The sequence below is a fragment of the Pagrus major genome, chromosome 11 (genome assembly GCF_040436345.1).
Source record: "Pagrus major chromosome 11, Pma_NU_1.0".
Taxonomy (NCBI): Eukaryota; Metazoa; Chordata; class Actinopteri; order Spariformes; family Sparidae; genus Pagrus; species Pagrus major.
The window spans coordinates 32,617,814-32,849,533 of NC_133225.1; the positions used below are offsets into that span (position 1 = coordinate 32,617,814).

Below are 231,720 nucleotides of genomic sequence, written 5' to 3' on the forward strand. Positions count from 1 at the left end.
ATATTCAGAGACTCTTTCAATACTGTGTCCTGTGAGAGTGGTGATAAATAACCCAGGGTCATTAATGTCTTAAACTTTAGAGAATAGCATGTATTTGGTCTTATTTGAGTTGAGAACTAGTTTCAGATGAGATAAGGTATACTGTTACGGCTGCCAGTGGCTGCCGTTTAGCATGCATTATGTTTCTATGAGTGCTGTTGCAGGTTATGCAAATCCAGCTGTGTGCTTCCCTGTCGAGGATTGGTTCTTCTGGAGCTGAGACCGCCTACTTCCTGGTTGCTGTTCACTGGCGTCTGTGATTGGTGTGGCTGTGATTCAACTGAACCTATCAGGAGTCTTCAATCAACCCCAGCTGCCCTTGAAATAGCTGGTGTGTCCACAGTTCAGGCGGCTGTGAACCAGTGATCAGTTGTCTCGCTGTGGGTTGCATATTATTGTGTTGGACTAGAGAGTATTTAGAGTGTGTATATTCTTTAGCATTGCCTTTTGGAGTGTTTGTGCTTTGTTTGGTTTGATGCAGAGTACCCAGAGTTGGACACTCTTGTTTGAGACTTCTAAGTTGCCGATTAACTGCTAGTTTGCTTTTGTCCATTGTGTGTTGTGAGCTAACGGGTGCTGACCTATTTTTGTTCTCTATTGTATATTTTTTTGAGCCAAGAGCTAACTGACTGCCAGTTATTCAACTTTATTTTGTGTGTTTTGGTTATTTATCAGCCCCTGTATAGCCTTACCCTCTTTCTGTTATATTTCCTGGTGCAAGAGCACTCTCCTTAGTTAATTAAACACCTGACTTTAACCAGAACCTGTCCCAGTGTCACATTCCTCCTCATTTCTTTTCCCCTAATATGTTACTGCTCTCCAAAACGAGCTGGGTCGTAACATAAATGGGGGCTCGTCCGGGATCTGAAATGAAAATTATATATTGGTAATTCTAAATTGACACTGGAATCAGGTCTGTCAGTGTTTAATTAGGTGGCGAGAGTTTGCTGAGCTCCTTTGACTACTAGGTAAGTTAAGTGAGCTCATTAGTGGATTCAGCTGTCTGCTTGAGTGAGTGCTGCTGGCTACTGAGCACCATGGCAGAAAAGTTTAACTTGGATAACTTTGTAGTACATCCTACTGTTGAACAAGTACATAGTTGTAGGAAGGAGGATTGAGGCTTGAGGCTTCTGACACGGGGCGGAGTGCTCCTAGAGGCTCAGGTATGTCACCACCTTCCACCAGCTAACCTAAAATAGCGTTTGACGTTAGTAAGCATGTGGCGTTAGTACCTGTATTTCAGGATAATGAAGTTGACTCCTATTTCAATGTGTTTGAGAGAATAGCGTGTGCTTTACAATGGCCACCTGAAATATGGACACTTCTGCTTCAGTGTAAACTACATGGTAAAGCTCAGGATGCTATGGCCGCACTCCCTGTTGAGGATAGCTTAGATTATGAAACTGTCAAGACAGCTATCTTACAAGCATATGAACTTGTGCCTGAAGCGTACCGACAGAAGTTTCGAGGTCACAAGAAAACTTCTGCTCAGACCTATGTTGAGTTTGCTCGTGAGAAGGGAACTCTATTTGATAAGTGGTGTGCAACGTGTAAAGTTAGTGATTTCAATGCGTTGAGAGAGCTGATCCTGTTAGAGGACTTTAAGAAGTGTTTGTCTGAGCGTATTGTTGTGTACCTGAATGAACAGAAAGTGGGCACACTTTTTGCTGCCGTTGTGCTGGCTGATGAATATGTGCTAAACCATAAATCTGCTTTTTCTCCAGTCTCTGCTGTCTCACGTCCCTCCTCTCCTCCCAGACCCTCTAATCCACGTCAGCTGAAAGAGGAAAGGGAATGTTATTACTGTCACCAGGCTGGCCATGTCATTGCAAATTGCTTGACATTAAAACGCAGAGAGCAGTCCTCACGCTCTTCTCAAGCCAAAGGGGTAGGACTGATTAAAGCAGGTCGTGGTGTGACTCATCTGATCAGAAAATTGATGACTGTTTTAAGCCATTCGTGTTTGATGCCTTGTGTCACTGACTGGTGAGTCAGCTGATAAACACTCCATACAGGCTTTGCGAGATACTGCCTGCTCTCAATCTGTTATACTGGTGTCAGCTCTGCCTTTTTCTGATAAGTCTGCTTGTCATTACAGTGCAGTTCTTAGAGGAGTTGAAATGGGTTACATGCCACGGCCAGTGCACCGCGTACATATTCAGTCCCCCCTTGTTACTGGATTCTTCCCAGTAGCGGTTTTTCTACTGAACTGCCAATCTCCGGTATCGTACTCCTGATGGGGAACGATATCGCAAGAGGTAAGGTAACTCCCACACTAGAAGTCCTAGATCAACCCCAGTGTGATGGGATCCCGACATCAGGTCAGACACCCCCGAATGTATTTCCGGCCTGCGCTGTAACTCGCGCTCGCTCCTGTGAAATTAGCCCAGATGACCGTGAAGTTTTGTTGTCTGACAGTTTATTCATGTCAGTTTTTTCAGGTGACAAAGAGAAGAAGAAAGAGGCTGAGAGATTCTTATTGCCTGTTCATGATGAGTCTGCTGAGCAAACACCCCCGACTGGCCCGGAACTGCCGTTAGCTGGAGGTGCGGCATTTCCAGTCAACCATGCGCGTTTGAGCCAGATGCAGAAAGCAGACGCGACACTGCAAGAGTGCTTTGCCAGGGTGGTGAGTAACGACAAAGCAAGGGATGAAAAGGTAGCATATATTATGGATGGTGAGATGCTGTTGCGTAAATGGTCTTCCTTCGTGACTGGTGATCCTGATTGTGATTCTGTTTACCAGATAGTTGTTCCTGAAGGATGCCGCCAGCATGTGATATCAGTGGCTCATGAGAGTAAGTGGGCAGGACATTTGGGTATAACCAAAACATATCAAGCCATCCTCCGACATTTCTATTGGCCAGGTCTAAAATCGGACATTTCTAAACATTGCCGTGCTTGCCATGTGTGTCAGGTTGCTGGAAAACCTAACCAGAGTGTCCCTCCTGCGCCATTGCACCCCATCCCTGTAATAGCAGAGCCATTCGAGCGAGTGATTATTGACTGTGTTGGCCCTCTACCTCGAACTAAAAGTGGAAATCAGTATTTGTTAACTATTATGTGTGCTGCCACTCGTTACCCAGAGGCTATTCCACTCCGTTCGATAACCGCTAGTGCCGTAGTTAAAGCTCTACTAAAGTTTTTTTCTACTTTTGGATTACCGCGGGTGATCCAGACCTACCAGGGCTCTAATTTTAAGTCTGGTCTCTTCAGACAGGTACTCAAGAGTTTGAGTGTGCATCACATTGTGTCTTCCGCATATCACCCCCAATCGCAAGGAGCTTTAGAGCACTGGCATCAGACGCTAAAGTCGATGCTCAGAAAGTACTGTGTGGAGACTGAGAAACAGTGGGACGAGGGAGTCCCCTTTGTCTTGTTTGCTGCTCGTGACACCGTGCAGGAATCGCTTGGCTTTAGTTCTGCACAGCTTGTTTTCGGCCACACTCCCCGCGGGCCGCTTAAGTCACTGCACGACCAGTTCTTGTCACGTGAGTCTGCGCCCAAAAGGCACACGTTAGACTATGTCACCCAGTTCCGGGAGCGCCTTCAACGAGTTAATGCCCTTGCTAAAGCCACCCTTAGTGACTCACAATCGGTCATGAAGCGCTATTACGATCGTTCCACTGTATCTCGCAGTTTTGAGGCAGGTGATAAAGTTTTGGTATTGCTGCCCATCACCAGGTTTGTTTTTGCAACTAAATTCTCTGGTCCATATGTTGTTAAAGAGCATCTTAGCAACACTGATTATGTACTCTGTACTTCAGACCGAAGGCGTAAGACTAGAGTCTGTCACATAAACCTGTTGAAACGCTACCAGTCCAGCAAGGACAATGTTAGCTCTGCTGTTCCCTCGCCCTTAGTAACCGAACAGTCAGGTGTTAAGGCTGCGGCTCTCATTGTGACAGAGTCTGTGGGCGCCCCCCACGGAGATGATCCACAGATGCGCGTCCCTACACATCAGTCCGTCCGCCTCCCAAATTCGGAGATGCTTGCAAACCTGTCATGCTGTTTACAGCACTTAACCGCTGAACAACAACGTGATCTGGAGTTGCTGATTGGCCAGTACTATTGTTTATTCAGCGATGTTCCAACACGCACTTCTGTCTTGGAACATGATATAGAGGTAAAAGATGCGCACCCCATAAAATAACATGCCTACCGCGCCAATCAGACTAAACGTCAGTTGATGACACAGGAGGTAGAGTATCTCCTGCAAAATGATTTGGCTTCTGCTAGTTCCAGTCCATGGAGTTCGCCGTGTTTGCTAGAAGCTAAACCCGATCCCCTAAGGTTTATCACAGATTTCCGCAAAGTAAATGCAGTTACTGTTCGAGATTCGTAGCCTCTCCCTCGCATGGAGGATTGGATTGACAACCTGGGCACCGCAAAATTCGTTAGCAAGTTAGACTTGCTGAAAGGTTACTGGCAGGTACCTGATTTAATCATTTATGCAGATACATGGGAGAATCACATGCATGTATTGGAGCAGGTTTTTGACCATTTGGCCCGCGCTACATTGACTCTAAATTTGGCCAAATGTGAATTTGGAAAAGCCACCGTAACTTATCTCAGTCAGCAAGTGGGACAGGGACAGGTGCGCCCCGTTGAGGTGAAGATTGTTGCCATTAGGGATTTCCCCGTTCCAACTACGCGTAAGGCGCTGCGTCAGTTCCTGGGAATGGCTGGCTACTATAGGAGTTACTGCCGCAACTTCTCTAGTATTGCCTTTCCGCTGACAAGCTTACTCAGCCCTAAGGTAGACTACGTGTGGACCACAGACGGCCAGGTGGCATTCGATAGTGTAAAGCTTTTATTAAGTCACGCTGCTGTGCTCGCGGCCCCTGACTTTTCCACACCCTTTAAGCTCGAGGTAGACCCTGTTACAGAGAGGGGAGGATGGTATTGATCAAATTATTCCACCATTGAGAAGGAAACCCTTGCTCTGTTGTTAGCACTACAGCACTTTGAGGTTTATGTTGGGTCTACTTCTCTACCTGTTGTAGTGTTCACTGATCATAATCCCCTTGTTTTTCTGTCCCGCATGTTTAATCACAATCAGCAACTCATGCGGAGGGCACTGCTGGTACAAGACTTCAATCTCGACATCCGACATAAAAAGGGGTCGGAAAATGTGTTAACTGATGCTTTGTCTAGGCTGTAGAGCTTAGCCATGTGTTTATGTATGTAACCTTACCGTCAAGCCACAAGGGCTTGTAGCTTAAGGGGGGGAGTGTTACGGCTGCCAGTGGCTGCCGTTTAGCATGCATTATGTTTCTATGAGTGCTGTTGCAGGTTATGCAAATCCAGCTGTGTGCTTCCCTGTCGAGGATTGGTTCTTCTGGAGCTGAGACCGCCTACTTCCTGGTTGCTGTTGCAATTGATCGAATGCTTGTTGAAGGGTTTGAATGGCTGAATGTGCAGTGTCAGCGGAACAGTACAGAATTGTATCATCTGCATAAAGATGGGCATTACAATTTGTTATGTTGGACGTAATGTTATTGATGTATATTGTAAACAAAACAGGACCCAGTATTGATCCTTGTGGGACTCCCTTTGATAGTGTTAAATATGTAGAACGGCTGTTTCCTAGAACAACACATTGCTTTCTCTGTGCCAGATAATCTTGAAACCATTTACAGGAGTCAGAGTCAAAACCCACCTCACTTAATCTCCGAAGGAGCAAGGAATGGTCGACAGTATCAAAGGCTTTTGATAGGTCTACAAACAGTGCAGCACAATATTTTTCTTTATCAAGGCAGGATACAATATTATTTGTAACAGAGGTTATGGCAGTGATGGTACTGTGATTGGTTCTGAAGCCGGATTGGCGTGGATTTAAGACCTAGTTATTGTGGAGAAACACTTTAATCTGATTATTAACAGATGATTCTAAAACTTTTGCAAGACAGGACAGTTTAGAAATAGGTTGGTAATTATTAACATCTGATTTATCCCCACCCTTATGTAATGTGACTACATGTGCAGTTTTCCATGCTTGGGGGAAGGTCTTTGTTAAAATAGAGAGGTTGAATATATGTGTAACTTGATCCGTAATCAGAGGGGCACAGAGTTTTACAAAGTATGGATCAAGTTCATCCTCTCCCGTTGCTTTTCTGCAATCTACAGATTGTAGTGCCTTCCTGATGGCAGATGAGGTAAAGGGCTGTAAACTAAACTGAGAGGTATGGTTTGAGGAGGGTTACTGAGCCCGTGGTTGAAAATTTGCCCAAATTAAATTAGGTATTTCATAGGTACAGGTAAAATTTCCTCAAACACTTTTTTTTGGTTTTGGGGGTTTTTTTATTTACATTTTTGGTGGTTCAATCCAAATAATGAATACAATATCGGACGTTATGAGTTGACATTTTCCATATTTTAGTTTAGCTTTACAATCTTTTAATTAGCTCATATTACCGACCAACAGCAATGACCTTCATCTTCTTGATCATCCACACCATCTATTTTATTAGTTCGCCACATTTGAGATGTTGACGAGTCTGCATACAGGCACTTCAGGCTTTTGGGTTCCACAATTTTCCATCTAGTTCTAAACGGCCAGTCAACAAGTCTGCCCTCAAAACAGACTGCAACAAACAGTCAGGAATTTAGATGATCATTGGTACCAACCTACTCTACATTCAGGGTCAGGAGGACACAAGAGGTGAACATCACTGCAGATCCCTCAAACCCTGGGCATCACATCTTTGAACTTTTCCATTCTAGTAGGCAATACATAACACTGCAAACAACAACCTTTTTCCCCCCACATATCACCATTCTCACAAACAATTAAATCCAATTTGAATTCCTCTGAAATAACACTGCAATACTAAACAATATTACTATACATATTTATCATACAGATGGGGGACAAAATAAAGGAAAAGTCTCCTCAATGTGCCTTGCCATCGATTCTACAAGTCTGTAGAACTCAGCTGGAGGGATGAACACCATTCTTTCAAAAGATATTCCCTCATGCTGTGTAGGACAGCGCTGTCACACAAGTTGGTCCAGAATCACCCACAGGTTTCAGTTAGGTTGAGGTCTGGTGACTGCGAAGACCACAGCATATGATTCACATCATTTTCATAATCATCCCACCATTCAGTGACTTCTCATGCACTATGGATGGGGGCACTGTCATTCTGGAAGAGACCACTCCTTTAGGATAGAAATGTTTCATAATGTGATAAAGGAAATCACTCAGAACAACTCTGTATTGATTGGCAGTGACCCTTATCTCTTAAAGGGACAAGTCAACATAAACCACCCCAGCAAAATGTGGCTCAAGTATATGGAAGCATCTGCATTTGTAATATTTTTCCCCTTATTTATTCAGGTTTTCCCATTGTCACCCGTCTGTATAGATATGTAAAGTGTAACATAAACAATGAGCAGTGCTATGTAAATTGTATCCTTTTAATATCATGTAAAGTTGTAAGCTGACTGTTTAAACTGTACATAGACTCTTTGCTCTTGTCATTCTTTGCACTGCCATGCAAACAGTAAACGACAAATATATCATCATACACTAACTTATCATGTCCTTGACTCAAAGTAATAATCTGGAAGATTTTCATGTAAATAAACATGTGTTAAGTCACTATTTATCGCCGAATGAGGTATCACAATGATGACTGAGGCTATGGCCCACTGAGAAGAGCCCTTGCATTTGCTGTAATACCAAAGATTCACATTGTGTGTCGGTGGCTACTTTCACGGAAAATATCACAAGCGGCACACAGTGAGTGACGCGTTCACCCAGCAGTTGTTGGTCATCCAGAGAGAGTAGGTGGTTCGCATGCGACATAACAGTTTTGTTTGTCCTGGTCTCTGCTAACGTTACTGTTAAAGGTGCAGTTGGTAAGTCTTATAAAAGTAATTTTTCGTCATATTTGCTAAAACTGTCACTATGTAAAAGACAGCATTACATGTAACTAGTAATCTGTAAAAAAAAAACAGGCTCATTTAGCCCCACCTACTGCTCCTACTGCAATTTGCCAGAATCCACTGTGTCCGAACAAAAAGAACCAATCAGAGCCAGGATGGTGTCTGATGGAATGTCTGACAGCTGTCAATCGCTGCTCACGCACACACTGCGGACAGCCCCATCCCCCTTCCTCCTCAGCTCATGCTAGCGCTTGGTCAAGCTCATATCTCCGAGAGCGGCTTCAGGAGCTTAGAGAAGGTAATGGCACAGCAACAACCATCAGCGAGGAAAAAAACTACCAATACCTCTGTTACCAACAACAGCATACACGGCAAAGACTAGTAAAAAGAGGAAGCCGCTTCCTCTTCCTCTCTACGGCGTAGTGCATGTGCAGTGTTGTAGTAGGGCTAACGTTAGCTTGTTTCCGATGCTAGGGCTAACGTTACTGGTTGGCGTTGTTTTATTAAAAAGTAGCAGAAAATATCTTTATGAAGTGACCTGGCAGTCTTATTGGTTTTGTTTTTGTCTTCATTTTATGTTAACGTTTCTGTGCTCTCACAGATAAATGTTGTTATACGTGGTTTACTGGCCATTTAGCAATATTCACGACAGTTTCGGTTATTAAAAAAACATCGAAGTAACTTACTGAAATCAGTGTGTGCTGTGTTTTTACTGAATACATATTGCTGTAGATTACTTTTCATGTCGACATGATTTATTTCTGCTCGTTTGTTGGCCAGCAATGTTGACTATTCACAACAGTAATGTCTAACGTCACGGTCAGCCTCCTGGGGAGGGACTTTGGAGGCAGGGCAGGAGTGCAGCGGAAAGGGAGGGGGAGGGATCTGAAAGTTGTACTTGTTCAAATTTAATGCTATGTCCTCTCTCTCCTCAAAGTTACCCACTGCACCTTTTGTTACGGCTCGTGCCGTCTTTTCGTTAGTGTGTGTGTGTGTTTTCTGTTTTTATGCAGAGTAAGCGCTCCTGTCTCCCCGGAGGATCGTGTGGCTCCCGCATCTCATTGGCTCTGCATCCCTGCCGTGGCAGCGAGGGATCGGCTGCTCCAGGAAGCGGGGACTATAAGAGCCGGCGATGCCAGAGGACGGGGTGGATCGCTATTGTGCCGGCATCTACCCAAATTTAGAGAACATTATCGTACTGTGAAACTAGCTTTGAATTCGTTAGTGTGTGTCTGTAAGCCCGAGTGAGAGAGTGTCTGTGAGTGTGCGTGTGCTCTGGGTAAAACCAGAGCAAGAGTGTTTGAATTTAGGGAAGCAGTAGGGGTGAGCTGCCTTTTTCTTTACCTCAGTTTTCTCCTGTTTTTGATTAGGTTAGGGAGTTAGGTTCAGCACTTGTCTTTTGGTTTCTTTTTTTTTCTGTAGGGCTTAGATAGTTTCCATCCCGGAGTTTAGATCTGTGTTTTGTTTGTTGTTTTAGGCCAGAACTCACCCTGAAGCCACGCTTCATCACTTGTATATACAGCACCTATTTCACTGTACATAATTGCACTTGTTCTACCCGTGTGATAAATAAATTGTTTTGTTTCACTTAACTTAGACCGTGTTGGGTGTCGGTAATTTATGTTGGGCTCGGCTCCCTAGGTCGAGCGTAACACCGAACAAACAAAGAAAAGACCGATAACAGCGGACGATGAAACTTTAAAAAAAGGTGCAAATCCCTTTCATGTGGTGTTGTTATGGAGGTGTGGCAAAGCTGCCAACTAACAACTGACTAATGTCACACAGGCGACACTGGATCTTTGGGATGCAGTGAGGTCCAAAAATACACCTGCAATTGCCGCTTCCAGAAATCTTTGAGATTTCCACTTTAAGTTTAGTTTCCAATAAAGAATTGACAAATGTTGTGAAAAATAAGTTACTACAGAAAACATTTTGAACTGGGCCATGTCGCCTTAAAGGAAAAACAACTGGAAACTGTCGGCGTGTTCGTTTTTTTGAGTGAAGACGTACAACGACGTTCCGTTTAACTATTTATTTAGAATTGTATCATTAAGCAAGCATGATCATGGACCTTCTCTGTTAGACAAATCACAGTCAGTCTTCCACATGGTCAGTACGCGCAGGGTTTCTTGTTGTTTTGCAATTACAGCCTGTGCCTACTGTTAGTTTTCAAACTGTAAAAAGTGGGGGGGACAAAAACATGATTTTGAAAAGTGGGGGGGACATGTCCCCCCTGTCCCCAGTGGAAATTGCGCCCTTGCATCCTACACTGCTCTGCACTACTTTGAGTTTCTCTAAGACACACTTGCTATAATTCCACAGACAGAAACCGCTCACCACAAGGTCATCATGTGCAGGCAACATTGTTACGGAGACAAAGGCAGCTGTGTTCTCTCTCTTATCCTGGCTTGTTTCTCCAATGTCTTAACCCTTCATAACATGGGGTCAATGCTTGTATCAATCTCATCAATCAACAGGATAAGTGCAGCTCTATATGGGGACTTCATTAAGTGAACAATGTGGAGTAGCATGTGACTGGTGGAGAAAAACTATTATATCTCAACAAAACTGAAGCTGTCAAACAATTATGAAGGCTTAACAGTTTGATGTGTATATCTGCCAGAAATGTCTCAGAACTGAGCTAATGTCACGAATTTGGGGGGAGCAGCAAGGCCAGCTGGGTCAACAGTTGAGCAATGGTTGGATTATGACAGTGGAAAAATAAAAAAAAATTAGACAGTTGTTGTAAAGATTTTAATTCAAAGACCAATTTCATCTGAGGAAATCAGAAAACTGCATGCAGGTGTCTTTTCTTGCTAGAAGAATAATCATGATCCATTTTAGCTCTACTTTAAGAGTCTGACTCTTCTTGTTTTGTTGTGATGTCCAAATGATGTCACTTGAGTAATTTTCTGAGACTTGACAGAGCCCCTCCTAAACCATGGAAGACATTACATATCTCTTTCCCTAGGCTAAGTCCACCTTGTAATTTAACTTTGGCATATCAAATTGGCAGAGTACCCCTTCAAGCTTTAATGTTAAGGGTTTAAAGTAAAGAAACACTCTCTGGTCACTCTCCACTGTCTTAAATGAAAATATGTTATTACAGCAGTTGTACAGGCAACAGACACCACACATCAAATGCAGCATATTGTCCGCTTGCCAACCCCCATCCCCATAGCCTCGTTGTACCCAAGCTTAAGAATAAAGCGGGCTCTTCTCAGCTATCTTGTAATCCTAACTGAACACATATCCAATCAAAACCAGTTTCCCAAAAGCATATCCTGAAAAAAAAGGGGTGCTCAAAGAACTTCTTGACTGGAAAATGTGTACCTCCTCTCACGTCAAAGGTAGCTGTTCACCTTTTAAGTTAATTAACAGATAATTTAACAATAATTAAGCTAATTTACATATGGATTTTACCAGGGTTGGGAGAGTTACATAAAAATATATACAGTAATGTAATCCAGTATCATAATATGAAAGTAATGTAACTTGATTAATTTGTTCACTTTTGGAATTACATTAATACCAAACATATGCAAGTAAAGACCAGAGAAAAGAAATATCAATGAGATGACTTTTGTTTAATCTTAATACCTTGTGTATTCAGTTTCACTTAAGGGCAGAGTGATGTTATGTGAGACTTGTGAAGGGTTGTCATGTGTGCACACTTGCATGGCTGCTAGTAGACTACTACTACTACTACTACTCATTCTTTATTTTTAAATTGTAATCCTCCTTTTTCTGAATGCATATGTCATCTAATTACATATTTTTTCTGTAACTTTACCGGAGTAAAGCTTACTTTTTTTTTTATCCTGGTTACATAATCCAGTTACATGTGTTGAAGCATTATTTAAACTGTTTTCTGAAGTGCACCAATTTAAAAGACCAAAGCCTAGCAGACCACTAGCCACAAGATAAGTTAATGTCATTATCACAACATCATAGATTAACATTACACTTTAATTAACAAAGGTAACGTTGGCAAGTTTTCTACCTTTTCACCTACAGTACAGTATGTGCAACTGACTTGAAAGTGCTTGTGGAGGTAGGCAGAGGAGTTTTTAAAAGCATGTGTTTTTTGGGAGGCACTGCAAGCACATGTAACTTTGCACGCGAGTCTACCCCACACCCGCTTGCACTACGGAAGCAGCGCCAGACAAGATCAGTGAGAACTCGTGATAGATAAACACCGGTATTTACATCCAGCTGTGAGCGACCGATGACACACAGACACAAGAGGGATCTGCCTGCACTAGTGAGTTGAAAGGTGCGAGTGCGAGCGTGCCTCCAGGCAAATATAGTATAGTGAGTGTTTAGGCTATAAAAATGTACTAAATGACGTTGTTTCGAGTAAACTCTGGATGTCGCCACTTCAGGACACTTGGATTGCAGCGGACGAGCAGTATGGAGGAATATTACAAAGTTTTTGTGTAGTTTCATGGACCTTTTCGTCTCGGGCACCATTGATACCCGTTATATGGATTTTTGCTGCAGGACGGTTTTCTCGGATTTCTCATCAGCATGAGGGTGAGTCGATAATGACTGAATTTCGTTCTAGAGTGAACTATTCCTTTAATTAAACAATGTTAATCGTCATGCAAGCTGTAGCTACCCATTTAGCTATCGCTGTTGAAAGTTTGTCTCATGTAGAGATGTCCAGGCATCTCTGTTGCAAACTATCCAGCGTGGTCTGCCTTTGGGGAGGGGGAGAAGGGCTCTCTGCATCAGCTGTGTGCTCGGCCAGCAAGTGGTATTTGAAACTGCATGTACTCCTGTGGTAACTCAGTTCACATCAACAGTGAAAGCAAATAACTTTGTTCTTGTCGAGAGAACCATCTGGCCTTTTCTTTATCCATTTCTGCTCAAGGAGGTTTGTTTCTGCTACTATCCACAACATTAGTGCTGCATCACTTCCTGATTTCCCAAACAACGGGGCAGGCCATGGGTCATAATGTGCATGTGTGCGTTAATCGCATGTCAGAAAATGTATGCTGTTAAGAGGAATTTGCCTTAATGCTTTATGATCGCATTAACTTTGACAGCCCTAATACAAACATACAGTATATATATACACATACACATATACATATATATACACACATAGACATATACACATATATACATGTACATACATATACACATATAAATATATATATACATATATATATATACATACATATATATAAATATACATATATACAGCCAAGTCTCACAATTAGTGAAATGGTGATCACCTGAGTGCAGTGATTGTGTCTCAAGTGATTGTAGTATAAAGACACCTGTGTCTGGAAGGTCCAGTCACTGGTTAATCAGTGTTCCTGGATACAATTACACCATGAAGACAAAAGAACATCCCAAGGAACTCCGTGAAGGTCATTGAAAAGTAGGGGATGGATACAAAAACATTTCCAAGTCACTGAACATCCCCCAGAGTTCAGTGAAATCATCATTAAGAAATGGAAGGAATATGGCACGTGTAAATCTGCCTAGAGCATACCGTCTTCACAAACTGAGTGACCGTGCAAGAAGGTGACTAGTTAGGAAGGCCACCAAGCAAAAGCTACCCAGAAATGGTTTAAAGACAACAGAGTCAATGTTTTGGAGTGGCCGATTTAAAGCCCGGACCTCAATCCAATAGAGAATTTGCGGCTGGATTTGAAAAGGGCTGTTCACGTCCGATCCCCATGCAACCTGACAGAGCTTGAGCAGTTTTGCAAGAAGAATGGAGTAAAATCGCAGTGTCCAGATGTGCAAGCCTGACTCATACTTTTTTTGGGACCATATAAGGTACATTTCTTAATTGTGTAATTTTTTAAACAAGGGTTTAAAGAAGGAAATAATGCTAGAGTCCTTGAGTCTGCTTCATCTATTTTAGACAATGGAGTGTTGAGGATGAGTTGAGGAGGCTCTCAGCCTGGGGAATGGAGCTGCTTTGTAGTCTGGTGGCAGAGGATACTTCTGTATCTTTTGCCAGATGTCTTTTTCGTATCCTTAAGGCTCTGTGCAGACATATCACTTCACCAATGTGGCTGATGCTCTGTAGATGGGAACCAGTGTGTTCTGGGCAGTTTTAATCACCCACTGTAGAGCCTTGCTGTCCTGGGCCGTGCCCAAACCATGCCAGTTTGTGATGATCCCAGTCAGGATGCTTTCTATTGCTCCTCTGTAAAAGTTGACAAGAACCTTGCTCCGGAATTTAGCCTTCCTAAGTTTCTGTAGGAAGTAGAGACTTTTCTGTGATTTTTTTAACCAGGATGGTGATGTATGATGACCAAGACTGGTTCTCAGTGATGGTAATTCCAAGGAACAAATAACTGTTCACCTGCTCCACCTCAACTCCACTGATGTAAACAAGGGTGTGTGTCTTTGCCTCTTTTCTAAAATCAAGAATCAGCTCCTTGGTTTTGCTGACATTGTGCAGTAGAATGTTCTCTGTACCCCATTCTGCAAGATTATTGATTTCCTCCCAGTTTGAACTCTCATTGTTGTTTATAATGCAGCAGATGATGGTGGTGTTGTCTGCATATTTCACAATAGAGTTCCCCTGATGTCTGGGAGTGCAGTCATAGGTGTACAGTGTGAACAGGAGGGGGCTCCGGTGTTCAGCACTAACATAAATGAGGTGTGACTACCAATCTATACTCTCTGGGGTCTGTTTGTGAGGAAGTCCAATATCCAGTTGCAGAGTGTTGTAGTGAAGACTAGACACAGCCAACTTTTTAAGTACAGGAAAGATGGTAGCTGTCTTGAGGCAGGAGAGAACTGTCTCCTGTGAGAAACAGGCAACCCAGGCACACAGCACCACAAGCTACAGCAACATTGTAATTCATGCTGGCGCCAACAATATCCATCTGAAGCAGTCTGAGATCACAAAAGATAGCCTAGCCAGGACTTTTCGGGCTGCTTGACAGATGTGTCAGCATCGATGAATTGTCTCTGGCCCCTTACCCCAGCGGGGTAATGATGAGACTTACAGTAGGTTTACAGCTATGAAACGTTGGTTGGCGCGTCACTGTAGGGAGCAAGGATACAGGTTTGTGGATAACTGGCCCTCTTTATGGGGCAGGCGGCCTTCATCCTACTGGAGTCGCTGCTGCTGTTTTATCTAGCTATATAGTGTAGAAACACATGTCCATCGCCTCTGCATTCCATTGAGGTTCTGTTCTTGCATTAATTACTCCTCTCATCTGCAAGCTGACTGTTTTCAGGAAAGAGACGCCATGAAGTCTCTCACCTCTTCACCTGACTTGTTTTGCTTTCAATGAAACCGTCAAATAGACGATTCTCAGAGATCCTCCCTGGTATCTACACCCATCTCTAGGGGGCTGTAAAACGGGATGCAACACCATTTGCCCTCTTTCTTCCCCCTCCAAAACAGACAAATTCTTCTCTCACAGGTCAATCCGAGTCCAGCATGGAGTCATCTACTCTCTCCACATTAGGGGGGACAGGAACTATTTTGTGACAAGGATGTGTTAATATCAAATGTCTTTGCATATGTAAATTAGGTAACGACGTCTGATGTCTCTCTCTCTCTCCCTCTCTGCCTCTATGACTTCTAATCTACAAACACTCTCCAGAGTGAAAAGGACACTGGAAACCTCCTGATTTGTTGTTCTAAACGTACTCTGTCTTTTGTTATTTACGACACATCTGGTCTCACTATCTGTGGGACATTCCACTCAAATGGCCTCTGTATTCTTCCAGATTTCAGACCAGTTCTAATTAACCATTAAAAGCAGGATTTAATTTTTTTATGTTAACATATTTGGAAACAGTGAAAGAAGGTCATATAAATGACTTTTCCCGGGTTTAGCTAAGATGAAGTTTTGCTGAGAAATCAATTTTTGTGTTTAATGTGCCTGTGTTCGGTGGAGCCACAGCGCCTCCTGACTGTGAGTCCTGGTACGATTTGGACAGACTTTCAGGAGATCTTTTGTTTAATACGTTTTTCTTGATTACCAGTAAATGTCTCTGATATGTTTTTTTAAACGAGTATTAAGCTAGAACTACAAGAAATATGTATGAGTGACCAATTCTACTGTATATTCAAGTGTGTTTTATGTTTTGATCCAGTTTTAGTTCCTTTTTGAATGTTAAAGTGGTTTTAATAATGACATATGATTTTTGTGTTACACATATTAGGCCATGGTGACATTCTAGGAGAGGTGAAGCACGGTTTTGAAACGTTTAAAACTATAGTTTAGTTTTAGTGAGTTCCTGTGTATTTTCACACTTTCTACTATCTACTTGGAGACAAAAAGCCGGCAGCCCTGCCCCCAGGCACGCCCGCCTCGGAGTTAACAAAACTAAGAGACATCGCTCTCGCCGCTCTCTCTTATTCTTGTAACACTCTTACTCTTGAAACTCTGCTTTTAATTTTTCAACTCTTTACTCTACTTTGCGACACGCTCCTAGGCAGCAATCTCTGCAGAACTGACCACGTGTTGATTTTTCTCATTTTTAGAATTTGCGGTGTTGACTTACTTTCTTTAAGTGCTTTCACTTTTGTTAAGTGCTTACAAAACGAAGTTCTGCTTTGATTTTTTTTATATATCGTTAAGTATCACAACCTGATTCAGAGGAAGTGAATTTAATTTAATTAATCTTGTATTGAGTAACAACGGAAAATTCGCCCGGCCAGCGCTTCATTCTCTCGTTATTTTAAGAAAGTTGAATTAGTTTACGAATCAGATACTTAAGAGCCACCAAAGCAAGAAGAACATCTTTATTAAGACCACCATCATTGGTAAAGACTTGCAGTAGCCTTCTGCTTCAACAAACCGTGCGAGCGATTTGCAGTGACAGAAAGACTTTGTGCCAAGCCGAGACCGTTCCTGCCTCCAACGCTTGCAAGCGGTGCCATTCCACTGGGCAGCGGACCGAGATCATCATCAGTTGAGTGCTGGACGAGTTGCGCTCTTCCTCCGACATCGGAACGAGGGCGTCATCCGCTGTGAAATCGGACGAACCGTGACTTCCCTCCAGCTCTTGGACCGGCACTGCAAGCCCGCAGTCGAGCTACGAACTCCGGAGGAAAGACCCAAAGTTGTGGACGTCCCAACTCTCCAGACAAAGTAGGCTAAGCACCTGGCACACTGCTGGATTCACACGCATGAAAGAGTTGGTGTCTTTTTGGCTTCTGATATCTTTTAGCTTAAGATAAATTCGGTTAGGGTCTCTTTAGTATTAAAATTACTCTCGTTGGTATTGAAATTACTCTCGTAATGTTTGAATGCTTCCCGACCCGATTTCACCATCTGCATATGCTCGTAATCCCATCACTTCAATCATTACAGTCTCCACATTTTCTGTTATCATTGTTGTTTGTTTAAATCACCATTTCATTTATTCACCCTGATTTATCTAGTAAATAAACATATTTAACTGTATGTCGTTGTCTGTGCAGGTTTGTTTTTAAGGTGGAGAACCGATGGAAACTGTGTAGAAATCACTGCTTCATTTATGAGATTGAATACATTGATTTAAAATTGATTATAATTGTTACAAGTTAACCTTGTTAAGTCGGATTTGATTAATTCCCTCCGGATTATTCAAATAGATAAGACATCTGAGGTAGGGCTGGGCGATATGGACCAAAAGTCATATCCCGATATATTTAGGCTGAAAATTGATATACAATATATATCCCGATATTTTTTCCGCAAAGTGAGAGCAAATGTTCAGTCAAAGTCAAAGCCAAATATGACATGTCACAAGTAGTTTTATTGAAACCGGCTATTTCAGTGAACAGTTGCAAAATCAAATGAATAAATAATAAACAGGTTTCTTCACCTGGTTCATGAAAAAATGCTCAGCTGGTCAAATAACAATAAAATGTAAACATAAATACTGTATAACAACAGGAGTACCCTTTTTGAAATCAAAGCTCCGTAAGGTGCACATTTAAATAAAAAAATATCTTAAATAAAAATAGCCTATAAAATAAAATAGGCCAATCTTTTTCTGAAATAAATATATTTATATGAGAAAAGTACAATATCAACATTTTTTTAGTTTGACAACTATAAATGGCTTCTTAAAATCAAATTACAGATTTTCTTCTCCTTTCTAATAAATCCACAGATGCAAATAATGAACATTACAAAAGAACAAAATATGACAAACCCTAGTAAGGGCAGCATTTATATATAAATAAAGAAGAAAATAAAGTGCTCAGTTTAAGAATTTTTTTTTTAAACATCAGCTTGAGATTACCTTTCCTTTTTGTTAACTCAATTTCTTATCTGAACAGTCTCAACCAGTTGCACAAGAAACAGACTATCAACTCAATAAACATTTTCCCCCTCTTTTTTTACTTTGATAAACAGTAGTGCCGTCTTGAGGTAGACATTAGAAGACAGACAAGCGTGTCCTCCTTCATTTAAAGATTTTGTGCAAGAAACACCAGCCTGTCAACGGCATCTGGCTTCAGAGATGCTCTGTGGCAGGTCACGATATTGCCACTGCAGCTGAAAACCCTTTCGGAGGGTGAACTAGTAGCTGGTACCAAGAGATACTTTTTTGCCAGGTGGCTCAGAGCTGGAAAGACAGCCTCATGATCCTTCCACCACTTGAGGGGATCAGTGTCACTCTCCACACCTGCTGACTGCAAGTAACTTGACAGTTCATTTTCAATAGCCCCCCTCTTGGTTGGTGCAGTGGTGGTGGCTGTGCGCTGCTTGAAGAAGCTTGCCAGTGTCTTCTTAGCTTTTGGTGCTACTGCTGCTTCTCCATCTGCAGGCTCAGGCACAGTGGACACACGTAGGTAAGGCGGCTGACAGCTGCTCTGATCAGCCAGTAGCGTCTCCACCTCCAAGACAGCTCTGTGCTTCAATGCATCGACTTTTTCACTTGGGATGTAGGTGGCCCTGAACCGTGGATCCACAAATGAAGCCATCTCCAATAGGTCAGTAGTGGCTGGGTCAGAATACTTGCTGTTGAGGTACTCAACAATGCTGGTCTTGATCGTTTTGCAAAAGCTCGCTATCACCCTCTTCACATGCCAGGAGACTTTCATTAAAAATGTGCAGCACAGGTTTCACATATGATAGAGTGACGTACTCCTCACCTGACAAAGCATCGGTAAAGTCTTGAAGAGGTTTCAGGACCTTTTGGACTGCTTCTAGGACCTCTAAGTCCTGCCAGGTAGGGACAAGGTGCCTTGTCTTTTTGTCACTAGACAGGACTTTGGCCAGTGCTCCTTCCTGCTCCAGGACTCTCTCTATCATCTGCTGCCTTGATCCCCAGCGTGTGGCAGACTCGGTTATGAGTTGGTGACTTGGCAGACCCAGCTGAATCTGGACTTCAGCAAGATGTCTCCTTTTCTTCCAGCTGTATGAAAAACAGCTTACAATTCTCTTACACAGAGAAATGGCCCGGGTGACGCGCTTGTCATTCATGCCATGTCCTGTCAGAATCATAAAAAACTATTAATCAAATGGGCTTATGTGAGAAATTTGACTCTGGTTTCACTTTAACACACTCATACAACTAAGTGCTTTCCAAAATCAAGCTTATCCAATAATCTAATAAATATGGTTCTGAAATCTACCATTCTGTGTTGTAAGTGATTTTACTTTTAGCACTTTAAGTTTTGTGTTTATTAATTTATTTAACCTCTATTTAACAATCAATTTTTCAATGGAGACCTGGCCAAGACGGCAGCATAAAACACAAAGTTTCAGACAAAAAATAAGGAAAAACTAACATTTTAATGTGTTTTTGTTTAAAGTAAAATATCTGAATACTCCTTACAACACTGCACTCACCAATAGCCAAGTGTAGTCTGTGACCGAAGCACTGCATCCTCAGCCACTCGTTCAGCTCAACCGCTTTGACGATGTTGCTCCCGTTGTCGGTTGTTATAGCAACCAGATGCTTTTCTTGGAGTTTCCAGCTTGCAATTGCGTCCTGCAGGGCCTCAGCTATATGCTCACCGGTGTGATCCTGGGGGAAATAACTTGTTTGGAGACACGCTGTTTTCATCTCCCAGTCTTGAATGAAGTGAACTGTCATGCTCATGTACGGCTCACACGTCCTGCTCGACCACATGTCGCTGGTCAACGCAAAATGAGTCACGTTAGCTAGCCGGTTAGCAAGGCTCTGCCTGACTTCCGTGTACATTTGTGGCAGTGCTTCTCGTGCAAAGTAGTTGCGACTGGGAAGCTCATATCTCGGGTCCATAGTTTTCAGTAGCTTTTTGAATCCGACTTGTTCCACAGTTGCAACAGGGACCATATCTTTAGCAATGTGATAGGACACCGCTTTAGTTATAGTACACCACTTGCCACTTTTCTTTTCATAAGGCACACTGCGGGAAAATGAAGCTTGCAGTGAGCTTTGTTTTGGGGCTGGAGCTTTTTCGGGTTGTGGATGGCTTGCGGCTGGGGCTTCTGCAGCGCGCAGTTTCACACACTCTTCGTACTGCAGTTTGTGCCACTGCTTTAGGTGGTGAAAAAGATTTGTAGTGCTTCCACCCCTGGCTGTGACTTGTTTATGGCACTCCCTGCATATAACGTGATTTTGTTGCTCATCAGATACTTTGAATCCGAACCATCTCCAAATTACTGAGCCACTACTTTTTCTTTTACTGACCAATTCCTCCTCCGCACGCTCCGCAGACGTTGTTGCTTCCTCCATGTTTGTTGAAGAGTGCGGAGTGTCTGTTCCTGCCCCTCCCCCTCTGTGCATGAAGGAGGAGGGGCGGGGGCGCGGGGAGCGGGGAGCAGTGCAGAGAGCTCCGGGTCAGCAGCTTGCCTGGGGCAAGGATCACAGCGCAAATTTGAACTATATTGATATATGCGATATGGTCTAATTCCATATCACATTTCAAAAATATATCGATATATTTTTTATATCGATATATCGCCCAGCCCTAATCTGAGGTGGTGCCCCATTAACAAGTGTTTTATTAATCGCCAGTGATAGTTATTAGTGTATTTCCTAAAATAGACAGGTGTTTGAAGCAGGTTTGACACTAGGGTTGTACATCGGCAGGTAGCAGGTGACTAGGGAGCCTGCTAGTGATACAGTTAGTGCTGGTGTGGAGTCTACTAGCTTAGTTAATATGGATAGTCAGGGTTATAGTGCAGAATACCAGACTGATAGCTTAGTTTGCAACATTGAGACTGTCACCTTCCCTCGCCACTCTCTCATTGAATCATCCTCTAAATGTGTAACTCACAATAATCTAATTTTGATCTCCACCCTTGACAGTGGGGAAATGTCTCAGCAAGCACCTTACACAGTCTTACATAATAGAATACCAAAGATAATCATCCAAAGCCTGTCATCCCTACCTGCAAAGGCAGCCAAAACCTACTATGACTAAAAGGTACCTTGAACGGCCTATCACTGGAAACTGCCACTTCAATGAGCTTAAACCCCTCAAATTTGGCTTTATTAATATTAGATCACTGTCCACCAAAGCCTTACTGATTAATGATTTGATTACTGAGCATAAGCTTATGTAAAACCTGGCTGAAACCTAATACTTTTCTGCCATTAAATGAAGCCTCCCCTCCTGACTATAACTACACCGTGTTGCTCGGACCTCTAAACAGGGGGGAGGTGTTGCTCTAATCTACAAATCTATTTTCAGTTAAACATCCAACCAGGATATTAAGTTTACTTCTTTTGAGGCTCTGGTTTTAAAGGTGACATATTATGCTCATTTCTGCTTGTTGACATGGTACCTTGATGTCTAAATGGAATGACAGTAACATGCTTTGGTCGAAAAAACCGAAGGATTGAGCACAGCAGGGGTGTTTACACACCAGTTTCACAGCCCCGCTCTAAGCGGCCGGTTTGAGTGCCTTTCCCTTTAATGCTAATGAGCTACTGCGTGCGCCGCCCACCTCTTCCTGCCGGGCGGAAGACGTGAGGACGGCATCGCGTGACCATGGCAACGAGCTATACACATTTGCGAAGCAACTATTCTGTGTCCATGCCTGCATATAACTGATAGTAGCACAGCAGACATGTAGCAGGTAACCCCTGTCTCTGGCTCCAAAACAAAGTAGTGATTGCTTTACTGCAGGTAACGTGCAGGTCACTGTCCTTTAGCACAACATGCTAATGAATTAACGTAGCTCACCGTCCGCGAACAACTGAGATGATTTCATACAATCTCTTCTGCTTGTTCACAGCGGAACAGCAGCTCACCGACCGCGAACAACTGAGACGATTTCATACAATCTCCTCTGCTTGTTCACGGCGGAACAGCAGCTCACCATCCGCGAACAACTGAGACATTTCGCACCGTCTCCTCTGTGTGTTCACGGCCGAGCAGTGGTTCACCGGCTGGTTAGAAGTGATAAAATCTCAATATCCTAATTCATTTTCTCAATTCACTGTCATGTTTTAAAAGAGTGCTGATATGACAAGTTAACGTTTGGTGATGTGGCCGGAGCACTGTGTACCCCCTCTCGCAGCAGGGCGCTGTGTTGTGCTATTGGGAGCACTGATTGATGGGCGGCACCGCGCCGCTATATAGAGTGTCCATACCTGGCGCGCCTCTCTCTCTCCTTTTCCGGATCCGCTGGTCCCTGGTGGTGGCTGTGGCCTGCCGTGGTGAAGCTTGGGTGGCGTGGCTGTGGTTTGGTGCTGTCGTGCTTCTTGGCGCACCTGCTGTTGCGGTGCGCGTTTCCTCCCGCAGCGCACAGGTAAAGCGCACAGTTGCTTCTTTCTCCCATTCAATGTGCCGAAATGCGTAATGGTGACAGTCTTCTCTCTGCACAGACTGTGGTGGCGTGGGGCCGGGTTGTCCCGCTGGTAGCCCCTCTGGGTGTGATTGTGCCTCCGTGTGGTAAGTTGGCATTGTCCGCCTTTTTCTTTTATAATCTGTTGCTCCGCTTCTGGCTGATTGTAATGATTTTATGCTGCAGCCTGGAGTATTCCTCCTCTCGTCCTCGGTGATGCTGTGCCGGTGAGGCCGAAGTAGCTTAACCCACTGCTGCAGCTTCCTGGACTGCACTGCTGTTTTGGCTCTGCTCTGGTCTCATTGACCCGTTGTGGCCTCTTCTGGACCTGTTTTCGTCCTTGGGTTGTGCGGCGCTGTGTGGCCCGGTTGACTGCCCGTGGCCATTGCGCTTTTCATTGAGCTCGCGCCTGGACTCGGAATTGCCACTAAATACTATTGATTTATCAATTACTTTGTTAATGTGATTTATCTTGTATGTTTGTAGTTTATTATGTGTATTGGTATTTTGGTTTCAGTTTCTTTTATTACTTTGTGTGTGCGTGTGTGCGTGTGTGTGAGCTGTTAATCACTGAAGCCGTTTTCATTTTTCTCTCTCTGTTTGTGGACAGGCGCTGTGGGCCCAAGGCGGCGACCCAACCCCTGGTGGTGGGTTTTCCTCACAGATCCTCAGTTGCGTGTGTGTGCAGTGCCACGGGTGTTCTGATTTAGTTTTTTCCTCCTCCCTTGATTTTGGTTCTGGGCCGCCGTGGTAAGCCTCAGCTCCGTCCACTCATCCATTCATTCCCCCTCCCTTGGCCCAAGTGGTTTCATGACGTGCAATAGTTGTTAATTTGTGAATTTTATTGATTTGCAAAATAAAGTATTTCTGTATATATTTTCTACAACAGTCTCTTGCCCTGTGGTAATTTTGGACCTTGCGTGACCTTACAAAAATTATTACATTAAAATTATTATAACTATTTCCTGGGGCGCAACTCCCCAGGTGGCGTTGTTGGTACACACACCTTTTTCTACCCTCCTCTTGCCACAGTAACATTAACATTATCATGAATACTACGGCCAGTAAGCCCAACGTTGATAACTTCACATGTAATGTTAGTTCAGCCTCATATTTACATCGACGGTTAGCGTTAGCTCATGTGCTAAACGGCACAAACACAAACTACACTGTTTTTTAAATACTTACAGTTCCATCATTGACAGTGGGTATGAATCCATCTTTTAAGGGACAATCTTGTTGCCAGTCCAGCGTCCAGTCCTGACCCTGGTTGCTGAAGCAGTCCGGCGTGAAGTGACTGGCACAGACCGTAACGCTTTTGCTCAATGAAGCTGGGACGTTTCCCTGATAAATAAAATGTAGCCTCTTCGCTCTGATATCCTCTTTGGTAGGGAGACCATGTAGCGAAACAGGAGGATCCGTGCATCCCACGACAGAGCAGCAGTGCTTGGCTTTCGGGTTGTACATGGTAGCAGTCAGGCTGTCGCGTACAAGTTAAGCGAGAACGAGAAAATGTGACGTCACAATCCTGACTCCAGCAGGTACAAAATATTGACTTAGTTGTCGAAAAATCATGCTTAAGGGGTGGGGAGGCACTCCGGATACGCAAATATACATACTAAACCAAGGAAAAAGTGAGTTTTGCATAATATGTCCCCTTTAAAACCATCTTCATCAAGTAGTAATGGCCTTGTCCAGGGAACAGGCTTTTACCTGGTGGTAATCTACAGACCTCAAGGTCCTTACTCCCAATTCTTAGAAGAGTTTGGTGAATTTATTGCAGATCTTGTTACTCATTCAGATAATTATTGGGGATTTCAATATCCACTTAAATAAGCCTTCTGACCCTCTAAGTAAAGCTTTTTTGGCACTTCTTGATATTTCTGGCTTCATTCAGCTTGTTCATAAACCTACTCACTTTTGTGATAACACTCTGGATTTGATCATTTCCCATGGATTAGATGTGTCAGCCCTGAATGTCGCTTTTGTCTTTTCTGCCATGTCAGACCATCTTCTTATTACATTTGAAGTATCATTAGCCTGTCCTTTTAGAGGTGAAACAAATGTTTTTACTTCTCGTTATATCAGCCCGGTGATTATAGCGACACTCAGTGGAAAATTGCCTGGGGTCTTGGATCCTTTTGCGACTGTGACTGAAATTATCTCTTCATCTCTGGCTTTCTCGGCAAAGTTGATTGTAAAACATCCTTCTGCTGATTCTCAGTTAGTCTCAGCTCTAAACACTTTTGAAAGTATCTCTCTTGAGATATTGGCTAAACTTGCCTCAACCTCAATACCAATTACCTGCGTCCTGGACCCCCTTCCGGCAAAACTGTTTAAGGATCTATGGCCAGTAATGGGACCTACAATGTTAAATATTGTTAATTTATCACTCAGAACCGGTGTTTTCCCTGCTAATTTTAAGTCTGCTGTGGTTAAGCTTCTACTTAAAAAACACATCTTGACCCAGGATCTCTACATAATTATAGACAAGTATCCAATCTTCCCTTCTTCTCTAAAGTCTTGTAAAGAGTTGTGTCCCAGAAATTTTCAGGCAACCTACTTAATAATAATCTTCTGGAACCTTTTCAATAAGCTTTCAGAGCCTGTCATTCCACCGAAAGTGCACTAAAGTGGTAAATGACATTCTACATACTTTGGACTCAAACTCTACCTCAGTGCTTCTGTTACTTGATCTCACGCTGCATTTGACACCATAGATCATGGCATACTGTCAGAAGGACTTGAAAGTCAATTTGGCATCTCTTGTCTGGCTTAAGTGCTTGGCTTAAGTCTTAGCTTTGGAAAGAAAACAATGTGTTTCTTACAATAATACTATATCAATATTTACTGATGTGAAGTATGGAGTTCCCCAGGGCTGCGTTCTTGGCCCTTTGCTCTTCTCTTTATATATTTAATCTCTTGGCCAAATTTTTCAGCGTTATGGAATACATTTCCACTGCTGTGCGGACGAGACTGAGCTGTATACGCCCATAAAAGCTGACGATGAATCTCAAATCACGAAATTAGAGACCTACTTGTATGCAGTGATGAAATGGATGTCAGAAAACGTACTGCTCCTGAATTCGGATAAAACTGAGATGCTGGTCACTGCCCCTACTCAACAGAGACACCACTTTGATCAGGTGACGGTAAGTCTTGCCAACTGTGTTATTCCTCAAAGTTCAACTATCAAGAATCTTGGTGTTACATTTGATTCTACCCTCTCTTTCGATCAGCACATCAAAGAAATTACCAAGATCGCTTTTTACCACCTACGCAACATAGCTAAAATGAGGTCCTTCTTGTCCACGGCTGACGCAGAGATCCTGATTCATGCCTTTGTTTCGTGTAGGCTGGATTATTGCAATGCCTTATTTTCGAGTCAGCCACGTGAGAGCACTAAAAGTCTTCAGATGGTTCAGAATGCTGCAGCTAGAGTCATCAACACGTACAAGAACATTTTATCATATTACACTAATCCTAGCCTCACTGCATTGGCTCCCAATTCATATAAGATCAGACTATAAGGTGCTGCTGATTAAATACAAAACTGTAAACAGCATTGCCCCATTGTACATGTCAGATCTCATTATACCATTTATTCCACCTCGTGCATTACATTCTCAGAATTCAGGGCTCCTTACAGTTCCCAGGGTTAAAGGTCCCATATTATACTGTTTTTCATCAATTTCAAACAGCTGTCAGAGGTCCAACAACACTGTATTCGAAATGTATTGCCCCAAACCCATCCGTGGTCCTGAATTTCAGCTGTCTGAAAGTTGCTCAAGTGAGCTCTACTGAGAGCAGGCTGTTTCTCTGCCTGCACCTTTAATGCTAATAAGCTCCGTCCTGCTGCACGCCCCTCTCAGGGAGAGGATGCCACTTACACTAGTGGTAGCATGTGCTAATGTTTACATTGGATGTATCGCTATGGCTCGCCGAGATGCTGTCGTTCAACCATACCAGTTTGACCCAGAAGGAGAGGCTCAGAAAAATACAGACTTTGCACCTGTAGCAGGACTCCCCAACACATCTCCCATCCCCCACTGACCTGCAACAGGTAACATCTAAAAACAGCTAGCGAAAGCTGTGTTTGTCTCCAACACAGTCTCCAAACTCGTTAAAAATGAATGTAGGTCAATGACGTCGGTGACCGACGCCAAATTTGACTGTCAGAAATCTGTATCTCACTCAAAATAGCATGGATGGTCTTTTTTCAAAGTTTTTATGCGTGTGGCAGCACTATAGACCCAAAATAACACCCCAAATCCCAGAAAAAGTGAGTTTTTCATAATATGGGACCTTTAAGAAGAAGTCAGCTGGCTGCAGGGCTTTTTCCTATTGTGCCCCCTTCCTCTGAAATAACCTCCCAGCTGACATCAGACAATCTGGCTCTATTGACGCCTTTAAATCTAAACTCAAAACTTACTTCTTTGACTTAGCCTTTAATTAGTGTTTGACTTCCATTGCTAGCTTCTTCAGTGGGTTGGTCTTAGTCTCAATGGAGATGGATCTTCATACCCTGGGCTCCGCTGGATCATTGCTCTCCTCTGTTTTACTATCTCCTTATATCTGTATTTCTGTCAAATTTGATGCCTCTTCACTCTGATCTTCTCTGTTTTACTGCTACTTATCTTGTGTGGCCTACCCTCTTCCAGGTCATCATGGTGGAGAGGAGGTCATGTGGCTCGGGCACCACTTGGCGATGCCTAGGGCTGCTCAGTCGTCTCCTGAATCCACACACTTTACATATTATATAATTTGTATCAGATATTCTGTCTTGTAAACTGTGATTTTGTTGTTCTGTTCAGTACATGCGACATCTATCGCATGTCTGTCTGTCCTGGGAGAGGGAGAGTTGCTCAACATGGCAAGTTTTTCCGCACTCGAATCGAGGGTCTAAGGACAGAGGATGTCGTTCACTGTACAGATTGTAAAGCCCATTCAGGCAATGTGATTGTGATTTTGGGCTATATAAGTAAAATTGCTTTGAGAGTGAGATGTTAAAAATGTCAGTATTACATTAGCCAGCTGATCGACACATCTTAGTACACAGCCATGTATATATTATCTGGACCTGCAGCTTTATTTATATTCGTTCTCAGCTGTCAGAAACCACAGTGGATTTGAGAAAAATGCTGCTGAGTCTTTTTGAGGAGATCAAAGCAAGCATAAAATGTGTTGAGCTCAGCCGGCCGCATGGCCTCACACAAAGCCTCCTTTTATAGCCTGTGACATTTTGAATCACCTGCCACATAACTTTGGGTCCCTCTCCAGTCTCTGCTGATGTCTCCTCTTTGCCTCCTTGATACAAGCTTTCAGTCTTGCTCTGGCAGTGATGTACACTATCTTGTGGCCTGACTGAAAGGATAGAGCCCTCACCTCTCCATTCATCCAGGCCTTCTAGTTGGGGAATGATCATCGACACATTTGCTGATATATGATGTCACGGATGATGTATATTCTTCAAGACTGTATTGTTATCCTAAGTGGCAGCATATCTTAACATTTGCCAGTCTGTGCACTCAAAACAGTCCTGTAGGGATGCTATAACTCTATCTGTCCACGCTTTAACAGTTTAATTAATTGAACTTTACCCTCTTTATTAACTGAGAGTAAGTAGGCAGAACAAGCAGAGAAATTTGATCTGATAGGCCAAAGTGAGGACATGGGAGGGCTTATAGCTGACAAGAATATATGTATACACATGGTCCAGGATATTTTTCCTCTGGTGGGGATCTGGAAATGCTGATGGAATTTAAATAAAACAGTTCTGAGGTTTGTTTGATTCAAATCACCAGCTACTATGACAATTCCATCGGATTGTTTAGTCATGTTGCTGCTGATGACATCATACAATTCCTGCAGTGCAGTTTTTGATTTTGCATCTGGGGGAATGTACAGAGCAACAATAAGAACACTGGTAAATTCTCTGGGCATCTGTGTGTCTGCATAGCAATGAAAAAAAAAACATTGCGACAATGGACAATAGGACCAAGTGGGAGCATATAGATAGAAAATAAAAGGGGACCTAAAATTGAATCTCGCGGTACACCACAGATAATACCAGTTGTAGATGATGTGTAATTACCTATGGTGACTGCATAGATTCTTTCTAAAAGATAAGAATAAAACCAAGCAAGTTCAATGCCCTTGATGGCCACCCATGTTTTTATATGTTCTAAGATGTTCAATTAAAATGGCATGGTCTACTGCATCAAAAGCTGCACTAAAAGAATTCAAATTCTGCTCTTTCCTCTGTCAGCTGCAAAAACAGGTCATTTGTTATCTTGAGGAGGGCAGTTTCTGTGCTATGTAAGGATCTTAAACCTGACTGGAACTTCTCATATTGTTATTGTAACACATAAAAGCTAAAAGCTGGGTTGAAATCACTTTCTCTAAAACTTTGGATAAAAACGGAAGTTTAGAAATTGGCCTAACGTTATTCAGAATAATGTTATCAAGGTTAGCTTTTTTTAAAAAAGGTTGGACCACAGCATGTTTAAAAATAAATGGAAAATGGCCATTTAAAAGTGAGTTATTGATAATCAATTGGGCCCAACTATGTCAAATACCTCTGAGAAATTCTTTGGGGTTAGTGTCAAGGCTGCACGTGGTTGATTTCATCTGAGACATGGTTTCTGCTACAAATGGGCGTTATGCCGAACGTCACGGAAGTAAACTGGAAAACGGGTCGATCAACATCCGCTTGCGGAGTTGGCGGCGAATTTGAAAGTGATTTAGCGGAGATTTTGTTGAGTGATAGAGAAATGTCAAAATGTCTAGAGCTCTTATTTGCTTTGGCCATCGAGCCTCTTGCTGTCGCGCTCCGTCATAGCCCCCACATTACAGGCATTTTCAGGAATGGGGTAGAGCGAAGAGTTTCTCTTTATGCTGATGACCTCCTCCTTTATATTTCTAATTTCTCAACGTCCGTCCCTGCAGCTCTCTCTATTTTTGATTCATTTGGCACTATATCTGGCTATAAATTGAATTTCAGTAAGAGTGAACTATTTCCTGTTAATAAGGCAGCAAATGATTTTCCATTGCAAAGTTTACCATTTAAAGTTGCAAAGCACAGCTTCACTTATCTAGGGGTTCAGGTAACTGACAAATTCAAAGACCTGTATAAGGCCAATTTTATCCCCCTTCTCAAACGTATACAGGAGGACTTCGACCGTTGGTCAATGCTTAAATTGTCTTTAGTTGCCCGTATTAACTCAGTGAAAATGAACACTCTCCCGAAATTTTTATATTTATTCCAGTGTGTACCTGTCTTTCTCCCCCAGACCTTCTTTCGCAGAATTGACGCCACTATCTCAGAATTCATATGGAGTAAAAAAAACCCAAGGATACGCAGGCAGTTCCTTCAGAGACCAAAGGCATTAGGTGGAATGGCCTTGCCAAACCTGAGATTTTATTATTGGGCCTCCCATCTTAGAATTTTACAACTCTGGCTGCAATCTGACTCGCACCACTCCATGCCCGCCTGGCTCAAATTGGAAGCTGACTCCTGCCATCCAGTGTCCTTAGCAGCATTAGTTCATTCTCCTGTTAAGAGTCCCTCTTCAAGTTACACGAAAAATGTAATAGTTAAAACTTCTTTGAGAATCTGGAATCAATTCAGGCGTTATTTCGGCCTTCAGACCTATTCAATATTGGCTCCAATAACAGCAAATTATGCCTTTCCCCCATCCTTGGTAGATGGTGCATTTGCAGTCTGGTCTAGCCTAGGTATTAAATCATTCAAAGATCTGTACATTGACAACAGCTTTGCATCTTTCCAACAGTTGGCTGAAAAGTTTTCCCTTCCCAAACAACATTTTTTCAGGTATCTCCAGATTCGCAGTTTTGTTAGTAGCAGATTTCCTCAGTTTCCCAGCCTACCCGCTGAATCACCATTGGATACACTTCTTAAGCCAGTACCTGCTCTTAAAGGAATGATGTCGCATAATTACACTCAGATCCATTCCTTACATTTGACTTCCTTAAATTCCATTAAGTCAATCTGGGAGGCGGATCTTGGAGAGGAGATTACTGAGGAACTCTGGGAGGAGGCTCTTGATAAAGTACATAAATCATCTATTTGCGCAAAACATGGACTGATCCAGTGTAAAGTCGTGCATCGCACCCACCTTACAAAGGTTAGGCTCTCTCGAATCTATAAAGATGTGGACCCAACATGTGACAGATGTCACCAAGCTCCAGCAAGTCATGTTCACATGTTTTGGTCTTGCTCTGCTTTGATATCTTATTGGGAGGAAATCTTCAGTTCAATGTCCAAGGTCACTGGGAAGCTTATCAAACCAGCTGCTGTGACTGCACTGTTTGGTGTATCCTTACCTACGATGCCGCTCTCCTCCTTAGAGAAAACCTTTATTGCCTTTGTTACCCTCCTGGCCAGACGCTTGATACTGTTGAAATGGAAATCCTCTACTGCCCCATCACATACAGTATGGATAAGAGAAATCCTTAATTGTGTCAAGCTGGAAAAAATCAGGTGCATAAAGAATGGTTCCCTGAGGAAATTTAACAAGATGTGGGACCCCTTTCTTAAATATGTACAAGAATTGGACTTCAGAGAGACCCCGAGTGACTGATCAAGTAACTTACCTGCAGTATTTACAAATGAATGAGTGACAGACCAACCAACTATAAAATTGCATTACCAATATGTATCTACTTATTATTTACCTTTTTTTTTTTTTTTTTTTTTTTTTGTGGTTAATTTAGTCTGATTCTGTTTGTTTTATTGTTCTCATTAGGTATCGTTTGCTTCTTGTCCTGTCTTAGTTTTGTATTGTTTTGTTTTGGTCTGAATATACACCTTTGCTCTGTCATTATTGCACTGTTTATAGACCACTCTATTGTTATTGTCGCTGTTTATTTGCTCATCTGAAAATGTTAATAAACAGATTGGGAAAAAAAAAAAAAAAATGTCTAGAGCTCCATCCCTCTGCACCAACTGCCGCCTGCATCGCCTCTTTTCCCCTGCTGTTAAACCGGCCTGCAATCCCTGCTCATGGACCAGTCTGCCAACCAGTACTCTCATTAAGCTGGTCTGATTTTCCTGCCGTTCCTGTATATGGCCCAGCCTGCCCACCAGAAGCGGCCTTCATCAACTCTTGTTTACTGACTGATTCCAGTTCCATGTTTTCCCATATTCTGTGCTGTAAACTGTTTTCTTGTCTGTACACAACATCACGTCTGCCCCTCGTGGGTGAGGGATCCCTCCTCTGTGCTCAACCTGAGATTTCTTCTGTTCTTTCTTGGGAGTTTTTCCTCAGTCGATGTGAGGCAGCCATGTCCAAACTATCCCACAAAGGGCCGATGTGGCTGCAGGTTTTCTTTCCAACCAAGCAGCAACACACCAGACCTGACTCATTTAATCAACTGATCTCAGTCTTCAGAAAGTTGATTGGTCAAACTGTGTGCTCTTGACTGGTTGGAACAAAAACCTGCAGCCACACGGCCCTTTGTGGAATAGTTTGGACATGCCTGAAGGGCAGAGGATGTTGTAATGATGCTATGTAAAGCCCTTTGAGACAAACTTTGTAAAAATGGGCTATACCAATATAATTGCCTTCCCTTGCCTTGCTGATGAAATGGATTCCAAATCAACACAGAACTACTTCATATCAATTCAGACGCATAACCTACATTTATAATGACCAGATTTCGATTAATGCTATGAAACAAGAAGTGTATACGCTTCACTTCCTGTTTGATTGCACTATTATTGCACTTTGTCATCTGTTCTTGCACTGTGATTAAATTGTAATCATTTGTTGTAATTGCATTTTAATTATCTTTTGTAAAGAACACTGAGTTTGCTTATGCATGTGCTTTATAAATGAAGTTTTTTTTTTTTTTTGCCAAAAAAACTTGTCCATTTGCCTCCTCCACCAGAGCCGATGCCTTCCTTTGACTGACGAGCTCTTCCTGTTCCTTGTGTATCTGTCTCTGGGCCTGAAGGAGAAGGATCTAGGTGATCGCTTCAACATACATCAGTCAACAGTGAGCAAAATCTTGAAAACATGGGCAAATTTCCTGTACACTCTGCTGGGTGCTGTGGGCATATGGATGTCCTCTGACACTGTTAAAGCAATGATGCCCAATGTGTTTGGGAAGTACAGTGACACACAAGTCATAATTGACTGCACTGAATTGAGATGCCAGACACCTTCATCTTTCGTGTTGCAAAGTGAACTCTTCTCGAAGTACAAATCACACACTACCCTGAAAGGTTTAATAGGTGTGTCACCACATGGTGCGGTCACATTTGTGTCATCCCTGTACTCCGGTTCAGTCAGTGACAAAGAGCTGTTTAGGCAGTCTAGCATGATACCTCTTCTGGACAAGGACATGGCAGTGATGGTGGACAAGGATTTCAGGATTGATGACATTGTGCCCTGCAAAGTATATAGGCCACCTTTCCTGAGCAAAAAATCACAGCTGTCCCATAATGAAGTGATGGAAACCCAGGAAATAGCCAGGTTAAGGGTACATGTGGAGAGAGCAATCAGAAGAATCAAAGAGAATAAGCTGTTTGAAACAGTTATTACTCTAACAATTTCTGGCAGCATTAACCAGCTTTTTGCAGTAGCCTGCCTCTTGGTTAAATTATCACAACAAGCCACTGGTAAAGGCTTGGGCCAAAGATCTAGTGCAATGTTAATAAGAGTTTCTCTTCAAGTGCTGCACTAGCTGTGGAGTGAATATGGTGCATCAGTCCACATTCACCATTGGCCATGTAATGGACATCCAGTAGAAGCTCGGCATGGACCTGAGCTCTGACACGTGTTGATCTCTGAACTCCCTATATGTGACTCTGCAGCTGAAGATTGTTGAGCCCTTTTGACATATGTGTTTGAGGTCTTTTGAGATAACCGTTCCACAGTTTCAGAAATTTTACAAACAGTTCAAAGAGGTGGCAGCTGTTATTGAGACGGTGTGATGATCTCCAGGACTCCTGAGTTTACATGTGACCACTGGAGGAGCAGATTGTTGTTGCCTGGTGTTTGTCTCTCAGCTGTTGCACAATGTTGATACAAATTACTGCAAATGTCATTTGTCAGTTTTCCACTTAGATTCTTTACTGCAGCTGTTAAAACTCCTGTTGTCACTTTGAGTGCCAAGGTTTCAGTGTATGTTCTCATTTAACTGAAGTTTATGGATATGTATGTCGGGCTGAACAATTAATCACATTATTATCAAAATCCTAATATTCATAAGTGCTATAACCCAATTGCAGGAGCTGCAAATTCTGTCGAATATCTGCAAAATTAACTGCACTCTGATTTTCCCTTTAATGTTTTGCATATTGTTCTGTCCTGACTAATGTTCTTACTGTGCTGCATTTGTTCATTTGTTACAACCATTTGCACGGTTTACATTTTATGCATTTTGTTCCTCTGGCTTTGCACTGTAAACGTCCAGTGAATAGAATAGACAATAGAATAGATAAATGTTTTGATGGATAAGCCAAAAGTGTTTTTTAATGCCAAGATTTTCTTCCAGCTCATTGAAATCAAATCAAATCAATCTTAATTTGTATGGCACTTTTCACACAATGGGTAGCACAAAGTGCCTCACAGAGGGTAAAAACAACAAAGAAAATCAAGAAAAGAAAATCAAGAAAACCCGACCCTCCCACCCCCACAAATATGCACACAGAGATACACAAATACATACACACTCACACAAATGTGCGCACACATACCCACACGCACAGACCCACACACTCACACCCACACATACGCTAGCTGTCAGAGAGAGTACACCAGAGACAACTCCCAGTCTGGCAGGCCCCCATGAGGAAACACTGGAGCTAAAAACTGAGGGATTAAAACAGTAAATTAAGAAAAAATGTATAAAATGAGGATAAAAACATAAAGAAGGGTAAGAGCATAAAAGCATTCAAAGACAATAACAGTGCATTAACAACAAATACAATCATATGGCACACTGTAAAACATGAACATGAACACAGTTAACATAACATATAAGAGACTTTGTATTTACAATTATTAGGAGCAGACATGTCAGATTTAGCAACTAATTTTGCAACAGGTACTTCTGTATGTACACATGGAAGTAGTACTGGTCCACCTTCTCTCTAATGACTGCTGTCATATTCTCATCAACATGGATGCGCTGCACCAGCATATCCTCCTGTGCAAAAACCATGAAGTCACACCATTCCAGGCCAGTGATCAACAGTTGACCCAGCACCTGCCAATAGTATGCATGGCTTTCCCGCAAAGACAAAGAGCCGTATTTCATTTGCAAGTACTTGCAATCCACATAGTTCTTAACGTTTGGACACTTAACCTCTACCAGTCCAAATGGTGGTTGGGCCAATGGGTCGAAAACCAGTCCATCTGGTGAGGCTCCAAGCCAAGGGGCGTCAGGGTGTGTAGTTGACGTTCTTCATCCAGCAGTACTCCCTGATTGCTTCGAATTCCATGTCTGCACCTATTTTGGAGAACATTTTAATGAGGCTTCATGAAACGCATAATCAATACCTATTTTCCAGTTAAGACACTACTACTACTCTAACTTAAGTTAAAAGTGTTAACTGTAACTGTGTTTAATTGTAAAACTGAACAGAAGGGTTAGGGTTATTTAACACACCTCTCCTCATCTCTGCCGTCTGACTCATTCCTTTAAGGATTCTCTCTGCCAGAGACTCCGCCGAACTCACTCCCCTCACAAAGCAGACCTCCCGAAAACGTGAGGAGGTGAGCCTCTGTCTGCGAAGGAGATGCCACTCCTGCCTGGCTGCCTGATCTCTTGTGGCTGCCTCAATTTTGAGGGCCATTTCTTGTGTGACCATAATACTCTTGATGTGCAGGTCCTCCTTCTCATTACACACATGAACACACTGTCTTGGAGAGAGTCTGTAGTCCTCCCGTGGCATTGCTGGATAAGGTGGCGCAGCCTTGTGAATGGTGATTATTTTGGAGGGTACCACAGGTTGCTGGTATGACAGCACACTCCCTTTCTGTGCCAGCCCAAACGCTGGTTCAACCAAGGTTTTCTTCACTGTGATGCCCATTGTTGCTGCCAGAGGTTTTTCCATGACATCGAAATCTTGGTAAGTATCACCAATGTTGAGAAAAGTGAATGACAACATGGGCATTAAAAGTCAAAACAAATAATAAAAAAACAATGCTATTCAAAATAAGTCTTTGACAGCTGACTTAAGCTAACTTGTTGAGGTAACTAGTAAGTTATAGTCACATCAAATGGAAATGTACGGAAAGAAAAACGTCTGTCAGCTAGGATTAGTTAACATTTTTAACATTTGTTTGCTTTATAGTGACTTACTACAATATTCTCTTAAATCAAAACTACACAAAAGGAGAGAGACATATTTTCGTGTCAGGCCACCAGCCGTATATTAGCTAAGCTAGCAACTTACCCTCATAGTTGGTGATAAATGACAAGGCGTACAGTTTAAATCCTTTGTCGAGCCTGCTGCTGGGGGTTCTGGAGGTCTCGCAGATCCTGTGAAAATCTGAAATGCTCAACCTTGGGAGCTCTTGCAACGATCGCATGTAAAATGACATGTTTGTGCCAAAATAAAACTTAAAAAACCAACACCGCTAACTTCCGCTGCTACAATGAACGGGTGTGACGTTGACCGGAAGTGGAGAGACCCGGAACTTCGTTCGGCATAACGTCTATCACAATGATTGTATTATATATTATTATCAGGGTTTTCCCTGGGTTTTTTGTTTTGTTTTTGACACCGGCTTCCTTCTCCTTTTAAACGGGGCAGAGCTCCGTGGGAAACATTACAAGAGACACAGTATTATATTGTATTATATTACATTACATTTCATTATATTTATTATATTGTGGAGATGTAAATTATAAAGATGAGACAGGAGAGGGGGGTGAGTCGAGTTTACGCTCCACAACAATTGACACAAACAACTCTGGTAACTAAGCAACCGTACCGGCATATCCCATAAACCCTTGCTCTTAAAGGTATATGGATCTATTAGCCCTATATCTATGCTCTGGTGAACATCTCTCCTAGCTTCCCTATTGTGGGTCACCACAGTATTATATTAATTTGCTATATTCTGATTGGCTTGTGTAAAATATTGGTGTTACAGCCTGTCATCTTTCACATCCTTATCTGTCTGTCAATCAATCTATTTGACGGTCTGTCCACTACTGCCATCTATTGTATTAACTCCCATACTGCCAGTCAGAGCCCTGCAGTATGTGAGGTATTTTGTTTAAATTTTATATCTGCTTCTTTTTGTCTCAGCACCAGCCTTTTTTAGTTTGGATACATGTGCATTCCTATTTCTACTACCAGAACACGCCTTGAAATATTATATATATATATATATATATATATACATATATATATATATATATATATATATATATACACACATATATATATATATATATATATATATATATATATATATATATATATAAAATTGTATTAAAAATTACTGGCAGTAATGTGTATTCAAATTTTACTCCTCTCCCACCCTCCCCAGATTCCTCAGCACAGGGGACTCCTTTACAATGATAGCCTCCAGTTTCCTGCTTGGAGTGTCAACCGTGGCTGGCATTGTGAAAGACACATGTGATGTCATCTGGGCACAACTGAAGGAAACCCACATGCTGGTTCCAAATGAGGAGCTCTGGAATAGCACGGCCAAGAAGTTCCAGGAAAGGTGGAATTTCCCAAACTGCATTGGTGCACTTGATGGAAAACATGTTATAATACATGCACCAGCAAATTCAGGTTCACAGTACTACAATTACAAAGGTACCTTCTCTGTTGTCCTCCTTGCGCTGGTGGATGCCATTTACAGGTTTTTGGCTGTCGATGTGGGAGGATTTGGTAGCAACAGTGATGGTGGCATCTTTGCCAACTCCCGTCTGGGGCAGGCCCTTCAAGGTGGGAACTTAAATGTACCAGCACCATGCCCACTCCCCTCAGCACCCGAGTTGGGGCAGGTGCCATTTGTGATTGTAGCAGATGAGGCTTTCCCGATGAAGACCTTTCTCCTCCGCCCTTATCCTGGGAGACGTCTGCCAGAAGATCGCAGGGTGTTCAATTACCGCCTCTCCAGAGCCCGGCGCATTGTTGAAAATGCCTTTGGCATTCTCAGCCAGTGTTGGAGAGTGTATCAACGCCAGCTGCAAGTCTCTCCTGACACTGCAGACAGCATCATCAAAGCCACCTGCATCCTCACAAACTACCTCCGTGGTGCTGATGGAACCCAGAGTGCTGATGTTGATGACCGTTCAGATGCTGTGGATGACAGTGGCCTTGGTGCCATCAGGAGTCTCCGAGGCAACAGAGCATCAGCTGAAGCACTGAGGGAGCGGGATACATTCCGCCAGTATTTCACCTCACCTGCTGGCCAAGTCCCGTGGCAGTATGACCATGTGCACCATGGACTCCCTTGACTTTTCCACTGTGCTGAATTTTCTGGTTGCTAGAATACCCTTGTAAATATTATTTAATCTACTGTTTAGGTTGTAAATATTCATAATTTGTAATGATTTCCATGTGCAACTGTTCTTATTAATTTTAAACTTCAGTGTTATGAATTCTCTGTGTTAACTTAATACTTACTGCTTCAAATAAATAATTATTTATTTACACAATTCATTCATTCATTTTCTATACCGCTTATCCTGCACTAGGGTCACGGGTAAGCTGGACCCTATCTCAGCTGACTTCGGGCGAGAGGCGGGGTACACCCTGGACAGGTCATCAGTCTATCGCAGGGATAATATTTACACAATGTCTTGTTAAAATAACGTTTTTATTAAGTATCATATCTAGGATTTAAAGGTGTTGACAAGGAAAGATATACAGGGAGAAAAGGTTACTTCACCAGATGAAAGGAAATCTTTATTTTTGATGCACAACTATCCACCAGGAACAATGGTAAGATCAATCACAACTGTGTGAATTGTGAGTGTTCTGGCTCTGAATATCCAAATTCTGCTTGAAAGACAAGCTCTTGCATTTTCATTTTCAGCCATGATTGCTTAGCCAGAAACAGCCTTCTCATGGCCGGAGCAAGACTCATGAGAAAATGATGAATGTCATCTCTTTCCTCACACTCTTTAGCACGCTGCTGCTCCCTTTCTTCTTTTCTCTCCAGATATTCTTGGAGTAAATCCCTGCTCCTCCTTTTAGGTGCCCTTGCAGCAGAAGCAGTAGTAGCAGCCTCTCCCTCACTCTCCTCTGACTCTTGCCCTGTCTCCTCCATCTCCTCATCCTGCTGTGGGAGGTCCAGATTGCTGTGCACCCTGTCCAAATATATAAGTGTCCTCCTGTCCTGTGTCAGCTGAATGAAGTCCAAAGGAGGACTGTGTACCCTCCATCCAAACCTGTATTCTGTATTAACTTGTGTGATAACTACATAAATGAATAAACATGTTTTTAATTTTTTGTGTAAAAAACAGACAAGTAAACAAAAAGGAAAATTCACTTATGTCTTGAAATCGGTAATTGATAGAGAAAGTAAATCAAAACTTTTTCATTGCTGTGTTTTAGCTTAATTATCTGATATGCTGAGGCATATTAGGCTGAAAATGACTGCATTGTGCAAAAGCAGTGAAGAATACAATCAATTCAATAGTTATAAAGTGTGTGTATGTAGCCTACCGAGGTGGACAGTGTCTTACAATACCAAACAAAACAGTGTAAACTACATTGCATATTTGTTGAATCTAGTTATCGCACAAGTTGAGAACAGCTTTGGACGGAGGGCACATTACATTAGTGCACAGTCAGTTCCAAATTACACAACTCAATTTTAATGTACAAATGATGTACAGTACAACAACTCACTGTCTTGATAGCCGAGATGTTCGGCTATGCTTTGCCACACATTATCCTTCAATTCGTTATCCTTGTAATTTTGGTGTCCCTTCTCAAATAACACAGGGTGATGAGAGACGCTGGTTATCAGTAGATCCGCCATTGTTGTCACAGTGTTGTGACGTCGGGGTTGTGACGTACCTCCTTTTCACGCTACATGATTGGTTGATGCGTTTAGTCGGCGGGCGAAAGCTCAGAAAAATCGGCCTCGCTGCGAAAAAAAATTATGGCGCATTTTCGCCGCGGCACATTCACAGTCGGTGTGAAAGGACTTATGATGAAAACTGGGGTTCGAAAAAAAATATTGATGCGCGAATTATTCGCACGAAAAATACGTCTCCGGTGAGAAAGGGCCTTTAAGGCTCTTTACTGACACAGTACAGTGGTGCATAATGATTTTAGTTGCTGGAATAAACAGAAAACAAAGCATACATGTTGAGTTATTACTCCATCTTAGTTAGTATTAACAGACATTAACTAAAGGCACTTAAGGAAAATAAATGAGGTCTGCATATTTCCATGTGAATAATAAACAGTAAATGTGCTCACAATACTTAAGGCAGTTAGCTAGTCAGTTAACTTACAAACAACTTCTGACCAACATTATTACTGCACAATGAATGCACTTTACACAGAACAGACAGTGTAACATAATAACATACTTTGGGAGAATAAAGCATTTCGCCACATAAACTCAACACAAACAATACTGCGACTTACATCATCAGTGACTTTTGCACCGCTTCTGCTCCGGAGTCAACAGCATAACTGACGATGCGCGGTTAAAAGAGGAAGTGGGACAAGCCGTCCTTTCAAAGTAAAATTTCAAAATAAAAGTCTCAACAACATAAATGTCTGAACATGAAGAATTCCCAACACACCTCCACTGCTGAAACGTGACCGCGGCTGGGTTTTTGTGGTTTTTTTACGAGGAGAGGAGAGATGAGGAGAGGAGAGGGGTAGGAGAGAGGGAGGAGAGGGGAAGAGAGGAGCAAAAGAGTGGAGAGGGCTGCATTTTATCTTACAGTTAGCTGATATTATTTTGCGCTATTGACGCTTGATATAGCTAGCCTAAAGGTCCATTAATGCACCTGCGAGTAGAAGCACATAAGCTGAAAGACAGGGTGCCTTCTTTTAACTTTAGAAACTAATTTTACATTATTTTGCACTATTACACACTTACCTGAATATGCCAGCTCAATGATTATAACAACAGCATCGGGGTAGATGTCAACACTGAAGCAATCAATGTTGAACAAGGGGTCAGGATCATTCTTACAGAAGGGGGAAAAAAGCTGTCCTGCAACTTCACGTGAGTCTCACACAGTTAATTTACAGCGAACGCAGTCGTGTAGGGAAAACTCAAGTAAACATTAATTTGTGAAATAAACAACATTTGGAAGATCCATGTTGATATAAAGATAGTAGGTATTCCACATGAACCGATTGTTTTCTTCATTGTGGAGGCTGGCCTACTGTGCGCTAGGGCACCATGATGCGACAGCTGTCAATCAAAGACAGTTGACAGATACTAATGATTATTTAGACAGGATTCTTAAAAGATACAAAATTTAAGTTATTTTATCACCAAAAATATTGTTAACTTCAAGTAAATTACCACGGTTTAACTCTCTGAGGTCAAGGGTATAATTGGCCGTTTTTGACTGCTTTTGATTTCACCTTTATATTTCATCTTAAAAACTGTGTACCTTTCCTTGTTTGGTTTCATTTTTTTCAGCACAACGTCACATGTGTGACTATACAGTTATTTTTTTTCATTTTGACATACTGTATTAACACATTGGACCTAAAGTCACACAAAAAACATCAAATCTGAGTAGGAAAAAGTTAGATTTTTTACTGTGAAAACCACAAACATGTTTAACGAACCACGTTATAACTTAGAATGCAAGTTTTTGAAATTTACAAAGTTATATACAACTTTTTACATTAAAATGCAGGCAATGCCTCAGGCTCCACGTCTCCCTCAGCTCCTCGCAGCTCAAAGAAGAGCTGCACCGCCTGCTCCACATTCAGTAGTCCCCTCATTGTTTTGACAAAACAAAACAAAAAACAACTACACTACACACTAAACACACTACATTACACACTACACTACACACTAACTATACACTCCAAACACGCTAAATGTCACAAATCTCAAAACCCGCTATTGCTATCTCTAACGCTAACGCTGTCTCTCTTTCGCCACCGTCACTGCAGACTGACTTTATCCTCTTCCTCAGCAACCAAATGCCGTGCGTTGACATATAATTTTTTGATTGGTTGATGTGGTGCATTTTTCCACCAATAGGAAAGGGGGTAGCCATGTTTTTTTTGCTTGCAAGCACTTTCTGCTTGTGAGCACTCAGGAAAAAGCATGGTGTAAATTATTTATCATTAGTCTGGTTTTTACTTGGCCTATCAACACAATTTAAAATTGGTACATAGTTTGAAGTCCGTACTTTCGACACAAGTTGAAACGGAGACTCAGCGAGGCTGCATCTTGCTGCTATGTCATCTTTAATTGGTCATGTGATTTGGACGTGCCGGTGCATCCGTCGACTTCAGAGGGTTAATAATACAACACTGTGGTAATTCAAGTTAATTCTAGAAAAAGGAGAGTTAACCCTCTAGGCGCCAGAGTTTATTTAGGAAAATATTCCGTTTGGATTTTAGATTTCAAAAGGCTGTAGCTTGGAAGTGGTGAGAGATAAATCCATAGTGTAAATGAGAAAAATATTCATAATGACCTAAAGTTTGTGATGGGAGTAAATGTACTCATCTAATTTGCATATTGTGACGTCACCAGGTGGCAGCCATATTTGATTCCATAACTTTCAGTAAAACTGATTTTTGAACATATTTACACAGAAAAAAAAAAATATTTATATTGTCATCTCATCCTCAAAATAAAGGAACAGGAGTTTGATTGGAGTAAATTTACTAATCTAATTTGTATATCACCAGGTAAAATTCAGTAAAACGGAATTCTGAACATATTTACACAGTAGATTTTTTTTCATTTCATTTCATTTTTTCATAGATTTTTTTCATCCTCTCATCCTAGAGTAAATGAACAGGAATCTGATAGGAGTAAATTTCCTAATCTAATTTGTATATCACCAGGTAAAATTCTATTTTCTAGTTTGTTTTTTTTTGTTGTTGTTTTTTTTTTGTCTTTATAGAGTTTTTTTTTTTTTGGGGGGGCGGGCGGGGTCCTCAAAGTAAATGAACAGGAAGTCAATAGGAGTAAATTTGAACATATATACATCTATCAAGATGGCATTGTTTGGGGTTTTTCAGTGTGTGGTATCTCTCGTTGCAAGGCACGGCACACAGACCTACTCCATACTGACTGCACCTGAACTGTGTCTGGCGTCGCCCCTTAGGACGGGTGCGATCTGAGCAAACTACGCAATCTGGACGATCATCAGTATTGCGGCGCCAGTGGCGTTCAGTGAGCCGCTGTGGCATTTCTCCCCCTTCCATTGAAGGCCTTCCTCCCTTCTTGCCTTCCTTCTTGGAGTAACCCTCAAGTAAAGCAGTTACAATGTCCTGGATGAAGGCCTTCAGTGGTTTGTGTGGGCCAGGACTACACCGTGTAGATGATGTAGATCAGGGCTATTCAAATGGCGGCCCGCGGGCCACATGCGGCCCAGAGGCAACCTCCGAGTGGCCCAGCCCATGGTCCCACCAGAAAGCCGCATATTAAAAAAGAGAGCCGCATATTAAAAAAAAAATAATAAAAATTTCGGGAGCCTTTAAAAATTCCTACAGTAGTACAGACCATGAATGCAACACTCCAAGTGTCCTAGCAACACTCAACCCATAAGTCAGTGCGTTTTTGTTGACAGAAATGGTAGTAGTCGCCGGTAGAAGCAAACATGTCTTTCTCAAAGCAGAAACGTACAATTGAAAATGAAAACCGTCGGTTTAACCTCGCCTGGACTGATAAATATCTATTTATATTACCACCAAGTTTAAATGCCAAACCGATGTGTTTAATATGTAATGAGTGTGTCGCGGTTCTGAAAGATTACAACGTGCGGAGGCACCACTGCAAACTTTCCCGAGGGATCCCAGGAAAGGGCGGCAAAAGTGCAGAGTTTGGTTGCATCGTACAACCGGAGCTGTACTACCATGGTCCAGTCATGCAAAGCCCAAGAGAGAGCTACAGCAGCTTCCCTTCGAGTCTCCTGGATCTTGGCCAAAAAGAAAAGACCATTTACAGACTCAGAAACTGTCAAAGACTGCATGCTGGCCATAGTGGATGAAGTAATAAATGACGACAAAATTAAAACGAGTGTGGCATCAGCTATTAAAAATGTACCCATGTCGGACACCTCAAACATTCGAAGGGTGGAAATTCTTGCCACAGATGTGTTTGAAACACTGTTGGAAGACCTGAGGAAAGCTGAGGTAATGTCTATAGCTGTAGATGAGTCCACAGACAAAACGGATACCGCACAGTTGTGCATATATGTCCGTTTTTTTGATGGGAATTGCTTCCGAGAGGAACTGCTTGGTCTACTGCCGCTAGAAGGGCGCACAACTGGCGAGATAGTGTTTGAGAAAATTTCAGCTTTTTTCAAAGACAATGGTCTGGATATGAAGCGTGTGTGTATGCTTGTGACTGATGGTGCACCATCTATGGCAGGAAAAGTGAATGGTTTGGCAGCACGTTGGTCTGCTGTTACACCAAGGATGATATCCTTGCACTGCATTGTGCATCAGACGGCGTTGTGCGCAAAACTAAGCGGGGAGCTTAAAACGACAATGGACAGCGTGATGGCAATAATTAATTTTATCCGCTCCACATCAAGCCTCCAACACCGCTTATTCCGCATGCTGCTGTCAGAAATGTCCGCTGAGCACCACGACCTGCTTCTCCACAATGACATCAGGTGGCTGTCCAAAGGCAGAGCACTGGAGCGTTTCTGCAATCTCAGAGAGGAGATCACAACTTTTCTCCGCAGCAGCAAGCAGAAAAAGGCAGAAACACACTTAAATCGCATACTGGAAAAACTGTCACTGAACTTGTGGAACAGACGCGCGCATTCCAAGTCAAACTGGACCTTTTCGCGACTGACTTGACCACAGGCCGAATGCTGCATTTTCCGACACTCCACAACTGCATCTCATCCCCGGCACAAATCGCGGATACGATGAAAGTATTTATTGCGAGGTTGAAAGAGAACTTTGTCGGTCGATTTGATGGACTTCCTCTGCCCACAGAGGTGATGGACTTTGCCAGAGACCCGTTCACCGCTGCAACAGGAGGGGACTTATCCACCAGAGCAAAGGAAGTGGTCCCTTCCATTGACGAGGGGAAATTCATTCTCGAGTTAGTTGACATTCAGTCCTCCATAACCATGGCATGGGAGCTTCGCACTCACGGGCCTGCAAAGTTTTGGACTGATGTCAACGTCCATCAGTTCCCTAATGTTAGGAGAGTAGCAGTTATCATGCTCAGTATGTTTGGATCAACATACACCTGTGAATAAAGTTTTTCACACATGAACTCAATAAAAAGCAGCTCTCGCTGCTCTCTGACTGACAGCACTCTTCACCAATGCCTTCGGATTGCATTAACATCATATGAGCAAAAAGTCAATGCTCTTGTTTAGAACAAAAAATGTCACTTCTCCCACTAAGAAGGTAATCAGATTATAGATTACATATAGAGACAATAGTAATCACCAAATTAATTTAATTTGGTCATAATGTTATGGCTGATTGGTGTATGTGGGATGTGTAACAAAGCCATGCCTAATCACACGTGTTCCCTCAGTGTGCAGTAGTAGATGTTGTATTCATGTGTTATTTACTGTTAGTTACTGTTATCACTTGTTGTGGATTATGCACTGATAGCTTTGATAGAATTGGTGGTTCCTTTTAATTCTGTTACATGCACTTTGTGATGTGCCTGGGTCATATATGACCAAAATATTTATTTTGTTTAAAAATGGATACTGGTGTTATTTGTAATACTTTGCACTATTTAATTTTATGTACCTTGACATGTTCCTGGGTAAGATGTGAACACATTTTTTATTTTATTCCAAAAGGGAAACAAACGTTAATGTTAATGTGCACTAGTTTGCTTTTATGCACTTTGAGATGTTCCTCGGTCAGGTATGACCAAAATGTTTATTTTTTTATTTCAAAAGTGGAAAAAAGGGTTGCTACTGCCAAAGATTTTGCTTAGTTATAGCTTTTTATTTTTGTATGTACTTGTGTTAGATGTGACCACATTTAAGAAGGAAACAATGAATAAATATTACTTGGTTTTCAATACATTCATTTGTGTTATTACCTGCTGCTTACTGGCTGCCGAGAATGTCTGGCCCAGCTCAATATCTTGGTTTGAAAATTTGGCCCAACTAAATTTGTAATTGAATAGCCCTGGCATATATCCTCTGTGGGTCAGTTGGTTCTGAAAACATACTGGTGAGCTGGTAGTGATGTTATTTTTAATGTGCTTCCGGGACTGCTGTTGCCATGAGGGGGTGTACTTAGTCTGCTGGTCCAAACAATATTTGGGGAGGTGATGTGTGTTTAGTGGCATCCACATAAATGCCAGGACCCAAAGTTTCCCAGCAGAACATTGCATTGCAACAAGATGATGAATGTTTTCACTTGAATAGTCAGAAGCTTTAATGCTGTAGCTGATCAGTGTACAGCATCATGTTGTGTTTTCTTCTAATACTACATCTCATAAGCCCTTTTCACACAGAGATGTTTGTTCACATTAACCAAGCAGTGCCGGCATAAAGCCGCTCCAGTGTGTCATTCCAACATTGCAGAACCAAGCGTATGGTTATGGCACACAGCATAACATTAAGATCTGTGTGTTTTTCAACGTGTTTCCCCCGGTTTCCACCTGTTAATCTAAACATATATCCACCAACTGTTTATATGAATGCTGTTATAATGTGTTGTGATTGAGTAACAAAGTTATGTTTTTTGCTCTAAATTACATCACATAATCGGCATCAGTAAACTGCGGACCATGTCTGGCTCTCACTCGCGAGGAGGGATGCTGTTGTCCAGGGGAAAGTTCACTGAGGTCTTGGTCGGGAGGGCTGACCGTCGCAGTAATTCTTTGCTATATAAGTTGCCAGAGACAGCAACTACAACAACACAGTAGTGGAAGGCATCAAAGACATGGTGAGTGCCAAAAGTAGGAATGGGCAAATCTGTGGTTTTCTTACTCTTATTAGAAAGGAGTTGAGGAGGAGCAGAACTAACCAGTGCAAAGAAATGCCGGCAGACCACCTGGGGAGTGGGACTCTGTGTTCAAGTTACTGGAGCAAGTTGACGAGCAGTGCAGCTCTGCCACTCACACTGAAGAGTTGGGAAGAAGTGTAACCTATACGCGAGTTAAAAAAGTGTGACTTGCAGCATTTCATATCCATATTTTCCAGGCACAAATCTGCTTCATCCCTGCGTGCTGAGGAGTGCAGGGATAATGCGCTTGTCTGGTGAGAGAAAAAACGCTGTAGCCTACAAGGTTAAACACTCAGTGAATCTCTCAGTGTATGAACAACGCTGACTAAACCAAACGGTTGCATAAAACTACTAGTTTATATTAAAGCTGTCTTGGCAAAATAGCTTACAGCTCAAAAATGAGCCCATGAGAACAATTCAATACCGGACATTCTTCAACTCAAAATGAAAGGAAGCCTTCGTTCGTCCTTTAATTGTCTTTAGCAAAAAAAAATATGTTTAGGGCTGGCCAGCAAAAAATAAAAGTTATATAGATATATATATATATATGTGAAGTGTAATGTGATGTTTTGCCTGAAAATATCAGACGGGTTCCAAGAGATGGCAGGCGGCAGCTGTCCTCCCAGTAGCCACAGGAAAAGCACAGTCTCTGCTCCAATGACCACCCACTAGCATGGAAATATTATATTTATAAATTAAATAAAGGCAGGCTAATACAGAGCACTGACGAGCAGGACACACATGTGAACTACACAGCAGTAATGATCTTCTGAACTTACTTATCAAGAAGGCCAGCTCCATCCTGGGATGCCCTCTTGACCCAGTGCAGGTGGTGGGAGAGAGCAGGATGATGGACAAGCTGTCATCGCTGCTGGTGAAGGAGTCCCACCCCCTGCAGGTCACTATCACCGCACTGGTCAGCTCCTTCAGCGACAGGTTGATACACCCCAAGTGTGTGAAGGAGAGGTATTGCAGGTCCTTCCTTCCTGCTGCTGTTAGACTGTACAACCAGCACTGCTCCCAGTAGACCTCACATGTGCACTGTGCAATACAAAACTCTACACAAATCCACACACTTTCTGGTTTGCACTAATTCGACAATTTTTAATACCCATATTTATTATTTATTGTTTGTAAATAACAATACCAAACTGTTTATACTTACACTGTTCATATTATAAATACTATGTCATATTGTAAATACCAAGTTCATATTGTAAATACTATGTATATACGAGTTAATTCTATTTCTTATCTCTTATCTCTTATCATATTGTTTATTTTCTACTTTTTATTATTGTTTAAGTGTGATACTGTCCTTTGGCTGCTGTGACTAAGGAATTTCCCCATTTGCGGGACAAATAAAGGAATTCTGATTCTGATTCTGAAGCGTCTTTAACCTCAGTAATAAACAATATATCATACTCTTAATGTGACCCTGTACAGAGTTCTAACTCCCTGCATTTCACATTAAACACACATACATTTAAAACCATGGTAGTGACTGCAAAGTCTGCCTAGCATGGCGGCTAATTAGCAATTAGCATTTTGCCCCTAGCATACTAATAACATTGACTTGATATCAATTCGGTCATTCGGACATAACCATGTTAATTATCACAATGCAGTCAATTACAGCATTGATATAAATGCTTACCTAGCAAGGAAACATCGTATTTAAAAATGAAATGAAGGCAGGCTAAGGACAGGCTACAGAGCACCGACAAGCAGGACACACGTGAACTACACAGCAGTAATGATCTTCTGAGCCCGTGAGCCCTGCCACAAGCACCATACTATTGGCTGTCGTAACGCTGCCATAATATGACACCCTCTTAAACTTAAAAGGCCACTACACAAAACAATACTAACAGAAAACATCAGCTGACTGAAACTACAGCTGGGTTACATTTTCAGCAAGTTCCTTCGATTCCTTCTGAAGAGCTGACCATCCTATACTCTAAGTGTGTAGGATCTTGGACTTGGATGTTGGACACTTCCACCGTGACGGTGTTATGTATGGCCAGTAGCACTAAACTTTTTGATGACTTGTCATACTTTCCTTTTTGTCTCTTTTGTAGAAGTTTTAGTTTCTGTCTAAACTATGTTAATTATTAATTGATATTTTCATTTTTTTTAGTATTAAGTATTTTTTTTACATTATTACTAACACAATCTGTGTATCATTCATTCATTTGTTTTTCAAAAAACAAAAAAAACAACTCTTATTCTCAGTATTTGTTCCCAAAACCAAAAAACGGATAATGATAATGTTTTTTCGATTTCCGATTTTGTGTTCACATGAAAAATGGAAAAATTGGATAATGGTCGTTATCTGGTCTGACAGGACCGTTGCTATCAGGTTGTTATGGACTCCTCTCCGCCCAGAAACGTCAGACGTGGGTTTGATTGGTTAGCATGACTGTCAGGATTGGAGCCAATCAGAGGTTGGGGAAGACAGAGCACAGCAAAATAAAGCAATGTAGCTAGTAACCTAGTTAACCAATCAAACCCACGTCCGACAGCAGGTATTAGCCAATCAGGGGCAGAGTAAGGCCAATCTCTGGGCGGAGAGGAGTCCATAGCAACCTGATAGCAACGGTCCTGTCAGACCGGATAACGACCATTATCCAATTTTTCCATTTTTCATGTGAACACAAAATCGGAAATCGAAAAAACGAGTCATTATCCGTTTTTTGGTTTTGGAAACAAATACTGAGAATAAGAGTTGTTTTTTTTTGTTTTTTGAAAAACAAATGAACGAATGATACACAGATTGTGTTAGTAATAATGTAAAAAAAATACTAAATACTAAAAAAAATGAAAATATCAATTAATAATTAACATAGTTTACAAAAAATAGCTGTCCCTTGATTTCATGTCACTGGTGTTACTATTTGTAAAAACCTTTATTTTGAAAAACTGCTGCATCCCTGCAAAAATCTTCTTGGGTCAAGAGGTCATTGGAGGTGTGTCCAATTTGAAGAGCACATGGTAAGACAGCACCTTCTCTTCATATGTTGACAATTTTAAGAATTAACTAGTAATTTCATGTGAGGACTTAAGATGTGTCACTGGTGTTATAGAGTTTATAGTAAGGGGAAAGGAAAATTGATTAAAATAATTGATCAAATTGTATGATTAGCTGATATATTTATAAATTAAGAAGTGTAGTATTGCCTGCAATGTCCACCATCTTGAATAGGCCATCTTGTGTGCCGATGTGTCACTGGTGTTACTATCACTGGTGTTATTGTTCTTGTTAGTAACACCGGTGACCAGTGGGTAACACCAGTGACGATCATTAGCACCACTAATCCATTTTCCCCAAATAAATAGATAGGTCAGCATTTACATAAAACAGACTTATTAGCATTTCATTGCTGTTTCAATATTGTAACCATATGATTTTCCTTTGTATAGATATGGCAAAGTTGAGTGCTGCTGAAAAGCAAAGACTCTATAGACAGCGCAGGGATGCTGACCCAGAACGCAGAGCAGCCTGCCTTAAAAAAAAAAGCAACAAACTTACTTAAATGATGTAGAAACTCAAAAAAGAAAGAAAGTGAAGGACCTCACAGAAAGGGAGAAAAGACAAGAGCGGAGGAAATGGCGGGCCAGGCAGGCAAAGCACAGAGAGAAAGTCAGAACAGAAAAAACTCTGTTGACCCCTTCACCCACTCCAGACAGTGAACCCAGAAGTTCAAGGTCAGAATTAAGACAGTGTAACTGCAAGCTGACACACACACACACACACACACACACACACACACACACACACACACACACACACAAACGAAGGTCTACACAATATTTGTCACATGGCTATAGAATGTATTATTGTTTCAAGCAACACAGGTTATACTAGAAATCTAGTACTATTACATTGAATTCCATATGTCTGTGTTACAGACAACAAATCCATGGGCGGAGAGTGCACAGGAGAGAAGGACAGAAATGGCGAAGAAAATGTCAGGAGTTGCAAGAGAAGTTGGAAAAGCACAAAAGTCTACACGACAAATACAAAAAACGTTGGCACCGTTTGCAGGGTAAAGGTCGAGACATTGACAGCCCAAAAAAGAAGGCAAGAGCTACACTACAAGGCAGTCCTAGGAAAACTCTCATCTTCCACTATGCTCTCTTAGGGGAGCTAAGAGCAAAGTACAAAGCAGCCAAAGCCAACAAAGACAACAAGGCATTTGTAAATATACCATCAGGAAAGCTCATCAGGAAATACAAATACATAAAGTTGTGTGAGCAGAGCATTGGTTTTTCATACAAGGCCTTGAAGCCACCAGCCCCTTGCCGCCAAACAAACTGGAGAGCAAACCAGAAAGCTGTAAAACAGTTCTACCTTAGAGATGGTGCAGTGGTGCCTGGAGAAGACAGACAGAGCAGGTGAAGAAGCGAAAGGCAGCTTCATCACTGTAAAAAAAAGATATAGCCCTAACAGAAGAAGATCTGATGACCGAATTTGAAGATAGACTCTTTAAATTCAGGAGACATCTGTTCAACATCAGATGGCAGTACAGTATCTACCGGACCCTCCAAGAAAACCTGACTAATGATTGCCTGATCCATATAGATTTTAGTGAGAACTATACTTGCAAGTATGCATTGGAGATCCAGTCAGTTCACTTTGGGGGGTCACACAATCAGGTGACGCTCCACACTGGTGTCCTCTATGTGGCAGAGGAGCCCCCCATCTCCTTCTGCACCATCTCACCAAGCAGAAGGCACGATCCAGCAGCTATCTGGGCTCACCTGGATCCCATCCTCAATATGGTGAAAGACCAGTACCCTGCAGTGCAACACATTCACTTCTTTAGTGATGGCCATACCTCACAATATAAACAGAAGGGAAACTTTAACATGGTCGGCACCAAGCCTGGTTGGAGTAAGGGGGCTCGCTAAAAAGGTCAGCTGACCTTTTGGTCCATCACGGGAGAGACAGATGCAATGTCTTTCTACAAGGAGTTGAAGAACTCTGGCAGTCAAATACAGTTGTATTATGTCAGCGAGGAAGAGATGGAAAGAAAGGCACAGGGGATGTCTGAGGTACCTCTGGTAACTATAAAAGGAACCATGCGAATGCACCAGGTATTAAGCACCACACCTGGCATCCTAAAATACAGAGACATAAGTTGTGTCTGTCAAGCAGCTGAGGGTGTGTGGGACTGCCCATGTTATGGACTCCAAACAGTCACTCTCCCGACAGTACCAGCCCATGACCTCTCACCTCCACATCAACCAGATGTCACTAACCCGGATAGTTCAGCTCCACTTCGACCAGATGCAATTGAGTGTCAGCACAGTGGACAGTGGTGCATTGTGAGCTACAACGAACAACCATACCCTGGCATTATACTGGAAGTCGAACAAAATAATATCAAGGTCAAGTGCATGCACAAGAATGGAGTAAACAAGTTTTTTCTGGCCGAGCCCAAGAGAAGATATCAACTGGTATGGGGATGAGCAAATTGTTTGTCTGATGCCAGCGCCACTGCCAGTGAACAAAAGGTCCATTCAAATTTGCCACAACATCTGGAAGTACTTGTGTGAAAGTGGCAGTTTTACATATCACACACAACAAACATATGCATACACACACACACACACACACACACACACACACACTGTATCATATGCTCACACACACACACACACACACAGCATTGGGTGCAACCCCTGTTCCAACATTTTGTTTTATTGAATTATTTGTTCAGTCAGCCATCTCTTTCATACTCATTCCTAGGTTCCTAAGTTCACGAATGAATTAAATAATTTTATGCTTCCATATTGTGTTATGAAATACATATTTTTAGGCTTCATCCCAGCCTACATTTAAATAAAACAAGTCATTACATGTGAAATTATTTGAGGTGAAATACTGATAAATTGATAACATCTGTTTGAAACATCTTCTGTTGTGCCATTTCCTTCACATTGTGTCACTGGTGTTACAGTGCATCACTGGTGTTACTGTATGGCATATTGGTGTTCTGGCAGCAGAGTTGTCTAGTTTATTTAAAATATGTTTTTTGTATCTAGCTAACTGTTGCAACATTCATTAGTAAACATTTTAAGGATATGATATTTCAAATTTGAAGACTCAGTGCCAATTAATTCTAAAGTTATGTAAAAATGTGAATGACAGAAATTGAAAAACGTCACATTATAATACTGTACACATACATATTTAAACTAAATTGTAACTCATTTTAAAAAACGTCTTAATAATGTCATTAACCTTTTCTTTCTTTGATTATATATGCTAATAAAATAGTCCAATAACATCCCAGGAAGCCTGAATTATCATCTAAAACATTGATAACACCAGTGACGAAAAGGCAGAACAAGCATTTTTTAATATAATGTAATAAAAATATTAAAATACATTAAGCTGTAATTTATGTTGATTTATAATGGTAAGTGGTTAACTGTTATGTGACCATGTTTTAGTTGTTAAAAAAAGAATACAAATGAAACATGAAATTGCTGTTCAAAAAGCTACCATTTTCATAGAATGACCCCTACATGGAACAGCACATGAGTGATGACAGCACTGTAAACCGTGTCATGAAAGGCAATGCTCCTGGACGAACTCTGCCAGTCTCCAAACAAGATTCTCTGATATGAGCACAAGTCTCCTCCAGGCTACAAAGTTGGTCAATCTAAACAGTTGGCCTGATGCAGAGCATTCGGAAGGTATGATTACAATTACAAAATAACATTTATTTAGAAATTCTTGAAAGCAAATAACTCCAATAATTAATAGTCTGTGTTTTTATTCTCTTTATCTCTCCAGAATTTGGTGAATCTGAAGTGGAGGTATTGACACATCACTTCCAAGATGCTCTCACATCCTCTGGGGTTGCTGTCGATCAAATCCCTGACCAGTGGACCATGCTGAAGACACGCCTTTATGAGACGGGAGAGAGTTGGCTAACGAAGACCTGACCAGAGATCAACAGGTTCTTGAAACATCAGTGCCCTGACATTCTGAGCTTGGTGGACCTGGTTCTAGCCCTGCCAGCGTCCACAGCAGACTGTGAAAGAGGCTTTAATCAAAAGAAGCTTGTCAAAAGTGACTGGAGGTCCCAGCTAACAACATCAAGTCTCTGTGACCTACTGGTTGTCCAGCTCTCAAGCCCATCTATAGAGGACTTTGACCCAAACCCTGCTGTCCAGCTGTGGCATCAAGCCAGCATCTGGGCTCGAAGACCTGACTTCATGGAGGGGAAGAGGAAACCTCGACAGTGCGCCTCTGATACCTCAGAAAACATACCAGTGACCACAATGTCAATCAGTTCTGTTGTTGTTTGCATGTCCAATTGGTAACTTTGATAATTTTTGCCCCAAATTACCTACTTTCCGCCACATGTTGTCTATTTAATCTCTCTGCTTTTTGTTCTGTTATGAGTGTTATATTTTCTCTATAAGTGTTGATATTATCCTAGATTCATAATATATACATTTAATGAAAAGAAATTAAATGTTAAATAAACCTGATTTAACATGGTAGATCCTTTTGTATTGTTTTTCATATGCAGTTATAGTGCAACATTTGGAATTGGGACATTGAGGTTAATGGGTAATTGTTCTGTACTGCAGTAAGGACTTGGTGTTTAACAGCTGAACTGTGGTAACTTCTCTCCTTACTTTTGGCAGACTTTTCTATAACAATTTCCACTTTCTTTGTGTGGGTCCAGTACGGTTGAACATAGGGAATAATGAAGTACAGTAAATTCTATAGTTGCAAGTACATATTGCTATATATTACTAACCTTCTAATCACCTAATGATGCAATTTCCACTTCCTTTGTGTGGGTCCAGTGCAGTTGAACATATGAAATACGTTGAAGTAGGATTCCTGTAAATTCCTGTAGTTGCAGGGAGATATTGATATAGATTTCTAATCATCTAACCTTCATTTTGAACCACTTTGTCTATTCAGACTTCATTTCCTGCTATTTCACGACCTAGTAGATGACCCTTGGATAGTTTTACCCCTGTAATCATTCATTGGTATCACAAAATTACTGAATAATCAACTCTGGTAACAAGTACTGATTGGGAAATTATATGTGCATGTTTTGTACAAGAAAAATATGTTCTAGGCATTGTACTGTACACATCAACGCTTAAATATAAAAGTGGCTGGTAAAAATGTTGAGTGGCTGGTAGATTTTAGAATTTATCAGCCACAGTGGCAGGTGGACAAAAACGTTAATTTCCATCCCTGGTCTCACCTCTTTGTGTTCATTTTCTTATGCAGTATAGGGAAGAGTGGTGTGTAGCCTATGTCCTATCAGAAGCTCAGAAGGAGACTTGCCGTGTTCCAGAGGTGAGGCTCAGTAACTCAGTGGAGCTAGACATGGGTCTGAGCTACTGTCTTGTGCCTTTTTGAGTAACTGACTATGTGAACTCCTTTCTCTGCTCTACCATTTGACTGGGCATACAGGGGACTTGAAGTCACATGTCGAAAGTCATACTCCTCAGAAAAGTTCTGGAACTCTCTGCAGCTGTAGCAGGGTCAGCCGTCACTGTAGACAACCTGAGGGACTCCATGTCTTGCAAATACTGACTTCATGTGTCTGATAACACAGGTAGAAGACATGCTGGGAAGTAATGCCATTCTCCGCTGTTGGTTGTTCACACAGAGCCGAGCAGCTCCGGCGTAAAAGACGAACCAGAGTGAAATTCACAAAGAAAGTGGGCGCTGCGGCTCCAAAAGAGGCGTGACGGTACACGTCATGATGATGACGTGTGTTTTTTTCAAGGTGTTTCCCCTGGTGTCCTCCTGTTAATCTAAACATGTACCTGCTGACTGTTTATAATCATATGGATGTAGTTATAATGTGTTGTGATTGGGATCCTGACCCACTGTGCATCCTGGAAAGTGACAAAGTTACATTTTTCTCTAAATTACATGATTATATAATCGCCATCAGTAAACAGGACGCTGTCTCACTCTTTCACTTGCGGGGAGGGAGGCTGTTTTGTGGAGGAAAGTTCACTGAGGTCGGGAGGGCTGACCGTCGCGGTGATTTTTTTCACCGCAACAAACAGTTGGTGAGTTAAAGTTTTTTGCCGGGGACAGACGCTGTTTTTCGGGCAGAAATGTGACGAAGAGACGGTCGGACAGACACTTCTCCACTTATAACTGCGGTATTTTTTTCCTCATATAAGTTGCCAAAGACACTACCAGTTACTATGTTACTGTTGTTTGGTCCTGTAACATTGCTTTGTGGGACATTTATCTATATTTTGTTGAGTGAAGGATCTGTACAGTTATCAGACAGTGAACACCATCAGACCAACACACCCCCGCTCCGCGCCACCGGCTTATCCGTTCACACTGGTTCGGTTCGCCAATACTACACCTCTGATACTACCTCTGGAGGCGCATCGGAGGCGCAGCGTAATTTCACCCCTCGCCACATCTGAAACTTTCACACAGAGGCGGATGCGGAGAATTGACGCAGGATCCCCGCATGCAAATGGCAGTGAGAATGGGGCTAGTCAATCACCAGCAGGTAATTTTTCCATCCAGGTGAAACAGATCAATCACAACCTTCTGCCATGGCTCATCTGTTAAATATGTTTTTGCCATAGGCTCTTTTGGCTGTTTTGCTTGATGCTTCAGACAGGTCTCACAGCTTGACACCATCCTGTCAATGTCTGCATTTATTCCTGGCCAATAAACAGCTTATCGTGCCCTTCTCTTGCATTTTACCATTCTGAGGTGTACCTCATCAGCATCTCTGGTCTCAGTGACTGAGGCATGACAACTTTGTTCATTCAGGGCAGAAGCCCGTTGACAACACTCTTGTCTGCTCTGATGTGGCACTACTGCTGACATTCAGCTCTAGGCCAGCCCTCATTCAGATACTTGATGAGTCTATCTGTTTGGATTTTATGTCAGACACAGGAAGTGATTCAGTGATCAGGTTCATATGGAGATTGACATTAGTCTCTGTGGGGCTCTCGCCGTGCACTTAACTGTGTATGGTGGCTCGGGACAGAGCAAGCACAATGTGCTTACCTAGTATGTAGATCATCCAATCCCAATTTTGAAAAGTCGGTTACTGTCTTTGTCTTTTTGGATGGGTTGTACGCCAGCAGTGGCTCTGTAGTGAGAGTAGTTTTCAGCCATGACCATTCTTTTTCATGATTGTCGGTCCACTTGAATTCACATCATGCAATAGCTGTCTCAGATTAACTGTTTTTGCAGATAGGTTTGGAATGAGTTTCGGCCCATACTTCTGGATACATTGCAACACTTTGATGAGCCTATCATTGTGCTGCTCCAGTGTGGAGCCCAATAACACCATGTCATCCACATATACCCGGAGCCCTTCAATGCCTTCTATAATGTGCTCCATGGTCCTGTGAAAGACCTTGGGAGCAGAGGCAATTCCAAAAGGCATTTGGAAGGGGTAATGGTGTATTGAATGTACAGTAATTTGTGTTATCTTCATGCAGCTTCATCTGCCAAAATCCTGAGGATGCATCCAATTTAAGGAAGAACCTTGCACCAGCTGGTGCAGTTTTTATTTCATCCCTTCTTGGAATCTGGTAATGCCCTCTCTTTATGCTGTCATTAAGGTCTTTTGGATCCATGCACACATGTAGGTCATCAGTCTGTTTCTTGACACACACCATCAGGTTCACCCATGCTGTTGGCTCCTCCTCTTTCTTTATTACTCCCAGTGACATCATTTGGTTGAGTTCCTGCTTCAGCTTGTCTCCTAGTGTTGCTGGAACTCACCTGGGAGCATGAATGACTGGCTGTGCATCCTCTTTTAGCTGTACCTTGTATGTAAATGGTCGGACACCAAACCCTTTAAAGATATCTGAATACTGACTCACTATTGACTCTACCCTGTTTGGTGCATTATCATCGATGTGGTACTTCCTCTTCACTAGGCCTAACCTTCCCCAAGCTTTGTACCTAGCAGTGACTCATGCTCCTCTGGAACTACTACAAATATGAGGTTGTGCTCATGCCTCATTTTAAGTCTGCATTTGCCTTGAAGTTTTAACCCCTTGAAGTCAAGCTCATTCACCAAATTAGCCTTTGCTCCTGTTTGCAGTTTGAAAGTGACGATAGCTGACTGTTCAGTCTCTGTAGGCTTGGATTATTCCTGTGTCATCATGCCTACGAAAAATGTGTCACAGAGAGCCGTTTCTTCCGCAGTCTGTACATGTTAACCTTGGCTTTGTTTCCCTTTTGAGAAACATTGCTTTGCATCTTGATTTTGCAGTTTTGCAGACTTTACCATAGGTAGAGCATTGTTTTGGTGCATCTTGTCTTACATTTTTCACGATTAAAAGTCTCCTGAGTCTTCTTGCGGTTTAGCCTGCGCTGCACTCGGTTTCTGTGTTGGGCTTGACACTGTGGCTACTGCAGCGCTGTCTTTGTTTGAATTTCTCGCTGTTTAAAGCTATGGTCTACGATTTGAAAGATTGGTCATTATTATTAACATTATTTAGATGGTGGTTATGGCCCAATAGTAAGACCTACACAATGTGAAGAGCAAAAGGAACCAAATAAATCCATTCTCTCTAGCGCCTGCAAAACTGAAAAGAAATTGACCAATGTGGGCCACATGGCTCCTATTGGTCAATTTTCCCATCCAATCTCCTCGCTCGCTCTCCTGCCCCTGGTCACGTCTCATCCCAACCCACTTCCGCATTTGAAACTACGAGGGAAAGCAGAGCGACAGTAGCAATCGGCCTCTGCTCGCCCCACCGGCAAAGGCTGAAAGAAAGCGCAAGTCTGTCACTGAAAAGGCAGACACAAAGCGGAGATGTGACATAAAGATAGCTCAAACCTGAGTAAACACTGGGTCATCGTTTGAACGGTGGCGAAAGCTCCGTGAAGATATGGACCTGAAAAGTGATGCTGATACAGCGGAGTTTAATCTTTCATCTTTATTGTGGATGTTGTGACACAGATAACTTTTATTCTGATGCTGGCTTATGACTGTGAAAGCGGCCATTAGTTTTTTTCTGTGTTATTAGACGGTGTCGAGACAATTTCTGTCTCTGCAGTATTGTCAACACTTGTTTACTTGTTCGACGGAGACGTTAGCCTCCATGTTAGCATTGTAAGCTAAAATTGCTATCATGTTTACACCAAATCAGCCTATTTATTTGCTTGTGGCAGCTAAATGAAGCAGCAAGTAATGCAAGTAAGATGAATGAAACCCTCTGCTTCGTGTTGGGGTTTCATTCATCCTGTCCGGATTTATTTCTCCATAACAACCTCTTGCCCGGTCACTACTCAACTGTTTTGCTAACCCTCCTCCCGGTCTTGTTCGTTTGTTTTCAACGAAGCCTTTGCTAAATCAATATGATGGATTATCATATACGCGTTACGATGTGTGTATTTGTGTGTCTTAAAAGTCATAAACAAGAGATTACGGTTTACAGGGCACGTTTGTGTCGCGGTCGTGGTGCTAATGATGCTAATGACGTTACACTAGCTTGGCTGTGGAGCTTAGCTGTGGACGTTGTAATGACTTACAAGATTTACGTTAGTTTCAACATGCATTGTAATAACTTTCCCTGTGAATCCGACATCGTTACTCCGCATTCAAAGCTGACGCTGTATTTGGTTTCTGCCGGCTGGCTTGTTGCTCTTGTTGTGGGTGGGGAGGTGGAGGTGACTCCGAGGGGAGAGCGATAGGAGCTCGGAGGGGAGGGATTAAGGAGCACAGAGGGGAGGGGTGTGTGTGGGGGGGATGCTTTTTTCAAAACTTTCTCAGATCGTAGACCATAGCTTTAATGTTTAACTTTAATGTTAACTGAATGTTTTAGCATGCGGCAGGGCTAATTCACTGGTATGCATATCTTCACAGCTACAGCTAAGGTTCAGTGAAGTTCAGTCTTGCATAGCAATCTCTCCCTCACCTTCTTTTTGTCTTTATTTCCAAACACAATCAGGTCACGGATTATTGAATCCTGCAGCAAGAAATGATCACAGCTCTTAGCAGGCTGTTGCATGAGCAAAACACGTACTGTTCAAGCGTCAAACTTTGAATGGCTGTTTTTCGGTGAACAGTGTTCTTTAAACGTCTGCACAACTGTGCCGAACTTGTCTAAATCCTTAGCGTCGGTGTACACAATCCAGCCTGAGGACTTGCAGGCACATGGTACGATGTTATGTTTTTATTAAAACTGAAGAAACGTGAGAGAGAGACAGAGAGAGAGAGAGAGAGAGAGAGAGAGAGAGAGAGAGTTGTTCACATTTGGTTTTACTATCCATTCTGAATGATACCATCACAAGTGGACAGCTTCAAGCCTGTCAATTCACACCTGCCATTAAATGCGTCTTGATATGCGTCTTGAGTGACCTCTTGCGATTGGACCTAACTTACCCAGTCTGTACCCAAATATACACATACATTACTGGAACAAACAATGTTTTTTACACAAAGAAAGAAATATCTTAATGTATAACGCTTGCTGAATCAACAACTAGGCCCATATAGTTGAGAATGTGTTGTAGACGGCGTTTCACAAAGTTTAAACTGCTTCTCGCAATGCAACATGTCTCAAAATTGAGCTTTTTTTAAAGGGAGTCTGGTGACTTTCTCCACGGACGACAAGAAGTAGCCTATATTAGTAACTGTTTACTGTATTTGTAAATTTTGACATGTTTACCATCAATATGTTATATCCTTTAATAAATTTGGTGTAAATAGTGAAATCAGTTGAAACAGTATGTTCAAACAACTGCTGAGGTAAGATGCACATTAAACCTGAACAACAGAGGGTCTGGGACAGCAATTCATTCACATTTCATCGACCTGCACACTCACAACAAATAACTAAGAGTTACAGCACAGGATCAGAAGCAGCAACTGTGTTTGGGACCTGAGCCAACAAGCTATTAACCTATATTAATTTAAAATGCTACATGTCCAGGCCTTGTGCACAGAGTCAATTAGGAGTTTCTGCTCTGACATTTTCAGTGGCACAAATATTCACAGTGAGCCAAACATTATGACAAAAGTCACAGTGCACAGCTCAGTCATGCTGTCTGTTATCATCTACCCCAAAAGTGTCCCGTTTCCAGGCTTTGCTCGAGGTTCACGGTGATAATTATGGCAGCCCATTTCTGCCAGTTAAAGAAAAGATTAAGATGAAAACTAAGCGTGATGAAAAAAATATTTCTATGGTAAGTCATAATTATGAGATAAAAAGCCATAATCATTAGATTAAGTCAAAATTATGAAATAGAAATGAAAGTTTCAAGAGTTATGAGATATAAAAACGGTTCAAAATTATGAGATAAATAAAAACATACATAGGCTAGAACATAAAAAGTGGAAACTGAGATATAAATGTCATAATTATGACTTTTTTAAAAATCTCATATTCTTTACTTTTTACCGCACAATTATGTGTTACCATGGGACGATATAGATACAGTATATATATATATATATATATATATATATGTATATATATTTTTATCAAGGCTAAGTTTTCATCATTTTTTTGTCTTTAACTGGCAGAAGGCTTCCATATGAAGGATCATATCAGGGTAATAAATAAGTCTTGCATGTATGAGAGTGAAGGCTGTCTCTTCTGGGTCATTATTTGAATTCCTTTTTAATGATCAGTCTTTAGAAACTTACAAGCACAGATCATCTTAAATTAGTGTTTGCATATTATTATATAATTTCAAATTATATGTTTTGACTGATAAAGGTTATTGAAGCGAAAAAATCTCTCTTTTTCCTGAAGGGTCTGGACCGCCCCGAAATACATAGGCTCTTATTCATTCCCAACCTCATTGGTTGTGGCCCCTAATGTCTAGCTATGTTTCACCGCTTTCTGGCTGACATATTGGAGCCAAAAACGGCTGTCAAATGGAGATTTGAGTTGTTCTGCTATGTTGACCAGTTAATTAATCTCCAACAAATAGCTGATGTGGTGCTGAGTGAGCACTTGATCATTTGTCTGATATCATCAAGACTCCATAACTGACTATCTCTGCATCTCTATAGCCGGGCTCAATGCTCCTGATGTCCACTAGAGGGCGCATGGAGGGGCCGACATTGAGTCCGTCGCAGGCAGGCTGGAGATCCGCTGAGCCGCGCACCGCAGACAGACACAGAGGAAGGCTGGTGGAGGGACGAAGGCTGCTTCATGCCGCCGGGGTTTACCGGGATTTAAAAATCTGACGTCCAGCGCTGCGCGACGGACTCTGTCAGGTCTGGAAAGAGGAATTATAACACAACAAAATGCATCTTTTTGGGATTTGGATGTTGATGGCGGCTCTGCAGGTAAGACTATTTTCAATTTTACACCGAGTCAGCGCGGATTGGCTGAGGCTGGAGTAGGATACAGAATGATGCCCGTTAGTAGAGATAGAGAGAGGACAATGCAATTCAAACTGACTCCGCATCCGCTTTTGTTTGCTTCATTGTAGTTCTGTTCTTCATTCTATACCATCCTCGACTAAGGAAAGGGCCGACACAAGCAGCCTGTATTCTCACACTGGCAGTGCAGGGCTGCTGATCCCAGACCTGCTCCGGTTCCGCTGCACCCTTAGTAATTTATCAAACACAGGGAGACGCGTCCACAGCCCGGCGGGCTCCGTGTGATGAAACATTAACGTTTGCGATGAAATGCGCCGGACGGACGTAAAGAGTCCAAGCAGAAACGAGGTTACGAGGTTTGTTCTTTAACACCCGTCCGTCCTCAGATGACAGGCTGCTGGAGCGAGATTTAAGACGTTTCTGTGTCGTGTCTTCTCTTTGGCATCCTGTCTGCACTATTACACAGTGCGAGCTGCATTTACTGCGGTATTCTCAAGCCTCCTCCACCAGCGGCACGATTCTACATTAAATGAGGACATTTCGCCAAATAACCTAACTCGTGCCGTCATTCTGCTGCTGTAGGCTAACATGCAGCTCTATTTCTGTTCTGGCTCTTGGCCCGTACGTGAGCGTAGTGAGAAAATGAACTTAATGTGAAAGTGGACATTGTGTGACAGAGATGAAGTATTGAAGCACAGATTATTCTCATGGTATCTCAAATCAAATTATGCGAGAAAAAAAAGCCACGTTTTTGGATAGAGGCTCTGTAACGTGTAGGCTCTGAGAGGAACCAGGACACGCAGGCTTCCAGTCCAGACAGTGATGTTGTTGGGGCCACCTGCTGTTCCGCCCATTCCCAAAAGGTCTCATTTGGAAAGGACGATACCAACGTTTTTCACGATTTAGGCCTTCTCCATTTAATACAGATCTCTGCAGCTTAGCCTGCCGCTGAGCATGTTCCTGAATGTAAGCTACCATTTGTTTCACTTTATAATGGGTGTTTGAGTCATTCCAGCTGTACATTAACTCTACAAAACGTCTGATTTCATTGAAATGTATTTAGCAAATCGAATGGCAGCCACCTGCTGATGAGTAGATGATAGCGTAAAAAAAACTACATCCCCGAGTTCACTGACTGAACTTTTGTTAGGCTTATTGTTTGTATTGTTATGCTTTTCTCCTACTGTCAGTTAATGTTCTGTCTTTCATCTTGCAATTTAAAGGTACTATTGGTATGAAAAGTTGATTTTTGAGTCTCATTCCCAACTCGTCAAATACTGACGCTTCGTGTCAGCCGCCACCCAAAACATCAGTTTTTGATGAGTTGGGAAAACCAAAGCATCGGTATTAAACAACTCAAAAATCACATTACAAAGAGTTACAAAGAGTACCCTTTAAAAATGTTTACAAACAATATAGGCTATCCTTTAAAAAGTGGTTAAAAGCAATGGTAAAGGATAAGATTACCTAATAATGAAACTTTTTCATTATCCACTCATCCTCATGCTGATGGAAAGTCAGGTGAAGTTTGGTAGTCCACTAAACATTTCTGGAGCTTCACAGCAAATAAGGATTACAGCATTCTTCTAAACAACTGAAGTAGATGGGGACTTGTTTTAATATGTATGAGATAAAAACACTAACATAAAATGCCATGCAGCTCATCCAGCATAACCCAAGTCTCTGGAAGCTCTGAAATCCTAAATTGATTTGAGAAGATGTTATTTACACCCTGTGTTATGCTGAAATCTTGAAACCATCACTGGACCTTCTATGGGTGTAAAGATTCACCAATACTAGTAGGAAATCTTTTTTTTAACAATAAAGATGCAAGTGCATCGGTGTGCGGGCCCTGGATCAATGTGAATGCACTGTGATTGGGATGATGGCCCCATTTTAAAGTTATTAATTGGTTGACTGAATTCACAAATAAAGAAACATTTTTTCCAGAGGAACTACGAGCCATATTCTCTTTGAATGACAGTGACAATGACCACGCAAGTTTCTCTGTCAGAGCTGTGTGCTGTCACACCTTTTCATATTTAAGTTAAAAAACTGTTGTTGTTATCTACTTTACACGATTGTTGCAAGAAGTGGGTGTGAAAGTCCAGTAAACGGTAACTAACATTTAACATCTCCTTTGGAGAACAAAAGTTTTGAGACTTGTTGCTTTGTAAAAACTTTGTTTGTAATACGCTGTATACAATATATTGTTAACTATTTAGACTTTCTTGTTCATTCAGCAAACATTATTCAAGAAGATATTTCTTTCTTAATTTAAAAATATTTGCATGTAGTGAGAGCCATTCGCATTTAATGCCAGGTGTGAATTGCCGGCATCTCTCTCTGTCTCTCTCTCTGTCTCTCTCTCTGTCTCTCTCTCTCTCTGTCTCTCTGTCTCTCTCTGTCTCTCTCTCTCTTTCTCTCTCAGAACACACCCATTAGCCTATTATTTATCTATCGATCTCCGCCCTAACATTAGTGAGGGTTAGTTATTTTAGAGACCCCCACAAAGCTCAGATTGTAACTCGAAACCTGTTTACAGTGCATCATCAAGTCAAAAGTATAGAGGACATTTGGATTTCTAAAGAAAAAAGAAAAAACTAGACAAAAGTCTGTCCATTTGTAAAGTCTGTAGAACAGTTTTTTTCTTTCCCCAGCTACTTCAGTTGGGGACTACCAAACTTCACCCTACTCTACGATGGGCTGAGAAAGAGAAGATAATTACTGAAATTGCTTTTTTGTGTCAACTTTTCCTTTAAGGTTGCTTTATTTGTATGTAAAACTAAAAAAAACTTAGTTATACAGATACTGCTCAGTACTTCTATTGTACTACTTGTATATTGCAAGTATGCTAGAACAAATAAGACCAGATGCCCACATGTGTTACACTTCCTGCCTGTATCCTGGATAATATTCTTATCGATGTGTTTTTATTTCTATAACCCACTTTGCTGGACTTGCTAGATTAATAATATTAATTAGTTATAAACGCCACTTCTTCAAAATACAGAAACAATTGTGGTGTCAGCGTGTGTCAAACTATTTACATAACAAGCCCAGATGGGCTTCTGAATGATGTCATCAGTGAGATGCATGCACATGCAGGGAGGCAGAAAACAAACCAGGGTGACTGAGAGCCTGAGAGGGGATGAATGTGTGGACATATGGAGTTGTCTGAGTGTTCTTTTTCTAAAGAAAGAAGCCATCAGCTTAGCTCTGAGTGCAGAATTAGCTATTAGCTGTAGCTACTCAGAGCTCTGGATTTCATATGATGCAATGAACTCACTGTTACTGCATATTTAAATCTGCAGTGCAGGTCTAGCATATGAATTTACTTTAGTTACAATCAAACCGTTGCTAAAGGAATTCACACAATGCTGAAAAATGCTTTTTTAACCCTTTGAGACCACATCCATGGTGATATTGTGTGTACCTATTTAACAATATATGACAGGATAATTACAAAATATGCATTTCTTTGTATTTTTTATATCAAAATCCAGCCATGTTTTCCTCCTATAAAACAAACTTTTACATGTGCTTACATAAGCCTCATTCACAATGCTTTTGTAGGTGGAAATATGGTGCTGTTATTCTGCCTTGCCCTCTGTATGAAACTTGCAGAGACAGAATGGGGAGACAATTTCGTTCACCTCTGATCTGCCAGCGGAGGTAGTAATAAGGCTGCAACAGAGGTGAATCAATGGTCCGGGTGAAAGTGTAAGCTAGCAGCGTAGGACAGGGTTGCAACTTTTTGATGGAGTTCACAGTCTGACAGCTAAACAGATCCTTCACTGGATTTAACTCAAAATGTCTTTGTCACCTTTCACTGCTGTGTTGTTGTAGTTACTGTCTTTGGCAACTATATAAAAAATTGAAATCATCAAATGTTTTGTGGAAAAGTCACCGCATCCCTGTCAGCCCTCCCTACCGAGTCTTTGGTGAACTGAACTGGACCATTTTTATTTTCCAATGTTTTATCACCACCAGGTAAATCTCTCTGTATTTTGTAGTTTTTAAAAGCACAGTTTTAATGCTGGTGCACCAATAGTGATGCGTATTATGTCAACCAGCAATTATTTGTTAGCAGGAGCTGAAGAGTAGAATAAGGTTGCAGTCACACGCACGTGAATGAAAAATTTGCCTCCTGTTCACTCCTACTCTGTGCACGCCAATGGCCAAAAAAACATGCCGTAGCGCTAGCTATGCTCCAGCAAATAAGAGTATGGCAGAACCTATGGAGTCATAAGCACATTGACCGTGTACCTACTTTCACTGCCATAGAAAGGGAGACAACAGTTTTCCACTGCAGGCTTAAGGCATTTCAAAAAATGGTGTGAACATCTGTCAGATGCAGATCAGTTTGAAGTGTATTTTTAGCTTTAGTGTGGGACTCGATGACAGCTATGCAAGTGAATGCTTTTAAATACATGCAATTATGTTGTAATGGAAATGATTTTTGTAGAAAGTAGTGATAATAACTGAGGTAGGTGAACCCCCCCCCCCTTTTGGAATGAGAGTTTGCTTTCTTGGGGCCTAGGTCCCCCCATCCCAATCCACTCATCGCTCATAGGCTACCGGCCAGTCTTCATGATATGTTCTTGCCAGTTGTCTCTTTTTTGGTTGCCTAACAGTCATGTAATGGACACTTGCTTTTTTGAATGTATATTTTTATTAATGTGGAAACAGAAAATTAAACCCCCTATTGTTTCAAGTGGTATTACTGTTGACGCCACTGTTGCGAAGATCACTGGTTCATTTCCATTTTTTCTCAGAGTAACAACTATCAATAACACAGGAAACAATGTGACTTTAGTCATTATTTAGTCTATAATGGAGAAATAGAGCAGAGCCTTCCCGGGAGAGTATTCTATACAGCCATTACATTGTGCAGTCAATATTTACTCTGTAATTATATGTTATAAACAAAAAACATGTCTATTGTCAGTTTATGTTGCAGATATTTTGAACTTGTTATTTGTAAGAAGATATATAGAATACAAGGACAAGTATTCAGACTACAACTAAAGATTTTGGGAAAAAGTTAAATGCCTTATTTTTTTTAATTACCATAAATGTATCACAGTGTTGATGTTATTTGAAAATCCACGTCATGGCACAATATCATACCGATGATGACTACAGCCCAACCCTAAATGCAATACATCTGGCATATATCTATATCTGGTATATTCTAGAAAGAACTGGATATTTATACATGCTAATGTTACAAACAGTAACTGCATTTAATATGAGCTAACACACAGACAGGAAATGTCTCACTAACTGTAGAGCTAACTTTGTATGGTCTGTTGTAGTGTTATGCTAGTAGCTACTGTTTCTCACTGGAATATGGGCCATTTCAATTATGTTAACGGGCTGAAATACTCCATTTGTGTTTATTCGCCTTACTCATGCAGTGTTAGCAGCTGCAAACAGCCATGTTACTTTACGACAAACACTCTGTGTTTCAGGTAAACTCTCACTATTCTGCACTCACCAAGAGACTGTAGCCCTTTTCACACAGACGCCACATTATCGCACAGAGCCAAGCAGCTCCGGCGTAAAGACGAACCAGAGTGTAATTCACACAGCAAGCCGGCGCCGCAGCTCCAAAGGAGCCACATCATGATAATGACATGTGTTTTTTTCAAGGTATTTCCCCCGGTGTCACGACCAGTTACTACGTTACTGTTGTTTGGTCCTGTAACGTTGCTTTGTGGGACATTTCTCTTTATTTTGTTGAGTGAAGGACCTGTACAGTTATCAGACAGTGAACACCATCATCGACACACCCTCGCTCCACGCCGCCGGCTTATCCATTCATACTGGTTCGGTTCCCCAATACTACACCTCTGATACTACCTCTGGAGGCGAATCAGAGGCGCAGCAAAATTTCACCCCTCGCCGCATCTGAGACTTTCACACAGAAGAGGATGCGGAGAATTGGCGCAGGATCCCCACATGCAAACGGCAGTGTGAATGGGGCTTGTGATTCTCCGTCTTCTTTTCCCCTCCACTCTCCATAATGTCTACATAAAAATACATTCCCATCCAGCTCCAGTCAGCAGTCAACACACCGACAGCGGCTGCCTCCTCAGCAGATCACTGCTGCAGTCAGGATGGTAAACAGGAGCGAGCATAAATCCACTTTTCAATCCCAAAAGTTCGTATCTGTATCAGAGCAGAATCTGATGTTATTTTAACGGTTTGGCTTAGTCTCCGACACTCTAGCTGGTTTTAAGCAGCTGAGCAGTAGCTCCTTCTTCAAAAGACTCTGCAGATTTGTTTTGTTTTGTTTTGATAGGGAGCCCCCTAGCGGTGGAAATTACATATTATATGTTTAATCATAAAAGTACTGCGATAGTATTTGTATGGAATATATAGTTTAACTTATTTTAAACATTCTACTTATTTTTATTATAAATTACTAAAAAGTAAACTAGGGCGCTTTGTTTCATCATTTAACCTGCCTGTTCTTTCTTTGATAAACTGAATAATTGTTTGGTCTATGAAATGTCAGAGGACAGTGAAAATGTAGTATTCAATTTAAAATGATATAATACACATTCACATTTATAAAGTGGCACCTGTAAAATGTTTTACTAGTCAAAATTTTAACTAATTGTAAAATGATTCACTTATTAATTAATTGATTAGAGCTGCACATGTTACTATTGTCATTATCATTATTTAACGTTTACTTTAATTTAATTATAATTTAGAAGCTACTAATGATTGTGTTAAGATTGTTTTCAACTATATTGTCAAGCTCAATAATGAACGTACACACTTGGCTCATATTTCTTATTCTGTCATATTGAAGTAAATACAGTACTGCAATTGGATAGATGGTACTTTGGTACTCCCCACTGCCCTCCCATGACCTCCCCCTCTTTTTCCCCACTTCCTTTTATGCCTGCCCTCTAAATGTCACCACTGAAGCCTGTGTAGCATAATGCAGAAACACAGCACCACACCAGAGTCTCACTATGTCTGTTTACTTCCTTTCCTCCTTATGCTAATCGGGGAGATACGAAAGCCTGCTGTGCTAAATCCCCCCTCCCCCACCTCTTCCAGGCATGTTAGGATGGGCAGTGAGGACGATGAAGGTTTAAAGTTTTTGGGTTAAGTGGAAGCAAATCACAGCACCCTCTTGGCGTCATTACTTTAATCACAGAAGAACACCCCCACACACTAACACACACACATACACTAGTACACACATTAACAAGCTGCAACAGATGCTGTCTGCACAGCAGAGGAGCTAGGATACTTGTATGTGTGCCTATATGTGGGCCAGGAGTAGAGTGGGGGTGGGGGTAGGGTTCATGTGGGGCCAGGGCTCAAACAACAAGAGAGACAAAAGTCTAGATGTAATTATCATTAAAATTAATTGACCCAGTTGTCTGCTGTTCCTCATGGTGATGGATAATGAACTCCTGGTTTGGACTGGTGCCGAACTGGATTTTATTTTCACACACAAGATTTGACTTCTTTACTGTTGCTAGTTTGCACAACAAAGCCCATTAAAAAATGTGTGAAACTAAATCACTGATCTAATGATGATTCTAATTGCTTCTCTCAGTGTTCTGTTTCCCTTGTTTATATCCACCCTTAAAGCTGCTGTAAACGATACATTTTTATTAATATAAGTATTAAATAGCTCTATATTCCAACAGTAATCACTGTTATAGAGTGTTTGGTCAGCAACCCATGTCCCTCCTCCCCCTCATGTAGTAAACGAGAAAATACATTTTCTGGTATTCCTGCCCACTTGATCTAATCAGGACAGAGAACTCCATAAAGAGGCGGTCCTGTCTGCTCGTGAATGTGCAGAGAGCATGATCCTCCTGTTTGCTGCTATGTCTGGGGATTACAGTTACACGTTCATGTGGTGACGTAGATAGAAGGGAGGGGATTGCTAACTGCATAACTGACAGGAAGTTAGCTCAAATGATGCCAACGCTTACAGCAGCTTTAAGGCTACATTCAAACCAAATCAGGTGGTGCGACAAAACGCCGCAGGTTTGTGTAGTGGTGTGGGAGTGTCATTCCATGGTCAGTGTGTATGACAGTTTGCTGAACGGTGAAGCTGCTATGCTGTTATGCTACTAGTGTGATGGTCCTACTAGTCATCTTTTGTCCAACAGATTAATAATAATAGTAACAACCAGAATGCCAGGCAGATCATTACTGTGTGTTTTAAACTGGGGCAAAAGACCAAATCGGGTGATCACAAGTGAAACATCGCGCTACACAGAGAAATGTTCATTGTGTTTTCTCTGTAGTATTTAGCCATGCTAAATGACATGCTCCACTACTGACCCGTTCTGCTCTGCTTTTATGATTTTCGGTGCCTCTGCCAGAGTAGGTAAAGCTTGCCTGTCCAACAATGATGGTCGACAGATTTTTAAAAAAAAAAGTGTTTAAAGCTGGTGCACAATGCCAGACTGAGTGAATACACATGACACATAACACATGATATTACAATCCACTGTGGTGTCAGTTATTCATGCTGTGATGATGTTGGGCTGCGTTTCTCCAAAAGTTGAGTCGTTTTCAACTGTTTTGCTGCGGCTGGCTGCGTTTGTTTGGCTGCATTACAGTAAAGTGATGTCATTTTCTTAACTTACCAGGCTGTTATACTTGTTCTCATGCTTGTCTTTACCTACTTAGTCATTATATCCACATTACTTATAATTAATTATCAAAAATCCCATCATGTTAATATTTTATCAAAGTACCAATAGTCATCTTTACAGTATTGTCACAATATCAATATCAAGGTATTTGGTCAAAAAAACTGATATTTTATCTTGTTGTGATGTCATCCCAGTCCTAGTATATATGAAGTGCTTTTGAAGAGATTTCAAAACATCAAGGGTTTATTGTGTATTGTGATGTAGCCTAAAAATATTGCAACATTATTTGAAGGCGATATCACCCAGCCAGACATGTAATAGAGGCAGCATATTTTACAGTTAAACAATAAACTTTATTCTGTAAAATGACATCCTGGGCCAATCTCCTGGTATCTCCTCCATGCTCTTGAGACTGTGCTGAAAGACACAGAAAACCTTGCGACCGCATGTATGGATGTGCCATCCTGTAGGAGCTGGACTTCCTGTGCAACCTGATTGGGCTGCAGGTACCAACTCGTGCTACCAGTAGTGAAAAGGACACTAGCAGAACCCAGAACTAGAGAAGAATCAGTCAGGAAGGATTAAAGAGAGAGCTATTGTCTGTGGCCACCACATGCAAAACCATTCTCTTTTTGGGGGTTGTCTTGCTTTTGCCTCTCCATTGCACCTGTTGTCACTTTCATTTGCACCAAAGCAGGTAAAATTGATTCACAATCACTTGTACTTCCTAAATGGACAGATTGATATCCCTGAAGTTAACTGACTTCGTGTTATACTGTGACAATTAAGTGTTCCCTTCATTTTTTGAGCAGTGTATATATGTATATATATATTAGGGATGCAACGGTACAGTTTTCCCCCGGTTTGGTATGCATCACGGTTTTTGGGCCACGGTAACGGTACGGTTTCGATATCTTAATATAAAACTACTCACACTAGCAAAGGCAATATTGCATGTAAAAATAATTAAAAGCAGATATAGTCAAACCACAAACCTTATTATAAAAATTATAACAATAATAAACAATAATATTGTTGCATCCCTAATATATGTATATATATATGTATATATATGTATATATATATATATGTGTGTATATATATATGTATATATATATGTGTATATATATGTGTATCTATATATATATATATATATATATATATATATATATATATGTATATATATATGTATATATATATTATTCAGAGGTTCAGTGCAGTGAGACGTCATTTTAGAGGATAGAGTTTATTGTTTTACTGTAGAATATCCTGCCTCTGTTACGTCTTTGTGTTTGATAAACACATTTTAGGGACCATTGCAACAAATGTGTGTACAGTAAATCGTCCGATAAATCGATATTGTGATTATTTACTCCCTAATATTGGTATCAGCATTGGCCCGAAATATGGAGTATCGTTGGGTGCTTAACATCTTATTATTGGCTTTATATTCAGTGTTACCATCCAGCTTGCAAATATATAATATGTTTGATAATTAATTTGTTTTGAATAATGTTATGGATGCTGATGAAACATTGTCAGGGCATCCAAGAGAGTCAACCTTCAGTTTGATGAAAAGTCATTAAAAAGTGACAAAAGCGTCTCAGCCAATAGGTTGTGTAGGCCCTGAGATGTTATCTCAAATGCATGCAAATATCTGAATTTTTTTTAATTCCCTTTCATCTTTCTATTCCTTCCCTCTCAAGGTTGTTGTTCTGGGTGGAGAGGCAGAACATTCATTGTCAAGCAAGGAGGGGTCGTTGCCATGCACAAGGGGCTTTACTCAGAAGGAATACATCATAGAAATGGACCAAGAGTTGGCAAAGGGACAGGCTGTCTTCAACGGTCAGTACATGCGTGCGCGCGCACACACACACACACACACACACACACACACACAGAGAGACTTGGAGCGGGACAGCTCCAGTAATAATCCCCTGCTGTTGGGTGGGGGTTGTTTAAGAGTCCTGCTGATATTTGAACCATAATGGAGCTTCAAGAGGACTGACCTTTATGCTGACTGAGTGTGGAGAAGAATGTGGACCAATCTGTGTTGTCCTGATTACCACCCTTTGATAATTGTGATGAAACGTGACTGGGAATGGTGAATTGAGCTTCCTTTGACTGTCTTGTAAAATTTCGGTTAGATTTTTTTTTGGAAGGGTAGGATGTTGAATGGTGGTCTCAGCGCTGTTTCAGAGGGTTTTTATCCCGTCACTAGTACAAAATTCTTGGGGGATGTCTACTTCTTCAAGCCACGAGAAAAGATTAAGTTATTAAAGATTGGTTTAAGCATCTTCATAACTGCTTTGGGATGAAGAGTCAAGTTTGAGAAGCCAGTGAGTAATTTTCTTCAAAGAAAACGAGTTTATTAGGTCTTGGTTTTTATCTTTGTAGCTTTAACCACTTTAATAGGTTCTTCCAGTTATGGTAGCATTGTAATCACCAGAGTAATCACTGAGATGTTGAAATTTAACACCTGCTAAAAATAGGTCAGAAGGAGTTGTGAATATGAGAGGTCACATAATCAGACATATTTTTAAACAAACCACCTGTTTAGCCAAACTAAAATGACCTGGATAAACTGTGGGCTAAATGTAATTATAAAATCAAGCAGTCACCATATGCTACTGGTCAACCAAAAAGCCTGTGTGTATTGGACTAACAGATGTATTTTAATGTTTATGAAAATGTATTATTTCTTCTTTTTAAAATCTTACATTGCCTGGCCATATTATCGCAATACTTCTAGAATCTGTGTGAAATGAGTAATACTATATTCATATATAAATGTATCATTCTTCAATTGCAAAATATGACTGCAGGCCTTCAAAAACCCGTATAGGTCAAACCCTAGTCTATAGTAACATGCAGAAATGGCTTACGAGGCCTGATGTAGTTTACCCAGTGAACCAGGATCAATCAGCGTGATATTTCTCTATGCTGTGTATGTCAGAAGGGTCGGAGTGATCAGTATCATTGACTGGGCCTCAGGGTATAAGCAGCAGGCTGGTCAATAAACAGTGTATATATGTAGGCCAGAGTAAGTGAGCTTTGCTCAGTGTGAACGGCAAAGGGGTCTCTCTCATTGGTGACGAAGCTGGTTGGGATACCTCTGCAAAAGGCTGCATTAAATATCAATTCAGCAACGACATCACATGTGCACATGCACAGTAGTTACATCGCCAAATGTCCAATGTTAAGTAATGCCAAGTTCATGCTGCAAGACTTTTGCCCTGATCTTGCTTGGAGCTCTGCAACAAAAAGGCCCATATCAGATGGCGCTCCTGTAAATGAACTGATTGTGATGTGACCTTGCCTACAGTCATGGTCAAAGTTTACATTCACTTGTAAAGAACATGTATATCATGGCAGTCCTGACTTAAACTGATTTCTCCAACTGTCATTTTTCTGTGATGGAATGAGTGGAACACATACATTGGTTCAATAATGAATTTATTATAGGTCTTCTGAAAATGTTACCAAATCTTGAGCAACTCGAAATATCGATTTCAGTGATTATAGAAAGTTGTGTCGATCAAATGTTCTTTGTAGCATGGTCTCTTAACTTCTTCTGAGTGATTCTGATTGATAACAGCTGGTAACTTTTCTGGGCCCATTTTAATAGGACTTGTTTGATACACCCATTAGACTCTAACACAAACACTGCAATGGGAAAGTCTAAGGAGCTCAGCATTGATCTGAAAGAGTGCATTATTGATTTGAACAAGTCAGGACAGTCACTTGGAGCCATTTCAAGGCGGTTACAGGTCCCAAGATCAACTGTGCAAAATTGAGTTGTTTGGCCACAATGAGCAATATATTTGGAGTCAGGAAGGTGAGGCCTTCAACCCAAAGAACACCAGACCTACTGTCCAGCATGGTGGTGGTAGTATTGTGCTGTGGGGCTGTTTTGCTCCCATTGGATCCACTGCTCTAAACCTAAAATCATCAGCAGAAGATTGGGTCTTGAGTGCAGTTGGGTGTTCCAACAGGACAGTGATCCCAAACACACATCTAAAGTGGTAAAGGAATGGATCCATCAGGCTAGAATTTAGGTTCTGGAATGGCCTTCCCAAGTCCTGACTTGAACCCCATCAAGAACATGTGGACTGTGCTGAAGAAACAAGCCTGTGCCAGGAAGCCAACAAATTTAGCAGGGGCATGTCGATCTAATGGTGTTCACAATCTGATAACTAAACAGATCCTTCCCTCAACAAAATAAAGAGAAATCTCCCACAAAAAGCAACGTTACAGGACCAAACAACAGTAACGTAGTAACTGGTCGTGTCTTTGGTAATTTATACCACTATTGTGTTGTTGTAGTTACCGTCTTGAAAAAAATCACAGAGACTTCAGTGAACTTTCCCCCAGAAAACAGCCTCCCTCCCCACGACTGACTGTTTACTGATGACGATTATGTAATTATGTAATTTAGAGAAAAACGTAACTTTGTCATTTTCCAGGATGCATGGTGGGTCAGGATCTCAATCACAACACATTATAACAGCATCCATATGATTATAAACAGTCAGTGGGTACATGTTTAGATTAACAGGTGGACACCGGGGGAAACACGTTAAACACAGATGCCATCATCATGACGTGTACCATTACGCCTCTTTTGGATCCGCAGCGCCGGCTTGCTGTATGAATTGACACACTGGTGAGGCTTTATGCCGGAGCTGCTTGGTTCTGTGTGAACAAACAAAGGCGGAGAATTCGCGAACCTCCGCTGCGGAGATAATGCGGAGTCTCTGTGTCAAGAGGAGTGGCTAAAAATTCAGCCAGAGGACTACCAGAAGCTTTTGGATGGCTATCAAAAGCACCTAATTAAAGTGGAAATGGCTGAGAGGCATTTAACCAAATATTAGAATTACTGTATGTATATTTTTGACCCAGCAGATTTGGTCACATTTGATAACTTCATTATTGAACCAAACTTCATGAATGTTTTTTGTGACAAAGTAGTTTGTGCTCCGCTCATTCCATCACAGATAAATGACTTGCAATAAATATTGGAACTCAAGACTGACATGATATATAGTGTATGCCGTTGTACAAACTGCACCTGGTTGTTGCAATGTTGTTCGATGCACATTGGTTTTGGTTGGCTACATATGAACAACAAGCTCTCTCCTCATGCGGCTCACCTGCTGTTATGACAATGGAATCACGGGTGAAAAGATTCTCAATGGGATATATGTTTTGTGGTTGACATACTGCTGATAAGGAAAGCAGATAACATCGCTGGTAGAGAGAAACAGAAAGGAGAGGCAAGCCAGTGTGCGTTCATTAAGTTCAACAGTTAAAGCCACACTATTTATGGCCTATGCAGGCAAACTCTGAAAACGATTCTAAAGAAAGATGATTTTTGAGTTTGATTCTCATGTCGTCAAACTAATAAAACACCTGTTGCCGACTCTGGCTCTACAGCACAACAAAGTCGGAAATATTAACAATAAACACACTTAAAACAGACAAATAATGAAACAATTTAGCTACGTAGCCATTTCAACCAGTGTAGAAGCACAAAAGCCAAGGAGAAACGATGAAATAAACACAGGCTGAAATGCTCCCTGTGGGTTATGAAGTAGCGTGGAGGATGGAACAAAACAGCAGCAGACACACCAGGTTACCAAGACGTGTCCAGTGGAATCAAGAACTAGCATACATAAGAAAGTATCATACTACCTGATGCACTGGTGGCACTACTTAAAATTGGGTTAAGCACTAATAATCTTGTTAGCAGTATTTACTCAATTTAAGTTGCTAATCTAGAACTTCATAAATGATACACCATATCAGTTGCTCTAAAAAACTTCAAATGGTTATGACATGCATCTATTTCAACACTGCAGCAATATGACAAATGTATTTGTGCATCAGTGGTGGACAGGGAATTAAGTGAAACGATGTAGAGACCGTGAGAACTGTCTGTGGCAATAGTTTTGCACAGAAAACCAATCCACTGATTAATGTGATTGCATATGTTACCTTTCCAGAGAAAGGTAGTTGGTAGACCTCTGGTTTAACAGTGTTGAAGCCTGTTTCGAGAGTTTTTTAAAGTTACTGCTGGTGAAAGCCCAACGTTTCCTGGTTTTGCTGCTTCATAATAAAAGCTTTTAAATAACTACATAGTGGGGGACTTTAATTGTGTAGGATTTATGGGAAAATGCGTCTGGATCAACTCTGCTGAGAAAACTGGATGAAGATGTTTTTGTGTGATTTGACAAACTATTACCTTTCTATTTTATGATATTGTATATATTTTTTTAAATCCTGCCTGAATTTTTTTCCTATCGCAATATATATTGCTGAGGAAAAAAGTATTGCAGTGTCAGTTTAGGACCAAAACTTTGGGTTTCATTTACCCTTTTTCGTGTGTAGTTTCACACTCTGAAGAAACCTGTCTGTACTGACTGCAATTTAACAGCAATCTAGGTAGGGAGAAACATCGTCTTGGATATGGATTAAAACATGCTCCACAGAGGGCAATCAATAGTCGGACTGAAACTTATTCCCCACTGGCACTGTTTTCCTCAGTGTGGTGTCTTCAAGTGGCTGTATAGGGAGATATGTGTGTTGATAGTCGATATCTCCACACAAACATCTTTGCCAGTTGCTGCCTCTGCTTATTAGCTCCATACAGGAAGTCGTGAGACCCTTTGTTGTCTCTAAATTAGCATGTCACTGTTGAGAGAATTCTGCCTCTTAATTTAAGGGAATGGAAATCGTGGGCACTGTGTCAGAGTGTGATAGTGTGACCAGACTCAGGCTCAGACTACAGCATCAAGCACAGATAGTTTAGCTTCATTCTGCTCTGAGGAGGGTTGTGTAAAAGCTTTTTTGGCCAGGAAGGATGCCTTTTTGAATCCTTGGATTGTATAAATGCTACTGCTAAGATTGTCTTCAATTTAAGAGGACAAGTATTTTGTTGTGAGTAGGGATGCACAATATTTATATATTTTTTTCTTCTGTGCAGTATATATTGGGAATTGTAAAATTATAGTATTACAAAATAGCTCTGTCAAACCATATGAAATCATAAAGCAAATAGCTAGTAGCAATGATATATATGTCTCCAAAAACCAGCCGCACTGCAACAACAAATATATCACAACTCAATGAATTACTGGTGTGGGTGCCTGCGTGTGAAAGACTCAGATTCTCAGAAAAGAAAGATAACTCAAAAGTCTGCTCCTGGTTTTACCACAGATCCTCAAAAAATGCCGCTAAACTCCTCATTTAAGTCAGACACATCCAGTGCTTTAAGTGCTAGGACTTTTACATTTTATTCTTTAGCGTATTGTCACCTTTTTCCCTTACTTCTTACAAAGTGCTGACCTCTTTTCTGCCCTCTCCATATGAGGTTCTGTTGAAGAATTAATAAACTTCACTACTTGGGGACACTACTTGATGTTACGTTTCCTCTCTCGTCTGCCTGCACTTCTCTGTCTGTTGCTTCGTTTGTGTGACACGCTGGGTTCTCAGCATGGTTGGACTGGCCATAGGACATGGGTAGTCAAACAGTCCCAACTGGCGGCTCTGTGGGCCACTTGTGCAGCTGACAGTAGCCCCCACTCCGCACGCCAGCATGTGAATATGGGGAGCACCATTGTTTTGTCCACTTCACGCACTGTACATCCACAATATTATTATTCCTCCTTATTAAATTATATTACATCAGACAGACATATCTTGTAATATTAGTTCATGAAAAATGAGAACTGTGCAAGTTTTCCTTTTGTGTCAAGCAGCTAAACAGCTGTAGCAGCACGTATTTGAGCTTGCAGACACTGCATGTCCTGCATTGTGACTATTGTGCATGTGCACTGCGATATCGACACTGACCAATCAAAGTCTAACCACACTGAAGTAATGTGCATGAATCAATAACCCTAAGAACGTGTGTATGAGATCACATGTTTGTGTGCTTCAGCAAACTTGTATGGGCGCTGTGAAGTTTAACAGTGCCTACAGCTGACAGGGCGGCTGGAGAAACAAGAAGAGAGAGTGTTTTGGTGTGTTTAGATGAAGAGGGAAAGATTTGTGTGTTGTTGGTCATTGAAATTCAGGAAGTCTGATTGTTTAAGACACAAACTGTTCACTAGAGGTGTGGACATTTCTCAATTATAAGATGCAAAGTGATGCAGACGTGAAAAAATTTGGGACAGAGCATAATCGACTGTCTGCAGCTTATGTTGATTGTTGATTGTCCGGCCACAGCTGGACAATAAATTTACGTCATGACATTGTCCCATCCTTTGAATTGTGGGTGGACATTAGGCTAACGTTACTTATGTAGGAGGTATGTCGGAGGGAGGCAGAGATCATCTGCCAGTGATAAAAAAAACAACTAAAAAAAAACATGGCGAGTGTTTCTTTAAACAAACAATTACTAATCATGTTAGGGTTAGGGTTATCTATTATCTATTATCACCTGAAGCTAACGTCTGCAGCCATGAATAATAACTGTTACAGCAAGCCCAGCTAATCAGCCAAGATCTGAGGAGGCGCTGTCAACCTTGCCGTCCAACTCTGACAGAGGTATGTGCAGCAGAGTCAATAAATGCCTTATCTTAAAGCTGCTATGTGAAAACAATATCATTGGAGGTTACAACAAATGTGTAAGGCACTGCAGATGGATACATGTTTTGTTTTTGTAATGTTTATGTACTGAAGTACAGATATTGAAAAGATGCAGCTTTTATTCTGTAGACTGCTCTAGTCTGATTATTGGAAGGACTTTCTGAACAAAAGGGTAATTTTAAATGATGAAAAGAAGCCATGTGCAGTAACATAGATCATTGAGGATGCCATACACTGAGATGAGATCGCGATGCATTGAGAATCGTTTTGCATTCAAACCTCTTCAAATAAAATCGTCCACCCATATAAAGCCAAACATCCTCAATGAGGTATCCTAGAAATAATGAGCAAGGCAGAGACAAAGAACACTGCTTTGTGTTTTTTTGCTGTGCTATTAAGTACACCAGGCTACTTACTTAACATAATTCAGTTGACACTTATATACTTGAATCAAATTCAATTAAAGCAACACTATGTAATGTAGGCAAACTCTGAAAGCAATTCTATAGAAAGATGGGTGATTTCTGAGTCTCATTCTTAAGTCGCCATTTCAGTAGAATTAGTCCTAATACAAAATAATATAACAAAATATTACAATATACAGTGTATTGTATGCCAGTACCAGTATGCACCATGATGACAGAGAGAAAAAATCCTGATGGAGAGTTGTACTGGCAGCTTACAAGTATTCTAACTTAGGAACTAAGGAATTTGTTCGTAAATATCATTCCGAGCACCAGAGCTCACTCTGCCGCAGAATGGACTGTACATTCGAAGTGCTGTTGGAATATACTGCACACAGCAGAGAGCCAAGAGCAGTGAATAATGAACAGTCATGAAACACTCACACACGAAGCAACTGCAGACAAATGGGTGAATGAACCAAAGTAATTCAACACAAGAGTGAGTTGTTAGCTAACTGCTAGCTAGTAGGCTTTGTTTCTAAAACATATTCAGGCATATTGTTGCAGTAGTATGTCTCATTATTTCTAACATTGTCATCATCCTCATCATCATCCTGTCTATAAATACAAGAGGCAATACATTCTGTATTATAGTACATATCGATAAAGTTTTTCCTTCATCAATATTCTGGCAGTTGACCTGTTCATTAATTCATACAGAAAGCACACGCTCTACAACTGTGAACAGCTATGCTCTCATTTATTGCAGAGTGTCAGATTGGATTTACGAATGCACCCAATATTTCATTTCCAATGTGGTTTGTGCAATGACAGACTATTCTTTACCTTCTAATTTTAAGTGATAAACTGAAATTTCTTTGTATAGAACATAGTTGTGAACATGCTAAAATAGCATTGCATTGAAATACATAAGGAACAGTTATTTAAATCAGTGTTTAAATATTTGTTGATTTGCTGGATTTTAATCAAAATATACCAGGCTACTGTAGTAGTCACAGAATAGTGTCAAGTTTTTTTAATTCTTTTTAAGATATGTTTTCAAGTTAAATGGAATTTTCTTTTTCACTCCCTAATTACGTACACAAACTCAGAAATGCTGGATAATGTATTTAGATCATTTTGCGTGGAAGCAGGATGTGAGGGACTCATTGGGCCGTTTGAAGATGATTCGAGGACCAGTGCCGGGTGTCTTCACTGGGTTACAATCTAATGGCTCTGGGCGCTGTTAATTATTTAATTGGAGCAGAGGAAGACTGAAATATTAATAAGCAGATGGAGGGAAGCGGAATAATTATAGACAGACGGACAGACTGACAGAGTGTCTGGGGGATGGGTTGTGAAGGAAAGGGTGCCGATCAGCAGCAGGGACTTAGTCAAACCGATAGGGACAGACAGTAGTGGGAAACAGGAAGTAGCATTGAGCAGCTTGTCGCATTGAAGGTTCTATGATACAGTCCATTCTCTTAAATACTGTCTTTAGGCTTTTTTGATTGTTTTGTAAGAGTTTATCCAAAATTAGATCCCTCTTTGTTAATTTTCAGTTGGCAATGCATATACCCACTTCTAAATCCCCTCTGATACGCGTCTTTGTTACATTGTTTGAGGGAACTATAGGTAACTGCATACTTGTGGACGCAACCGCCACTAAAGCTAATGTAGCTCCTCAGGGATTTAAGCTGTTATTTTTTTGATTTTGACAATCTAACCTGTGACAACACATTAGTGGAGTTTGTAAGGACTATGGCTGTTAGTAGCCGTTGTTGATTTTGTCCAAATACGTCAAATTGTAATTTTATTGGTTATTATTCTTCAGACGATGGGGTTAAACTAGCTAATATGTGCTAATGGCAGTTACCACTGTATACAAGGCTCTTGCTCTTAGTGTGAGAATGCACCTTGTGGGGGCACCTTGTTCACTCTTCCAACAGGTCTTCCCTGTTGGAAGAGTGAACAAAAAGGTTCACTTTTCAATGATGATTTATCAATGATGATTTATTTCAACCACCCACACCCCATCCCCTATTAATTACAATGATAGTTCTTATGACCTGTCTGGTCCGATCAGAGGACTGAGATCTGCGCACCACATTACGCACACAGACGCACTGCAGCGCTCCTCCTCCTCCTGTTAAAGAGAGCATTTTGCTCATATACAGTCAAACAGAGTTGTTGTCACCATCTTTATTGTTTATTGATCACTGTCAAAGGCAACCCCCATGTAGAAAGATAGGACTGTCAGTAGCTGTGCTGGGTTGCTTGATACAAATGGTGCCTCCAGCTGATCAATGAGAAGAGGACAAAATCTTTGCATGTGGATTGTGAAACCAAGAGCACGGTTTCAAATCCGTCCGCACAGATTTCCATATCCAGTGGAAAGTGCATCTTACAGCACAAGTACTAAAAAAATGTTCAAATGACACCCTGCCCTTCTGTTGAGGTGAATAGGTTTTGGACTGATATAAGATTATCCTTAATGCATTGTAAATTGTGATTGTTACAAGAACCAGCCTGAAAGCAATCGTCCCTGAGTCAGGTTTCCGTTTCTGTGGAAAGGAAACAAAAATAAATAGGGAATGGAAAGTTGATTCAGCTGTTGTCAGACCAGTCCTTCTGTGTGTGTGTGTGTGTGTGTGTGTGTGTGTGTGTGTGTGTGTGTGTGTGTGTGTGTATGTGCTTTGAATGACTGCAAAACAAAAAGACGTGGTAGTTTCAGCTTGTTTTTATAGCCAAGATGGAAGTGTTAGTGTGGGTCCTCTTCTTCTTATTTGGTATTGTTGGTATGTGTGTGTTTTTGTATATGAGTGTGTGTCTTTCTACAAGAAGTACAGGAAGATACACACACAACTTTGTGTGTGTGTGTAGCCTACATTTGCGTTCCAGTGCTGCGTTTGCATGTATGTATCTGTCTGTGTGTGTGTGTGTGTGTGTGTGTGTGTGTGTGTGTGTGTGTGTGTGTGTGTGTGTGTGAGAGAGAGAGAGAGAGAGAGAGAGTCAGGCTGAGGTCAGTGGCTGTCCTGTACTTCCTGTGGAGTACAGCAGGGCTGACTGCTCTGACCTTCCCATTTTCCCATCCATCTTCCCTATTAAGGCAGTGAGTATTAGTCAGCAATGCCATACATAGCCGTGGAAACCCCCATCCCACAAGCTAGCAGACACTGAGCACATTTATCTCCCCACATCCTCCCTCTAAAACCCCATTGTTTCTCTCTCTCCCTTTCTTTTCCTGTTTCTTTCTCTTGTCATGCAGGGGATTGCCCTACTTTATTCTAGCTTCATATATTAGTCTCTCCTCTATGCCGGATTCAGGAAAGACAGCCGAGATATAGAATGAGAGCTGCCTCTCTCTTTCCCTCTCTCTCTACCTGAATTAGTCCCACTCTTTTTTTTTCTTCTGCTTTAGCCCTTGCTTTGTCTCTAAGGGGCTTGTTAACTTCTTAGCAATGGGTTGTTCATTGCTCTTATATGTTTCCCCTTCTGAATGTAACGTGGTGTTTGAACTTGAATTTTGTAGTAGAATATACTCGATTTGTACCACTCCAAGGTATGAATTATTCATTTCAGTTCAGGGATGGCTGGATGGAAGTCATGCTGTCCAACACTTTGTTCACTATATCAACATAACTTTCAGTTTAAAATATCTTGACATCTACCAGTTTGGTAGCAGTGTGGATTAGGTTTGGGACGAATTTCATGTAAGGGTGCTCCGCTTGATTGGAAACCAATCTTTATCGGCCGATATATACGTTGTAAAAAGTTTGATCAGCGGCCTCTGTAAAGCCCGTTCAGAAGAGCCGATCAGAAATACACACGAGACCTTTTGTCTATGTACTGGTAAAATGCCATGGCCACACACACTGCAGGACTCTGCTGCTCACAGGCTGCTAACAGCCAACTGGCTCTGCATCTGCCATTATCAGTACAGATTTTCAGTGACCACTTGGTACAACATATTTCTGAGGTCCAACCAGCTAGCCATTTGTGGCTGAGAGGACAGATGGACTGGTACCGCTGAACAATTCTCATAACGTTAGTTGTTGTGCTGAGAGGCCAGCCAATGATTGAATCTAGCGCTGAAACAGCACTGTAGAGATATACAGATAACTATGGTAACAGCATAAGAAGACTTGCTCCGTTGTAGTCATTGTAAAGTTAGTCAGAAGTATAGTTCAATTTATCAGTTGGGATTGTTCATAAGAAATACATTTTCTGTTGTCCCGAGTGGGGGAACGACATGACCCTTGAGTTTAGAGTTACAGAAACTTTACGTGAGTGTAGATTTTATCAATCTTCCGTAAGAGATGAAAGGGTGAGAGGTCGTCTTCCATTTTAAAACAAGTTAAAAATGAGCTGAGGACCAAGCATCTCAGAGACGACTTTCTGCACTTTCCCTCCTGGCCATTAAACATGAACTTGTTAGGGGTCTTGATTTTGTCATATTGTACACCAGTTTGCATATTCAAAGCCAAGAAAGAGGGCCAGTGTGTAACATCTGTTTGACAAACGAAATCAAGCCATAGCATGATTCTACATTAAAAGAAAATGTATGTCAGTTTAATATTATAAATTACAAATAAATAAACATTAATAAATATAAAAATGCTTTCAAATGTGAAAGTGCACTGTTTTTATACAAAATTCGAAAAATAGCTAGTGTTGGCCTATTTTAAGTTAACATAATTCACTATATTCAGGATGTGAAGTGCAGTATCAGTTATCTAGCTATTTCTGTATTTTAATTTCATTCATTTCATCTATCTGTGGTGAGCGTGTTTCAGTCAATTCGTCTTCTATGGCTTTGTATGGATATATAGCTGCTTTCGTTAAACCACTTTATTGTGTTGTAACACACATTATAAAATGGCCAAGACTGCCGTACTTGACATTATTTTTTTGATGCTGAAACGATATATTGTGCAGTCCTTATCATATTCATACTCATAAAGCTAATAAAAAAGCTTGCTTGAGTTAAATTAAGAGCTCTGACATTCACTTTATTGCAAAGCAATCAGTATAGCTCATTTGATGTAATGAATATCCTCGTGAATTATGGAAAGGTCTGTACATGTGTTGCCCGCCTATTTGGTGAAGTTCTAACCAATGCTTTGCATCAACTTTAGCGTGTAATTCTTTTCTATATGAAGTGATACGAAAGAAAACACATTCTATTGGTGTGCTCATTGGAAATGCCTCTGGATCAGAGAGAGAGAGTTAGATTTCTAAACATATAAGGGGCCTGCGGACAGGGAGGTGTCAGCACCAATCAGGAGCAGCTACCATTTATTTCAGTGCCGGTGATCAGCTAGGAGGCGCTTTTTCTCACTGCCAATCAGGGATTTATTAATTTCCTCACTGGCTAAAACCTGTCCTCTCCTATCCTCAACATTTTCATCAATAAAAAATGCCTACAGCCAGTAACCAAAACCATATGAACCATAAACAGCATGAAACAACAACTTCATACAAAGCACTTACAATTTTTGGGTTGACATTGAACAGTTTGCAGATTTATATAAAGCAGCTGTGGTACATGAGTTTGGTTTTGGTCTTGAGGTCTCAACATGTCACTTCTGTTATCTCAAACTTGTCTCAGGCTCAATTGGTTTTGAATCCAGTTGGCTTTTTTTGCATTTTCTTGTTGCTGGTTAATCTGTGGGCAGTCAGTGAGAACAATGCACTATTAAGGGTACTCAGTTCTTTGTTATGCACTTATTAACAGTTTTTCTTTTTCTTATAACAAACAGTTTCTCAGAGCTGTGTTAAAATGCTTTGCCCATAAGATATTGTTGTTACGTGTAGATTTTTATTCATGTTTTATCAATTTTGACCACATGTTGCCCTCATTCCAGATCAGGGAGCTGAAAAAAGCATAGCTAACAGTTAAAAAATTGTATTATCATAAGTTATATAATTGAGGTAATTAAATTGAGGTATTTATAATTTATTAACTTTAAAAAGGAATTTTTCTCATTTTAGATCCGGTAGCTGCAAAAAGTATAGTTTACTGTTAAGTGCATAGTTAGCTAGTTGTTTCAGATAGTAAGCTGAAACACTTTTTATGTTATTTTATGCATTCCACTGTTTCTCAGTTCATCTGCATATAATGGGTGTGAGTGTGGGACTGATATCACAGCTAAAATGTTGATTTAAGTGGACACATTTCACAGCATAATGAAATTAAAGAGTCTTGGTCTAAATGAGTGAAATGTCTCCTTTCTGATTTCATTGAACTTGGCTGTTAAAAAACAGTGTATGAAGTGAATGAGAGGTCAGGCAAGGTCAACGAAGCAGCATGTGTATGTGGTAAAATTAGAGGGGTATGTGTGTGTATATGTGTGTGTGTGTGCATGTGTGGTTAAGCAGGAGTGTTAGTGCTGCTGCCATGCAACCATTAAGCTAATTTTAACGGTGTTGTTCTGAGTGAAATAAGTGGTAGTAATTGGAAGAATAGAAGAGAGATTTGGAATTGCTGAAGATACAGTAATAAGACACTAGAGGGCGCTACAATACTTTCCTCATGTGATTTTGACCTCTCAGCGACATGTGATGAACTCCAAAACAGACTCAGACAGAATAAAAATGAGAATCTTAGCATAGCTGGATTTGTGAAAGACCTGCTACATAAATTACTTAAACTGCCACCAGAAATGGACATTAAGATTGAAAGAGGACATTGTTCACTTATAGAGCCTATAGATCCAACAGCCCCTCTTCGATCAATCATAGTAAGAGTCCTTGATGTAGCAGTAAAAGATGCGGTCATCTGGCAAGCATGGAGTCAGGGACAGGTCTTCTTCCAAGACAAGCAGATCTTCTATGACCAGGACTACTCTCCTGAGCTACAAAACAAGTGAGCGAGAGTCCACGAAGTCACCAAGCAGCTTAAAAAGAAGGAAATACAGGCAAAAGGACATACCCGAGCACTGCAAAGCTACTGAAGGAGATGGGAGTCTAGGTGCACCACAGAGAAAGGGAGCACATTGAGGAGGAGTTAAAGGAAGGATGGAGTAGCAGTGTAAAGAGGAAGAGGGACATGATGTTACCAGCGTTGGATCTCAAGGCTTTTCTGCAAGGGAAAAATTAAACCATCTGTAAAAATCAAGGTAGTTTAAAAGCTCACCATGACTGAAATAGTTGTAGGAGTTGACTGTACCTTACATGCTGAAGAGAAATGCTGTAGCCTTACCTTTGCAATTATGTATAATCTGTTGCCACAATTAAAAAACCACATGCTCCGTATGCGTGGGACATTTTACACTCACTTAAACCTTTTTTACATACAAGTGTAGTAGTTCAAGTTCAACTGTTGTGGCTGAGACTAAATTCTTTTGGTTGAGATTTAAAATTCAAGTCTAAAGCTAAGGGAGAATGATCTGAGATTTTGTTGGAAACACAGAAAGCGCACAGTATTGGGTCTGTGTCTCTGCCATGGGTGCTCCGTCAACAGGGTTAGCTAGCTTGGTAGGCTCGAGGGCAACCTTTCCTTTTTGGACACCGTTTTTTGCTTTTCCCGACATTGGTGAATTGGCTTTTACTGAACAAGTTCAGTTTCTTGTTTATTGTAGTGTTTAAATGTAGAAATATATGAAAGCATGCTCAGAGCCTAGAACAAGTCTGCCCTAGTATGTCGCCATACCAGAAGTCCCATTTTTTTCTATCTCCATCATAAATGGCAAATGATATTGAGATCATACCAGGATTGCCACAGTAACACGAGAAATCACCACAACTGAAGCAGCATATTGCAAAGTCCATTAACCACAACTGATGACATATGAGTGTCTTGAAGGGTTGTCGCATTTCACATGGGGAGATTTCAACCACTACCCATGTAACTCTGTTCTGAGGCAAGAGAGCACTTGAAAACGAGGGGTAGGGGTAGAACTTGGCAATGGTGTTAGGCCTTGGAGTCCTGAGCATGTGATATTACTGCAGGTCATATATTTACAGACAGTCCATAGCTGCTCTTTTTTTCTTTTTGTGTGTATGTGGAGGAGGAGATTACAGTTCTGGTTGTCATTATAATGTCTCTATGCAAAACCATGCGTGCGTGCGTGTGTGCATGCGCGCGTGCGTGCGTGTGAGAATGTGTGTACTCCCAAGGGTGCTCTTCCAGTTGTGGTTGTTCATGTATCGCTAAATCCTGTCCTCCCATTTGTCTTTTTCTGCTTCCTTTCCATCTCCCTCCCAATCTTTGTCCCTCAGCTATTTTCTGTTAAATAAATGATGGCTGCATGCCCGACCTCATATCTTACTAATGAATATGTTTGTGTATGAGTGAGAGTATGTGTGCGAGTGTGTGTGCTTGTATGAGTGGTGTATCTTGGGGTTGTGTGTACCTCAGTGTAAGTATTGAATGGAGAATGCTGTTCATCTCCTCATTGATGTTCTATTATTTCAGAATATATGTACTTTTCTGCAGAGTTCACACATTATACCAGTGGTTCTCAACCTTTTTTAAGGCCTTTTTTAGGACCAGCAGCCAATCAGAAATGCCGAACAAGAAGCATTTTTATTAAATACAGTCATAAAAACTAAAAACACTTCAATTGAATAGTGTTATAAGCAAGCTAAGTTGCTTTCACAGGAAGTCCAACAGTTGAATATTCTGCTTGTTAATTTGGACAGTAACAATAACACAGCATTCACAGCATATCACTGGGAAAAAATCATGCTTTCAGGAGGAAGAAAATCCTAATTTTCTCCACAGTGAATACCAAGGAGGATGTGGTGAAATTTTATAGGTAATACTCTGACCTGTTCCTGTGAAGGCAGCAGAAAGCTGTGCAGCAGAAAGCAGACAGAAACACTGAAGAGTCGTTTTGCTTTGAAACGATGCAGCATCTTGTCTCGTCATATTGGTGTAAACAGGTATAGTTGTGGTCAAAAGTATCCATACACTTAGAGAAAATGTAAAGAAAGCCGTAAAGAAAATGTATATCATGGCAGTCTTGAGTACCAATGATTTCTACAACTGTCATTTTTCTGTGATGGAATGAGTGGAACACAAACTACTTTGTCACAAAAAACATTCATGAAGTTTGGTTCAATAATTAATTTATTATAGGTCTTATGAAAATGTGACCAAATGTCCTGGGTGACAAATGTACACACAGTAATTATTTATAATAATTATAATTAATACTTGGTCAAATGTCTCTTGGCCCTTTTCACCTCAATTAGGTGCTTTTGATAGCCATCTACAAGCTTCTGGTCATCCTCTGGCTGAATTTTTTAGCCACTCCTCTTGACAGATTTGGTGAAGTTGAACTAAAAAACCTCAATTCTAGCCTGATTGAGCCATTCCTTTACCACTTTTGATGTGTGTTTGGGATCTTTGTCTGGCTGGAACACCCAACTGCACCCAAGACCCAATCTTCTGGCTGATGTTTTGAAGTTTTCCTGAAGAATGTGGAGATAATCCTCCTTCATCATTCCATTTACTAATACTACCAGCACCATGCTGGCCCCACCTTCTCTCCTCCAAACATATTGCTGCTCATTGTGGTCAAACAACTCAGTTTTAGTTTCATGTGACCACAGAGTTTTCCTCCAGAAGGTTTTTTCTTTGTCCATGTGATCAGCAGCAAACTTCAGTTGAGCTTTAAGGTGCTGTGTCTGGATCAAGAGCTTCTTTCTAACACAGCAGCCTCTCAGCTCAGGTTGATGTAAAACACACCTGACTGTGGACACTGACACCTGTCTTCCAGCAGCTTCTGATTCACTGCAGACTTGCTTTTTGGTGGTTTTTGGTTGACTCTTGACCATCCTGACCAGTTTTCTCTCAGCAGCAGGTGATAGCTTGTGTTTTCTTTCTGATCGTGGCAGTGACACAACTGTGCCATGCACTTTGTACTTACAAACAGTTGTTTGTACAGTTGATCTTGGGACCTGTAACTGCTTTGAAATGGTTCCAAGTGACTCTCCTGACTTGTTCAAATCAATCATTTCTTTCAGATCAATGTTGAGATCCTTAGACTTTCCCATTGTAGTGTTTATGGCTGAGTCTAATGGGTGTATCAAGTCATCTACTGTTATCAATCATAATCACTCAGAAGAAGTTAAGAGGCCATGCTATCATCACCAAAAGTGATTGTTCAAGTTGCTGTATGTATATTTTTGATCCAGCAGATTTGGTCACATTTTCAGAAGACCTATAATAAATTCATAATTGAACCAAACCAGGAAAGTATGTTTTCCACTCATTCCATCACAGAAAAATGAGTCGTAGAAATCATTGGAACTCAAGACCGCCATGTTATACATGCTCTTTACAAGTGTATGTAAACTTATGACCATGACTGTATGCTTTATAAATGTTGCAGACCACATTCTTGCAAGCAGTAGGTGATTTGTTATTTTTTAACGGGGGGGGTGGCTCAATGGGAGCACCACCCTGCCCCAACACACCTATGTACACCTCCCAAAGGACATTGTTGACGCCTTAACCATAACTGTGACATTTCTAATTCTACAATTCCATTTTATCCAGTTATCTTCCTTCTCTCCCTACTACAATTGTCTTTGTATAACTGTATTAAAGTAATGAGTAAATACACCTTTAAATTGTATGCAGTGGACTGAGTTTATTCAGGCAGGGTTTTCTCATGTTTCTCACAATACACTACAAGCAGGGTCATTTTAAGTTACATGACCCCTTGGAATTTTTTACCATCTAAATTCCTTGAAGGGCACACAATGAACATTGTGCAAAATAGTAGAGCCCCACCGATTTACCGATATGCACCGATATGAAAACCTTATATGTATAAACTATAATGCAGAAAAATATGTTTGGGGTAATTTAAAATTGGTGTAATGACATAGTTTGTCCAGCAGAGTGTGCTTCAACAGGGGATAAAACAGCTGGTGTCAGGAAATGTAACAGCTACCTCACTAATGGTTAAACTATAAACCAGCACAAAAATGGCAATTACCAACATAATATAAGCTACCATGTTCTGAACAGGCACACTAAAAACACTTACAAAGCGCGATCTGCTCTGTGCAGCTTGTTACGGCTTCTGTCAAAAATCGACCAGGCAGCCGGAACGCAAAGCAGCTGTGCACGGCTTGACTCCACTGTGCGCCGTCGATTGCAGCCACTTGTGATTTGTAACACACTTTCTGCTACTAGGGGATGGAGAGTGATGGCAGGTTAAAGAGGGGGATGCTTCTTGGTAATTTTGCTAACAAGGGGGACGGCATCCCCCCTCATCCCTCCTCAAATTGCCTACTGCTTGCAAGTGAGTGAACTTGTCTTGTTTTTTCTGGTGTAACCTCGCTTATGCCCCCAAGAGCACCTCAACGCCACCCTGTCAAAAGTATTGTTTCGAGTGCCCCCTGATGTTTTCTGAATGCCTGGTAGTGGTGGTGATACCACCCCCTTGAAAAACACTGCAATATAGGATCACAGTATAACTTCAGAACAGTGTCATTGACTTAATATAGATTATTAATCTTAATATATTAATTAATATATTAATTAGGCCTGGGAAATATGGCCTTAAAATATCTTGACTGGCTGATATTATTGGCCGATATTAGGCATTTTCCAAACTATCGGTATCGGCATTTATAATGGCCGATAAATGAATATTTAAAAAAATAAAATAAAAATGGACGAAACACCCTTCAACCATGTTATGAGTGTTGACGTTGCATAGTTTGTCCACCAGAGGACACTCTACAACGTCCCTGTTGGCAACACTCGTTTTTAGAACGCCACAAACCCTACAACCAGCTGATCCAGCCAGAGTCGGGCAGAGCTAACCAGTTATCCATGACTGAGATCATCCTAGAAGTGTGTTCATTGTAAGTTGGTAATTGTCACGAGAAATACATTGCTTGATTAACAATTAAAAGAACATCCCCATCAGTTCTCTTAACTCAAATAAGCATGACAAAATTTGTGACTACCATGTCCAGTTTTGCTGCTGTTACATGTAAACCGAGAGTGAAACTGACTTAGCTAGTAATTTTGATGTTCCTCTGTTCTGTTGTGACAATAAAACAAACAAGTTTATTTTTAAACTGCATTATCATATTATTTCAGTGAGGACTCATAAATAACTAAAAATAACTAATGTTACGGAAATCTGTTTATGTTTTGTTACGTGTTTCTGGATTTATTTTTATATATATACAGTCATGGAAAAAATTATTAGACCACCCTTGTTTTCTTCAATTTCTTGTTCATTTTAATGCCTGGTTCAACTAAAGGTACATTTGTTTGGACAAATATAATGATAACAACAAAAATAGCTCGTAAGAGTTTAATTTAAGAGCTGATATCTAGCCATTTTCCATGGTTTTCTTGATAGTAACCAAAATCACTTAAGTTCTTACATCAATAGCTATGGCACTGTACTGCCAAAAACACTGCTTTTAAGCATTCCATGTTTTCTTTTCTGTTTGCTTTAAACACATGATACACACAGGAGTTAGTACTTGATTGCGTAACCATTGTTTTTGATGACTGAAGCCATGCGTCTTGGCATGCTCTCCACCAGCTTCTGACATTGTTCTGCTGTCACAGCAGCCCATTCCTGTTGCACAAATTCAAACAAATTTGCTTTGTTTTTGGGCTTGTGGTTCTCCATTTTGAGTTTGATGATTTTCCATAGGTTTTCAACTGGATTCAGATCTGGTGATTGAGCAGGCCAAGGCATGGTGCGAATGTTGTGGTTCTCCATCCAGGCTTTAACTGACCTTGCTGTGTGGCAAGGGGCATTGTCTTGTTGGAAAATCCAGTCATTCGAGGCAGGAAAGAGTTTTCCAGCTGATGGAAGAAGACTGTTTTCAAGAGTAGCCCTGTACATGACCTGGTTCATTCGCCCTTCACACAATTGCATTTGCCCTGTTCCACTCATACTGAAACAACCCCAGATCATCACTGATCCACCCCCATGTTTTACTGTAGGGGCAAGACAGTCTGGTTTGTAGGCTTCTCCAGGCCTCCTCCTAACCAGTAAGTTAGCTGGAGTGGGCATCAACTCAAAATTGGATTCATCACTGAAGAGAACCTTAGCCCAATCATCAACAGTCCAATCCTTGTGATCCCTAGCAAAGAGTAACCGGGCCTTCCTGTGCCTTTCGTTGATGAAGGGCTTCTTCCGTGCTCTGTGTGACTTCAGACCAGCTTCAACAAGTCGGTTTCGAACTGTCCTTGCCGAACAAGTCACATTTCTCGACAGTGCCCACTCATTTTTAAGGTCCCTGGAGGTCTGACGACGATTCCTGACACAGGAACGGACGAGTGCACGGTCATCTCGTGGGGTAGAGAGACGTTTCCTGCCGCGGCCAGGTAGCCATTTGGTAGTGCCGTGTTCGGCTTGTTTTTTCTTGTTGTAATGAACAGCTGTCTTGGAGATCTTTAGTTTTTTTGCTACCTGTCTCTCACTCATGCCAATTTCCAGCAGTGCCAAGATGGCTGCCTTTGTGGCTTCACATAATTCTTTTGTTTTAGGCATTATGTGAGAGCTGACAACTTCTGAGTTGTGCTATGGCTTGAATGTAAGCAGGAAACCACTCTAAGCCTTTGCATGTGCAGTGCTGCTTATGACATGAAATGGCCTCTTATATACCCTGGGAATACAATTAAGCTTAAGAATGTCAAATAGGACATAAAGTATTATGTGATCAGCTGCATTTTTTGTCGTGTTCATTGTATTATACCTTTAGTGGTACCAGGTATTAAAATGAACAAGAAATTGAAGAAAACAAGGGCGGTCTAATAATTTTTTCCATGACTGTATATATATCGGCCGATATATCGGAATATCGGATTTTTAAATCACCAAGTATTTGTATTGGTATCGGCCTTAAAAATCCTTTATCGGTCGGGCTCTATTACAAACAATGAGAGTTTAAATCGGGAGGAAATCAACAATCTTGCAGAGTGGGGCACAGAGGACAGTATTGTGGGTATAATGACTAAGTTGGTAATGTCAAGGATTATAACAAGTAGAACTGTTAAAGTTAAGAAAATTACATAACTTTACCCTAATGCAGCCTTTAGAACAAGGAAAAAAACAATAGTGATCCCATATCAACGATATCCAAAGTCTAATGTATCATAGTCATATGTATAGTATCATGGTATCGATACAATATCTATATACTGCCAAGTCCTATTATCAATGAATATAGTGTAGAAATACTGTGGCTCTTGGGATGGTCCTTCACTCTGGTCAAGACTGAAAATATATTGACAGATAATGGATAGATTTTCATTAAACTTTATGCAGACATTCATAGTCTCCAGAGGATAAATCCTAATGACTCTGGTGAGCCCCTCACTTTTCGTTCCCCTAGCAGGACAATGCACCCTGCCAAACCACAAACAATGTTCAGGAATGGCTTGAGGAACATGACAAAGAGCTCAAATTGTCGACCTGCACCAAAACTCCCTAGATCCCAATACTATCAAGCATCCATGGGGCGTGCCGGACCAAGTCTGATCCATTAAGGCCCCACCCTCACAACTCACCGGACTCATATCAGCCACAACGTTAAAACCAAACTCATCAATCAGCCACAGCTAACTTTTAATGTTGTGGCTGATTTGAGTCCTGAGGGCACATCTAAAAAACAACGACCCTCTTCTGTATACTATGTATAAAATTGTGTTGCGTGTTAAACTGGACCTACAGTAACATGCAGGGTAGCCTATAGTGCCATAAATAAACAAGTCTGCAGCAGTTGCCGTGGCTAATGTGTTAGCTTACACCCTCGACAGTTTCTCCATCGGTCTCTGAGGTGGAGGGTATGTCAGAGTGTTTGGTTTGATAAATTACAAAACAATCCGCTGTGGCTCACAAGAATGTTTGTCCACTTGGGATAATAATACAACTAACTGACCAATATTTTTGACTTGTGACTAGTTCATGGTATGGATAGGTGCCCACAGTGCGTACGATTAGTTTAGCTTGCTCACATGATTGGCCTGAGGAATCATGGTAGAGTATCATCAGTGTTGGAGTTTAAGTATCTTGGGGTCTTGTTCAGGTGTGATGGGAAAGTGGAGGTTTGATGCAGCATCTGCAGTATTACGGGCGTTGCACCAGATGTTCTTAACGAAGAGGGAGCTGAGCCGAAGGGCAAAACTTTCAATTTACCAGTCCATCTATGTTCCAACCTTCACCTATGGTCACAAGCTATGGGAAGTGACCAAAAGAACGAGATCACGGATACAAACGGCAGAAATTAGTTTCCTCTGTAGGTTGGCTGGGCTCGACAGACCCAGAACTTTCTGGAGAGATTACATATGGCTCATCTGGCTGGGAATGCCTTGAGATCCCCCAGGAGGCACCCTTCTGAGCCTGCTGCCACCACGACCTGACCCTGGATAAGTGGAAGAAGATGAGGATGAATTCAGCCCAGCTGAAGCGAAAACTTTAAGTGAGTCCTCTATCTCTATATATTAGGCTTGTACGGTATACCGGTACTAAATTGGTACCGCGGGGTACCGACGCATTTAAAAAGGTACTATACTGCGCTTGGATGAGACCGGTACGTTTTTCATTTCATTTTATATAGCGCCGCGCTGCCGCGTAACGCGCCGCGGTGACGTCACCGCATTGTAATTTGAGCCGAGGCGAGGAAGTCAGAGCAAGCGAGGGAGCGAGCGAGTTACTGGAGCAACAGACGGAGCAGGAGGAAAGCTTGGACACAGGGAGAGATATAGGAGAGAAAGAGAGAGAGAGACAGGAGCAGGGAGAGAATGGCAGCTGCTGCAACCGTCACAACTCCGCAACTTACGGACAAATCAGGTGCGCGAAGTGCATGGCGAAGTGATAAACACCGAAGCACCACTGTGCAAACGGTGTTATAAAACATGTCTGGCAAAGGGTGGAAACACATCCAACCTGGCCAAACATTTGAAGGACAAGCACCCAGACCTGCACAAGGAGTTCAAAGAACGACAGGTAATACCCATGAAAAAAAAAAGCCACATTCAGTGTTAAAAGCAAGCAACGCCAGCCCCCTTCACTCTCCACAAAAGTAGCTCTGGAAAAAAATTAAAGCTAGTTTTCAATTACCACTTTCTCTGGTTTAAATAGCCTATTTATATTATTATATATTATATCATTATATTTAGTAGTAATAAAAAGTAAAGTAATAAACTTTTACATACACATTTAGCCATTTAATATGTTATAAAGAGTACAGCATAGTAATGTAACGTATCATTTAAAGACATTGGTCCTACATAAGACAGGCTATATTTTATGAAAATATTTTTTAGGTTATGTATCTTAACGTAATTAAGGCCTCAGCTTGTATGACATATGTATCACCTTCATTTTATCTTTTCACTACAGAGTCTTTATGGTATTTCATTTTATTTACTGATGTATAGTTCTAAGATTTTAAAGATTTTCTATGAAAATAAAGCCATTAATGACATTTTTTGTGTTCTCTTTTTATTTGGAAAAGTATCGAAAAGTATCGAAATACATGTTGGTACCGGTATCGATACCAAAATGTTGGTATCGTGACAACACTACTATATATATCCAGAGGATTTGTGCAACTTCTCATCACTCTTTCACGGCTAGTTATATTATAACTTATTCACTTGCACTTTCAAGCTTCTCACTCACACACGTTTTTATGGGCTTACAGCAAAGTAACAGGCTGTTAATGTTCCAATTTGACAGCGTTTATGTATCATATTTTTACCATATTATCTCTTATTTTTGCCGTTCAGCAGCAGGCCTTCTCCCTAAAGTGTTCCATTCAACTTCATTGAGTTCAAGTAGAGCCTACGTGGGAAGCACTGACACCAGTAGCTACCAACAACTTTTAAGATGGACTGTTGTGTGTTACTCAATGCATGAGTTGATGTGAATCAATCAGCAAACCTTAAATTTGCAACTTTGACTATGACATTCTGTTGCTCCAAAAGAGCAAAGAAAAAGAAAAGAAAAGAAAGAAAACCGATTTTGGTTTTTATCCACCTCGGCAGGTTTTAGTTTGCCCGGGCATGCCACCCAAGTAAAGCTTATGTATGGGAAACACTGGTTGATGCACTGGTTGGTACCATTGGAAGTGTGGAAGTATGCCTGTAGTAGTAATTGTTTATTCAATATAATGTCAGTAAGTAATAACGAGTAGCCTATGACAAGCACAAAGGTGAGTGTGTCAGTGGTTGGCAGAAATATTATCTGCCAACATTTTATACAGGAGACTGGGCTGCAACATCAGTTACTACTGTTACCAAGGTCAAGAATAATTTCATACATTGAAAGATATTAACCTTACAGTGATTGAAAAGAGAAAAGCAAAACTCTTCACATTGGAGGAGCAGAACTTTTTTGCTTTTTTGCTTGAAAAGTCATTGATCGATTGGTGAATATTAATTTTCTGTTAAATTGATGGATGGAATAATTGATTTAGCTCTAGTTACATTGGATATCGAAAATTGTCAAGGGTTAGGCCTATATATACATATGTACATATACACAACTAGAGTGGATGTAGATGTAGATGGATATAAATTATTGCCAATGGACTGAATAAATTCATGAATTAATGTTTTCAAAAGTAAATCAAAAACGCAAAAGGGGAATACTTCACTAAGGTCAATAGAGCAAAAATCATTTAAGAATTAGCTCTGCATCAACTCCGAGACAGAGGGCATTTAGATCATTATTTCATACTTTTCTGTGGTGATGGATGGGCTGATGATTAGGCAAACTTCCCGGAAAGCACCGAGCGTGGCAAGCAGATTCGATGATCCTCTGGAACCATGGTACAGCCAGATGATAACTTCTGTACAGTAGGTTCAGTGAAGCGGCTGGTCTCAGTTCTTCAGGATGTTGAGTCCAGGCCATAGAGGAGACGCAAGCATGTGTTCTCCAGTCTTGTTGTGTTTAGTGACAGGCTGCTCAGAGTTGAGATGCATGGAGCCAAAAAGTCTTCAAAAGTCAAAAAGTTAACTACATAAAAAAAAAAAAAAATTACAAAATTAATGATTATTCATATAGCAAACTGCTGGCTTTTAGAAATCTTTGCAGTCTTTGCAGTCTCAGTTCAGCGTTCATTCTGGAGCATTCTTCAGCTCTCAGTAAAAAGTGAAAAAACAAAAGCCACCCATAACACCTGTTGGCTGCATGGCCATGCAGGGGGGAAGGAGAGAGAGAGGAACCAACTTAGTGAGGAATGTCTTTCTTGACTCCCTCCCTCCTTAAGATCAGAGGTCATTGGGTCTCTGTGTGTGTCTCTCTCTCTGTGGCACTCTAAAACAGGCACAAAGAGCCTTTCAATTAAACCATCAAAATGTTTGTGAATGAATTTAGTTTCTTTGTATATTCCTGTGTTCGGTCTGCTACACTTAATTCGTCAAATTCCCTTCAGTTATCCTGTGGGGGGCTTCCGACAAAAATGCGACTACTCCAGAATCTAAACTTAACATGAACAAAGAACTTCACCATGTAATGCTTGGCCGTAGACCATGTGTCTGTGGAGGTTCCATGTGATACTGTTATAAGGAGCTTAACAATATTTTCACATAACACTTGGGGTGTTGGTAGCAGCGGTTAGGTTGGGGGGGTTTGGTGGGTCAGAGTTCAGAACTACAAGTGTAGCTCATCAAGGCCTTGGTTTAATCGAGGATGACATCTTATCCTGGCTCTCCACCATAACACACTCCCTGCCAGGAACAGACTTTTCTGTTGATGTGTGTGTGTGTGGTGGGTGGCCGGCGCATAATCATGTAATTTTCCCCTAACATTTTTCTACCGCTTGGTCTCCTTTAACCCTTCCATGATTTTTTGCTTAAGGTTCATGCTGAGTTACAGTTTCAGCAATTTACAATATAGAACACCACAGCAATATTTTTTTATGCAAGCTGCCAACACTTGTTATTGTTAAGAGTCTGTATCTTCAAATTCGACCTCAGTCAGAATAAACTTTTTAGGTTCATACTTTTATTTTGGGTGTCTACTTGAAAAAAATTACATGCTTAAATGGTCAAAAAGCACAATATTTTTTCTCGTATTGTGCATTGCTACAGCACCTCTATTTACCCTCTGTCTGAATGGTGCAATTTAGTTCCTCCCTCTCTGTATATGTATATACTGTATATGTATGTATGTATGTATGTATGTATGTATATATATGTATGTGTGTGTGTGTGTATATATATATATATATGTATGTACAGTACCAGTCAAACTCTTGGACACACCTTCTCATTAAATGGTTTTTCTTTATTTTTAGTATTTTCTACATTGTAGATTAATACTGAAGACATCCAAACTATGAAAGAACACATATGGAATTATGTAGTTAACAAAAAAGTGTTAAACAAACCAGAATATGTTTTATATTTTATATTCTTCCAAGTAGCCACCTTTTGCTTTGATGACAGCTTTGCACACTCTTGGCATTCTCTCAAGTCAGCTTCATGAGGTAGTCACCTGGAATGGTTTTCCAACAGTCTTGAAGGAGTTCCCAGAGGTGCTTAGCACTTGATGCCTGCTTTGCCTTCACTTTGTGGTCCAACTCACCCCAAATCATCTCAATTGGGTTTTGGTCGGGTGATTGTGGAGGCCAGGTCATCTGACGCAGCACTCCATCACTCTCCTTCTTGGTCAGATAGCCCTTACATAGCATTGAGGTGTGTTTGGGGTCATTGTCCTGTTGAAAACAAATGATGGTCCCACTAAGCACAAACCAGATGGGATGGCATGTCGCTGCAGAATGCTGTGGTAGCCATGCTGGCAACAGTGTCATCAGCAAAGCACCATCACACCTCCTCCTCCATGCGGTTCCATGTGGGAACCACACATGTAGAAACCATCTGCTCACCTTTTCTACGTCTCACAAAGACACTGCAGATGGAACCAAAAATCTCAAATTTGGACTCAGCAGACCAAAGTACAGATTTCCACTGATCTAATGTCCATTCCTTGTGTTTCTTGGCCCAAACACCTCTCTTCTTCTTCTTGTTCTTCCTCAGTAGTGGCTTCTTTGCAGCAATTCGTCCATGAAGGCCTGATTCACAGTCTCCTCTGAACAGTTGATGTTGAGATGTGTCTGCTACTTGAACTCTGTGAAGCATTTATGTGGGCTCTAATCTGAGGTGCTGTTAATTTGTGGTTTCTGAGGCTGGTAACTCTAATGAACTTATCCTCTGCAGCAGAGGTTACTCTTGGTCTTCCTTTCCTGGGGTGGTCCTCATGAGAGCCAGTTTCATCATGTGTTTGATGGTTTTCGCGACTGCGCTTGAGGATACATTGAAAGTTCTTGAAATGTTCTGGATTGACTGACCTTCATGTCTTAAAGTAATGATGAACTGTTGTTTCTCTTTACTTAGCTGAGTGGTTCTTGCATAATATGGATTAGAACAGAAGTCGAATAGGACTATTCACTGTATTGAACTGTGTACCAACCCTAGCTCTGCACAACACAACTGATGGTCTCAAACACATTAAGAAGGCAAGAAATTCCACAAATTAACTCTTGACAAGGCACACCTGTTAATTGAAAACCATTCCAGGTGACTACCTCATGAATATGATTGAGAGAATAGGGGCGGCTGTTGCTCAGGAGGTAGAGTTAGTCGTCTAGTAATCGGAAAGTCGCTTGTTCTAATCCCTGGCTCCCCCAGCTGCATGTCGAAGTGTCCTTGAGCACGATGCTGAACCCCAAATTGCTCCTGAGGAGCAGTTGGCACCTTGCATGGCAGCCTCTGCCATTAGTGTATGAGCGGTCAGTAGACTGGAAAAGCACTATAGAAATGCAAGCCCATTTACCAGAATGTCAGAAATGTGCAAAGCTGTCATCAAAGCAAAAGGTGGCTACTTTGAAGTATAAAAAATATAAAACATATTCTGGTTTGTTTAACACTTTTCATTTTACTACATAATTCCGTATGTCTTCTTTCTTAGTTTGGATGTCTTCAGTATTGATCTACAATAGAAAATAATAAAAATAAACCATTGAATGAGAAGGTGTGTCCAAACTTGATTGGTACTGTATATGTGAATATATATGTATGTATATATATATATATGTATATATATACATATATATATATATATATATATATATATATATATATATATATATATATATATATATATGTATATATATACATATATATCAGCGGTCAGTAGACTGGAAAAGCACTATATATATATATATATATATATATATATATATATATATGTATGTATATATATACATATATATATGTATGTATATATATACATATATATATGTATGTATATATATACATATATATATATATATATATATGTATATATATACATACATATATATATATATACGTATGCAGCCAGCCAAAGTGGTGATTACTAGGGCAAATTATGTCTCATAGCCCGCTGTATCAGCTTTGCCGCGGGTTGATTGTTTTACAAACCAACCATGGGAAAAACACTATCAGAACCCATGAACATCAGAGTGAGAAAATTAGTGCTGACAGCAAGGAAATTGTGAAAAAGGACAGGTCTGCTCGCCAGTATGGCAGTATTTTCTTTTTTTTTTTATTTATGTAATTTTGTTCATGTGTTTTTCATTGTTGTGTTGACAAAAAAAAAAATTCTTGTGTGCCTTAAATTCAAAATAAAGACGTTGAATTCAACCTTTTTGCCTTGTCTTTAGAAATGATAAGAATAGACAGGTCATTAAAAATGATCAATAATTATCTATATCGACTGGTATAAAACTTCATTATCATGATAGACTTTTCGTCCATATCGCCCAGGCCTATCTTAACCAAGTGATTGAGTTTCCTTCACCTGACCATAGCTTAATCATAGTTTATATGCCATTACCATGAACTTTCCCTAACCCTAACCATATCATAGTTACCTGGCACAGAAAAGGTAGGAAGTGAGAATTTACCAGACTGTTTAAATATCTCAGGTTTCTACTTCAAAGATTTCCCTGAGGGATCTCGTTGGTGCATGCTGCTGCCTGTCTCTAGCCCTGAGGAAAATGGAGTGGAGGAGAATATGTGTGTGCTTATGATGACTCTAAATGCCTGAGCTCGATAAAACGTGTTTGTTTTTCCCACATGAAACTCCTTTTAGTCCACAAATTGGCGCTCTTTATCCAGGACATGTAGAATTTCAGGAAGATTTTTGGGGAGGGGCAGAGGAGCAGGAGGATGGAGCGGACCTGTGAATGGCTTCATTAACACGGAGGAGATGGGTTCATTAACACTCAGCAGCCCTGCCGAAAGGAGAGCCCCACTGGTAGACTGGGGAGAAACAAGGCATGCCCCCCGTGTGTGTGTGTGTGTGTGTGTGTGTGTGTGTGTGTGTGTGTGTGTGTGTGTTGGTAAGTGCAGGAGGTGATAATTGGTAGTAGTTTCATGTTTGCTCAGGCACAGATCTAAAAGTGGAGATCCTCACTGTCTCATTGGCTTTGATATTACAGCTTCACCCATGGCTGTCAGTATGTCTTTGTCTCTCCACTCTTTTATTTCTTTTTTTCTGGCTTTTTCCTCTCTGTCTCCCTTTTGCTCTTCTGTGTCCTCAGCCCTCTTCTCACTTACGCAAATTTAAAGTGGCATTGAGCTTGAGGCATAGTCATGCAGAAATGGAAGAACACTTGGTGATATACAATATGGCTGTTTCCCAAAACTATTATTCCCCACAAATATGTTTTCCACAATAGTGCAAAGATGATTAGTTAGCACTTCAATTAGAAATGTTCATCTTTGATTTCCTGTTTATGCCATTGATTAATTGAATACACTGTTTACACTTAGCGTAAAAATTATGCCTCGTCTGGGTCAAACCCTTTCAGTGTGATTCACTTTTTGAATGTATTTCGTCTTTTGATAGACAAAGAAAACATGTTTATTTGGTACAGACCCCAACAAATGTCACATCATCATTTAATATTTTTTGAAAAAGAAATTTGTGATGCCAACATTTTACTTATCGTGAATGATATTGCAACTGCACTATATAAGATTAATCCCAATATGATTTTTCTGCCATGCAGTGCAACCCTAGACTTGATGTTAGATGTCGGCTTTTAGTACACAGCTGTATTTCAACCTTGGTGTGACAGACACATTTCTGTAAGATACTACTGTGGTGTGAGACCCAGCCCTACAGACATAATGTTTACTGTATTGGACAAGTATATGTTTGTGTGTAATTGTGTGCTCCATTGTCTTGCTGTCTCCAGATACTCTTCAGTGTTTCCTCACCCACGCTGCAGCTTATCACTTGCAAGAGGTTGGGTGGATGGATCAGCCTCAACATGGCTGCGGTGGGCTCCTCTGAGCCTCGGGGCTAATGTAATCTGTCAATCTGTTTGCATGACTTATGTGTAGTGTGAATACAGGCAAATCAATTCAGGGATTGATCAGAGCCTTAACAAACATAACATTTGGAATTGATAATGAGTGGATGTGAATGAGGTTATTTGCTCAGACAGCAAATGTCAGATTGCATACAGTGGAAACGAGCCAGGCTCTGTTTAAATGGAATTCCTTCCATTCTGTCAGATTCACAATAAGGAATATTGCTAAGCTGTTCAAAGCTCCAAGGACCAAAACTTGTCAGGTCTGAAACTCAACTGAAGCCAGGAATATTATTTGTAAATAATATTTTTCAAAGTAAATGGCCAGCTTCTGTTGTGTTGTTAGAAATAGACAACTTCTGGAATCGCTCTATTAAAAATGAACTAGAAACAGAGTTTGTGACCACAGGTCCAGTGGCCAGGCTGATTTTTTCCAGGGGCTATTTTGTGGGTCTGTCCTGGCCCTGCTACAATTACATAAAGCAGTATATTGAAGTAAATCTCATTTAGCTGTGAGAGTCCACCAAGACAATCAGCAGATGTCACAGATCTGTGTTACAGATATTGATTGTCTGTCCAACACTATAGGAATAACAGATGAGAGCTCTGGTTAAGATGAAGCTTTCCTGAAACCACTTCACTACAGTATGTACTCTGCCTGCAAGCTCACAAGTACTGCTGATCTCAGTGTGTGTGTGTGTGTGTGTGTGTGTGTGTGTTAAATGGAAAATCCACCGTAAAGCAGATTTATATCACATTCATAAAGCAGATTTATATCTCTGAGCGAGTCAGCGAATCAGTTTGATTGTGGTAATTTACACTGATGCACCACAACATGATGCAGTAGATACAATACACTATGATACAAAACACTTTATGATGCAAAATAATATGATGTGATACACCACAGTATGAATCAACATGTCACAAAAATGCTTTAAAAAGTAACATTATGCAGATGGCAGGATTAAATTCTTAATCGGCCTTGGGGAAACATTTTGCCTTTAGGCTGCTATTAAACCCCCATCATCTTCCATCCTCTGTGCATTGTACATGAAGCTTTTCACTTTGTATGCCAGTCAGGTACTGTGCATAGACCAGACTGCACATGACAGCTTCAATATACACCCAAAGACCAAGGGTGCATTCTGAATTGCATACTTTTTCTTTTTACTTATAGTATGTACATGACCTATCATCTTGAACTCTTGCGCCTATATCCAGCACAGCCTTAGCGTGGAATTTTGGAGTACAAAGAAGAGGTTGGAAAAGGAATGTGCTGTCATTTGTCATTGCGTTGTCCATCATTCTGTTGAATGACCAGTGAGCGGCTAAATGTTTTTGCTCTCTCAGCTTTGTGTATATTAGTGCAACACACTGTGACAAATGTGACGTATCTTCTGTTGTGCAGGGGATTGCTGAACCAATCAGCTACTGTTGATCTTATTGGTGAAAGTCAGCCTGTGATAGATTGCGATAGACATATGGTTCCTCTGAACACCTGCCAAGTTTGTTTTGAAAGTGACTGCCCTTTCCAAATAGTTTCAAGTGACTCCTTTCCAGATGGTTCTGTGTCACAAACCATCTGGCCTGTCAGGTTACATAACCTGACAATATGCACCAAAATTATTGAATTTCGATAACAAATCAGTGGGTAAAAAAATGTACCTAGTGTGGTGAATATGGCACTGACACCAGAGACAAGGTTTTGTGTTTTCCAATAACACAATATAAAATGTGTGTTTATATGTAATTTGAAAAAACCCACTAACATTGGGTCCAAACAACCCATTGGTATTGGGTATCATATCATATCTTATCGTATTGTAAAGTTAGCCCAGTATTTCTTGGTGCTTTATTTAAAAAACAATATTATTGGGTATTTGATTATTCTAGACATATCAAGCAAAGACTGTGCATCAAATATTCAGCACTACCTATAAACATACATACATTTCATATTGTTTAAAGCAATACTGGAAACATGACAGAAAGCTAGAAATATGAAAATGGTTCATTTAACTGTGCCAAAACAGGATGAAAGTCCCTACAGCCACACTTATTGCAGTTGTTATACTATTTCTAAAATGATTAAAAAATGTATGAATATCAGTTTCTTTGTAAATTTGCCTGTGTGCTGGGCAGCAGCCAAGTGTGCTTAAGGAGAGATATTTCCCTTCAACACATATCCGAATGCTTTAAGGCAACCAGCTGTGGAGCAGGAAGGCATGGTGGGTCAGTAAATGATTGGACTTGTGAATGGCAGGTGATGATAGTGGTCAAACCTCTCAGATATTATGTGTGATTCATCTATCAGTCCTGTGCTGTCTTCACATGGTGATACCCTGACAGAGTATGTAATGCAGCTAAAGGACTGCAGAGTACTGAGTCTTTCTGTCTGACGACCAGCTCAGCATTCACTCTGCCTGCCTGTGTGTGCGTTTATTAGCAACATATTATATGCATGCTTTCCACTGTCATCTCTCAGAAGTGGAGGGGGTGCAGTTGCCAAGGTAAACCAAGGTGGTGCTCAAAAACCATATACATTTCACTAGGACTAGTATTGTTTTTGGCTGAGTGGTCTTAAATTGGGAACACCACATACTGTAGTTCGTCTTTTAGGTAATTTCTATTTGAATAATTGTAATATAGTAACCTCCCATGGTGTCCAAAATTAAGAGAATAGGGTATCTGCAGGTTCTTCTAAAGCCTCCCAATTCAATTCTGCAGCTCAGTTATTAGATATTGATGGGTGTCTTTGTGCTGCAAGTCAGTTCACACAAAGACTGGGAGCATGAGAGAACTGTGAGCATTCCTCCTTCCTTTAAGCTGTCTTATTTACATATTTTATTAAACACCTTGGAGCAGTTAGCAGAAGGGCTAATATTTGTCTAATGTTTATTATAAATTAAACTTTCAATTATTTTGATAAACATAAAAAGGAATAAAAATTGTGAAAATTGTCCATCACAATCTCCCAGAGCCCAATGTGACATCTCCAAAGCCAAAAGCCACTCCATCCTTACCGCTCACATCTAGGGATATAGTGCCCTAAATCTTTTTGGGATAGATGGGTAGGGTGAAATGTTAGCGCTACATTGCCCTCCAAACTGAGGTTTTTCAGAGGCCCACTTCAAACTGAGGGCCATGAGAACTCTGTCGTTTAATGCATTATAGTCCTTCTTTTATTACAAGCATAAAATAATCACTAATAGTTTGCTGAAGTCTTGATAACTACCATAATATTCTTATTGCTGATTTGTACCTGACAGTCCTGCAATTTGATGTATTTTAATGTTGCATTCCCCCCAATGACATGAGGCCTAAAATTTTATTAATGTTGGTCTATGAAGCTTGCTAGTGGGCAGGTAATGAAGCCGTGTTTTTTATTTGATGACTTGATTGATAGCATGAAGTTGTGATCAAATTACGAGCATCCATGCTTTTCTATCTCCATCAGATAAATGGCAACTGCCATTGTGATAATACAAGGATTGCCACACAAGAGAAATTGCCACAGCTGAAGATGGCATATTGGAAATGTATGGTCGCGTCTGTTTACTTAAACACCATCAATGACAACTGATGACATATGAGAGTCTTAAAGGGTTGTCCAGTTTCATAGGGGGATTGTTTATCCACAACCCCTTGTAAGTCTGTTCTGAGGGCCAAGGCAGTCATTGAAAACAAGGGGTTGGGGCAAAAATTGGAAATGGGATTGAGCCCAAATGGTTCAAAACCCAAAATATTCAGTGTAGTGTGATATTTAGCAGAGTATAGCAACACATTCTCACATTTATCAAAATAGTTTCTAACACAATCCAGTCTTTCTTCAAATTTTAAGTTCTGGAATCTTAATGGTGCTCTTCTGTTGTATGGACGTTACCATATAAATCATTAATATAATGACTTGTATAGATAATAGGGTGCCTCAAATCAGCGTGTTAAACTGTCGATGTACAATATTTTTAACCCTCACATGGCCAATTCTACAAACATACTACCATTTTAAGTTTTCTGATGACATGAATGCGCAAGTCTTGATCATGGGAATGTTTCCCACCATTAACATTCATTCCATGTGATGTACACACAGCATTAGATATCCTGAGGGAAAACATTGCCAGATAATATAAGATAATTACGGAGCCCCAGAGATGACATGGTCAAAAAAAAAAAAAAAATTGTGGCCACAATATAGCTATAACGTGCGCACAAAAAACTAATTCATGGCCACAAAATACTACTTTGTAGCCACGAAATAAGTATAACGTGCGCACGAAACACTAATTTGTGGCCATGAAGTAGGTATAATGTGCGCACGAAATACTAATTAATAATATTAATATCATTCCTGGACAGCTGGGTAAGCAAATCGAGCGCACCTTCTCTAAGGTCTAAGGTAGAGGCAGTAGAGGGGCTACCCGTTGTAACAAAGTATCAAACATAGGCCTAATTAAATAACTGCCTAAATGTGGGATAACAAGATATTGACTAGAACAGAATAAGAAAAGACACTCACCTTAGGGACATCACGTAGGCTATTAGAGTTTCTAGAGAAGGTGTGCTCGATTTGCTTACCCAGCTGTCCAGGAATGATATTAATATTATTAATTAGTATTTCGCGCGCACATTATACCTACTTTGTTGCCACAAATTAGTATTTTGTGTGCACGTTATACTTATTTCGTGGGCACAATTTAGTATTTTGTGGCCATGAATTAGTATTTCGTGCGCACGTTATAGCTATATTGTGGCCACAATTTAATTTTTTTTTTTGACCATGTCATGTCTGGGGCTCCGTAGATAATAAATTCCAGTAGCAGAGTTTAAGTATAATGACTAGGATGAGGGCCAAAATATTTGGTCAACAAGTTAACCAGCTAACCATGTACAAACATGAACATTGGTTAGTTTAATCACATCTAAAAGCCCAGCCCATCCACTGCTAGGAAAACTAGCATATGGTTTTTAATTACAACAGTGTTTTTTTTTTCTAAATAGACCTGGCAGGAGCCTCTTAATTTAATTTAACTTCATGAAATATCATTCTCCATATTCTGTCTCCGCATGGGTTGGGCTGACAGAGAGAAGGAAGATGGCCTCTGGCTTTGCTCCTAGACAGAGTTTATCTACCAAGACCCAGCTGTCACTATGAGACACACACACACATACACACACACTCATGCACACATTAAAAATGCCGGGAGCCTCAAAGTTCAGCAGTGTTTGTGAGTATTTAGCAGACAGAAAATTGTTTAGGAAGATTCACGAGTGAGGCTTTAATCCTGTTTAGTTTGCTTCGTTGTATTTTAATCTTTGCCTGTGTGTGTGTGTGTGTGTGTGTGTGTAGGTTCATGCACCTTCATTTATGTGTGTTCATTTATGTAAATGTATTTGTCCTTTTATCTGCAAGTATGTTAAGCCTATCACAGCACTGCTACAACTGGGCCTCCACAGCATGTCACAGGATTGTGGGTTTGACTGTTCTGGTGCTTCCTGTCTTTACCTTTCATGCCTTAATGTTGAATTTAAAATACGGGCTTATATAAACTGATCATCCCACAAAGCTCACACATTGACCCCAGCAGGTTTAATTATTCATGTGTTTTTCCTTGATCAGTATTCACAGAGCTCTTCCTAAATCTGTCAGATTAGACAGGATAAATCTCCTCAGGTCAAAGTCCATGTCCAGCCCACTTTAATCACATCGAGTTGACCCTCACACTGTCCTGCAGACATAAGATCAACACACTGTTTCCTTTGGGTCTGAGCTGATGTTTGTCACTCTTCATGTGGACAGTTCATCAATATAAACAGTCAGCGCCATTATGTATTCATCATGTGTTTTTTTATCCTGATAAGAGCCTTCTTAAAACAATCAATGTTTACTCTGCAGTATGGAGTGGTAATTTTGGTTGGGTTGTCCACCATATTGGTGCACACTGTAATATCTCATCAGTCATGTCCCCCTCTGGATGGATTGTAATTTGGTGGTCCTCTGCTTTTTCATCTAGTGCTATCCCCGGGTCAACATTTTCATTCATCCAATGATTTAGTTTCTGAACAAATAGTTGCAAAAATGACATTTGTATCAGCTTCAGTTTTTCTCACTTTGCTAATTAGCTAATATTAGCATGCTGACAAACTAAACTAAAATTGTGAAATCACCCCTAATGTTAATTAATAGTGTGATGTTGACAGAACAAAAAAGCTGTAACAGCTAACAATTTCCAGCATGCACACGCTATCACGTAACCTTGAAGATCATCTTCAAAAAAGGCAGCAGTTGCAAGCATTTATTTTATTTAATGACTGAATAATTACCTTTGCGAGACGAACATGAAGTAGGTTGCATTTTTGTACCCAGAGACTAACCTTAATGCAGCGGAGCAGAGATCCAAAAAAAAAAAAAGAAAGAGAAAAAAAGAGGGGCAGCGGTCTGCAGTAACAAACAAGAATAGCTGACCAACATACAGCATTAAATAATTTAGTTAAACTTTGTGGTGAAGAAAATAATTTAGTTCTCCGTCTCTTTTACCTTATACAGAGTTAACGAGTTGTCAACATCTTTGCGGTCCGCGTCGCTGCAATGTGTAGTCACTTTGGCTGTGGTGTAGGGCATGCAGCTGCGATGTAGGGTATGCACCTACGCAGAGGCTATGCCGTAGGTACCTCATAGATTCAACGCAAAAGCATAAATCAAGCTTAACAGTGCAGTAGCGAGGCTGCTCTCACTTCTGGACTTACATTAATAACACAGTGGAGCACACCCTCTAACTTTGTTATCCACATGCAGGCATGCATGTTTTCAAATTAATCAATTAATTAATTAATTCTGTTAACTTTTAAAATAAAAAGGCTGCACATCGTTAGTCTTATTTTCTGGTTGTGTTTCATTTTGTATTTAAGCAAATTAAGGACACCAGCGAATGGTTTGGCACACAAACTTAAAATTGTGTCCTCTTTTCTATTCTTTCAATCGCTAATTGTTTTTGAATTGAGAATCGTTTTGAATAAAAAATCGATTCTGAATCGAATCAGACACACATTGTTTTGGTGTGTCTGCCTTCTCTAGAATAAAATGGAAATAGATGGTACTCTGCTTGTGGTGCTCAAAGCGACAATCCACAATCCACAGACCTTGATAGCAGTTTCATGTAAGAGATATTTTCTTTCTATATCACTGTGCAGAAGGAACCGTATATCTACCCATGGAGAAGAGGTTAGCTAACTAAGCTAGCTAACATTACGGCTTAGCAGAGGAGGATGCCACAAACTTTTACATCCTGTGCTCTCTCAAGCATAACCTCTTGTTCATTAGTAGATGCACGCTTCCTTTTGCACAGTGATACGGAAGTAGAGAGTTCTCAGATAAAACTGCCCATGTCTGTGGATTATCATAACCAGGTCATGATTTCATGATTGTTTTAACACGTTGCTGTTAAACATAATAGGCTAGTTTATAATATTTGCATGTTAGCATTGTCAATGTCGACATGTTAGCATTCAGTAAAAGGTTTTCTAAGTCATTTTGATTTGAACGAACAGTAAAGTAGCATCAAGCAGTTTGCATTTATTTTATGTGAATACTTGACTATATAATTTACTTAAAGAGCTCAAATTTGGATTTGATTTAATGACCTGTACTCAAAAGTTCATAGCTGAATTGGTAAAGACTGAGTTAACAGAGCGAGGTGGTAAACAGCCTTACAGTTTCAGCATGCAGGATCCTCTTCATATTTTGTTGGTAGTGCATGTGGAGAGCAGGGAAACTCCTCTAAGCCTTGAGAGTTAGAACACAAACTGGCAAATTGTGATATGCAGAGATGGTTTTATTTCATTAATACCGATCAAGCACAAACAATATTCAATTGCAAATGCTGAATCAAAGTTGTTAGATACATGTCCCAGAAGCTATGTGTTGCTTATGACATGATCTCAGGATTCTTTAGGTAAATGTTAATTCTATAAAAGTTCCTGACCAATGATAACAAGTGTACTGTGGGAGCATTTTCAATCAGTTGAACATGTAATGAATCAGTCCTTGCCTGCCATGAGGTGCTGCTAGCTATTCAAACCACTTAATTAGTTGGGGTTTCAGTGGAGAGTTGTAGCCCCTTGTGGCCTAAATGCAATATTTTGGAAGCCTTTAGTCTGATATGACTAACAATCTGTTGTCTATGATCTTATCGGACATGACAAGGTTATTATTTAAGAATATTGGTAGCTTCAGTCCAAACAAATCTATTAACATGCATGTTGTTCTTATCCTTTGATGTGTCCTCTTCTCTATTCCCATATCTTTGCTGTAAACACTCCACTTGCTTGTAGTCTTGTAGCATGTGTGTGTTTTTATGTGTGTGTGTGTGTGTGTGTGTGTGTGTGTGTGTGTGTGTGTGTGTGTTTGTGTGTGTGTATGTGTGTGTGTGGAACTACTGTTACAAGCCTTTTTTTTCCCATTGAGGATATTGATCTGATCCCGTTATTGCACTGATCAGGCTGCGCTTAAGTGGCACCTTCAGGATTGGGAAGGGTTCTTGGGAAATACTCTCCTGCCATTACTGAGAAGCTCTTTCAGACTGAACCCCATTAACTTGATTGTACTAATTTATTTCACCACTCTTCTTCTGCCAGTGCTTTGTATTTAAAAAAAAAAAAATCAATATAATTTAATTTTTATTTTTTACTTTTGGTCCTGCAAGTATTTATACCTTCATGAACTCAGTGCAGCATACAAATAGACCAGTTTGTGCTGAAAAACAAACAAACAAACCAGCATATACATTACTTCCATGTATCTTGCAATATTTAATTGATACAAATATTTATGCAGAAAGTGATCTGAGAAAATAATAAAATAAAACAAACAAGTTTTCAGCGCAATCTCAGTACAAAGTTCATTCATGCAGTTTTTCATGATGTCACATGATGAGTTTACCCAATTATCATAGAATCATAGCCGCTCAAATGTTAATTTTTCGATCACTTCAAGAGCTTCTCATCTGTAGTGGCTGAATAGTTGGCACTGAAAACTGATTCTTGATTTTGGAAACAGCAGTTGGCAAACTATCTCACCACAAGGTCCATTGAGTAGCTCTTGTTGAGCTTTTAACTGGATTTGCATTAAACAGAACAATAAAGATAAAGATAAGGAATGTATACCAACTTTTATTATTCTTATTCATGCATAAATAAAATATTTTTTTTAAATACTCATTAAAGTTTTGTTGCTTCTGCAGCACAGGCTTGGACAAAGTCAAACTTGTTCTTACACTACAGCTGCTTCAGGTGATAGCTTCCTGATCTAGGACTATTGCAGGGAAGGAATTCCCCCTGCGGTAATTCAGGGTGGCTCAATAGCGCAGTATGCAATATTATTGCACCACCCCTTATTTATTTATTTAGCTTATTTGTTTGTAAACGGTATCCTACAGGGATACATTTTAAACTCATTACAGTGTTTCTTCTCAAACTTGGCTTATACACATCTTAAAAAAAAAAAAAAAAAAAGACAGATGACAGTTTTATAACACTTTTCCATTTATTAAATGAGAACACACTGCGGCAATGGTGCACAATAAGAACAGGCTACACGTGATTTCTCCTTACCAAAATTGAGGCTTAAGACAACAATAAATAAAGCAGATTGTTAAGGCTAAATCTTTAAGTGCAAATAATTACACATCTTAATGAATGAAAAAGTGCCCATGTTTTTTTTTTTAAAAGAAACTGCAAAACTAACGAAGTACAAGGCGCCGCAACGCTGTATTTACTGTCATTAAGTGTTTGTATAGGCTACCTGTATTGAGGAATTTGCCTGAATGACAATTGTTTTACTAAGTACAAAACCTTATACAATTAGATTATAACTTTTGTAGTTTACCATTATGAGCCTGTGCTGCAGGAGTTGGAGCTCTGCTTTCTCCAGATCTCTCCTCTTCAGCCGGCTTTGAGAGAATGCACCCACTAAGGTGTAGCATGGCCCACTGCTCGGTCTGTGCAATCCTTAACACTTGCCATTGCATTTGTCACTGCCAAGTGTAAATTATGTCCGAAGCAGTTCAGCCATGGCCAGCTCAATTTCTTCACTGCTGCAACGATGTTTGCCCCGTTGCCCATTATGCAGACTAGGTTCTTCTCATCCAAGGACTCCTCATCAAATGTGCTGCAGAGAGCCTCTGCACTGTTGTCAGATGTGTAATTCTGGGGCATAAACACTTTTTCGAGGCAACGTGATTTAAGAGTCCAGTCTGTGGTCAGATAATGCAGTTAGAAGTGTCATGTAAGGAGTCATATTGATGCTTGACTACATGTCAGTGGCAGAGAAGTAGTCCACATTTTTGAGCTCACTTTGAACTGATGCCCTGACTACATTTTCAGGACAGCAGTTTCTGAGAAATAGGTTTTGCCAGGCAACTCATATTATTTGTCACATTTTTAAAGCATTGACTTGCCAGAACCGCGGAAAACGGCACCATCTCCTCAACCAGATACTGTGTAACAGGGCCTGTCAGGCGTTTATGCCTCACTTTCGATCTTTTATTTGGCAACTCAGGCAAAGGCTTCACTCCAAGCTGTTGACTGGTTCCAGCATGAGCTGCTCCGCGACTCTGTGAGGGGCCAGAATTGCCTCGATAGCTTGATGGTAATTTGTTAGGTGAGACCTCAAATTTCATGTGTGTCCTTGTTTCACAGTGATCTTTTTGGTGCAGATTTTACAAATTGCTTCATCTAAATTGTAAAGTTTTGGAAAAATGACTCCAACACAATTTGTGACGTTTAGATTCTTTTAGTCAGTTTCTCAAAAAACCCATGTAACATTTTCTCTTGCTATCTATTTACCTCTGAACTCGGTTATTCTTCTTCTGCAGGCTTAACAACCATAACAACTCAAAAGCGCCTCCTTCTGAACAAACTATAACATTGCATGAACATTACATAAATTACCTGGTTCTCCTTTTTCATTTGGCTGAAAGCCGAAATGCTCCCAAAGGGGCAAAGTAACATTCCAGTGCAGTTGCCATTGTTTCTATCTGAACATGAAGTGAGTTTTTTTTTGTTTTATTTTGGGTTTTTTTAACATGAGGGAGGTGACTTCACATACGGTTATAACAGTGGGCTCCGCCGTTGGCTTGTGAATATTGTGGTAATTAATTTTTGCGGTTACTGCAACAACCCAACCCTGGTCTGTTGATATTGTTGAATTCCATGTGACCCTGACTGTTTATCTCATTGCATGTTTTTGCATTATACTGTCTGAATATGAGGTTGAACTGGTTGCCACCCACTGCTGCCCAGCAATATCTGAAAGCCCCACGTTAAGTTTTGCCCCAGTTCCATCTATTTTGCGGATGGGAGGGATGGATGTTAAACCAGATAGTTCTAACGTCATGTCGCAGCATTAAGGGTTTTTGACCATCAGAGCTAGTGGGAGATGTTACAGCTGTGGGGAGGGGTGGGGTGAAAGGTTTGTATTCTTTACAGCAATCCATTATGATTGTGAGAGCAATGTCTCTAAAATGGGGTTGGTCCCAGTGTGAAATTTCTTAATGTGCAGATAGGGTGTGGTGGTCATATTGATAATAGTTTAATAGATTTTTATTGTCTTTAAAAGGGGACCTCACAGACTTTATACTATTCAGTTTACTTATACAGAGGAATACTAAAGGCACTATGGTACTTTAGACTTAGTGCCAAAGACCATTTAAATAGGGCATATTATTTGGCCAGAGAATTTGCCAGTGTTTTTATTGTTGCTGTGTATATTTCCCTGGATGCATACTCAAGAAAATACACTGCAGGAATTGTATGATATCAGCAGGATTTTTAATTTAAACCTCAAACTGTTTTACCTAAATTTCACCAGCATGTCCACATCCCCACCAGAGGCAGAAATATCCTGGACCATGTGTTTACAAAAATTCCTGGCAGCTACAAAGCCCTCCCACGTCCTCAGTTTGGCCTATCAGTTTGAATTTCTCTGCTTCTTCTGCATAGTTGATAAAGAGGGTTTTCGCACTTTCAGACTATTTTGATTTATTCTTAGTTATTTTTTTTTTCTTTTTAACCAAATCAAAATGTCAATATCTTGATCAGGAAGAAAATCTGAACATCCCTACAAAGCAGTAAAAGTCTGTTGGATGCTGGTTAAACACAATCAGTGTGAAAGAATCAGAAATGAAGAATGGTCTGGCTGCACGCCAGAATACTCAGACCAAAACATTGTGCTAATCTTTCAACAGGTTTGTTGACTAGAAGCACAAATCACATAGACTTGATCACAAACTCCTCTTATATTATTGTGATGAAACTACATTTTATTCACAGCGATGATATGATTAAACTGATGCATTAAATAATTACACATGGAGTTCTATCCCAGAAATAAGAAAAATCAAGTCATTTGACTTCCATTTGCACATTTCTGGGCAGGAGAATACTAAGTCAGGGGTCTTGAACTTCAATTAGCTTGAGGCAACTGTCATCTTGTAGGATTGCCACTTCAATGTTAAAGTACTTCAAGAGAGTGCAGTATTTCTGAAAATGTTGTTTTTTTTTCATTATTAACATAGTAATACAAATATGCATTTTTTTAACAGTTAGTGGAAATTTTTTATTCCTTACTCTTAAAATACTTTTACTTTTAAAAAGAATCAATAGCCCGAGACGGATGCTTTGATTAAAAACTGCCGGAGGCCTCTACTCTGTGCAGCAGTGGGGCCAGCAGCAGAGTCGCAGCACAGAGTAGCAGAAGTCATATTTTAACTTTTAGTGTGGAGAGAGTTAGGAGAGCTGACTTACAAGATGATGGCGTAGGATATGTTGAAGGATTTGTCAAAGCGAAAACAAAAGCACCTATTTGGCAATGTGTCAGATTTAACTCAATCATAAACTGTTAACATTAATGAGGGAAAAGGAGTTGTTACCTTACTGAGAAGTTGGAGGTGTGCAGTAGTGCTGCACGATTTGATGAAAATATGCGATTGCGATTATTGTGGACTATATTGCGATTTGCGATTGCGATTACGATATTATAAATGAATGGTGTCATGAGTCTACTTGCTTGAATATCAAGGACAACACAGAGAATTACAATAGATTGTATATTTCTCAACTCAAAACATACAAATATGACACAAAAAATACAAAACCTGAAGTTTACAGTACTGTATTTTTTCCCCAAATAACTTATGGAGTCAGTGATTTCCTTGTGTCTTTTCGAGGTATTTTCGTATGGTGTGACACTTGCAAATGTATCCGTAATTGTGCGTTGTTGTGGTCGTTTCAGGCGTTTTTCAGTTGTATCTTTCACGTTACTTTGTTGGGCTTTCATTTGAATGCATTCTTCGTATTTTTCTTTGTGGTGTTTCAAGTGTTGATATAGATTGGTCGTATTGCCGCGGGACGTAGTGACTTTAGCTTTGCATGTTTTACACAGCACATCTTGCTGTTCAGTGTCGTCGTACCTGAATCCAAAGTATCGCCATATATTAGAAGTTGCATTTTTTTTCGCCACCAACTGAGCTTGTCCCTCCTCGAGTTCCTCTTCGGCGTCCATGTCGGCTGCTCTGCTCTGCTGAAAGCCAGGTAGTCACGTGACTATACCTGCAGCTGCAGCTGCACACAGTGTGGATGTGGTGTCACCGTGCTCCACACCGCACGAGAGATAGTCCCGTTCATTGTAATATTTAACTGATATGACTCTATTTTCATGTAGGCTACATGTTGAATGTCTGTATTTTTCAAAATGTTAGATAAAGATTTTCATTAAAAAAAAGAGAGAGAGAGAGAGTCCTGTTCACAGGCACACACATGCACATTTGTTTACATTAAATCGCAAATCGCAGTCTTTTATGCGATTATATAATTGCACAGCATGACATTGCGATTGCGATTGCGATTAGATTAATCGTGCAGCACTAGTGTGCAGCCTGTTGCCTGCAGCTCCTCATCGAATAGCCCCTTCTTGTTTAGTACTCCCACAGACTGAAAAAAACTACTCCAAGACATATTTAAAATTGATCAGCTGTCTACAAATGCTGAAAATGACCACTTTTTACTTTGTAGACGCGTTTTTGATGAACGACAGTAGTGCTAACTGAACGCATTGCACTTCCTGTGACTAGTCTACTTCAAAATCAGCTTGCATTTTTTAAAATAGAATTGTGTTTTTATTTCGGTTGCATTGGAAGTTCTACTTTTAATTGGTGTGAAACGGCAATTTGTGACCCCTGTACTAAGTTCTCCTTTCCTTTTAGAACTTTTAGAACACCGCTAAAAAATAAACTGTGAATAACTGTTTCTTTTGGCTGATTCGAGGTGAATAAATTAGCATCAAGAATGTGAAAAATAACTATTAAACATTAAGACATAAATATGTGCTAGTAAGCATGGTCTTTTAGTGCCATCATAAATATGAATTTTTGCATCGTTTTCCCTATGCCATACAACTAGTGCTGATTAGGGTTGGCTTATTATAGTCAGTTCCATTGTGGATCTGGTTCACCAAATGTCTGGATCTTCTAAGTTCTGATGGCAATAAATCAGTATAGAAACTTCTTTTTTTTAGTTCTTTCTGATCCAACTGTTGATTGGTCGGTCCCCCACTGTGGTCAAGACTGAAATATCTCAATAACTCTATACTCTTTTTTGAAGAAAATAAGTCCTAGGCCCACAGGCATGTCTACGAGCTGTTTTCAATCTGGTGCTAAGACTTTCGCAGTGTGTTTGTTTTTACCTGATAATCAGTATCAATCCAATACCAGTATGTTAAAAATATTGATTATGTATATAATATATATATATATATATGTATATATATATATATATATATATATATATATATATATATATATATATATATATATACATATACATACACACACACACACACCAGTCAAAAGTTTGGAGACACCTTCTCAATAATGGTTTTTCTTTATTTTATATTATTTTCTACATTGTAGATCAATACTGAAGACATCCAAACTATGAAGGAGCACATATGGAATTATGTAGTAAACAAATATATATATATACAATTATAATTATTAATTCTAATCTAATTATTAATTCTAATCTAATTCTAGTTCTAATCTGAACACAATGCTGAAAAAGTCAGTGAACACATGCAACTGTTACGATGGAGCAGAGAAGGTGGTCCCAAACGCATGAGTCGGCAGTCAGGAAGTGCAGTGGATAAAGTTTTAATCTATTATTCTATTCCTGGTTATATACTCTGCCACTTGTCCAAAAAAGTACTTGGACAGAAATCAAAGCTGCATCCTTCAACCCTCCATCTTCTCCAGAAACCATTCTGGATGCACTGACTTGTTGGTGATTTCCCAATTGTGATGAGCTGACATTTTCCGTGAACAGCTTTGTTCTGCATGAGTGTGCAGTGTCTGCTCAAATCACACGGCGGACAAACTTGCAATGAATTCTGGCAAAATGCAGTCACAGTGCTGCATACCTCCCCCCAGGCATCACAAAAGCAATTTCCTCTGCGAAGGTAGGCTATAGTTGGCAAACAAAAAAAGAAAATTGTAGGGAGAGAAAACCATGCTTTTCCTGCTGGAAACTGGTCCCTTCTCTCCCCATTGATGGTTTTACTTTTGCAAATCAGTCTTCAACTTTGGAATTCCAGGCAGAATAAACTCCCTCTGGCCAGGTACATCGATGTTTCCTCTAATGCTCTTCTAAAAGCAAGTCAGGTTTTACATGTCACTCTGTTACTCGAGCATTCTTTTTTTTTTAACCTCTTAAAAGCCCTTTTATCCCTTAAATATTCCCTTAAGCAGCACTGAAGGAAAAGAAAGCTCTTTTTCTGCACTGCTTGACAGCTTGACATATACAGTATATTTTGTATCTGCTTGTTCCAGGATGAGTAAATAATTCAAGTTCTATCTTTTCTAAGAATCAAATTAAAATATTGTGACCCGGGCATCATTTGGTGCACTTTTCCAGTCCAATATGTTGGACGCAGGCACACATGTCATTTACTCAGTAACATCATTAACTAACCTGTGATGAAGTGTGACAAGTATGGACTGGCTGGGTCTCACGTTTTACCATTTTCATCATCTCTGTGGACGACCTAAAGTCACAGATCTATTCTTATACTGTCCTTTGTTCTTCGAGGAAGTAAATAAAATCATAATATTTTGGATTTTTTATTGTTTGATGTGAAAAATGCAACACAGTGGCTTTTAGGCATGTCTACAAGCTGTTTTCAATCTGGCGCTAAGACTTTCACAGTGTTTGATTTTACCCAATATAGTATATACATACACACACACACACACACACATTTATATTTTATATTCTTCAAAGTAGCCATCTTTTGCTTTGATGACAGCTTTGCACACTCTTGGCATTCTCTCAAGTCAGCTTCATGAGGTAGTCACCTGGAATGGTTTTCAATTAACAGGTGTGCCTTGTCAAGAGTTAATTTGTGGAATTTCTTGCCTTCTTAATGTTTTTGAGACCATCAGTTGTGTTGTGCAGAGCTAGGGTTGGTACACAGTTCAATACAGTGAATAGCCCTATTTGACTACTGTTCTAATCCATATTATGGCAAGAACCACTCAGCTAAGTAAAGAGAAACAACAGTCCATCATTACTTTAAGACATGAAGGTCAGTCAATCCGGAAAATATCAAGAACTTTGAATGTATCCTCAAGTGCAGTCGGGAAAACCATCAAACACATGATGAAACTGGCTCTCATGAGGACCACCCCAGGAAAGGAAGACCAAGAGTTACCTCTGCTACAGAGGATAAGTTCATTAGAGTTACCAGACTCAGAAACTGCAAATCAACAGCCCCTCAGATTAGAGCCCACATAAATGCTTCACAGAGTTCAAGTAGCAGACACATCAACATCAACTGTTCAGAGGAGACTGCGTGAATCAGGCCTTCATGGTCGAATTGCGGCAAAGAAGCCACTACTGAGGAAGAACAAGAAGAAGAAGAGAGGTGTTTGGGCCAAGAAACACAATGAATGGACATTAGACCAGTGGAAATCTGAGCTTTGGCCTGAGTCCAAATTTGAGTTGAAATTTTTGGTTCCACTCGCCGTGTCTTTGTGGGATGCAGAAGAGGTGAGCGGATGGTTTCTACATGTGCGGTTCCCACCGTGAAGCATGGAGGAGGAGGTGTGATGGTGCTTTGCTGATGACACTGTTGGTAATCTATTCAAAATTCAAGGAACACTATCAGCATGGCTACCACAGCATTCTGCAGCGACATGCCATTCCATCTGGTTTGCACTTTGTGCCACCATCATTTGTTTTTCAACAGGACAATGACCCCAAACACACCTCCAGGCTTTGTAAGGGCTATCTGACCCAGAAGGAGGGTGATGGAGTGCTGCGTCAGATGACCTGGCCTCCACAATCACCCGACCTAAACCCAATTGAGATGGTTTGGGATGAGTTGGACCGCAGAGTGAAGGCAAAGCAGCCAACATGTTACACTTGGTAGTAGGTTGTAGGACCCAAAAGCAGACACGAGGCAGGGAATGGAGTACAAGGTAATTTATTGAGCTGAACAAGGTTACTGCAGGTGAAGGTGGGTTGATACTTAAGGCTTGAGGCTCCGTCCGCGAGGTGGAAGGAGGAGGAGAGGTAGCTCAACGTGGCGCTGGTGGATTGCGGGGCGAGTTGAGGCTCAGGTGAGCGTAGGGCAATGCTGTTGGCCGCAGAGGTGCAGAGAGCTGGGTTGCTGGAAGCGGAACCACTGGTAGAAGAGAATGCAGGCGAACACTGGACACAAAAACAAAGCAATATTAGATCTCGAGAAGGAAACAAGAAAACACTAGTGGTTACTCTAGTAAGCGAGTTGTCCAGAGCGATGTACCACGTCTGACTGATGGAATCATCTGGCAGCAGGTAGCATGGAGAGCAGGGCTTATCACCAGGCACTGATTGCAAACCTGCTGCAGGTGTGTGCGTGTGTGTGTGTATGTGTCAGCAGCTCCGGTGAAGGGAAAACTCCGCCCAGCCTCTCAGTGCACCTCTTCAAGCACAACAGAAAGCAAAGCAAAACACCAAACACAAAAATCCACCACAGAATTATGAGATTGTGACACAAGTGCTCAGCACCTCTACTGACTGCCTCATGAAGCTGATTGAAGGAATGCCAAGAGTGTGCAAAGCTGTCATCAGAGCAAAAGGTGGCTACTTTGAAGAATCTAAAATATAAAACATACTCTGGTTTCTTTAACACTTTTTTGATTACTGCATAAATGCATATGTGTTCCTTCATAGTTTGGATGTCTTCAGTATTGATCTACAATGTAGAAAATAATAAAAATGAAGAAAAACCATTGAATGAGAAGTGTGTTTTGACTGGTGCTGTATATTCCTTTTTCTTCCTTCATTAAGTCACTTTATGAATATTGGCTACTTGTGCAGTAAAAATGTTACATTCAAGTGTGTGGGACACTGCTGGAAAGTAGCTGGGTCCCAATGGGTCTCAATGATGTGGTATGAGAATGATGCATAGACTCATGTACTAACCAATCCCGATTCCAGCATTTTAGGCAGTGTCGGAGGCATTTCTGATATTACACACAGTTTTGTTTTCACACCAGCAGATTGAGGAGACTTATCGTTAATTATGTAGCCTATTGAGACCAATAGGCTGACATCACAACAACCAGGTGCACTTAAAAGTTTGTACAATACAACAGCATAAGTAGACCTACATTGGGGGAGGTCGCATAACAATCATTGCATTTACAGGAGGGATGTAATACCAGAGAGCCCCTCCCTCATGGTTTTCATTGCAAATGGTTGGATCCTCGTTTTGACATTATCATGTCTATTTATTGTGTCGCAGAGATGTTTACTGAAGTTAGCATGTTAACCAGCTAGCCCCAGCACGTCCCATTCCAAAGCTCCTATGCTAGCGGTGTAAACACTTACCCTACCCTGGTTGCTGAGCTCGCTGTCCGAACCGCTTGCTGCACGATTAACTCTGCCAACTTGCTAAGGGCAGTACGGAGCACGTAAAGGGACATGGGGAAAAAAAGAAAACGTAAACGTTCCCCATGCGCACGGGAAACTTTCTGGTGCACACAAGAAACTTTCTGGTGAGCACAAGATACTTTCTCGTGCTCACAAGATACTTTGTGGTGAGCACAAGAAACATTTCTCGTGAGCGTGCGATCAGGCTGACTGCTTCATGTGCCCAAATTATGCGCAACAATCTGTGGTATCCCTCAGCCTGGGATATCATTTGAAAATGGAAGTTTGATAGGTGAACACTATTTATTCATTGAAGTGTAGTTACGGTGAACTTGGCCTGCATCATGATTAGGACTCACAATGAGGATATGGAGTGGAACGATTCTGTGAGAGCTGTCACTGACTTTATTTACAGGCTTTCATAAATCATACAATCCATATTCACAGGTGGTGAGGATGATCCAGATGAGCTGACTGGAGAAGGCAGAGTGTGTGTGTGGAGACTGCACTGTCTCCAGTGCGCTCTGTGCGCTGTCTCCAGTGCGCGGTGTGTGCCTGACAGCACAGTCGTGTCCACTGCAGCGATTTCACACACACACTACATGAAAAGGAGAAAGTATCTCGTGCTCACCAGAAAGTTTCCCCTGGGCACGAGAAACTTCCGTATTTTAAGTATAAGTTTTTTTTCTTTGCCCATGTCCCTTTACAGGCTCCGTAGTGCAGCTACGGTTAGCAGAAGTTGTTTTTTTTGCTCAGTATGAATTTGACTAGTTGTCAATTCTTACATACTGCACCTTTAAATCATCTTAAAATTTCTTTAAATAAATAAATTACAGCATGTAAACATGAACCTACTGATGGTCTCAGCAGAGGTGTAAAAGTTAAACACATACAGTACCCACCACACGCGCACACACACACACACACACACACACACACACACAGGACATCAGGCTTGATTGATGGGTTCTTTCACTCAGTCTGACACCTGTCTCTGTCTTTTCTCTTAGTGAGCTTCATGGACTGCAGTGGAGGGAAGGTTTGGTTCGAGGTTGGAGCCCCTTCTGACTTCCGGGTGAGTGAGCATGGTGTGGTCTACACCATGCGCCACTTAAGCCTAGTGGGAAAAGGAAAAGCCATGGTGATGGTCTACGCTCGAGACCTGCAGTCCAAACAGGTGTGGAAGACCAGAGTGCACCTTCATGCAGGATCTCAACAGGTAACACAGTAGCAGAAGTAGACAGCTGTTTCGTTGTAGACCCACTCATGTTTTCAGCGTGCACAAACTTGTTTACTGTGAATAATCAGTAAAAGGTTCTTCTATTGTCTCTTTATTTGACACTGCTGGGTTGCTACATTTTTGGTTGTAATGTAATGTGCAATTACCACTTTTTAACCAGAAAATTAAAAATAAATGAATTCGATTACATTGTTTAGAGAAGGATTAGGAGCTGGAGAGTTTCTGGAAAATGATAGATAAATACGATTTGGATTAACATGAATTCTATAGGTATCAACAACTAAGGGACTATTATGAAAAATAAATCAAGATGGATCCCTCCACAGAAGTTAATGGTGTGATCCAAATTATATTCTGTACATGCAATGGAATAATAATTAGAATGATATCTGCTCTATATAAACCCAAAATGGGAATCGGAGTTCAACATAAAAAATTGGTGTTGATGATGATTGGCAAGACATGTGGAAAACACATCACAATCCACCAATTCACGGATATGGAGGGGACTCTCTTGGAAAAAATTATTTGTTTTTTATCCTGCCCAAGGTCAGCGAATTTACCATGCTGGACAGAATGTGGAGTAAATGCCACAAAATGTCATTATTTGGGAAAATGTACACAAGATCATGCAAAAGATGTTAGAAAAAAGCAATAGAAAAAAATAGAAAAAAACAACCACAAGAAAATTGGGGAAAGTGGACCCTCCTAGTGATGACATGGCTGAGCCTGGTCGAGCTGAGCCCTGTTGCTCGTGGTGACTCCCCCTGTGCTCCAAGGTCGTTGTCCAGGCAAACTCCAATCAACTAATAAGGCCAGTAGCTCCATGGCTAAGTGGTCTAACAAGCTAATGGTAGCTAGCTACAGCCATGGTTAGCTAGCAAAGAGCAGCAGTTACTCTGGCGATATCCTGCTCCCTATATTTTTGGAGCTAACTTCAACATCATTGGCATATTTGAAAAATTACACCTTTAATCAGTTACTATTAGATAAATAAGAGAATTGTTGTGTTTGTTTACATTACCAATACATCGATGTGTTGGTAAGACTAATCATAAAAAATTAAATGAAACTTGTGATTGACATTCTTCACTTTTGCAATATTTTATAGATTAAATGATTAACACATTGTAAGTGAAAAATACAATACTTACAATATAGTTACTCAATAATTAATAATTGCAGCCCTAACTCGCTCATTAACCATTTGTTAGCTTGGTTAATAGACTCAAGTGCTTATTATATACATTTTTGTTCATTCTGAAGATGCTGTTATTCATCCACTGCACAACCCTCATTGTCTTAAAGTGAATCTACAGTTCACACACATCTACTGTCATTGAGTCATATTTGAATAAGTGTGAGTCCATTAACACATGCAGAACCTGACAGTGATAACACATACCTGAGTGTGCATGAAGGCATTAAACAGCCCGAGCATGACAGGCTGTTATTTCTCCCTAAGGCTTCAATAATGCTGGATGAACTAGGCACAGATATATTCTGCATTTCCAGCCCAGCAGGCGTCTGAGGTTGGCCAAGTGCTGATTGCAGAGACAAAGAGACTTAGTTTGTTTCATGTACAACAGTGATGATAAGGCATGAATGTAGACAAGACACTGGCCTTGATTGGCTGTTCTTTTAAACACGGGCCAGAAATAGGCGGCTGCCATATGCTTTAGCTGCTCTCAGCATTGCTCCCTGCAATTGGCAAGGAGGAGAATCACAGAGAGTGAAAGAAGCTCTCAACAATCCTTCATGAGGAAAACTTGTGAGAAGCAGCCATGTCAGCTAACAGCCAGTCATTTGCCAGGGGAGCAGTGTCAGCAATGTGCCCTTCAACTGAGGCACAGGTCCAGTGATGTTATCAAATGAAAGTGATAAAAGAGGGAGACAAACAGGCATCACATTTACAGCCCACCAAGCTCCAAATATCAGTTAAATCAGTAAAACACCTTTGTTATATAAAGTCTATTAAGTCCTTGTCATACAAGCTGGCCATGGTGGGCAGCAATAGAGGATGTACTTTTAAATGCCACATATACCTTAATTCTCAAATTGTTCTAAAACGTATAATGCTCCGATGTATGAACCTCAACTGCAGACAGAGGTTCATATTACAGACTCACTTTTACTTCTAATAGTAAAGATGATACAATGATGTATATTTAATTCTGTTTTAGTTGCGCAAATGTATGTATACTTTTGTTTGCATTTTCTTTGTTAAATATGAAGAAAATATAGGCATAAGTGTTAACAGGTGTCTGGCAAGAAATACAGTACAAATGTATTAGAGTTGTTAGTTCAGTGCAAAGAAGTAATTTAAGTAGGAAAAAGAGTATGGAAAAAGACCTGCTCTAACTATTAAAACTAATGACATAAAAAGGTATACAAACTGCTGTTTGCATTTTTGTATTATCATGTACAAATCATGAAATAAATAACTAACATCTTTGAAATATTTCACTTTCTGGTAGTACTTGAATGTTGCTGTGGCCCTGATGACAATTCCAACAGTGGCCCCAAGATGATCTGAGTTTCAGAACCTTGCTTTAGGCCTACCTGGAAGAACGAGAGGCTTATGCTCGTTACAGCACAGGATATAAATCGTTACAGCATTGTGAGAAAAGTAGTATAAAGCCTTTTGTGGCTCCACATGAAAAAGCATGTAATCTGATAAACCTCAAGTGATGTCACTCTAATTTGCATAGTGAGTAATGTAGGCACCAGGTGTTGAAAAGTGGCCCACTTGTGTAACATTGCACTCCTACAACACTAATTGCGGACAGTTGATGAAGAAATGATCAAATTTGATACAGAGATATTGCCTTTTTAATTCCACACTTTTTCTTTCTTTTTAAAAAAAACTGGTGACTACATTACTCACTATGCAAATTATTCTCTGGAGCCACAAAAGGCTTTATACTACTTTTTTTCAAACATGCCATAGTACTCCCTAAGACCTGTAAACACACGTTAATGTGCAAAAATAGTCAAGTTAACCTTTGATGGTGTCCTCCCTGGCTAAGCTTTCACGTTAGCTAGCTTAGTTAGCTAGCCTGTTGTCCTTGACTAGATGCACGCTTCCTTCTGTGCAGTGATATGGTAGAAATAAAACTGTTCCTACATGAAAATAGTTCCACAACTCAGTCTGTGTATTATCTTGAGTAACAGGGCCATGATTTCTGGAAAGAGACATTTCCTAGTGCCACCTCGTTCTTTTATATTCAAGAGAGGGCAGACAGCTCTATGGTCAATCTCTCCAAAACTCGGCAACATACACCAAAACAATCTAGATGGATTAATAGTGTATAAGAGGAAAATTGTGGGTTTTTTTCAAGCTATCCCTTTAAATGGAAAAACATCTTCCAGAAAGTGTTGCATTTTATTGACAGTTGCTCAGCAACAATTGAATGAATTGGAACAACAGAAAGGACTGGAATTAATTGATGAATGAAGACAGAAAAAACTGTTGTGACTCAAAGTCACTAATAGACGTAGCAGAGAGATAGGATTATTTTTCATCAGTACAAGATCAATATTGAGATATGCACATGGAGAAAGAAGATAAAGCATGCATTTCTGGCTCACAAGGTCCTAACAGTGACAGTGTCACAGTAAGGAACAGAAACCAAAACAACAGCAGCTCTAAACCGATAAATGGCCCGGGTCAAATCACTGTGAATGCACAACATGCACTTTGAGCTAGCTAACATATATTCATATGAAGTAAAGTCTGTCATTAAAATCAAAGCAAAAACATAAAAACCTTTCCATCCCGTTTACTCTTTGACTTGATAACTCTGTTCTGCTCATTAGAAATGCTCTTCCTTTCTTGTTTAATTAGTTTTTTTTTGGTTTGTGTTCTCAGTAGTTTACTTTATTCTCATCTAATGACTTTTCTTTTTTACAATGTATTCTAAAAAATATTTAAAGCCATTAATGAAGGACAATATGAGATTTTTTTGTATTACATAAATTACCCATCCCTCCCTCCAAGGACAGGGACTGAACCGAGCCTGAGAGGGAAGAGTAAAGAAGAAGATCTTCCTTTTCCTTACCATCCTCTGTAAGCCATGCAGTGTAGCTGCTCACTGACCAGAAATGTAGATCTGTGGTTGCATAGGACAAACATGCACGCACGAACGCACACACACACACACACACACACAGAGTGACAGGTGGTGGTCATTTATCAGACGGACTATAATGAGAGCATTAATCTAAGCCTCTGGAATGAGGTCAGAAATACCTGAGTCACCAAGCCTTCCCAGCAGGCTGGCTGTGCACACACATATACACACAAACACAGTATAGATGTGTGTGTGTGTATACACAACGCTTGTTTACTGTCTCTGCAGGTACAGCCCAGTGATGCAACACTGACTCAGCGGGTACCAGAGATCTTGTTTCCATGGCGCAGCGCGGTTGTCAGGGGTGATGGCAGTCTGAGGCGGTTGAAGAGGGACTGGGTCATTCCGCCTATCAACGTCCCCGAGAACTCACGAGGACAATTCCCAGAGGACCTAGTCCGAGTAAGACACACACACACACACAAACACACACACACACACACACACACACACACTAATTAAAAAAGGTAAAGGTAAATTAAAAAAGTGTATCTAAAAAAAGTGTAATTTAAAAAGTGTATATCTATCTATCTATCTATCTATCTATCTATCTATATATATATCTATCTATCTATCTATCTATCTTCAGGGATGTCAGTCTTTCCATTTAGGAAGTACAAGTGATTGTGAATCAATTTCACCTGCTTTGGTGCAAATGAAAGTGACAACAGGTGCAACGGAGAGGCAAAAGCAAGACAACCCCCAAAAAGAGAATGGTTTTGTATGTGGTGGCCACAGACAATTGCCTTCTCCTTATCCTTCCTGACTGGTTCTTCTCTAGTTTTGTGCTCTGCTCATGTCCTTGTCATTACTGATAGCATGAGGCGGTACCTGCAGCCCAATCAGGTTGCACAGGTAGTCCAGCTCCTCCAGGATGGCACATCCATACGTGTGGTCAAAGGAAGGTTTGCTGTGTCTCCCAGCACAGTCTCAAGAGCATGGAGGAGATACCAGGAGACCGGCCGTAACACGAGAAGAGCTGGACTGGGTCGTAAAAGGGCATCAACCCCAGCAGCAGGACTGGTATCTGCTCCTTCCTGCAGGGAGGAACAGGAGGAGCACTGCCAGAGACCTACAAAATGACCTCCAGCAGGCTACTGGTGTGCCTGTTTCTGACCAAACTGTCAAAACAGACTCCATGAGGGTGGCATAGGGGCCCGACGTCCTCTAGTGGGACCTGTGCTCACAGCCCAGCACCGCGCAGCTCGATTGGCATTCACGAGAGAACACCAGAATTGGCAGGTCCACTCTCTTCGCAGGTTCACACTGAGCACATGTGACAGCTGTGAAAGAGTCTGGAGATGCCGTGGTGAGCATTATGCTATGCCTGTAACGTGTATCGTCAAACATGACCAGTTTGGCTGTGGGTCACTAATGGTCTGGGGAGACATATCCTTGGAGGGTGGAACATACCTCCATGTCATAGCCAACGGTACCCTGACCGCTGTTAGGTTAAAATGTTATTATAACAACAGACAACCAAAATGGAGCCACCAACAGCCCTGCCATAAAATCATATACATGAAGCTTACAAATGCTCAGGCTTTGCAGATATTCAGTCCAAGATGTGTAAATCAATTTTATGTCAATTACTGAGGTCACAGTCATAGTGTTGAGTTTTACTGGACTGCCCCATCCTGAGGTGTTTCTGATATGATTATGTAAATGCAGTGGATTTGCTTGTTATAGAATATACACAGCTCATGTTGCATCAGGATACATTGATACTTGACTCACACATACAGTACATACATTCTCACTCTCATATACATACATAGTCAATTCGGCCCTACATACATTCTCACTCTCACATATTTTATAGTCAACTTGCACATATTAGCATTCTCACCCTCATATAAATATAGATAGTCAACTCCAACATAGATGCATTCTCACTCTCACATATATGGATATTCATATACACTCATGCACACATTCTCGCGTTATGCATGCATGTATGTATATACTGTATGTGCATGCCTGTATGTATGTATATGCATGAGAGTATGCATGTATGTTCAAGCCTATATGTATGTTTATGCATTAGAGTATGCATGTATGTGAAAGCTAATATATATGTATTTGCATGACAGTATGCAGGTATGTACAAGTGCTAAGTACCAGTATATATGTATGTAAAAGTGAGAATTCAATTTTGGCAATTTCTCATAAGGGAGAGACAGATGCGACAAAGTCCTGTCCTCCTGGTCCCGTGTCTTGACCTCTAATACCACTTCTACACCAAAATTTGTGTAAATGCAGGTTTTTTTAAATGTGTGTAAATTTGCTAAAAATAGGCATCTGACTCCTTTCCCATTGCCAGGATACGAGGTTGCCTTTCTGTTTCGTTCTGTGTTTTTGTGTCTCCTGTTTGTCATCAGGAATGCAACAGAAAAACTGGGAACTGTAGAGAGCAGCAGATCATATACCTCATCAGATTACATCCAGAAGACTATACTTGTCTGAATCAATAGCATTCTGAATTAGACACATTGTTTGTTTGTTTTTCGGAGCTGATAATAGATGATGCTAAGGAGTGAGACTTCTTGTTTCTTTTTTCATTTCTGTGCATGTGCAGTACTGATCAGGCAGCTGGAGAGGCTCAGTTAGTGACACAAAGCCAGTTTTTTACAATATGTTTTTCTTCGGTGTCTTGGTCAAACTCAGCACCAACTGAACAATGTTTGAGCACTGTTTGTGAATGGAGACGGATTGAAAACTATTAACAATCCAACGTCCTCAACTTCAACACACATCATAGCTTCGTACTTAACTGTGGTGCGCCAGGTATCCCAGTTTATTTTGACTTCAGCACAAATCCGATTTTTCTTTGGTTATGTAGGAGCAGCCTTAAGCATTTGCTGAGTGTTGCATGTGCAAGTCCAGAGTCATACTGACAACATGAGATACAACCAGTTCAAGGTTACATGGTTAATTAATTGTCATTTTTCAAAACACTGTGGTTAAAAAAATTGAACTATGTTTGAGTCCTTAGTGCTACATCTGTTTTAAAAAATGTAGTGTTGATGATTAATTGAGGACTCTCACAGCCTGGACAATGAAGCTGTTCTGTAGTCTGGTTGTATGGCAGCGGATACTTCTGTATCTTTTGCCGGATGACAGCAGGGTTAAAAGACTGTGGCTGGGGTGGGTGTTGTCTTTCAATGTCTTTTAGGCTCTGTGCAGACATTTCACTTCGTCAATGTCACTGATGCTCTGTAGATCGTACCAGTGATGTCCTGGGTGGTTCTAATCACCCGCTCTAGAGCCTTCCTGTCCTGGGTTGTGAACCACGCCCGTTTGTTATGTTTCCAGTCAGGATGCTTTCTATTACTCCTCTGTAAAAGCCAACCAAAATCTGGAATTTAGCTGTCCTAAGTTTCCTTAGGAAGAACAGCGTTTTCGGTGCTTTTTTAACCAGATTAAGGTTGGATACCATTCACATTTGAACCAATACCAGTTCCGATACTGATATCTGGAATTCAATAGCGGTACCCATTGGTACCTATTTTTAGTACTTTACTCTATCTGTAATAACAGAAAAAGTAATTTAAGTTCCAACCAGTTGAATCATTCACTTCTAGAGACAATATATCATGAGTCGTATTCTCACTAACAATGCACATCACATGTCATTCAGTCTGTCTAAGTGTTATTTCAGTAGCATCTTCCTATTCTGCTTGTTTCAGTTTCTTGAAGATGTTTCACCTCTCATCCAAGAGGCTTCTTCAGCTCTAACTAGTTCTAACCAGTTAGTTCTAACTAACTGGAGAGGAGTAGACTCTCCAGTTAGTGAGTAACGTAGTGCGTAGCGTAGTAACCCTACGATACAGCACCTAGATTTACCATGACCTGGATGACTGAGAACCTTCATCAACAATATTCTGCATATACTGTAAATCTCAGAATCAGAATCAGAATTCCTTTATTTGTCCCGCAAATGGGGAAATTCCTTAGTCACAGCAGCCAAAGGACAGTATCACACTTAAACAATAATAAAAAGTAAAAAATAAACAATATAATAAGAGATAAGAAATAGAATTAACTCGTATATACATAGTATTTACAATATGAACTTGGAGAATATAATACTTGGAGAATATAATACTTTAATATATACTTATATACTTTATATATACTTTAATATAATACTTTATAAAGTAAACTGCTACATTTAGCTTTCAACCTAGTGCACACAATGTCTTTACTAATGGTAGCTGTATTTGAAATAGAGTGGGAATTTTGAGTTTGCGTTTTGACCCCTTGAGCTTGCCGTAGCAGCTCAGTGTTACAATGTAACAGCAGCAGATTGAGTTAACAATGTGAGGTTAGCAGTAATAATTTCGCATAGCATGTTAAATACTGTATATGCCTGTAAAAATGAGCACACATGACGTTTTATGTGAAGTATTTGAATTAAAATGTATCGTACACTTTTATTCCGGTAGCAATGCTAACTTCACTTAGCCCGTTAACGAGAATTGCCATTATGTGTTAGCATCGAGCTAACAGGCTGAGCTCTTGTTGTATAAAATCAAAAGGAAAAGGAATCAAAAGAATGCATACTGTAATATTCCTCATAGACAGTATGCAGTTCACATACTATTGGTTTCATTCTGAGGTTTCATACACACTAAAAACATACCATTTTAATAAACTAAACAGCATGTTGGTAAAGAATTCTGTTCTGGGTTTTGGGTAGACATGTCACTCTGTCTCTCTCTATATATATAACGTTACTGTAAAGATTCACACTCAGGTACTGAAATTTGGCACCGGTTGATTTAATGTGAATTGCTACTCGCATCCGCTGTGGTTACTGACAGTGGCTGGTCCTCTGGAGGCGGAGTAGACTTTACAGCTGAGTCATTGTTGAGGATATCAAAGCAAGCATAAAATGTGTTCAGCTCATCCAGCAAAGTGGCCTTACACATGGTGGGGGCGCTCCTGCTTTTGTAGCTTGTGACATTTTGAATCGCTGTTGGTATTGAGGTCCCTCTCCAGTCTCTGCTGATGTCTCTACTTTGCTTCCTTGATGCCAGCTTTCAGTCTTGCTCTGGCGGTGTTGTATGCTGCTTGCACCAGACCTCTCTTTTCATCCAGGCCTTCTAGTCAAGCTCGAAAAGTTAGGCTTCACTTGTATATTGTATTTACCTTTAAAAAAAACATACATGCATACTGGGGAGAAAGATCTCCCAAAATACACTGACAGCAGTAGATGCAGCAGATTGAGTAAAAAGAAAGTTGTTCATTTTGTCCAGGCCCTATAGGATGTGCTTTTTATCCTATTACAGTTTATTGCTCACCACAGTAATTGTTGTTACAGCTCCATCTTATCCCGTGTACAGTAAATTAATTGAAAATACTTTTCTGCCATTTCCTGTCCTTCTCTCCACATCTATCTGTCTGTGATTCAGATCCGCTCAGACCGGGATAAGAACCGGATGCTGCGTTACAGTGTGACAGGCCCTGGGGCTGACCAGCCTCCAAATGGCATCTTCATCATCAACCCAATCTCAGGCCAGCTATCTGTCACCAAGCCTCTGGACAGAGAGCACATCTCCAACTTCCATGTAAGACTCTCCACACTGTGACAGCTGAGGTCAACAGCAAAGCAAACTTGTAATGTTTCAGTCCAGGTCATTGTAAGTTTTTACATACAGACAACATCATGGTTTTCTTTTTTCATTTATTCTTACTATGACACTACTATTTATGTAGTGCTTCATGCAACATTGATAGGGAATTTTGGGTTAAATTTGGCTATCAATAATAATTAATGATTATCAGGGATAATTATTAATTATGACAAATAATAAGATCCAATTTACATTAGATCACCTTGAAGAAGGGAAAAGAAAAAGTACCAAACCAGTCTCATAAAAAGGTACTCAACTGTCAGTTTGTAACTTTGATTAATAATTAACTTAATAACTACAACCAAAATTACCATAACAGCTAGTAATGGACTCAGGTCCAAGATGGTGGATCACCACTTGTTTCTTTGATAGAGAGAACAAAGAAACAATGGTGGTGCTCACATCATTAGCTCACTGATATCACACGTAGGTGTGATATGGTCCAGGCTGAAGGAGTGTATGTGTATGTGTGTGTGACATAGTCCCAGGTTAGAGAAGGGGGCTAGTTGCATGCAAAGACCCTGAGTCTGTGTGAAGCATAATTCAACTAACGTCAAAATAGCCATGTAGCAAAGCAAACTACCAATAACCTGACCTGAGATCACAATAACACCCAAACAGTAAACAAACACTAAGATTGAACGCATGTGCATTACACAGAGATGTTCACAAGTCTTTTTTTGCAAGTCCAAGTCAAGTCTCAAGTCTTTGGTCACGAGTCCAAGTCAAGTCTCAAGTCTCTAAAAAATAAAAGTCTTATGTCTCTTCTGGTTGTAATGAGCCTTCTGTCATCTGCTGCTATCTGGTCTACTAAGAATACTGCACAGCTATATCTAAGAAATTCAAAACATTTACTGTATAATTATCACTCCTTTATCTATTAGCATACAGTATCAGTACTGATTAGTTGTTTGTTATATGATCATTTTAAACAGGCTATTGCAATGCAATATGAAGAAAACACACAATGCTTTCCTTTAAAGGAAACTGTATTCTTCCAACATGAACATACAGTTACAGTATATCTTGCCCCCTATTGTGCAGGCTCAGTGGGACCACAATAAGAACAAATATAGAAAATGTTACACCTCATCCAGTCAAAGACATTGTAATTAACATCATTCCAATTAGTGCAAAACATCACACTTTAGCTAAATGCAAACAACTTATTATTATTATTATACTTATTATTATTATTTACATCATATTAGTTTGATTTTCATATTTATCTTATTTATTCTATTTATAAGGCCAGTTTAGGATAACCAGGAGACATTTCACTGCATGTTACTCTGTGACTTCTGTATGTGACAAATAAAGTAATCTTGTAATCTTGTAAATCTAACATTATTAGTCATGCAACAATAACTAATCATCCAATCTCAGTTATAGTTAGCTACATCTGCTGGACACAAAATTAAGACCGTTCAGATGCTGGTAAATCATGCAAGTGGCTGGTACTGTATGCTGCACTCACCAGCCAAAATAACAATGGTAATCTATTGAGTGGCTGGTAAAATTTCAACGTTCACTAGTCTAGCCATTTTGCCAGTGGACAAAAAAGTTAAAAGTTTGCACTCTGCAACCGTATTGTTTAATTACACTGGGTCTCTAATGACACATTCCTCTATCCTCTCACTCAAACTCAGTGTAATGGTAACCTGGTAAACCTGTAACATTAACGTTACGTGGTCAACAATTAACCTGTAACCTGCCTATAAGCCGACAGTATAACTATGTATTTTTCTACAGTTGACGTTAGCCAGTAGATGATGGCAGCGGAACGTAGATGATTAGCGTTACCCGACCTCTTTTTTTTTTACGTCATGTCAACGCCACTCAATGCAAACATGTGCGACAAGCAAACTAACATTCACTCATCTATTCAAATATTCAGTTACAAAGCTAGTAGCAAGCTAAGTGAACGTTACATAGCTGATGCTGAGCTTACCGTCCATATGCGCTGACCTATCCGGGTGAGTTTTCAGGTGCCTGATAAAATTTGATGTGGTGGATCCAGCATCCTTGATTCGGGTACCGCAGACTTTGCAGTCAGCGCTCCTTTTGTTGGTGCCGACCTGTTTGAAGTTTTAAAACCAAATGTAATCACTAATGGTACAGCAGCAGCTGCAGGTGTGCCACTGGTCGCCATAGTCGTCATCCGAGGTACTAGTGTGTGAGGCCATGAGGCGCGCACCCGATGCGTAATATGGTTACCATGGTTACCATGAAAAAAAGGAAGGAATCACATTAAGCTCGTCAGACGTTTCAGAGTTTCCTCAATACTAATATGCCAAAAAAGAAAACATAATGATTGTTCACAAGTCCCAAAACACGAGTCCGAGTCGAGTCTGAAGTCTTTTGAGCACGAGTCCAAGTCAAGTCTGAAGTCTCTGTGTGTGCGACTTAAGTGTGACTCGAGTCCGAGTCGCAAACTCGAGTCCCCATCTCTGGCATTACATCAACCAGAGTTAAAAGTCCTGTGCTTAGCTGTGCTATGCTATGCTGTGTGTTAGTTCAACATGACCAGTCTTTGAAGAAAAGGTGCTGGTGGTTCCTTGGCTGATGAGCCAAGCAGGAGAAAGTAAAGCGGGATTTATGGTTCTGCGTCGATTGTGCGCCTAGGCGTCGGCGAACATGATCGCCGTGATTTTTCATTTATAGTAGTGCGGCGGTGTCTATGCATCGCGTGGTAATTCACCGCCACAACGCTAGGGGGCGCTGGGTAACGAAACCGCATGAATTCGTACCTGGAGTGTTTACTTTCCTGTTACGCCAGAAGCGGGGAGTGAACACGCCTGGTCTCTGGTAAACAGTACATTGAACAATGGCGACTGAGCGAGAGAGGATACTTTTGGAGCTGGAGCTGATCGATATTGAAGAACAAATGCTTCTAGTGCAAATGTTAAATACCAAACGAAGGAGAAGACGTGTGAGGAGGTGGTCTGTACGTCCTTTGAACGCTGCGACCCGGAAATGATGTAACGCGGACCAATCACAGCCCTCGAGGTCCGCGTCGCATGTCCCTGCTGTCTGCGCCGTTTCGACGCGTAGTTAGGATTTTTGGGAGGCGCGCGTCAAGTGACGCAGATGTTCGGCGTAGGGGTCTGCGTCGACGGTGTACCTACGCCGTAGCTACGCCGTCGACGCAGACCCCTACGCCGAACATCTGCGTCACTTGACGCGACCTGACACAGAACCATAAATCCCGCTTAATCCCAATGTTGAACAATGCTGTTCTTGCTGTGCAAGGTCTGATGAAAGACAGCGGATGGAGGAAACTGGTCACTCCTTTCCTTTGCAGGGACAGCAGCTCGGCACTAACTTGCTTCATGTGTCCTGGATTGTGGAGTTAGCTGGTAAGCTTTGTGTCGCAGCTGCTGGTGCTAACTGAGCTGGAATACTAGCAGGACCTTGTGTCACTGCTGTGAGGAGAAGTTCTTTGGTCCTGCTGGAAATGCAGCTGGCAGCTCTCAGCAGCTATTGGTCCCAGAAGAATCCCGGAGAAGAGAACTTGGGGGCAGGCAGCCCTGTGGGAAGAGTGGTGGAGAAGAGAGAGAACAAAGGAAGGAGCTGGAGTTTTGATTATCTGGTCAAGTGGTAACAAAGCCAGAACCTGGTCGCCTGGACTGAACTGGTGAACTTCAGCTTTACGGTCATAAAGATGCTTCATTTTTGTCTGCGCTGAGGCTAAACTTTCTATAGCCCTTTCCCCAGCCACGTACAACCAATGCCGGAAACCATTAACATAATCAATCAGATTCTGAGGTGGTTCGGGTTGTGCGACCGGATCATGCAGCAGAGCTAATGGCCCACGCACTGTATGCCCAAACACAAGCTCATTTGGACTAAACCCAGTGCTCTCCTGCACAACCTCTCTGGCAGCTAGCAACAACCATGGCAGCCCCTCCTCCCAATCCTGATTTAACTCAACACGATATCCCCGCAACAGAGACTTCAGGGTTTGATGAAACCTTTCCAATGCGCCTTGGCTCTGAGCATGATATGCGGAAGCCTGATTATGTTTCACTCGGAGCTGCTTCAACACTTGGGCAAACAAGTGAGATGAAAAGTTGGAACCCTGATCACTTTGAACCACTTTTGGAATTCCAAAGATTGAAATAAACTGTGTCAGTGCTGTGACCACAGATTTAGCAGTAATGGTACGCAATGGATAAACAGCCGGATATCTGGTGCTTTGACACATTACTGTAAGCAAATAATTACTTCCAAATTTTGAACGTGGCAAGGGACCAACACAATCAATTATCAGATGCTCAAATGGCTGCACAATCGCTGGAATGGGAGACAGAGGAGCCGGCTTAATGTTCTGATTAGGTTTTCCCGTCATCTGACAAGTATGACATGTTTTAATATACCCAAACACATCCCTCTTCACACGAGGCCAAAAAAAATACCTGAGGATATAGTCGTACGTCTTACGGACCCCCAAATGTCCTGACTGGTTGTGCGACGCTCTCAGAACCTCTTGTGCGACGCTCTCAGAACCTCTTCCCCACAAAAGTTTCCCCGTGTGGCAACCATTTTCTCACCAGCAATTTGTCTTGCAGCAGATAACCTTTTGCAGCACTCTGCCCATCAACATTCGAAAGCACTCTGTCAAACAGCCCACTAAGCGTAGGATCAGCCCATTGCTCTGCCGACAGGTCGCTGCGGGAAATAGACAAGAGAGAGTCAGGTATAGACACAAAGAAAGCCCCCGTCCTCTATGCTACTCTGCTCAACTTCAGGTTCTGCCTCCCCACGGCACATAGCCCGTGTAACTGCGCAAGCTGTGAAAACACCAGGAAAACACTGCGCACTCTCATCAGGTACCGTAACAAAGGGAGAAGGGGTTACTATCGGAGCTGGCGGAACGTCAGCCCACAAACGGCTACCAGCCAGATCATTCCCTAGGATGACATGAATGCCTCAGATTGGTAGTGCGGGACCCACACCCATAACCACCTCACCCTGAACCAACCCACAGTCAAGCTCCAATTTATGCAATGGAACAGGCAACACAGTTAAACCCATTCCCCGCATCAGAATGTAATCCCCAGTATCAGTTCCCTGAGAAAAAGACAGTGCAGAGCTCACAATGAATGAATCAAAGTATCTCTCAAAATTTTCACCGGTACCTTGATACCACTCCCTAACAGAGACACATGGCCGTCCGACACAAAAGCTGAGAAATCCGACTGCTCCAGGCTGCAATCCGCTCCAGGCTCCATCTTTTCATATGGGGAAATGACACCGGGAGAACTGATCTTTCCAACCGAAGAAGCAAGTGCGACAGGCTTGACATGCGCACTACCAAACCCACTTTTAGCACTGGACTTAACCGGGCATTCAGCTTTCCAATGTCCCCTGCCCTTGCAGTAGTGACATAATTCAGTCGGGTCAAACTGCATCTGACCCCATGTAGCCCGTTCTGACCTACCCCAGCTAGGACTAGCTCCTCCCTCCCACCATTTACCTGCTGGGCGAAAGTTGCTACCATCCCCCCTGTACCGAGCATCATCCCGAGTCCTGCACTCGTGGTCACCACGATGCGTCAATACATACTCATCAGCCAGAGTAGCGGCCTCAATAGCCGTCTTCACTTTCCGTTCATTTATATAAGTAGCAATGTGACTGGGAACAGAGTTCTTAAATTGCTCCAGAATGATCAAGTCACACAAAGCCTCATAAGTATGAACCCCCAGTGAAGTACACCAACGATTAAACTGAGTGATTAACTCCCTGGAAAACTCCATATGTGTCTGCTTACCTGACTTCTCCCAAGACCTAAATCTCTGGCGATATGCCTCAGGCACCAACTCATAAGCCTTTAACACAGCAGCTTTGACGGACACATAAACCTTGCTTTCAACTGCACTAAGCGCAGAATAGGCCTCCTGCGCCTTGCCTGTCAAAACACACTGTAACAGTAACGTGCGCTCAACATCAGACCAATCTCTACTCTCGGCCACTCGCTCAAAAAGTAAGAAAAATGTGTCTGGATCTCGCTCACAAAATTGAGGAACCAAACGCAGATTACTGGCAACATCAAAAGCACGTGAGGGCCCAGAAGAAACAGAGACCTGCCCTACGTTACCCACATTAACCAAACTTAATTTGCGCTCTTCAAGTTCAAGTTTTTTAATTTCCATTTGCAACAATAGCAATTCTTTGCGCTGCTCAAAAGTCAACCCAGTACTCACCCCAACTTCAGAGACAGACACATCAACCGTGTCTAATCCAGAACCACCAGCATACAATTTAGGCTGGAGAACACCCGCTTCCAACAAATTCTCCTTTCGAATGTTCTTCACATTCTCCTTTAACCGCCTATCACCGACATCCATCCTAAAATGTTCGGCGATTTTTACTAATTGCTCCCGCGAACAACGCTCCAATAACTCCTCCGACGGAGCTCTCAAAAACTCCTCCAGAGTAGTCATAACTGAGGGAACAAAAGGACTAACTTTACCTGTCCGAACACACAAAAAAAACTGATAACACCCAAGCAACAGAGCTCAAACGGCCCCTACACAGCCAAAAAAAAAAACCAGGCCACAGCCCCGTCCCTCTAACTGCCTAACCAGAAACTACTTAACTCCCCCCTAGTCTTCAGGCGCTACTTGTGGTGGGTATTTATGCACTGTAGCCCGCAAACCTGGCGAAGCAACCAAAATGTGGCGACTCCACCTGCAGCCCCGGACGTGCTCCCAAGACAACTGCTTTAGCCACTTTCGTCACCACACTATCAAAGCCCCCCCCCCAAACGAACCCCAAAGGGAATTCGCTCTTAAGCCTAACCAGGGACAGAACAGCAGCAAAACTATGGCTTGCAGAGAACCACCAGAACTCAGTGCCACAACCTCACCAACAGAACTAGCTCGACAACAACACATCCCTCAAAACAAAACATGTTACTCAGTAGGCTACAATTGCTTGCATTTAACCAAAAACAGCACAACAGACTTCTCACCACTCTCGTCACTTGTCTCCCAAATGATTAGTTGCCACCCATTCACAAAAACAAGATGCACAACTTACTACACCTGACCCGACGTCACGCCAACATTACACCAAGAAATCACAGTCTCTGCCCATTTTCAACCAGCAGAACAACTGTGCTTTACAACCGGGTCAAACAACAACTGGACGAGCCCCCATTTGTCACAACCTGGCTCAAAGGCTGTGCCAAAGTAGGGAGACAAACACAAGTTGGCTACAATGAAGCGGTATTTATTGGTCCCACAAGCATAAAACAACCAAGGAAAATGTGTAAAGATCAGTATCAGTAGTGAAAGCATGTATGGGTGTGTGACAATGTATGTACAGATCAAAAGAAAAAAGGAAAACGTGCTGCCATCAGGCCTGCAGTGAGCAGGGATCAGTCCCAGAGAGAGCGCCCGTAGAATGAGGAAGATCTTTGTAGGCAGAGCACACTGGCCCAGGTGTTGCTCATGCAGCTGACGACCCTCCATTCCACCCCTAGTGCCTGGGTGGAGAGATCATCACAATAGTTAAAAACAGAATGGGCACTCTGGGTTCTAGAGTTTTACAGAGCAAAATAATAGCAACAGAACTTTTTAATTAGAACTTAAGTGCTATGAACAAATTGCAAACATAACCGAATAGACTACTATATTAGCTGCAGCTATAGCAGTCTGTCACTGGTCCCCCACCTCATCCCCTTCGCTGCTTTGTGCACATTTTCTTTTTCAAATAAAAGCCTGAAGATGCTGTAACAGCTGTTCGATATTCAGTATTGTGTAAATTATGGCATATGATGGCAAATGCTGCAATATTCCATAATATCTAACATTGGCCATGCTAAGCAGACAATCAGATCAAGGTCGCCTTTTTGTACCTGCTTGAAAACAGAGGCTCAAAACTCAGATATGTCAAACTAGGCAATTGTTTTCTTACATTTTAAAACAAGTCGCCAGCTACTTCAGTTGTTTAGGAGAATGCTGTAACACTGTTTGAGTTTCACAGCTCCTGAAATGTTTTGTAGACTATGAAAATTCTCTCTCCATCGACATGGGGGTTGAGTAGAAAATGACAGAATTTTCATTTTTGGGTGAGCGTATCCTTTAAAAGATATGGTTGTGTGTGTTCTGAAATCTGCCGAAATGTTGAAACTTTAACCGAAATGGGCTTGATAAGGAATTTAAAAATGGATTCAAATCACATAAAAATTAAACCCTAACACTCACATTCTATTTACTGAAAATGGTTGAATCTTCTTCAAGTCTGCCTTGCCACCATGGCTGAATGTCATCCCCCTGTTTTTATTTTCATCTTTGCTGTCACTCTGCTGGATATATTCTCACTGATGTACAGAGATGAAGAAGAAATTCTTTACAACTCTTGGTGTTTGCTCACTATATTTAATACAGTCACATAAACCTCTGAGAGCAGTCTAACCTTTTGATCTGTAGGAATGCACCTACCCAGCTCACACAGGGGAGTGAAAATCTGGAGTCGCAGCAGGGTGATTTGCATTGAAGCTGTCTGATGAATATTCATGTGATTGGATGTAGTTGTCAGAGCTTGGAGCTGGGATTGGCTGACATGTTTATTCATAAGGGAGGCATTGGATCTTTGAGGGCCTCATAAGGACACTTCATATGCTTTAAAGGAATGGCTTATTGAGGGTCCGATGCCAATCAATAGTTATATTCAGCAACTTTGACCATGTTATGCTAAATACATAGATCACATAGGCCCAGGTGGTTAGCAAAATAGATTCTTGATTTTCAAAGTGATTCTATGTGCATTAAAGTTAAACAAAAACTGGAAATAATTTGTTCTTAGTTTAGCTGGAGTCCACCAGAGGGTCCTTAGTATGCTGCCATGACAGGCACTGATGATCTTCTGACGATAACTCTTAGCAGCTGCTACCACAAAGAAGGTTTTGAACATGGCCTACTTGGATTCATTGTTCGCAACCTCGCCTGGGTTGCCCAAGGGATTCCTCCAGAGGTGGTTGTTCAATACCTCATGGACAGGGGCCGCCACCAGACGTTTCCAGTTCACCCTCAATACATGTTTGATTTTATCAGGTCTGTTTGGCAGCCTCCTCCACCATCTGATCCTCCACCAGGTGGTCATCAGTTGACAGCCCCGCTTCTCTGTACATCCTAGTGTTCAAGACATACAGCAGAAATTCCACAAAGTGTATCATTGATCTTTGGCCTGAAGTGTCAGTAGTGTTAATGTTGATTGGTGTATATTGCCTTTTGTTACAGTCTAGATTGCTTGCTTATTTCCAAGCATGCGTGTCCCATTGATCAGTGGTTGTTAGTTGTTTTTAACAAAACAGTTTGCGCCTAAAGTTGAACATGTGATCAAGGATACTAAATTGGTACTCTACATTTACATCATAAGTGGCCTTGCCTTACCTGTGTGTGTGTGTGTGTGTGTGTGTGTGTGTGTGTGTGTGTGTGTGTGTGTGTCTGTGTCTGTGTCTGTGTGTGTCTGTGTCTGTGTCTGTGTCTACAGTTGCGAGCCCATGCTGTGGACCTGAATGGGAATCAGGTGGAGAACCCCATTGACATTGTCATTAATGTCATTGACCAGAACGACAACAGACCGGAGTTCACACACACCATCTTCAACGGCTCTGTACCAGAGGGATCCAAGCCTGGTACCAACACACAGATACACACAATTGTGGATTTACATAATCCTTCTTCACTGACATATCTGTGTTGAGTTGCTGTGTGTTTCCCTGCAGGATCCTTTGTGATGACAGTAACAGCAGTGGACAAGGATGATCCAAAAACTGCCAATGGGATGCTGCGATATAAGATCCTCTCCCAGAATCCCCAGAGCCCCTCCTCCAACATTTTCACCATTAACAACAAGACTGGTGACATCATTACTGTGGCAGCAGGACTTGATCGGGAGGTGTGTGTATGTGTTTGTGGGTGTGTGGGTGGACATTTTGTAAGGCTTTGTTTCCTTCCTCTTAAAACAGCTTGTGGCTTTTTTATAGTCATATTCTCACATCAGTTGGTCCTACACAATATTATGTTTTCTGTTGCATCGCTATTTGCATGCCAGTGTACAATAATTATGTTTTTCAGGATTTGTTTATAACTCAAAATCAGTCAAGCCTGCCTTCTACGTTTTTCAAGTTTGTTGTGTATGTTAAGGGCTTAACAGTTAACACACCTACATTTTTTGACATTTTTATCATTCAGTTAGAAACATGTCAGTCGTATCTGTATATTCATCAAATATGGATCCAACTAGGGTTGTAGCAGTTAATGCATTCATCTCGAGCCATCTTGGTTCGCACGTCGCAGTCGCATGCACACAGTCATGCGACAATTACATCTGACTGTCATTAGGCAGGAGCATATGGTCTGGGTATCATCGGATAATTAGTAATTCAGTTGAGAATCACAAATCCGAAAATGAAATAATATTTTTTATATCATTAATTGTTTATGAACGTGATAAAAAATAATAATAATAATAACCCTTTTTCGTACTTTCGATTTTATGCTCAGATCAAAAAACCAGCCATGGGCTGAATTTGATATTGATATATAATTTGTCCGATTTGTGTGCCCCAGAAGTTATTTATTCTGGCTTTGTTTACTCACACAGTAGGTCTGGCTCATAAACTGCTCTGTTACGGTGGTTTATGAGCCGTAGTTTTGCGGGTAAACAAACTGATCTCTCAGGCCCTTCTCCCAGTCTCTGGTTAGGTAGACCGGATGGGCCGGATGACAGTATAGTGGCAGGGCAGCCCACATCTGCCATCCGGCCTGTCTGTTGTGGTGGCAGGGCAACTGGCACACCAGCTCTGCCACTGGCTGGTTGTTTTTACAAACCATCATGAGAAAAACACACGCACAACCCAATTGTCAGTGGTAAAGTCTACTTTTTAAAGGTACAGTGTTATCTAGATTGTTCATTTTCTTGGAATGGAAATTATATTGTTTTCCTTTCCAAGTTATCATGAAGGTAATAACATTTGCGCCAGAGGTGTGTGGAACCCTTTTTAAATCTAGCAGTTATTAGCTCCCTGAACATTATTGTTAAGCAGCACTGATTGAGTCATCAGCTATAATGGTGCTTTGACAGAAAGACATTCCACTTTTGTCACATGCTTTTAATTGGATTTATATCTAACTATGATCTCTGCAGCAATCTTTTAACTATGGCTTGTTTAATATATGTTTTACATTTATAATGATGATGATGATGGTATAATAGATGGTGGGATACTCACAGATTCAGTGAAAAACTGTGAAGAAGATTTATCATTCCAGTTGTTGACTGTCATTGTTCTTTGTTTCCAGAAAGTCACCCAGTACACCCTGATTATCCAGGCTACGGACATGGAGGGAAACCCAACCTATGGCCTGTCCAACACAGCCACCACTATCATCAGGATTACTGATGTCAACGACAATCCCCCTGAGTTCACCACAGACACAGTAGGTCCACACACAGACTACTTCTATCGGCCGTACCACTGCATCAGGGGCAAGGCGCTGTTCTTCTCAATGGCACTGAAGCTCTCCCGAGGTTTTATTAGTTGTGGCAGATGGTGGAGTAAAAAAGAAAACAATGAAATGTCCAATATTTTCATCTTCCTTAGTACAGCCGAACAGGTTGGACAAGGAGTTTTTCTGGGGAACATTTAGCACTGATGAGAGAAAAAAGCAATCATCCCCACTTTGGTCTCATTTGTTTGCTGTTATTTTACAGAGCTATTTGTGTATTGCTGTGACATATTGATGTTAAAAGTTATGCAAAGCGTTAACAGGTCTGTGTTTTTTGTCCACCTTTATCAGTTCTTTGGGGAGGTTCATGAGAACAGGGTGAATGTGATCGTTGCTAACCTGACTGTGACGGATAAAGATCAGCCTCATACCCAAGCCTGGAGCGCTGTGTACCGCATCACTGCTGGAGACCCTACAGGGCGCTTCTCCATCCCCACTGACCCCACCACCAATGAGGGCCTACTCACTGTGGTCAAGGTGGGATTTGATTCAAAACACACACACACACACACACACACACACATACACACACAGCTGAAAGTGTAAAGTGAAGCTAACTTGGGATATGAATCGTTTTATAATACTATAATACTACTCTATAATCTAGTATGCATTTTCCTTTATACATGTATGTTGTAATCTGTAAAATTTCATGTATGTCATTTATATATTTTTGTACATAATATATTATAGTGCTTTCAATCATCAGACTTGTTGTACATATAGTTGTGATCCTTAAGTCGCTGTTGCTGTCTGTACTCATATCAGTAAAATCAGATCCTGTATTGTTTCCTTTGCTTTTTCTTTGGTCAACATGGTCACAGGGTTAGCCACGGTGGTATGTTAAGAAAGTCGAACCATCATAAACTCTAAATGTGGAGCTGTATGGGTTCACAAGTACAGCATTTCTTATTGCCATTGTGTTGACTTTGAAGTAGGAAGTATTGAGTTTACGTTAGCCGCGGCTTACTGCAGTGAGATGTTAGAGGAGGCTTAACAGTAAACAGTGAGACTGATATCAGAGATTTTAGATTACATTGTAGCATCACAGTTAGCGGCATGTCTTGTTTTCCGTTAAACCTTTGCCTGTGCATGTATAATAACTTGAATCCAGTGTGGGAATAGTAAAAAAATTAAATGATATTGTGCAATAAAACATTCCAATCACAAATAGTATCAAAACTTAGGTTTGATACAATATGACTCTGAATGATGATTAGTGAAATTGAGCATTTCTATATTTTAAGAAATCTGCTTGTTCTCTTTCCCAGTAAGCATTTATTACATTTTATGTTATTAATATGTATTTGTGACTAAGTTAAAACAGCAGAATGATTCATTAATTTCTTTTCTTATTGCAACAGGACATAGTACACAAAGTAACTATACCACAATAATGATAATAATAATAATAATAATAATAATAATAATAATAATAATAATAATAACAATAATGTTGATAACTAAATGAAAAAAATATGTTATAAAAAGAATAAGAAACCAATACACACAAATACATCAGTACTTATAATGTTAATGGAAACTCCAGTTTTGCTACCATTCTTATGGCTATTCTTATGGCAACAGAATAAAGAGTCACAATGTAATAAACATATTATTGAATATTGAAATTGTTTATTTACATTCTAGCTATTTGTATATTGATGTCAAATATGTTTGGGAAAATCTACCAAGAACTGAGGAAATCTGTAACGAACCAAACTGAATTGTACCATACTGCTTGGTGAAAACAGCGCCTGAGATGCTCCAGAAACTCTTCCAAAAACACTGGTATCTGTTGTGCTCTTAATTGCCCATGTTGAATGTAGCAACATGAATTTCATGCACATCCAGAGTCACTATTATGTCATCATCTTTGGGTGGCTATGGCTCAGGAGGTACAACTGTCGTCCACCAATCAAAAAGGTTGGTGGTTCGATCCACGACCCCTGCTCTACATGATGAAGTGTCCTTTGACAAGATACTGAATTGCTCCTGGTGGCTCTTCCATCGGTGTGATTGTGTATAAATGGTTATCAATCCTGTTGAGCAGGTGGTGCCTTGCATGGTAGCATCTGCCACCAGTGTGTGAATGCTGACTTCTGCTGTAAAGTGCTTTGAATGGTAGCTGATACTAGAAAGAAGCTATTTAAGTACAGTCCATTGCCCATTTATCCCTCCTTTCTCTGTCCAGCCTATAGATTTTGAGCTGACCCGTTCCTTCATGCTGACGGTGGAGGCAGAGAATGAGGTCGCACTGGCTCGTGGCATCCACCTACCTCGTCAGTCCACAGCCACCGTCTCTGTACGAATCCTGGACATCAACGAGAGTCCAGAGTTCAGCCCCAACCCCAAGTCCATCAAACTGGAGGAAGGTCTAACTGCCAGGTCTCTACTCACCACCTTCACTGCCCAGGACCCTGACCGCTTCATGAGACAAACTGTGCGGTAAGACAACCACTGGAAGAGTTTCAGCTGGAGGTCAAAAGTAAAAAGTGTAATGCTAAAATTGAAAAAGGATGAATGTGTCCTTCCCCATATTTTGATAAGAGGAACCTATGGATATTTGTATGCCTTAGCACCCTTTAACTTAGCCCTGCATTTATTAGAGTTAATTCTGAAGTCGCAGCCAAGGTTTAATTGAAAGGAAATTTGCTTATTAGTATATATTTAAAGATAAAATATGTTACATTTCTGCATTTTCTGCAATGTCTAAAAACAGCTGTACCTTTATTATATATTTTGTTGAATTGTGTATTTACATTAACTGTTTCCAACAATGTTCAAACCCAGAGAAATTTGTGATTTTCATTTAATAGTGCTCACCTATCGCTAAACTTTCAGGAGAGTCAGAGAGTGAGGAAGGAAGACAGTGAATGAGACTAACCACAACATGAAGTAAACTTTAAAACATTTCCTTGTTTGTTAACAGTCATGCGTGAGTTACATCAGATAGATTTTCAACAGCAACTCCCATGATCCCACACAACTTAAAATGTTTTGTTTTGTTTTGACTGAGAGACCCGTACTGGCAGAAATGACATACTGTACTTTATTGTGTCAAAGAATCACGAATAACCACAATTAAACTATATGAAAATAGAAAAAAAAAAATACAATATTACATAGTTATTTGATAAAGAATTTTGATGAAGAATTTAAGGAGCTAATATCAATATATGATGATCTTAAAACATAAACATTAAAGGGATATTGCTGTATTTGTAAACATGTACCCTATTTGTACATGTTTTGGTATAAATGATTCATACTTACCGAAAGTTTCGGAATTGGTCCAGCAGATCGCCTCAGCTGGCAGCTGACACAGCTGCAATGGCTACAACATAATCCTTTGGGGCAACTCTGTCTGCCAAATCGATTGTTTTTGCCACTGACAAGCTGAGGTTATTATCTATTATTATTACATATTTTTTGGGTCTTTTTATGGCTTTATTAGATAGGACAGCTTAGAGAGTTGACAGGAAACGCGATAAGAGAAAGGGGATGACATACAGCAAAGGGCCACCAGTTGGATTCGAACCCTGGGCCCCTGCAGGGACAAAGCCTCTGTACATGAGGTGTACGCTCTACCAACTGTGCAAGGAGCCCTCAGATTTTATGTGTCTGACAATATTATGTAAACATTCCTACAGAGATAGACCTATTTGTTAAACAATAAGATCATTTTTGTAACCAGCAACACAAGTTTCATTCAAGAAGTCATGCTCTTGCGAGAGGTTGCAGAGCGGACTCTAGACTCTACCTGGAGGAATTGCCAGTAGCAATTAAGTCATGGCTGAATATTTAACTGATATTGAAAATCTCACCTTGTTAGATTTCAGAACAAGACTAACAAAAAGGTCTGTCTCTGTAGAAATTGTTTCTGTCATGTTTTCAGACACTTGGAATAACAACCTCAGTGGCAAAATCAAGCATTTTTAGTGGATGTAACTTTGACGTTCAGGTCACAGCTGCCAGCTGAGACAGATTCCAAAACTTTTGGTAAGTGTGAATCATTTACACACCAAAACATGTAAATATAGGGCCCAGGTTCAAATATACTGGAATTCCTCTTTGAATATTGTGTGTAGAAGTTAACCACTCATTTGCCTACTCAATTAGCGAGGGCAACATGCTGTTTTTCTGTTGCAGCCCCATTTTCAGATAAAAGCTAATAAGATAGCTAGATTTTTTTTTCTAAAACCATCTTGTCTGGAGGAAACATTTATATCTCCAGATCCTGCAGCACTGAGCTCACCGCTCAGTGACAACCAGACCAGAGCTCTGAAAGCCTTCAGGACTGCTGTCTCTTGTCCCCATCCTTCTTTCTTTTACATCCCACTATTTGTTTCTAAATGTAGTTCTGAAGCCTTTGTAGCCTAGCAACAGCCAATGGTGGACGTACATTGTGTTCACAAAAACATGAACACACACACATGCTCACACACATAAAGCAAGTGTTTTGTGGACTACAGAGTGGGCCAGGGAGAACATTTGGGTTTGTGATTTTTGTTTTTAGTTGCTTTGTCTTCTGTAGTTGGTGCTGCTCCTACACTTATTCTCTGTGCCTTTTTTCTCTTTATCTCACCTATTAAAAAAAAACAAATTTACAGTATTCGCTACTCATGGGTAGTTTATGGGGGCTTTATGGCAGCTCTGCTCGCCTTTGTTTTAAGCTGTGCTGTTTTCCTGTTTATCCAAATTATTTCTCGACTGCATTCCCCTACTCAACTTATAGGAGTATGAGTAAATTCTGTGAGATAAATACATATCATCAGCAAGTCACAGCGTCATTCTATTTTATGGGTTGTTTTTGCAAGTCTAGAAAACATTAAATATAACAAAAATATAACAAATTTCTACCGACAAATGTCTTCATTGATATAGTGTCTGTTAAAGGTAAAATCATTTCCTGTGAGAATAAATGAATGAGTTGTGGTTGCTGCTGCAGCATATATCAGCTCAGCAGTAACTGCTTGTCTAACAGAATTTACTGCCCTGTAGCCAGGGAGGCAGATAAAGAAGCCTCTCTGTGGTGGTTTCTCATGCTCTCTCACTCTGACTGAATCCAGGTACTCCAAGATGTATGACCCTGCCAACTGGCTGGAGATTGACCCAGTTAACGGTCAGATTTCCACAATCGCCGTCCTTGATCGAGAGTCTCCCTATGTCAAGAACAACCTCTACAACGTTACCTTCATGGCTTCTGATAACGGTGAGACAAGAGGGTAGCGCTGTTGTCCTGCGGGACCCCCTGCCCCCCACCACACACACACACACACACACACATACGGAGGTGGATTGCGTTTACAGTGCCTTGTGCTCTTTGATTAATTGCAGTGATGCTGGTTTATTGCAGAGGCAGTTTCATAATCAAGTTTCTGCAGAGTGTCTGCAGTATTGGGAAGGCTAATTGGAAACAGTAGGTAGTGGATATGAGCTCTTCACTGGAAGTTGTTAGGATATAGCAACAGCAGACGCACAAAACGGTGCTCCTGTCAACAGTTCCATCTGGGTGTTTTGTGAAGCCCCACTCCAGTGTGTTTTGGTATTATTGTGATCTTTCCTGTTTTATAATTTTTGACAAAAAACTTGATTTTGTGCTTAAGCTTAGAAAAGAATTAAGATGTCGCTACAATGGAATGGACTACAGTTGAATCTGGGACTTTGATGTCATTCACCAAGATTGGCTTCTGGTGAAATAATAAAGGCTGATTTATGGTTGTGTAGGCTCTAGGTAGAGCCACCGCGGTAACCTACGCAAGTGAGCTACGCCACAGTGAGCATTATACATATGTGCTGGTGTGTCTGCGCTGCTGTTGGTGGTGAGCGGATTGCCAGCTGAATTTCCCCTTTAAATACACAGGCTCACTTCTATGTCTCTGGACTAGAGAGAGTGGACAGGTAGAGTGCCTGCAGGGAGTGCCGCGGCTCCATGCAGAGCCAGCTCTGGAGGAGGTGTGTAATCCAAAGGGAGCAGCAGCCGGCCAGTAAGGAGGGACTGCAACAGCCGCAGAGTTCAGTGTATTTGTTGGGGAAACTTCAGGTCACAATCCGCGCTATTAGCACCGCCGCTAAGCACCAGATAAGAGGCTGGAAAATGTGCATCGTACAGTTATGGTGCGTTCCTTTGCACCTGGAACTCTGACACAGAAAAGTGCACTTGAACGGCCATCCAAGTCAAAATTCTAAGTTGTTCGCTGACATAAACAAACATGAGATCACAGCAGTATGGAACAAACATTTGAACAATTACTTTTGACCTCTTTATCACTTTTTACTTTATATAAGGTTTGTTTGTGAAACATGCAGTAAATTCAATTTGAAGTTGTCATTTTCACTTTCATTCAGTTGATCTGTGCTCAATTGAAGTCTTTGACAGTATGGGTTAGGAGTCTAGTCATCCTGTATTTTTTAAAGTGCCCTTGACAGTTAAATCAGCTGCTGTAGTTGCTTGGGAAGTGCGCAGAATTTCCATTCAAACACCTGTTTGCAGCGAGTGTCCATGTTTTTCCTGGCAAATGCACTGGAATGCTTTTAGATTGAAAGTCAAGAATACCGACACAGAAATTCCGACGTCCGACATGTAATGGAGCGCAGCATTACATTTCTGGAGAGGTGCACATCAGGCTACAGCATATGGCAAGCACCTACGTAGACAATTAGGATCGGTTAGTATTTCATGTTAACTATTTCTCTTTGTTCTTCTGCTCATCAAAAGGTCACACAAACAGTCTAGATCCATACAGTAAAATAATTGAGTGTTTGAGTTGAGTGACGCAGCCATCCTCCTGATAAATCTTGAGTCTAAAAATATTTGATATTATATTAAATTATTATATATTTAAGTTTAATTCTGTTTCCTCTGGAGTTTCCTCTTTAGCTTTTAGTTGTGCTACTTAACTATGTCACAGTATTTGTTACAGTGACATTACTGGATGCATGGAAACGTTTAAAATAATTGAAAGCAGCCTCTCTGAAACACTAAACACTAAAGCAGAGTGCACGTGTGCTGTGAACCCACTTATGTAGGCCCAAATTATTATCTGAGTAATGCACCCTCTAAATACCAGAAAACACACTGCGCCTTTGCCTTTAGACCAGCTTTGTTGGTCTATTGCACAGTTGCTTTCTGCTGCCTCAAGATAGCAGTGCACCTGACCACGACTCATTTTAAGACCAACACGCCCAGCAGCGCACAGGTGGGCGCAGGTACACTTGCTATTTACGCAACGTGGGTGCTGAGCATGAAAATAATAAATGTGTCAGTCTGAAACGAGCAAAGACGCTCAAGAAAAAATTCTTCAATAGAAAATCCAATTGAATTGAATCGTGGATTTGGAGAATCCTGACGCCCCATACATCTTCTTAATCAGGGTCTGAAAGGGAGAATATGTATTTTCTGATTCTGTGCTCCCTGCCTGTGCATAAACTGTTGACAAATGCTGTTGGTTTTCAGACTTTGAAAAGGGGTCACCATCAGCAACTTTCTAGCAAATATCTTTTTAGGATATGTTCTTTCAGTCAGTGTTCAGAAATGACATTGCCTCACCCGGTGTGGTGAAAACCTTGAAGCGGCCCTTGTGTTTGATGTGGAGCTTTGCTGGAAAGAGGAGACTATGCTCCACCTTGAGCTCCCGCAGATCGCCCAAGACCTCGCAGAATTCCTATCATTGCTGCATCACATCTGATGTGTAGTCCTTGGAAAATAAGCACCTTGTTGCCTTTATATTCCGTTGGTTTATGGCGTGACCGGCCCTCGAGGTCATCCACCTTGAAATGGGCCACTCTCATTCTTCAGGCTGGAGAGTGACTTTTCCAGGCAGCTTATACAGCTTTCCTGCTCCAACATCTGCTCCCTGATAGACTCTACCTTCTCCATCAGTTCCTTTTGGGAGCTTTGTACTGCCTGGAGAGTCAGCTCCAACGTATCAAACCTGTCATTAATGTGTTTGAGGATCTTGTCGGAGATGTTCTCCCACATCAGCGGCAAATCACCAATGTCGTCACCATCTGTAGCTTGATCACTAGCTCGACTGGGGGAGCTGCCGCTAGCGTTGCTAGCCTTAGCATTAGCTAAAGCAGGTCGGAGCAACTAGGTGTCTTTGGGCTTCTTATTAGGCATGTCGTCGCAAAAACTCAACTAACAGTACACCACTGTGTCAAGGAAGTTCCCGAGGCAGGTAAAATGAGATGTGAGACTATACAAATATTGAATATTAAGATTGGCACGGAGGAGCCTCTGGAAGCACCTCTACTCCATGCACTGCTCACTAGCACCCCCCATTCTGCCTGTTTAGCGCATGATTCCTAAGGTCTTGCTCTTGTTCTTATCATAAAGGTGCTTTATAGCCAGAGAAAAGAGGAATCTCTGTTAGTTGAAAATTGTTCAAGAGGAATGTCATTCAGCAGCAGCTCTGTCCACTCTACCCTGTACCGTCTTCATACAGAGACCCCGCTGTGCTCCAAGCTTCTTGCCAACTGACTATTTTAGCACATTCTCTGCCCTTGTCAAGCATACATGCACTGTGAGGAGCTCAACGATAAAAATAAAACATACTCAGACACAAGGACAAACACGTAAGCTTTTGTAAGAAGTTAATGTCTGCATTTCACCATATGTGCACCAGTCACCTACTATTACTGAGCATACTGTAGTTTATACATTGTCCACGAAGAATGCATTTTGATTTGCCAGAGAACATGCATACCTTTCAAACAGCTGATGTAGTGAATAGTATGCATAGCTGAAGGATTTGCATACTCTGTAGTTGTATTTAGCCAGCTTGCATGCATTATTTAGAACTAACTTCACAGTTGATTATTCCCTACTGGATATGATTTTGCTCTGAAGGTTGTGCATTCTGAAATTAAGAAACTGGGCGTTCACTTAAAGGGTAAGTGCATCCAAACTGAAAATGTAGTCATTATCTAGTCACCCCCATGCTGATGGAAAGTCAGGTGAAGTTTCATAGACTAAAAAACATTTCTGGAGCTTCACAGCAGCATTCTCCTAAACAACTGAATTTGCTGGGGACTTGTTTTAAAACATAAAAAAAGATATAAAATGGCTCCATACAGCTTGTCCACTGTAATCCAAGTCATCTGGTGTTATTTGCACTCTTGCCATGCGGTCAAGCACATGCACCCATCAGACTATGTGCCAGCTAACGCTTTAAGCCTAGCAACAACAGTGAAGATTTCAGCTTACGAAAGGATGTAAATAACATCTTTTAAAATTAACTTTGGATCTTGGGACTTCCTGAGATTTGGATCATGCCAGATGAGCTGTATGGAGTGACTTTATGTTTTTTTTTTTTTTTATGATAGCCCCCATTAAGTTGTTTAGGAGAATGCAGTAACACTGTTCTGCTGTGAAGCTCGAAAAATTTTGTGTGGACTTCCATCGCCATGGGGGTGAGAAGATGATGACTAGATTTTAATTATTGGATGAACTGTTCCTTTAATAGATAGAGTTGTGCGTATTCCGGAAATTTGGTATTGATAGCTATCAAACCCTAACACGTGATCTATTGTAGCGCTACCAGGCCAAAATATGATCTTTGAACAGACTATGTCTGGATGTAACAGTTGCCTGTTACATTACATGAACAACCCAAGGGAATAAAGCTTTTTTGACTTTAATGACTGCTTTTTCTACCGCAATCCTCAGGAAAGATTTTATTATGGGGTGTAATGAGCAGCTTTTACCTTGGTTTTAAACATGTACTCTCAATTTGTCTTGAGGCTCTTAGAAAAAAAAATTATATTCAGTAAAGTCAGTGAAATGGGCAGAGATTTTACTCTTACAATTATAGTTATAATTCACTTTAACTTTGTTTTAATTCACCTCAACTGTATTTCCTCAACCTGCGCATCACTTGTGGCCTCCATCAAATTACAAAAAATTGTAAATAACCTTAACCTATATTTGGTGCAATTAGGGCTGGGGAATATATAGATATTATATTGTAATCATCATGAGACTATATGGTGTCATTATTATCAGACTATGACATAAGTTTTGTCTTTGCCTGTTTTTAAAGGCCGCATTACAGTAAATCGATGTCATTTTCTGTCCTTACCAGAATGTTCTACTTGTTCTCATACTGGTCTCTACCCACTTAGCCATTATATCCACATTACTGATGATTATTTATCAAAAATCTCATTCTGTTTTTGTCAAAGTACCAAAAGCATCTGCACAATAATTCAATAATGATTTATTGGGTCAAAAATATTGTAATATTTGATTTAGTCACCCAGTCCTAGCATTTATGAAGTGCTTTTGAGGAGATTTCAAAATATTGAGACAAATATTTTGTAATGCGATATATCTCATTATTTTAAGGCCATATCAAAAATGTGTTGTACATTGTCGCTGCTAAGTTAACTTAGTAAAGAACAGAATAAAATATTGAACATGTTTTTTTTCTGTGCAGGTATCCCGCCTGCCAGTGGGACAGGCACCCTTCAGATGTACCTGCTGGACATAAATGACAATGCACCTCACGTATTCCCCCCTGAGGTGGAAATGTGTGAGAGGCCAGATCCCAATGCCATCAACATTACAGCCAGTGACCCTGACCTGACCCCTAACGCTGGACCATTTGCCTTTGAGTTGGCCAGTCGTCCATCAGATGTACGGCGTAACTGGACACTGAGTCGCATCAATGGTCAGTGAAATAATGAATAATGTGTTGGAGAGTAAGTTTTCATATGTATCTTCATTCACTGAAGTGAACTTTGTCTTGCAGTGGGGTAAGAGTTAGGCATGAGCAGGGGTGATCTCAGCCCACCCAAATGTACGTCTTACCCACCCAATCAAAAAGTAAAGCAACATTATGTAGAAATCTGTGTTTTGTGTGATTTGGTGCCCCCCACAATTTCTAGTTGCAACACCAGTGCCATACAAATCCCAGGTCTGTAACAATTTGTCTGACGCAATCTAGGTGTTGACTACAGTCAAAACTCACAACTATGATCCCACCCTCTCATTGAAATTACATAGTGCAGAAACAAGTAATGGGGGGAGTGGCTGACAGAGATTCCATTCAAGTACAAACACACAGAGCTATGAAGTGGACCACTGGCAGCAGTCGGCTGCATGGCATGTTGAGAGGGATGGTTCTGATTTCATAACAACATAGATCATGTACAAAAACAGTAATCTCAGAGGGAAGAGATGTTTTTGACCAGATGTAGCGAGCCTACTAGTGAATTTCATCAGCATTCTATTTGCTAAACACTAATTTACCTGATATAGGGGAAAAAGACAGACTAGGAGAATGATCCATGTCTGTCAGATCCCTACCCATGTGCACACACAGATACCACACTACTACCTTTTATAAGAAAAAAATACTAGACTTTTCTAGAAGTGTATCCAAAGACTACCTTCTAGATTTTTAAATATTGGCCTTGGCGAGAAATCTCTCTTGAGTAGGTTTTAATTATATTTGAGAGCTGCTGATCCACTGAAAAATGTTATGGGGGTTCAGGTTACATTATGGCAGTGTAGGCAGTGTGACATCAGAGCTCCTGATAGTCAAGCTTGGAAAACTCTGTGGAAAACTTGAAAATGTAAAACTAGGAGAACAAAACTGCTTATATGAGCAAGGACAAGAAGGCAAAGGGCCAGAAAGCTTGAAACAACCAGTCAAAAAACACAGAACTATGAAATGGAAGAAGCATGTCCCGCTTGCAGCACTGAAGACAATGACCGCCATGAAAACACAAGACCAGGCAGGCAAGTGAGGCTGAGATCCGCCCAGGCCTAGAAAACATCAGCAAGGAAATAAGAAGTTTGAAATCAGAAATGAAAAAGGATTTCTACTAATTCGGAGATGCTTTGCAGTGCTACATGAAAAAAGCCCTGGATAGTTTCACAGCAGGCAAACAAAGTCCTCTCCCTGAAACTACAACAAGTTCTACAAGAAAAGCTCACGGATCTAGAATCCAGATCCAGGAGAAATAACATTTGCATGTACAGAGTGTCATAAGGGGTAGAGGGTGAGTCTGTAATCAAGTTTGTGGAAACTCTGTTTAAATGCCAACTTGCCCTGCCGGAGGCCTTCAATTTGCAAATACAGAGAGCGCACCACTCGCTCACCCCAACTGTGATGGGGCCATGCCAAGAACCATTATTGTGAACTCTTTGAAAGTTACTACCAAGGAGAGAATCTTGAGAGAGGTGTGGAAGAAGAAAATTCATCTGGGAAACCAAATCCTGTCATTCCATCAGGACTATGCAACAGAGATCCGCTAAAAGAGTATAAAAGGAGAGAGACATCTAGTTCCAGACACCGTTTACCAGGATGCAGATTCATTAGGACACAGTAACTGGAACGTACAATAATGTGAGGGAGGTGAGGGAGAAATTTGAGAAGTGCAAATTTATGGAGGTGATGTCTGCACCTGTAGCAGTTGACATGGCGCCAGAGTCACGGCTCAGCACAGCAATGGAGTTGCAGCATAAGTCGGGGATCCAGAGAAGCAACATGACAGCAGGACCTCAGGCAAAGGAGAAGGTGCAAGAATTTCAAAGACCTTCTGATTAAAGCCTGATGAAGCAGGAAAATTATATTCCAACCAGTAGGAATGTTCTAATTTTGTTGACTGGTGTCCAGCATTTTGAGTCTATGTGTAAAACAAAGTGACTACTGGGGGATTTGGGTGTGAACTTTTCTTTTCGAATGGTGGACTCATTTAGAATGACTGAAACCCTTACCTTAGGCTTAAAAGTCATTTCTAAGTTAGGGTCCTCTTCATATAAGAGGTTTTTCCCTTCAATCATCCAGTGGGATCAAAATACTGGAGGGCCTGAAAGATCCCCTCTCTTTCTGGAGCTCACCTGCTCAACAAAGAAAAATTCAAGTGATATATTTACAGGAAACACATTTATCCTACCAAAACCATGACAAATTAAAGAAGTTTGGATATAAATATAATTTGGTTACTTCGGTCAATGCTTATGTACCACCTAGTAGTGATAAATGGTTTTTAAAGTTGTTATTTGAGACTATAGCTCTGAAGAATGTAGGAATCCTTATTTGGAGATTTCAATTTGATTTAAAATGTTAAACTTGATACCACTAACAATAAGATAAATAGGACCCAGCTATCTAGACTTGTTAGTACCTGGCTAACCAAGCTTGGGATATTTGATGTATGGAGAGACCTTCTCCCCTTTTTCCTTCCCCCCCACATACTATTCTGCACCTCATTCTGTATACTCTAGAATAGACACAACATTGATGGACACAGAATAGAGAAATGCAGTTTTGCGGTAACTGATTAACCAGCAAGCCTCTGCTACAATACATTATTAGAGACAAGATTAGAGACCCCCATATGAAACAATTACTGTATGAACATTAAATAGAAAAGGGTTTCAAAAATTACTATGAAAATGTATATTCACAGCCCCCTGCAAAAGAAGAATATTACATGAAAGAATTTCTCAATTCACTAGATTCACAATTCACTTACCATCTATAAGAGCGGCACAAAATAAAATTATTATAAATTAATTTCTAATGCCACCAAGAAGGAACTAGATGATGCAATTAGCAGATTAGAATCAAGCAAATTAGCAGGCAACGATGGATTCCTGGGTGAATGGTTTAAGATACTCAGGGAAGAATTAACCCCTCTATTCCAACAACCCTCTAGTTGACAGCTGTCATTTTGCATAGTCTGACTCTGCCATCCAGTCAGAGATTTGAACTGGCAACCTTTGGGCCGCTAATCAGTTTCTCAGACCTATGGGTTATACTGCCAAAGTTGCCCACCTATTATTTCTACCAGCCCAACCTAATCTAGCAGACTAGAACAGGCCCTGTCTTGCCGTGTCCTGAGACTCCAGAAAGACTTGATTTTCCTCATTATGCACTGTAACTCCAGGTCCAGTGAACTTCAGGTCAAGTAAATCATTTTCAGTGAAGGGTGCCACTTGTGACTTGGCTTGGATTGAGTCAGACTTAAATCACTAAAGTGAGCTATTTAAAATTGTATTTGTATTGCACTGAAAGGACATGATCTCAGCTTTGTGAAAATGACAGCTAATACAGTTTTGAAAACAAAGTTTGAAGATTTTCAGATCGGATGTTAGAAGACATCCTGACTTGAAATTTAAATCTCAACTTGAAATTATAAATACCTGTAAGTTGACTTGAGACATGCTGAAGACGAGACTTTGAGTTTTGCCAATTTTGCCAAAAGGATACTCAAGTAATTACAGTACAGTATAGTCAAAGCTTTATCCAGAGCTTAGAGTCTTCCTCAGCCAATGGGACTGACTCAGTAGTCATCACATACAGGAATGTGGAATCATATGATAACAAGCAGTCATATGTGGGTGGAGTTGGTAACTTCTGTCTCTGTTCAAGATAGTCTCTGGTGTCCAGGCTTCCACTGAGTCCTGGTCAATGATCGTTGACATCTTCCCTGTTGATGCTGTGAGCAGACAGATGAAAGACAGATGAAAACCAACACTAAGGCTGTATAATGGCAACTGAACAAGTTCCATTCATTGAAGAAGACCACAAGATATGGTTTGAAGCTCTGGAATGATACTGCTGAAATGCGTATGCAAAGCAAAGAACCCCCAGCTACTCTAGTGACTACCATTAATAGACTCTAACATTACTGGGCAGCTCCCAGTGTAATTGAGTGGCTTGAATGTGAAGGAGGATGGAGTCCATAAGTGAGGCATTACTATGCTTTCGTATCGTTCAATTTCTGTATTTCTATTTTTATTTTTCTCTATTATATTCCTCCATCTTCATGTCACACTCTAGGTGAATATGCCCAGCTTCGACTGCGGATCGGCTCTCTAGCCAGCGGGATCTACAAGGTTCCCATCATGATCACAGACTCTGGAAACCTGCCCATGTCCAACACGTCCTACCTGAGGGTCAAGGTCTGCCAGTGTGATCACCATGGAGACTGTGTGGACATGGAGCGAATTATTGCTGCTGGACTGGGCACCGGAGCCATCATCGCCATCCTCATCTGTATCATCATACTATTAGGTGAGCCTCACATACACATACACACACACACACACTTAAATTTCAACAGTGGAAATATAAAAATAAAAGTGAAGAAATGATTAGTGAATTAGTGTTTTCTCACAGTATTTTCTGCTTACACAACCTGAAAAAAATGAAAATGAAATTTGTATACAACATTAAAGCTGACATCAGAAGCTTTCGGCATTTTGTACTTTACCTCTGCAGTTGTTGTGGCAGGCCATATGGAAAACATTTACTACTTGCCCTACCTTTGATCATGTAATCTTGCAAATCCATCACGCAAGGCTTCAAGCTGTGTGCTTGCGGTCGAACCCACCAACATTAAACCAATAAGCATCCTTTGAGGAACTACTGGCAGCAAGAGATATGGTTCAGGTGTGACAGTGACTATACGCCGGAGTGTCATGAGTTTCAAGAGTGTAAGGATCTAACCCACATTTAGATTTGTCTACCAGTATGTAAGACCGGTATGTCAAATAAAAATGTAATTAATCTAAATATTAATATGGTGTAAATAAGTAACATCTCGAGATATATGTATATATAGATAGATAGATATCTCGATACATATATCGAATTCAAATTGTCTGATAATAATCTTGGGGTCGCTATTAAAGTTAAATATCTTGGACATTTTATTACAGAACAAATGACAGATGATGATGACATTTATAGGCAATGCCGCAAGTTGTATGCACAAGCAAAAATGCTTTCACACAAGTTTAGCATGGGAACAGATGGAGTGAAGATGCCTCTGTTCAGAGCATGCTGTACACCACTGTATACTGCACACAAACGACAGAAAAGCAAGCATTCAGAGATTTCAGGTAGCTTATGATGATGCCTTGAGAAGAAAAGATCGAATAGTGCAAGTGAAATCCAAGCTGTATTAAGAAATTGTATGTCAAACATAAGGTTAAGCACTACGCGCTACCAATGCCAGTTGTGGAGACACATGTACAGCTGTCTCTTTGTAAGACAATAATGTATATTATTTTTAAACTATGATCTTTTATTGTGAGTTTGTATGTAATTTATTTCATGGAATATCTCTCTTTATGAAGGTGGGGAGAAAACCTAGAAAATACCAGCTAGACAAGTTAAAGAGAAGGACCTTTCAAACATCTCAGCCATGAAATAGGGTGATACTCAAGTATCCTCAACTAAAGATATAGACAAGGTATTTCAACAATTTTATGAAAAATGATATACATCGACAGTGCCTTGCAGAAATGATCAGAAGGAGCCAGAAATATTCTTCTCTAGTGTTGATATGCCTAAGTTACTCTCTGATCAAGCAGAGAAGCAAGAGTCTTCAATAACTGAGGGAGAAATTAGGAGGGCTTTATTACTAATGAAAATTGAGAAATCACTAGTTATAACGGATTTTGTGTGGAATAGTATTATAATGTATCAGGAGGCTTTTGAGAAGGGACAGGTGCCACCAATGTTTAAATGAGTCTTAATAGCTTTTAATTCCTAAGAACAATTGAAAAATTAACATATCCATCTTATTTTAGACCCATTAGACTGCTCGGTTTGGATTGCAAAATATTGACAAGGGGGTAAAGATTGGTTTTATGAAAAAAAAGATCCACTACTGATAACATAAAAAAAAAAACTGATACATTTAATGTGGTTGACCCAGTCAAAAGATATGCCAATAGCTGCCATGTCCTTAGACACCGAAAAGGCCTTTGATAAGGTTGAATGGGTTTTCTTTTCTCCACCTTATCACAGTTAAGGTTTGGTCCATACTTATCTAAGTTGGTTAAGATATCATATTAAGGCCACAGCAATAACCAACAGGGTTATTTCACCATTGTTTGGCCTCTCTAGATGGAGCCGTCATGGTTGCACTCTGATCCTGTTATTATTTATATATTTTTTTCAAAACATTAGTTGTTAGTACTATGATAAAAAATGGCAACAGGGGAGTTGGAGACAACTAATGCTTTATGCAGATGACATTTTAGCTGTGGCAACTGACACACTTACTTCATTACCACATTTGATAGACACCATTCAGTCCTACTCTGAATTCTCAGGCTGCACAATTAGTTGGAATAAGTCTGATGCTATGCCACAGTGCCGGCCCTGACCAATTTGGTGCAGATTTTAGCTGGCGCCCCCTTGCATCGCAGTCAATTTCACAATCAATTTTCATACACTCACACAGAAACTGCATGTATGTATTCAAGATTTTATTTCTTTTAAGTCAAAAATATCACACCAAATAAAAACTGAAGAAAGAAACTAGTGATAAATGAAAAATACAATATGAATAAGGTATTGCACAAACATATTAAAGAATATTGTCAGTGCTGTGCTGAGGTAGAGGGGACAGGAGCACCTGATACTGTGTCACTGGGGGTGGTGGTGAAATATTTTAAAGTGCATCTGAAGAGAGAAGAGAAGTATATGTGACCACTGGATGTTACATTTTAATAAAAAAACACACGCTTGGTGTGTGCTATTCATAAGACTAATATAGACTAATAATATATATAAATTTTATATTAATTTCATATATATATGTGTATATATATATATGTGTGTGTGTGTATATATATACATGTATGTATGTGTGTGTGTGTGTGTGTGTGTGTGTGTATATATATATATTTCATATATATATATATATATATATATATATATATATATATATATATATATATTGCCAAAAATATTGGCTCACCTGCCTTGACTCGCATATGAACTTAACTGACATCCCATTCTTAATCCATAGGGTTTAATATGACGTCAGCCCACCCTTTGCAGCTATAACAGCTTCAACTCTTTTGGGAAGGCTTTCCACAAGGTTAAGGAGTGTGTTTATGGGAATTTTTGACCATTCTTCCAGAAGCGCATTTGTGAGGTCACACACTGATGTTGGACGAGAAGGCCTGGCTCTCAGTCTCGGCTCTAATTCATCCCAAAGGTGTTCTATCGGTCAGTGGCGAACTTTGCCATATGGGGGCTCCAGGCGAGCTGTCATTTGGGGGCCCCTGCATCTACCAGTCTAATGTACCTTATATCGCATAATGAGATACTCCATACAAGGGATGAACAAAAGTCACTATCCTTCCTTTCTTCCATCACACTCGGCCAGTGTAATCCATATTGGATTAAACATCCTTTTCTATGGATATTGCAAACTCTCATATTGTCCTAAGGCATGGATGTGTGCAAATAGATTTGAATTTGTTTCAAGTTTAGTTTTCCTGATCTTCTTCAGCCCCTGACTAATGCATGTTCTCACTGACAAGATAATCTTGACTCTTCAACTCTTAACAAAGATTCATATGACCTTGGTTATACAATATTAGTAAAGACTTGACATTTGTTATTCCAGGATTAAATAAAGATGTATTTAAAAAAAGAAAAAAGATTGAAAGACACAAGGACTGTCTCGTTACTTGCAGTTTATACCTTGCAGACTGATTTATCTGGTGGTATAGAGCTATATACTGGTAAAGCTATGCTTGAGCAATCCAAATACACCTTCTTCAAGACATCTACCAGCTCACCAGAAGCAAATATTTTCCTTAGCTTTCATGCAACTGTTAATTATTTCATACAGGGCCGTGCGTGATATGCACTACACAAAGAAATGACCATTATTTACAGTAATGTAATATTTAACTGAATGTGGCGCTGCCACCGCGGTTCCTGTAAAAAAGCTTGATAGCTTTGGCAGCTTTGAAATAAACTCCTGCCTTTGGTCCCTCTTCTTCTTTTTCTGTGACCCGCTTTCGTATATTCGCTTCATTTCTCTCTATTTATCTCTTCTCTCTCTCTTACCGCTATTTACTGTTTTGGATTTTACGCCATAATCATTTCCGCATACGTGCAGCGTGATGAGCGTGATGCGTAACATGGAATAGTCCATGTAGTGCAGACTGAAGGGGGGTGCACGGTTGGCAGAAAGACCGTCAAAACATGAATAATTGATCAAATTAGACATCCCGATGCTACTATTGTGAAGAGATTTTTATAAAAACAATAAATATGGGGACAAAATATAAAGAGGGCATTTCGGGGGCCCCAAAGGGCCTTGTATTGGGCCCGGGCCTCCAGGCAAATGCCTGGTTTGCCTAATAGTACGGCCCGCCTCTGCTATCGGGTTGAGGTCAGGACTCTGTGCAGGCCAGTCAAGTTCATCCACACCAAACTCTCTCATCCATGTCTTTATGGACCTTGCTTTGTGCACTGGTGCACAGTCATGTTGGAACAGGAAGGGGCCATCCCCAAACTGTTCCCACAAAGTTGGGAGCATGGAATTGTCCAAAATCTCTTGGTATGCTGAAGCATTCAGAGTTCCTTTCACTGGAACTAAGGGGCCAAGCCCAGCTCCTGAAAAACAACCCCACACCATAATCCCCCCTCCACCAAACTTTACACTTGGCACAATGCAGTCAGACAAGTACCATTCTCCTGGCAACCGCCAAACCCAGACTCGTCCATCAGATCGCCAGATGGTGAAGCACAATTCGTCACTCCAGAGAACGCGTCTCCACTGCTCTAGAGTCCAGTGGCAGCGTGCTTTACACCACTGAATCCAACGCTTTGCATTGCACTTGGTGATGTATGGCTTGGATGCAGCTGCTCGGCCATGGAAACCCATTCCATGAAGCTCTCTACGCGCTGTTCTTGAGCTAATCTGAAGGCCACATGAAGTTTGAAGGTCTGTAGCGATTGACTCTGCAGAAAGTTGGCGACCTCTGCACACTATGCGCTTCAGCATCCGCTGACCCCGCTCCGTCATTTTACGTGGCCTACCACTTCGTGGCTGAGTTGCTGTCATTCCCAATCGCTTCCACTTTGTTATAATACCACTGACAGTTGACTGTGGAATATTTAGGAGCGAGGAAATTTCACGACTGGACTTGTTACACAGGTGGCATCCTATCAAAGTGCCACGCTGGAATTCACTGAGCTCCTGAGAGAGACCCATTCTTTCACAAATGTTCGTAGAAACAGTCTGCATGCCTTGGTGCTTGATTTTATACACCTGTGGCCATGGAAGTGATTGGAACACCTGATTTCAATTATTTGGATGAGTGAGTGATTACTTTTGGCAATATAGTGTACATATACATATATATATATATATATATATATATATATATATATATATATATATGTATATACATAGCCTATGAATGGTATGGAGTATTAACAGTAATACACTTTAACACTGATGTAAACTTTAAGAAACATAAACTGTGACACAATAAATCAAAGGCTTACAACTACCCTATTACTTAGCAGTAAAAGCAGTAAAGTGCAGTGAAATTAATATATATATGTATGTGTATATATATATATACACACACATACACATATATATATACACATATATATACATACACATATATATATATATATATATATATATATATATATATATATATACATATACACATATATATACATACATATATATATATATATATATATATATATATATATATATATATATATATATATATATAGCCTATGAATGATATGGAGTATGGAGTATTGACAGTAATACACTTTAACACTGATGTAAACTTTAACAAACATAAACTGTGATACAATAAACCAAAGGCTTACAACTACCCTATTACTTATAAAGGGGATGGAAAACTAATAGCATTTTAACTGACACACAAGCAGGAAAACACAGCCAACAAGTTAAAATAACACCTGAACAGGCCTGACGTTAACTTTCCAAATGTCCCTCATGAATTTAAGGTGGGAGTAACATTAACGTACGTCGACTCAGCTATTTACGGATTATTAAACAATGCTACTATCGTCCGAAGTAATCTAGCAAGTTAACACTCTGCTCCAACAACGGTAACTACGATGCATTAAACTATTCATTTCATTCACTTCATCACATTGACGTTACTGTACCTCTTTCTTTTTCACGTTTTTCTTCCTCTTCTTTCCTTCTTTTCCTTCCCTGGGCGCCGCATGGTTTCAGTCTTTTGGACATTGTGGTTCTGCTACAGTATCAATAAATCTCTCTCTTGGTCTTGGGGTCACGGTCCGGTCAGATTCAGGCAACTCGCCTCTTGACCTCGCCCCCCACCCTCACAGACGGCAGGTACAGTGCAACGAGCCAGGAACCCAGAAAAAAGCCCTCTCCATTATTTAATAGGCTTTGCTATGAAGTTAAGTTGCTGTGGGCTTATATAATATTTCGAAATAATATAAGTAATAGCACTGGTAAAAAATTGTTTGTTTTTTTCTCCCCCCGTTTGCGGCGCCCCCACGGATGACGGCTTCGCCTATACAGCCTATGCCAAGGGCCGGCTCTGCTATGCCACTATCTCCCCTATGCTACTCACATGTCATTTTCAAGAGGTATGATAGCTAATGGTGACTTGACCCATACATTCGATCTGAAGGGCAAGGAAAAAATTATTTTTGTGGGGAGGAGCCGCTGCTCAGGGGCTGCTACAGTGTGGGCGGCTAAAGTCAGACCTGAGGTATAAACATCAGATTCTGCTCTGATGTGTAGCTGTTTACTGACGGGAGAAGAGCTCAGATTACTTCAGAACTTTCAGGATTAAAAAGAGGATTTATCTTCACTTCCATTTATTGAGCAGACTGAAGCAGTGATCCACGGAGGAGACCAAGTCAGTCTTTATGCCACGTTACTGTAATCTTGACTGCTGACTGGAGCTGGATAAGAAAGGTAGCCTCCTTTAATTCATTGAGACGTTACAGAGAGGAGAGAGGAAAAGAAGAGAGAACTTGAGTCTCTCGTGAGTGCCGGATAGTGATATTTGAATTGAATTTAAACACACAGACACACACACTCTCCTTGTGTAGTAAGTAATCTGGCTGTTTGCGGTGGATAAACACTACATGAGTAAGGCAAATAAACTCAAATGATCCTGCGGTCAAACTCGCTTTGCTGGTGGTTAATATAAAATTAAACAGCCGCCATAGCTGATGAAAATCAATTTGACGTGACTCAGGCACAAATGTGCACAGATGTGGTAATGTTTTAAAGTTTTATACACCATATGTCTAGTCTTGTTCGCAGACGTCCCTATCCTGGAAGTAGCAGCGCTGACCTGATGATACGCACAGTTACCTTGAGTAAACTTGTGGATTTCTCTGTGTTTGTTGGGTTCTGGCATTCGTCTGGATGCACCAGCCACCCAAACACCATTGCCGACTATGCACCAAGCCAACCAAACCAAAGTTTCTCAGTTGAACATTGCAGTGAAATGAGATCAATGTTATTCACTTGGTCGGTGGTTTTAATGTTGTGTCTGATCAGTGTATGTTGATATCACAAAGTAAATTGCTATGTCTGATGGCATTTTAGCTTTTAATGTACTCAGATAATGTGGTGGCCACATTGCAATGAAATTTGTTGTTGATTATCAAGGACCCAGATGCTGATTCTGACTTTTTTCCCCTGACCCCTCCCTGACTTTTCCTCAATTTCGCTACTTTAGCCAAATAATCCACTTTTGTATTATCTCAGAATATAATTGTGTCTTTTTTGGTCTTTGTATAAGCATCCCTCTAGTGACACTGATAGGACAAGGTAATTGCTTGTCACTGGCAAAACTATTTATTCTGATTCTGTCACTTTCACAACCAACCTGTATGCAAGTATTGCATCATAAAATTGTGAATTCCAACATATTTGCCAAGTACATTCAAGGTCCCTTGACCTAAACTGTTTTGAATTGTATTTTATGGAATGTTCTCTAGTGCCATCCCAAAGTCACGTATTTCTACTGTAAAAATGGCAAGGCTAAGGTGTACTAAACGTTTTGGGCTTTCTTGGGCTGTAGACAGGGTGGTTTTGTTGGTTGTTTTTTTTTTAACACTGAACCTGAATTGTCCTTTATGTTAAATAGTGTCATTATCATCTGTTGTCACACTTGTCCTGCAGTGCTGGTGCTGCTGTTTGTCATGTGGATGAAGAGGAGGGATAAAGAGCGTCAAGCCAAGCAGCTCCTCATTGACCCGGAGGATGACGTCCGAGACAACATCCTCAAATATGACGAGGAGGGAGGTGGAGAGGAGGACCAGGTTAGCACACACACACACACACACACACACACACACACACACACACACACACACACACACACACACACACACACCCTCTGCCACAGGATATGAATGTGTGTGTGAATGGGTGAATGTGACAAGTGTTGTTAACTACTTTGAGCGGTCAGTAGACTGGAAAAGTACGATAGAAATCCAAGTCCATTTACCTTTATTATTATTTACCGTCTGTTATTTCTGATTGGCTGAACTGACTACAGGTTAGTGCTACATCACCTGTGATTGGTTGTTTTGACTCTACATTTACATTATAACCTGATGGTTATGACAGAAATCATCCTTAAGCTGCAGTTGCATTTATCAGTCCTAAATATATGCACATCCTTTTAACAATTCACACTAACATTCGGCTCATTCTTTAACACGCACAGACTCACACTCCCACGCAGTCATGCACACGCAGAATTCCAGAAATGAACCATAAAAGACACACTCTGCCTCTCTACAGTTTTCAATCATTTGTCCTCCAGCTAAGATTAAGTGTACTACAAAAGAGGACCTCGAAACAGGATTAATTGCTTTCTGTTGGAGAACAATTTCCTGTGTCCCTCCTCACAACTCGTCTGCTGGTGCCAAGCACATAAGCTGTTCTACACTTCTGCTGGGAAAAATTTTCAACCCTCATTTACCCAGCTCACTAGACTGAGAACATCTTTTATTTTTTACAGCAGCAGCTTATTACGGTGTCTGTAAAAGGAAGGGAGTTCACACAGTATCTGTATAAACATACACACACCTCAGGTAACGTATAGAGGATCATCTGCCATAAAGCACCACAGTATTTGACTGTTTGCTTGCTGTTTCCAGACTCATGCTTCCAATAAATGAACAAACAAATATTTTCTACCAATTGTTTTCTGTACAACATGTGCCAGGTCTGCACTGCTTCCTGGATAAAGTCACAGCCACCACAGTCCACCACTGACGAAGGCTTGCACCTTGGCTAGCTGCCAATGATTAAAATGGCAGCATTACAACGAATCTAAACAGCAGCCCTTATGACAAAGAATACTAAAGACATTGCTTGGGGGCTTCGGAGGCTCACCAGCTTTGTTTATGTCCAGAATAAGACAGTAGAGCTAGTTAGCCTGTGGATACTTTTCCTGCTGCCTACAGAGTTTGGCAAAACTCGCTTGATAGTTAGGCTATTGTTAATTGGTCGATCCCATGATTTTTCATGGTCATGGTTTTTACTTGGAAGCTGAAATATTTACAAGAGAGATGGAAACAAACCTTTGGACAAACATTGGTGGCAGCTGGAAAACAAACAATTTGACTGATAATATTCTCACCAGCCTCAGCTGTACTCACTAATATACTAATATAGTGTTAACTAGCAAATGTTAGCATGTTTACATTCTAAATTAAAATAGTAAGCATGGTAAACATTATACCTGCATGTTAGCAGTGTTATTGCGAGCATGTTGTCAGGCTGGTGGTAGCATTGAGCTCTGCTGTTCACAAAGGCCTTGACACACCAGGCCAACAGTGAATCAGTGGTGGAACCTTCAGCTAAGAGAATCAGTGCACAGAAGAGAAACAGAAAAAGAAATGGAAAGCCCCTTAAACTTGTCGCTGTGGTATCGATGTGATTTCGCCCATTTAGTGTGGTTTCTTTAGTCTCTGCCTCTTCGCTTCACATTTTATCTGACATATTGTTGATTAGAACTGGCTATATTAGTGGGAGTGGGGTCTAACAAACGCTGCCTCATAACAATGGTTTGTACGTCACAGTCCTGTGTCTTGTGGTTTCCCTATTTTGAATGATGAATACAATCTACTGCCACTTGGTGTTATGAAGAGTTAATGCCTATCTTGGAGATGGACCCGCACTCTTAGTACAGCCTAAGAGTTGCTAGCATGGCGGGAAATGTCCTGTTGTACTTCCTTGGTGACTCAGGTGACACATATAATCACAATAACCACACCCAATCTTACAAGTCTGATTGGGTCTACTTTTCGATATGGTCTTTAATCTGATACATTACTGATATGTTTACTCAATTTTTACACCAACGTGTGGTTCACACTGTTGGTAGTAGCTGCTACTGAGGAAATATGGAGTACAGCTGTGATTCATCTTTGTGACATGTCTGGTCTTAAATGGATTTTGAATCAGGGTTTACAACAAGCAAAACTTGAAATCAAGTGAGAATCGTCCAATTTACTTGTTTACCTTTACCTTTACCTTTACGTGAGCATAATTGGCTTAAAGGAATAGTTCACTCTAGAATGAATTCAGTCATTATCGACTCACCCTCATGCTGATGAGAAATCCGGTGTAGTTTCTTATTCCTCAAAGTGCAGCTGGAGACCCGCGGGGGTACCCTCCTGCAGCAAACATCCATTTAACAGCGTCAATTGTGCCCGAGACGAAAAGGTCCATAAAACTACACAAAAACGTTGTAATATTCCTCCATACTGCTCGTCCGCTGCAATCCAAGTGTCCTGAAGTGGCGATATCCAGAGTTTACTCGAAACGATGTCATTTAGTACATTTTTCTAGCCTAAACAGTCACTATGCTATATCTGCCTGGAGTCTCCCTCACAGCCGCTCGCACTACGGAAGCCGCGCCAGACAAGATCAACAAGAACTCGCGATAGATACACACCGGTATTTACATCCTATTTAAATCACTAGTACACTTGTGTTTGTGTTGCTCGGTCGCTCACAGCTGGATGTAAATACCGGTTGCAATGTGAATGCAATGGTAGGGGGGAGATGGAGAGCAACATTTAGTGTCTGAATGTTAATGTTAATGTTTATGTCAGTAACATCTTCAAAGTTATGAAAACATGATTCTTAATTTCAGGTGATTATACATGAATGAAAACATTATTATGAATACTATATTTCTGCCAGTAAATCCCCTAAATCCCTGAGCTTTAAGTTGTCAGTATTTCCCGTCATCATGTAGCCAAAACTAAACCCCCATTCACATACAGACTCAAATACAGACACATCGAGACAGGATGGCAGTCCTTGTTAATTAAACCTCAGTTAATTAAACCTCAAGCCAGCTGCAGAGACTCAAGGGGCCCTATTTAAACGGACTATGGCGCTTGGTCTAAGGCAAATGGCGTAAATGCTTTTAGGGCGTGTCCAAGTCCATTTTGCTAATTAAACGACGGATAATCTGTGCGCAAAGTAAGGTGCACAGATTTATGGATTTAAGAGCCAAGTGTGCTAGGACCCCTGTTTAAGAGTACAGCACAGTGTTTACTAATACATTGTTTACACACAAACTCAGAGTGTATGCACGTTGTGACGCTGGCTGTGCCGGTGCATTTTACTATTTCAATAATGCACTCTTGAAATAGCAGAAAACAGACTTTTGACAAGCTTTTTGTTGGTCTATGGCGCAGTCACTTTCTGCCGCCTCAAGATAGCAATGACCAAACCTCACTTTAGGATCAACCGCCCAGGACGGCACAAGTGGGCTTAAGTACAATTGCTATTGCTGCACATTGCTGGGCATGAAAATGAAAACTGCATTAGTCTGAAACTAGCAATGACACTTGCACTGTGCACCACTTTGCGCCCGGTGTAACATAGAGCCCAAAGACTCAAAAGAGGCCAAATGGCATGATTTAGAGGAGAATTTAATGCAAATGTTCTCTCTGTAGTTAGTGGTGCTTGTCTTGATTCCCGACAAGACTGCACAGACCAGCTTACATGTAGATAAAAGACTGCAATACCAATCAATCTTACTTTACCTTAGCTACCTAACACATATTACAAAGAAAATATCGCCTTTGCTGCAACAATGTTAAAGTGAACAACTCCATCTTAAGCTTGTATAGAGGCAATGTCAGAAAATAGTTGGAGCTGAGGATGTAGATTATATGTTCAATGCTAAACATGCCTAATAGCCTTCCTTTTTTTCAAATGGTATGTGTTAACAAGACTCTTGTTCTTGCTTCTTAAAGCTACTACAAGGAGCTTTAATTTTTCTGTGTTTCTGTCTTCTGTCTGTCTGTCTGTCTGTCTGTCACCAGTGGTGATGGTAATGAAGTTGGTAGTGGTAAACGACAGAGAGAGTTGATTTTATAGAGATTTTAGCTGAGGCTCACCTCACATTATCATGTTTCTCCCTTAGTAACTGCTATCACTAAAATGGTGATATGGTTGAAACGACAAGAGTCGAATGAGCACTTTGTGTGTTTATTGTTGAAAATGTGGCTAGTGGAGCAGTTAAGAAAAGTGGATGTGTTTGCCTGCCTCCAGATATTTTTCCTCTCAGTTTAATGGGACTTAATGCAGCAGTTGGTCAGCGCTCCTGTCATTTAAACCAATCCAAATGTATTTGTCCAATTCCTTCCAGCAGCACATTGTTGTGACCAGCACAAACTCATCATCATCAACATCATCATCATCATCATTTCGCTGTTTGAGTGAACATTGTGGGAATGGGAGCAAGTTGAAGACAATGTTTTTAGAATGTTTTACAGCTCTTCTCCACTCTGTCAGTTGAGTCCTCCACTCTGGCTGTCAACATTCTGCTCCATACACACCAATACATGAAGGATTCAAAATATACTATAAGCTGTGAGCCAAACTGCAACGCTGAGTTGAATTTTTGAACATGCCAGGCCACACACCAGTTAAATTTACAAATCACATACAGCTGAGCACAATCATTTCTCACTACAATTTTGATGACAAATGCAAGCACCAGGTATGAAAAAACAGCCTATAACAACACTCAAGCACACAAGCACACAAAAGCATTTTAAATACCAACAAAAATAGGCCAGGCTGCCTAGAAGTGATCCAATCCTCATCAACACCCGTCACATACAAAACAGTGTTAACAGTGAATTAAACAGTTAATTGGGAAAAGCCCTTACATTAAAACAGAAGCGACCACAGAGGCTGGGGATCAGCTGCCTCACAAAGTGAGTGAGACTAAAAGGTTGTTGGGTTTTTTTTTTCTTAAAAAAAGTGAGTTAAAGTGAGTGACACTTATTATATTGATATTGTGCCACCACACTTCGATGGTGATGGCAAGAATTGCATGCATACCAGTAGCTTATTAAAGTGAATTATAGGGATAACTTACCTTCATGCATGAATCATAAATCAATAATATTTTTTAAGCATTATTCATGATGATAAAGATACATAAAAATAGAAATTCATGGCAAGAAAATATACTGTATACTGTCAATATTTAACCCTTTAACAACCCCACCAAGAAAAAAGCAATGGAAAACTTTCATTGCATTTCTTATTCCCTTGGGGCAACAATAACAACAATGATTTTTTTTTCAACAGACCCCACGTTTTTTTAAATATAGGCCTCTATCAAATGGTCGAGATTTCAGTTCATGGTGAAAGTACTGAAATACATACAAATACCAAAAACAATTAATCTAACTTTTTAAAAGAAATAAACAGCAAAAAAAATGTTGTTGTTTTTTGAGAATGGACCCACATTATTTCTGGTGGTATGCTACAAAACATTGCTGTTTTTCTTTTCAACAAAAGAAAATATTGCAAAAAACAAGAAAACATAGCATTTCTAACTTTTCCATCTTGACCTCATCTGTTTGGTGGTGCAATAGCACAAATACTCAAATTAGATCAGATTAGATGCAGTCTGGTCACACAGCGCTGATACACTTGACACCCAGGGAGATATGCAGGTTCTGGACCAAGTTGAAACTTGTGAAATAGTTGTCACAGAAGACAACAGAAAGCCATGGCTGTGTTATGGTTTTGCATAGTGTTGTTATTACTTTGGCCCCTAGAGGTAGCGTCTGCTACTGCTCACTTAGGGCAACATTGAAGAAGGTGGATGTGAAAGAGTAGCAGGTCATGGATGATGTTGAAAACACCCATAAAGAGTAGGATTGCCAGGAAATCTTCAAACTCTTCGGGGCTAGTCTTGATTGGATCCCCCAACTCCTGGACAGAGTACAGATTGGTATGATGAGCAATGTGTTCAATCATCAAAGTACTGCAAGGGTGTCTGTACAGCCTCAGGGGGTTCAAATATTGAATCAGGAACCTGGAATTCCTCAATGTCTTCATACTTCCAGATTCTCATTGTGCCTTGTTTGGGCCTGAGGGAGGAGTTGGGTCAGGGGTGTCATCTGGCTCCTCCAAGGAAACTGTTTTTAGAACTGAAGAAGCTTCTCGGATGAGAGGTGAAACGTCTTCAAGAAACTGAAACAAGTCCAGTTGCCGACGATATAGCATTTAGAGTTACCATGTCCTGGATGACTGAGAACCTTCATAAACATGTTTTTAGGGTATTGTTCCCTTTTCTGTTCTTCTTGTGAGGCAGCTTTGTAGAGCTTGTTGAGGCAAACTTGTCATCTTCCAGGGATTCAAAAGAACTGTCCCCAGTCACTTCTGCCTTTGTGGGCTGATAATCAGGATCCACTATTTGGTCATCGTTATCACTCAGATCAGCATAGGACTCTTGAGGATTTTCTGATACAAGGTACAATCCATCTGTTATTTGTAAAACAGAAAGAAAAAAATAAACCACATACTCACATACAATGGTCAAAACGTTAGTATACCAGCATATGTCAATTTGGAAATTGGAATTAGTTGTATTACCAGTACTTGTTTTATTTCCACATATTTTTTGCTAGGTTTACTTTGAAAACATCTCAGAAGTGTACAAAAATTATACGTATCACATTATTTCAGTATATTTGTGATGGAATAACATTAAATGTATCTTAGCTTAGCTTAATTTTGCTACCTTTACCATAAAGTGACAAATCAACCGTTTGGTAGAGTAGGTTTTTAAAAAATTATTTGACATTTATAAGACTTTATTTGTGGTATCAAATTACATAATTCTGTTCAGTAAGGCCTCTGACTGTGTGATATTTCAAAAAAAGTATGCTTACCTTTCAAAATTTCAGCAAACGGAGTCCACATGTCTGGAGTGATTTTCTTGTTTTTGACTTTCTGGTTGGAGAGGGACTGACAAGGGATACCATTTACAGACACAGTGACATCTAGTGGATTGTTTTAGCCTAACATACCTCAACTGAGTGGAAGAGATGGCTCAATCAGGTTGAGTTAAGTTCAACAGTCTTGTCTATAAAATATAGTGACTCAGAATGTCCTATACCATATGGTTGCGCAGGCAGTTTTAAGTGACCCCCAACATTTGTTTTCAGGGGAGCTCATGTCTCATTAAGAGGAGCCAATCTACCCTGGCTCCCCCAGATTTCCCACTCTGAATGTTGTCATATGTTATGACTACAATTAGCACAGCAACCCTTATGTGTGGCTCCCCATAATGGCAACTTTGGGATTGAAAGTGGACAAAATATGTATATATATTTTTTTGCTATGCTAGCAGTCTGGCTCTTGGGTTGGCAATGTCTGTCTGTGCCGTTCAGTCGGGCCACCACTTTGGTTCAGACTAAAATGTCTTGACAAACAGAGATAATGAACTTGGTAAATATGTTTTATACCTAAAAATGCTAAAATTGTTAGTGAAAGCATGTTAGAATGCTGGCATTGACATATAGCATGTTGCACAGAAGTACCTAAGTACAGTCTCACAGAGCCGCTAGCATGGCTTTAGACTCCTAATCTTGTAAGAATGCTTCACCAAACAGATTTTAACCAGAAGGCATTTATTTTTCCACAATCCTGACTATTGAGATCAGATTTACGATTTGTGATATTGGGCGATATAACTAAAATTGACTGTGGTTTTGTGTCTGTCTTTAGGATTACGATCTCAGTCAGCTGCAGCAGCCTGATGCCCTGGAGTCAGATTGTGTCAAGGTGGGGATCCGCCGTATGGATGAGAGGCCTCTCCATCATGACCACCAGTACCCTCTCCGTTCTTCTGCCCCCCACCCAGGAGACATAGGAGACTTCATCCATGAGGTACGACAATGCACAAATAAATCTGGAATCCACAAATCTTACTGTGTCATCAATATTATATGGTTATATTGTGATATGACATAAGTGTTGTCTTTTCCTGGTTTTAAAGGCTGCATTTCAGCAAAGTGATGTCATTTTCTGACCTTACCAGACTCTTCAACTTGTTCTTACACTTGATTTTACCCACTTGATCATTAGATCCACATTACTGATGATTATTTATAAAAAATCTCATTGTGTAAACATTTGAAAGCATCAACAGTCATCCCTATAAATTGTTGCAATATCAATTTTGAGCTATTTGGTCAAAAATATTTGATTTTTGCCCCTGGATGACATAGATATATATTGTGTATAGTGATATAACCTAAAAATATGACATTATTATTTTATGGCCATATCTGCCCAGCCCTAGTCTAACATCTTTGTGAAAAATGTCAGCGTTCTTTTCAGTCTAAACCAGCAAGTGTGACACCATAGCAGGGAAGGGTGTCCCATCCTCACTTACTGACATTCAATCAGTTTGCCCAGATTGAATTCTGGTGTTGGACACATGCACTTCTCAGACAACAGGAAGTGATGAATCACAACTTGAGTGAAATACAAACTGTCTTTTCGACAGCAGTAAGCAAACACTGTGTCCAAAAAAGCTGGATATGCCAACGTTGGCTCTTTTTTCCCTTTTTCTATCCTTTGGTATAAAGCATCAAAGACTGGCTGAGATGTGTGCAGTTTACCTCATCACCTTATGGGATTTAGGGATATTGAAGCTCCAACAGTTTTTTCAAACAGTTGCCATTTGGAGGTGCCAGTATGGGGACTGACCCACTGTAACATTCAAAGACTTTGATAACTGCTAATTAAAACAGAATGCAATGCCTACATTCAAACAGGGAAGTACACTCACAAAATAATGCAGATTTAAAATGTATTTAGTTCTCAGCTCAGTTGTACAACCTGATCCTCGGGTGTATGCACAATACATACACAAGTAGTGTCATTGATATGAGACGGTGTGTGGTTGGCAGGAGGATGCACAACAACAGCCAACACTGTTTTTGTTTTTTTTTAAGAAACAGACATAGTGTAGCAAGAGGGAGTGAGAGGCAGAGAAACACAGAGTGAAGTGTACGTGTAATTCTTAATTAGCTTTGCTTATGGTCAGGATTAGCTGGCTTCAGACATAGCCACAGTCTGGCTCCCTCATTGGAGGTAAATCCATTGAGTTTAGTTAATCCCACAGATTGGCTGCAGACCATCCTCAGCTCTTAAAAGGACAGTTTGAGGTAAAGGGAACTCTGTGGCGGTGTCCCATGTACTTACTGTAAAATGGAACACAGTGAACACTTAGTATATCCACGAGTTTCCTGGGGAGGTTACTGGGGAAGTGATTATGGATGGTGGGCGGAACTGGCGTATCATAATAACTGATGCACTGGCAGCTCTTTCAAGGCTGTAGAGGCATTGCAAATTGGCTAAGCAATAATAATAATAATAATGATAGTGTTAGTAGTATTCACTCTGTAAAGATGCTAACTTAGATGTGCTCGGACCCCCAGAGCTCGGGTACAATATTTGCAGTTTGTGGTTGTACATACAACCAGACTATACTGGATGAGTGGCCATGACTGACTTGGCTCTATGTCTGCTTTTGGGTATACAAGTTCATTACCAATATCCTTACATCCATTAAACACCATTCTAACTTTTACTATTACTGTGTAAGTAATAGGTCTGCCTCTAAGCTTTTCAAATTGCTCATTTCTCTTACATTACCATCACAAGGAATCCACAAAATTGCTAAAAATGCTACTGTAGGTGACATGAGGCCAGTTTTCTCATCATCTTCCACCCATCTATTACAGAGGGTAAGGGTAACGTTATTATACCCTTTTGTGCTACATAAGGTTGTGTTTACACATTGTTCGCAAATGTTACCAGCTTACCATGGAAAATGCCAAATTTTGCAGAGTTGGTGCTAATGTGGATCTTTCACATCATCCATTGCCATTTGATCCGTGTAATTACCAAAATATTGATCCCTGCATTTTGAAGCTGGTCAAAAGTTTTTCCCAGAACAATCTAATTTAGCATAAATCATATTTAAGTATTTGAAGAAATGAATGATGCTATCATTTTCCTCAGGAGGACCATCTCATTTGAAAGTCCAGTATAGCCCAAGTGAGAGGGCTAGCCTACTGTATTTGAATACATGTCATTGGTTTGCATCAGTACAGGTCTGATCTAAGCCTAAAAGCGTTATACTCTCTCAGATGGATTAACATGAATCTCGGAGTTAATCAGATTAAGATCAGCGTATTGAAGAGACTGAACTCTTTCTTTAACAAGGCTCATAACTGTCATCACATTTTGAATGCACAACTCCCAGACAGGGTAATCTTGGGCATGAAGAGTAATCATTGTTGATGCAGCAGAATCATGTTGCTCTGCGTGCACTAGTTGCTTCCATATTGTATGTGTGTGCGAGTGTGTGTGTTTTGGTCGGCATTCATAAAGACATCTGCCAAGTGGAGCTATGAATAATGAGCTGTCAGGCATGGCAAGCTGATCTAGACAGCTTAATCCAGCAGGCATGACAAGCTGATGCTTCCTGCCCTGCCTCTCCCTCTCACTCTCTCTGTGTTAATTCTCTTGTCCCATTGAGTTTCAGAGTGACAGAAGTGACTTGAGTCAGACAACAGACGTGGCCCACAAAACATTTCTACAGCTTATCAGATTTACTGCTTTCATTTCCACCATTCTTAACAGCGGGGGGAGGCATTTTTCTACTGATAGTTTGAGATGTAATTTCAGATAGTACTTTTACTCTTCCAGCTTGCTTAGAGTGAGTTCGTACACATCATGTATATGTCTAAAAAGTGTGTGTGTGTGTGTGTGTGTGCGTGCGCGTGCGTGTGTGTGTGTGTGTGTGTGAGAGAGAGAGAGTGTGTGTGTGAAAGTGTGTGTGTGTGTGTGAGAGTGTGTGTGGGGGGGGGGATAAGAGACTGAGATAAATTGAGGCGGCACTGGGTAATCTGCTGAATCTCCTCCTGGAGATAGTGGCGGCATCTGTCCAGCCTGACCCAAATCCTCCTCTCTTCTACCCTCCTCAATAATCCCTCCTTCCTGCCTTCTCCCCAACACTCCCTACTGTCCATGAAGAGGTTTTAGAGGCTGGCTTGTGATTGATTTTTCGAGTCCCACTTCTTTGGGAAAGTGAATGTTCAGATTAAAGATCAACAATGCTCATCAGAGGCGGTTTTAGATCTTACATTGCTTTGGTATGAAAGCATGAACATATACCCTTTTAGGTTTACTATACAGTTACTTTAAAAATATTACAGGATTACTGGAGTATAATCCTGGAGTAGATATTGTCAGTGTCCAGTGGCTCTCTCCCCCATAAATTCTTTTCTCAGTCTCAGTGTTGTGTGGAAAATCTCTGGTACAAACATGGCTTTGTTATTTTTTGATGAACTGAAAGTTAACAGCTGTATTCAGCATATAATTCAAACAATAGAATAGAATAGAATAGAATAGATATACTTTATTGATCCCAAGCTGGGAAATTGAGGTGTAGCAGCAGCATTACACACAGAGACGAATGACAACACAGTGAAATAAAGAGAATATCCTATACATATTAACATAGCAGTATAAAAAAATGTAAAAAAAAAAAAAAAAAAAAAAAAATAGAACAACCTAGACATATTAACATAACAATATAAAGTGTAATATAAGAATGTATATATACAGAAAATATGTATAAAAATGTATAAATGAGCAGTGTTGGTGTATACACAAGCAGTATTAATGGTAGTGCAACATAAGGTATAAGGTGCAGTGAACAGATGAGGTGCAGAACAGTGTAAAAAACATATAAAGTGCGTAGTGACTGTGTGTTATGACCAGAGTTTCAGCTGTTATTATACAGTTTGATGGCATGTGGCAGGAAAGATTTCCTGTATCTGTCCCTTCGACAGCGGAGCTGAAGCAGCCTGTGTGAGAAGGTGCTCCGCTGTCTGTCTACTGTGTGATGGAGAGGGTGCTGATCATTGTCCATGATGGATAAGAGTTTCTTCAGCGTTCTCCTCTCCACCACTGTCTCAAAAGAGTCCAACCTGAGACCGAGTACGGAGCCAGCCTTCTTGATGATTTTATCAAGTCTGTTAGTGTCGCTGGCTCTGATGCTGCTGCCCCAACACACAGCAGCAAAGAAAATTGCTCCGGCAACAACAGACTGGTAGAAGATCTCCAACATCTTGCTGCACACGTTGAAGGATCTCAGCTTCCTCAGGAAATAGAGTCTGCTCATCCCCTTCTTGTACACAGCCTCGGTATTAGATTTCCAGTCCAGTCTGTTGTCAATCACCACTCCCAAGTACTTGTAGTCATCCACCTCTTCCACCACCTCCCCCCTGATCCTTAGTGGCTGTGAAGGCATCTTCTTCCTCCTGAAGTCAATCACCATCTCTCTGGTCTTGTTGACATTCAGCCTCAGGTGATTCTGTTCGGACCACTCAACAAAGTTGTCCACCAGTGTCCTGTACTCTCCCTCCTCTCCCTCTCTTACACACCCGACAACAGCTGAGTCGTCAGAAAACTTCTGCAGATGACACGACTCAGAGTTGTACTGAAAGTCAGTGGTGTATAAGGTGAAGAGGAAGGGAGAAAGCACAGTTCCCTGTGGAGCTCCTGTATCACTGACCACCACATCAGACAGGACACTGCCCAGACGGACAAACTGTGGCCTGCCTATCAAGTAGTCAGTAATCCAGGAGATCCATGCGTCGTCAACACCCATCACCTGCAGCTTCTCACCCAGTAGCAGAGGTTGAATGGTGTTGAAAGCACTGGAGAAATCAAAGAATGTGATCCTCACAGTGCCTCCTCCACCATCCAGATGCATATGGGCTCGTTGCCCATGTTCTCTGATTTAGAAATGATGCATATGGAATTCCTTGGATTAAGCTGTGACATGCATCTCTTATGAATGTGCATGCTCTTTATCCCACATCAAACACAGGCTTTGTGTGTGAAGGTTTTATATGTCAAATGACTCCCCTGCTAAAGCAACCGCTGATAAGGTGCCAAGCAATGGATTGAACACCCAGCCAATCTGCTGGTGATGTGTAGTCACTAGTAATAACTAACAGTCGACTAAGAATTTTGTAGTCAATTTATCATAGGCTTAAATGTGGTATTTTTATAATTCTCTCGTTGTTTTCTCCCATTGGTGGTTTTAGACTCTATTTAGGGGTGCTCAGGTACACCTATATTTTATTTTAGCACCCCTAAAGTTATAATAATAGCAATTATTCTTACTTTTAATATTATTATTATATTATGTAATCATATTTAGTCCTCTCTAATGTTAGCTTTCCTAAACTTGGCTTAAATACTTGTAAATTGAAAGCAAGCACTGTTCTACACTTCCTACCTACCCCACCCATAGTTTCAAAATAAGCGTGTGAGGTGGATCTAGTTACATTACAAAAGAAAGACATTTTAGTAATATATTTAGATCACGTAATGGTTAAAATCCCTGTTCCAGATCCAAGTGAAGAGTTTATTGTTGTTTTTTTAAGAATCCATCCACACCGTGCATGACTTTGACCTTCTGCTACCGGAAAAAAGAATCTCTCTGTTTGACTGAAACAAGCTATATTTCGTAAGCCTAATGATGAAGCCTAATCCTCTGAGCGCACTTGAATTTACATTCTGTCTTGTCATGTCATTATAGGCTACATTATAGAAGGTATAGGTCTACTGTGTTTCATATGACTGAGCCTACAATTACAAATATTTATTCCTATCTTATAATATATCAGACTTTGATCCTTTGTCTGCCTGCTCGTCCCTGTGTCAAGGCCATTCCTTTATTTTTTAAAGATCCAGGCTATTTAATTTTTCTATGTACAGTACCAGTCAAAAGTTTGGACACACCTTCTCATTCAATGGTTTTTCTTTATTTTTATTATTTTCTACATTGTAGATCAATACTGAAGACATCCAAACTATGAAGGAACACATATGGAATTATGTAGTAAACAAAAAAGTGTTAAACAATATTATATTTTATATTCTTCACAGTAGCCACCTTTTGCTTTGATGACAGCTTTGCACACTCTTGGCATTCTCTCAATCAGATGAGGTAGTCTAAATAGCTTCTAAATAGCTTCACATAATCACCACCAGTCAACTGCAGTAGATGCCTGGCTCTGCTGCAGGGGACAGACGCTGTTTTTGGATGCAAATGTGATGAGTCAGTAGGACAGACAGGGTGAAAGCCACTAGGGTTGTGACGATCAGCTCACGAGACGAGACAAGACATGATATTGGGTTCAAGAGAACAAAGTAGACAAGATTTTAACACTAAGAAAACTTCTTAAAGATATTATTCAATCGAAAGTCACAGAATGCAGAACAATGCAGGTCCATTTTGAAATGTTTTAACTAGTAATCATCTTTAATGAATGTCACTGCAGTTCTACATTCTGGCTGAGTTTGAATTATCATATGCAGTACAAGACATGATACAATATGTAAACACTATAAAAGGTTTTGTCACAAACTCAACTGACTGGCTTCTCTCCTGTATGATTTCTCATGAGTCTCATCAGACCTGAATAACTATGTGTGAGCTTTTAACTTCTAATTGAAGCTGCCTGTGACCTTCTAACTGAACTCAAAAATAAAAATTAAAACAGTATAAATAACATAAATAACTAAGTTTTTCATAGTCTTATTTTTCAAAGTAGTACTCTCTCAATACTTAAAGTGCAAACAGAGACTGACCAAATTTTTCTTCAAGCATGATACAGAGCTGAGAGCTGGCTACAACTACACTGCCCAGCCTAAGATATGGTCACGTTCTTTTTCAAGAATATAAACATGTCTAAGTTTTCTGGCAATAGTTGAGGCCTTTGGGCACTAACTGTGTCTCCTGCAGTTGAAAAAGACACATTCACTTGGACTGGAGGTAGCAGGGATGGAAAGGTATGCTGATTTTCCACCAGGGAAAATGGCCTTATATCTGCTGCAATGAAAACGCTGATGTATTTCATGATTGCCGTGGCCCTAGCGCTTGACTGTGGAAGTTTAGTTTTAAAGGCATTTCAGTATTTTCTTCACAGGCGCGGTTGATTTTAGGAGAGAGCTGTGGTGGTTCTGTAGGTGTCTGTCGCATTAGCTGCAGTGTATGGCATTATTTTCTAACAGTGCTTACATTTGTGTCTTGTCTGTCACTCTGTCGACCACCGGGTACCCAAAATGCTGCCACACAAACGATTTACAAGTGGCGGGGGCATCTTCTATGCTATTTTCAAGTTTTTATTTCCTCATATAAGATGCTTAAGACACTACCTGCCACCACATTACTGTTGTTTGGTCCTGTAACGTTGCTTTGTGTGTTGAAATGTGGGACATTTATCTTTTATTTGATGAGTGAAGGATCTGTTTAGTTGTTTAGCTGTGAACACCATCAGACCGACACACCCCTCTCTCGCGCGGCCAGTGTTTCCATTCACACAGATATCGTCTCGCCTCTGTTGTGGCTCTGCTACTACCTCCACCGGCAGATCAGAGGCAGAACGAAACTGTCCCCCCATTCTGCCTCTGCAACTTTCACACAGACTTGGCTTTTGCCTCAGTTTGTAATTCCCTAACAAATAGGGGGCAGTATTTCCCCCCTTCTCAATATTTAGTTCAAAACCCTTTTTGTAATTTATTTTATTTATTTCTATGCATATTCATTGTTGCAAGTTGTTAAAATTGTAAAGACAGAAATAATTCCTGCTAAGTATGTATTTATTTACCCGCACATTCACCATACCACCGTTGCATTGTTGCATTCTTTTCTTACACAGTAAGCACTAAATAAAACTTTAAGAGGTATACATTGATACTACATTCTGAAAACAGCTCCTTCTGTTGGTATAACAAACACAGGTCTGTGTAAGCAGGCATACTAAACAACCACTGTAACCCACATGTGAGTAAAGCTGGCACAAAAACCTTTCCAGCAGCTTGGAATGTTTCATTTCAGTTATTGTCAACACGTGATTTATTACAAAGTTTACAAAATTCACAAACATATCTGTGTAATACTAAAATTCCACTCCTTTTTAGAGGAAGGAATTTGCCTTGGTGTCTGGCGCAAAAAAATGTAGGCTAATTAGGCTAATCAGGCTACAAAAATTATAATAAAATATAAGGCAATACTATAATAAATACACTATAGCAAGTATGTATTTTTTTAGATTTACAAAGCTGTACAGTTTTGTGCAAACCTCTTCATCACGGGATGTGCAAAGTTCACAGTGTAGAGAATGTGTCATGGGATGATGGTCAAAGATGTCACCTGATGTAATTCATCACTGGGGGTGGCTGGACTGGAATTCTGGTCCCAAATAAACAAAGATGTGGCAGGGCAGTTAGCTTAGTTCAGACACATTGTTTTTAATAGAACATGTTAGCACTGTGTTTATTTAGTGTGAGCAGTGATTTGATCAGGCTGAGATATATACAGTGTGAACACTAGCGTTTGGAATGTTTTTTGTAAAGCCCTCTGTACCCTCTGTACATTAGTACGTTAATTTTAATATTACAGACAGGATTGATGAATTATTTCACTGATGACTGATGATGTCAGTACTCATAATACATACATCACAGAGCCATCTACCCTCTTTTCAAAAGAAAGTAAGGAACATTTGTGTACAAAACTAACGATTTCACATTGTCACATAGCAGAAACATGGAGTACAGAGAAAAATGTGTTCCTCAGACAGCCACATGGTTTTAACAGGGCACACGGTTTACAAAGTACAAATAAGTGAGATCCTCAGCCACTTTAGGCTTTCTTGTTACTATCAATCGGTCCAATGGTTGATGCGGCGGGATCTTCCAGCTCTGCAGGCCTGGTTGTTTCTTCATACCTGGAGCAGGAATTTCATGATTTATTAACTGTAGACAAGATTTTACAGTGTCCTTGCTACAGTGAGACACCCGTAATAAACCTTGTAAGGTCCTCAAAAATGTATAGCGAAGTTACATAATCTCATAACCGTAATACCAAATCATTACAATATGATGGATTGAACGCTAATTGTCTGTCTACTACTGGGTCCATACAATTACAATTTTTTACATTCATCTGTTATAAAGAAAGGCAGCTAATAACTGACAGCACAGCAAGAATACGCAAAACTCAACCAAACTGCTGAACCTCCAACAGTTGGTCAAAATAGGACTGCTATCTTATAATCTTCACATATACAATCACGTAATCTTTGTGTACACGTTTATAGCTTACTTAGCTCAGTTTTAGCAACACCAAAGTAACAAGAAAACTCACATCAAGCTCACTATTACAGTTTCTGTTGTCATTAGTTACACTAAATATATGTTTTAGTAAACAGACAATTAAGATGTTACTTACTGGTCTAAAGAAATGTTGAGTGTTCATCTTTTTACTCCCCAGAGCTGTCTCCAGCGTCGGGAAGCCCTGGCAAAATGTACTGTGGTCTAGCCTCTTTTTACATCGCTTCTTTTCTCTGCCCAGATGTGGTTTCTTTTGAGCAGTTTTTGTTTGAGATGATGATAAAAGTTGTTTTCTGGAGCTTCTGTATCTTTGTGTTTACTTAATAACTGGCTGAGTTGTAAACCTTTGCTGTAAACTTCTATGCGGTAGTTCCCTCCAGCCAGCTCAACTTCTTCATCCGAGGCTACAGCGACTCACTATCACCTCTCAGGCCAAGAGGTATTATTACAAGAAGAGACGGCCCATACTGGCTGCTTAGCAGTCGAAATCTCTGCAATGCAATACATAGGCACCTTGGACAAAACGTTGTTACTTCTTCACCCTCTGTTGATAGGGTTAGTTCATTTTATGAATTTTTTAAAATTAAATTATGTCCAGATCTTACAAAATGCACCTTTAACTAACACTAACCAGCCTTTAAACAGGTACGTTATATTAAAATCAGGGATTTTCCATTCTGAAACACTATTATTTTACACTTCAATAGACCTCCCAACCAATTACACTGATTTTGGGGAAGACATTTTAATCAGAGACAAATCTTCATTGATTGATTTTCATGACTGAATAAACTGAATTAATAAACTGTCCTCAGGTGACAGCACTATTTATACTGTTTTACTTTCTTTATATTTGCTTTGCTTTTTTAATTTATAAGGTTCATAAAAGTCCACCAAGCCTTATTTGATATGGGTACCTGTCCTCAACACTCTGACAGTCTAAAAGTGGTGATTTCTTTGTTTTTTACCATGGAGCTAGATAAGGATGCCCTCTCTGCTGTTATTATTTGCCATGACAATACTCTTTGCCTACCGTCTTGTCTCCTCTGTTTTTCCTTTCAGGGCCTGAAAGCAGCCGACAACGACCCCACCGCCCCGCCGTACGACTCCCTGCTGGTGTTTGACTACGAGGGCAGTGGCTCCACCGCTGGCTCCCTCAGCTCCCTGCACTCTTCCTCAAGCTGCGGAGACCAGGACTACGACTACCTCGGTGACTGGGGTCCGCGCTTCCGCAAGCTGGCTGACCTGTATGGCGGAGGGGATGATTAGCAACCTACACCCCCACCATCTACGACCACCTCCCCACCCCACCTTTGCTCCAAGGTTGAGGTGGTGTGTGGAATAAAAAAAGAGGGTATGGGGTGAACATGGGGTATGGACCGGCACTTCTGTATTACCACGAGACAGCTTGTAAAGAGACTCACGGCCTTGGCGACGGTTGATGATACTAGGGACCAATTGGACTCCTGGCCTAGAAAGGCCTGACACTGGCTAGCATTCAGGCTAATGGACGTTGTCATCTGAGCGTTAGCCCCTATGCTAACAAAACTCAGCAGGCTGAACAGTGCACTCAGAGGGGATGTTGTCTCTATTATGGTTAAGAGCTGCGACAGCCATGCTACAGATGCTCATTTACACTTGAATCTCACAGTACAGGAGCACTGGGGTCAAATGTGCCTTTTTGTAAATTTTTTTGATTGTGTTCCGCTGTTTTGCAACTGGAGGAGCACTTTGCCATGAAAAAGAGTGTGTGTGTGTGCGTGTGTGTGTGTGTGCTTGTGTGTGTGTGTGTGTGTGTGTGTGTGTTTGGGTACCACATCATTACCTGTATGTGTGGTTGAGAGTGCTGTGAGTCGTTTCCGCAGAGACACACTGGATGGACACTCTAAAAGGCAAAAACCTACTATGAGACGCCTTGGATGATCCTACCAGCAAAAACATGGCTTTACTGTACTGCTCTGGGTGTTAGAAGGATTATTTTTCCCTCCAATTTAGTTAGAAAATGACAATATTTGACAGTGTGTAGATCTCAATTTACAGTTAGCAGAGTCAAATATACAAGCTTGATAAGTAGCATACGCACTGATTACTGCATCTGTGACATTTTCTTCTGGGCAGAATCTTACAACTGTTATCATTACATATATGGGGCAGTGAAACTACTCCATCTGTGACACAATAGAAATATTTGTCTCTGTGATTTTCTGAAGTGTCTCTCCCTTTAAATTGATACTCCAAACAAATGGGGGTCAGTAAATCAACAGAGTAACCAATAACTGCAGCTGCTGTTAGCTAGTTAGCTCCATTAGCTGTTTAGCTAGTGGTCTGGGGTCTCATTTTTAAACATTGCATACAAACGTCTTGGCACAAACGGTGAATTGAAGGAGACTAGAAATAAAATTATTCTGTGCATAATAATACATCTCACATTTGACTTCACTTTATATCAATGTCAATTATCGATCCACATTATCATTGACATTCAAACCCGCAGTGTCATTTGTACTTGCGCTGCTGTACTAGTGAAGCATAACTATTCCATAAACACCTTTTAAATGTAAAAGATATCAGCCAACGCAAATCTGGAATCAGTATTTCCTCAGCACCGTCTCACCATCACATCCCCAACCCTGGAGAGCAATGGACAGGGCCGGACTGCTTGATAAAGAAAGTATTATGATTGGTTGTAGAAATCCAAGATCACATCAGATATCATCAAAGAATGAATACTGTACACAGATAACAATAAGTGCGAGACAGTGCTGTGGCTGCCACACACACACACACACTCTGCCTTCTCCAGTCAGCTCACCCGGTGCATCTTCACAACCAGCAGATGTGGATTGTGTAAATTAGATAGTGTGGAAATAAAGTCGGTGACAGCTCTTGCACAATCGTTACACTCTATATCCTCATTGTGAGTCCTAATGATAATGCAGGCCGCGTTCACAGTAACTAAACTTAAATACATAAATAAATCGTGTTCACGTATCAAACTTCCAATTTAAAATGATATCCAAGGGTGGGGGATAACACTGATGATTGTGGTCATTTTGGCAAGTGGAATAGTCAATCTGATCGCTGTAAACGTATAAATACCACGGTGCTACTTGTGCACAATGCTGCATGGACTACACAGACTGTCACTGTCCTCGCACTACTAGAGGACAGTGAATGTATACAATATGTGCACCATTGACAAGAGTGACAAGAACCATTGATCAGCAGCTCATTTCCATGCATTAACATTCATGAGGCATTTGCATTGAATTTGGGTGTGGAGAGGGCAGTATATGAGGTGGATCCACGTGCGCACATTTCCAAGTTGATTTGGGATTTATAAAAGGAAACTGCGCATTGTTGGGCGTATGCCAGAATATTTTTTGGCATACATACATTTCCTCATTTGTATGTACGCAAACATTCAGTGTGGATTCTCTGCAGAGTTTTATAAATGAGACCTCTGGACAGATGGTGGTATTATGAGAAAGGACAGACCAGGGCTAGCTGGTTGGCATGCTTCATGCAACTTCAGTAAATATTTCTGCAACACAATAAATAGATGTCTTTGAAATACATTTTTCCACATTCTGTTGATAATTTCAGTTTACTTGTGAATGTTATAAACTGAAATTCTTACATATTGCATTTAATCCTACTACAGATCATAAGTTCTAATTTCCTCCAGGCTCTCCCACACTCATTTTTCCTTTGCATACTCTGATCATTCAACATTACATCACGTCGAAGCTTTGATTAAATTGCCACAAAAACTGGCTGCCTCTCCTGTTAGATAGTCAAGGACATCAAGTGCCACAAAGAATTTAAATAACTTCCTTTCTGAATCCAGGTGGTTGTGACAAGCAGAAAATGTTATTTGCAGTTTTACATAATGTGATTATGTCCTTGCTGTGATTTCACAAATGGGAACTTTAAATGGAATGTAGTTTAAAATACAGAAGCAAATTGGTGAAAAACACAATGATTTTGTTGGTGCAGATGAAGGTAAACAGAAAGTAAAAAACAGCTATAAACAATCAATGAAAACTTTATCTTAAAAGATTTGAAGCACTTTTGGTTGCAGAGAAGATCTATGAAATTAAAATTGCCATCACAAAGAAAAGTCATTGAGTAATTGAATATGGAATCAATATGATAGAGAACAAGGGTGACCACTTTAGGTTCAGCAGACTTAATGGGTTTGTATTTACAGATGAATATGTATGTTTGATGAAGAGGTGGTGAACTGAATATAAATCGACTGAGGAGTGACTAATATTGGTCTTGTGCTTAAAATTACCAATCCAAAACCTTTCCTCTGTAATGTCTGGATCTGCAGCAGAATGGTGCAAAAGTGGGAGACCAGAATGTGAAACAGAGGCAGAAAAGCCATTCACCAACTGCTACCTCTACTTCTACTAAAACATCTTTGTTACAGTGACAAACATGAAGTTCAGGTATTAGGCTGATGTAAATTCACAAATTTTGCTTATTGCAGTAAAATAGTGGCATATGTTGCAGCTTTTCTCCATTGCTCTTCTATTGAGCCAACTGGGCATTCTTTTAAGAAACATTCATCCAACAGTCCTGGGCAATTTTTGACAACTTCTGGCTAGATTTTCTTGACACTTGGGTATTTATGGTCGCTGGCGGATAAATCTTAAGATGAAAACTTCTACTTTTACAAAACAAGAATAAAAGGTACAGGAAACATAGAATCTATTTTTGTGTATTGCATGTGTACATGTGATGTACTGAACAAAGCATCAAGTTACACAAAATGTCAAATACCAGCTAAAAACGTGTTACAGTATCCATTATTATTTATCCTGACTATCCAGTAAGTATGTCTTTTTCTGTTACAAGCAAATAAAATGAAGACAGCAAATTTGTGTAAGGTTGCTATGGCAATACATAAGAATGGGAAACAGTGTAGGGAATCTTGAAGAATCTTGCAGCTATATACTGTATGTTTGAGTGAGAACTGATAATATTATCTCTATGCAAAAAAGGGTCATTCCATACCAACTCATCCAAAATTCAGAACTTTTCCCAGTTCATGTTATGGACTTTGTTGAAAAAAATAAATTAATGTTGAAACTTCTATTAAATTCATCTGACCACACAAAATCATATAGCTATACTCCAAATAACTTGTAAATTATGAATTTTTGAAGTTTGGCCATCGGAGCTAAATTTCAGCATTTTTGTGATTCTTTGTATGTGTATTCTGAACCTCACCAAGATTTTATTTTTCACTGGTTTGGATTGAAATTTGACCTTAACATTCAAGAGACACTACGGAAACTTGGAAACATGTCTTCATAGGTTCATTGGGTACTGCAAATTTACAACTTACTACAAAAGTTACAGCTTGTAATGGCTCAGTTCGTTGCATATAGGTGATGTAATCCTGTTCTGTGTGTCTGGACAAAATATTAACTTAAGTTCCTTAGCTCAATACACATGTTATTTCACAATTTTAAACTCTCTGAACTGATTTCTGACATCAACAACTCAGCCAAACTTAAAAAAAATTAATAAAAAATCAACTTCTACATGGGTGGTTTTGTGACAGCTGATTAATGATGAAATTAATTGGGATTGCACTTTTAATAATTCTGGTTTTATTGCTATCCAATATAATAATAATATAATACAGCAATATCCAATCAAACCTGTTTCATTTTGGGTGTATCCCAGACCTGATTTATAGGTTTCAGTGCAACTTGATTGTGTTAGAGTTTGAAATTGTGAAAAAGAATATGTGTATTGTGTGTTTTGTATGTGTAAGGAATTAAGATGAATATTTTGTTCAGACACAGAGAACAAGAAGACATCTAGTTTGCAACACACCAAGCCAAAGATATGTATATATATATATATATATATCTATATATATATATATATATATATATATATATATATATATATATATATACATATATATATATATATATATATATATATACATACATGTATCAACACTTTCACATACAATTGTTTTTAAAGGAAATTAAAACAATCCTTCTTTGGAAAATCTACAGTCAAAATAAGCCAAAAACTGTGTTTTTATTTTATTTTTATTCAGCAAGATCTCTGGCACTCAATTTTTAGTGCAGGACCAAATAATTTGTTGATTTGACAGAACTACATTAATTATACACAGAACCAAAATTTGGTTGCAAGAAAATGACAAATCAGTAGATATTTTCAAACTGACAGAATCTTCATTCTGGTAAAAAATGACTTCTTATTCTTAATTTGATTATAGTTACCAAGAGATGTTGCCAAGTATGCTTAGTGTCTCTAGAATGTTCAGGACAAATTTAAATCCAAACCAGTGAAAATTAAGAGCTTGGTGAGGTTCAGAATACACATACAAAGGATCACAAAAATGCTGAAATTCAGCTCTGATGGCCAAACTTCAAAAATTCAAAACTTAAAGTTTTAGGAGTACAGTTACATTATTTTGCAAGGTCCCATGATTGTTTTTTCAAGAAAATCCATGACATGAACTGGCAGGCCCAGGTGAGTTGGCATGGAGTTTCCCTCTAACAAGGGAAACATTCACTGAATGAGGTTACTACTGTAACTGTAGGGTCAGTGTAGGTAACAGTATCAATGCCAGTTCACAATTTATAATAATTCTCATACTGGCACAAATATAAGATGACTCTGATTACAAGCGACCCACCTTTCTAACACCTGTGCTATATATAACTATATTAAAATTAGAAACACTTGATCAAACTTGTCCTGTTGGGACAATTCAGCCTTTAGTCTTGCCCTTGAAATATTTCCATTTATTGGTTTCAATTGTCACATACTCACACTGCTGTCAGGCTTTTTGAGATGGTCAGAATAATTTTGTTTGACAGTTGCGCGCTGCACCTCCTCAATATGACATTCTGTTAGAGCGGTAGTTTCCTGAGTTTCCTGTACCTGTAAAATCAAATGGGCAAATTGCTGTGAAGTTTTTCAGTACCTTTACGTTTCTCAATAGCTTAAGTCTTTTTAATTTAGAAACCCAGTGTTAGACAGCATTAAGACTGTGTGAGTATCATTTTTCCTGTTGAGTCACAGCCTTTTACAGTGTCATGAGTTTCTATCAGTGGGAGGCAGATATTGGTCAAACCCAGAGCTGTACATTAGAGTTACATATTTTTGCCAGTTTGGTGTTCCAAATCTAGTGAGAAGACATGTACAGTAATGCTAGACTTTAGATAGATACCTTCTGTTTTTTTGTTTTGCTTTAATCACAATGTAACTTATGCAGCTGATTGCTAATTAAAGGAGACATCAGTCTGTGTTTTGTAGCAAAGGTACTTCTTGATACTCTGCTGTGGTGGATTAAATACAAAAAAGGCAATTTTTTCTTCTGCCTGCTGATGATTTGCCTTAGTGTTCTCTGGTACTCTCCAACTGGCTACTCACTGTAAACTGAAGTATGTACAGATTGTATTTTTTCTCTTGTTGTTCTTTTGGCTGTGGTCTCTGAAAATGACATGCTAATATCCTGAATCCTTGTATATGTGTAATTTGGATTACAAATTAAAACGTTTTTGCATGTTTTTATCTTTTCATTATGGGAAAACAGTAGCCTATTTTTCACATTTTTTGCAAACCAATACCAATCACACACACACACACCAACACCCTAGCCCAGACCGACGCTAGATTCCACCAGATACGTGTCCGGTCTGGCTCCACTCCGTCACGGCTCTGCCACGGCAGTGGAGCTGATAGGTTTCACTCTAGTCTATGTGTTTACTTCCACTGGCTCCACTGCATTGCGTATCTGCTCTGTCCCAGCTCCGGCAGTCCAGACCCTTCCGGAGCAGGGCTTCTATTTCTGGCGGATGCCAGAGCACAATGCAGCAATTCAGCCACATTCAGCACAGAGCAGACAGGAAGTCACACACCGAAACAAAAACATCACATTAATTTTCAAAATAAAACACTCCATGTTGGCGCCAGCACAAAAATCTCAAAAAAGACAAAAATACAAGCTTTTCTTCTAATCCTTCGGTTGGGAAGACTTGTTGTTGTTGTTGTGTTTATAACACATACGTATAACTACGGTCACGCGTGATTACGTAATTATCGCGGGAACTCGTCGGTCTTGCAAATCCAGCTGTCTGGCGGTGCTGCGCTGTGCCGGACTCAAAACGCAGCCGGTGGGGGTTGCTCGACGACGGACGACGGAGCATAACCGTGCCAGAGCCAGAACGCAATGCACATGCATCCAGTGGAATCTTTGCTCGACACCAGAGTATGTAATAGACTGATCCACTAGAGGTCAGTGTGTGAGAGTGACCGTTGCAAGAGGACGTTGTAGAAAGTCAGGAGGTCCATTCCTTCGTTCCTGGGAGTTTGACCCAGGTGTTCAGTGTTTGAGTCCTATATGAGGCAAATAGTCAATGGTGACTGTCTCAAGAAGAAGTTATTTTAAGCAAAACCATGTTCTTTTCCTAAACGTAACCAAGTAGTTTTGGTGCCTTTTTATCTTGAAAGTGTAACTGGACATTACATGTTTGTTGAAGGCCAAGGTAACCATTGAATGACACTGTGTTGGGTAGGCGAGGCCAAACATGACAGTGACAGTTGACCAGGAGGTCTATTACACAGTTTGGCCTGATACCAGGTTGAACATTTTAAAGCAGCATTAATTTATTTTTGGCCATTAGAAGGCAGTAGAACAAGCTGTAAGCACAACATTGACATTTGTGACATTGACAAAGCTGTTGGCAAGAGTTTACTAATTTACATATCCAGCAGGGATATATCTGTCTCTTTAGCTGCTAAATGCTCCACTATGTTCACAAGCTAGTCCCTAATTTAGTCTGTTGGTTGGTGCTGAGCAGGTAGTGTAGAGTGGGTTAATCAGAGCTTTTTCAGTGAAAACATCTATCTGCTGGTTGATAAGGGCAATGAATCAAAACAGTAAAGTTGCAGGACAGGAAAACAAACAATTTTTCTTTTCCTGGTAAATTATTTGCTTTTCTGAGGGCTTTAACATGTTTAAAAACACATGAAACTTTGTACAAAATTCAATCTTGGTAGAAATGTACATATTGTATGGGTTTTGGCCATGGGCAGGGCAAAATCGTTCACTGTCACCACCTAAAATGCAGCCCCAAGGACTATTTTCATGTGCATGTCTGAATTTTGGTACACATTTGTATCATCCCTGGACTTCCAAAAAAGTTTCTTTGTGACATGACTTAAACCTAACAGTAAGTCAGCCATTTTGAATTTTCTGCTCATTTTTGGTGATCTCCAGGCTTTGTACTTTAACAAACTTCTCCCCGAGGTTTAACTCGATTAACTTCTAATTTGTCCAGTCAATTTTAACACCTTTGTGATGAAAGGTATCAAAAGCTTGAGTTGTGGGTGTGACCATGGTGGAGCGGAGCATTGTAATGATTCGTCAGGAAACGTTGTTGTTACTCCACTGTACATTGGCATATCTGCCCTAAATGTAACACGTTTCATGAGAGTCCCTGCCTGAACACATCTACATGCCATATTCAGTTACAATTATAATGCCCCCTAGTGGCAGCAGGAGAGGTCTTATTGAAAACAGTGATGTATTCCTCCTAGCCAGATGACCCAATCCGCCTCATGTTGAGTTAATATTTAACACCTTGATGATGCTGTGTTGTGAAGATTGTAGTTTGTTCAAGGGCATGGATGTGGCAGCGGTGTGAAGGTTGATGCTTTGCTGTGAAACAGGTAGTTGTTGTAACTTTACTATATGTGGTCAAATCTGCCCAAAACTTCACATTTCAGAACAGTCCCGACATTGACATGCTAATTTTCTGTAACATAGCTCCACTTGGTGGCAACAGGAAATTACATTTTTCTTTACCTCTTACAGCAGTGCCTGTTGCTACTTTGATGTACATGCATGAAATCAGTACACATTTGTATTGCGCCAAGACGTCTTGGTACCATTCCATCTTCAACTAATGCCTCATACAGCTTCAAGTCCATTGACTTGAAATTTTGTCAGAGCAATCTCAACACCTCTGCAAGAAAAGTAAGTAAAGGCTTAAGTTTTCATTGAACGGTTTTACTGTTTTGGTTGTGGCAAATACTGACGATTCACCATAAAACAGGACATTGCTGTAACTTCATTATACATGGTCGAATCTGCCCCAAAATTCACATGTTTGGTAAGAGTCCCAGTCTGTACATATTAACGTGCCATTATTCACTTACAGTCATAGCCCCCCCTAGTGGCAGCAGGAAATCACATTTTTCATAGTGCAGTGTACTCCCTGATGTAACCCTAACCCTCAAATGTGGTAACAAAACAATAAAGACCTTGATAAGGCTGTATGGTGAAGATTTTTAATTTTCGTTGCAGGGTGTGGCCGTGGTAGCATGACAAACTTCAAGGTGTTGCCATTAAACACGGAAATGCTCTAACTACACTGTGCATGGTCGAATCTGCCCCAATCTTCAAATTTTTGATAAGAGCCCCAACCAGAACCTTAACATGCCAATATTCAGTTACAATCATAGCACCACCTAGTGGTGACAGATAAGGACATGTTTCTATACTTTGATGTACTCCTCCTATCAGGTTGACCTGATTCAGCTCAATTTTGGTCAGAAAATCCCAAAGGTTGTACCGATGGTGTGTGGTAACCATGCTGACTTCTCATTGGATGCCGTTGCCTTGACAATGTGTTAGTCACCATGAAAGATGAACTTGTTGTGACTTCACAGTACAATGTCCGGTGTACCCCGAGTCCCAGCCATAACACATCAATTTGCAAAAGAAGGTATAGTCATTGCGTCACCTCCTGGCAACAGTAAGTAAGTGTTTTGTGACAGTCATTTCATTGACATGACATGTTCTTGGTGCCTTCTACTCTTGGTAGGCCTATACTTGAACCTAATGCTGACGCACACCCCCACATTGGGGGTGCAAGGACCTGTTCATCACTGCTTGCTGTTTTAATTAGGGCACAGACGTGTATCAATGATTATCCGGATTGACAACCGCCTCTGCGAGCCACAGAGGGAGAGAAGTTCCAGACAGCAGTCTTTCCAGAGGAGAGGGTTCGCAGAATCGGCTCCAACTCTTGCCTGTATTGTGGTCAACCCGTCCATTATCTCTCCACTTGCTCTGTTTCCCCAGCAAAAGAGCCGGCTCACTTGTAATGGGAGAAATACAGGTGGGTCAAGCAGCCAGTCTTTCTCCCTCTAAGTTACAGGTACCTGCCTACCTTGCACCTCACAGCCTTAATAGATAGTGGCACCAATGAAAGTTTTATAGACTTTTCAAAGACAGTAATGTGACAGTACAACTAGGGACAGAGACGGAGGCAATCAGTTAAAGATACGTTTTCACATAATTGTGAGAGTAAGAGTTGTGAATGTAAAATGTGGAAGACGAAAGTTGAAAGGCAAAACATGACTTTTAATGTTCACCTGATGACAAACATTTCTGCAATTGTGACAAAACAGTACAGTTGAGAATGTAAAATATGTATAATTTATAATATATCTATTGTCAGTGCATTAGGGGTCTAAAACAGGGAACTCGAAACTGTTTAAAGCATGACTGTTGCATGTGTTTGGCATTCAAAGTTACAAAAATCTTATATATGTACATGCATGAAAATACCATATATATAATTTAGAATAGACATAAGTTAGATATTATAACTCCATGGATGAAAAATGGAATTTCAGTATTTGAAAAAATATACATTTTCATATATGGATATGCATGGCTGGGAGGGTTACTTGAAATGTATTCCAATACAGTTACTAATTACCTGGTATAAATGTAGTCAGTAACGTAATCCAAGTATCACAATATTTTTTGATATGTTTGTTGTCATTCTCTTTATTTCAAGCATATATTTGTTTTTGAACAGGATCTGTATGCACTACAGTTCTTGTCACTGCTATAGAAGATGAGTCTTTATTTTGAAGTTAATAGTTGTTTTGCTTGTTGGAATAGTCAAGATACTGTCCCCTACTGCCACAATAAAAGTCTTTGTCACTTTAAGAAGGTAACTTCTCTAAAGACATACATTAGGCTCATTTGAGGTGAGCTGTGCCTCAGCTGGAAAGTGAACAAGATCAGCAGGGGGCAAAGCCAAAAAGCTCGATCAAGTCTTACCCTTAGCACTTAAATCATAGCACTTATGTACTTAAGGTATCCTTGATAAATAGCAGCTACAGCAGCCAAATGATAATATCAATATAACAATAAACAATAATAATAGTAAAAAATAAACAATATAATAAAAAGGTAAGAAATAGAAATAGAATCTTCTATACATAATATGTATAAATATAAACAGTGTAATTATAAACAGTGTGGGCAGTGTATTGTTATTAATACATAATAAATATGAGTATGAAAATTGTGCAATTGTAATTACAGTGTTGGTTGTACAGTCTAACAGCAGCAGGAAGGAAGGACCTGCGATACCTCTCCTTTACACACTTGGGGTGTATCAGTCTATCGCTGAAGGAGCTGCCCAGTGCGATGATAGTGTCCTGCAGGGGGTGGGACTCCTTCACCAGCAGCGATGACAGCTTATCCATCATCCTGCTCTCTCCCACCACCTGCACTGGGTCAAGAGGGCATCCCAGGATGGAGCTGGCCTTCTTGATAAGTTTATCAAGTCTCTTCCTATCTGCTGCCGAGATGCTGCTGCTGGAGACTACTCCATAGAAAATGGCTGATGCCACCACAGAGTCATAGAAAGTTATCGGGAGTGCCCCCTGCACTCCAAAGGACCTGAGCTTCCTCAGCAGATGGAGTCTGCTCTGACCCTCAGTCAAGTCCAGTTTATTGTTCAGGTGAACTCCCAGGTACTTGTATGATGTCATTCAATTCATCACATTGTAACCACTTGGCATTATTTTTTATTTTTTTATTTATTTATTCATATGCACAATGATAAAAAACAAGAATTATATTTAATAATACAAAGGCAAATAATTGTGCAGGAGAGGAAAAGAAGCCCAAAGGGCTTATATGAAATCCTCCCCCTCAATATAAAATCACTACAACAAATTAACCAATAGAAAAAGAAAAGAGAAAAAAGCAAAAAAAAGGGAAAAAGACAAAGAAAAGACACAATAAACAAACAAACAGAGAGAGAAAAATATCCATAAAATTACAAATTCATTTCAGTTATACTAGACATGAGTATTGTTTTGCCTGGATAGAAGATACCTCACCAGACTAGTCCTAAACATTTTGTAGGATGATATAAGCTTAAGAGACCTATCTAAAGAGTTCCAGAGTTGGGGGCCATGGAATTTGATAAAAGATTTATGACTGGAGGTACGACAAAGAGGTAAATGAAAGTTCTTCAGGCCTCTCACTGAATAAGAGTGAATATCTGATGATAACAAAAAAACTTATGAAAAGTGCCTGGAATGTCTTGTTTGTAATGAATGAATTTAAACATAAACAGACATGTTTGAAACATATTAATAGAAAAAAATTATAAAAGTTTAAATTTGCTAAATAAGGGTGCAGATGGCACTTGATTAGTAGAATTTGAAATCATTCTCAAGAATCTTTTCTGAATTGAGAATAACTGATTAAGGTACAAGGAATATGAAGCACCTCAAACAATGTTACAGTATGTCAAATATGGATAAATTAAACTGTGATATAATGTCATAAGACAGGACTGATTAACTAAGGAAGAGACTCTTCTGATAATGCCATAGGACTTCATAATTTTTTTGCATACATACTCAATATGGTTTCCCCAGGACAATCTTTCATCTACTAATATACCAAGAAATTTTGCACACGAGACTTGTTTGATTTCAATGTTATTAATTTGCAGCTTTGAGTCCTGCTTAGGAAAAGTTTTATTTTTGTTTCTAAAAAGTATATAATTTGATTTGTTTACATTCAAGGAGAGCTTGTTCATCTGAAACCATCTTGAGGCATATTCCAGCGTGGTATTGGCATTTCTGATTAGACATCCAAAGTCAGAGTGAGACATGGCAAAGTTAGTATCATCCGCAAATAAAATGGGCAGAGAAGACTCAGACATTACAGCGAAATCATTAATAAAAAATTAGAAACAGAATGGGCACAAGAATTGACCCTTTAGGCACACCATAGTATAGTTTTGCTTTCTTAGATTCATGACCATTAATACAAACATATTGTTCTCTGTTACAAAAGTAATCACTAAACCATTTGATCACAACATCTTGAAGACCATATTGGTGGAGTTTTGACAGGAGAATATCATGGTCAACTGTGTCAAACGCTTTTGAGAGATCCAAAAAAATACCAATAGCAAACATATTTTTGTCCAGAGCAGTAGAAATTTTATCAATAAGTTGCAAAAGAGCCATATATGTTGAGTGCTTCTTGCGAAAACCATATTGGTGTTTGTACAATATGTCATTATCATTGAGGTGTGAAATAACTCTTGTGTAAACTAACTTTTCCAGGGAAAAACACGGTAAGATAGAAATCGGTCTATAATTGTTAAAAACACTGGGTTCGCCTTCTTTAATAAGACCTTTGCCACTTTAAGATCACTAGGGACTACCCCAGTCTTTAGTGACACAGCAAAGACATGTGTTAAAGGTTTGCTAATGAAGGGAACTACTTCCTTTAGGAGCTTAGCCTTGATTTCGTCGTGACCCGCTGCTGAATTATTAAGATTTACAATGATGTCGATCACTTCATTAACTGTGGGTGTTTCGAAGTTTTGCAGGGCAGGGAAGACACCAGTAATATTATCTGTATGGCAGTTATTAGATGGAGAGATTTTCTTGGCAAAGGTGCTACCAACATTTACAAAGAAATTATTAAATTCATTTGCTATGTCAGAGAGATTGGAGAATGTGGACTTGCCATCAGTAAATTGGGTTGGAAATTTTGGATGTGCCTTTTTCTTGTTTAATAGTTCACTAATAATATTCCATGTATTTTTTATGTTGTTAGTAGATTCTTTGAATTTATCAGAATAGTATTTCTTCTTTGCCATACGAAGTAAATAAGTGAACTTGTTTCTATATTTTTTATATGTATTAGAGTTATGTGGAGTTGGATTAGAAATAAACCTTTTATATAATCTGTTTTTCTTCCTTGAGGATTTTAAGAATCCAGTAGTGAACCAGGGTTTATTAAAACCATGTCTTTTATTGATTTTGAGGCTCACAAGTGGGAAGCACTCATTAAATACAGTCTTGAACAGATGAATAAAGGATTGATAGGCTTTGTTGGCATCCTGCTGATCATAAACATCATCCCAATTTACTTTTTCAAGCATTTCTGTAAAGCGTTTGATGTTATCTTCATTAAATTTGCGGAAACCTGTTCTGACATTTGGGCCCTTATGGTTGAAAGTATTACTAAAGTGGTCAGAAATGTCAGAATATAATATTCCTGAGTTTACTGGATAATCAAATGTGTTAGTTATAATGTTATCAATAAGAGTGGCTGTTTTACAGGTCATTCTGATTGGCTTGTCAATAAGAGGAAGACAATAGGATGAATATAACACATTTAGAAAATTAACAGTAGAAGAATGGTTCTCAGTATTGATAAGATTGATGTTAAAATCTCCAAGCAAATAACAAAGTTTACCTTCCTTATTAATAACATCAAGTGAAACTGTGAGTGTGTCATTGAAAGAATTAATTTCAGCATGAGGTGGACGATAAATACAACCAATTATGACGTTTCTGCCACCAAAAACAGGGCAAGACATTAATTCCAAAAAGACAGATTCAACCTTAGTTTCATTTGAGATTAAATCCAAATCCTTTCTTACTTTAATCTGATATTGGTTATGAACAAAAACAGCAACTCCTCCTCCAGCTCTTTCCTTCCTATTTGAAAATACTAAAGTGTATTGAGGCATGTTGTAAAGCTCAACACTTTCATCAGAAAGCCATGTTTCCGTCAAGGCAATGATTGAAAATTAATGTTTTAGCATTGACAAGAAATGCATAAATTGATCATTATTCTTAGGAAGGCTGCGTATATTTAAGTGGATTGTAGAGAAGACATTGGAATTACTGGTTAAGTTGCCAGTCAACATATGAAATTCATCTTCATTATAGTAGTTACATGAATTAGACTCTCTATTAAATCTGCTAAAGAAATTGACATCAGGGTCATGTGAATCAATGCAGTCCATATAATTATAATTATTTGTAGTGAATGGGTTAAAAGATTCAATCATGAGAAAAGCTGCTGGGGTTAGACATCACCCTGCTGTCTTGGAGTGATGCTGCGAGGATGTATAATCAGCTTGTCATGATGGAGAAAAGCGATGTCCCCTCTGTCTCAAGCAGCTTTCAACTTAGGCATTAGGTCTTTTCTTTTCTGATGGACGGCATCTGTATAGTCCTCATTTATGTACATTTTGGAGCCTTTAAGGTATTTAGCCCTCCGGAGAATCATTAATCTGTCCTTGTACTTAACAAACTTAACTACAATCGGCCTGGGTCTGTCACTCCCTGACGCAGGTTTCCCTGCACGTTGAGCCCACTCCACCTCAATCCCCTGCAGTTGTAGTTTCTCCATGAAGACTCTCTTGACCTTTTCCTCCGAATCAGCCCATGTTTCTCCTGGTGTCTCCTCGATTCCATCTATGACCAAGTTGTGTCTTCTGGACCGACCCTCTAGATAATCCATCTTGTCAGTAACGGCCAACAGACTCTCACATATCTTGAAAATTTCAGATTGCATGTCTTTACAGTGATCAGTTTGTTTGATGTTACCCATTTTGATGTCATCAACCTCTTTCTGTGTGAAATGAATACTGGCTTTAATTTCTTGAACTTCCTTTGAAATATCATCCAGCCGTGTGTTTGTTGAGTCCAAGATTATTTTGACAAAGCCTTTAAAATTCTCTTGCTGTTGTTGCAAGAGTGCTAAAAACATCTCTCTCTGTTGTTGCATTAGTTCATTCACCTGTGTGAGCGTAATACACTCCTCCTCAGACTTCACTTCTGGCTTCTGCTTAGGTGGCATGTTGTCACTGAGGGAGGCCTGGGTCTAGTCTGGTGGATGGATGGATAGATGGGCTGCTTAATAAAGGTTATTATGCAGACTATTGTTGATCCCTCGACCAGCGAGATGACCTCATAGTCAGTACAACAACACAGTGAAACCTCTTGCTGATCAGGTAAGAGTAGGTCTATTAACACACATATCAATTCAAGGGAAATAATTGTTATTTACATAAAGCATTAGCTAAATCGGAATGTGTTCAGTGACCAAACTGTAAAATGTACAGAAACCACAAACAACGACTTTATAGTCAAACATTTATTTATTACAAGACATGACAACGTCAAACACATGAACTAAACTATGATGACAAGACATTACACAAAGACAAAGAGATTTGGGTGTTGGACCAGGTGTAAATGGAGCTGTGTTCAGCAACACAATAGAATGTGAATGGAGGGACCTTAAAACAGACTGTGCTTGCATCATTCAATGTTCAATGTATCATTCATGTGGTAACCATAAAGAAACCAGGAAATCTAAGTTTGGACTTGGAGTGTTTTCTTATCCTAGTCTATACTTGTTGAACCTGTAAAGAGGGAGGTGTTGTGGCAATTCTGCTGGCGTGGGGTCCTGCATCTGTCTCTCTCCATGCACACTTTGTGCAAGTTGTACAGTTGTGAAGGCATTCACAACACTTCACTCCTCCCTGTGTCATTTTCAGACATCAAACTTTAACTGAAATCTTATTAAATCATAATTGATGTCTGTTAAGAGATTGAGGTTTACAGATTCAACAAGGTGGCACGCTCAGCTTTTAAATGATACCAAACATCAAATACATGAATTAACACAATATCACATAATCAGAAATGCATGATAAACATTATTAATTCAGTATGAAATGTTATGAGTGGCAACTAATAAGTATTTCATACATTGATGTATTGTTACATTGATATCATCGAACGGGCACAATGAAATGAAACAGACAATTAAAAATATCACACTACTGTCCCAGGATGGTTCCTTCTGCCCTCGGATCAACAGAACTGGAGAGTGAATTAGCAGACAAGCATATAGATTAGCATCTACACAGGCCACAGCACCGTGGGGTCCGAGGTCCTCAGAGGGCAGTTCACACTTCTTTGTGAACTCTTGGCCATGTCAGCAGAGGTGGAATTGATGACAGTTTATCAGATAGGTAGGTGCTCTATCCTGCAATAAACTGTCTTGCCATTTGGAGTTTGAGTCCTTTTGATGTCCTGGAGACGTATCCTGGTATGTTGAGAGTCATTGCGTGACTCTCAGGGAGGTGTCCTGAAGACACTGGGCTGGCTGGGAGGTTTTCCAGTCATGTGCAAAGCAGGGTTGATACTTCTACAACGGGCATCTGTGCAGAGGTAGAATAGGCAGATATTTCCACTGTTTTAATTAAACCGCTAGAAGTGAGCAGCACTACACCTAAACTTTTTTTCCCCTAAGGGCAAAAACTGCTCAATCTATTAAATCATGTTTAATTTATACACACACGTTGGCAGAGAGGCCAATTGGAAGGCTGTGAGACAGATTCCATGCAAAATGAGAAACATTTTTTTTACCCAAAAGAGATCCATTCAAAAAATATATTCCAAAATCAAGACAGTAATCTTTGATATTTAAGAAGAACATGTAATAAAGGATGGCTAAAGTTATAAGCTCTCTAAGGGCAGCTGGTGTTGCGCTCTGCCCCTCCTCTCCCAGTCTCCCTCTTCTTCCCTCTCTCTCTCCCCTTTTTGTTTTTCTGCAGGCGGTGCTCCAGGGATTGGCGACAGGTGCGCAGGGCACACAGCTGCATCCCATCACCTCATCACTCCTCCGGCTTAAATACCCTGGTTTCCTCATCCACCACTGCCAGATCTTTACAGTCACCATAGCGGTACTGCGGCAGGCTCCTTTTTGACTTAAGCGTTCCAACTAGTTTTTTACTTACCAAGTCTCCTGTGTCTCCTGCCCCGTGTCCTCATCCTGTCTTTCTGTGCTCCACAGCTCCCTGGTCCCTGCCTCCTCGTCGCCACCCCTGGACCCGCTCTTCCCCCTGGAACCCCCACCTTGGCCTCTCACCCCGGATTCCCTCCACTGGCTCCCTCATCCTCCCCGGATTTATGCCCCCCTGGATTCCCCCCTCAGCTCACCTTTTTCCCCTTTTTCAGTCCTCAAATAAAACCCTTTAAGTTCTCAGTGGTTGTCTGCCCTTTGGTTCTCCCTCCTTCCCCGCACCTTGCATCAGAAAGATCTGGCACTAACATGGACCAAGCGGATGCCAACACCCTCCTGGACACCATCAGCTCCCAGGAGGCACTCCTCCGTAAACATGACTCACTCCTGGTCTCCCTCATGGATAACTCATCTGCCCTCACTACCCAAGTAAGCAATCTCACCACTCAACTCTCTGCTATCTCTGGTCAACTCGCCCAAGTCACCCTTTCCCAGTCTCCAGAACCTGCCCATGCTCAAGCTCCAGCTCCCGCCGAACCCAGCCCTCCTGCTCCAACCAGGGAACCCCACACCGTGGACCCAGAGCCGTATGCCAGCGATCCTGCTCGCTGTCGGTCCTTCCTGCTTCAGTGCTCCCTGGTCCTGCAGCACCGCCCACTAACCTTTGTCTCAGACGAGTCACAGATCCAGTATATAGTCGGGTTGCTGCGGGGGCGGGCATTAGAATGGGCCATGGCTCTGTGGGAGCGTTCCCCTGTTTATTTTTCATCTTTTGCCCTGTTTTTTGATGAGTTTAAAAAAGTTTTTGATCATTCCCTCCAGTCCCGTGAGGCGTCGAGCCAGCTCCTCTCCATCCGCCAAGGGGTGAGGAGCGCAGCCGACTACGCTGTGGATTTCAGGGTGGCAGCTGCCAGCTCGGGGTGGAACGATGCAGCGCTTCGCGGCGCCTTCACACGGGGTCTGTCTGAGCGGCTGAAGGACGAGTTGGCGGCCAGGGATGACCCTTCCTCTCTGGACTCTCTCATCTCCCTCACTGTCAGGATGGACAACCGCTGGAGACAGCGACAAAAGGAGAGAGGTAACCTGCCTTCAGCGCCACGCCCCCCACCTTTCCCTGTTCATCCTTCACAGCAGCCACCGTTCTCCGTGGTAACCGCGCCCACCAAGCCTGCAGCATTACGCCCCTCACAAACGACCCCGGTCGACCCCGAACCGATGCAGCTGGGCCGGACCCGGCTCACTCCGGAGGAGAGGCGGAGACGTTTGGCTGCAAATGAGTGTCTTTACTGTGGTAAATCAGGTCATTTCATTGCTGCCTGCCCCGTTCGGCCAAAAGAGTAGGCTCGCCCGCTGATGAGGAGCGGCGGGTGAGCCTAACCCACTCCTACCCATCTAGACCGAACCGTCTCACTGTCCCCGTGTCCCTGAGCATTCCTTCCGGCCCCATACAGCTCCTGGCTCTCGTTGACTCCGGGGCGGAGGACAATTTCATTGATGAGCTTTTTGTATCCCAAGCCAATCTTCCCACAGAGTCCCTGGAGAGGCCCATAGTGGTTCGAGCCTTAGACGGAAAGGAGCTGTCCCGAGTGGCCCGTCAGTCCCTCCCCCTCCAGATCCTAGTATCCGGTAATCATAGTGAAAGTCTGTCGTTTAAGATCCTGTCCTCTCCCTCTACCCCTATAGTCCTGGGTCATTAGTGGCTGGTGCGTCATAACCCTCAGATTGACTGGGTTTCTAGTAAGATCCTCAATTGGGGAAATTATTGTTTTCAAACCTGTCTGCAGTCTGCCCGTCCTCCCAAGGGCGAAGACATCATTCCATCCCAGCCTCCCTCCCCTGACCTCTCCCGAGTTCCTCCCATGTACCATGATCTTGCTCCTGTACTCAGCAAGGAGGGCGCCCTCTCTCTGCCCCCCCATCGGCCCTATGACTGCACTATTGATCTCATTCCAGATGCACCCCTCCCCTCTGGTCGTCTCTACAACCTCTCTCGCCCCGAAAGAGAAGCCATGGAGAAATACATCGCTGATTCCCTGGCAGCTGGCATCATCAGACCCTCCACCTCCCCCCTGGGAGCGGGCTTCTTTTTCGTCAGTAAAAAAGACAAAACACTCCGTCCCTGTATTGATTTCCGAGGCCTCAATCAGATCACCATCAGAAATAAATATCCCTTGCCCCTCATGTCATCCGCTTTTGAGCTTCTGCATGGTGCCACAATCTTTTCCAAGCTGGACCTCCGGAACGCGTATCACCTGGTGCGAATAAAGGAAAGAGATGAGTGGAAGACCGCTTTCAATACTCACCTGGGCCACTTCAAGTATCTGGTGATGCCGTTCGGGCTCACTAATGCACCAGCAGTTTTTCAGGCTCTGTTTAATGACGTGTTGAGGGACTTCATTAACCATTTCTGTTTTATTTACTTAGATGACATTCTCATCTTTTCTCACTCGGAGGAGGAACACAGGGGACATGTGCGACGGGTCCTGCAGCGGTTGCTGGAGAACCAGCTCTTCGCGAAAGCAGAGAAATGTGAGTTCCACTGCAGTTTTGTCTCCTTCCTAGGACACATTGTTCAGAGCGGCCAGGTGAAAGCTGACCCGGAGAAACTTAAAGCTGTAGCCCAGTGGCCCATCCCCACCTCCGTTAAACAGCTGCAACGTTTCCTGGGCTTTGCCAATTTTTACCGTCGCTTCATTAAAGGTTTCAGTTCAGTTGCTGCTCCCCTGTCTGCTCTCACTTCCTCCAAGATACACTTCAGGTGGACACCTCATGCCAACAATGCTTTCCTCAGATTCAAGGAGCTCTTCACATCGGCCCCCATCCTCATCCAGCCAGACCCCCAACGGCCTTTCATTGTGGAAGTGGATGCCTCTGACGTGGGGGTAGGAGCGGTGCTCTCACAGCGCGGTGAGTCAGACAACTTGCTCCATCCTCGTGCGTTTTTCTCCCACAGACTGACTGCCCCGGAGCGAAACTACGATGTGGGTGACAGGGAACTCCTGGCTGTCAAACTGGCGTTGGAGGAGTGGCGGCACTGGCTCGAGGGGGCGGAGCATCCATTCACGGTATGGACTGACCATAAAAATCTTTCATACATACAATCAACCAAACGAATGAACTCCAGGCAAGCTCGTGGGCTCTGTTCTTTGATCGTTTCAACTTCTCACTCATTTACCGTCCAAGTAAAAATGTGAAACCCCATGCTCTCTCCAGACAGTTTTCAGTTTCAGAAACCCCCTCGAGCCATGACACCATCCTGCCGTCCTCCTGCGTCATTGGAGTCCTCAAATGGGAGATTGAGGGAATGATTGAGGATGCTTTGCGCACCCAGCCGGACCCTGGAGATGGCCCCCCCGGTAAGCGCTTTGTTCCTGACGCGGTGAGGTCACAAGTGCTGCAGTGGGCACATTGCTCCCCTTTTTCCTGTCATCCAGGCATGAACCGGACCTTCCAGCTCCTCGACATTTCTGGTGGCCCTCCATGCAGGCAGACTCTAAAGAGTTTGTGGCTGCCTGCCAGACATGCGCCCGGGGCAAAGCGTCCCACAGACCCCCTGCCGGCCTCCTCCACCCTCTGCCCGTCCCAAGCCGCCCATGGTCCCACATAGCCCTGGATTTCGTTTCTGGTTTGCCCCCCTCCAAAGGTAATTCTGTCATCCTCACCATCATTGACCGCTTCTCTAAATCTGTCCATTTCATCGCCCTTCCCAAGTTACCCTCTGCCAGAGAAACAGCCGACCTCCTCGTATCCAATGTCTTCCGCCTCCATGGAATCCCTGCTGACATAGTCTCGGACAGAGGACCACAGTTCATCTCCCGCGTCTGGAAGGCTTTTTGCACTGCCCTGGGAGCGTCGGTCAGCCTGTCATCGGGGTACCATCCCCAGTCCAACGGGCAGGCGGAGCGAGCCAACCAGGAACTGGAAGCCGCTCTCCGCTGTGTGGCTGCGCAAAACCCAGCATCCTGGAGTGAACATCTGCCCTGGGTTGAGTACGCACATAATTCACTGTCCAGCTCTGCCACAGGTCTCACCCCTTTCGAATGCTCCTTAGGGTATCAGCCACCACTTTTCCCCGCCCAGGAGGGGGAGATTGCTGTCCCATCCGTCCAACTCCATCTCCGCCCCGGCCGCCGCATCTGGAGACAGGCTCGTACATTGGGTTACGCAAACAGCAGTGGCAATACTACAAACAAGTTCACACACCGTTCACAAAGTTCAATTTTGGTGACATGCCACATCCTCCACTTCACTTGCATTCATCTCCCAGCTGAAACTGCAGGAGCTATCAGACTATAACCTCTTGTGGTACAAAGTGGTATTATGACAATGCTGTTCATATTGAGGATTTGGCTACCACATGCACAATATTCAAATACCTGCTAGTTTGGCTGTAGTTGTCTTAGTCTGATTGAAATATTGATGGAGCTGTTTAGCAGTTTTTTTCCTCAGGTTTCTTTACTAACATATTCTTTCTTGTTCCATCAATCCAACACACACACTGACACTAAGCATGTATGGGACAAAGCACAATAATACGCTCTCTTCTCTGTCACACCCACACAACTACTCAAGAGTCTGCTGCTCTCCTGTCCTTCAACATGCTCGCAACTGTGTGTGTGTGTGTGTGTGTGTGTGTGTGTGTGTGTGTGTGTGTGTGTGTGTGTGTGTGTGTGTGTGTGTGTGTGTGTGTGTTTGCTGACTTGAATACATCCTGATTTACACTTATATTATTTGTATACGTGGCAGCATAACCGTGCAGTGGTTAGTGCTATTGCCACACAGCAAGAAGGACTTGGGTTCGAGACCTGGCTGGGGAAGGGCCTTTCTGTACAGTTTGCATGTTCTCCCCGTGTCTGCGTGGGTTCTCTCTGGGTACTCCGGCTTCCTCCCACAATCCACACGCAAAAGAGTTAGGTTAACCAGTTACCCTAAACTGTCCCTAGGTGTGTGAGCGTGAAGGGTTATTTGTCCCTTATTTCTGTGAATGCCTATTTTTCCTGCTCCACGTCTGGTTTTGGCAAGATATTAGGGACGCATTTTTTTTTTTTAGATGATACCAATTTGTATTTCAAAAAGAAGTTCATTACTTGTAGTTTATGCACACCTGAGGGTAACAAAGGCTGAGGTTTAGTGAGCAAAGATGGGTGATCTTATATTTCATAGTGCTATTAAGATTTATTTGCAAAACGTTAGTTTTTCCCTCCTCTCTGAACCCTAGTTGAAGATAAATTGCAAATTGCAGTCGTGTTGTACTTTATCAGAATGTAAAAATGCTACACTTGCAAAATTACATTTAAAAGCAGTTTGGCTTCATATCATTGAATTTGTCATAGACAGCATTTCACGTTTATAAAGTTTCTTATAACTCGACAACTCATAAAATCTAAATGTTTCAAGGGAGTCTGGGGACTTTCTCCATGGTTGACAAAGAAGTAGCCTATATTAGTTACTGTTTACTGTATTTGTAAAATGGGCATGGTTACCATCAATAAAATGTTTTCCCCTTTCATATATTTAATGTAAATGATGAAATGAAAGTGTTCTAAAATTTGCTAAATGTTGGCAGGTGTGGGTTCACTGGTAGGGCAGGTTTGGTTATTAGCAATTAATAATTACAATAGTAATATTAAAGATAATAAAAATCTCATGGACATCACGTCACACAAGAGTTTTAGATATCACAAGTGGGCACATTAGTGGGTATGTCACCACAGGGGGCTGGTCAGTGAATGTGACCGCGAGACTTGAACAAGACAATGGATGACCAGCGCCTGCTGACCTAACATGAACCTTTTATCACAGTGTGGTTTTGGACAGAGCTGAACTACACCGAACAAAAATATAAACGCAACACTTTTGTTTTTGCTCCCATTTTTCATGAGCTGAACTCAAAGATCTAAAACATTTTCTATATACACAAAAGACCATTTCTGTCAAATATTGTTCACAAATCTGTCTAAATCTGTGTTAGTGAGCACTTCTCCTTTGCCGAGATAATCCATCCCACCTCACAGGTGTGGCATATCAAGATGCTGATTAGACAGCATGAATATTGCACAGGTGTGCCTTAGGCTGGCCACAAAAAAAGGCCACTCTGAAATGTGCAGTTTTGCTTTATTGGGGGGGTCTGGGGGGGTCAGAAAACCAGTCAGTATCTGGTGTGACCACCATTTGCTGCATAGAGTTGATCAGGTTGTTGATTGTGGCCTGTGGAATGTTGGTCCACTCCTCTTCAATGGCTGTGCGAAGTTGCTGGATATTGGCAGGAACTAGAACACGCTGTCGTATACACTGATCCAGAGCATCCCAAACATGCTCGTGGATGAATGGCACAACAATGGGCCTCAGGATCTCGTCACGGTATCTCTGTGCATTCACAATGCCATCAATAAAATGCACCTGTGTTCGTTGTCCATAACATACGCCTGCCCATACCATAACCCCACTGTCACCATGGGCCACTCGATCCACAACGTTGACATCAGCAAACCGCTCGCCCACACGACGCCACACACGCTGTCTGCCATCTGCCCTGAACAGTGAAAACCAGGATTCATCCGTGAAGAGAACACCTCTCCAACGTGCCAGACGCCATCGAATGTGAGCATTTGCCCACTCAAGTCGGTTACGATGACGAACTGCAGTGAGGTCGAGACCCTGATGAGGACGACAAGCATGCAGGTGAGCGTCCCTGAGACGGTTTCCGACAGTTTGTGCAGAAATTCTTTGGTTATGCAAATAATTGTTGCAGCAGCTGTCCGGGTGGCTGGTCTCAGACGATCTTGGAGGTGAACATGCTGGATGTGGAGTTCCTGGGCTGGTGTGGTAACACGTGGTCTGCGGTTGTGAGGCCGGTTGGATGTACTGCCAAATTGTCTGAAACGCCTTTGGAGACGGCTTATGGTAGAGAAATGAATATTCAATTCACGGGCAACAGCTCTGGTGGACGTTCCTGCAGTCAGCATGCCAATTGCATGCTCCCTCAAAACTTGCGACATCTGTGGCATTGTGCTGTGTGATAAAACTGAACATTTTAGAGTGGCCTTTTATTGTGGCCAGCCTAAGGCACACCTGTGCAATAATCATGCTAATGATTATTCATGTCTAATCAGCATCTTGATATGCCACACCTGTGAGGTGGGATGGATTATCTCGGCAAAGGAGAAGTGCTCACTAACACAGATTTAGACAGATTTGTGAACAATATTTGACAGAAATGGTCTTTTGTGTATATAGAAAATGTTTTAGGTCTTTGAGTTCAGCTCATGAAAAATGGGAGCAAAAACAAAAGTGTTGCGTTTATATTTCTGTTCAGTGTATGTTGTTCAGAAATGTGCTACTGCGACACACATTGTGGTCTGGAAGACCACAAGGCTCTACTCCAACCCTTGCAGATTAATAAACACTTCATTTGTCACTGCTACAGAAAAAAGGAAAAACTCTGCCACTGTTTCAAGACAGAATTGTTACTGCTGTAATGTCAGTCAGTGAATTCTTTCCACAAACAATGAGAGCCATTCTGTTTTCCCAGCTTTTACAGAGTTGGAAATGTTGATGTGCCCATCTGAAGTCTGGGTTATGTAATTTTACCCAACTCAAATGTCCCTTTTAGGTCAAGGACAAAATTTTGGAAACACAAAGAAATATGTTTTCAACCACTCTCAGTGATTGGACCTCATCTCTCTGAATTCATGCAACCTGTGAACCAAAATAATAAATACACATTACATCACTATGACACAAAACCAGCATTTCAGTGGTTGTCACCATCCAATATCTGAGATCAGAGACTGAATATTTTATAGTAGCTATTAGAGCAACCAACAAAATCTCCTTTTAAGTCTTTTTATTACAATTTCATTAACATAAAATATATTATTAATTTGTCATATTGTATTTTATTTGTTAAAAAAAACTGTAATACTTGTAATCTTCTTTATCTGTTCCATTTCGAGAACTGTACTTAATTTGTTGTAATTATGTGCACTTGACACTTACCAGGGCTTTACCTTTCTCCTAAAACATGTTATTTAACCCGGGAACAGTAGCAAATCTGTGGACTCCATTTGAACAAGTCCGTGTTTAGGGGGTTGGACTTTAATCACTGAGCTGCACACTGTGGAAGGCATCTGTTGATTGTTATGCTTCTGCATTAAAACAACAAAAAACACTTAAGCAAATGTGATTTCAGAATACTATTTTTCAAAGAACCAGCTTTGGTTGAGCTGAAAAACACAATTTTGTCTGCATTACATTTTTCTGCTGTGAGCTTGCACAACTCTTCTTTTTTGAGGCAGCTCTCTTTGCTTCTTTCTTTTCTTCAAGCATTTTTCATTGCTTGGCATGTTTAGTAGTATAAGCCATCACTGGGAGCACTGGAATTGGTAGTTTTCCCTGTTCCGCCATTGTCAATAGGTACCAGAACAGGAGGATTCTGCTCTAGTGACTGGCAATCAGCTGAAAATCATAAGCTGCAGGCTGCATCAGCAGTTCCGCTGATAGTAAATTGTCTGTGTTGCTATTTCTGTGGGGTTCCTGCACTGTCTCTCTCTGCTGACAGATAAAACATATTTCTTCACTTTGGGCATTTCCTTTAATCAGCAATGATCAATAAATCTGGATTAACAGTCTCATTGAGAAGTATTCAGAAGCTTGTTCTAGCGTTTGGCTCTTAAAATGCGTGCACTGACTTCAGTAGTACTGACTTTAGTAGTAGACTTCAGTAGTACTTTTCTAGTTTCCAGGTTTACTTCTTGGTTATGCAGCTAAAGAATATACGCAGTATAGTTTTCCTGCTGGCCCCACCTGCGAGTTGCCGCTCAACCCATAGATTTTACATTGTGATGACATGACAGATTTTTTTTTTCGCTTTTCTCAGCTTGAGGAAAATTTTATAAATATATAATTAGCATGGATTAAAAATTCATAATAGAAAGAATCATAACTGACCTTGTTTGCTGTTAGAGGTGTCCTGTCAACTATTTTTACCACTCACTCAGTATTGCAGCGAAAAATTCCCAGACGGCCCAAAAAGCATTTGTCCCATAGACCATCATTATAAAAGAGACGTCTGTAAAACTTCCTCTCCTCAGGGGAGCTTGCACTGCTTACGGTGGTGTTTGGTACGGATGAATGGTCAGAAGATGTTGGGGGCAATGCTCACCTCAACTTTGCTGTACTAAATCCACTCCTGCACTTCATTTTCCGACATGTTTAAAATGGACTGCCACACACTTTATGGCTGAATAAAGTAATGTGACCACCGCTAATGACATATACACTTTTCTTTCACAACACACCCACTAGACTGAATCACCAGTGTTATCCAAGTTTACACACAAGAGCTAGAAAGTTCAGTTCACGCTGATTAACTTGAACAAGTTCAGTTCATTTCTTCTGTTTTTTGTTACTAATACGATTTTGGTAATATTATTGCATTTAATTTACAATGTCTTAAATAATGCCAAGTAACGCAGCCTTCTCTGGTAACTGCATGTTACAGACAATGATAACATATTGTTATACACACCACCCCGCACAGCAAACTTTTGGTTCCACAAGAAACACTGTATGGTAGTTTGCAACTTTGCACAGCTGTGTGTCAGCTCTGTGCATTGTAAACAAACCAGCAAATAGTTTGCAAAGCTGAGGTAGAGATACATGCACAGAAGAAAAGCCCACATTTCTGGTCGGAAGGAGAAACACCTACTTTGAAACATCATGAAGGGACTTGGATATCAACAGGTTTTATGTGTAAATATTGCAATGCCGACCTCTTCAAGAAGGACGTGTCATTACGTTAACTGGAGTATGCATGGCTGCATGTAAACCGGAATATTAGTGGAATATTTATTGTCATTTGTTATGTAAACAGCTTAGTCAGAGATTGTCTTTTTTGGAATAATGGCAAAAAACGGAATATTGTGTGCCTGTAAATGTAGCCAATGTTGCTTAATACCCATACTTGGAGAGCAACGAGTACATGTCACAGGATTACATAGTTAGGATGAAAAAAAAGGTAACTGTATTCCAGCAAAGTTACAGAAAAAAAGACATAATGAGATTACAGAATACATCCAGTAAAAATGGGGAGTACTAATAGGATTACAATTTTAAAATAAAGAATCATTTACTATTCTGTTACCATGCACATGCACACACATGACAACATTAAGAGTTTCACACAGATTCACTCTGGTCTTAAGTGAAACATAACTGTGTACCTTTGCTTTAAAGCCTCTTCTACCTGAACTTAAATCAGTACCTTTTACCTGCTGTGTCCCTGTTAACATGTGGGTTACTGAACGTGCTGTCTCTGTCTGTAAACCTTTGCATCAGAATTTTACCATTAAAATCAAATTCAAAATGTGTGTGTGTGTGTGTGTGTGTGTGTGTGTGTGCGTGTGCGTGTGTGTACGCGTGTGTGTGTGTGTGTGTGTGTACTGTGGAGTAGAGAAAGCTGTGCAGTGTAATGCAGGGACTGTAATTATTGGAAGCATGCCTGATATTAAGGATGAGGTGAAGCTTCTCGCTGCAATTGCTGTGACTGAATAATAAATCAAATACAGAGATGAAAGGGACTGTTGGTCGCCACCACACACTGACACCCTCTCAGCATCCTCCAAGGAGAACAAGAGCATTCTGGAGGAGTAAACAGGTTATTTAAAGATAAACCACCATGGATGCTTCCCCAGGGAAAATATCCAATTGTGGGACATGGTAGGAGCTGGAGAGAGCAAGACAGAGAAATCAAGGGGAGAGTGAGATGATAGAAAGACCTGGTTAAAAGTTTACCATGATTCAAGTGAGCAGAGGTTACTTAAAAATCAACACTAAATTCAAAACAAAATTCAAATTACATCAACTTGAAGAAAAAGAAAAAAAATGCTTACCAAGCAGACAAGTTTATTTGTCAGTAAATCCAGACATTAATGCGATTATCATCAATCAGAGTGCTGCCGACACCTCTGTAGAAACTTTAACATTATATCACTCTTAAAGGAACAGTTTAAAAGTTTTACAAGCCAGGACATGGTTGTGGCTGTTATTGTTTTTACCTTTTGAGTCTTTGTGTGTGTATCACAATGGCAAAACAACACCTATTGTAGCAGAAACTATTACAGAAGAGGTTTTAAATACTTTGCCAGGTGTTTATATGTCTGTTTGTGGAGAGATTTTGTCAACATAATAACGTCAAAACTGCAAGATGCAGTCACATAAAATTACAGTTGTGTAGTTCACATCAAAATGGAGGCTGAGTTTGAAGAAGGGTGTGGTGTGGCGCAAGAAGTAGCCAACGGCGCCCCACTTTACAGTGCTGGCCCACATTAGTTTTAAGTTGCAGATCACTGTAACCGAGTTTCAGTGATTCCTTTCCACTCTAAAGGCCTTTTCACACTGGAAAAATTCACATGTCAATGTTTTTTTTCTAACTGATGTTGGTTTCATAACTACTTGCACACAGAAACTATCACATGGCAGAAAGCCACATCACTTCACTGTTCAACTAGCTGGTTTAAGCAACCCTTTGTGAAGAATGATGACCTGGAGGCTTGTGTGTTGTTTTATGCCGCAATTTATTATCTGTATGTGTATTGGTCAGTCATACATTACATACATACATTCGGCTCGCTAAGGCAACTCACACACAACACACTTGGGCATGTCTCTCATTATGGCAACATTTCCTGCCAGTGTTTACCACCTCTGAGAGAGGGCGCCACTGAGCCAACATTTCTACACAAATACATCTTTATCAGAATGGTGATAATGGCAAGTGTACGGACATACCCTATAAACTCTGTTACACTCCCCCCTTACTAAATTTGCACCAAAAACAAAAAAGACTCTCAAAGGGGGGGAAAAAAGAAAGAAAAAAAAAAAGGAACAAGGAAGGAGTGATTAACAACTGTCATAAAGTATGTAACCACTGTTCTGTTGTATTTAAATCAGAAACATTTGGAAGACTAGAGAGAAGACTGTGGGTCTTTTCTCCATGCTGCATGTATTAAAGCCATCCGATTCATCATACTGAGTTTGTAATTCTCTTCAGAGAATTAACAACTCTCTACCTCAACAAGGCGAATTTCCCTTACATACTAAACCCTCAAATTGCTCCTGATGAGCAGTTGGCACCTTGCATGGCAGCCTCTGCCATCAGTGTATGAATGTGTGTGTGAACTGGTGAATGTGACAAGTCTTGTAAAGAACTTTGAGCAGGCAGTAGACTGGAAAAGCGCTATAGAAAGAAGTCCATTTACCATTTACCATTACACCTGAGAACACAGGATTAGAACCTGCCATCTACAATATCTACAATATATTAGATAAGTAATAACCTTTATATTGAACTACTCATTCAGCCTATTAGGCTATCAGTTCACTTAAAAACAAATATTTAATTACAGGCTTGTTGTGGGACCTCCTAATGTTTGGGCCTTGTACTGTTCCCCTTGCTGTTACTCCCCTAACTGTTCCTGCCTGTGGGTAGAGAATTCATGCATCTGAACTTAGGTTATTTCAGAGGTTCTCCTGGCTTCCACATGGCTTGGCAGCATTCTTTGAAACAGTACAGTGCTGCATTGTCCACTGAAGGAAATTGCGAGGGCTATTAGTCCTTCTTCAGTTTCTTCCACTTCCGCCGTGATTAGACCATATGCAGCCTCCCAGCCACTTAGCACACTTTCTTTCCAATAAAACTCCAAACTTGAATACTTTATATACACAATCTATATTAAATAAACAAATACATACACAGATAGAGAATGCATCTGTAATCTACATATAAATGTGCACACATTTGCAAATATGGAGAAACAGCACACACACAAATTCTCCATACATTTACACCCATCTGAGTGTTGACAAAAAACAAGTCAGATAAATCCATACTTGCTCACATGCACACTCATATACACACACACAAACCTGCTCAGGGGAGATAAGTGTTAAAGCTGTTAACAGAGCCAGAGTCTGAGCCTGAGCCTGTAAAGTGGAAAGCTGCAGTGCTGCTTTCCTCACAGCTTGACTGCTTACAGCTACACTGCTGCGAGCTCCATTCACCCGTCCAGTCATACAACTCCACTTTGAACCCACATTTTGCCAGGAATATGCAAAACAGCAGAATAACCAAAAATCTCTTGAGTGAAAAAAAAAATGAAAAAAAAAATGGTACAATTGGTAAAAAATGGCAACATAACTGCAAAAACCTCTTGAAACGTTTTTTTTTTAAAAATAAAAAAAATTCAGTCTGTAAATTCAGTTCAGTACTTCAGAAAAAACTATAAAAATAAATAAATAAATATTCACAAACAGCACTAAAACAATTACTCTGTGGAGTAGAAACCCTTCATTAAGGGATAACAATGTTTATTTACAACCTATTTTCATCTGGGTCTGCAGTATAACTAAAAACAAATTTCATGGGTCATAAAAACAGTTAGTCACACAGTAAGACAGGCTGGTTTCTCACTATATTTGCATTAATAACATTGGAAATAATAAATGAAAATGTCTGCAGTCAGTTAATGGCACATTGCCTACTAACATGATGCTGCAGCTATAAGATCAGTCATGTAGACAGATGTGAATGTATCAACTTTTGATGTGTGTGCGCTCACTGATAGCAGAAGTTCTTAGCTAGGAAGTGGAGCAGCCGTTTTTGGAGGCAATGTCACAAAAAGCAAATATTAGATGCAGGTGCAGTGTCCTTAAGACCACCAGAGAATGATGTATTCCTTGGCCAAAATTCTAAGTGCTGTATCGTAGGCAGCTGGACTTGTTTCCGTTTCTTGAAGACGGTTCACCTCTCATCCAAGAGGCTTCTTCAGTTCTAACTAACTGGAGGGGAGTTGCAGGCTTTTAAACTCTGTGTAGGAGTGTCCTTACAGAGTCGTTAAGGACACGTGTGAGCTCTGAGTTTCAGAGTCATTAGGGCTACTTGTGGGTCGTTGACTTAACCAGCCTTCATGTGGGTTGCTAGGGCTAGGTAAACCCAGGTGTGAATGGCTGTTAAGCTGTCTGGGGAGAGAACTCAGTACTGCACTGTAGGTGGGTGAAGTAATGTCGTAGGCCACCTCCTGTGTTCAAGACAGTCATTCCAGTTTGATGGATAGATGGATTCTTTTACTACTCTTTCAAACCATCTGCCTTCTCTGGCCAAGATGTTTACATTATTGTCCTCAAAGGAATGATTTTTCTCCCTCAGATGTAAGTGGACAGCAGAGTCTTGACCTGAGGAGTTGGCCCTCCTGTGATGTGCCATTTGTTTATGGAGAGGTTGTTTTGTGCATTGAACAGCACAAACTACATTACTCTGTTTATGCCTGGGTGTTTTGTCCTTTGGATGGACAAGTTTCTGCCTCAGTGTGTTGGTAGGTTTGAAGTGAACTGGAATATGATGTTCACTGAAGATCTTCCTGAGCTTCTCAGATGTTCCCGCAACATAGAGAATGACAGTGTTGTTACGTTTTCTCGTCTCCTCCTCTCTGTCTGCTCTGGATCTTTAAGAGGTTTTGACAAAGGTCCAGTTTGGGTAGCCACAGTTTTTATGTGCTCCCCTGATGTGCTTCTGTTCCCATTCCTTCCCCTCTTTCTTTGTGGGCACGGTATCAGCCTGATGGTTTAGGGTCCTGATGACCCCCAGCTTGTGCTGGTTGTCAAAACCTCTAAAAGATCCAGAGCAGAGCAGACTCATGAAATCCAGAGACAAATCAGAGCCAAAAGAACAGTTTTCATGCAATGTACAGTTTGCCCATGAAAAACCTACAAGGGGATGCAGGCTTGACTAAAGGAAGTGTGTTTGACTCTGTGTTTGTATGATAAGTAAGTCACTCATTAGATTAAGTGCTGCAAGAAGTGACAAAAGAAGTGCGCCTGGATGGTAATACGCTAAACTTCATGCCAGAGGTTACTGTTATTATCATCGAATTAGCAATGAGAAAGGCCTTGTGCCAGTCCCTATTTGGACGTGGGGAGGTGGTAAACCTGCTTGTCTTGTGTCCATCTCAGTAGTGTGTCAGAGTTATGGGCAACAAGACTATTGAGGGGGAGACACATGCTATTGTAAGCTACCAAAATGCATATAGTCTTTGGTTTGCTTACCTGTGTTACTGTGTTCCCACCATGCGAAGCAGTGGGCCAGTCTCTGCAAGAAACCATAGTCGCTACAAGTGGAATCTGCCAAACTTCTTTGGCAATGACTGAGCACATGCAACAGGACACCACCATCAACAACCTTGTAGCCAGGACGAAGGAATAAGCTGATTGCTACAACACATTCATCGTGAATCACCAAGACCCCAGCACGCTTTCGTCATAGTGAAGTGGTGGATTTCCCCAAATAAATTACATGCACAATGACACATGACAATATAATAATAAATGTATTGTAGTCATGACTATATGCATCAGGGCATGCTGTGAAGTGACTCACAGTCAATAGCTCACCTTGGTACCTTAAATTAATAATCTTATTTAGTTTGTTATATTTTAGCTTAGTTTACAGAGCAGCTCTTACTTCTGTGTTTGCCTACTTGTACGATGGATGAATGAATTAATAAAAGAGTACCCTACTTCTCCAAAACAGTATAATTAGTTAACTATCTAATAACACTAATCATAAATGTTGTGTCCTTGGCTGACCTTATATTATAGTGTATCCAAGTGTGAGGAAAAGGGAGGTGTTTAAGGCCCTAGACCTGGTTCACTCAGAGGTTGAGCAGCGTTAGGGGAAAAAGGTGGATGTAAAGTGCTCTCCAGAGCTAACAGTTTTTGTGCCAGAGCGGCTAAGCCTGAATGTATGGAGCCAGATCATGGCCAAAAATGTTGTTAATTTTAAAAATAATTTTAATTGAAAGAATAATAAGTTCAAGATATTCTTTTGAATAAATTATATATTTTTAATTTTCACTTATATATAATTTGATATTTGAGGTCTTAATTTTTTGGTTTCAGATATTTTTTTCGTGGCATCAACTGGAAGGGGCATGGGATTGTGAGTGATAGCATAATAAAGAAGGCTCAGGGGCTTCCCCAATTATGTTGCCTTCATCATTATTCAATCATCTATAGCCTCACTAGTGTGCTTACACAGAACCTCATTCAAGAACAGCAAGAGCCAGAAAAAGGCAGGAACAGGGATCGTCCTCTGTCAAGCTATCAGGTTTCGGTCAACTCCAGCCCAACTTTAAAATGGTTTGGTACTGAAAATCCTCAAGGACACACAGGGAGGTCACACTAGTCCTTCAAGCCTCTGGCTGTTCTTCAATAGGAAGCAACTTCTTCTTCTTGGCAACACTTCTTCCAGAATTTTCTGACCTCTTGCTAATTTGGAGTCTCTTATATGGATAGCCATCAAACTGGAATTCCCTTGGGTTCTCCCAATATGAAAACTCTATCTCCACCAAGGTTGTTCAAAGCCTGCTCCACTATCCTGACTTATGCCTCTGCTGCTCCATTCCTATGGGGAGAGTCTGCAGGGTGGATCTTCCAAGACCACTTTGTTCCATGCTTGGCAGCTTCATCTTCAAGCTCAGACTTGTTCAGTTGGACCAGAAATCTGTGGAGTTTTCCCAGTGCAGGTTTGGCCCCCACAAAGTTTGTGCCAGGGTCTGACCACATTTTCCTGGGGTGTCCTCTAAATGAAGTGAACCTCTGATATGCTAACAGGAATCCTTCGGATGACTCTGGATGCCATGCAACAGAAGACAATTTCCCAGACTTTTAGTTTGACTCTTTTCTTTACGACATCCTTCACTTCATAAGGCCCAAACACGTCCGTGATGGTGAATTCACTTTTTAGGGTTCCCTGCGGAACCTGCAGGTGGTCCTTCTTCTGACCCATTTTTACTTGAGCTCTTGTCAACGCTGCTGAGAATGCCTTCCAAACAAGTTTGTTTACACTCTCCCTGGCATGCGCTGCAACCTCTCCAGCTGACTTATTAGGCCACTCCTCCACAGGCCACTTCAGTCTTCAGCTGGTCCAGCCTTCTGGATCTCACCCACTCTGTTTGTGAAAAAGGTCTGGTAACCATAGCCCTCTCTTTGAATGGCACCCAGGACCATATGACTGTCAACTAGATGGAGCCATCTCTCGATCTTTATTCCGCCATGCTTTTCAACATATTTTCTGATCCTGGCAGCAAAGACTGCACCACAGATCTGCACTTCTCCCTCCCTCCCAGTGGTGTTAGCTTGGCTTTTGATTCCACAAATCAGACTTCAATTCCTTACCTTGTCTCCCACCTAAAATGGGTAAGAATGTGATTCCCCATAGTTTCCCTTTCCAGTCAGCTGGTGTGAGGCTCCTGTGGAATTTAATTTGTCCAAGCTGCACGTACTCTTGAAACAGCTGAATGGCTTCTTCTCTGAAGGCACTCTCGCTCACATGAGACAGCAATTGTTTCACCTGCATGCTGTTTATGGGATTAGGATAATCCTCCTATGAAGTTAACTCTTTCATAAAGATAATAGGATGGTCTCGTTTTAAATATAATACTGATTTCCTCATTTATTGTGGCGTACCTTGTATATGATAAATCATGTAGTATTCTCAACACATTTAGGAAATGTTATTTAACAGTTGTTAGAAGGGGCACCACCTCCATTGATTATTAAATCAGTTTATTAATTAATTAGGATGAAAATTAATCACATCAAATTAATCAATCTTATATCTGAAAGATGACAATTCTGATTACATTGACCGCCATCTCCGTCATAAAGGAAAACACAAGTACAATGACTTAATTCAAGATATTTATTGAACTACTAAGGGACATGGGTGATGAATAATTGCCACTAAACATATATACATACATACTGTATGTACATATAAACAACTAGATTGGATGAATGAAAAGGCATGAATGAATTGTAAATGTAGTTATTAAACTATTACTGACAGAATGAATGAATGAATGTTATCAAAAACGATTCTAAAACGCAAAAAGGGAAATACTTCACTGAGATCAATAAAGCATGTTTTGCGTTGCCATGGGCTGAGAGGCTGCCATGCAAGAAAGAAGCCCTTGCTCCAACTTCACCTTAAAGTTCGACTGAAGTTTGCAGTTGATCACATGGACCAAAAAAAAGGCGAGAAGGTGAGGCCTTCAACTCCAAGAATATGGAGCTAAATCAGGGTCAAATGTTTTGTACTTGAAAAAGTAAAATTTGAAACTGAAATTTCAAGTTTTGATCTTGAATTTTGAAAAATACATCAACATATTCAAAATAAAAATAAATGTGCAAAAAGTTTTTTCAGGTTAAAAATAATTATGATCAACTCTGGTAATTCTTTTGAATAAATCATTTATTTTCATTTTTCACTTTCATATGTTTTGATATTTGGGATCCTATTTCTTTCAATTGCATGTTTTATCTTTTCAGATTCAGATCTTAGTTTTTTTTTCAGTTTCAGATCTTTCTTTTTCAGTTTCAAATCTTTTTTTCAGTTTCAGATCCTTTTTTTTCAGTTTCAAATCTTTTTTTCAGTTTCAGACTTTTGACCCTGATCTAGCGTGGGGGGCGTGGCATCAACTGAGAGGGGTGTGGCATCATGACAGACAGCTTAACCAAAAGGCTACAGACCTTCCCCTATCATGTTGCTTTCAGGGAACATAGGATCTAAAACGATTCGGCTACGCCACATGATTGGCAGTGAAAAAACTGCTGTCAGTGACAAACTTCCATTTGCACACCATGCACGAATATCCTGCACGGCTAAAACTGTTTTAATTTCCAAGGCTGTTTAGATGTGAGATGTGGAAGCTGTTTTAGACAGTACTGAGGACCAATTGTAGTACAGGAGCGACAAAATCACGACAGATTGTGCACAGACACCCACACTTTAAGTACTGAAATGTCCGACACGTAGCACTGGACCCAGCACACAGGTGAGAAAAGTAAGGTTGGGAAATCGTGATAAATATCAAAATGAGAGGTCGTTTTGTGTTTTTTTCAGCACCCCATATATTCCTGCAACCACAAAACAGCACTACCTTTATTCTAATTAACAGCATTATCTGTTTTTCACGCAGTACATAGGCTAACGTTACTACCTACTACTGCGTTAGCAGCTACTCGATGCTAACATTAGCCTTATGCTTAACCTCTTTGACAATTCACCACTTAAAAGATGCCAGAAACATTGTATGTTGTTACAAAACGACCTCTCATTTTGATATTTATCACGATTTCCCAACCTTACTTTTCTCACCTGTGTGCTCGGTCCAGCAGGTGAGCCAGCAGAACTGGACGCCATGGCCAGCGGACACTGCGAGGCATTCACAATGCTACGTGGAAATCGGACATTTCAGTACTTAAAGTGTGGGTGTCTGTGCACAATCTGGCGTGATTTTGTCGCTCCTGTACTACAATTGGTCCTCAGTACTGTCTAAAACAGCTTCCACATCTCACATCTAAACAGCCTTGGAAATTAAAACAGTTTTGGCTGTGCAGGATATTCGTGCATGGTGTGCAAATGGAAGTTTGTCACTGACAGCAGTTTTTTCACCGAATCGAATTAGCTGAATCGTTTTAGATCCTACGTTCCCTGAAGGCAACGTGATAGGGGAAAGTCTGTAGCCTTTTGGTTAAGCTGTCTGTCATGATGCCACACCTCTCTCAGTTGATGCCACGCCCCCCACGCTAGATCAGGGTCAAAAGTCTGAAACTGAAAAAGCAAGATCTGAAACTGAAAAAGAAAGATCTGAAACTGAAAAAAAGATTTGAAACTGTAAAAAAACTAAGATCTGAATCTGAAAAGATAAAACATGCAACTGAAAGAAATAGGATCCCAAATATCAAAACATATGAAAGTGAAAAATGAAAATAAATGATTTATTCAAAAGAATTACCAGAGTTGATCATAATTATTTTTAACTTGAAAAAACTTTTTGTACATTTATTTTTATTTTGAATACGTTGATGTATTTTTCAAAATTCAAGATCAAAACTTGACATTTCAGTTTCAAATTTTACTTTTTCAAGTACAAAACATTTGACCCTGATTTAGCTCCATACAAGAACACCATACACACTGTCACTGTCACACACTGGTAGTATTATGCTGTGAGGCTGCCAGTGGAACTGGTGTTCTAAAGAAAGTAAATGGAATAATGAAGAAGGAGGATTATCTCCAAATTCTTCAGGAAAACCTACAATCACCAGCCAGAAGATTGGGCCTTGGGTGCAGTTGGGTGTTCAAATAGGACAATGACGCCAAACACACATCAAAAGTGGTATAGGAATGACTAAATCAGCCTAGAATTGAGGTTTTGGAATGGCCTTCCTGAAGTTGAACCCCATTGAGAACATGTGGACTATGTCGAAGAAACAAGTCCATGCCAGGAACGTGCCGCTTCCACACAGAGGGAGAGATGACGGTCATCTAGGCCTACTGTAGGTAGTACACTGTCTAGGGATTTTTCTCAATCTCTGTTATTTTTCTCAATCTATCCAGGGAGATTGACTGTGACTGTATGGTGACATCACATAAATACAATCTAGTCGAACTGTTTGTTTGTTTGTCTTGATTGTTTTTTTGACTGACAAGACTTCAGGGGTTCAGTGATTCTCAAAAGATTTTGGGTAGTGTCTCATTAAGGAGCATCTCTGAAACTATGGATGATGAACTGACTTTGACTGTCTGTACCTCAGTACCAATGTCGCATAGGTCAACCTTTAACTCCATATACACACATGGCGATTGTAGCAGTATGAAGTTGTGTATAGTGGGTTTCAGCTGTGTGGCTCTTCCCAGCCAATCGCTGTGAGAGAGCACCTTATAAAGGCAAGCAGAAGGCACCTGGTTGTCCTCTTGCTTGACGGAGCCTGGGTCACGTCACTTCCTGATGCCCTCCACTTCCTCTTTCGCTTGGCGGCAGGTAGGCTGGTGGCGGCGACTGCAGTCTGGTCTCACGCTGTCCATCCAGTTGTTCATTCTGGTTATTTTATTTCAGAGGTTCGCTTGGGTGTTGCTGCTGGCTGCATGCTGCTCGCCACTCGCTGTGTGCTGCTCGCTGTCTGCTTCACTCCACGCCGTGCCGACCGGGATTGCCTTACCAGTGTGTAGCACAGTGACCATAGCTTCCTCCTCCAGCCATTAGTAAGTTGCTCATATCTGTTCTTTTATTGTAGGGTAAAGATACCTGTGTAGCGGCACAGCACCCGCTAACCCGTCTGCAGGAAATCACTGCTGCTTTGCTTTGCTGCTTTGCCTTGCTGCTTCGCTGCTTTGCCTCACCGCTTCGCTGCGTTGCCTCGCAGCTCTGCTGTTTTGTTTCGTTGCTATTGCTTGGCTTCACACTGTTCGCCTTCAGACTTTTACCTGCACACGCTGTCGCGGTGCTCTAATGCTGTCTGCCTGGCTCCCGGCTGCTCACTACAGCTGGCTAAGCAATAGCTTCTGCTCCTTCGTCCAGGTCTTATTTCAGTGTTGCCGTGGCTGAATTGTTGCTCGGCAGCACCGTATTGTTTATAGTCGGACCTGTTACTTCTTAATCTGCGTGTGCGTGTGTGTGTGTGAGAGAACAGTGGGAAAGTTTATTTTATTTCTTCTTCGTGATTAGTTGCTCTTTATGGTAGTTTCTTTATTTCTCTTTTGTAACCATTGGTTTCACTGCAACCTGTAATTTTGACTATTAAGTTCGCTTTACGGTTATTTTGGTCCTTGCGGGTTGCAGGTAAATTTAATTGGTGATTATGTAGATTTTGTTAATTCTATTTGATTTGTTATTGTGTTAATTATTAGAGATTTTGTATTTTTAATTGATTTCTTATGTGTGTTCTGTGATTAGTTGCATCTGATTTCTTTTGTTTCTCACTTGTTGTCCTCTGACTCCCCCCATTCAGGTGCTGAGCCTAGGGTGGCGGATTGGTGTCCCGGTGGTGGTGTCCCTCTTTGTGTTAGCACTTTTTGGGTTGATTTTGTTTCACTTTCATTTACTTCACATGTGGTGTTCCTGGGATCCCCCTTTGTTTTGGACCCATCTGCCCAGTAAGTCTCAGCCCTGATTGGCTCCCCTTTTTGCCCCAGTGAGTGATTTCTTAATGTTGGAGTTTGAAAGATTTTAAAAATGTAACTAATTAACTTTTTTTGTAACCAGAAATGCTGTCTCTGCCTCAATTGTAAAACAGACCTGAGTGCCTTCTTTGGTTGAATATAGTCCTTTAAAAAAAGGTCCCTGGGTGAAACACCCAGTGTGGCATTGTTTGGCGTGAAATTCATTCTTAATCAAGTGCTGCCCAAAGTACGACCCTCGTGTCGCCAAACATGCTACATATATGTCCTGTAAAAATGTCAAAGCTTTAAACCAAATTTAAAAGTGATGTGTGGGGTGGAGTCAGAGAGTAGACATAATCAGTATGTTGTTGTCACAGTTTGGCATACAGGTCACCTACTCACTTCTACCTGCCCTATCACCAGCCTTTCTCATCTAATCAGGCAACTCTACTCACCTGTTCACTCAGCTGCAACTCATTACTAATCAACCCAGTATATACACTCCAGCCTCTCTCATTGTGTGAGTTTTCAATTCTGCTTCCCTGTGACTTCCTAGTGATCAGAGACTCCCCGTGTTGACTTGCTCACTGCTGTGAGTGCGTCATATAATTATTCACCTGCTGACTTCCGTCTTCACAAGCTCATTGTCTGCTTTCCACTGCCTGTTGCTGTAGCCTTTGATGTTCTGAGCTGCAAGTGTATTTGGGCTAAGTCTACTGTTAACCCAACAATTATCCTGCCCGGCTCTGCCTGCCATATCGGTGGATCCACTAGAGACTTTGTGAAGGGGCATTTCTGTGATTTTGCTCACCGTACTCTGTTTCTGCTGAGTCTCATTATTACACTCCACAATTCACTATTCCTGGTTTCCTGTGTGCTGCATTTGGGTTCATATACTATTCGTTACAGTACAATCTCGCCAGACATGGACCCAGCACACGCCTCATCGCTACAGTCCCACTTGGAGAGAATTGAAGGGATCCTCCAACAGCAGGAGGCACTGATGGCCAACGCTGCTACAGAGGCTCGTCAGTCAGCAGCAGCCCATGAACAGGTGTTAGCCGTGTTAGCCGCTCGGGTACAGCAGCTAACCACAGCCCTGAACCAGTCAGTGGCCAGGGCTCCTCCTCCTGCTCCACTGTTTCCTGCTCCGGCTTCCACTCCGGAAGCCGGAGCAGGAAACAGTGGAGCAGGAGGTGTTCAGTGTGGTCTCTATAGGTCCTGACTCCGCTAGAGGACTACTGGGTCTGCGTCAGCGAGACAGAACTGTTTCAGACTTTGCCATAGACTTTTGCACTCGAGCTCGCCAAAGTAATTGGAACTGAGTGGCTCAGTGTGACACTGTCTTGGCTGGACTAGCTGAATACATTAAGGACAAACTGGGCTCCTTTGGTTTGCCCCCTCCCTGGATGGATTAATCAAGCTAACCTCCTGATTGGATAGACGTATCCAGGCCAGGAGAACGGAGCGGCGCCAGTGGGAGACAGATTGCTGCCTGGCCATTCACCACCAAGGCTCTTCGGCAGCAACCAGTGTCACACCAGGGCTGCATCCAGAGGTGGCAGAGCCCATGCAGGTGGGCCACACCAGCCTCCCCCTGGAGGAGCGTGAGTGCCATTGCCAGGGGAACCTCTGCCTGTACTGTGGCCAGCCCGGTCACTTTGTTTCCCACTGCCCAGCAAAAGGCCGTTCAGTACTTCAATCTGCACTCATCACAGCACCCTCTGATCCTGGGATACCCCTGGTGGCACAACCCACACTTAGACTGGTCGACAGGGGCCATCCTGAGCCCATTCTGCCACCAGATCTGCCTGAAGCAAGCTGCTGCACCTCAACAGTCTCCCTGTTGCAGCCCTGCTCCAGACATATCAGGGGTCCCACCTGAAAACCACGATTATCAGGAGGTGTTCAGTAAGACCAAAGCCACATATCTGCCTCCGCATCATCCCTATGACTGTGCCATCAACCTGCAGGCTGGCACCTCCCTGCCTAAGGGACGCCTGTATTTCCTGTCTGCACCTGAGAGGGAGGCCATGGAAATATAGATAAATGACTTCCTGGCTGCTGGCATCATACACTCCTCTTCCTCGCCTGCTGGTGCTGGGTTCTTCTTTGTGGAGAAGGACAAGTCTCTGAGACCCTGCATCGATTACAGAGGCTTCAATGACATTACCATACCCTAACCCTACCAACAGCTACACACTCCCGCTCATTCTGCCTTTGAGTTGCTATAGGGGGCCACCATCTTCACCTAGTTAGACCTGCGCAATGCCTATCACTTGGTCCAAATTCAAGAAGGGGATGTGTGGAAGATGGCCTGAAAACACACCCACAGGACATTACAAATACTTGGTGATGCCCTTTGGCCTCACCAACGCCCCGGCCATTTTCCAGGCCCTGGTCAACAACGTCTTGAGAGACATGTTAAACAGACACGTGTTCGTCTACCTCAGCGATATCCTCATCTTTTCCAAGTCCCAAGTGGAGCAAGTCCATCATGTCCAAGCCATCCTTCAACATCTCCTAGAGAACTCGCTGTTTGTAAAGGCCAAAAAGTATCAAGAGTTTCACTCCTCATCTGTCTCCTTCCTGGGATACATTGTGCAACAAGGGAGCATGCAGATGGACCCTGCCAAAGTGTCAGGTGTCACGTCTTGGCCTATTCCTGATTTCTGTAAACAGCTGCAATGATTCCTGAGGTTCGCTAACTTTATCCGGAGGTTCATTCGCGGGTACAGCACAGTGGCCGCTCCACTCACAGCACTTACCTTGTCCAAGGTGCTGTTCCAGTGGTCCTCCTCAGAGGAGGCCTTCCTGACTCTCGAGGCCCACTTTACTTCTGCCCCCATCCTCCAAGTACCAGATCCTGAGAGACAGTTTGTAGTGGAGGTGGATGCCTCTGATGTTGGGGTGGGAGCCATCCAGTCCAAGTGGTCCAACAGTGACCAGAAGCTCCAGCCCTGTGCCTTATTCTATTCCAACTGTGTGGAAAACTGCTTTCATTTCTCCATTGCACAAAGGTGGTCCTGTGGACAACTTAAATAATTATCGCCCAATCTCTAAACTGTCTTGTTTGGCTAAAATATTAGAGCGGCTTGTCAATTGAAAATGTTTTTATCTACTTTTAATATTTCAAATCTTCATCAGTCTGGCTACAGATCTGCACACAACACTTTGACAGCAACAACTGTCAAGGATAATGTCCATGCTTTAGATAATAAACTGGTCTGTGCTGCTCTTTTTGTTGACCTATCTAAGGCATTTGACACAGTGGACCACTCGTTACTTTTAAAGCGCCTTGAAACCATTGGTTTTGACAGGAAATCCCTTAATTGGTTCAAAAACTATTTATCAGACAGATTTCAAGCCGTACTAGCCGATGGTTATCGATCACATTTTTTAAGTGTATTAAAAAGGGTTCCTCAAGGATCCATCTTAGGCCCTATTTTATTTACTCTTTATTTTAATGATTTTAGTATTGGCATAGCAAATAGTACAATTCATCAGTATGCCGATGACACTATCATCTATTCAGTCAACTCTTTTGCTGATCTAGCTCTTAAAAACCTACAGTCTGACTTTCATATTATAGAGCAAGCTCTGACTGACCTTAAATTATCACTTAACCCCAAAAAGACAAAACACGTTACTCACAAGATTGTCACCTTCCTTGCTTATAGACAGTAGTGTATACATTGAATGGGACTCCTATTGAAAGGGTTCCCAACTACAAATATCTGGGTATCTGGATAGATGATAAGCTGTCTTTTAAATTTCATATCTCCAAACTAAGAAAAATCATCTATACAGTAAATTATCATTCTTTTATCGTAACAGAGCTTGTTTTACTTTAAATTGTAGAAAACAACTTCAGGCCACTTTTTTTACCTGCTCTAGATTATGGGGATGTGATTTACATGCATGCTATTCTCTCAACATTGAAACCCCTTGATGCAGTGTATCATTCTGCACTCCATTTTATTACAGGTGATGGGTTTAGAATTCTTAATGACAAAGTTGGATGGCCATCTTTATCTGTAAGGAGGGAACAGCACTGTATGATTTTTATCTACAAGGCCTTGCTGCATGTTTTACCTGTCTTTCTTACCAGTTTAATCTCATTCAGAACTTGTAACTTGCACACTCGTTCACAAGAGACCTTGATTTTAAACATTTCCAATGTAAGGACCGAATTGGGGAAGACTACTTTTCAGGTCTATGCCCCTCAGAAGTGGAATGACTTACAGCGTGTTCTTGAACTAGATCGTCTTATTTCTTTAGATATAATTATTGTATAATCTATTGTTCAATGTTCTGCAATCTGAATGTAATTGTGAATTATGATCATATTGTGTATGTTTATTCGTGTGTTTTGTAATCAGGGCGTCATTGGAAAAGAGAGCTTGCTCTCGATTGACCTTCCCTGAATAAATAAAGGATTCAATCAATCAATCAATCAATTCTCTTTCCCCGGCAGAGAGAAACCATGACATTGGGAACCATGAGCTGCTGGCTGTGAAACTGGCCCTGGAGGAATGGCACCACTGGCTCGAGGGGACCCAGGTGCCCTTTTTAGTCTGGAGGGATCACAAGAACCTAGAATATATCCAGTACTCCAATAGACTCAAGTCCCGACAAGTCAGATGGTCACTGTTCTTCACCAGGTTCAATTTCTCCCTCTCCTATCAGCCTGGTTCCCGCAACGTCAAGCCTGACGCCCTGTCCCACCAGTATGTGGAGAGGGAGGACTCCGCTCTTGACCCCGACCCTATCCTTCCTTCTCCTCTCTTGGTTGCTTCACTCACCTGGGAGATAGAGGAGAGAGTTAAGGCCACCCCAGTGTACCAGCCAGGTCCTAATTCCTGCCATCCTGATCGCCTGTTCGTTACTCTGACCCTGAGGTCTGATGTTCTCGAATGGGCTCATAGCTCCAGGCTCACCTGCCACCCTGGAATCCAGCATACCAGGGAGGTCCTGCAAACGGAGGTTCTGGTGGGCCACCCTGGAGGAAGGCACCTGGGAGTTTTTTAAAGCCTGCCCCATCTGCAACCAGTACAAACCATCCCACTAGGCTCCCGCTGGTGTCCTGCAACCTCTGCCCGTACCCCATCATCCTTGGTCCCAAATCTCCTTGGACTTTGTAACTGGCTTACCTCCATCTAATGGACACACCACTATTCTGATGGTAGTGGATCATCTCAGCAAGATGGCCTGCTTTGTTCCCCTGCCTAAACTCCCCATGGCCAAGAAAACTGCTGTGAAGGTTTTGATGCACCTCTTCCGGCTCCATGGCCTTCCCACTGAGATGGTCTCCAATCGGAGTCCTCAGTTGACTTCAGTATTCTAGAGAGAGTTCTGCAAACTCATTGGGGCCACTGTCAGCCTGTAATCAGGGTTCTGTCACCAGTCCATTGTCCAGACAGAGCGCAAGAACCAGGAAATGGAGACTGCTCTGCAGTGTATGCTCTCCAAACACCCATCTTCCTGGTTCCAACAACTCTTGTGGGTCGAATATGCCCACAACACCCTTCCTGCTCTGGAGAAAGAGGTTTTCTGCCCATCTGTTCAGGCCTTCATCCACAGCTGCTGCCGGACCTGGGCCCTAGCCAGATCAACTCTCCTTCACTCAGCCAATCGGTATTCCGAAGCTTCTAACCGCTGCCGCACCAAAGCCCCCACCTACCAAGTGGGCCAGAAAGTGTATTTGGCATCCCGGGACCTACCTTTGCAGGTGGAATCTAAATAGTTGGCACCCAGGTTTATTGGCCCTTTTGAAATGCAGAAGGTCATCAACCCCACAGCAGTAGGGCTAAAGTTGCCACAGTCCATGCGGATTCATTCGACTTTCCATGTCTCCAAGGTGAA

General features: G+C 40.9%; 1 protein-coding gene and 1 pseudogene across 1 annotated transcript; both read left to right on the top strand.

The window, feature by feature from the left end:
- Positions 1–33,426: 33,426 nt before the first annotated feature.
- Positions 33,427–33,603, top strand: LOC141004483 (COMM domain-containing protein 6-like; annotated as a pseudogene).
- Positions 33,604–61,998: 28,395 nt separating this feature from the next.
- On the top strand, positions 61,999–186,301 carry LOC141004533 (cadherin-2-like). Its single transcript, XM_073476073.1, has 16 exons — positions 61,999–62,066; positions 72,457–72,595; positions 123,039–123,247; positions 127,630–127,803; positions 132,819–132,974; positions 142,542–142,686; positions 142,777–142,949; positions 144,356–144,493; positions 144,854–145,039; positions 146,757–147,010; positions 149,635–149,777; positions 155,005–155,238; positions 159,364–159,597; positions 167,516–167,655; positions 175,406–175,567; positions 185,954–186,301. Exons 1-16 carry the CDS (start codon positions 62,025–62,027, stop codon positions 186,158–186,160), a joined length of 2,736 nt encoding a protein of 911 aa, XP_073332174.1. The 5' UTR covers positions 61,999–62,024; the 3' UTR covers positions 186,161–186,301.
- The last annotated feature ends 45,419 nt before the right edge of the window (positions 186,302–231,720 follow it).

Coding starts and splice junctions, on each gene's coding strand:
- LOC141004533 (XM_073476073.1), top strand. CDS start 62,025: ATGCATCTTTTTGGGATTTGGATGTTGATGGCGGCTCTGCAG. Junction 132,975..142,541: donor AGCACATCTCCAACTTCCAT/GTAAGACTCTCC, acceptor CTGTGTCTACAG/TTGCGAGCCCATGCTGTGGA. Junction 159,598..167,515: donor CTGTATCATCATACTATTAG/GTGAGCCTCACA, acceptor CTTGTCCTGCAG/TGCTGGTGCTGCTGTTTGTC.